At 39.7% G+C, this 288,358-nt stretch overlaps 3 protein-coding genes and 1 long non-coding RNA gene across 4 annotated transcripts; 1 reads left to right on the forward strand and 3 right to left on the reverse strand.

Annotated features, from left to right (window-relative positions):
* Positions 1 to 15,760: 15,760 nt before the first annotated feature.
* Positions 15,761 to 42,184, reverse strand: LOC132994499 (phospholipid phosphatase-related protein type 4). Its single transcript, XM_061064875.1, has 7 exons — positions 41,873 to 42,184; positions 28,792 to 28,977; positions 24,457 to 24,586; positions 23,938 to 24,133; positions 20,346 to 20,403; positions 19,551 to 19,724; positions 15,761 to 18,564 (listed from the first exon to the last, which is right to left on the reverse strand). The coding sequence occupies exons 1-7, from the start codon at positions 41,942 to 41,944 to the stop codon at positions 16,867 to 16,869; spliced, it is 2,514 nt and encodes an 837-aa protein (XP_060920858.1). The 5' UTR covers positions 41,945 to 42,184; the 3' UTR covers positions 15,761 to 16,866.
* Positions 42,185 to 45,337: 3,153 nt separating this feature from the next.
* On the forward strand, positions 45,338 to 128,949 carry LOC132994193 (phospholipid phosphatase-related protein type 5-like). Its single transcript, XM_061064391.1, has 8 exons — positions 45,338 to 45,555; positions 52,995 to 53,082; positions 66,729 to 66,917; positions 86,134 to 86,266; positions 105,631 to 105,881; positions 117,469 to 117,645; positions 122,856 to 122,990; positions 128,346 to 128,949. The coding sequence occupies exons 2-8, from the start codon at positions 53,020 to 53,022 to the stop codon at positions 128,373 to 128,375; spliced, it is 978 nt and encodes a 325-aa protein (XP_060920374.1). The 5' UTR covers positions 45,338 to 45,555; positions 52,995 to 53,019; the 3' UTR covers positions 128,376 to 128,949.
* A 23,757-nt stretch (positions 128,950 to 152,706) lies between these two features.
* snx7 (sorting nexin 7) lies at positions 152,707 to 195,835 on the reverse strand. The gene is made up of 9 exons (XM_061064147.1): positions 195,653 to 195,835; positions 190,020 to 190,226; positions 188,840 to 188,950; positions 187,708 to 187,866; positions 186,616 to 186,814; positions 185,859 to 186,058; positions 183,353 to 183,439; positions 176,189 to 176,341; positions 152,707 to 155,523 (listed from the first exon to the last, which is right to left on the reverse strand). Exons 1-9 carry the CDS (start codon positions 195,734 to 195,736, stop codon positions 155,443 to 155,445), a joined length of 1,281 nt encoding a protein of 426 aa, XP_060920130.1. The 5' UTR covers positions 195,737 to 195,835; the 3' UTR covers positions 152,707 to 155,442.
* Positions 176,630 to 176,855, reverse strand: LOC132994059 (uncharacterized). Its single transcript, XR_009676614.1, has 2 exons — positions 176,797 to 176,855; positions 176,630 to 176,756 (listed from the first exon to the last, which is right to left on the reverse strand). It is a non-coding gene; the product is annotated as an uncharacterized LOC132994059 (long non-coding RNA).
* Positions 195,836 to 288,358: the final 92,523 nt, after the last annotated feature.

Genomic DNA, 288,358 nt, shown 5'->3' on the forward strand with positions numbered 1-288,358 from the left:
CTCCTTACTGCAGCTATAATGTTAGTGATATTCAATTTACTATGAATATTAATTGAATGTTGATGTGTCAAAGAGCGTGACTGAGGATTGTATAATTATCAATGATGCATCAAATTGTCAGGAATGAAGTAAGGAGAATAAGATGGCCTTTTTATACTTAGCTTGCACCGTGGTTCGGAGAGAAATGTTTTTGACAATACGAAAATTGACAATAAATAAGACTTTGACTTTGACTTGTTTAATTAAAAAACATGGCTGCTGGACACTAGGATTTTAGCAACCTCACACAATGCATTTTAGGGGCATATGGGGAAAACTTTTTGATGACTGTTCGGCTTAAAGATAAATGAGCATTGGGTTGATCAGAATCACAAAAAAGGAGGATTTAATTTATTCATTAATCAAGAACAAATCCGTTCATCCACCCACATATGCAAATGGGTGCCTGTAAAACACACATCCTATCTCTGAGCCACTGAAAAGAAACAACATACTGAGATGAGAAGGCATCTTGATGGGCTGAAATCAACAATTGTTTTGTCATGTATTTTTTCCATTACCATGCACATAAGTGACTCATGATTGAAACGAAGTTATGGAATCTTGCTGAATTACTACGAGGTATGCCATCCATTTCATTGGTTATAAAAACCCATGCTTTGTGTCTGAATGAAAGCAGTTCCCCATTTAAGGGCATAAATAAGACAGCAACTTGAGTTTCAACCTAATCAATTAACGCAGTGCAGTACAGGACTTTACAAATAACAGACTTTTTGGATAGAATCATATATATTGCTTTATTATTCTTTATTTTTTATTTTTTTATTTCTCTTTTAAAGGTTCAGCTACAGCTCTGATTTGCTCTGATCAGCTCTTATTTTTACTCAAATATTGAGTATTTGTGTTGAAATAGACAAACCTATACAGTTTGAGAAACAGACACACATTCACAGGGAAATACACAAGTAACCAGCGACCTCTACTGGCTGAAATTATCTGAGCTGTTCATCCACACACAAGGACACACACACACACACACACACACATACACAGATTTTGTGTCGCAGACACAGTTGACTAAATAAAACATGATTACAACACCATTATCGTCACATTGTCGTCACTTCACACCGTGTTTCAAAAATAATCAGATAACTTGTCTCTCTCTCTCTCTTTTGTGGGTTAAGTCACACAATTTAAATGCACTTTGTTATTCCAACACTTTAAGACGACTGATGATGACTAATAAATGTCATTATTACAAAAAACTGCTCTTCTTACAAAACTTTCTGGGAAACTCTGACAGTGAAGTTTACATTTAGAATTCTTGCAGTGTAGCTCTCTTTTTAATGGTATCTTTATTACTCCATACAGTTAATCATTGGTGCTTTATTCTATATCTCCATTTGACTCTCATCCTAAAGCGTTCTATTAAGAAACACTTAACACACCATTCAGCCCAAAGCATTCACTGGCTTCATCCTTATCACTATGATGTGTAGCTTAACTGCTCTATTACCACAGTTTGAGGGGTTACTGCCTGACATGGAGCAATGTCAGAGCTTCTACACACTGCTGCACAGGGAGCGCCCCAGAGCTGTTGGGGGTTCGATGCTTGCTCAGGGGCACCTCGGCAGTACAAGGGAATGTGACTTTGCACCACTCCAGCAACCTGATCAATTACTTTTGTCCGCACCGGGACTTGAACTGGTTCCCTCTGATTCCAAACCCAAGTCCCTACAGACCGTGCTACTGCTGCTAATTTAAAACTAACAAACTTAATCTAACAAATAAAAAAGACTGTTGTAAAAGTAAGAAAAAGCTACTTGAATTATCCATATTCTGAACACTTTTTTAAACACATCTTCAAATAAACACATCTTTTACATATATCATACAAGCACTTTTAGATAAAAAATCTTTTCAGGGCTGGCTCTATCCATTTTGGTGCCTTAGGCGAGATTATGAATTGATAGCTACATTTAAGATTAGCGCCGGCGAGTCATATGAGGGAACACACAATGTCAATCATCATTCTTCATGTTAAGTCCGGGTCTAACTTCTTACCCTCACTTCTGTTTTGGAGTATTCTGAAGACAGAGGGGTTTTTTTTTCACCAGGATCTGAATACACTAACATCTCTCTTCTTCTCCTGCTGTTGTGGAGTGCTTTGTGAGTGAGTGGTAAAGTGAGAGAGAGAGAGAGAGAGAGAGAGAGAGAGAGAGAGGCTGGATCGAGCGGAGCTGAGGAAGAGGGGCAGGAAAGTTGACAATCAGGGAGTTGGTTTACATTCAAAGTATGCAGGGCTGACACCGGCACCACCTAAATCCTGGTGCACATGTGCAAACACCTATATTGTCTCTGCCTAGATCTGGCCCTGAATCTTTTAGAGATAGCAGTGCATGAAGTCTTGCATGATTTCCTTCCATAAAAAATGCACTTCCAACAGTAATCCACCAGATGTCACTACTTGTTTGTATCAAACATCCTGAAGCGCTGAAGAGAAACTGCATATTCATCGAAGCATGCATCAGAAGCTCCAACAAAAGCTCCAATGTCTGATGACTTCGAAAATTAAAGGCAAGTTTATTTAAGTTTCCGCAACAAGGCATTTCAAAGTTCTTCACATTAGACACAAGACATCAAAAGCATCATGACAAAGGGGGAAAAAGGATTCAAATACAACATTTAAAAATGACTAAAACAACCATGAAAAATAACTTTGGTCTGAAAAGTTTAAAAGTCTGATTTACGTCTGTTTATGGGAGAAGAATCGGTTGTGCTGGTACTGCTTGGTTTTTTTCTATATTCACACATGACCAATGGTCGAACTGCTGCAACGCAAGGCAGTGAATGAACCACTTACATGTTAGCAAGCTGGTTAAACCATAGTGCTAGAGAGTCACAATATCATGTTTATTAAACAGGAAGATTTGATCGCAGATGCTAAAAAAATATTTTGTCTTCTTTTTTAGCAGAGTTGAATTCCAGATAAAAAATAATCATTACATCTTGCAAATTACATCAAGGGATTTTCAGGCTAGAGGATAGAGTGATAGATGAAACTAAACATTATTTTCACTGATCTGCAGCACAGTGCATGCTCAGCAGGCATTTATCTGAAAAGATTTGCTGTTTTATTTGTGTGACGGAAAAGCATTGTAATTGATGTTTTAGAGATGTTTTGTTTGTGGTCTTGTGAAGAATAAAGTTCTTGCTTTGGTTTTCTTTAACTTTCCTTAAATCATTTTAAATATCCAGGACTTTAAAAAAAAAAAAAAATTCAAAGTAGGATGGAATGAGCCTTTACTGAATGTCATTTTGGGTGTTATAGCTCCTGGCTGTTCACCAATAGAAGTATATAGCTATATCAGTGGATGAATGAGGCAGTTAGCAAGTCTGAATACACTACTCCTCTCACTTCTAACTATTATTTCCCCCTGTGATAAGATAAATCAGCAGCAAGTTAGAAAATACATGATTTGAGGAGCAAATGAAAAAAGGACTACTGAGGAATATACGAATAATATGACTCTTAAGAGTTAGTACTCATCCTGGCTGCAATGATTGAAAGAACAAGAGGTTCTTCTTTTCTTGTGATGTCTGATAGGCTGCACTGGCATTACAGAGCGCTCTTCATTTTATGTAAGCAGAGGATGACATTACCATGGACTTCCAGATGCTTTCCAACGTGTTATCTGTCACATCAGATCAAAACAGAGCAGCCGCGCATGAAAGGCCATCACCGCAAATCATGTATACTGTAGTTTACGGCAGCACACATCTTCAGTGTCAGAGGGTGTGTTTGTGTGCTAACGTGTTTAGCCGTGTGGGAAGATGGAGCCTGTGGCAGTATTTACTGGGCAGGAAGGCCAGAAACACTCAGGAAGTTTACAGGTCTATCGTGACAAATAAAGACAGCAGTCAAGTTCACATTCATCAAGACAAATGACGATTTCATCTTTGCATGCATGTCTTTTGGAAGTGTGAGAGTCATCAAGGCCCACTCTATCCAACTAATAAGAGTCACTTACAATGAGCTACAAAATAACTGTTGAAGACAATGGGATCAATGTTCCTGTACGAGGTCATCAAATCAAATTTGATTTACTGGTTGAAAAGTGCTGACATTTATTACCGACTCCGAGGTACCATCTAAGCCTCTTTTTGTTCTTAAGTTTAGAGATGCTAAGTTAGTTCTTAACATCTCTAAAGTTTGTTAAACTACAGTTGTGTCATTGGTCAAAAGTCTGTGGCCTGTGGACTGAATGGATTTAACCCAAATGATCATCAAAGTAAGGTCTTTTACCTGCTTTTTGTAACATAACAATGAGTAAGGTCTTTTTACCTGCTCTTTTGTAATGTTAACAGACAATGAGTAAGGTATTTTACCTGCTTCTTGTAAAGTATCTCGAGATAACACTTGTTATGAGTTGACGCTATACAAATAAAAGTTGATTGATTGATTGATTGATTGATCAAATCATTCCATAGACTGTAAATATGAATGGACAGACCCTGAGTGATACTGCAGGGGGATTTGGAGTCCCATCGATGGCTGCCACCATGCTGGAAATGCTGGAAATGCTGTCTCAACCTAACTTTCAGTCAACCTAATGACAGGCTAAAAGCTGGAGCTGAGGTGGGTTTAAAGCCTGTTGACAAACCGTTACATCAGGGCCTGCCTGTCAATCAGATCAGCTACGCACATTATTGTGAATAACGCTTCTCCTTTATCAAATCCAAACGGATGAGTTATCAAAAAAACTTTTGCAGGCATTTTGGGAGACAGGACTTACTGGACCTACAGTCATCAGTTGGAAAAAAAATCAGATGTAATGTATCCCACTACATATTGTAGTTATGACCTCATCCAAGCACTAACATGCTCAGCCAGTGCCACAGGACTATTACAACATTTATTTACAGTCGAAGCTCAGCTGAAAACACATGTTTGTTGATGCAGCTCCTCAAGTCAAACAAAAGGCCATTCAAGTCCAATGAAATGACTTTGTGTCAACAACTATGAATCATTCTAAGTGTGTTGGGTTTGTGAGTAAATACTTTTCAACTGTTTAACTCTCAGATTGAGAGATGCATGTGCCAGTGTTCACCATTTCCCCTGCAGTTTTCCTCACTTCTTCCCCCTGTGCACCTCCTGTGTCTGTAGAACTTCATCTACGCCCTAAATTGTTCAATCTGACAAGTGAAGTCATATTGGGTTATGTGTCCATTCATTAAATGACGCCAATGTTAAATAAATACAGTTAATGGTTTGATTACTTATTAATCCAAATCATACTGGACGACAATTTTAAAACAGCAAACAAGTAAAAGCAAATGATGTAGCTAGCTGCACCAAGTGGTTGTGGCCATTGCTCAAACCAGAGTTCAGTGCATCAAAGACTGTAGTCTGTGTACATGGGGCATCTACCAACTCAGCTAAACCAGCACTCCAATGCCATTCACTTGATTCAGATTTTACCATGTATTTCTTAATTTAGATGTCTTCACTTCTAGTTTTAATGTCTTCAATTCTCTGTTTTCTCTTGCTTTGCACAAGTGCTTTGCGCACAGTTTGAGGGAGCCTGAGAAATGCACATTGCACTGCTTAAGTTTTATTCTAATGGCCGTGTATATGCTAGTTATGCACCAAACTAAAGAAATATTCCCAACTTGTGGAAATGTGTTTGTTCTGCTTTGTCTGAATGCATCTGCATTGTTCTGCAAGAACAATTGAATATAATTTATTCAACACTTTAATGCCCCCGAGAGTCTCAAGAATGAATGTCATCTTAATAATGAAGATATCTTGTTATCCATGTTGCATCATCCCAGGTTTTTTTATTTTGGTATTCCTCATATTTGCTTTAACCCTCCAAGGCCAGTTTGGCATGTGTGTGTGCGTGTGTGTGTGTGTGTGTGTGTGTGTGTGTGTGTGTGTGTGTGTGTGTGTGTGTGTGTGTGTGTGTGTCTGTGTGTGTGTGTGTGTGTGTGTGTGTGTGTGTGTGTGTGTGTGTGTGTGTGTGTGTGCGTGTGTGTGTGTGTGTGTGTGTGTGTGTCTGTGTGTGCGCGCTTGTGTGTTTGTCCATGTCAATACCTTTCTACTCATACCATCATGAACGAGGATGATTAAATGAATGATTGATGTCTATGGTTACTTGGAAGGTTGGTTTTATTTATTTATATATTTTGTTTATTAGTTCAACGTACTGAATGTATTTATTTTTATATCTGGAAGGATATAAAAAAATAGTGATCTAAAAATAACAGAACAGATGCTTTTACTAGATTCAGCTATGAGGTAACATTTGTTGTTTATCCCTCCCCCCTAGCAAAACATAGAGCCAAATTTACTTTAAATGGATCACTAGTGTGTTGATACCAACACAGATGTATGGACACACACAGACTCAAACAGACACACTATCACAGACATATACATACAGAACACCATATCAATTTCATATGACTGAACACTAATAGAATGATCAAAATGCACACAAGGTGGTATGGTAAGCCTGTGAATTATTCAGATATACAGCTCTGATTTTAGAATGGAGTTGTCAATGCATACATTTTATATTCTACAATTATATCAAATTGATGTCTCTGTTGTGATTTTCTGTCCAAGACACGGATCTAGTGTTTTTAAGACAATGTTGTTGCATAAGAAATGCATGCTTTGCAGTAATAAAAAAAACCATTGCATCACTTTAAGTAAACTAAGGGACTGTTAATGTGTTCAAATAATAAAAAATAGTTTGGTTTGTTACATTATGATACATGGCACCTCTCTTCCAATAGGCCTATTGAACATGTGAGGGGGATTTTGTGTATGAACTAAGTTATTAAATTCATCAAGATCTTTCATATTCTGTCTTTCTTAAATATACCTCTATACAAGAAAATAAAGGTCCCGTATTTAGTACTCAGAAAACTCAATTTTTTGCAGCAACTTGTTGAACGTCTTTCTGTTGCTTAGGACTGTGTCATCAGCATACAGTTGGGTTAGCTGTCAAAAACAGATGGGAGACTCCAGATGTAAGCATTGAAGACAGACCTAAAATAAACCATGTATTATTCGTATAGTGGAAGCTCTTTGAGATTATATTTGATCTTTTATACAGACACTTTGAGAAAGATGCTACCTCCTTACATTTCCTCCATATTAGTTTAGTCCTCTGGAGTACATTATACTCGGTCTAATGATTGGCTATGCTCCAGGTTCCTAGAGTTCAATCTGAGCTTAGAAGATTTGCTTTTGGCTCCTTAATTACCAACTTCTTAAACTCTGATTGCAGTTGTGATGATTGACTTTGATTGCTTTCTGTTTTAACTGATCTTTCTTTTCTCTATGATACATTGGTTATCATTATTTATCTTGCATTGTAATATTTGTTTCTGCTTGATGTCACTTTAAATGAGGGCTATGCTCTCGAGGATTTTTTAATTTCAATAAAGACATAAAGAGTGATCGAGTGGTCAATTCAAAAACATTTCTGAAGCAGTATTCCTCACTGTATTTTTAGGATTGGAAGCTAACCCAAGGTTTCATGGTTTCACGCCGGCTAATCTATGGGTTGTGTTCAACACAGATCATGAATTAACTACATTCCATTTCCCCCGCTATCGACAACACATGGCACTCAAACTAGTTACATGGCATTACAATGTTTTCAGTTTTTATCATCTTAGAACATACAATTTTGAGTTTGTTTGGAAACCATGGCAAATTTATGGAAGTGAATGCACCCTTATGGCAGACATGATTGCTTGGTGGATTAGGGTTGTATGTAAGAAAGAAGAAAGACATCTCTCAAACAGGACTGTGGGTAATTGTGAGGGTTTCTGCGACTTTCAGATTTTCCCTTTCTCGCTCTTGCCTTGAAGATTTCTGCCAAAGAAAGTAGGACAAGGCCAACAGCAGCACTGTAAAAACCCACAAGAGAGGAAGGGAATCACATTTAATCTCTATTCATTCTTAATATGACATGCGCACAATCTGATAGTATTCAGGCAATGAAATATGGCTTTCTATTCAAACGTCTAATGCCATGACGTTGAGCTGACCATTTAGGCTCTCTTATCTCATGATACTGATAGTAAAAGTTGTGGATACAACAAGTAACAAACAATCACTCGGTGTCGTTGTAGTTTCAAAGGCAGGGAAGTCATTGTATATTTTCTGCAACAGTGATGCCTGTTTGGTTGGTTGAAGTGAGATTTCTTACTTCACCGTGTGCCTCAAGCTAAAGGAACAGAGATTTTGGGTCTTCATTTCGAAGACAATATAAACAGAGAGGACCTTGTTGCTATGGCAACCTTGTCGAATATAACATGAGATTGCTTACAGAAAAAACAGAAGCAGGGCTAATTAAAACAGAGAATAATATTTAAAAAAGACTGAAAATAGACAATATGTTCCTAGGCTCTAAATCATCCGCTGATGACACTTCTGTTTCCATTTAACAGTTTCAAGGTCTGCTGAGTCAGATTACGTTTTTTTGACTTGTCTGAGTGTTTCTAGGGTAAACTAAAAAACGTACTCAGCCACAAGTTAGCAAAAAGAAAAACAATATTCAAAAGTTTAGAAAAACAAGAAAAACAAAAAAAACAAGATATGTTTAGGTTTAGTGGTATTGTGACTAATAGCTGGTGTAACTGTAGACTGTAAAATCCCTGCATCTTTAGAAGCCATTCACCCAAGTCTAGTCCCTTAATTTCATCTAGCCTACAAGAAAAGGCAGAGGTCTCCTAGTAACAGGTTTTCAAGGACCCAACGATCTCCTCCGCTGCCATAAGGATGAGGAGGGAAAAAAAGAAAATCTCGGGATTTTTGTATTTATTTTCTCTCAATAATGAAAAAAACATTTTGTGAAGTTGAAGAAGATGTGTTTTCATTTGCTTGTGTTTTTACTATTTGCATGAAATATTCTTAAATTGACATCTTGAGACTAGCTTACAAAACGCCTTACAAAACTCACAAAGAAGCATCTGATTGAGGTCACATGACTATTGATCAATTGATCATGTTGATGACATAAATGTCTCAGCAGCGTGTCCTTCTTCAAACCAAGTGGTGGCTATTTTTACACGACAATACAACAGGTTTTCCTTCACTTCTTGTGAGGTTATGCAACAGAGAACTTGGGCCTGAAGAGTAAAAACGACACAATTTTTATTTAAAGAGCTGTAAAAAAATTTGCTTTCATTTGTGTTTAATGAATGCAACAGCGTTAAGCTCTCATCTGAATGACACATCTGGGGCATAAATAGAGTAGACAGCTCTGGACTAAAGTGTTACTGGGCTGTATGAACCGATTAATCCACTCACTGCATCTAATTAAGGGAATAGAGCCTCCACTCACTGTTACATGCTAAAAGCTTAGATCTAGATTTACAGATTGAATCCTCAAGACTTCATGAAATTGGACCTGTTCTGATTCTTTTAATGCCTCTCCCTTTTGATTTGTTTTAGTGAAAGACTTTCTGCATTAAACTCCATTATGTAGAACGATTAAAAGGAAATGGTGCTGTGTGTACTAGGCAATACTGTCTCCACTGTTTTTATGTTATTGATATCAGTCTCCATCTTATCGTTTACTCTTACAGACGTAACAGAGTTGTATTATGGAGAATGGTAAATGGACTGCACATACACATCGCCTGTCTAGTCTTTTCAACATGCAAAGCACTTTTACACTACATGTCCCGTTCACCCTCTCACACTAAGACCAGAAGCAGCTACAGTAACTGCCCATCAGTACTAATCACATTCACACACCACTGTGGTGCTTTCAGGAGCAACTTTGGGTTCAGTGTCTTGCCCAAGGACACTTAGAGATGTTATACTGCAGGAGCTGGTGATCAAACCACCATGCTTATGAATGGTACATGTTTAATGTGATAGCAATTGTATTGTGATATTTTCCTTTTTCTTTTAAAGAGAATTTATTTTAAAGTCAGAATCTGTCTTGCTCTTCAACTACGAATGATTCCAAATTCCTAAAGTGCAGCAAACCAAGACAGGAGAATACAATACAAATGATTTCAACCTCATAGTAAGCTTTTTTTTTATTATCAGTAATTAGTTATTGAATGTTTTCATTGTGACTCAAATTCCTCATGCCACATTCAAATCAACATGTCACCAAAAAAATTAAGAGGTATGTTGTTAAGCACAAGTACTAAATACAAAATCTTTTCAAGGCCTAGGTTTCATTTTGCACCTGTACGAATTTGTACTTCAGCTTTCCAGCTTGAGGACATTTTTTAAGCATTTGCTTATCCTCGTCAATTAAACCAGAGTTTAGTTGCTAGCTAGTTTAAACCATTTAACTTTGCTGGTTTAATGTCATTCCATTGTTTACTGTCAACAAAAGCCTACGCCAGCAGATACAGCAGCAGAGGTGGACCACCTGCCGGTCTAAAGGCAGTAAAAGAGGCGGGATCAATGCATAATATTTATAATTCTCCTGTGCAGAACTTGCTTAATGAATTCTTTCATGTGTCTAAGACGTTCCTTAATTTATGAGCAGCAACCAGCTGCACCTAGCTGTGTGTGAGATCACAGAGAATACCTCCAGTCTGAGTCATGTTGGGTACCATTAAATGTAGACGTATCTGAGCATAGCTGATCTTAAATGCAGAACATTGATATGGTCAAGCAGCAGTTACTGTTTTCTACTTAACAGAACAGACAATTTATTTAGATATAAAACATTGTTACGGACAGTTCTTTGGGTTTTCATTTCTTTATTTCTGCCGTTTATAAAAGAGCTGGTTGTGAACAGGAGGTGTGTTATCAAGCTTTGTTGTTTGGGTGGAAACTACAAATCCCAGTGCTGACGGCTCCTGGGGAGGAAGACAACGTCATTTCCTCCCAACTGTTGATGAGAGGCAGCTGATTGGGCATTGGACACACCTGTGCAGAACACGAAGATACAGTCTACAACCAGCGCGACACACTCTCCTCTCGCTCTTCACAAAACTCTGAAATCATACAAAAATCTGTGTTAAGAGAACGGGCTGGCGGCTCAAGGAAGCTGACGACACGGTCTGTCGGACCGCGGTGACAAGACGCCTTCAATCAAGTAAGCACAGCTGTCTAGCTTTCCACTCGCCTCGTTTATTAACCAGCTCTTAGTTCATTTCTCTTGTTTTTATGTTTTGTTTTGGTTGCGGCGTAACAACATCCAAAACTTGTTATTCACTTACACATACCAATGTTTCAGAATTAAATCCCCTCAGTTTTTTTAAGTCCTTACATGTGTGATACATACACATACCTCATACTTGGATTCTTAATTATAACAAACATCTGAAGTCAATTATTCCCCATACATAATGGTCTATATTCAAAAGTTTAGTTTTATGATGTAACTAAAGTCTGTTGACTCACTAACATTACATCAACAAGGCTACTTATCTAAAACAAACATTTGGGTTTCAGGAAAGCATGCCAGTGATTTTGAATATGAAATGACAACAGCGGTATAAATGATAGAACACCCATTGATTGGTTTCAATAGCAAACATTTATTCCAGTCATTTAGACAATTCACAACTTGCCATCTAACCTGATAAACGTGCCGTGAAAACTCAGTGTGATTGCTTCATCTCTCTTTAAGCCATCAATACTTCGCTGTCTTGACCGTCACACACAAAAAAAAACGTAAGTATTGAACCCTTTTTTCATTTGATCTCAACTGATGGTAAATCCATTTTTAACTTTTTTTTTCTTGCTGCATAGAAGTCATACAGCTGATCACAGTATCAGAAAAACATTAATGATTCATCCAAAGACAACACAAGAGGCTACACATGCAGAGAGCATCCATTCACAGTTCTACCCATAGGATCTACATATTTACTCATGTGTCACATAACACTTTTTGATTTTCACAGGCCTTTTGGGACGGACTCTAAATCAGACAAATCTTATGAAACAATGCCATATAAATATTCTTTTCATATGCTTTTTTTAAATATCCAATCTATATATAATATATATCTAACTCTGGAGGGATTTCTGTATTTCTATTCATCATCCTAAAGGGAGAATGGACACTGTTAAGGCTTCGATCTAAAGAATATTCCTTGTATTTTGCACAGTCATACAAGTTCAGCGTTTGTCATACAGACTGGTTTCAGATATATCTTGTAAAAAATGGCAGTCTTCTTTGATATGTCTGCTATAAAGAGGCTGGTATGAAATGTTATTCTAAAGCAAATGAGAGCTGTATAGTTTTAGTTTTTCGCAGCGCTTTAGTCAGTTAAGTCCTATCAAGTATGTGTGCCAAAAAAAATATTTCAACAAAGTAGGCCAATTTAAGATTTATGTTGATCTACATGTTAAGTTGTAGACTTAGAAAACACAAGAGAACAAAGGATACATCCTATGAAATCTGCCCTGTCATCAAATCTCATTTGAAGACCCAAAACAACAATGAGTGTGTCTTTATTGCAGGTGTTCTGTGTATTCCTCTGTGTTCAATTATTGTCCAGTAACTTTTTTTAAACGAATCAATGATCAACAATGTTGCACCTTCATTATGATTAACACACACAGAGCACAAGTTGACGCAACCACATATACCTGTACTGCTGCTTCAAATGCTACTACTACTACTACTACTACATCCTGTTTGTGAATTAAATGGGATGTTTTTGAGCGTGTTCTAAACTGTGTTGGAGAGCCACAGAGAGAGTAGGGAACTTTAAAAATATAGGGCAAGGGACTGGCACATTGTTGGTTTTGGTCTTTTGCGGGATTTGTTGACCACATTAAAAAAATATAGTTAAACAAAAAGAAACAAGCATGCATTGTACATTGCCACTGATTGCAACTCTTGATAAGCTATGCTCTACTTATCCATTCACGGCTGTTACAGTAAGTGCTCTTTTGAATGCACAATGACACAGAAAAAAATATTCAGAATACTGCTCCGTCAAAGCTGAGCTGTTTATGCCATCGCCAGTGAGATCGTGCAGACGTGAGCATTGGCCAAAGACGGTAAGCATGTCTGGAGTCAACAACAACAACAACGAAAAAGTTGCTAAATCTTCAATGAATTGTGTTCGACCTATTCTCACAATGCGCTCAGACATAATTAATTTTGAGTGCAGCCTAAACTTGATCTAGCTATTCATAGCCTTCAGTCACATTGATTAGTGCTGAGGCCTGGAGGGCAAAAAGAGCTTAGGAAACTGGCAGCCACCATTAAACAATCTGTGGGTTTTCAGCACAGAGTTGTAAATGTTCCATCTCTTAAAAATGACACTTTAACATCACCTGCAGAAAATACAGATATTACAGTGAGATAAATTGCAAGTTTTGGGAACTTCTGACTCTTATACATCATCCAGACACTATTTGAATAGCTAAACACAACAGCACAATCCTCCCAAGAACTTGACTCTGGCAATGTTTACATATATTAAGTGGAGAATCCTTCCCCTTACACAACCATTTGGTTTGTCTGGGTCAATAACTCTGCCATTTGGGGAGTGAAGGGCAAGAAATCCATCATCGAAGACTAGTGCTAGTTAGCTAAAATTAGCTAGTTCATGTTACCTGACGTTAGTATCCGGATCAATGTCAGCTGTCACTGACTGTTCAGTCAGTAATGTTAGTTAAAAGGCAGTAATATGTTACTCAAGTTAAGACTATATTTTGCAGCAGGAGACGTCTGTTCTTTTGCTCCCTCAAAGGAGAGCAGAGCATCTAATCCACAAAGTGAGCTAATCTCCTCACCGGTTAGTGCATCCTATTGAACAACAGCTGTCTTTTGTTTAAAAAAAAACACTGGTGAAAACATGTAAGTAGCAACTGAGACTGGCAATTTCTCCATGGCGTGCAGAAGTAGCCGTTCTTGCCCTCCAGGTGGGTGCTTCCATAAGTGTGTGACGTAAGGTGAAAGCTATGAATTGTGATTATAATGGGCAGGGTGCAGGTAAAAATCAAATTAATCAACTTGCTTGAATAACTGAAACACTCAAAGGTTGACAGTTCAACTAAGAAAAACAGATTGTATTAAAAATATTCTATTAATTTGGTTACCATAAGAAACATATTTCTTTTGAGAGTTTGATTCCCCTTGAGTGAAAGAGATCAGCTATTGTTTGGCACGGTTAAGTAATATACACATTACAAATGACTGTAATGCAAAGTGAATGGCAGGAAATTAGAGTTCAACAGAAAACCAGCCTGCAGTCATGACATAAATAGGCAACAGTACTCAGATAAAAAAGATTGTCTTATAACTCTCTCTATGATACACTAATTCCAAGAACATACCATTAAATACATGTGTAAATTAAAAATAAAAGTACATTTATGATATAAATCTTGTGATATGCACTATATAAAAGTGACCATGCAAATGTAACCTGGGTAAAGAATAAATCATGTACAATATATTGCAAGCTTGCTATATAAACACTCTAAGTTACATGATGGTTAATATTTTTTTTTTCTCAAATTAAACAAAAAAGAGCTTTGGCAAATTTTCTCACATAGTTACATTGGCAAAATATTTTTTTCACAAGACAATTGCTGTCAATTCTGGAGGTTTTGTATCAAATATAACTTATGTACAGTGGGTGCTTATTTAACCACTGGGATACTAATAATATGCACCATTGTATAAACCACTGTAAACAACACGTTTTGTAATTCTTCAACAGTCGTCTTTTCGCTTTTTCAAACAGTTTGTACCCTGTACGTCTGCGTCTTTGAAAAAATAAAAAAATGAAGAAAAGGATATTAGTTGGAGACATAGTATATATCACCTTAAACAAATCACATGGTTTCTGGTTGAATTGGTGGCCTCTATTTGCCTCTACATATAATTGAATACACTTGGTTAGATTTGGTAGAAAATCTGCTGGTTGCTTAATGGCACTAAAGGAAATTAGAGCACAAAAAGTGGAAGAAGGTTCTGTCTTTCTAGTGCATACAGCAGAGGACAAGGGGAGTGCTAAACCCAGCAAAAATCACCTGTTACATGCTTATTCTGTTCTGAAAAACCAAACATACTGAAAAGTCTTTATTCCATGAAAACTATTACACTGAGGTATTCTAATGTGACAGCAACATCCATTTTGAAAAATGCTACATGTATCACCTTTAAATGTAGGCTAGAACTAATTGTGTTGCTTTGTTACTGATGACCACAGTGCTTTACATCACGGTTATAAAGAAATTTAAAATTCTTATAAGGAAAAGATATGTTTGTCGGCTATTTAAAACCAGAACATAAGGTCTATATCATTCTCATCTCTGTGCATCCAGTACAGAAGTATGTCTGGGATATGTTTAGCTTAGTTGAGACTGAAAGAATGTGAAAACTGGAAGCCTCAATCGAAAATTTGTGAAAGAGAAATCTTCAAACTACGACGTGTGTTTCATGACAACATCGACACATAAAGAAAAAAAGATATGGTGTTCTTCTTGTTAAAGTATTTTCAACAATTTTCAGACAATTTTAAGGCCAACAACCGCTGAGCCCATACACTCCAGGCAGCTATATATCTTTGTGCTGTGCTCGGCAAAATCACATCCAAAACTACCTACAGTATCTCTTTTGTAAACGTTAAGAGATAAAACTGACAAAGAGTTGCAAAGTAGTGTTTTCACACCGTACTATATTAACACTCTTTATGTCCCTCACCATGAAAACATTAATTGTCATTTTTGGGAAGCAGTTTTTGCATTGCCGTGGCAGTTATTCATCTTTTTTCGGTGTTAATGGAAGATCTCCATATCCATCCAAGCCATGGAATTCCACCTATCACTGCCAGTTGTGACATATGGGGTTCATTTCAGAACCCTGGTCCCACCCATAATACCTTCCCTCAGGCCTTTAGCTTTGGATTTGACAGCTACAACTTGAATTCTTGAAATATTGATTTGAAAGCTAAAAAAAACAGCTTTTAAGCAGTTTAAAACCTGCAAAAAAAGGGAAGATTGAGGTCAAGTATTGCAGTGAGATTAGGATATGTACAAATTATCTTATGATAAGAAGACACAGTATTTTACTGTTTTTCTGTTTTGTTTTTTGTGCTGTAGAATGGGATTGAAATTGACGTCCAAATGTAAGGATATGCAGATAAGGTCAGGGTTTACAGTATACTAGGTACAGTAAACACATATTTCAGTGCAAGTCACAGCATATTTTACTTCGTAGCTACAGAAGGAATGCTAAGCACACTTATGGTTCAAACAGTTTTCTGTTGAATATGTAGTATTATGTACAGAAAAGAGACAAAATACAAAACATATCTCTATATCTTTAACATATTAACGTCATGTTGTTCACTTTGTAAAATAAGCCATTCTTTATCTATTCAAATGATACAGTATTATGTATAGTAAATAGTATTTTCTGGTGTAGCACCCTTTTCAAACAAACACATTATATATACAGTGCAGGGAAGTTAACACTGGTTTCACAGCTATGGTACAATTATTTTGTTGTAGTTTGCTACAGTTTAAAAGTTACTGTGCTACTCGATTTTTTTCTTTTTGTTTTGTGATGATTTATATTCAAAACCAAACAGGTCTGTTTAAAAAAAGGTTCTCCTGCCCCCATGTGACTGGCACAGAATAGACATTACACAATGTTTCCTTGGGAGTGACCACAAAAGGACACAGTGATTATTTCTACACCACTAAAAAGGTTGTGATTACGTGTAAATATGTAAAAATCTCATGCTTCATAAAACCTTTTTTTTTTCTTCTGAAATTATTGTGATATATACAATGGTGGTAGGTACTGACAGTTGTCACAGACACAGGGTTCTCTACAAATCCAGCTGTCTTGTATTATTAGCTACATCTTCTTAGAAGTAATTTATGAACTAGTCCTTAAAAACAGGAGTTATTGACGTTCCCTTGTAGAAAATGTTTCGGGCATTATCAGGGCTGTTGGCTCTCTCTGGAATCAGGATGATATTATTGCCTTTTCTCCGTAGTGTTGACTCACGACTGGAGGCTACTGAGTGGGTTTCAGAGGCAGATTCACCACCTCCTCCTCCGCCACCAATTCCAGATACAGAACCACTTCCATCCCCTGGAGTGACCCTTATGGTAGAAAGGCCCTGGGGATGAAGCCTCTGCTCTGACTGGCTGGTGCTCTGGGTGTGAACAGTAACTATAGGTGGGGTGCTAACAGTGGCAGTGGTTGTAACAATGTGATTGGCACGCTTCCGGTCAATGGACCCTTCACGATATGAGTCGGAGCTTTCTGAGTCTCTATTAAGATCATTGAGCTCAAAGGACTGCCTCAAACTACCACCTCCAACTGATCCGCCTCCTGCTCCACATGTCCCTGACCCTCCACCAGCTCCTGTGCCATGGTCCAGGGAACGCCATCTCCATGATCCAGTTCCATCTGTTGAGGGAGCTTGTATGATCGGCCTGTTGGTTTCAGGGTGGGCCTCTACTCTAACAATTGCTCCAGTACTTCCTGAAATACTGCCGGTGGTGCTACCAAGTGAGCTGGGCCCTGTGATGCTGGTGGGATCTTGATCAGTCAGCGCTCTGTAGCGAGCTGAGCCTTGGCAACTCCCAGTTGTGCTGCAGCCAATGCTGCTTTCATCTAAGCTCTTGGAGTGGGTCTGTAGTAGACCCTGCTGCTTTGACATAGCAATGACTTGCATAATTCTTGGCTGGGTGTTGTGCCCATTATCATTAGTCCTGCAGGCCGCAGTCTTCTCTGCTGCTCTTTGCCAGTTAGCCTGAACTGTGCTATTTAATGTTGACATCCCATCACTTCCTCCTCCTTCACTGGTCCTTGGAGATGTAGGGTTGTAATTCTCGTGAGCCTCCTCTGGTATGTGGACCAGCTGTGAAGATCCAGGTCTAGATTGCATGGATATCCTTGCTCCTCCAGTGATGCCACTGCAGTTACTGGGCAGGGTGTTACAAGCCCCGGTGGCCAGCTTGGACATGTATGCATGTGCATCAAATCCTCCGTTCATGCCCATAGCTGACGGATCTGAGCTGGATCGGAGCTCCATACTGCCATGGTGGTGTGGATGTTGGGAGGGATGGCCAGATGAGGAGTCTACAGAGGAGGAGAAGGAGTCTGGGACCTGCAGGGAGCATTTGTGGTTGTTCTTACTTTTCCATTGAGACAGAAGTTGCTTTGAGCGACTGGAGTCCATGGAGGCATGGTGAAGGGTGGCAGCATGACGTCTGGCTGCTTCCTCATACGCTGCCATGGCCTGGGGGGTGTGGACCCGAGGAAGGGTGTGGCTAAAGGTCACATAGGCGTCTTTGCTCTGAGGGCTGCGTGGGGAGATTACTTCAACATCTGCACTGGAGTGCTTCAGACTGTCTTCAGGCCTTTGCTGCTGAAGACCTCGATGCAAGAGGGCCCCAGTGGGGGTGATAGGTATGCCAGGCTCCCCGGCCAGGCTTGCCTTCATTTGCAGGTGATGGAGCACAGCCTCCTGGCTAATGTGGGGCAAGGAGCATGGAGGGCGGTGTAGGGGTGGAGGAGGGCTGGTGCTGGCTTCCTCACTAGGCTGGAAATTTCCAACTGCATACAAACCCTGGCGACAAAAGAACACACACAATGAGTTCAGGACAGTTTTGTTGATGATTGTTTTTCTTGACAATATACATTTTTTTGTTGAACCACTATATAAAAACTGAGGCTTTAGATTTAGATAGTCACCTTGATGTGTTTCTATAAAACAGGTTTAAATTTGCTCACATAAATTTGGCTCCTCATAACTCTGCAGGACCTTTATCTGTCAGTTGGTAAGCTAGCCACTTACACGGATATATTGAAATATGTCACCAGCGTTGCATTTGGTACAGTTATTCATGACCCACAATTTTGGAAATTCCCACACTTTTACATGAACTCTTCTGCTACCAGCAGGTTGAATGTTAAATGGATTAAAATGACATATGCTGGTGACAATTAATCGATGATTCACACATTTACTGATTCATTGAATTCTTCAGAAAGCTGTGGTGAGCTTCAGACTACCATCTTGTTCTGTCATTATGTGCCAAGTTAAGATGTAATTTAAGGCCACATACTGTATGTACTGGGCTCATAACATATCTGTTAGCCTCAGATTCAATTAGAATATATATATTTTTTAACACGCTAATAGGCTACGCTGATAGGCTGACCATAGTAAACCCCACACGACTTTAGCATTCTAGCTTTATCCTTACTGGTAACTGTAGGATTAATCTGATAGCGCTGTAGCTGTCGAACCTTTGAAGTCTTTTATCTTTGATTCAGGCATGTTTGACCACAAAGGTCTGTTTCAGGTAATCGAACAAACTGGCCTCAGATGCTTTGGTTGGCTTTGCTCTCTATTGCGCAAAGTGGGACAAGGTGTTCCCAGCTCTTGATCATCTGCTCTCTGACCCCAGGTTTAAACTTTTGTGTTGTGAAATGTTTTGAATGAACCCCCCCCCTCCCAAAAAGAAACTTAACAATGGCTAACATGGCTAACTGTCTCAGCTCTGCCTTCAATGGTCATGAATGAATGAAATACTTAAATCTGGCCCTTACCAGGTACACAGCAATAGCACCACCAAGCAGGAAGCCCAGGTAGACGTCAATAGCATGGTTCTTATACTGGATAATCCGGGTCAGACCACAAATGATGGCACAGATAATGAAGGAGAAAACCAGCAGGGGCTTGAGCAGTTTGGACGAGTCAGTCAGAGTGCTGTTGAAGTACATCTGAGGACACAATGACACATATACTGATTACTGATCTTCTCTGGAGCGACTTGTCATGACTGTTAGTGTCACACAATGTTTGAGTCACCATTTTCAAACCTTGCAAAATTTCATTTGGAAAACATCAATATATGTGCTTCGGGCATCTAAAGATCTTTAAAAAAAGGAAGTCAGTATTTATCCAATAATGACCAAATTTGTGTTCTATCTGTTTTGACCCAAAAAATCAATCCAAATATATTTGTCCTAACAATTAATGCATTACATCTTATACGTGATGCAGTGGTTGGTGCGCGCGCCCCATTTATAGAGGCTGTAGTCCTCCAAGCGGGCCGCCCAAGTTCAAATCCAACCTGGGCGTTGGTCTGATCAATATGCTTAATTGCAAACTACTTGCTGTCTTTCTTTCTTTATTCCTGAAAGGCTACAATTCAAGAGTCTTAAAAAAGCTATAAAAAAAAAAACAGCATGGTAGAAAGAAACCATGCAGAAAACTAAATCTCGGCTGATTCCATCCTCCACCACTAGATTTTTCGATCTGTTAACTTCCACTGATACATTGGGTCTTATGGGAGGTTGAACAGGGTTCAGTGTTTGTGTGGGCTCAAAACCATTACTCACGGAAACATAGACAGCAGCGAAGGATGCGAGGGTGGCATGCTGCGACGGGAAGGATTTTCTGCAAGAGATGAAAGAACAGAAATAGACTCAGCCAATGTTCACATCTGTACGTGTGAGTCAACGGAGGGTGGAGAGAGGGTTTAACCACTGCCAACTTTACACAAGCATCATGAGGTATTCTAAAACCAACATGTGCACACAGTCATTTGATATGGGTAGAATTACTGAACCAATTTAGGTACATCTTTTCATGTCTTTTTACCCTTTGTCACCTTTACTACTCCCCTCCAAAAAAATAATAATAGAGCAAGGGCCACAACATTAAAATGACAAAGAGAGATTCTCATGCTACAAACCTAGCATCAACATAACATAGACGCACAGTGTAAATGTCTAATCTTCAGTCATATACTGCAGTGAAGCGGCAGGAGTTTCACTGTGTGCGCTTCATGATGAAAGTGAACCTGTGGCCCAGTTTCTCACTGGCTCCAATCCCATGACCTACTTCTGACAACTCTTGGTACTCTCTCCTTCTACCAGCCCTTATCTGTACTCCTGACTCTGCATGTGTGGGAATGTGTGTGTGTGTGTGTGTGTGTGTGTGTTTTGCTGCATGCATGCAGTTGTGTGTATCTTTGTGTGTGTCTGGTGCACATTATACAGTTGGGTATTCTCTTCCAGTATTTACAACATCTGTGGAGTTATGAAAAATTCATTTTCAAATGTAAACTGATAATACTGTTTTTTCATGAGCTGACCCACTTCTAGCTCTGATCAAATCAACACAGATATAAATGCATGTTTAATATACATTGCTATTTCTTTGTTAGAAATGTATTTTTTTATAAACACAGTCCGACGTTTCTAAATATCATCGTATAAAGAAAAGAAATACAAGTTTACAATTTTAGTCATGTTAATATTTTTGCCCAAATGACGACTGTGGATTTCTTCCCCATAACGTATGATGAAGGTTGGCTTGTCTTTTAATGGTCTGAAGAAGAAATGATTGCAAAGGGCAAACATTATTTTCATGTATGTATGGGGATTTATATGCTTTTTAATGACAGACAAAAAAAAAGCAAAATAATTAACTGTCTCAAACTAGTACACATAACTTTCACAGCAATTAGAATTACATGAAATGTCTGTCCCCTGTTCTCATGATAATCCTCAGTGTACCCAGTGCGGTATTGAATGTAGATGAAGCTATGCAAGCTGCAGTATTAATAGTTCTTAGTCACAATAATTATGGGAAATGCACAATTCAAACACATTCCACCCTGGTAAGGTACCGATCCTTTGGAGGCAACTTTTGTTGTCAAGGAACTGCTGGTCAAGATCTAAATTTCACAGGCAAAATACAAAATACTGAGGAATAAAGGCTCCCCAAAAAGTTCAGTCTATGAAAATGCAATTTTTTTGTCTTGCTAAAGGGAATGCTTAAGCATGGTGTTTTTTCTTAGTCAGGTTGTACCTCAGTTAAAATAGGTTAATAATACCCCTGGTAGACAGCCACCGCAATGAAACCGCTCCCATGCTGCCTTGGAAACAAGATTTGAGGCTTAAGCTGCTATAGAGAGAGTAGAAGACAGTGTTTATGCCAGGAGCGGTGGGTTATATTTAGACCCCTATTCTCTACATTCAAATCCAATGTGAGCCAAATGCTTGGGTCAAACCTAGCCTTATCCCCCCTTACCCCACATCCCTGTTCCTTTCTACCGCCACAGACACACAAACATACACACATGGACATATCTCTCTTACGGAGACAGGATTCAAATACATGTGTGCACTCACACTCATACACTCAGTGCACTAACGCTTAGGGGGCAACAAACCGCACAGTTGTCATGGTTGCCATCATCTAGTGCTGCATATGTCTATATTAAGTTTGTTAAGACAGAATACTAATAATATCATAGATAGAGATGCACTGATCTGTTAATTCTTTGTTTCAGATATCAGAGTGATAGATGTAATTTCTAAGACTGTGAGTCTCACAACAGATTACAGAGAAATCATGTAAATAAAGATAAAGGAACTTTATGATAACCCAGTAAATTGAACTTCATGTGTTTGATTCTTGCATGAATGTGAGCATCTAATCAACTGTTCAAGAATGAAAGAGAGGCACTTTAGCTAATGTAAGTTAGTGGGAAAGCTTGTAGCCTAAGTCTGAAAAGACAACTGCTGGAGTAGTAGGGAGAGAACCAGAGAGGAGACGAGACCAGACACCACTTAAAAAAAAAATGTGGAGGTCACAGTGGATGAAAAGGCCTGTGAGTGAGAGGGAGCACACACTGTCTGTATCTTTAAAGGAGGAAGGATAAGAGAGCACCGTGTTTGTGAGAGAAAATAGAGTGTGACATAAAATGATATTGCAGCAGCTCAATGCTCTCTATTCTTGAAAGCATCCCCCCCCCCCCTGCCTCCCACTATTAAAAACCTGGCTTAGCCCTAATGCTCCCCTTTCTGTTTAGTAAGAGGTTTCCTCATTTTGCAAACAGAAACTCAAGTTTTGAAAGCAATTCATATTTGAATTAATATATTTTTTTATCTTTGATGACATGATTTAAGGTAACTGGTCTTATTTTTTCTTTTTTTCAACCAACTTCCACACAGACAAGAAAGCATTATAGGGAAGCAGGTTTTTTTTTTAAATGCCATGCATAATAAGAGAGACCTGCCAGGATGCTGCCTTTGTTTCCTCATTATTAGAATTATTAACATGTATAACGTAAAACATCAAAGGCACATTTCCACACTCAATCTACTACAATCTCTATGACCAAAACTATTCTGCTCTGGCTCACACTGAAATGAATATCACAAACGGATTCCACACAAAAATAACAATCAGCAGAATTCTTCCACATACATCAAGGGAAAAAGTGGGTTAATTAGATCTAAGGTCTATTAGGTTTAATTCATATAAGAGCTTGCAAATGTCTGACCCCTCTTCCACTCAATTCAGAATATTTGTCACCAGAGGGAACACTGTGTTTATTATAAGATGATGAAAGGTAGGTTAAATGTAACATGCTAACAAATTGCATGGTCAATCTAAAGCTAAAAAAAAAAAACCTGGCTTTTCCAGTTATTTTGTCATCAACATTACAGTAACAGCTTTAGAGTCTGGATTGTGTTTTTTTCCCCTTTTTTGTTAAGGTCAGGTTTGATTTTCTGTAGGTGGTCTTTCTGCGTCCATAAACTGTAGATGTTACAGATTCATATTACTGAATTATTCATCATTTTCTGTGCAAAGGGGCAAGCTCAGCAGTGTTTTAAAGTAAAAATGTATGTATCTAAGGACTAAATTATGAATATGTGAAATGTTGGTGTTGAATCACTAAAAAATTGATTGTTTTTAAATTCATAGAAATTCCATGTGTAATTTGACTAAGTTAGTAGAATATACATTTTCTAAATCAGTGCAACCTTCCCATGACATGCGTTCATTCACCACCGCACATACATTATAGTCTTTAGTCCAGTCTGCAAACTCTGATCCACCAGAGCAGCTTCCTACAGATTGAAACGAGTATCTGTCTTTCTAGTTAGAGCAAAGATCTTCCGATTGTCTCCTCACCTGCCCTGGTTGATGGCCGTGGGGTCGGCTCCTGAACAAATATCCTCCATGATGTAGGGGTTCTGCTCACAGCTGACGTTCAGCGTGGTGTAGTTGGGTTTACATACGGTGAGGAAGTACGGTGTTGGGTAGCCCGTCATTAGTTGGAGGATGTCTGTGATGAGGGCCGTGGCACAGAGACCAAATGCATGAACGCCTGAAGACGGAGGGAATGTGTTATTGAACATATACAAACCCTGCTGAAGCTACTGTTGGAGGAGTTGTACAGGGATAACATACACAAGCTATGTCAATATGTGCATAGATTTTCAGAGCTCTAAAACTTTACAAGCAGCCTTTGGAGTGCAAAGATTTGTCGAACTGATTGACACAGCTGTTAAACCAAACCGGCTTTGTTGCTGGCTTTCTCTTTCTAAGACACACAGAGACACACACACATCACTACTGACTACAATAGTAGTCAGTGAGTTACTAAGTTTCAGGTAAGTGTACATAGATTAAGAGGGAAAATCGGCGTACCAACGAAGCGGACAGCTCTGCGTATGAAGGAATTGAAGTTGCATCCAGCAGCGTTGATGTTAGCCTCGGCTCCGGCTCCACCCTTCCTCCGAGATAGACAGCAGAACAGGATGGCCTCGCCGATCATTATCTGTCAATACGAAACACAAAAAAAAAACATGTAAAACACAATGACTTCATTGGTTGTTGTGTTGTTCCGACTGGCATGTCACCTCCCCTTTCAGAGAACTCTTTTGCCCCTTTACTTAAACAGTTTGAGTTGCCTGTATGGTTTTCCCATGCAGCAGGCAGCTTACCCCAGCAAACACTGGATGAAAGGTGGTCTACATCCTGGACTACAGAAAATCAATGTGTTATTGTAATATTCTTATTACTGAATGCAACTACTGTAAATGCATGGTTTAACCTGTAATAATTCATAATGAAATGAGCCTTACTTAGACATGCATGTACACAGCAACATCTGAGGCTAGAAGCTGTTTTTATGTGGGCTGTATCCCATTGCTTGAACTTTTGGCCCTCCAAGCTTTGGTTTTGAGCAGAGGGCAGGCCAAGACTGCTCCTTTCTGCGTGATACACTCATACACACCAACACACACTACTCTAGACGTGACATATGGTATCGCAGGGGGGATGCCTGGCTACCTGCAGACCGCAGCTATCTAGGAAACAGATTAAATATGAGAAAATTGCAAACATGCATTGTATGATCACAGAAGTGAGGGAAACAATGGATGGAAAAATGAAGAAAAAAAAGACGAAAGCAGCGTTGACAGACAGAAAGAGGGATTAGCAGTACTTAAAGGAGGGCCTCATGGGATCTGTATAACACTGACACTGACACAATGTAGGCTATATCGCGTCTAAGCATTCTTCTCATTTTGTAATTAAAAAAAAAAGTCAAACTGTAAAATATCTAGAACACAATGACACCTTTAAAAGCCAATAGATGTCTCCAATATAGCTTGTCTGAAAAGGGCAAATAACCACGAATAGTAAATAAGTGGAACTAGGCTCCTTAACTGTATTATTTTTGGTAACTTCTGCACTTCACGGGTAAATATCAGGAGGGACTTGGTGGCCCCGGCTGCATTAAACGTTTTTATATTTACACAATTCTCTGTAAGAAAATATAAAACCAAAGGTGGTGAAAAAAGTTGCCATTACGACAGCTTATTCAGCGTATTAATGTGTGGAGGAAACATTTTATTTCACAACATTATAGTCTGGGTACTCACTGCTTAGGAAATATTATGAATAACTACATACATTTTTAGGATTTAACATATAAAGTACCATCAAATAACTTCTTTTTGTTTCTACGATTATGATTCTGTTATAAGGGCTTTCTTACGATCAGGTAGTCAGGCCACATATTATCTATCCTATACATGTGTTAATGAAAGAAGCGTTTCTCATGCATGGCAAAATCCTTATTATAAACAAATCTGTATTATATCCATCAAACTTCTGCTTTAGGATTAACACAGCATCTTCTCCAACCGTTAACTCAATTAGCGACATTTCCACAGATTAAGTGGTAATGTCCGCCACTTAGAAGTTCCTCGGTGCACATTACAGTCTTTCTATTTGAAACAATTACTCAGCATTGTAACGGTAAACATTATCTTCACTGTGGGTGATACCTTGGAACAAATCTGACCTTGTCAATTCATCAATATTTGTTTGTATACCAACATATCTGCAACAGATGTTATATCAAGGCTCTTTACAAAAAGAGTCTAGACCTTACTCTTTGTTATACATATATATATTTTTAAATACCCTACATTTATCCACCCTGAGCACAGCACTTGGCAACATAAAACCAGCTAGTAGCAGGCATAAACCTTGAGCAGGACCAGACTCATGTTGAACAGCCTTCTGTTGGGGTTGAAGTGGAGAGAGGTGCAGACAGAGAGAGATGGATAGATGCAAACAAACAGAGCAACACAACAACAATGAATAACATGTATAGCTATATTTACAATGGTAGAAGTATGTGTAGTATTAGCAGGAACAGCAACATGTAACAATAGACTGATATCAACATTAGTAACTATTATGATAATGAAGAGTCTGACCTTTGCCCACAACAGTGTGATACGAGTGTGACTCATTCTAAACTCTCACTCGAGCAGCTGCCATGTTAACCTGCAATGCCAGCTATGTTATCTTAATTAGAGTAGCATAAACACCTTCAACCTAACTGTCGCATAAAATGTTCTTCACAATAATTAGGGCCCTGCAAACATCAGCCCAGATTGACCAGTTTACTTGCCTTAAGCCTGTTTCATGATTGAAGTATTTACCTATTTTATTCCAGAATCTTGTGATGGATATTGCATTGATGTCCCATTGGCTGCAGATTATAGGGCCTCTCTTAAATTGTGTTTTTCTTAAGCTATTTATGATCATGATACAAAATGTAGGGAAACTGTATAAACATTATACATGTAGTAGAGCACACTGTGGCCTTAACAGTGCAAACAATCCACTCGTTTTGTACTCTATAGATTGTCTAGAATGTCTTCCCATGCTGCATTTGGCAAAGAGGTGCAAGCTACACAACATTTAAAAAGGCCACATCATGTATATATCACCTTAACTGTGCTGGTCTTGATCCCACTTCTCATACAACAAGTCATGTTTTTCATGCCCAGGGGAGCACAGCAGGAGGTCCCCCTAGGCAAATAATGGCTCCACAATTTAAGATGCAGATATTGATGTTGACATGTTTTACCTGCATCTGCTTGTATTTTGTTGCCTTATTGAATATCTTTGATATCTGAGAACATCAATGCAAACAAGGCATACAAACAAACTTCAATATGAACAACTATGCAACAGAAGACGTAGTAACATACCCTAAATTAAGTTGCTTTTAGGTCCCAGAGCAAATAAAAATGAAAAGGCAGTTAATATGTACAGTGAAAGTTACTTCAGCGTTCCATCCTATGTTTGTATTAGGAAGACATTATAATCTTTAACTATGTATGCAGAAAAACCAGGACCACAGACAAAAAGTAAGGTGGCATGATACACTGAATCCAAGATTTACAATACAGCTGAGGTTGCCTGCATACACAGATTATAACTCCGGTCAAGCAGGTTTGCTTTCTAAAGCTCTTCTTGAAACAGTAATCCCAAAGTGATTCATATGCAATCGTTAAAAATGTCTGATGGAATGGAGTGGGTGTTAGACAATAAGAGCAATCGTAAAAAAATACAGATTACAAAGAATAAAAAGACAAAACCTAAATGAATTTAAAGGAAAAACATATCAAGCCCTATACAGGGGCATTTAAACAAGTTTTTAAGAAGTGGTACGGAACAAAGCATTTAAGAGAAATTGCTCCGAAGATCTGAGCAACCTTGGGGCATCCTAAAGTATTCGTTTGTAAGTTCACAAATATACAAGGGTAGTGTTCTACAGAGGCCAATGATCTGTTTTAGTCATATTCAGCAAAATGAATCTTTAACGCAGTAAGGCTACAGTGTAGAGTGTACAGATTTTTTTACGCCTTTATTGGAGAAACAGATTGAGAATGTGGAATTACATGCGGGAAAGCATCACTAGGTTTAAGAATCTCATTTCCAAGAGTCTTCTGGCTAAGACAGGCAGCAGCACAATTCAACAAGTTACAGACATACAATACACACACAATAAAACATTACAAACGCCAATCCTGAGTCATCGAGCACAACCTGATGCATCTTCCTCTGACACCTTCAAACTAGTTTTAAATGATTTAAAGTGATCGGCTCCCCCCCAGAACCAAATCCACCTGCAGACACATTAAGGGGACAGAATAGCAAAAGTCTGTCCAACTCAATGGGCAAACCAGTGGTCTACATTTTGACACTTTGCTGGCATTGTCTGGCGTAGTTGGTGTTTATTGTATGTGAGTTGACTACAAAAGAAACTTTTAATTTCAAATTCATTAAGGCCCATAAAAAAAAAAGAATATTTCTGAGGGTCTCCCATCAACTTTCAGAGGAGATATTGACATGCATCTTTTTTTATATAGACCTTAATGTGCATGGAAGGGCAAGGCATGCTACTTTGATCTCAACCAGAAATCCGATTTCTGCCCCTAACTATTTAATTTTGGTCCTAGTAGTAAATATGTTAAAATCAGTGTCAGCAAGACTAGTTCATTAAAGTGTGGTGCCAAAAAAGTAAACACCTATTAGATGATTCAACTGATCATTACAAGAATTTCTACAGGTGCCGGATAGCGTAGCAGCTATTTGATTTACCCCATGCACAGAGACTAATAGTCCTTGAAATAATAGAGGCATTCTTTACAACTCCCCTGTTCCAATCCTTACCGTAATGGCGGGTCCGGCAAAGGCTAGGCTAAGGAGCATCAGCAGGGGGATGACCTCATGGTTTGGGTCGATGTAGGGCAGGCTCAGGCTGCGGTCATGGCAGTTGAAGCCTGACTTCACGGGCTTAAACAAGTCTGTCCACTCCAGGAAGTACAGGCTGACCACGGATGATACCAGGATCGGCAGCTGTTGATGGACATGACAGAGAAAACAGAATGAGAGAGATATCAATCGGTTCAAAGTCATAAACAGCTGCAGCAGGAGGAACTTTAACAGATTGCCAATGAATAAATAAATAGTTAAACAGGCAGTGAGTGTTGCAAATGTCCCCATAAACTTATGGTTCAGTGATCGTGTTAATTTGATTTGATAATGAGGACCAAAGCAGGGCAAATTATTTGTACGGCCAGAGGAGGGTGAGGATGGTGCTGAGGGTTATGGAACAAGGCATGTGGAATGAACCGCTCACACTGAGCACAGCTCAACTCAAGAATGAATTCTCCAGATACCAACAAAAGAAAATGAGAATCACCTAATTCATGTTTTAATAGCCAGCTTGAGATCTAATAATCATAAAAAAAACAATCACAACACAACAGCTCAATCCCTAGAATTCACAAGTGGGAGTAATAAAGCAAGTGTTTTTCCTGTCAGTTCAATAAATGAAAGTGCTTCAGCGGTCTGGGGTCTCGGTTATGTAAATTTCTGCCTCAGACATGCTGAATGGCTCGCTGCAGTGATTTCACCACTGACCTTTCACAGTGTCATCGTCATGTGTACTACGAGTTGGTGGCATTTTGGAAGTTGGTATCCAATCTCCTGTAAGACAGAAGAGCTGAGAAGTCCTGACACACCTTTTCACCAAAGACACCACCACAACAACTAGTTTTCAGAATGTTTACCAATTAAATACTGCAAGTATTAAGGTGGAAAACTAGAAACTCAAAGGTGGTGCCTCATCGTTTCAGTGGGAGCTGCTAAAGCACTGCACACACAAAGAGAGTTTTCTCTGTTGCTTGCCTGCATGGTTACTTTTGTACCGTATTATACCTTACATTATTCTATTTCTGTTCCTCTCTGTCCATCACTACAACTCACAGAATGTCAGATCCGCAGCAAAATCATATCTGACCTTTTTAGAATAATTAAAAGGATGACTATTACAAAAAAAGGGTAATAGTCAAGTTCAAACTGACAACTGGTTTTATAACCTCCCATTATTACCCACTATGAGTAGTGATATGAACTGTGTTATGGATTCAAACAAAAACGTCCAGGTAAGCCACTGCTGAGCCTGAGTGGGTTTAACACACTATCAAAAAAACAAAAAAAGCAGCCGCGGATTCCAAATTCAAATTTATTAACAGAAGGCTTCTCAGACAAAATGAAACTCAACAAAATAAAATAACCAAATCCGGTTGCGATCATATAAAAAGGCTATCTTAAGATGCTTTCAAGGAAGATTGAAAAAACTGTCCCGCTTCCCACTCTCACCAGTTTCCCCGCAGGTGTCATTAATCACCTTTAAATTACCCACTGATACGCAGCGGCTCTCCAAAGAGGGAGAAATAAGACACAAATACCCCGAATCAATTCATACAAGCTAAAACCAAAATAAGCCTGAATAAATAATTATAGAAAAAAATAATTCAAATGTATTTATGTTTGGCTCTTTTGCATTTCTCGACCAAAATAATCGATATTCCTATCTGACCCCAAAATACTGAAATGGCCCAACTGAGTCAAGTAAAGCGGAGTTACAACTCAATAAAGGACTGAACTGTATATCTCTTGGAAAAACTTGCACATGCAATATTTCTCACTGAGACTTGAGACACCGATGACTCCATATCAACCGGCAACACTGCTCTTCTGTTGTGTCAAAATTCCCCTCACAAATATTTTTTTAAAGCCCCCCCCAGGCTTCCGTGGCGTCCCATTAAAGTGTAACAGGAACAAGTGAAGTGCATGTGTAGGCAGAAAGCTGATTGTAATTGAAGGCAGTAAAGGTTCCACAGAGGACTGCAGTCAGATGCGCCAGTGGGAGCTGAATGTGGCCTGCAGCATCACAGGCTTTATCATGCAGCTTAATACCCTGATTCACTGGTACACAGTGGCAGGCTTGCTGCTCGCTCAGCTAATGCTAAGTAGAGCAGCGTGACGGAGAAGGGCCCCACCAGGAGCCCAATACACGGGGATCTCTTCAAGTCAGCGCACTCCTGCTGGGAGCTGAGCCACTTATACACACATTCAACCGCACAGAGGGCCTCTGTTTGCTGACTTCCTTGCTTTTGTCTGTCTTGATGTTCCTGCCAGGGGTTACTCACTACAACACTAGTTTTCTTGTCTTGCCACCCTGCCGTTCTACCACAGTCATTCCTTTACAAAGACAATGTTTGATTCTTATTATGTGCAAAGCAACTTATTCAACATTATTGGTAACCTCCGGGAAATAAGGACATTTGGAGCAATGGAGAAACATTTGATTAACCGGCAAAGGGAAGGCAAAGAGAGAAAGAATAAAAGGGTTTGGCTGATAGTGGTAAATGGAATTGAGCTTATCCTGCTTTTTTAGTCTTCTGACTATTTAAAGCGCTTTTTACACTGCAGGTCAAATCCACATTCACACACTTATGGCAGAGACTCCTTTGTGAAGTGTCCATCAATAAGAATTTATCCGAATCACACACACTCACTCACACACCACTGACTTGGCAGTGGGAGCAATTTGGGGATCAGTGTCTTGCCCAAGGACACCTCAGCATGTGATCGCAGGAGCTGGGGATCGAACCCACAACCCTCTGGTTGACTCTACTACTGAACCACAGCCGCCCCAATATTGCCAATAATTTTCCTTGAGGCCAGCATGGAACCCTCTACCATTATCATGTCATGACTTATCCCTTCCTTCTTATCCAATCATAATTGTTCTTATTTGATTATTTACTGTAGAACTTACTGTTTAATGTTGTGTTATGTATGTCTGTATGTCATCATCTGTGAAGTGGGAACATCAGATTAAAACAAACAAGCCATCTCACAGAGTGCCCCTGGGTTAGGGTTAGACCTGCTGACAGTGCAGAAAACAATCACACTGGACTGCAGCACAGACAGATGTTATCAAAGATAATCAGCATCTGGTTTGGAAGTGGTTCAGACACATTCACTCAGTCATTACTCGAGCAGAGCGATTCATATCGAAGTCGTCGTGATGGAGTCTAATCCCCAAAGATTTTGTACATTTATTTCCTATATTGTTAAGTAAATAACTGTTCACTCTTAATGAAGTCTCTCCTGATTGAACTGACATTATTAAAGTGACTAACAACTTCAAATTGATTTGGAGCAAGTCTGATTCAGTCTGGGTCGGTTAGTGTTTGCAGGAGATATAAATGTTAAGTGTTTGATGTGCAAAGAGTTTTATTTGAAGTGTTTAGAACCAACATTTTTGATATTTGCATCTGACAATGGTGACATCACTTCTGTGCTGTACTGATCTAAATGGACTTAAATTTATTCTGAGGTCCAAATGAATTGATAAAGAACTGTTCATGTGTGTCTTATCATCAGATTGTGTTATCGGCAGCAAAATATATTAGTGACATTATCATAGCATAGATTTGACATGATTCCCTTTATTCCTTGTTTGGCAAATTAAATAGAGGCAAACGCCTGGAAAAAAAAAAGAGCTGATGGTGATGTCACCTACCTAATGTGTATCTGCTAACTTAGATAAGTAACTGCTTTAGCTCTATGTAAATTCAAACAAGTGAGACAATTAGAATATGTACATTAAGTGGGCATTGAGAAAGGTGAGGATTGAAATAATAAAATGCCCCAGAATCTCATATTTGCCCAACACATTCTCACAAAAATGTTTACAGTCCTGACAGTCAGAGCGGCCAAAGAAAGACTGAAAAGGATATCTGAAGAATGGGCCCAATATTGAAGGTGAAAATGAACAATAATCTGACGTGTGTTGGACAGCATGTAAACAGCTGCTGGAGGAAGATGTTGAATCTTTGAGTATACCTGACATTTGACACCTGCAGAAAACAAAATGTAATTCTGCCAAATAGAAAGTTAAAAAGGAGTTAAAATACATCTTATACTTCATTCCATTTCTATCATTCATTTAAATATGCTATTCTATAGTATCTTGAATAGACAACTTAATGCGTGACGCCATTTTCATGCAGGAATTATATTGGAGTGGGTTCTTTATTGAAACCAGCTCATGCAGCCCCCCCTCCACTGCTCCACACTGTCCCCCTCCCCCCTCTCTAAGGTCTGTTTCCTGGCTTACTGTCAGCCTCCCTCACCTCTCGTCCAGCATCTCAGCTCGTGGAAATGAGAAATATAGGTCAGTGGCGTCAGCATCAGCATCAGCACCAGCACTGCTCATGCTCTGCAGATGAAGCCGCTCTTAGAGGAACACTCTAAATACTTCAAAGGAGATTTCTGCAGGATATTTGATGTCATATCCTGTTATTTCAAAAGTGCCGTGTGATTCAAGCAAGCCAACAGCAGTTCATCTTATTTGAAATACTTCAATCTCCCCACACATTCTTGTCATTTCCTTTAAGTTGTTGTTGAGAAAAAACTCATTTCATCGCAAAAATGATGAGGGTACAGAAAGCAATTAACTCACTATCGCAGCAAAGTTGTGTGCTGTGCAGTTTAGAAAAAAGATAGCAACATTAGACTATCGTTAAATCTTTCCCACAGAAAATAGGTTAGCATAGTGTGGATGAGTTCTGAAAGCGTTCTTTGGAAGAAAAAGTTCTTAACAGTTGTCATGTGCTAACAATGGCAACGCCTAAGCTGTGTGATGTCAGTCAGTTCATCACACTGCCTTTCCAACACTTATACTTATACTTATCCAACACTTATACAAAATATTAATCAATTAATCCTGGAAAAATTGTGGAGGACTGGGTATGAATAATTGGTCCCTTATGCAAGATTTTTAGCATGAGGTAACCTGTTGAGCTACAGTGGAGTACTGTTCCCACTGGGCCTGTCATCTATAAGTATCTTTACGTTTCCATGACAATAAGACATCACTAACAGGCTTAATTGCTGTTTTACTTTCAAAACACTTAAGTGTTGCTTATAAGCCTATAGCGGCCACACTACTTCAGCAAACAAGAGCCACTTCCACTGAGACTCTTGGAACCTGATGGCCTTGTTAGAAAATCGTGGGTTAGAACAACGGATGTAGAAAGCTTTTTTAGAAGATGACGCTCACACCCACGATTCGATCGCTGATTGGGTCTCTTCTGTCATGACGTATCCTTCTCTGATTTGTCACACCACTATTATATCACCCTTCTTCCGGAAGAAAACTATTATCATTAGTCTTGGCAAGTAGCTGTTTTTTTTTTTCCAACATGAAAAATCACAGCATTTGCATTTCATAATGCCACATTTACATGCTTAGGAGAGAATTGAATTGATTCTGTGGCTGTGGGCTATATGAGCCATATGGAGTGCTGCTATTGTCGTGATTAAACCTGTGTCTATTTTTACTGTGTTAAACCAGTACACAGATATCCAGAGAAAACATAAAGAAGTCATTCGTTATGTGCTTCAGGCATGTTGGTGGACAAAGTTTAGTGTGTGCATAATAATGTCTGTCACTAACAATCTGGCATCAAGATGTTCTAAAGATGTTTTCCTATGAGCAAAGAAATGCAAATTTCTACTTTAAAAAATTGAGAATTTGGTGGGGCGGGTGGTGCAGTGGTTGGTGCACGGCCCCATGTATGGAGGCTGTGGTCCTCCAAGCGGGCAGCCAATACCCGACCAGGTCGAATCCGACCTGTGGCTCCTTTCTCGCACCTCATTCCCCTCTCTCTCTCTCTTTCCCTGATTTCCAACTCTATCCACTGTCCTATCTCTACAATAAAGGTATGAAGAGCCCAAAAATAAATCTTTAAAAAAAAAAAAAAATGGAGAATTCAGAATTCTGTGTTCATATGAATGCACCACAGAACCTGTAGTATGAGTTCGTGAATTATTATTTTTTTAAGTAAAACAACAACCCTTTCATTTACACAAGTAGCGGTACACCACAACGCATGTTACCACATAACAACAAAATTGAATACATTCTAACAAACACATTTCAATGCAAATGGCTTAGAAAAGTTCTTGCTTTTTGGACAAACCATTCAGTTGAATAACCCCATGACCTTTACTATACCTACAGGACAAACACTACACTTCACATTTTCAGTCCCCCTGGAACTATCTCTGCAGTGCAGCTGGAAGTGTGTTTTGATTTTCTGCACCTACTTCGTTGGGTGTTTAAATTTGGATAACATCCTCAGCTTTCTGCCATGCAACACTCCTCTGAAAGTTTTTCCTCACAATAATCCTTCTACGGGCTCCCAAGTGTTCCTGGCGGGCCCTTAGTGATTACAGAGATGAGAGAACAGGAAAGAGACAGTGCATTTTGAATAATAGATGTGTGAAATGGAAAGCAGGCTCCAGTGGGCTTTAGCTGGCAGTTATTTTTGGTAAGTGTTGGGCCAACTGAAAAGACAGAAAGTTTTCCCAGTGTCAGCGTCCAAATGGTAAAAATTCAAATCTCTCATTCTGAAATAAATTGCTCTATGGAGTGCACTTTGTCAACACAAGGAAAAAACAATGATTCAACAAAATTATTTATATTTAAAAACAGCCAAAAAAAAGCTTGGCTCCACACAAATGACCTAAACAATACACACTTCATGGGGGAACATACGCAAGTCTGAACAGATGATAGTCCTGCTGCTACACAGATCCCTGCTTCAGACAGCTGCCCTCAGTAACATGGCCTCTGTCAGGATAGGTAGGAAGGAGCCATGTCATAAACTGTCAAAATCCTTTTGTACGTCTAAAATAAACTGTAAAAAAAAGAAGAAATATGATAACAGGTGGCAGTGGCGTGTTTGTATGTTACAATTCATACAACGGTCTTACCTCCTTGAGCAAGTACAGTAATATAGCTAGCTAATTAGCTTATGAGCTATAACGAACATTCAGTTTTTTTAAGTTAAGAAAGGAGTGCAAATCAGTAGAATTCATCCCTTGGAAATGAAGAGCAGCAAAAGTGTGACAGAAAATGAAAGGGTAAAGAGCAAGTTCCTATGTGAACTTAAAGGTATGTGACTTTTGATCTGGTAGATGTGGCACTTTTCCAGTCCCTCATAACAAAACAAACTCCCTCCCAGAGCTGAGAACAACAAACCACATGGAGTTTGACTTCACTTTTTTTGATAATAGTACCTAGTAGCTTTAACTAGTTACTGGCCAATGTGGTTATTTACTAGTTTTTCAGAGGATCTCATTGTTCTGATTTAAACACAGCACAGATGACCAGTAGCCTCCAGCTGTACTTTTGAAGACAGCGTGGTCGCTGTTGGAGTTGGAGATGACAGAGAAATAACAGAAGCAACTTCAACTGAACTGAGAAAAATCTGTGTCTTTCACAGTGGCAAAATGTTTACCACTGTCTTTAGATTAGATATTCTGTTTACCTTTAATTAATTAACTAATTGTGTCATATTACAATCTTTTTTTTTCAATATGCACGATCATTGAAATATGAATTGAATGATAAAGATGTTTCATATTTTGAATACTGCCATTTTCTAAGTCGAGGATGATTGTGCAATGAAACATATACACTGACATAGACAGTGCTGAAATAGATGATTGAGTCTGACATTGAATCAAATGGTGTCCTTTAATATGATAAAATGTTCAATGTAATTGTGGATTGAGTTATTCTTGACTATCCCTGTTTCGAGAACTGAACATCTGTGTGACTGACCGGCTTATGAACAATCTTAATGATTATACTGACAGTGATGAGGGACTCTACTGATGGTTCATATGGCAAAGAGTGCAGTCAGAGTGAAGGAAAGGCAGAGAAATAAATCACAGAGCAGAATGACTTAGTGATTCTTACGCTCCCTTTCTCTGAGAAGCTTCTCCTCTGGGGAGAGCTCAGCTCAGCAGAGATGCTCCATTGCCCTACATCTTCTAACTCTCACAGCCAACCTCCTCTCTATGTCTCATGCTCTTTGTCTCGCATTCATTCCCTCACTTTCTGTCACATGCAAAGAACCAATCTGTGTCACATATTGTACTGTTCTGTATCACAACTAGCCTCTTTTCTATAGTTCGTACTGGATTTTTTTCTGTTTGTTTTGTCCTTCAACTTTCCCTCTGTTTGTCTGCCTGCCCTGGGATCGTCCTATTTTTTTCAATAGCAGATGTAATGCTGAGTGTTTTAGATCAATGCAACAAAAAAAAGGAGAAACACTGCAAAAGCTGGAATGTATTTTTCAGGCTTTAGTTCCACCTTGACAGGACGGAGCTTTCACTCGTACAAAACACCATACCATGAAGAAAACTTTTTATAATGATCTTGCTCACTGCCTCCCCAATTAAAGAAGAGACGTTCCTGGACCAAAAATGTTGTTAAATGATTTTGTTTAGCTGCCTCTACATCACTTAGCTTCAAATATGTAAGTCAATGTGTCAAAAATGAATCTGAATCTGAACCATTTAACAAAGTTTCTGGAGATGGCTGTTTGACACGAGGCTGGTTTCTGCTTCTTAAAGGAAGTTTTTCCATACCACTGTTACTTTGCTAAATGTTGCTTCAGTGCTCATAATGGATTAATGGTTTGGGTTTTTGTAGACCCAATTATTAGTAAGGTGTTTTCCTGTTCTTTTGTGTCTTGAGATAACATTTGTTATGAATTGGCGCTATGCTACGCTACTCTACTCTAGACCAGTGGTTCTCAACTGGTGGGTCGCGGGGCCATTTTCAATGGGTTGTGAAATGTGTGCCTGGAAGAAAAATGCTGTCAAAAAGTCTATGAAGCGTTGTGTGAGCAATGAATGATTTAAAAAATCTAAGAAATTTGTGTCACTATTTTTCATGAAGGAGTAGTTGGTGGGTCCTGAGGATCAACCAGTTGACAGCCACTGCTCTAGACAAATCAACCCCCAGTGCGTTGCAATTAATTAAAAAAATACATGTGATACTATCAAAAGTGACTTCCCCTCTCAGAAAGTCTCTCCATTTACCCAGAAGACCTTAATGTCAGCACTCACAGTGGCTGCAAAACTGTTCTAGTAGGTTGAAGCTAAAGAGGCTAAGCAACCTGTAGCTCCAACATGAAAGGGAGATTGATCTTCATTAGATGTATCTGACACATTCAGTAAACAGCTGCAGTCTCATATACCTGATCAGCTACTGTCTGAACATGGGGCTCCTGATTCAAAACTTCAACATTGATCTGCTCTCTATTAAAGACTCACTGAAAGCCTAGAGCTGACCTTTTCTAGAAGAACAACACACTCTTTATTCTTATCTAGGCAAATGGCCATGTCCATGCCTTCAGTTATGCATGTGATTTCATCTTTGTTTTTTTTCCCAGTCTTAAATAACAGTTTTTCAGCTTTCCTCATGCTACCATTTGTTCCACTTTGGAGGACAATCAGCCTGGGGCTCCACTAACTGCACTTCAGCACACAGTCCACACTAGAAGTATAGCTGTCAGCCTGTGTTGGGGAACAGATCATATCTGTAGTTTCTCTAAACGCAACATAGGGAATTAAAATCATCTCTAACTGTGACATAATTGATTACCAGTGATGACATTACCATAGTTATATTGCAGCCTCTTATATTACTTCATTGTATTCTTCCTATTCTATTCAGTCAAGCTTAAGTAATAGAGAGGTATACACTTTATGTACTGGGAAGAACCCAGTAAATCAAGCTACAAAACATTATAAAATGTGCCTCATATCACTCTAGAAATATTTGAAAACAGGTTATCACTTGTTTTCCCACAGAAAAACCCACAGAGCAACATTACTTTTCATTGGGAGGGAATTTGTATGGCCGATTGATGAATGTGCCAATGACGTCCAACCTTCATTGTTGCGGATTGTCTAACTAAGTAATGGTTTAGGGCCAAAATACATTAGTGACCTCCTGATTAATTACGAACCATCCAGACCGCTCAGATCGTCTGGGGCAGGTCTGCTCTCTGTCCCCAGAGTCAGAACCAAACATGGAGAAGCAGCGTTCAGTTTCTATGCTCCTCATATCTGGCGCAAACTCCCAGAAAACTGCAGGTCTGCTGAAACTCTCAGCTCTTTTAAATCGAGGCTGAAGACACACCCGTTTACAGCTGCCTTTAATTAAACAATTTTAATACGATTTTAAACTTTAACTGTGCAATGTAACTTTTAACTCTTTTTATATTTTTACTTCAATTAATTTCATTTTAATTATTTTTATTTGAACATATTTTCAGATTTAATAATTTCAGTGATTTTTTAATTTTCTATTTTAATATTTCTTTTTTTTTTTCCCTCTCATGATGCTTTTGATGTCTTGTGTGAAGCACGTTGAATTGCCTTGTTGTTGAAATGTGCTATAGAAATAAACTTGCCTTGCATTGCCTTAAGTGTGAAGGAGGAAAACATTTATATAACTAAGTTTGAATGACGTTGTGTTAATGAATTCTGTGGCTGTATAGTTAAAGGGATATTCTGTCTCTTTCTGACAGAGAGGAGAAGATGAGAAAGGATTAAATAACTCAACAGTAAGTGTAGGTACTTCTCACGAGTTCCATGCAATTTACAGTGTAGCAACTATCAAGCCATGATATATTTTTTTATGACAAAGAGTAAGGTATTTTACCTGCTCATTGGTGTGTTTTGCCTATTATGTGTTATGAATTGGTGAGAAACAAATAAATAATGATTGATTAATTAATTTACAGCTAAATGTATTTCCCAATGACTCCAGAGGACTGGAAAACTTCAAGACAGCTTGAAATAAGAATAGTGAAGCCAATTGATCAAAATATGAATATAATATATTATCCTGGCTTCAGTCTCTCTACTGCAGGGCAAAACTAAAACAGCTGGCTCCTAAAATTCACATGTACTGTACTTATACAGCACTTATAGTTTTCTGACTAAGCAAAGCATTTTTTTTTACATGACAAGTCACATTAACCTAATCACACATTCATACACCAATGGCAGAGGATGCTTTGTAAAGTGTCCCTTCAGTATGAACTAATTCCATTCATACACATTCACAGCCTGCTGGCTATGCCACCTGGAGCAACTTAGGGTTCAGCGTATTGCCCAAGGGCACTACGACAAGTTGACTGCAGGGGCTGATTCCACACAAATTTCCCTAATTCCCTTCGTCATTCCTATCCAAGACTTACTTCTGAAACAATTTATGGCCGTATGGTGGAAGCAAAAGATTTGACTAAAGTTCTCCGACTCTTGAAGCCATGCTGGGGCCGGAATGCAACACAACCTTGTCTTGATGAATTCAGGTTTTAAGGGGAAGGTCACAGAAACCTTCTGTTAAGGAATAGGCTGGAAGTAAAAATAAGAGCATCATTGCAAAACAGAAAAAAACATGAACATTAATGCTTTATATCTTTAAACCGAACTCAACAACCTCAGCATAAAAAAACCTTATTTGTTTTTTATTTATGATATGAAAATCAGGCTCAGCTAAGAATCTTTACCGTCTATAACATCAATTCTACATTTCATCCTTAAAAAAATGCACCATCAGCAACAAACCTATGAGTTTCTGTGAAAAAAAACCTGAGATGTAAACTGTAATTTCAGAGCTTATGGTATTGTTTGATTCTTAAAGAAGAGAAATAGTAAACCGCTCAAAACATTTTTTTTGTGCAACCAGTGTTGAGCTGTGAATAACGGCTCACTCGTTATAACAGGCTGCGTTATATTTAGATCAGCTTTTTTCCCCTTGATCTTAAGCTATAAGCATAAAGAATTCATATGGCAGGTGAAGAGCAATAAGTTATGCAGGGGTAAATCTCCCTGTGGAGGATGCATACATCCTGATTGACAGGCTCTTACCTCCTCCACACATTGTTGGACATGGCTGATAAGAGGGCCGGATGAAATTGTGATGAACGGATCACCACCTCAGCTTTTTGCAAACCAGCCACTGACAACACACTCTGGGAATGAGCCTGAGTCTGACTAATTATATGCACAAGTGTTGTAGTTCACTGAGTAGAATTTACTTTCAGCATTGACCTAGTTTAAACGCTTCCTGCTGTTCATAAAAATGGAGGGTAAAAAGAAAAAAAAAACCTTTAGTGAACAGCATGCTTTAGCAATTTCAAAAGCTCAAGGCTGAATTTCTTTTTCAGGCATGTTAATTGTAGTGAGAGTGCATTGGAATGTACATGAAAGGATTAAGAAAATACAAAAACAAAATCAAGGGAATTCCCTGTCAAAGTCACTACTGTAAAAGAATCAATGAGCATGACGCTGTAATTCCAACAGCATCCATCATACAGTATACAGGCTACTCTATAATATATGATGCCAGTTTGATTGAGGAGCCACAGGCCAGTGGTGAATTAGAGCATGCATAAAGTGCACAGCAGGGGAACGAGTGACAGTCACCACAAGCTGCATGCAATCTGTGGTCAAATCTTTGAAATCATCAGGCCATTTGAATGACTCCCCAAAAAGCTTTCAAAACGATGTTCAAACAATATTTATAAATTAATAACAAAGGAGTCTGATTTGTTGGGAATTCACTTATTCCCTATTCCAAGTCCATGGTGGCTTACCTTCCTGCCCCCATGACTCTATTTTAAAGCTGCTCATCAGTGAAACGTCAGCTTTCCATGTGTGCAATATGCCTAGTGTCTGCAGAATAACAGTATTTGCAAGTCTGTGCATCAGTGTTTAAGACGTGATAATTCATGTGAACACACAAAACAAACAAAACAGTATACAAAATGATGCAATGCACATGATGAGAACAGGTGACTTCGTTTGACAGGTGGAAAAAAATGCACATTTCTTTCGCTAAAAAAACGGGTTGCATTCCTTTTACCTACATATTAAAATTGTACCAGCAAATCGTCATCTTCATACAGGTTTACGTGATAGCCAGTTATGCACGACCACATCATGATACATCCTTACTATGCGGTATCGTCTGATGGGGATGCCGAATCGCTCTGCACATGAAGCATCAACCTACCTCTACAAAGTAGAAGCAGGGCAGCAGGCTGACGCTGTCTTTGGTCAGGATCCCCTTGTCTCTCGCAGACATGGTCGGGCCTCAGAATATCCAAACAGATCCAAGATGTGATGAGGGAAGAATCGCTTGAGATCTCCAGGCGTCCTGCCGGGATCAGGAGCGCTCCATGCCGCTGTGTGGAGGAAGACGCGCGGGACAACAGCCGGAACAGTATCCAGCCCAGACTCCAGACACCGGGGCCTTTAATCACTGCTGGTGAGAAACCCTGGGCTTGGTTCTGTGCATGTCTCCCGATGAGCTGTCAGGTGGAGAACCGAGACTCACCGACGGAGGGAGGAAGGAGGAGGAGAGTGAGCGCATGCGCACTGGGGTAGGAGGCATTTGACAGCATACGGCTTCGCCTGCTGACACAATGGATGGATGAGACTGACTCTGCAAGCAAACATGTCAGATTTACAAAAAAATATATGTATATAAAAAAACAACCAACATATATAGGATAAGGCTTTATAAACACCATCGTGTTTTTTGCAGGTGTCATATCATAAAGCTTTTCTTGGTGATTGATAAGCTACAGTGATTACAAGATCACAAAGGTTCCCCACTGCATTCCTTTCATGTTCAACAGAGACCATCAGCACCTAAATGAATAAAGGACACATTTTGACATTGAATCACATGAATATTGTTGTTTGACAACCGGACTTACATTTTAAGTATTTGTGTATGCATCCTAATACTGTCTTCTTTTTTTTAACCTGATAAAGTCAGCTCTACACCTGAGATAGGTGTAACTTTTATTACCTGAGACAGTGAACTTTACACCACTCAAATAAAACCAAAACACAATGGGTCAATCATGACTTTGTTAACTCTTTCAGCAAAAGATAGTGACTAAAAAGGCGTTTTTTTTTTTTTTAAACTGAAAATTGTTTGCAATTTTTACCGTAACCCTTGGGTGGAAAACTCCCAGCCAGCGTGACTGTTTGGTCTGGCACAGAAGGCAATTCAAAGTTCCCCTCAAAAAAAGTTAAAAATACTAACAATAATCAAACCGAGATACACTTTTCTGGAGGGAAGCTATCAGATAATAGTAATGGGGACACTATCTGACTGCGGGAAATTCTTTAATCCAACACATGCTGTATCCTTTTATGTTGCTTTCAGTGTTACAATAGACACATTAAGTGGTTATGCATTTTTGCTGAAATGAATCATGATGGCTGTCAAAAAAAGAAAAGTAAATGCAAAATGTCGCAATTTTCAAGAGAAACTGACAAATTATAATCTATTTTTGTGTGTATATGAAAGGCAAGCCAGTGCGCCTCGTCTGTGCTGATGCACTGATAGTGATGAAAAAGACCCAGCTCAAGATTCATTTCAGCTCAAGACATTCTGTGAGGATTTGTTTTGGCTATATGAACACATTTGAACCACCATAGTCATGTCCATCTTATGCATAACCCTTCAAAAAAGTGTTAACAAAGATTTTTTCTGTATAAGGATTATTTTAGCACCCCATGGCTACGAACGAGGAGAAGGTTTATTAACAAAGTTGGTTATAGTTTTTTTTTGAGTTTCCCTTCTCCTTACCTTACCTTTCTTGGAAAATGATCTGAATGGTAAGAAATTATTTACTTTGAGACGAACAGACAGAAGGTACAGTCATCATTTTTACATAACATAGATCAAAACCAGGCGATGCATAGCTCAGGCTTCAACCTCTTCAGCTTGTCTGGCAAAATAACTGAGGGCCATAACACCTGGTTTGAAAATGTTCTTCAACTGATGCCTTCAGCTTTATAGGCTAAATACTCACTAGTTTTTTATTTGGATGTCAGTGAAAACTCGAAGTTCAGAGTTCCTGAACCTTTCATAGCATCCCGCCAGAGACCAGGATTATTGTGGTGTTTGCAAGCAGACATAGTAGCAAAATCAAGTATGTGAGCTAAGAAGTGTTTTCCCTTCTGTAGGCTCTTTCTCTTGTCACATGTATCCTTGCACACTGAAGAACAAAGTGCCCATTAGTTCTAATGAACCCCACCATGCACACACTGATTACTATGCTACCAGAAGCAATTTTGGGTTCTTAGTGTCTTGCCGAGGGAAACTTTGACATATTGAGTGCAGTAGCTGGGGATTGAACGGCCAACCCCCTGATTTCAGAGACAACCAACCCTACCAATTAGCCACAGAAAGCTTCAAGGTCAGAATCAAACAGTAGGCCTATTGTTTAACCATTTTAGAAGAAAGAGATCAAACCTTGGTCAAATGGAAATATCTTATGATAAAGAGGTTAGCCATGCACAGAAAGAATAATGAGAAGTATAATGTTACACATTTTAATACCACATAGTTTTACAATACCATTAGACATGTCTGTACATTCCACTTCATAAAAGGCAGACTATTTAATAACCTATAAATTAACACAAAGAAACATTACAACCCTACTGCAGATGTAGAATTTCTAACTCACAGTATCGATGGTGATACATGATAATGTTGACAGTGGGGCCTCGTCCTGAATTAATCCTGATAAGATTCAACCAAAAATATTTTCCTGAATATCTCACACCAATATAAAACTAGCAGCATCTGTGTGCAAGAGACCATATGTTAGGATGCTTATTTACATTTTTAACTGTCAACATTTCCGTGTGTTCACTGTCTCAGTGTGTGCTGTCGCGATTAGAGAAGCTGTCATTACACGGCCTGTGTGAGAGCTAACACCTCAGCTCTGACACACTAGCTGCTGTCCAAGGTTTCTTCCCACTGCTCCATGACTGCATGGCCTGGTAAAAGGACACCACATGCACATTAAGTCAGTGTCTGAGTGAATAGGACTCTTGTTTCTGCTGCTAGAATACGCACAGGGGTGAGGTTGCCTTCACGGCCCAATCTTAGCCCTGACATCTTAACATCCAAGACATCTGTTGAAATACTATGATTTTGTAAAGGTGTACGCTTTCCTTTTTCCTTAATCTTGTTTCTTTTGTTGTCAAAAAACACAATAGGCCTAAATGATGTGAGCAAGGGTAAGAGTTCAATAGGTTGACAGCATCATCAGCACCCTCATTTAAATGTCTATGTGTAAGTTGGACCCAGAACCCTCTTCTTATGAATGTGACATTTTAATTGCGCCTTTACGGGATTTAACCATAGACTGTTATATATTTTTTTTAAATGTCTGCAAAAACAACTTCATACACACAGTATTAGTTCATAGGTTCTACTTTTGTCTGAAGTAAAGAGTAGGCATAGAAAGCCTACTCTTTACTTTTAAACTTTTTAAATACAGCTACATCACAGCACCACCGACAGACCTGCCTTAAGTTTACAATTTGAACTGAGCCATTTTCGAATTTCACCTTTTCCTGACATCACATGAAGGCAACATTCACCTTAAACCCACCACAGACCGACCTGTTCCGCGCATGCGCAGCAGCAGCGGAACATCCTCGTGGATGCACCACGGAGGCTCCGGTAATTAAAATAAAGGAAGATGCGGAAAAGAGTGAGGCGTTGAGATGGAAGACCCCGGAGCCACTGTACCTGAATGAAATGTCAGCTGTAGTGAGCGGATATAGTCACTGACAGAACCTCCAGCTGGAACAATTTGGTGTTGTTGTGAAGCCGGTCGAGACTCCTGAGAGCTGCACAAACTCCTGGAGCTGTCCAAGGTAGGAGCCTCTCCCCCGATGTCCTTCACGAGTATAGCTGCCTGTATCAATGGCAGACGGGTGTTTTGACGAAGTCTGTTTCCCTATCGATAAATGTATACCCCCTTACAAGCTATACCTTTCCTTAACATAAGCCTGTATACTCTAAACTGCGGACTGCACAGCTGCGGGAAACACTAAGACACCGACAACACAGGCTGGCTCGAACAGGAAGTGCAGTGTATGGATGAAGCAGTATCAGAAAGCTTTAGCCAACTTTACTCTGCGCTAGTTTTGCAATAGTCATGAGAATAAAAATAACAAACGCCTTTTTTTTTTTTTTTTATCTCAGCTGCTACCGGTGAACCCTAACAAGATGACCAACTATTTTTCCTGCAACTAGGGAGTTCACATACACCGTATGGACACCTAGCAATATATGCCAAACTAAACACCTTCAGAAAGTCATCTTCCTATAAGAAAAGACTGTGTTATTTTTGAGTAGCCTACATATGAGTTTGATTTAGTAAATACTGCTTCTGTTGTTGACGGGTTATGTATTTGAGTCTTATTATTTTACAAACCAAGGTAAGCTTTCCAAACAGCACTGCTCGTCCTGTGAAACATGATGGTTTTCATGATGTGATGGTGATGTTCTGATGGAGTCTTGGCAGGGTCAGGGTTGCAGGTGTGCATATCTGAAGGTTTGCATAGGTGACTGAACTATTGGCCTTGGTGTGGCTCTCCACATGTCCATCTATTGTAACATTAAAGTTCATTAATTGAAAAATGGAGGTAATGAACCTGTTGTGCTACCATCGTTCATTGACAACAGAGAAACATTTAGCCTACTTGGACTATTGCTGGGGAAAAACTCTTCTCCAAAACCCCGAAACCCCCCTTTATATTGTAGTAGTATATTTTTTGTTTCGAGATATCTTTAAAAAAAAAAAATCATGTTTGAATACTATTCTGCCCTACAAAGGCAAAAGGCAGTAACTTCAATTTTTTCAAAAATGAGTTTTTGTCACTTTTGGAACATTACAGATGTGCTTTATTATGTGGACAGATATCTTGAGTCAATTGTGTTGTTTTTTTTGAGAAAATAGTAGGTTGTATTTGCCTTAACTTCCAAAAGCCCTTGAGAAACCAAGACAGAGTCCAGTAACTTCACTCATCAGGGTCTTTGTCTTTGTTTTGCTGCAGATCAAAGTGAAGTTACTGTTTTACTGCAGTGGAGTTAAGGTGTTATGTCTTTGTTTTAATATCTGTCATCAAGCACTTCTGACACACACAGTAGCTTGACTAAAGTGTAGCAAAGAAATAGTGTTGGTTGTGTTATCTTAACCATGCAACCAAGTGAAATACAGTAACAAATGGAAGTGAATGCCTTTCGCCTTGGCATAACCCCGTATTATTGTACAAGCAATGCGAAGGCAGAGTACCTTCACTTCCAAATAAGGTTCAAAGGTCATGTTTGAGATAAATATTTTTATGAACATTAATAACCTCATTAAAAAGACAAAGAATTGCCACATTTCCAGTATTCTGCCTGCATTTGCCTCATTTGGCTGGACATCAAAAAGACTTTAAAGTCATTTTTCTCAGTTCTACACTCTGGCGAGTTAAGGTCTTTTGCCTTTGTAGGGCAGTATTATTCTTGAGCCATATACGCCACATCTACTATTTTTTCTCCCGTATGAAACATCTTATCTCAACTGACCATCATAGTCAGTTTCACATGACTTAATAGGGGTGCAACTGATCACAAAACTCAGTTTGGATCAAGCCTCCAGAAGTTAAGCCAATGCGGATATGCAAAATCCTGCGGTCCTTGAAGGGCCCGCTTGAGACTGGCTGCAGAAGCACCAGAAGTCACATACACACCCATTCAAAAAAAGCTTGTTTTTGCAGCAGAAATTAACATGTTTACAGCCTGGTTCAAAAGACTAAATAGGTCAGATTTGCTCACGTCTCAATCCACACAATCTCTACGGGGGTTGAATTTTTGGATAACTCATCCCTTTTGATTTCATGAAGGAGAAGCGTTATTCACAATAAGGAGCTTAGCTGACCTGATTGACTGATGGATGCAATGTAACGGTTTGTCAAGAGGCTTAAAACACGCCTCAGCTCCAGCTCTTATCCTGTCATTAGGTTGACTGAAAGTTAGGGTGAGACAGGATTTTCCAGCATGGTGACAGCCATCAATGTGACACCAGAGCCCCCTGCAGTAACAGATGGGTGACGTCACTCAGGCTTCGTCCATTAATATTTACAGTCTATGTTGTCAACTGAGCTGTGCGGGAGTTTTTCAAAAAGGAAACGAGCCATTCAAAGGAGCAGTGGCGTCGTTCTTTTCCATCACTGTGACTACATAGGGTAGCCTATGTACGGTGCGTCTATACAGGGAGAAAGTAGCACACGATTAATGCTTTTCAGAAAAGCAAGCTGTCTTGTTCTGTGTGTTGTTCTCTGATGTGCAGACACAGACCCAACAGCGCGTCCCTTTTTTATTTCCATTCAAGTCTGCCTGTCTCATAAACTAAGCTCAACCAGCAGATTAAAGACTGTCAAGGTTTGAGAACGAACAGTACCCAAGTGCAGATGCTTAACAAAAATGATTTATTTTAACAAAAAGGCTAGAGGCAAAATCCAAAAAGGGAAAACAAGGAAACACTAGAAACTCTGACATTGACAGACAACTGCTCTGAATTTACAAGAATGATCTGACAACACAAGGGAGACTAAATAGACACAGGGGTAATCAGACACAGGTGAGACTAATGACACAGGTGAAGACAATGAGGACAATCAACACGGCGGGAAACACACACAGAGGCAGGAATACAATATAAGAAACACTGAGGACAACTACAAACTAAATCATGAAACACTAAAGACACACAGAACTCAAGAATGTAACATTACCACTAGAACAAAGGAACACAAGGATAAGAAACTACAAAATAAAACAGGAAACACTAAAGACTAAAACTATGAAACTTTAAGACAAAAACAAAAGGGAAACAAGCAACACTAGGATGGACAGGAGAAATTAAAACAGGGAAACCTAAACGCTGAAATACGAAACTAAATGAGACCAAATCATGACAAAGACAAGCTGAAGCAACACACAATATAATATACAAAATATACAAGAATAGTAGTTATTATTGACCATATTGCAGCATGTTTAAAGTGCAGTGGTGCTATATTATTTCAAGACAGTTCTTAGCAGCTCTTGGGGGGGGGTAAAACTGCAATGTCTCTCTGCTGCTCCAAGAACGTTTAACCGATGGCAAAAAACCCATCACATAGCAGGGCCGAACAGATGTTCAGATTAACTATTTCTAAGTTATGTTGTCTTGCCAACGGCTTTTCTCCCATCTTGTACTCCCCGATCATGGATCTAACACTACAGGCATCAAGGCTTAGTGTGAGTCTGGCCTTTAGTGTTACTTGTTTTTGTGGTTTGTCATCTGACAGAGGTTGGGTTGCAAGTGTTTCTGACATGTTTTTGACATCTGCCGCTCATGCATGTCAGGCAAAGGATTTTGGAAAACGTTATGATTGATGTGTGTCAAATGAATCAACATTGAGTCTTTTTCTGAGGTACCTTAAGAGAAATGTAAAACACACACACACACACACACACACACACACACACACACACACACACACACACACACACACACACACACACACGCACTAACACATATTTTATTTTTGTACAAAGACAGTTTGCTGACGGGACAGCTGGTTGTGATTACAGTGAAACATTGTCAGAGCTCAAACTTGGTGTGAATTGAACAGATGGCCACTTCCTTTGCACTTGTAGCACTAACATACTGCTGACATCTTGCATCTGTTGTCAAATTAAGGGTTAGGGGGCAGGGTGAGGTGTGCTCTATGCCTGAACAAACTAAACTGACACCTGTCTGTGTGGCTATGGAGAGATTTAGGTGAGCTTTGTTCTTTAAACATTATCTTCGTTAAAAAAAAAAAAAAGAAAAGAAAAGGAAAATAGGTTTTATTTTCATGTTTCGGGAGCTGTTTTATCATATGCACTCCTGAAAATGTCGAGACGACTGCCCCTGAAATCATCCTTAGTTGCTTGTTCACACATGTACCCGACAGTTAGAAGCTTTCCCTTTTGAACTGCAGGAGGAGGTGTCAGGAGGCAGGACATGACATAAAAAGAACAATGTTGAGATGGAAGACAATTGCAACAGAGTCCGACATGATGATGAGAATTTTGCCTTTATATTAATGATACGTGTAGTTTGACTAATTAATAACAAAAGACTGAAGTCATAATGAAGACGTTTCATTATGTACATTTAGATCACACTGTTCTGCACTCGTTGCATGCCAGTCGCAGGATATAAACCTTCCCACTTCCTTGCGGTGAATTTTCTTGAATATTTTCTGCTGCGTTCTCATATTGGCTCACCCTGACTACACTCTGACAATTTACTAGGGAGCCGGCAGAAAAAATTCCGGTTAAAGTCAGAATGAAAATTCAGCTGTTTGTGTTCACACATGCAGCTCACCCTGAACATTTCAGGAAGTTTTTTGCCCTCTGCGTTATTTAAATTCAGACTACTATACAGCACATATATAACTTATGTCGACTTTTTTATTTCAGCGGAACATGAGCGTCTTTATGTGGTTTTCTGTCCTTATTGACATCTCACATATCGATGGTTTGTCTCAGACGCAGCGCCAGGATATGAATATTGACTGAGCTTGAATACGTTACAACTGTTTCCTCTTCTTATACCTATTGTTTTGCCTTATTTTAAATATATTTCTCAGAAACATTTATGCTAAAGAGCCAGCTTTTATTCCTCTGTTGACTTTAAATATTATAATTGCTACACGCACACTGCTCTTGGATATATTGGATGCTATCCATGGAGCAAAAACACTATGAATAGTGTCCAATACATCCATCTTTCACATCACAGATTCTTTTTTTTCATTAAGAAAAGTCCCCTCTTTTTGACGGGGGAGATAGATCCTTGTTGAGTGAGCTACACTGTCTTTTAATGAGCGATAGAGCGGCACACTGCACAGTCTTTTGATGAGCGTGTCTCAATAGGAAATTGTCCTTTTTAAAGTCAACAATTAAGAGACGGTTAGACCAGGCAGGGACTCACAGCTTCTGCTTTTGTGTATTTATTAGGATTTCTCACTAGGAAATGATTTAACAGCGATGACACCATACAGGGACTCTCTCTGCAGAATCAATGTCAGCCACTGAGGACTAGATCGATGAAGGAAAGTATCTGCCCTACTGTCGTTGCCCTCTCCTTTCCATTAACAGCCCTGTTGATTATTGCAGCCGTAGTTCTGATCATCAAAACAATTAAGGGAATACATTGGTCAGTTTGAAGCATTAGTGGAGGAGCATGTTTTAACTCTCTCTATCATAGTTTTGTTCTTACTAGGGATGTTCCCAGCAGAGTTAATTTAGAAATCATTTAAACTCAAATTTAAATTCCATTTAAACATTTAAGTGTAAAGTCAAAATGGAGCACAATTTATTCAGAATTGTTGTCGGGAAAACAATGTTATTTGGTTTGCCGAGTGTGGCTATCCTAAGCAGGGCTATCACCACCAGCCATCGTTCTTCCCTCCAGACTAACATCCACATGCCTGTGCTAAATGTGATCATCCATTGCTCCAGTTGATTTGCCAGATTAACCTGACACAGCCTGCATCCAACTTTGTCTTCATTTTCTGTCATCAGCCCCGACGAGTGGCGTTTGGCTGTGTCGCACTTTGAGAATAACATTTGACCGACAATTGTGGGCAAAATTAGAAATTGTGTAACTGGTAAGTAAGTCTAGGGCCGAGTAGCGAGCAAGATGATGTTTAACCATTTGGTCGACTAAATGAGCACAGCTGACTGCTGCTTTTTTTGGTCTAATTGACTCCTGAATTGTAAACGTGTTACATTATATAAGTACTTCCTTTCTTACCTATTTGAGAAAGTGGCAAAGATGGCCGTATGCAGTTTCCTCTTCAGAAAAGTATGTGGGAGAATCTGTTAAAAGCACTTCATTTGGAACATTATGATCTTTAAAGGCTTTATATGCGATTTTTTCATCCAGCAGATGTCGCCCTTGAGCACCAGCATGAAACCAAAACAACTCGCGGTGCATCGTTGTGTTAGCATGCTAATGCTAGCGATCTTTATTATGCTCGTATCTTCACACTGCATGTAAATTTACCTGAAATGAGCGTGATCTAGAAACACAGTTAAGCAGTGAGTACAGTGTGTTATTCTTCTTTTCTCTAGTCCCTCAATTAAACAACTTTTATTCGCGAGGGGAGGAGTCAGCCGCCATCCCGGCGATGTAAACAAACTGAAGATAGGACTCTGAAAACACTGAAAACATCACAGACAGTGGGACTCGGGTGTTACACTCATTGTAGACAGTCATGACTCACAGAGTTATTTTCAGAGGATATACTTGATTTCTACATTTAAGTGTGAAAAATGGCATATAAAGCCTTTAAATACTGCAGCCTGTGTATTCAGGAAGACAAGAGTGGTAGTGTAGGTTTAAACTTTTCCAGTGGTTATTTTGTGCCATATTAAAAGTCTTACAAATTATTCTTCTTCCGAGAAAAACAGCCATTTTAAATAGTAACAGGTAAGAATAAAAACCTGAATTAACCACATGTCAATGCAGACCTGGCATCAGAATGCCATACAGTGTGTCAGTGTCATTTTAAAGGCTAGGTTAACAGTTGAGATTGTCTCCAGCCAAGGCTCACAGAGGGTACGATAGTCAAAGGAAAATGCTACAATAACAGTGTCATAAAGTCATATTGGAAAAGGCCAGCGCTCAGGGATTTGCAATGGGGCTGTGTAATAAGGACGGGCAGACTGCAGCTCAGCTTGATAAAGGTCACAAGAGTTCAAGCAGGGTGGGCGTGCTGTGCTGGTCTGTAATTAGACTGTGTTGATGATACATGATATTAACACAAAATCTGCATTGGATGTTGTAAAGTTTGTCCTTGTTTTTATTTTATTTTTATTTTTTTACTTATTTCATTTTTATATCATTTTCCAGTTACACTTTGTCACTGTCCTGGGGCCCAGGAGCTTATTTATCAATGTCTTTATATACAGTCCTTACTACAGAGACATTATTTTAGTTATGCTCCATCAATTACCGAGAACAAACTGACATTTTCAGTCAAATTACTATCATGGTCTATCAAAAGGTTTGCAAATACTTATTTACAACACTGCAATTTGTAAGACACGTTTTTTATATATCATAACTAATTTAATCCCTGTCCAAATTAATAACTCTTCAGTTAACGGAGACATAAATCACATTGTATTGAGTCTGTGGAAATGCAATTTAGTTGTGCTTTGATAAATGTCAATCCAGTTTCTTTCCATTTGAACCAGTTTGCTTATTTTGTCTTTACAGTCACTGACCAGAGAAGCCAGTCAACATGCCTCCAAAACAACTGAGTAGAAAACAACAAAGGAAATTGTACACCTCACTGGCAGGGGAGGTAAGAGATTTATATGTGTTTTTCTCAGCTCACCATAGAGCAACCAGACATAGCAAAAGATTCTACCTGATAGATAGTTTAGAGATGTACAGACTGTCATCCCTATTTGTTGATGAATTAATCGGGTCCTTCATGACTTTAACGATATAAAGCTATGTTTCTTTATGTGTTGTTGGGTCTCAGTGACTGAGGACTTTCAGGTAATCTGAACTAGGGCCCGACCAATATGAGATTTTTTCGGGGCCGATTAATCAGAAATAAATCAGAAAACGATAAACCTGCCGATATCTATCTTAGATCCATGTTCAGTCTGTAGAGATAGATATAGATATACAGATGTATTGCATTGAACGCATGAATGGAGTTATCAAACGCTATCACAAAAGATATATAATGAAGACAACATGGTCACTCAACTGGAAAGTAACTGCACATGTACATGCGTCACCTCTCGACACTCTGGAGAGTGATAATGCTTGTTGTAATCCACATAGCGCCCTCTGCTGGTGAGAACTGCTAGTGTAATTCAATGAAACTTGAAATACTATTTGACTGGTGAATATAGTAATATCGGCTCTTACCTGCTTTAAAATTAGCCGATAAGATACTCACTGGATAAGCTAATATTGGCCGATATTATTGGCTGGCCGATTAATCGGTCTGGCTCTGACCTGAACTGCCTTTTTTTGCGGTGACTGTCATTCCCCATTTTCTGCTCAACCAGTTAGGAGGTTGGAGTATTGGGATGTTTTGGAACAGAGCTTCAGCTGCAGTGCTTCTTGAAACCCTCAGCTGCTTCTTCAAGTGTAGTATTCTGTCACCATCTAGTGGCAAGATGAAACCAGACATAACGGCATAAGGTATGACTTGACCATATTTAAAGGCGTTTGGCAAGTGTCCTTGAGGGACTAACAGGTGTAGACATTTGGAGAAAATTAGTCGCAGTGGAGATCTTGTTCCATGACATATCTGTATTCATAAAAATATGAAATTAGTGAACATATTGTATCCATTAAAAAACAACAAAAACAGAGACACATTACTATAAAACAAAACATATGAATGGTTTTACTATTGCTTATAATAACTATTTATATCATTATTGTATTGTACAATTGAACCATGCAGGGGAAATCGCCTACAATACTTGTAGGGTATCTGTATTGTTTGCAGAACTGATCACAAATTAAGTCCAACTTTCTAGAATTAGATGTAGTATCATTTATAGAGTTATCATATTAGCTCTTCATCAGTACTAAGAGGATTTAAATGGTATACATGTTAGCAAACGTTGACATTGACAAAAAGGATCTTAAAAGCTTGTACGTAAAGGAAAGCAGATGTTGAGGATGAAGTGAAAGGTCACTTCTACTAGTCCATTGTGATCAATGGGGGGGGAGGGTTATGATACCATCTCATCACTCCTCAAATGTCTGCATGTAAAATAAAACTGCCAGGAGTGATTAGGTCGGAGCCTAGGTGCCAAACGCAAACTATACTCTGCTGCTACAATAAATATTTGAAACAGATACAAACGTGAGTCTGACTGAACTTATGATTAATGCATATTACCCAAGCCATGAACCGCTCATAGTCTGAAAAAAGACAGCTGTGGAAAACAGTTTGACAGCTCAGGGAGTCACAGAGAATTATAAGGGAAACAGAAAGCGTTGAAGAAAACTTTAGAAACAGTAAGAATTATTTCATCTTCTTTCAAACTGAGATTCCATTAACTCCACAGCGCTTCACATAGACTGTCATCACTCTAATGTCCCTTCATTTTCTACAATTGTCACTACGGGGCTTAAACTCATAAAGTCAAAGTTATAGCCTCTAAGTGAGAGGTGTATTAACTGCATTTAATCAGTGTTCATGCTGTTATATTGCTATGGGAACTTATGACGGCCTAATTTAGCTACTTTACATGATATATCATGTTGAGTATACTAATGAATGTCAGAACTCTACAAACAGGAGCTCTTTACGAGCCAAAGATGTAAATGGTGAGGAACTGTGCATCTCGTGGGGTTATTTATTATGGGGTTGTGGCAGTGGCTCAGTTGGTAGAGTCGAACATCTCTTAACCATAAGGCTGAGGGTTCAATCCCCAACTCCTCCTCCGTCCTGACTAATCCATCTGTCTCTTTGTGCAGAATCATTTCAAGAATTAGTCGACGAGTTTTTCACTTGGCCGGATGGATGTAGTTAGAATTCAGAGGTCTGTGTGAGTGTGTGTGTGTGTGTGGGTGGGTGGAGTGTGCAGCTGCGTGGGATAATCTGAAGCGACACGACGACACAGTTTATTCCAGGTAGAAATTATACCAAACCAAAGTAAAGCATACACTTAAGAATTAACAGCAAAAAATATTCTGATTGATTGAAGTTAAATGTGCTGTGATTGACCAAAATACCGGATGAACAGGTACACGGCCCACATGTTTAACCAGGGTGTGAACTTGGCGGCGGCCGGCTTGTTAAAAAAATGCAGTGTTTTTATTTTACTTCATTTATTCCTAAAATTAGCTCAAAAACAAATTAAATATAGCTCATTTCTTTATTGGTACACATTGAACAGGGAATGGGTTTTAATGTTTTGATTATTTGAAGGTTATGATACTTAAAGGCCTATCCAAACACTGACATTAGAACAACACTAAAGAATACAGCAGCCTTAATATAATTATATTATTTCAGTGTGTATGAGGGCATTTTTATTCATAAAGAGCACAACAGAAAACTTCACTGTTGTAGTCATGTGCAAACTCAAATCTTTTACTTTAATTTCAGCATAAAATCTCACTGAAGGACTATGGTTTGATTTTAAATTGAACAACCTTTTTGTATTTCATTTCACAATAATGGGTAAAATATACATACTATACAAAATATACTCGGGAACCCCACTTTGGGAATCCACTGGCTTGGTTGACTGAAAAGACAGCATTTCCAATGGGAATCATTGGGCTTCAGAAGTCCACATAAGAAACCAGTGGGTGACATCACTGAGACTGTGGACTCATGTGACATTCATGCTTCCACTGCTGAAACTGGGGTGCATATCTTGTGTATTTGTTGGTGTCAGAACCTAAAATAACATTTAAAAAAAAAAGAATGTCGTAGGAATATGCTACTACCTGTCATTGTTAGTTAGAAAAATATATATATTAAAGTGGGAGGCATAAGTGAGCAATGGGCATTAGTAATTTACTGTATTGAGGCTTATCTTTTGGAATCATACACCAGTCATTTGGACTTTTCAAACAGAGATTATTCCATATTCTTCCACAGAAAGCTGTATAAGCAATGTGCCTGTTGATTTGTTTACTGTGCAAAAGAAATGACTGAACGGCGCCTAGCTGTTGTTTAATAATTCACCACTGGAGGGTGCAGCTTGTTCACTCAGTTAAGGGGGGGAATGGAAAGGGGTTATAAACTTGCAGATTTAAGTTTGTCCATTACTAATACTGCAAATGTCTGCCAGCTGCGTTTAGACTGAAACTAAATACGAATACTCAAGTACTCTCTAATATGTTTATGCTAAGCTATACATCTGTAGTATCAATAATTCAAAGGACTGTCTTTTTTACAGTCTTTTTTCACTTTGCCACATTACAGTGCTCTATCTCTAGCTATACTATGTCCTGTTAAAAATTACATGTGCAAAAAAGCAGTTAAGGCATTGTTTGTAACCATATATTGTGTGACATTTGGACACATCATCAGTGGTAGTACCTAGGGTCCTCAGATGTTTTGGGTCATTCAACGTCGGACACCCTTGCCCTGGCGACCCAGCAGAAAGCATGATAAAGCCTTAGCACCCACAGTTGGATCCTCTCTTGATCTGCAGCCACCTTGAGGATTCACTTTTTGAGAGTTGACTATACAGCAGCAACATGCTGCACTCACCCTCTACTGTGATTACCATTCTTTCCTCCTTCCCTATCCTCTCTGCTGGGCTTGTGGGAGCATGTAAATGGGAATGTGTACAGATCGACTTGTTGTTGGCTTTGTTTATTTTCCTGAGAGTGATGAGGAAACAATTAGTTCCCATTAGAGAGCTAATGCATTGATAACATGATAGAGGGTACATCGTGTTCTGGCCTGCTGTCACCTCTTTTCTAAGGACAGAGAAGCAGACAGTCAACAGATGTGTGCTGTTTCTTAGCAAAGGTCTGAACATCTCAACATCTCTAGAGCAAACATTAGCATTTGCTAATCAATGCTAATTTCCACCAAACCAAACAATTACAGTAGCTCCATAGTGACAAGTGATGTGGGTTTTTTTTTTTTGTCAGGTGGTCATTTCATGAAACTTGTTCAGTTTAATTCTAACAATACATTTAACCTGGTCAGAATTGATTTTGTGGCCTACTTTGGCTCAGATAATAAAAGTTTCACTTTCCCCTCCAACAGTTTTCAGAGATCACTTTAAACTGATCTAACTTAAACCTGTGCACATACCCCCTCCAGCTCAACCAACAGATTGACATTTTTGGTTCAAAATGAAGTGTCTCCACAACTATTTGATTGACCGCCATGAAAATTGGTATACATATTCATGTGTGCTCTCCGGGCGAATGTAATAACTTTGATGATTCTCTAACTTTTAATCTTGTGCCGTCATCAGGTCAAGTTTTCAATTTGTCAAGTACTTTGGCTTACAATGTTAATCCTCGCAGAACTAATTACATTCCCCTCAGATATGCACTGTGAAATGAGCACTGAGAAGTGTAGAGTAACCAGCAAACAGCTAGTAAATCGTTGTAGTACTTTTCAAAGTAGGTTCACTTTGAATTAAATGACAGCATCTATGAAAGGCCTGCTGTCAACGAAAACTGGCCCTTATAAGTGGAAGAAAATGGATGGATGGAGAACAAAACCCCAAAAATAGGTTATCGAGAGAAAACAATGTTTTGCTGGGCCTTGCTTTTAGGTTTAGGAGGTCAAAATGCTCCAGCAACACTTGTAGTAAGAAGATCAACTTTTATTGTTTAACTTTAACTTAATTGTTAATAAAGTTGATCTTCTTATACTACAAGTGTTGCTGGAGCATTGTGACCTCTTCTAAACCTTTCACTCTTCATGCACCTTGTCAGTTGGTGAAGTTTGTGCAAGAAAATCCTCCTTTTCTTCAGTACCTTGCTTTTAGGTTAACATGCATATCTCCCTTTTGCTATAATTATGCAAGTATGTACTATTAGCAAAAAGACAATAAGACTGATTTGTTATTATAAACTATGCAGAAGATGTGAAGTCACAGAATTAATCAAATAACAGAACACTTAAGTTTTGATATTTGTTCAGGAAACAGCTGCACAGCAGCAGCAAACAATATAAGATACCTTTCTCATTTTAATTCCCTCCAGACAAGGCCAACGAGTTCACAGAGAAAGTTTTTTTTTTAGTACTTTCAGAATTGTATTGCATTCAGAATATGTGCGGTTAGTCCCTTCTGTTAAACTGCCTAAAATAATAAGTTAAAGGACATTAAATGTTACATATAATTACTGCTGCTATACAGTGACACTGTACAAAAGAATGTGTGCTTTGGTTATTTACTGTTATGCATTAAAGTGTATTCAGTACAGTAACAGAAGACTCTTTTAGAAGTAGAAGCTTGGCTGATTACCAACTCTCCTGTTAGCAAGAGAGAGAGAAAAAGAGATGCGACTTGCAAAGATATTCTAAGTCAGCAAAATATCATCATGCTGTAGAGCTGCCAATTCCAGTTTTTTCCCAGGTATTGAAATAAAGCCTTATGTGTTCCATTTTTGGCTGAGAAAAATCAATGAAAATATTATCTAGGAAGCATTACCATCTTTTTAAAAGTTATTTTGGGGCTTTTTATGCCTTTATTTTAGAGACAGGACAGTGGATATTGTCAGAAACTGAGGGGAAAGAGAGTGGGGAATGACATGCGGGAAAGAAGCCACAGGTTGGTCTTGAACCCGGGCCGTCTCCTCTCAAGGACTTAGGCCTCTTTACATGGGGCACGTGCACTAACTGCTATAGGCTACCGCTGCCCCTTTCCAGCTTTTCAATGCCCGAACAACCTTTAAAATCACAACTACCTCTTAACATTGTTTCTAAAATGTGTTGTTTTTTTTTTGGTGTGTTGCAGCAAAATGTTCTAATTAGTCACTCGTTCTGAGTATTATTGAGACAGTGTGGGGAGGTAAAAAGCTTAGCTCGCCTATGAAGCATGAAGACTTTGTTTGGATGCATCATTAATTGAAACACTAACAACCCCAGAGAGAGTCTTGATCTACTTTGTAATTATCTGCCCACCAGTCGCCAGGAAAAAGGTTTCTCCAGAGAAAGAGAGAGAAACAGAGAGACAGAGATATAAACATGCACCAATACTAATGAATATGTTTCTGCAGGAGATTGTAAGTGCAATCTCAATACTTCCCCTGTGGTTACCTGCCACATTGTTTAATTTTGGATCGCACTATCACTTACTTTGTACTATCACTTACTTTATGACAATTGTTTTCACGATGCACCGTGCTGCACTAAGGTTCTCTTCTAAGCAGAAGTTTATATTTTTAACCTTTTTTTCACTGTTAAACTCATGCAAAGGAGATCCAATCTTATTTACATCTAAAAAGCTACCAGTAAATTCCAAGGCCATAATGTTTGCAGGGACACTCTCTCTGAAGATGACGTCTTATGCAGACTCCTGGGGGCATTTATAATGTATATAGATGCATTCCTAATGCTTTACGACTACAGTACACACATATACAATCATGGAAAAACAACAAGTTGTGATGTGTTTAATAATAAACCAAAGCAATGTTTTAGCTCCAGATTCTGGCTTTTGTAAACCACCTTCGTTTAGTCGTTCATACCACTAAGGAACAAATACCGACCATTTAAGAAGTTGCCTTATTATGAACAAACCTTAGAATTAAATATTTTGCCAAAATGTAATCTCTGTGGTGTGTTTAAATGAAACTTCTTCAGACAAAAGGCAAGGGATTGAACTTTGGGGATACCTTCAAGTTTGCTTCAGTGCAATGAGATAGTCAGAACATTAATTTGCCAGGGCTTTGATTTGTGACCGGATTTAGGTAAAAACTCAAACAATTTCCAATATCCTCAGCTGTGCTTAGTTGATAGATCATTACCCTCATGATAAACACTATTTATGCAAAGTCCCTGGAACTGTTTATTGTATCGTAGCTCCTTGATGTGAGATGCTGTGCATGTAGAGAAAACAGAGCTACGTGGTCTGTGCCTTTACCCCAACCATCAGTCTCCACTTCCACCCATGCCTGCCACAATTATTTTCATTCAAAAAACATTGGGCCTGCAGGAGCAGTCCTCACATCAGCGGGTCGCAAGAAAGACACTGCATGAATTTCTTATGAAGTGTGACATACCAGATAAGCCTGGGCTGCTTGAAGCATGCTACTTTGAAGTTTTCTCTTCTGCCACTCTGCCTTCAGTAAGAGCTCTTTATTAACATGTTATGATGAAATCAAATCTTCTGTGGGCAATTAACTCAGAAAGCCATATAAATTAGGCCATATTCTCTGATAATATACACTAATTTAGTTAATCCTGATCATGTTTCTCTGTTGCTTGAATTCATGTAAAAAAAATTAATGTGTGCACTGAGAAAGATTGATATGTATTTCAAAGTGATGTGTGTGCTTGTTAGCTAAGGTATTCTTGCATGCCTAGTTCTGTGATGTATTGACTGTATCTGGGTCACACTGCTGCCTTTGGCATTATGGTGCAATAAAATACAATGTAAGCATTTCTCATATCTCAACCACAAAACGCCTATTTATAGATTTACAGTCAGTCCGAGTAATGTATCTTTTGAAGATGTCGTACACTATCTATGGCAGATTACACTTAACAGTAGTAATTGACTCTAATGTACAGTTAAGTCTTGTGACCCTGTAAAAAGGCAATTAACATGTGGGAACAATGAATAATCTGCTATCACCATTTAGAATTATATAAACTGTGTGGAGGTTAATTTAATAACATTTTTTTTGTAAGTGTGGTGACCCTTCCTCAGGAAAAATCAAAAAGGTGTAAAGGTACATGTTGCTTTAAGTACACAGGACTTTACTAGACTGCATAAAGTAATGCTGAATGCACAATTGAAATTACAGTACAGAGGGCACAGGTGCTGTGACAGAGTTTAACTTAGGATACGCAAGCTTTACACTGGCTTATGAAATATTTGAAATGAGCAAATGGGTCAGTCTTTAGTTTAAGATCCTATTATTGTGTGATAAAGTAAATAGATAGATGTACAGTAAAATATAAAATATAATCTGTTTTGTACTCTTTGTTTTTCTTAGTGGCTTCTGTCTAATTCATGCATATGCACTCTCCCTGATCCTTTGACATCTTCCATGAGTAAATGAAAGTTAAATTCAATAATCCTCCAAACCAAAAAGCTAAATATGCTGAGCATCTTATTTATAAAAAATCTCAAAATATCACAACCCTTGAAAAAATATTTGGCTATAATAAAGGTCCTTTATGTAAGATATCTACAGAGTTAAATCATAAAATGACCTTACTATATCATCAGACATTCAGGTAACATGCTATATTAACGTGCTGACTTCTCGGACAACACTGCAGCAGCCAGTATGTCCTCCTGCTAAATTTTGATTCAGAATGCAGAATATGTTTTTGTTTTTTGTTTTTTTTACCAGAGAATGAGGCAGATTCACAGTACCCCCACACAGTAATTGTTTGCCTCTCGGCTTGCCAGGTAAACGGCAAACCAACAGATGCTGCAGCGATGGAAGCAAGCAGAGTTCAGATATAACTAATTCTTCCCGACCTGAACAGCATCGGCATTTTTCTAATAAGCTCCACGACGTAGAAACGTGTTAAGAACAGGAAAAATATTCAAAATGCTTTATAAAAATAGATCAGTGCAGAGGTGGCTGAACACTGAAGCTTCAGGGTCTGCAACATGTCAGAGTTACATATTGCTCCTTTAAAATGTCAATCTATTGCCTTTGCTCTTGACAGACATGTATCAGTAGTTCAAGCCGAAACAGACCTGAGTTAAAAAAATGTAATTCTTGCATTTGATCTATTTACTTATCACGATTAAGGGAAAGCAAAAGTTTCATTTTTAATTATTAAGGTTTCATATTGTGCGCTTCCCCCCCATTGCCTGAGTCTAAAAGTTGATTGATAGTGCTTTCATGTTCTCTACAAGTGTGTGTGTGTGTTTAAGGCTCTGGGTCTTTCATGCCTAAATGTTACTGCTGTGCAGTGGGGCACCTGTATCCACCAGACAACAGAGCTCATTAACTGCTCCTCACAGGGGGGAACAAACAATCTCCTGCTCCTTATGAGAGGAACAAGACAAATAAAAAATGCCTGTCATACTGTTCTCTGATGTCATATTTATTGTGTTTTTTTTTTTTTGCTGTATTCTCTAAGATACAACTGCAGCTGCAGTCCTTTCATGCCAACATAAAGTCACAGCAGTTCCTGGCTACTTCAAATCCTACCTGGCTGTACATGACAGATTGTAGCTGTTTGTTATATTGATCTGTCTGTTTGTCTGTTGGTGAAGAGATGTGTAATCCAGTGCACTCAGATACAGTGACAGTAAAATCAGCTCCTGTATTGTTTTCCTCACATTAATTTCCGTTGCCATGGTCACATGTGAGGCTGCAGCAGCGAGCTTCATGAGAGAGGCACCCTCCTTCTCTTTCTCCCTGCAGCTGCCACTGCTGCTGTACTCACTCGCACATCGCCGTTGAATTGAATTGAAACACTGTCATAAGTCCACATTCTACTTTCTAGGACAGGTTTTTGTTCTCTCAGTGCTATCTTTCCATGCAGACTATTGTATGTTTCATCATTTATATCCCGAGATATCTCTGAGGTTTTAGCCTCCCACTTTTACTGAAAGTGTATAAAATGGTTGTAATTTTGCAATGCCTGGATGAAGGGGGGTTAGGGAAATGTTTTTTCACCATAAAACTTCTAGTTGCATGGATCCTCAATTGAAAATTCATTTCAGATTCATGAAACGACAAATATTAGAACAAGTGTTTCTTTTTCTAACCCTACCTTAAATGAAAATGGTTATTACTTCGCTCACACTACGGTTTATTTCACGGTTAGATATTTTCTTTTCTGAACTTGGCAGGTGTTATTTTCAAAACTTGCTTTGCTTAAATGATCGCCCATATAGGGATAATAATTGTATTCCCAGTGAGCATAAGGAATATTCGCATATTTTACCTCACAGTGGGAAGAAATCAAAGGATAATGTTCTTTGTTTTGGCTACAGGCCTAATAAATAAGACATATGTATGTTCATATGGATGTATATGTACAAAATACAAATAGCAGTAGATCTGCAATCTTGATTTAAATATGTATACCCACAAAGAGCAGGTCACCACAACCTTTACAAACAGGTCTGTCATGATTAATACTGGAGTACAAGTGGATACCGGGGGAGGATCATAAAAACATCAGGCTGTCAGACAATAATCATTTTGGACCTCAAAGTGAAATATTATCTTTTTTGCTATGGTGCAATGTTGTGTGTGCTTCCCTTGCACTTGTGTGTGTGTGTGTGTGTGTGTGTGTGTGTGTGTGTGTGTGTGTGTGTGTGTGTGTGTGTGTGTGTGTGTGTTTTGCCTCAGCAGTAGAGCAGTGACTGTGAGCTTCCTCATAGGCTGAGCAGGACAGTGACAGATGGGCCTGTAGGTCTACAGAGGACTCAACTGTGTTCACACATTCACAACTGCTTACATCGAATGCTTTCTGATTGGCTGGATTTTGAGCTCTCTGTCTGCATGAGTAATCCTGTTTGTTTGTGTGTGTGAAAAAAACAAAAACATGTTAAATCTGCATAAGAAGAGTTCTGTTAGCTGTTAGCAGTATGTTTTTCCTATTAACCTCTCATGTCAATATGAGACTATCAATATCCAAATGAGGACTTATGTAAAGATTATTCCCAAGTAAAATTAATTTAAATAGTTTACAGTAAAAAGAAAGGTTGATTTTGTTTCCATCCCCAGCTCCTGCAGCCATATGTCCGATGTGTCCTTGGGCAAGACACTTAACCCCAAGTTGCTCCCTCTTCTTTGTCAGTGGCGAATGGGATTAGTTACTTCTGATGATGACTTTACAAAGCAGCCTCTACCACCAGTGTATGAAGACACTGTGTCTCTGACAGTCATGGCAATCCAAACACATTCTCTGATCCACCCAACTTGTCTACTACTGTATAAATTATTTTTTTCTTATGGCCGTATGCTTTTAATGTGGTCTTAATCTTTCCTCATTTCTTACAATGATAAAACCCACAATCTTTAAAAAAAAATAAAAAAAACAATAAAAACAAGATATCACAAGTTTTCCAATCTCTTCATCTGTATCTCTTGAACACCAAAATGTTTAGTTACTCATACAGTTCTCATTCTGGCAACTCTGGATCTGAAATTCAAAACATGCATCATCAAACATCTCGTATGTTTGAGCATGAAGCCAGCAACATATTAGTTTGGCCTAGTTACTATCCAAATGGGGGTTGATGATGGAGTGACACAGTAATGGCAACCATTACTCAAAGCTGTCAGCGTGTACCCAGCTGACTCCTCACACCCTCTGCATCTCCATCTCTATCTCCATCTCTGTGTGCCTCATCCTCTTCATCTGTCCCTATGTCTCCTCTGACAGCCTTCACTTATGGATTTCAGTGGGCCAGTAAAGCAGATAAATGTGTGTCTGGTGTTGGAGAATATACAGAGAGAGTGTGTGGGGTATAGAATAGGATGAAGCTTTAATGGTCCATGTGGGGAAACGGGATGGCTGAATCAATTCAGCAGAAATAAAGGAAGAAATAAAGAGGAGAAATAACTTCAGAGTTAGTGGTAGGTGTTTAGCATAATACATCCATTCTGAAATATCAAGAAGTAGAAAGATTAAAGAGAGATATAAGCATTATTAAGGATTGCACCCAGCAGATAAACACAAAAAGACAGCAGTATTAGAAAATGAACATATATGCAGTTGCTTTTTTGTAGTTGTGCTATTGAATAATGCATTTAAAGAGACACACACACCAAAACGAAGCGTTCTGAGAGAGCTGGTTTATACAGGGTCACAACCCTCCTCTGTGCTCTCCTATCCATAAATCAAACAAAAAAAGCTTGAGCTGGGCATTTTGTCCGAATGCCCAGCTCAAGGGAATTAACTTAAATTCTCAAGTATGATGTAGTGCAGAAAATAGAGAACTATTGGGAGAAATGTTGTGTCAAGTAGGTTATTGTAGCAGGATACAGCTCCTGCAGCAACATGTCAGATGTGTCCCTCAGTAAGACACTTAACCCCAAGTCCTTGCTGCTTTGACCGAGGCATGTGAATGTGTAGGAATGGGATTCATTAATACTGATTTACACTTTACATAGAAGAACTTTTCCATCAGTGTGTGAATGGGTATGAATGGGTAGGTGCGACCTGTGGTGCAAAAGTGTTGCGAGTAGTCAGAAGACTAAAAATGCTAGACAAGCCCAAGTCCATTTACCTTTTACTTTTACAGTATGACACTGTTATGTAAAAAGCAACTAAAAAGACAGGACGTACTTTTATAGGAATGTCTTAAAACCATTTTTGTGGCTAGCAGTAATCATTCCTCCATACTTTTACAGAATTGAGGGATCCCTTCCTAATACGTTTCGTTTTCCTTCATGTAAATTGCATTATGAAGATGTCATTTTGGAGAAAAAAAAACCTGTATCTATCTGTTGAAGCTTCTGATTAGCTAAGTTGTGCAAAGTTTTTGCATGGTGCGATAACTGTGTATTTTATTCCCAATCACTTACATCAGCATGTCATTAAACAGGACTCTTTTTACACTCAGTATGAGCAAGTGCCACAGCCAACATCAACTGTTTCAGCACACATATCGACTAATCATATATCTTATGAAACAAACGTACTGAAGAATGAACACTCAGGCTTTCCCTCAGTGTGATGAAATAACTAACACTTGCCTTCTACATGTTACTTGCTCGCAGCCTTCTCTCATTCCTCTCTGATGAAATATGGGCTGAATGTGGAGGAAAGAGCTTCAGCCCCTGCCAGTGGTCGAGACACATATGACGTCTGCAGCTCTGTCCCTCCCCCTTCTCATATCTCTCTTTTCATTCTATAATTTTCTCAGCTTCTCTTTTGAATCGGTTTAATGTGACACTACATGCTTCAGTTTTATATCCAGTTTACATACACATTTACTCACCCAGCGGGACCTGTCAGTCCTCGCTTACTTGTCCCTCTAATCTGTCTCTCTCTCTCCCTCACACATACATGCGCTCACACATCCCTACACACCCACCGTCTCTCTCTCTCTCTCTCTCTCTCTCTCTCTCTCTCCCTCTCCCTCTTTTGCTCTCACTCACACACACTCACACACACAGTCTGTAGTCGCTGCAGCAGGGAGCGGAGGGAGCCTCCACAGAGAGCAGCTCATTGCGTGCAGCCGAGCTGTCATGAGCCGGTCAGCAGGAGTCGGTACTGCCGGGGAGGAGGAGGAGGCTGGGTAGTCGATAGAGAGAGAGAGAGAGAGAAAAGGCTTTGTTCTAATTAAATGTCTCTCGCTCTCCGTCTTCATCATGCTGTACTTCCAGCTGGTGATCATGGCCGGGACCGTCATGCTGGCCTACTACTTCGAGTACACCGACACCTTCAGCGTGCACGTGCAGGGCTTTTTCTGCTACGACACCGCCTACACCAAACCCTACCTGGGACCAGAGGAGAGCAGCGCCGTCCCACCCATCCTGCTGTACGCTGTAGTGGCTGGGCTGCCCACGCTGCTGGTGAGTACACACTTCACATTTTCAAACTTCACCAGTCACACCTGCAGGTTTCATTGATGATCCATTTCAAACAAGATTTTCTTTTCTATATTTCTCTTTGAATAGAAGCTTAATTATTCTGGTTTCACTTCATCTCTTGACTGTGATCATTTTACAGTTTCTGTCATATTTGACTCAGTATTTGACTTACTGAATTAGTCAATTGACAAATTACCTACACTTTGAACAGATGATTAATTATTGAACTATTTGTCAATTAAAACAATGACTTCTTGGAGATGATGCCCCTCCAAGGTGAGCTTGTGGGCTCCTTTTCTTTGTTTTATATAATTTTCAAATGACAACTTTTATGTTGTTAGTTGCCCAGAAGCGTACATTTGCGGACAATTATTGTCATCTCAATATTTTTACTTCTCGAAAAACTTTGGGTAAAATGCAAAAAAAGGATAACTGTACTGTCTTCTCGATAATGATGAATGCTCTTATCTTCTTTGTGGCAAGATTAAAAAAATTAAAGATTGAATATTCAGGCTGCCCGTAACTTAGTGTATGTCATTTATTATGAAGTATTTGATCGGAGGTCTTCTACATGCACCAATGTGAACACAAAACCTGGCAGGGTTTGATCTTTGCTCCATCATGTCATATCAGAAAATTGATCTGATTTTGAATGGCGAGACTTTATTACCTGCCATAGCTTAGTAGATACGATCAAATGAGAAATTGACCAGCTATTTAATACTGCCTTTATTTATTTTAAGCACAGCCCGACAAATAAGTATTCATCACTCTACTGGAAGATTGGTCCTGAATAATCGTTGTTAAAGTGGGTTTTTTCTTCTTTGTGCGTGTGTGGGGGGATTTCTTTTTGCCACATGGGGGCAGTGATACAAGTTGTAACACAGCTTTAACATGTTACCGACATGTTTACATGGTGAATGTGTCAGTATACAGTTGAACGCACATACAGCCAACACAGTTGCCAGTTTTCAAGACACAGTGATGATTTTCAGCATGGTAACCCGTCTCCTTATAACCTGCCTCCTTGTTCACTTGCCTGAAAGCAGTTGCATGCCGCTTCAAAGCCGGTTGATGTTTCTTACAAGATAGGCAAAACAACAAGCTAAACGAGCTTCACAATACAAATATAGTTAAGGTATACATTTAGACCCGTTCAATCTAGGAAACAGTTTTTCTTATATAAAGAAGTTTGAGGGCTTTTTTTGCGTGTGAGCAAGTTCAGGGCAGACAACTCGAGCTGCACTGATTCATTCTTGACATGCGTCATTCACACAACGTCCAATCACACGCATCCTCCCAATTTGGTGGTTAGTTTAAACTTCAAGATTTCCACTCCCTCCCTCATGTTGTGTCATTGCTTTGCTGTCTCGTACCAGTGCCCCCCCCCCCCCCCCCCCCCACCCACCACCACCCCAGCATCCACCTCCGGCTCCGACTGGGGTTAAAGATGATGTCATCACTCCTCAATTTCTGCATACAAAATAAATCTGCTGGGAGCCATGAGGTCGGAGCCCTAACACTAAAGTCAAACTATGTTCTGCTGCCGCTAAAACATTTTGAACATTACAAACGTCTGACTGAAATGATATGATAGTCAGATTTATTTTGAAAAGAGCTCCAGTAGGTCACATTCACAATGACACAGAGATCTTTTTTGATCTAGAGCTTGGTTAAAAAGACCATTTGACCATTTGGGGGCGGCTGTGGTTCATAGAATCGGTCGTCTCCCAACCGGGAGGTCAAGGGTTCGATCCCCAGCTCCTGCAGCAACATGTCAGATGTGTCCTTGGGCAAGACACTTAACCCTGAATTGCTCCTGCTTCTTTGTCAACATTGCATGAATGTGTATGAATGGGATTAGGTACATCTGATCGTCTCCCTACATAGCAGCCTCTACCATCAGTGTGTGAATGTGTAGGTGTGACCTGCGATGTAAAAGCACTTTGAGTAGTCAGAAGACGAGGAAAGCGATATACAAGCTCAAGTCCATTTACCATTTGTGAGGCCTATACATCCATATACATTTCTTCATAGAGAAGCAATCAAACAATCAGAATGAATTAAGTTTTTGGTAACCAAGCAGTCATCTCAGAGAATATTGATCTTCAGTGGTGCCCTGTGAATACATCATCTGCATCTCATGGTTGATGCCTCAGCTTTGTTTCTCATTATAATCACCAAATAACAGGATGAGATTCATCGTAATCAACAGAGACCTCCTTATCTCACCATAATATCTCCCTGGCCGCTGAATGAACGATGCCTGGGTTATGTTTCACCGCTCCTTCATTAGCTCTGCCAATTATGAGCTGATTGTGGAATGAACTTATAATATGTAGCCAACAGAGATGCAGTGCACCTTGAATGTTAAGCACAATGGTTACTGCTGCAGTAGCTGGTCTGAAGTTTACACACAGTGATCCTGCTCTGGATGTAAGAACGTCTGTACGCCTCTGCATCTGTCTCAGCTGTTTGCCTGCTTGTCGGCAACCACACATACGCACACACACAGTTTAAATCACTGTGAATAACTAAACACAGTCTTGGCATCAAGTTACATTGCACAGCACATAGTCTCAGCCGTAATATATTTAAGCAGATTTATTAGCATATGTTTTCTTCCATCTCCTCTACTGCCATCAGTCTTTCTCATTGATGACGATCTTCATCACACTGAATTACAACTTCTGGACTTACATCAAAAGGTAGTACACAGATTGTCCATGTCCATTGTTTCAGACCAAGCATTGAATTTGAATAGACCAGGAGAACAACAAATGAGGTTTATGACTTGACTTTTTTATTATATAAGTTGTTTTCAAATTTCTAAACGCATTAAGGCTTGAGCTAAGCAACTAAAAGTTGGAATGTATAAAGTTGCATTTCGGGGCGCTGGTAGGTGTTTGGTGCGCACGCTCCAAGTGCGGAGACTGTGGTCCTCGAGGCGGGCAGGCCTGGGTTCGAATCTGACCTGTGGCTCCTTTCCTGCATGTCATTCCACTCTCTCTCTCTCTCTCCCTGATTTCTGACTCTGTCCACTGTCCAGTCTCTAAATAAAGGCAAAAAAAGCCTAAAATGAACCTTCAAAAAAAGTTGCATTTGATCAATTATACACAAATAGAACAGTATATTTGCCATGAGCTTTACTTCTCCACCTGTTTAAAAAAAGCTTGTGAGTTGCCTTCTGCGGCTTGGAGGAGCTTCAGCAGGTCTTTAAAAAAAAAGTGATGATTCTTTCAGCATGAGAATTAAAAAAGAAAGAACAATTAATCAGTACAATGACGACAAAAACTTTCATGAAGCACTTGTTGTTGTGTTGTGTTGTGCTTCCAAAAGGTGTTCACCATTTGGAAGCTATTTTCATTCAGTTTAGTTTCTTTTGAATCGTGTCATTGTCAGTAATGTCATATTGTATATGTAATGGAATTTAAAATAAAACATTAAAAAACAATTATTATGATTAGCTACTTGAAAATGAGGCAATGACAAACAGGATTGTTGGCCCCCATCGTTTTTGCCCCCCCATATTAAAATAATAATGTGGTTAATTTAGTGCAGCCTGGTGTCATTCGCATGAGATATAATGGAGGTAAACACTGGGTGTTGTAATGGACTGCTCTTGCATGGAAAAATCAAAGGCAACAGATTTATTACCATATGTACCCTGCTTAAGTTTTTTGATGATTTATGACACATTTTGCATGTGTTGCCAATGTTCCTGAGTTAACCATAAGGTAAATGTTTATGCTGATTGTGAAGTGTTAAATAAAATGAGTATTGATTCATAGCTGGTGCCTATTTGCTTTATGTGTTCAGTTTGCTATCTTTCAGTCAGCTAAGGCAGAACATAGATGTTGTTTGGATATTTCTATTTTCAGTGCAAAGTCCATGACCAATATTACAGTTACCTATGAACTGCCTTATTTGATTGAACTCCCTCTTTTTGGCCTCGTCTCTCATCTGTGCACTATATAAAAAATACCAGACTGCAGGGCACAGAAAAAGTAAGGGTCATAAACACCAGATTGTCAAAGTACTTCAGCCTCAAGCCCATGCATATGGGATCCGTCGAAAAAGAAAAAAATGAAGAAAATCTCCTGACTTATCCTCAAAATGAGGACAAAATTTACATTAGAACTACTTGTGGAAAAAAAAAGATCAAAGTAAAAAACATCTTGACTATAAATACATCTGATTGCACTCAGGCTACTTAAGGAAACAAACAAACATGAATATGAAATGTGCCTTTTTGCATGTTTGATCTGATATGAAACACAAATGCATAATATTAAGCTGATTTATATTTATTAAAGATTTTGTATTCCTCTGACATAATGCCACAGTGAATAAAAAATCTGCCCTAAAACAGCAATTAATGACAATAAAAACATTGTTCAGAAGTACACAACAAAGCCAAAGTTTAAGCCAGCCAATAAAAGTCAATTTTGAAAAAGAGAGTCAAAAGAGACACTAAGTTTCCCTCCAGGCAGTGAGTTGTGATGAACTGTGTGTCCCAAACTGCAAAGCCTTGTTCACCTTTTGCAACCAGTTGAGTTTATGAACCGCTACTATGGCCTCAAAGGAGGATTTCAGGCAGCGCTCTGGCTTATAGGGGGCTAGCAGGTCACAGATGTAGTGTGCTACCTGGCCATTTAAGGCTTTTAAAACGAGCAATAAGATCTTAAAATCAATTCTCAAACTCATAGCCGCAGTGGCAGCATTTGAAGTTACTTACAGAATGCTGCTGGCAGGCAGGGCATTTAGTAAAACTACGCAGGAGCAAATACTTGACAGTAACACATTTGCAGTATCAATCTTGGTTATTTGTGAAATACGTTATCCAATGCAATAAAGTTTCATTCACATTTTTTTCAAAATCTGATACGTTTGAACATATTCTTAGACAAGCTCTGCTCATTTTTCATGCCTGCCAAAATAAAACTATCGGCTCTCCTGGGGATTCAAGAAGAAATAATTAAAACGATCAACCTATAATATAACTCACAGGGGTTCTCACCTCCAGTGTGGCTCATTATGGCAGATTGCAAAATTCAATCCCCCCCAAGTGTTTATTGTTACTACTTTAGCTTCTAGAACAAACTGAGTAAGAAAATAAAGCAAACACAAACATGATGCATTATAACCCACAGCATCCACCAAGTCAGTTTCACAATTGGCCCCTGATGTCCATGTAGTTTGTACAGCCGAGAGTTATGCTAAATCACAGTCTACAGAACTGAGATAAAAACCCATCTGAAAACTGCAACATGTTTAAAAAACAACCAATGACAGTGCAGCTATTCTGGCTCAATTTCTTGTTTCCTTTCCTATTTTCAGGGATGTTTGTTTCATTTTCCTTTTATTCTATAGTTATCATTATAATTTCCCTATATTCAGACAATGGACATTAAACAAGAGAACAACAACCACATTTGGATGCACAGAATACCAAAAATAATTAACAATATTACGGTACATTTTTTTTACTTAATAATCATGAATGGTCTTGTATACAACATGGTCTTAAATCTCTGAGGCTGTACAACCACACATGGACAGTTTTGTTAGAAATAACTTCCTCTTAATGTATTTTTGACTTCATGTCTTTGACCTCTTTGTTAATAATATCTTCTCATTTGTTTTTGTGGTCTAAAATCAATACTTCAACTGTTAAACTTGGTATTTTTTTTGGTAATTTTGTTTCTGTTGACCTCAGATCAGAATATCTGTGTGGTGTATAAAATGTATTTTGTCAGAAGAAGAGATACTCACTTTTTCACCCACAGACACAGGATAGGAAAAGAGCTGAACACATTTGACGGATTATGACTAAGTGTTTAAGGTCATTGATCAACATAAAGGAAATCACAAGATGCAGTAAAAAATAGACAGGCAGAGTGAGATAAACTGTAGAGCAGAGTCAATTCAAGACTGAGTCATATGACATGGAAATGAACTCAAATGAAATCTAAAAAATCTGAGTGGTTTTGTTCTAACCTGGAGGTACTTTGAGGGCACTGTCAGCTAATAGATTGTTGCTCTGCTGTGCTATTAAAGAAACAGATATAATTGGTCTGGGACAATGCTGTTCGTAATGAGTTACCATAATAGATTCAAAGAGTTTATAGAGAGTTTAAAGAGTACTCCCTTAATAAACAATCTTTTTTGCACAGCAGATAATTCCCTGTCTTGAAAGAAAAAAAACACTGGGGAGCGTGATTTTGCTATGATTTACTTGATAACAAGGCAAGTGACTGAAATATTTAGCTGATTTCCTCAGCTGCCTGTGGATTTAAGAGCAAGGTTGGCTTTGGGAAGGATGGCAAAAAAGATATGAGACCATGTTCTCAAAACAGCTTTGAGTTTATTAATTGTATGAGTAACTCTGGACTGTACTAAAATGTATAGAAATTAAATTTACAGGGGGCTGCACATTGGTTCAGAGGTTAGCTCCGTCCCCTCACAAAGGCAAGAATGGAAGGCACCAGGCAAGAACTGTGCTGGTTCGAATCCCCATCGGACTAAGCCTTTCTATGTGGAGTTTGCATGTGCACTGCTTCCTCCCACAGTCCAAAAACATGCTTGTTAGGTTAATTGGTGACTCAGAATGGCCTGGGACAGTGAGTATGACTGATTGTCTGTCTCTGAATGTCAGCTCACATGTGATTGACAGGCGACCAGTCCATGGTGTACCCCGCCTCTTGCCCAGTGACAGCTGGGATTGGCTCTAGTCTGAACGGGACAAGTGGGATAGATAATATATGGATGGAAAATGTACAGTGATTCGCCAAAATATCCTTCAATTTAAAGACAGTTTTTAATTCCCATGATCTTAGGTCATTCTTGAGAAGATGACGTGTGTGTGTGTGTCATGTCTGCGGCAGGGTTTGGTATATGAGAACTACTCAATTAAGTCAAACTAAGTCACTTAAATTAAGTCACTATAAATAGCACATTTGTAAACCACAGAAGTTAACCTAAAGGGCTTTATGCACTACATCACTATCAATTAAAATGACAAAACCACAGTTGTGATCAATGGCCTGGGAGACTCTGATGGACCCTTTAAGTGGATAAAGAGATGCCATTATCTGAAACAATACTACAAATAGATGGCCCCCTGTTGGGTTAATCAGTATAGGTGCAGGAGGCTTTTTTGTAGGTCTTGACATGGTTAATATGCATACCAAATATACCTGGCAGTAACCTCCATGCAGACCCCTTTTTTGAAAATTAAAGAGTATGCTATGCAGCCACACTCCTGCATGAGGCCCATATTATCTTATATTTTTGGCACTTTTGATGGGCAATCCACGTTTAATGAGTTTTGGGGCATGTTAGAGATGCCTGATATGCCTATTATCCTATCTCCTATATATGTATATATATATATATATATATTTGAGCCAAGAAAGGAGAAAATAATTTTCACTCACATTCCAATAGGGTCCCAGCATCACCTTCAGGGCTTTGCCCCTAATAAGCTGCGAGGGGTAGCTTGTGGTCAAGTCCCCTGACCCTTTTATAATTATAACAACAAACATTATGAATGGATGACATCACATTATGCAAATGCCACGATCTCTGTTCACCTCTGCATTTGTCATTCAGTCTACACCTTGGCTCTGGGCTTTGTAAAATATGGCTGCATGCATACTGTGTTTAAAAAGAAATGAGATGGAAAGTGGGAATGTGGGGAATAAGGCTTAGCCGAGAGCCAAGAGAAATACACGCCACTCTAACCCCGGAATTATAGCAACGCAGTTTGGATTACCTTCCTCATTTTTAATAGCCCACTGAACTTCTCTGAGAACTTTTATAGAGTGAGTGTTTGGCCTGGTGACACCAAAACCAGCATCAAGTGCATACATTTTTTTTTTGGATTAAGGGTATGAAAATACAAGCCTGTTAGGGAAGTATCCCACCAGCTACTTGTCGCAGGAACACTTTGGACGGCTCACAGTTAAGCCTGATGACAAACGATCATAGATCTAACAGTTTGTTTCTAGCGTATGGTGTACTGTTTTGGTGTCATCGCTGCTTTCCACACGCTAACTGATTTTTTTTCAGTCAGGGTCCTCAATACCAAAAAGAAAACACTAAACATTTTCCACAGTCAAACACGACTTTAGAGTAAACAAACATGGCGGACGACTGTCAGGAAAAAATTGTGATAGTTCTTGGAGTACTTGTAGCTGAACAAGGAAATAAGTTAAATTATGAATACAGCTGCTAAGAAAGTGACACATGGGCTACACATGTTACAGCACAAGCTGGAGGTGAGTAAAAATTGACTTTTGAGAAAAATTGACTGTTGTTGAGCTTCCTTTTTCAGTCAGCTCATTTCCTGATTGGCTTTGGTTCTGTTCATGTGACAATTGACAGTGTGTCATCGGCTAGGGTTAGGGTTAGGGTTAAAATCATGATTTTGCTTATGATTGTTGGAAGAGGGGAATCGGGCCACTAATTGTCCAAATGATCTTGTGGTGAGTACTCCGCTTGATGACTGCTGATACATGTACCCAATGTCAAAAGATTATCTGCTTTCCTAAGTTTTAGCTTTACGCTAAATAGTTTACTGTGAGACAATTTGGGAAACAACGTCTGGAGACTTCTGTCTGGTTTAACTGTTTGAGTGATGACTCTAAGAAGAGTCATTGCAAAGAGTAGCCTACACTAATGAGACCCTTACTTCAGCATGACATAAAGGGTCAATTGGTGCATTTTCCCTCTGACATGAATTTGGTCTTCACTAGTTTTTATTAGTTTGATGTTTTGAGGAACTGCATCTTAAGGCACTCTACTGGCTTCATCCATCAGCAGATTTTTTGCTGCTATGTTTGCTCATAGCTTTTTCCAAAATGACTGCCATGTTTCACTGTAGACTGCAAAGGCCAGCAGTTTCATTCATGCCTCAAGAACTACATTGTTCCACCTCTATCCCTGGAGTTTTTTGTATAAGTGTGTCCAAAGGCCTCTTCCATTGTTCAAATGTCAGGCACTGTCTCACTTTACTGTTCAAACGTGTTGCTACTGCAAGCCCAATTAACTTGATAATGGAGACATATTGAAACATCAGGCTTCATTCTGGAAACCCTTTCTGAAGGCAAGAACACTGTCTAACAAAGCCTTGCCCAAATATTGGTTCAATGTCATTGTCTTTTCCTGTTGGCTACACTCTGCCTTGCATTGCTGATGAAGATAAATTAATGTCATGACATACACTGGTGTGAAATTAATTACGCCAGAGTCTTAAGAAGAGGGATGGAGAGAAAGGAGAGGAGTGAAAAAGTTCTGCGCTGACCAGACGAGTGGTTTGGTAAATAAGCAGCACGGTCACCCTGGCCCTGTCATCATGACTTAGCCAGTGGGGAATAGCTCTACAATGATGGAGATGGAGCGAGAGAGGGCAGGGAGGTAGTTAAGGGACTAAACAAGCAGCACATTGTCACTGTGGCCCTGTCAGCTTGTGTTATAGCCGACGAGAAAGTGGGACAAATGGCCTGTAGCTGTCACAGTGCTGCTCAGGCTTTTTGGAGCTCAGGCAGCCCTTCAGCCACTACTTGCCATTATTGATGAAATCACAGGCAATACGTTTTAGCTTCTCAAGTGCATCGCCAAAACAAGTAAGGAATACCAAGAGAGACATTCGATTTTTTGAGAAATAGTATTTTAGTAGCTTTACAGCGGTGCATAGCCTATTCAAGAACCATTTGTTAACCATGGCGACAAATATGCATATCACTTCAGGAGACCGAGGATTTTCTCTGATACATCTAGATGTAAAAGTGATAAACAGATGTGTTGACTCAGTGTCTCTTTTGTGTGCTATCAGTTTCTCCTTAAATAATGTGGACCCATATCAACAACACACTAAGTTATCCCATAATAAAACAGTGAATAACATGCCTGTTGTCCCTTTTCTACTTACTTGTCAATTTGGGAGTCTGTACACAAGGTCCAATGACGGGCCATGATGAGATTCTGTGAAATTGAGAAATAAATGAATATTTGGAGGGGAAAAAAAACGATAAATTGACACGTTAAAAGTTGCTGATAAGAAGTAGGCTACAACATAGTCATGGAAGTATTGTTGCACCAGTTGTACAAGTTAGGTTGGACGTATTCGAAGTCATTATTTTTTTGTTGTAACTTTTTGAATCAATGGGTTACCTAAGTAACTCTTTTATCTGACCAACAGATGTCCAGGATGGACCTTACACTGCCTACCTCACCATAACATTCCCCAGTGATTTCTGCCACCAGCGTATCCAGCAGCCTAGTGGCCTTGTCTGTCATACTGTCTGCCAAGCAGATCACAGCATAAAAAAGGACACTTGCAACAACTGACCAGTAAACTGTGAGAAGTATTTACTGTAAAAGCTTTAGATCTGCAGCAGTCCAATGAAATCTTCAAGGCAGTAATAGACAGCACTAATTGCTCAACTGGCTGGAGACAGCATCACAAACTGAAGTCATACTGTCCGGTATTTTGAAGGGAACAGAGTTATCCACCCTTTCAAGCTTGTCTCTCCTTGTACAGAGGCTTTGGATGGTTTAAATGTACCAGTAACAGTCAGCCAGACGAGGCCAGTGGAGGAGAAGCTCACATTGAGTTTCTCCTCCTTTGTGCTGTCTTGTAGACATCTTCTGGGTTGCCTTTCAACGGTGCAGGCTTTCAAGCTATACCCGCGGTGAAGGACAGGGCAGTTGGGGGGGAGGGGGGTGTAGCTGCTGTGATTGCTATGTAGTGGAAGACATGTAGGAGGGGAATCTGCAGCTGAAGTTGTTGTAGAGTGAAGGGATGAGGCAGTACGGGCTGTATTACAGACACTGGTTTAACATATAAGGTTGTTAAAATCAATCACTTCAACGGACAGATAAAGCCGTATTCTATGTCTGATATTTAATTTTTAAAGCATTTGTCTTGCTGCTGAGAGATGATAGGCTGTTTGCTGGCCAGTATTTTTGCTTGGTGATGGGTGGTGTAGCATCATCATATGGCAACATATTTTCATTGCACTGATAAGATGCTGAAGAGACTCAGAGATATTTATCATGTAACTGTGGATCAGCTGTTAATACCATGAGCGCCACATGGACCCAAAGTCAGGACTGTATCTGTATGTAAACCATAGCTAAATCACATTTTCAGCTCCCTGCCAGGTATTTCGATTAAGATGGGTCCCTCCTACTTGCACAATGCACATCAATCTATTTGACGTATTAATTACAATCAGACAGAAGCCAAATTACTGGAACTAATGACTCTATGTGTCTTTCAAAACACAAGGGGATGCATTTGCAGCTAAGGAGAAGGCATTAAAATTCAGTTGATGTCAGGGATGACAGGTTTGTCAATACGTATTTGATCACCAGTGTGTTTCATCCCTTTCACACTAAGAACATTTTTCTGCCTGTGATTTCTAACACAGTTTGAACTGCATGCCACCTTTTTAAAACCACACCAAGAAAACTCATGATCTCCAGGCAATCCATTTAGACAGGGTGCAGTTGCAGGTTAAGAAGCATGTCATATTTTTGTCTAATCTATGTTTAGCCAGTTTATCAGATGATCCAATGTTGACCCCTTTTTCAAAAAGCTACCTCAACTTGTAATCCTCTGTGTGGGAAATCAAAGCCAAAGCTCAATCATGAGAAGCTACAAAGAGGCTTTCTAAGATCCTCTGACAACTAAAGACAAAGAATTAGCCTACTTTGATCCACCAACAAAAGATTCTACAGTATTATTAAACATACCTCCAAGCGAGTGGAACTACATGTCACTTTCCTGATGTGCTTTCCAGGGGGAACTCATTCAACTTAAAGCTTGTTACTGGGAACATCTTTATACTAGCCAGCTATTAGTTTAGTGAACTTATCAATCAACTATCAAGACAAAAATAAGTCAGGCTGGTGTAAATTGAAGATAACAGGTCACCCTCTAAAGGGTGAGAGAAGCCATAGCTAAAAATGTAGACCTCTCCAGAGCAGGTGGAAGTCCTTACTCAGATACACATTATCCATAAATATAAATCGCAGTCTTCTTAGTTGTTGAAGTCGTCTTCCAAGCTACAGAAAATAAAACAAAGGCTTATCTGTTACACCACACCAGCAAGCCACTTTGTACAATAGATCACTTTCATGATTTTTAATGAAATGACACTGAAATTGTACCTTTCAAGAGCAATAAATTCTTCCTCATACCCTGAATTATCTCAGGAGAATTCTGGTTTCTGGTTAACCATCTGCGCCTGGAGCAACACAAAGCCAATAATCCTTTTTTTAAATCCAGGGCTGTTTTCAGTTTGAACACACTGTCAAAGTCGTTCCTCATTAACTCTTGAAAGTGCATGAATGCTAAAAATGGTAGTGTCTAATATCAGAAGAAGTGATGGCAAAACAAAGACTTCAATATTGTCTGTTGCATTTCCTCTGACAGACTGCGTTCTATTACTGTTCAGTTTGGCAGAATATTTCCGCCGAGAACGAAGTGAATCAGGGTTTTTGTTGTCTGGTGCTGCTATTATTTATAGAAAGCTTGTGAGCGGTTCAGCCATAAGTGGCACAGAGGGCTTAAAAAACTGTTTAAACTAAAGTACAAACAAGCACCGATGTTTTTTTAATGATGTGGTTATGTAAGCGGCGGTAGTGATGGCATACAGTCTTTTAAAAAAAATATTTTTTTGTAGATTTATGATTTTTCAGCTATTTAGAAACAGCAGGTTTTTAACTAATATCATGAAATATCAGTGTCACCAATAATTTTATATAAACATTCACTACCTCCACCTATATTGCAAACAAGGAACTGCTCATAGCTACTTTGACATAGCAAAAGAACACCTGAAAAGATTGTTTTCCTTCTGGGATCTAAGAGTGGGATTTTTTCCCCAGACAGTACAGGTAAAGGCATCTAAGTTGTACATTTCTTGTGCTGTTTGCAATGTATACTAAAGTTCCATTATTGGTCCTTTTCCTACAAGTGAAGCAATGTTTACCTTGGGTGGATGGATGGATGGATGGGTGGATGGATGGATGGATGATGGATGATGGATGGGTGGATGGATGGATGGATGGATGGGTGGATGGATGGGTGGATGGATGGATGGATGGATGGATGGGTGGATGGATGGATGGATGGATGGATGGATGGATGTATGGATGGGTGGATGGATGGGTGGATGGGTGGATGGATGGATGGGTGGATGGGTGGATGGATGGATGGGTGGATGGGTGGATGGATGGATGGGTGGATGGGTGGATGGATGGATGGGTGGGTGGATGGATGGATGGATGAGTGGGTGGGTGGATGGGGCTTCAAAAGGCTAGAGAGAAACTATTTTTGTCAGCGAGAACAAAAACATCAAGTATAAGAATGAAATGTTAACACAATGTTGTCTTTATGTTCTTTGTATACAGGGGTTTGTGTCAGCAGTCGAGAAAGCTTTCTCAAATAGGAGGGAAGCCTATTTGTCTGTTCCCACAATTGTCATTTGACATTTCCTTTTCTTATCATAGAATGCCGACTTTGGCCCACAGACATCTTTCTATAAATGGAAGAACAGAATACAGGAATAGATCTGTTCTGACAATAAATAGGCTGTCTGCTGCAAGAAAAGGGACTGTAGGTTGCAGTTAAAGCAAATGTGATCATGGAATACATTACAAAAAAACTAAAAAGACAGACATCTTTACCTATATTAGACCTCCCTTTAGTAACTGAGACACATTTTGTTGTTTTCTCTTATATGCTCAAATAATCTGGGCTTCTGAGTTCTTAATGAAGCACAGCCTCCTGTACTTGTTTCACATTATTTTTCACCTGAAAGGTTCTATGTGCTTTTAGTTAGAAGGTCAGCAAATAAGCTTTATTTGAACTGAGAGATCACAAGGAGATGAGGAAAAAAAATTTTTTTGCTGTTGTATCATCAACTTTGCTTTTCTCCCATGAAATGTGTGGAAAATTGGCAGAAACCCAAGAAGGTATCCCTTACCCTTAGGCTGGAGTGCATGACTAGCTCTTAGCATCTTGTGATCTGGTCAGGGCCCTGGATTTGTTCATGGCTGATAAATAAATACTTTTGAGTTTTTATTTTAATAAGTGATTTGCCTACAACATTTAACCCTGCAGCGATGATTCCATTGTTGATGCTGAAGTAAAGGAACGCAGAATGAAGAGACTTGTCATTTTTGAGTACGTTTGCACGAAGTAGAAAGTGCTGGAGACAGAAACCAGAACAAGGATTCCACAACCTCAAATTCTGGTGACCTTGACACAGTACAAAATGTTCTTTACACAAAGCTGTTTTCTAAGCTCATAGCAATTGATTGTTTAAAAATATGGGAAAATAAAAACATTTTTTCCACAAAATGCTGTCCCTTCAAAAAGGGCAAAAGAAAAGTTTTGAACTATGGAGAAGCTAATGACGGATGTGTCTGCAAACTTCAGGAGTTTTCATGACAGGAGAATAGCAATGTGAGAGAACACCATGGGAAGCTCTGAATGCGTGACACAATTTTCCCAAGCCCTACCTGTTGCCTCCTTCTTTTCCAGGAAGTTTGTCATCCACTTAAAGGGATGTTCACAACTTCTGCTCTGTTAACATGCAGTAAAGTATCTCACGGCGGGCCACACAGCACAGTTCCAGCAAAATAGCAATAGGAAGTGTTTGTGCCGATTCTCTCCGTTTTTGCTAGCTTCTCCTAGATATCCAAACCCTTGAGGTATGGAGCAAGGTCTTAATAGATACAAAATTGCTGAGTTGTTATTTCAGGGCCCAAGATTCTTTATGATAACAGATGGCTTAAGGATAGCACACACTGAGAACAAGTTTTTCATCAGCTGGTTGCACTTGCTTTTGCTCTGCTTTGCACCAAAAACAAACAGAGAAATAAAACTATTTATCAGGTTGTAGGCTTGATCAGCATGGCTAATACATTTTGCATTGTGTGTTTGATTTCTGAATAATGAATAAGATATTCAGACCATTTTCTCAGGGGTTGTGCTGGGCACAAAATCTGCTAAATTATACTTTTGGGGTGCCAGATCAAGAGCTTAGATTTGTCTAACTGTGCCTTTCAGTTAGGAATTTTAATGAGAAATATTTTGTTGCTGTGGGTCTGGTTTACAGTATATGAACTATGATAAGAATAAGGTACAGCTATTATTAGAATATCATGAAAAATTTATTTTCTTTCCTAATTGAATTAATAAAGTGAAACTTTCATGAAGTTTATCCTAGATTCATTAGACATAAAATCAAATATATATATTTTTTTATCTCAATGGTTACGGCTTACAGCTCACGAAAATCAAAAACCCAGGATCTCAAGTTACAAGAATATTACATAAGACCACCATAAGAAATGGAAACTGGCTCTAATACTTTTTTGTAAATAATCTAAACAGTGTCAAAATACAGAAGACAATGTGTTGCAGAGACTGATGTTTTCTAAAAGCATTACAATTCTGGAGAACACAAAAAAAAGTTTGTTTTCTCAAGTTTTTTCCAAGTTTTTCTCTACCTTGTCTGCCCACTTCACCAGTCAACCTGAATAAATCACTGTGGCAATGCCTGAGCTCTGTGGGTTTTCAGCTCTGGGCTTTGGGACCTACGTACAACATCACACACACTTGCTGGCACATGTGCACAGATGCAGACATGCTCTGGTGCACTGTGAGTTATCCACTGACAGGGCTCCATGCATCTGAAGCTTCAGCCAGGTAGAAACATTCAGACTGGGCAAGGTCGGGAGGTTGTTGGTACAAATCCCGGTGGGGTGTACCTGCAAATGAAAGATTAATTCCTCAGTGCACTGAGTGTGAAATCAGCCAAGTGCTGAAAGCACAACACTGGGCTCAGGAGACATGGGGGCATGGGGCAAATCCTAAAGAGACAAGCAGCCATTATTGTGTTTATCATTTCCATTTTCTGGCCTCTGGTCATGCTAGCTTACTGAGAACACAATGACCTTTAGCCAGCAGCCCCTACCCAGCCCATGTAGACCGGCCATTGCACCTCTATCACAGCACAAATGTCCTGTAAGGGTTTGTTACTGAAGTTGTTAGGGAAAGGCCTGCTGACACAACTGCACACGGGTTATCAACACCCTCCATGTGTTGCAAAGATACTGTCCAGCCCTTTATTTCCAAGGTTGGGTTAATCCACCATATCCCCAATTTGACGACTAAAAGCACACCTCTCACTGCTCCGCCGAGCTCAACACACCGATGCACACACATCACAGGTTTCCATTGGCAACTCAAAATGATATTCTAGCCCAACGCGCCTTTCTTTTTTAAGATAGTGCCACTTAGCATGTCATGTATTACTGAATTAACCATGGTGGTTCTAATAATTCACTGCTATTAAATAACTCTTCCTGCATGCATGTTTCAGTTAGGGAGTAGATGCTGGATCTACTAATTCAAACTGAAAGTCAGACCTAAGTCACATCTTAATTTAGCTACGTATTGTATAAGTACTCATTACTTGTGTTTTTTTATAATGAGGTACTTCAACTTAAAGCATGATGATCTTTTTTTTTTTTTCGTTTTTTTTTAATTTTTTTTACTAAAGTTGTAATGTATGTGTTAAAAAATATTCAATCATAATGCAGATTACTAAAATGTTTCTCTCCGACACAGTTGCACCACCAGTCAGAAGGGAGAGCAAAAACAAATCTGATACAAAATGATAATGTATCACAAAATGTGAGACTGTACATGGATGATAGTACAGCATCCATTCAAGTATTCTCATTCTTCCAAGTCCTGAATGGCATGAAGCGCTAAATGACATGAAGTGGGGCGGCTGTGGCTCAGTGGGGGGCGGCTGTGGATCAATGGTAGAGTCTGGCGTCTCTCAACCAGTCACATGTCGATGTGTCCTTGGACAAAACACTCAATCAAATTATTGTTGCTGCTGTGCCAGCTGCGTGTGAATATGCATGAATTAAATTTGCCAAAAATTAATACGGACACTCTACGTAGCAGCCTCTGCCATCAATGTGTGAATGTGCTGTGAAGCGGTGAATGTGACAAGCGATGTAAAAAGCACTTTGAGTTGTCTGAAGACTACAAAAATTCAAGCTCAAGTCCATTTAATATTTGCCAAACACACACACACACACACACACACATGTGCAGAGTGCTGACACGACAATCAATTATGGGTTTAGCATGGTTCCTGAGGACATTTCAACATGACAACTGTATAGGAGATATGGATGGAACCACAGAACTTGGGGATGTTTGACTACAATTCAGTGGAACTGTGTTTACACATTAAATATCCTTCAAGACTTCAAAGACTCATTGTAATGTCTTTTCTTTTCAGAAGCAGTGTTTTACAAGACCAGGTTTTATTTATCCATCATTCAGTTGTATATACGTATTATCCTGGGGAGGCTGCAGTATGTAAATATAAAAGGTATTTACCCTGGTAAGAAAGGCTTGGTGGCCTTTTCTAGACTTCCAAAATGAGTAGCGGTAAGCCTCAAACTAAGTGGCATTGCAGTAAATGTCCTGGTGGTTGTCAATATGTCTGAGGTTGCTGGTTGCTGCAGTTGGATGGAGAACAGTAGCAGGTGTGTTGTGGTTGGCAAGCTGTGAAGCTGTTGGCAGTCAAATGCAGCAGCTGTTACAAATTGACACTGCACTGATTTTGGAAACCCAGATAAACACAAATACCAGATACCAGATGACACTTTAAATCTTATTTGGATATTAATCCTTAAGCACATTCAGGTGAGATCAGTGTTTCCCATGACGTTCAGGTTAGAGAAATATTAAAGGGGAATGGATGAAATTAAGTAGTTACAATAGACCCTTACTCTAAGAGAAAGGCCATCATTATTTAACCAAATGTTTAGATACATCATATGTTTATGTTTGCCTGATAACTCTACTCTACTTTCTATTTAATTATGAATGGAATGTTTGCACCGACACATCAGGAAATTTGTGACATTTTTATTCACAGTTTGATTATCAAAAAAAGCTAAATGTCTGTAAAGGAAAACTTTACTGATAGTTTCTTGTATTTTATCATTGGCAAACTTTAATGAGTTTTGAGCTCTTACAAAGTGTGACACGATCCTTTATGACATAAACACACTGGAGTTCATTTGGCTCCAGTACAAAACCGTGTTGCTCCGTATACCCACTAAATATGGATCAATCCATCTAAAGAAAGCGAGTCATTTAAGTAACTGGAACAAAACGAATAAGATTAAAAAAATCTAAATCGACCTTTTAATAAACTGTTTCTTGTTTGTTGTTTTAAAAATAATTAAAAAATCAAACTCTGTGTGTGTGTTTTCTAATCTATTTATTAACTTAACCAATGAGGTTTGAACTGAGAGTCACAGAGACAAAATCAGAACGTAGTCAGATACACTTAGGCATAGTTTGCATCTGCATGTGGGATTAGACAATTGAAAGAAAACACATCAGAACACGAGAGCAAGGAGACAAAGGGCTCAAATGGAAAGAAAATATGGCTTGCCCGAGGCGAAACACTTACATGTAAAACCCTGTTAGTTTATATTTTCCCCTAATATTTCTCAGAAGCAGATTTTTTCATGAATAACAGAATACATTATACGATCATCCTTTATGGATTGTTATTATATTAATGTGTGTTCTATTTAAGAGTTATGATTCCATATAGTCCAATTCTTTGATTTTGATTTGTTTGGGATATGAAATATTTCCTGGGAAAAAATATATATATTTGTATTATTATCAGTCTTGAAAATTATTTAACACCAGGATAATGCAACAAAGCTTACGCTTAAAATCAACCTCTGACACTCAGTGATGATTTGTTCTGCTTCTATCAGTCTACATCAATAAATCACCAAGGGGGTGATATGTGGATAGAATCCCATTTAAAGATTGAAAAAGGATTGTCCATATTTGCATACAAAAAGACTTCTGCTCCGTCATTCACAGAGCGGTGAATTTGCACTGAAGCAGTGAACAGAGCAGCCCGTTTCCTCTCTCACATATGTTCTTGTGTATTCCACAGCTTTGTCAGTACAGATGGAGCCCAGTGAGTAAACAAATAAACTCTGGGCTCTATGATGGAGTGTGAGAAAATGACACTGCCAGCAATTGCAACTTTGACGAACCAATAAACCCTTACTCAGCATTTTTGAAATCTTTTTTAATCTTTCCTTCTCTTAGATCACAATCACAGAGACTGTTCTGTTCCTGGTCCAGTACACGTCCAAAGAGTTTGACCGCTCAGAGAAGACAGTGGCCACTGGAGACTGCTGTTACCTCAACCCGCTGGTGCGCAGGACCTTTCGCTTCCTTGGTAAGTCTCAGGCTATTTTTCTTTTTTTACTCTATTTTTCTTACCGATTTTTTTTGTTGCTGAAAATTACGTTAAACAAACTTAACTTCTCTGAATGGGGAATTACAATCTTCCCAAAGCCTAAATAGTGTTGGATAGAATTGACTGCTCACAATTGCAAAAAGATGTTAAGCATTGTCTTCGGCATTTGTGTCAACTTTTTTGTTTGAGCAGCAAGGAGGTACAGCAATGTTACTTTTTACAATTATTTTTATGTCCTCAAATATATAAGCAAATACCATACAAATTACACATGAAATGCTTTATCTTAGCTGCTATATTTATTTTAAGACAAATAAAATATAGATTTAAAGAAAAGTAAAGTCACCCAATAATCACTAACTGTGCCTCCATACATGTGTGGCGACGGCTGTGTCTGCAGAGACCCGGTTCTCTGCTTGGATTTTCATGCTTTTGTGTTGTTTTGGTTGACTCTGGGCATTTCTGGGCGGGGAGCTGGTGTGTTTCCCCCAGCCAATGACAGCGAACAGGTGAGTTTAGAAGTGGATGCAATTCAGCGACTGGACTTGTTTCAAACCGGTGAATATGACAGATGTGGATGTAGCCGCAAAGAAGAGAAAATATAATCACAGTGAGTTGAAAACTGTGAGCAGATAAAACTTGTTCCAATACCAGGGTGAACGCTGTGTTTCACCTGCGAACGAGCAGTTGTCCTGACTCTGTTGGACCGGCAGTAAGCTTGTGCTAGCGTGTGGTAGCTTACAGTCCGGCAGTGACTTGGGGTGCGCTTCTGCATGGGTTATGAGCCCAGGAGGATGGGCCCAGTTTGAATGCTGTGTTTACAATCTGCAATGGAAATGCACCTGACTACGACTTTAAACTAGCAGCATTGATTTGCGCTGCTTAATTTCTGCATAGATGATTTTGCATCAGAGACATGCCCAATAATGGTTTCTCAACTAGTACATCTTTTCAAGTTTGTCCAGTGAAGGGCATGATTAAATAAAGTAAAACAGACACATAAGAAGACAACTTATAGATACAATTACAAGAGAGGTTTAAGATAAGATTCAAGTTGTCTTTGATGAGGGACAATATGCACGTTTGATTGAATATCTTTAGAATTCCTTTAGCTGTATTGTTTTTTTTCCTCTTACAGGAAAATCATAATATAACATCATCTCATCAGAGTACATTTAGCTACACAGAGATGCCAGTTCAGCAGACATTCTCCTTACAGATGCCCATGGATACACTAATAAGTGTCAGAAGGTGATGCAAACAGTGAATATTTCTGAATTAAAAAAAAAAAAAATTCTTACATGCACACACAAGAGTTGACTTTGTGCAGATACAACAGGCACATACAGTTAAGATACAAAAAGATCACAATTATCCGTGCATTCTTACAAATCACAAAGCAACAGAATCCCCTGAGATGCACTCACAGACACCCACTCACTGTCTCTTAAGTCTGCCAAACGTAAACATTGCAGCTCAGCATTGGCCTTGCCCCGTCCTCTCCCATGCTTAAGTGAGAGCAGGAGATAAGACGGCAGAAGAGGATTATTACCTAGATCCCTAAGGGGGTAATCCATTCGGTGCCCCAGCTTTACCCTCACATTTACACATACTCCATGCCATTCACGCTGCTCGTTAATGTTAACAGGCATCTCATTCCAGGCTAAAGCTCCTTTCATCCCGAAGAGACTCATAGGAATTGGTTATCATGTATTATGCTCTGGTACAGTGATCTGAATAAGGCTTAAGTCTAAGTGTTAATTGATGTCAGTTACAAAGAGCATTGTGTGATGACTTATCTTTAAGGAAATCAAGGAAGGAGGATAAACACATTCAGCTGCGTGGATTCCTTTATATCATTGTGTTTCAACAGTCTTTAGAAGGGGAAACATTTGCAAAAAGACACATTCAGTCACTTTATACTTTAGCACAAATACAAACAAGATGGAGAACTAAATTTCCTCAGTTGCCACATTTAAGGGCCTTAAATCGATGGAAACAAAAGTGAGCAATTAAAACAACCAAGTCAGTCAAAACTGGACATTTTGTGAGTTCATGTGGATTGTGTCTATCTTTGTAACCAATATTATTATGGCCCTGACAAAAATCAGCTGCTCAGATTGTACATAAAGCATAAATTCTCACCAAATCATGTGTGGCATCTGTTAAGTTTATTGTGAGTCATTTAAAAAGGAGCGCTCTATTTATTTTTTTCAATATTTTGGACATTTGTTTTTTCTTAGCAGAAGAAGTATTATTTTTTGCCTTGAAGTTGTAGTTCCCCATGGGAGGAGGGGAACATCCGCACAAGAATGATATATCTCCCCTTATTTAGCATTTTCTGCATATTTATATTCCTCTGGTGTTAGTGAGAAGAATATGACAAAAAATGAAGAGGCTGAGGCTTAATCCGAAGATCAGCTAAAGCTTTGCGATAATCTTTCAAATTGATTCCATATTGTGGCAAATTTCCAAGAGGAACACATAATGGTGGTTACACACTAGGGACCTTGGCACGGATCCGAGTACGCTTGACCCCAAAGTCTAGTTCATTTGATCAGTGCAGCTCAGAGGATGAAAGAGGCCCGTGCTCGAGTACTGTACATTCCGATTCATGTGAACTTGATTCAGGTCCGTGGGAGATGTGAATGCAACCGCGCTCCAAGTGAATTGCTTTAAAGATCCCATATTATGCCCTTTTTGGGGTTCGTATATTTAATCTATGTACCTACTTTTGTACGTTCACAATAGCTAAAGTCCGAAAAAAGTGTCTGTTTTCATGTACTGCTCCTCCTTGCTCCCTCTCCGCTCTGAGTCCGTCAGCTACGTTCTGCTGAGCCCACACTGTTAGACCCCACGTGGGCCAAGTCTGCTCTGATTGGTCTGCCGATCTGCTCTGTCGTTATTGGTCAGTTGCTCAGGACGCGTCTCGGAAATTTCAACATGAGCTGCATCAACATCAACTTTTTTCACTCAGGATTTTGATTTGAGTTATTTTACACAACTTACATGCGCTTCCTTTGTTTAAATTGTGCACCTTCACTTTTTACAATACATTGTCTGTATTGAGCCAATGGGCTTAGATCAGTAATCTCACACTGACAATGATGTCGGACTGACAAATTTTTATCGAGGGGGACTAGAACCGAGCGTTACATGAGGCTAATTCTACAGCTAACAGGAGGAGGTAGGAGAAGCCTTGTTTCCGCGGACTTTGAATTTTTGCACATAGATGTGACTAAACATGCACAGGACACTTGGAAAACACACTAAAGAGCATATAAAACCAGAAAAAGCATAATATGGGACCTTTAAGATGTAACTTCTTAACTTCTCCTGTCCCTTCAAAGACTGTTGTATTTACGCAGCACGGGCCTCTTTCTTCCTCTGAGCTGCACGGTAGATGTGGACGTAGGAAGAGGATCTTTGTTGGTGTCTCAGAAATAAACATCCACAGTTAGCAGGATAGACTCAGCCCGCGAGTGGTTTCCATGGTTGCATCTTCTTTCTGCTTTTGGCGGATTTGCAAACTGAGAACTACAGGCATATTTACAAATTGCCTTTTACTTCTAAGTTCTTAAAAAAAGTTGTTGCTAACCAGCTTACATCTGTCTTGGATGAGAATGATATCTTAGATACATTTCTGTCCGGTTTCCACCAGCGCCATTCAACGGAAACTGCTCTTCTTAGGGTCACTAATGATCTGCTGATGCTGCAGAATGATCAGTTATGGTCCTCTAAGATCTCAGTGCAGCTTTTGACACTGTGGAGCACAGTGTGTTGATTGAGAGGCTCAAGAAAGGGGTGGATGTCTCTGGAACAGCCTTACACTGGTTCTCCTCATATTTATCTGACGGATCATTCTCAGTTACTGTTGGTAAACATGCTTTGTTTGTAGAAACCCTATCTTGTGGTGTTCCTCAGGAGTCTGTTTTGGGCCCTCTGTTGTTTTTGTTTTATCTGCTCCCTCCTGGGCATCTTATAATAACTTTTAAAATGTGTCCAATCATTGTTATGCAGATGAATTTCAGTTGTACAAGTCTTTTAAACCTCTAAATATCTCCAAGTTGTCTGTTTTGCTTGACTGTGTGAACTGCATAATGCTTGGATGTCAATTAATTTTCTCCAGTTGAACACTGATAAAACAGAGGTTCTCATTTCTGCTCCTGAGCATGTTGTTCCAGAGATGTCTTGGTTTCTTATTCTCTACTTTTAAATCTGTCCTGCATAGTTTAGGTCTCCAAATGGGTCTGGCTCTGGACCAGCATGTGAACAGTTTGGTCCGCTCCTCCTTTTATCATCTAAGAAATATAGCCTAACTCAGATGATGATTCTACATGCTTTTGTTTCATCAAGGCTTGATTATTGCTATTCTCCGTTTACATGTCTTAGTGTCGCTTCTGTGAGACGCTTACATGTGGTGCAAAATGCTGCTGCTAAGCTGATGACGAAATCATCTGTCTAATGTCACACCTGTCCCTATGGCTATACGCTGGCTCCCCATCAGTTTCAGAATACAGTTTAAAGTCCTTGTTGTGTTTAAAGCCTTGCATGGTCAACCTCCGGGTTACATCACTGAGCTGCTGAGGCCATATACAATCTGTTAAAAAATCAATCTATTTCTTTTAGCTTTTACCATACACTATCTTTTACATGATTTTTGGAGGAGACTGATGATGGCATACAGCCTTTCCCAAACAGTTCCAAACGTAGAGAATGTACAGCATGCAATTTTAGAGTTGGATGTAGTTGTCTGTTATTGTTATGGGGAGAGGTGGAGAAAAGTGCTTCTGCCCTTTAAACATTTACGGCTCAGTGAAGCAAACTGCATAACAGGTTCAGCATTTGCTTTTCCTTAGCATCATCAAATAATAGTTCCATGGTTAGCTGTCAGTGTCACTTTACAACAGCATTAGCTACGGCAGTTATCCCCAAATTACAAAGCACTGTTTAATATACACAATCAGGAAATCCTATTACATACAGAGTGTCTGCCTGTATTTTACATGGTGAATTTGATCCATGGCTATTGATAACTACTTCTGGCAGACTTCTTGGCCCAGGGAGAGAGAACAGAGGATTGAACCCAGTGGAGACTACTGTGCTGAGTTGAGTGATCAGGTCGCTGTGAACTGCTGGGCTTCCTCTGTGAGTGTTGCTTGCCTGCCTCTCTTCGAGCCTTGGAGCCAAAGGCCTCCTTAGTTGATTTGACTTATATGGGTAGGGATTTGTGTGTGCGAGATCAGAGGGCATTAACGGTTTTAGAGCTGGAAAATGCCACAGTGACTGGCCTCCCCTGTAGGGCCCAAACTGCACCTGCTGGCAAAGCAACACTGGAGCTGCATAATTTCACCCACACGAGAGCACATGGCAAAGTGATCACCGTTCATGCAGCATCTGCATATAAGCTGCCTGAAATTCATGAATGTGATGCAGTGTTGGAAACAGATAAAGTTGAGTAGATGCTAGAGGCTGCAAGGCAGGTTTAGCGTACACATCAGTAATCAGCTGTAATTCATCCTGGTGCCAGTTATAAGTTAAAAAGTATCTTTCATAGGCAGCTCCATGCCCATATTTTTTCAAGTTCACGACCAATCTATGGCCCAATATACCTGACTTAACATGCATTTTGTTGTTGTAGTGAATATTTGAAATTAACTTTGTTTGTCTTGAAAACAGCAAATATGAAGGTCTTGCTCAACCAAATCTATCCTCTGCAGAGAAGACAAGCCCAATCAATGGCCAGTGTTTTGTTGTTGTTTTGTTTTGCAGCTAACCGCACCAGTTGGGGCAAAGTAACCTGCTAGCATTGTTGTGAATTTTACCCCCTTGCACCTATATCTCATTTGACAGAAAATGACCTCTGACTTAAGAACAGAAGCAAGCATGTTGTCACGTTGTCACATTCTGTTAGTGGACTAAATTAGTAGTCTTGCACACTAAAGTATGTTAGGTAGAAAGAGCATTTCACAGTCTTCAGCAATGTCTCTGCTCTGTTAACATGTTCTTGCTTATCAACAATGCACTGTGTGTTGATTAGCTTGTCTCAGTAGAAACAGTGTATATGTGCTTAGTACAACCAGCCCAGAACAGGATTTTTTTTCTTTCAAATTACAAAAAAGCAGGTATAGGTCCATCAACACAATTTTCAAGCTTTCTTTCATAACATCTCTTACATGTCAAAAATACATAATATGGGGAGTTGAGTGACAAACTCAGTGAAGAAGACACGTCACATCTAAACAGCTGGGGAGTCGGACATAAACATCAACAGCTGTGTTTAATATACAACATCTGTGGCCCTGTCGCATATACAACAAGCTGAAAGGATGGCTCGCTGTGTTTCCATTTCACAACAAGTTCATTCTTTTTTTCTCACAAGCCAAGCCCTGACCTATGGAAGTAATACTAATAATCCTGACAACATTTAATTTTTCTTTTAATATACAATCCAGTTCCAAGAGATTACATTTTTAGCCATATTTCTATGAAGCTTGTCAATACTTTTCTAACTCATCGATGTCTTCAGAGCCGGACTGGAACGTATTACAGTCAATGTCAGTCACTACATCATAGGGCAGTCAGATCTGTCAGTTGATATTGACTTCACCACCCTTGAACCTGTCAGATTATTTTGCTCCTACACGGATAAAGCAGACGCAGAACTTTACTAGATTCTCTGATGTCTCATTGGAATCTTAAGCTCCCTCTATGATCATCAATCCTGTTTTGGAAAGATGGGATGGTCAGGATTCAGCTACTATGCAGGGAAGATGTTTGGCTTGTTTTCTAAGCCTGTTATTGGTAATGCAACAGTTAGCATCTCACAGGATTTTTTACACATTACCGGTTTTTATGGACAGTAGAGTAGAACAGTTGTACATATACAAATATATTAAGTACTACATTTATTGAGAACATCTATCATCAAAGATTGAACTTTTGTATACTTGAAGTATACAAGTAATCAAATTAGCGGGTGGCTGAAGCTTAGTGGTAGAGTCAGTCGTCTCTCAAACGGAAGGTCATGGGTTTGATCCCCAGCTCCGGCAGCCATATGCCGATGTGTCCTTGAGCAAGACTCTTTTCTCTCGCTTCTGTCTCAGCGGTGTGTAAATGTATGTGAATGGACATTTTAAATTTGTAAAAAGCACTGTGAGTATTCAGAAGACTACAAAATGGCTATACAAGCCCAAGACCATTTATCATGTACATACATTTCTTATGAAACGAATGTTGTTGTTTCTGTAAAGAAAAGAGCCTTGTGATGTTTATTTTATAATTGTAAGTCCTGAAACCCATTCAACCACATTGGTTTATGTCGACCATCTTTCACAATTCAAAGCTCTATTTCCCAAAATTAGAGCTTTCTAATGGAAGGCAACTTGTTCTCAAACCTACATGTCTACACAGGACAAATATGGAACATACAGTTAAGTTTTGCAGTTGGATTTGGTTAATGCACCAAAACTACTTTGTTAGAGCATGAGAAAACATTGTGGTTTGAGTTTAAAAGGGTATGCTTTTTACATTAGTGGAATTAAATATGTAGAGTGAGTAAGTACACAACATTACAGAAGCAACCTAAAAGAAGTTATCATTGAATTTTGTTTCATAGGCGACTTACGCACAGGGTTACTCCATAAAGTCTTGTTTATTTGTTAAACCATTCCAATGCATCCTCTGATATCAAACTCTGTCAACTTGCATCCCTTGGAAGCTTCTGCTTTACATATTACAGCCACTGGAGTTCAAAGCCAAATTAAATACATAAATATGGGTCATAATAAGCTGCTGGACAATCTAACTATATGCCATGTAAAGTCTATAATTGTTAATATATACAGACACATCAATGCACAAGTATTATTATTCTGGTAAAGCTAGTTTCATACTTCATTTATAGGCAGGCAGTTTAACACATTGGCTCCTATCCCAGGCATTGGGCTTGCTTTTAACACTCAAAATGATCAACAGACACAGGACCAATATTTTTGAGATCATAGGCTTATGGTTCAGATTATGTTTCGGAAAAGCAATCTTCAATCTATATAGAACTAGCAGTTGTTGAAGGTGGTGAAAAATGATCAAACAAGTAAGGTCTAAGAAATGTTTTCCACTGCGATATCCAATTTGTTAATTTAGCAGAAGTAAAGTTAACATGTCTAGTGGTGAATTGGGGATCTTAAGCCAATACACCCAAAGCAATCTACTCTTAAATTTGATTTAGTTCTGGTCTTCTGACCCCATTTCTACAAGGCTTTTATGATCCTGAATAAATGAGTCTTGTCTTGTTGTTTGGGCCCTTTGTAGAGACCATGTTCAACCCCTGTGGGTCCAGACAGGGAGGGACACACTCCAGCTGTCTGGACTGTGGTCCTGTTGTTCATATCCATGTGACAAGACCCCTGACTAGATATTACTTTTCTGTTCGGAGCAAGCATCAACCTCCAGTGTTGAACAAAGGAAGCAAGGGCAGGTACTCATTTGTCCACTTAAGGCTAGCTACAAAAGCCCTGGATCTGAACAGAATGAGACAACATTTCTGATATGGTGACTTCCATGAATGAACTTCAAAATCTGCTTTAAAAATCATTGGGGGATGTCCCTGAGACTGCGTCCATGTTTTATACAGCCTATGGCTGAGTGTCTCAAGTCAAAGATGTTGGAAAACTGGTTAAAACCATCAACATGAAAGTGACAAAAAAGTACTTTGTTTTGTAAGATATTAGAAACACATTTCAAATAACAATATAAACAATTAAAAATAATAAAAACACAATAAACAGATCATATTTAAATTTCTGAATGTCAAGCTCAACCTCTATTAGGCAGTCAGTGCACAGAGGTGTCTCTTAAGCAAGGATATACGAATTGCCAAGGTCGACTGTTTGGGAGTGGCCACCGGAAAAGCCTCTGGTTTTAAGCCTGGTTTTTGGATCATGAAAGCATCTGGTGTGGTCACCATGTGCTCAGATTGGAGAATATTGGTGCAAAAGCTCACAACAAATTGGCTATTGTGCTGCAAGCCCACCCGAGTAAAAATCTTAAACTGGATCCTGAAACTGACAGGAAGCATTTTGAAGCAGCTGTAAGTGACAAAGAGATGACCAGTCAACACCAAAGTGCAAAGAGTCACAGTAATCAAAATGAGAAGTAACTTGTATGCAAGTAAAAAAAAAATCAACAAAAAGAGCTGTCAAAAAAATTCAGGGGAGTCAGATGTGTGTCTGATCAGAGCAGGTGTGCGTGAAAACATCACCCTGGTTTAATGCATTTCTGGAACATTGGAGCCCTGCAGTGCGCAAGCCATCTTTCTCTTTGGTTTAGGGGAGTCAAATGTCCCATGTCTTTTTGAAATGTAATTGACTAGAAGTTTAAAGTGGCATCAGGATCATGAGAAGCTGTCTCTCACCCATAATGCTCTGCTGTTTCCTGAAGCTGTCATGCAGAAGCTGAATTCTTTCAGCCTAGCTGCTCACGGATCCTCTCTTTTGTGCTTTTCATGCCTCTCTTTGCTAAAGTCAGAGTGTGCCAGTGTTTGCACGTGACATATTCCATGTGCATGCTTGGGGTCTGTGTATTTGTTTCTGTGTGCACCCAAGTGTGTATTCATGCACATCAGCATGTATGCTTGCACATGTTTGTTGCCAGAATTTACATCTGCTGGTGAGCAGCACATCGGTTTAGCCTGGCCATCTCGCAGCTCAAAAACCTTCCGCTTTCATACAGGCCTGGCGTTGGTTTGCATAATGACTCACAGAGCCGTGCCGTTTGGGAAAGATTAAATTTAGAACACAGCCTAGGGTCGTGGTGCTCTCTCACACTTGACTTCAACAGTGTGTTTTTACCTTCATATGTTTTAAGACTTTGCCAAATGAACTTGATATTTGGGGAGTTTAAGCTCAGACCCATTTTGGTGGCATTGTGAAGAGGAGTCTGCAAAAAAAAAAGGAGGCCACCATTTGACACAACAAAGCACTGTTCTTTAACAAAGCTTAAGAGTACACCAGTACTTTTGGTGTACACGTTTTCTTTCAGGGAGTAGTCCCTCTGAATTCACCCTCAGAAAATGAATTCCCAAGTTTTCAGACTCGACATTTGTACCTGTGTGCAAAATAAAATAATCAGTGAATAATCCCATTTTTATGACCTTAGACTTGTAATTTCTTCCTGTACCAAGCACACCCTGCCAGCATTAACATCTTGTGGAGGTGTAATGGAGGAACTTCATTGTTCCAACTGACATCAGTGAAGGATGTTATGAGTGTAATGACATTTTTGGAGTGAGTCATTAAGCCAGTAAAAATAGAAAAAGTGTGGGGGAGCACCATGCATATTTTTGAAGAGGGTAATGTCATCCCCAGCACTCCAAAGGAGTTTCATCTATGTTGGACAATTCTGAGCTTTACAATTTACAACTTCCACCAACATTTATCAATTCAGGAAATAATATCTTACGAGATTGAAAGCTGTGTTCCTTTGGCCTTTCTTAAACGTAAAGCTCCTGTGAGGAGATTTTAGCTGCTAATGAAACAGTCTTAGATTAAAACTGTTGCCTAACCATCAGGTAGAAGATTGGTAATTTCTATGTGTTTATTTTAGACACCTGACACCCTACAGCAGGGTAGGTGTCAGAAGAGGCAATCAACAACACACTGCAGAAACAGCCTTTCAAAATATTTCAACTCCAAAGATCCATTGAGTTGACAGTTGGTACTTACACAAACACAACTTTCACATGTGCAAGAAAAGATCAGCAAAGAGATGAATTGTCGTGGTTTGTTCACAGGGGGCATCAAAATCTACACAAACTGAAAGTTCCTCACAGGACTTTGAATCTCAAATATATATATATATATATTGGATTAAGGGAAGGAGTTTAAAAATGTCCTATTAAAGTTGTGATGGCTGGAGCGCCAATAGACTAGCAGTTATGCCCAATGTGCAGAGGCTGTGGTCCTTACTGCAGCCACTGTGGGCTCGGGTCTGGCCTCGGCCCTATATGCTGCAAGACATCCACCACTCTTTCCTCACGCCGTTTCCTGTCTCTCTTCGGCTGTCCTATCTAAAAAAGGCAAAAAGACCCAAAATACAAATGTAAAAAAAGACAATAGATAGCATTTCTCCAAATGCATAGTCGTGCATTGATGGTCCTTTACTGCTGTTAGTTAATCACAATGAACATTTGTAGAATTTCTCAAACTTTGTTTGGCCTTAACAATTTCTATGCAACCCTGTATCAAGTCCTGCATGTCTTCAGACTGGCCCCTCATCAGGCATATATGATGGACATATATATATATATATATATATATATATATATATATATATATATATATGTTTGAGTTGAAACAGTTATCTCTTAGGATAAAAGCAATTTTGGACGGTTCGTCTGGACGTTTTCCAGTAAAAACAAACACTGGCTATATGGATTTTTAAAGTGCAGGTTTGGTGTAAGATTCTTAAAGTTTGAAGGCTGACTGATGATGCCATAGCCCCCTCCATTCTTGATTTATGTATTGGAATCCCATGTTGAAAATACTCTCTTGGGTCACACTGCATTAGCTAGAACAACAGGTCGACTCACAGCTCATTTAACCAAGAGCTGTCCTCCATGATCAACACTTAACAGCACAGCAGAAAAGCCCTTCCTTAATCTCTCTCTCTCCACCTCTCAGCATTAACGTTTCATAATGTTTGTCACACTCCTCTGTCAGTTCGTGCAGCGTCTCCAGAGACTGCAGTATTGCTGATGTTGAAGTGTTCTGGTGGCTGCTGAATGCAGCACAGCTCTGCTCTGACAGTCTGAATCCACTCAATACAGAAACATCCCTCTTTTATTCCTCTGGTTGGGTTCGACCTCCGTTCAAGGTTGCACTGCACCATGAGCACTCTTTAGAAATGTTCTAAAAATTAGCTCTCCAAACGGTAATCCTCAGCCTCCACAGTGTTTACTTTTTGCTCCTTCTTCAATGCTGCAACATTCATGGCTGCTGTTGTGTGTATTGGCATCAAATACAAAGTTTATTTTGCCGCCTGCTTTTCCCCATTATGTGTATATCCATTTCTATTTACCCATTTATTCCAAACTCAGCCCTTTTATCTCATCCCTCCCAAACATTAAAAATGCACTATATTGGGATTTCTTTTAACTTTTACTATGTATATTAAATACATGATTAACGAATTGGAAAATTGAATAAAAACTAAAAAATATAAATGAGCAAATATATAGAGTTGATATAATGTGCATAAGATCATGAATAACATATAGAAACCTATGGTAGATTTTGGTTTCCAGAGGCTTTAAAGAGTTCCTCCAGTGATCTAGAGTTATCCTTCCATAAAAGAAGGATTAATGGAAGAAATGGTTTATAAAAAAAGGTAATGCGCACCTTTACTCTTTGGATTGAACGCCCTGTTTAATCCAAAATCTGATACTGTAGATATGAGGAGCTTCAAACAACTCAACACAACTGAATTGTGTGTGTCATACTCCACAATACTTTTTTTTAATGATCTAAACTTAGATATCTGTAACTGTCCCAGTTAAACAGATGATTGTGGAATAAAAGCCTCACTAGTACTCTGAAGTATAAATAGTTAAACACTGATCACTTAAGATAGTTTTATTTATTGTTTTATGGTGACTGTCTGGTGGCCTTCCTCTCTGCGTGTCCTTATGTTGCAGCTGCAGCAGAAAACGAGGCTGATTCATTCATATCAATATTGGAAGGCTAATTGCTATAATGATGCCCACTGGCGAAGCTTATGACGAGTCTGAATTGTAAAAGGCTGTTTTCACAATGGTGCAGCTGTAAAACATTTTCTTCAACACTACAAAGGAGAGCAATGATGAAAAATAAACAGAGCCTAATTCATCTAAGAGGGTTTAGCTTCGATTGAATTTGCAGTTGAGAAAAAAACATTTTGGAAAAAGATTAGCTACTGACTGTGTGCATAATCTGATTCTGCGGCTAGTGAGAAACTGTGGATTAAGAAAAACCTTTGAACATTTGAATATTTACTGGAGAAGAGGGATTCATGTTGTATGTGGTAAAACATATCAGCACAGCTTTGATTTAGTCATAGGCCTTGAGCGTGATATTGCTTTTATACAACAGTTATTTCAACAACATAAAATAATGAAAAGAAAAATGCAAAATCTGATTATTTTTGTCCTTCACCAACTCAACTAGAGCTGCACTCTTCAGATAACATGGTTGGAAATAACAGTTGTATGATTAGACTTAAATTACAGAAGGAACATAATACAAAAACAGAAAATTGCAGGTTTGAAAGAACCCCCCCCAAAATCTACAATTTAATATATTCAGTGCAATGATCCAGCTGCATAGATTACATCCAAGGTGCAAAGTTAGATGAATTTGATTTTAAATAGCTTTTTTGAGAAGCACATTTCGGGTTAGCGTTCCAATTAGCATCAACGTCATTTGATTTGCCTTTCTAAGCGAATAGTTGAAGGAACTACTGAAGACCAATGTCATTTCAATCAGGAGTTTTAAGTAAGAGTTTAATATTATTTAACAGTTTAGGAAAATATTAATATGCATTGACTTTGGCAATTAGACTCTGTCATGATGACTTCATACACACAGAGGGGTAGTGAGGCCAACAGCAGGATAGGATACCCTCCTGTGATGGAGTCTAGACACGGGTGGTGGGGATGATAGAAGAATGCAGGATGTGATGAGGAGTGGGTTTCTGAGACTGTATCTGAACTCTGCTGAGCTGGAATGGAGGCGACTGATGGGGCGGAGGAGGGTCGCAGCGATCGCACTAAAACGACACACTGACTGCGAATAGAGAGAACAGATTTTAAAATTTGACCGCAGCAGGATTTGAGTTGCTGCGTTTGTGGCAGAATCAGGTTGGATTATTACTTAAAGAGTAAACGCCCAAATTCAGCTGATCACCAGAGCAGGCAGATGGTGGAGGTGTTAGAGAGGGAGCGACCAAGTTGAATGAAGAAAATTGAATGAATGTGTGAGAGAATGTAACCAGTCTTCCTGCTTGAACTGACGCTGAGCTCCGTTACTCAAAAACACAAAAACACAAAATATTTGGATGGCTGGAAATGCTAAGCTAGAGAGAAGCCAGCATTAGCACTCACAATATACATTCCAACTAGAACAACTATACAACACTAATGTGCTCTCTGATTTTACAGAGAAGTAATGATAGTTGCCATGGGTACCATTATCTCTAATACTGTCACATGGCGTCAATAAGGTTGCGGCACCAAACACACTGAAATCCAAATTTGGCGCTGCTATTCTTCCCAGAAAGAAAAAAAAAAGGTCATGGGAAAATTCCCTGGAGATGGAAAGAAGGGAAAATTAACATGTCTATATCTGTGACATCGAGCTTAGTCACATCTGGATATTTGGGGCTTTGCCAAATGTTCTAGGGTCTCTACCTTGTGCGTGACTGTGAGCACACAGCACAGGGAGTCTGGGGAAACTGTGATATCTTTCAGACTGAGTGTGCCTCACACTGCAGCATTGTGAAGACACTGGCACCGGATCAAAGAAGAGGTGCATTGCTTCAGCCCTTCTTACCCTCCAACACACACTAACACACACACACACACACACACACACACACACACAACATCAGGAGTATTACATACACCTAATAAGAATGTGTATCTTTACTCCAGAGCACAAAAACATACAAAAAAACTCACGATTTGCAGATCATGGCATTGTTTGCAGCAGGCAAACTGGATGAAGTTTTTATGCCCTAATAAGCAATTTTGGTCATCTCTCTCTGTGTTCCAAAAGCCAGACAGGATGTGAGGGGGGGGGGGGTGTATAACTAGTAAGCGCAAGTCGTCCGTAAAACACACAACGCCCACATTTCCGTGTTAGTGTCAGAGAAAGTGGGACAGCGACAGAACGATGTGCTGCATGGCGAGCACTCTCAGTGAATGAGTCACACGACGCTTGACAAACCCTATTAGGGGGTTGTAAAGAAATGGACCTGTCAGCATCTGGAGCCTCACCAAACGTCTCTGTGTGGCTGATGACAAACGAGAAGGGGAAAAGGAAGGAGTCTGATTTACACTTGTTTGTATAAAGAAAAAAGATTCCTTATGCTCAACAGCCATGATGCCTCACTCCATTTTCAACAAATGTCTTTGAGCCAATGCACCTCTTTACATGAGTTGTATTAATTTGCAGCTGGAAAAACTCTTGATCGAAAAGTCTTGTTCCAAAAAAGAGTGCCTCCTGCAGTGTGTGTGCATGTGTGTTTAAGTTGTGGTGTGATGAACACCTCTATCAGTGTGTAGAGAGAGTTCTCTGACTGAGCGTCTGTTTGGTAATTTACTGTGACAGAGGGAGGGCTTTTGTAGGAGGAAAGCAATTATTTTTTGTAAAACCCTTCAATCACTGAGACATAAAGTCAGGCTAGTTTGGTAAGGAACATTTTGAACGGACAGTGTCACCTGAGTGACTGTTTCAACAGTTGACTGTGTCTACGTTTCCATCCCCTCGAGAACATTACGGTCCCAGAATGCCGGCCTACTAGTGGTAGCTACAGTCTCTAAATGTACTATGGGAGGTAAAGCCTTCAGTTATCGGGCTCCTCTCCTCTGGAATCGCCTTCCAGCAGGGTTCCGGGAGGCAGACAGTCTGTACTTTTAAGAATAGACTTAAAACTTTCCTTTTTGATAAATCTTATAGTTAGGGCTGGTGCTGGTGTAGACCAGCTCTTAGTTATGCTGCTATAGGCCTAGACTACCGGGGGAACTGGCACCTCGAGCTCCTCTCTCTCTCTCTCTCTCTGTGCATATACAGTACATCATATTACTGCATGTATCTATCTGTAAATCTCAGTCACTAACCACCTACTTTCCTGGGAGCTCTTGAGCTCTCTTAGGCTCCTCAAGATCGTTGGTTGACGGCCTGCCAGAACAACCCCTCCCCCACCGGATTGTTGATGGACGGCCTGCCTCCCCCGACCCCTTGCTCCCTATCCCTCTTCCTGCATCTTATCCCATCTCTCCCCCTATCCCTTTCCAAGCCCGGCGCAGTCTAGGCCTGTGAAGGCTGTTTCGTCATGAGCCGGGGATCCGGCCGAAGATTTCTGCCTTTTAATAAGGCAGTTTTTTCTTACCACTGTAACTTTTGCTGCTTTGCTAAAGTGCTCATGATGGATAGGCCGGATCTTTGTAACATAGCAATAAGTAAGATCTTTACCTGCTTTTTGTAACATAGCAATAAGTAAGGTCTTTTACCTGCTTTTTGTAACATAACAATGAGTAAGGTCTTTTACCTGCTTTTTGTAACATAACAATGAGTAAGGTCTTTTTACCTGCTCTTTTGTAATGTTAACAGACAAAGAGTAAGGTATTTTACCTGCTTTTTGTAAAGTGTCTCGAGATAACACTTGTTATGAGTTGACGCTATACAAATAAAAATTGATTGATTGATTGATTGATTGACTGATCTCCCCTTATCCTATTTTCAAGCCCGGCACAGTTTCGGCAGATGGCTGTTTCGTCATGAACCTGCATTTGCCCACTGTAACTTATGCTATAGTGCTACGCTCATGATGGATTAAGCTGGGTCTTTGTAATATAGCAATAAGTAAGGTCTTTTGCCTGCTTTTTGTAAAGGGTCTTGAGATAACACTTGTTATGAATTAGCGCTATACAAATAAAGATTGATTGATTGATTGATATGTTTGTCTTTGGTATGGGTAAGCAACAGAATATTGTAATTCCAGGTTAACCACGAGTTCATTCACATACAAGAAGGGTTGTTTGCAGCACAAAACCCATTGCAAACATTAACAACTCAAGAACAGTGGTTTAAATAAACCTTTACGACAGACTAATATGAAGAAGTTTAACACTTAATTAATTTGCTCTAAGTAAAACAGTAGAAGCTGCCCAACTCAGGAGGCATAGGATGTGAATGCATAAATTAATAGATCTGACCTGTAGTGCATCTATGTATTCCATGAAATGTATTTACAGCAGTTTCAGCCTCTTTTTTAAGCTGGATTTTAGGTGGTGTCAAAAGGATTTGGGAATATATTTAAAAAATGCTTCAGTCAGGCTCAGTTTTACGTAGATATCTGTTTAAAAACTTAAAAACTATGAATGCCTGTTATAGAAAGAGAATCTGTGTGAATGCAAAAGGGTTCGTTCTGGTCTCTAAACACTTTTTCCCTCACCTCGATATTCAACAAGTCACGGCATCCTGAGAATTTGTCTGGTCATCAGGTGGTATTAATACCAGTTGAGCTCATCTCCCAACATATCCTGCTCTGGAGCAGTTAAGGTGTGCAGCATTAATAACCTTCAGTTTACCTCAATGAGAAGCCAACCAGAAGTGGGGCAGCTGTTGCTCAGTGGTTGGTTGTCTCTAAATGGGAAGGTTGGCAGTTCCCAGGTTCAAGTATCCTTTGATAAGACACTGAATCCGAAGTTGTCATAGGTGGCATAGCCAGCTGTGTGAATGGAGTTAGTAGTTGATGGGCACTTTGGCAACATCCACCAACTGCCATAAATTTATGTATGAATGTGATGCAGTGTAAAGATGCTCTGAGTTGTCATAATAATATAAAAATAACTATTTAAGTTTACCACCACCGTATCACTGAAATACCACCGCTGAAGTTAACCTCAAATCTTCCTTCAAGGTACATGCTTCTGATTTTTGCAGCATCATAAGATATGAGGAGTAGGGAGTTTCTGCTTCGTCTGATGTTAGAGGGAATAAAGAACATTAAAAATACAAGTTGGTTGAATGCCTGATTTACCGTCTCTGTTGTTTGACGAAGCACTCTGCTGGTGTCTCAACACGATATGCCTTTTTTAGGAGATGAGGGAGAGAAGCAGAGCTACAGTCTAAAGAAATAAGAGTCAGAAGTTCAGTATTTTGAAAGCATCGCTTTAAACGCTACTCATGTGGGATGAAACATGAATGCTTTATGGCAGTGTTGCTAATTATTATAACAAAATATTGTATCTTTATATCTGAACTTTCATGGATATATTTTTTTGTGTTTTTGTCATACTTGTTGTTTACCATGGTTAGAGTCATTATAATCTATGGTCATGGGGGAGTACACTGTTTACTTGTTTACACACTCAGTGGTCCATGTAATGTGCCCTGAAGCGCTACAACACACTTATTCTCCCCAGTAAATCCAGTGGTCATTATGATCTCTATCTGTTGATACAGAGCCTCTCTCTCCATCTCGTTTCTCACCCAGCATCACCACCACAGCTACCTGATCTGACCTCTCCATCACAGAACAGTGACTTATTCAGAAGCCAGATCCGCTGCAATGCTTTTATGTTTCTTCCTTGAGCATCTAAGGGGATATTTAGTTTGTCTGCCGTTCCCTGTGATCCTGCTACTTACTCATTCCTTCTGATAGCGACATGAAAAGTAGCTGACTGACATTAACATGAACGTTATATTTATTATTACTTATTTATTTATTACACAAGCTTCCCTAAATATTGGCCTGTGTGTTTTATGGTTTGACTGATTTGTTGCTGCTTTTGGCAAAGCGGATGTGGCTCACTTGAGTCGGTCGTCTCAAAACCGGAAGGTCGGGGGTTCAATACCAAGCTCCTGCAACCACATGTCAGATGTGTCTTTGGGCAAGACATTCAACCCCAAGTTGCTTCCACTGCTTTAGAGGCAGCATATGAATGTGTATGAATGGGATTAGTTAATTCTGATGGTCTCACTACATAGCAAACACTGCCATCCCTATACAAGCTCAAATCAATTTACTATAGTTTAAACAATTGATAATTGATTATTATTATTCCTTGACCAAATCATTGTTGTGTAGTCTATGTTCTAAAAGGGGGCTAATTTGTTTTAATCATTTTTATTGTCAGCAAAGAGGTTAATAAAAATGTGTTTAATAGTTCCTATAGAAAACTAACACTGAAGGAAAATAGAGTAAATTGCTGATTACAATAAAATGTATTTTGTGTGCAAATTAACTGAAGGGTAAATGTGGACAAAAGTATTTCAAACAGAGATGCAATATTGTCTTCTCTTAAAATATCATAGAATCCACATCATTTTCAGAAAAATGTCACATTCAAGCTGATATTGTTTTCATTCAGGAGGCTAGACTAAAATGTGTAAACTTTTCCCTTCCTATACTGTGATGATGTCACAATATTGTATCAGTCGCTTAGATGTCTGGTAGATAGACAGACAGCTGCCTAAGTCTAACCAGCTTCACCTTTTGTCTTTCACCTTGCTGAGGCTGCCGGACACTTCTTCTGCCAATCCTCTTAACATCTGCTTAACATCTGCTCTTTTCTTTTGCAGGCGTCTACACCTTTGGCCTCTTCACCGTTGACATCTTTGTCAATGCAGGCCAAGTAGTGACAGGGAACCTGGCACCCTACTTCCTGACGATCTGTAAGCCAAACTACACAGCACTGGGCTGCCAGCAGGCCCTGCGCTATATCAGCCACCAGGAAGCCTGCACAGGAAACCAGGACGACATCATGCGTGCCCGCAAGACCTTTCCATCCAAGGAGGCAGCACTAAGCGTCTACGCTGCTCTGTACCTGGCTGTAAGTAACTCTTCTACATTAACTATAGTAATAACTTTAGAGAGTACAATGTTATTATGGCTATTTTAGGTTGAGGTCTAAAGAACATCATGTTTTAAGCTGTAAAAGAAAAAGAAAACTGAAGCCATAAGCCCGACACAGTAAAGAATCAAACTTGACTTAAAGGTCACATATTATTCTTCTTTTCAACAGGTTTGAATAAGTTTCAGAGGTCCCCAAAACATGTCTGGGAAGTTTTTTGCCAAAAATGTACTCTGAGCCTGTATTTGATCATGCACGTAAATAACTCTATTTCAGCTCTGCTCAGAACAGGCTGTTTCTGTGTCTGTACCTTTAACTGTAAGTGAGCTGTATTCGACCACGCCCCTCTGGAAGGGCTTGGTTGGACCTTGCACCATTTCCTATTGTTTACGGTGAGAAGACAGACTCAGAGGGCAGAACAAACTCCTAGCTGTGGGAGTGTCACCCACCTAGGGGAGGGGTTACTGTCCTTTGTGATGTCATGAAGGGAAAACCTCCAAACGGCCTGTTTGAGCACACGTTTTCTGAAAAGTGGAGCAGGCAAAAGACGGAGAGGATGGACTTTTCTCATAATTGGTTTGTAGAAAGGCTTGGGACACATATTAGTGTTAGAAAAGCACAAAAATATGTGACCTTTAAATAAAAAAATGTTCCCCATAACTCAAATGATTTAAGCTCAGATGTAGCAATACAGTTTGAAAATTATTTGGAGTGCAAAATACTATGAATGCAAATGACAAAAATATATCAATTGAACAGAGACTATTGCGTTTCTAAATTACTTGCAAGGGTTTCTAGCAGTCTGAAATGTTTTGGATATTGCCTTCCTTGTTGGAAAATGTTCACATTGCTATACATTTTGGAGTCTGTTTTTTTTTTTTTTTTAATTTACAACACGTTTAAAAGCATGGGAATCAGGGTAGTCTCCATACATATGTAAAACTGTCATCATATTAGCATAGTGAGGTTTCACATCAAGAGGCAGAGACTTTGGAGGTCACTGCTCTGAAAGAATGAAACTCACCATATTTTCCAAAATATTGAATGATCCAATGCTGTTATTCTGTTTTCTAGTCATTGCATGGCTGCCAAGTCAGATTACACAGCAAGTCTGACCAAGTTAGCATTTTCCATTCCCAATTTTCTGCACTCTCTGTTGGTGTAAGAATGCAAATGGTATGTTTATGCAAATCATATTCAGCCCAAACTGCATTTGCACACAGTTTACTGCAACACCAGTCCAAAAGCAGCTGACTCAGCTGTTGACCTAGACCACTCACTGATGCAGTTTTTCAAACCGAGGACGCAGATAGTATAACAGGATAGCTCTCCGTTTTTTAAAGTTTTGACTTTATTTTAAGCAACCATTGCCTTTAAGCGGCATTAGCTCAGTCTGTAGGGAGTTGGGTCAGGAACTGGAGGGAAGCCGGTTCAAGTCCCAGTGCGGACCAAATCTGGAAATTGATCTGGTAGCTAAAGAGAGGTACAGTTCACTTCCTGAGCACTGCCGAAGTGCACCGAACCCCTCCACATCCTCCAGCTCAGGAGTGCTTGCTGTGGACAGCCCCCTCACTCTGACATCTCTCCATTAGTGCACGTCCATAGGATCCTGTGCATGTATTTCATCCTGTGTGTGTAACATGTCCCAATACAAGAGTGTTAGATTGAAATCTCCACATACGGGATTAATAAAGCATATCTTCTTCCTCATCTATATTCTGCCACATAGATGTATCAAGTCGTTGTGTCATTTCCTTTTTCTTGTTTAAATGATACAAAATAAATGCCTACCTTGACCTAGAAAGAATACGATTTCACACTTTGTTAAATCTGAGACTGCCAGAAGGAGCAGAACATATTGGTTTTTCCCTGCAATTTTGCATGTTGGAAGTGATCCTCATACTCCGAAGTGTTTGTCAGAAGGAAATATTTATGCACCGGAAAACAAAGGTAGCTTCTCCATCAGCCACAGAGGAAATGCAAATTCTGCACTCGTGAAAAAGTCACCAGAATGTAGGATAACACATTGCTGTGGGAAATATTTGTAAAGTTTTAACTTTAACTTCCCCTGCTCTACAATCACATTCTACCTAAGTCATTTTGTTGCATGCTAACTAGACAAAGATAGCCTGTTTTCTATTTCATCAAACTCCTTCTGTCTTATTTGTATGAATAATGGACCTTGAAACTGCATTTTGGTGTTGTAGTGTAGCACATAGTATATGTATTATATAAATTACAGAAACGTAAAAAAGAAAACAGTGAAAGGCTTTGAAGTAAGCCCGCGGTTTAGTAATTACGATTCAGCCTATCAGACCATCACATATATGATAGGCTGCATTGAGGCTTGTGAGATAGAGCTGGATGCTTTATTGCACCATCCTCTTCTTTAAAACAGCTCATGTCTAAGCGTTTGTGATAGATTGTTATCTGAGCACTTACAATAAAAAAGCCTTAGCGTGCGTGACACAATTCTAATCTCTTTGATTTCTAATGAAATCATTGCATTGAACTCAGGATTCATTTCTCACTAGACAGTCTTATGTAAGGTCCAGTTGAAGATCAAAGATAGTGAGCGAATGATGAGTACGCTCTCCTGAATTAATTTGAGGGGGTGGTTGTCTCCGCTCACATGTTATTTCATCAAGGCTGGAGCCATTGTGATGCTGTACTGATGCTGTGAAGACGGTTTGCCTTTCACCGTACTGGATGACTGATATAACAGAATTTGTGTCTAGATAGTATGTTAACATGTCATGTTTATTTAATCACATCATCATATTTTCTTCTAATGCTTTGTTTCTGTTGAAAAAATGCCAAATATAATTCAGGGGGACAAAAAAGTCGTACATTTATGAGAATAAATATGAATTCCGTTAGTTGATTTTAATTAGGCTATGGCTAAAATTATTATTCTGAAAGGTTGTATCAGAAGAGCATCCATCCGCCTGGGCGAAAATTATGAAAGGGGAACCATCAAAGACATTTCCTCTGCCACAAAAGAAACAATTTATTTCAAGTCAGTGTGGTTCTTTCTTCAGAAAAGCCCCACTTTCTTGCGGTGTCTTTTCAGGGTCCTGATACTCATGACAATGTGATGCTGATGTGCCAAAAGAATGTGCAGTTTCATGTCTGCAAATGTTAAGCCCCAACACAACGAATCAGATATTTTATCGGACCTTGTTCAACCTGATCAAACTGTTGTTTTAAAGCAGGTAATTCCACAGAGAGTTAATACTCAGTCTATCTGTGTTACAGACTACGCAAGGAAGTCGGCCTATTTTCTTATTTGTGAAACTTATACTAAATTATGACTTCACAAGATGCTCCACGTTATTACTCCGTGTTCTTCTGATATAACTATAGACTAAATTTACGACTTTAATCTCGAAATCTCAGATTTTCTCCCCCTTTTTTTGTGGCCCTAATACTCCTTTGTATCTTCTTTTTCCTGTGCAATCAAAACCAGTTACTGTGACGAGGTTCATGGTAGAAGAAGCTTCAGATGGAGCCATTAATCGGTTGTTTTTAGTCGTTGTTTTTTTAAAGGTTAATTTCTGGGCGTTTTCTGCCTCTATTGTAAAGACAGTGAATAGAGTCAGAAATCAGGGCGAGAGAGAGAGAGAGGGGAATGACATGTAGGAATGGAACCATAGGTCGGAATCAAACCCAGATCGCCCGCCTGGAGGACTTGATCCTCTAAACATTGGGTGCGCGCACTACCAACTCCCAATTGTTGTTTTATTATCCAAACTCACTAGGAAGCCTGGCATTATAGAAGTGCCAAACTGTTGCATAATTAGCTTCCACACATGTGACCCATGCAAACCAGCGTGTATGCTTTAAGTTCATGAACAAATTGTGAGATTGTGTTGTCTCTTCTTTGTTAATGATATTAGAGACAATAAAGAAAAAAGAGACTTGTGTTGCAGAGAGTAATTGTAATGTATCAGATGTGTCTTATGACAAGGTAACGCATTGTTACGGGGAAACATTTTAACTGACACTTTTTGATGGTGTTTTTATTTTCTGTAGTCTTAAAATACAACTAAAGATGGGTTGAAGTGAAATCGGCAAAAAATCATGTTCGACAGCAGCAGAAGTAAAAGACCATACAGAGTGCGTTATGAGGCTTTACCATCACAGGCTTGTTTCAGCTACTTGGCTAGCATTTGATTATCATCTCATCTTTTTCACAAAAGTGCTTATAACTGCTAAAAATATCCTCTATGGTGTTGATGCACTCTGGCTATTGCAGGAAGCATGCGAGGCAGGTTATTTTAATTGCCCATGTCACACATCTCAGTACTTTTAATAAGCTTCGCACTTCAGCACTTTTACCGGTACTTGAATCGACATCTTTTTTTTTTGCCACACAGCCTGAGGCTTCACATTCTGCTTGTAGCTATAAATACAGTCTATTATACAGTTTCATTCACAAACACTACCCATTCATTTCCCCTTCTTGGATAATTATAGGTGAGGAACAAGCATTCTAGAGTAAGTTTTACACTTTGGCAGTGCCCTAGTTGTGCCCTATCAGCAGAAGCATGGTAAAGCTCAGTGGGCCGCGGCAATTGGCATACTGTGTGCAAACATTCTGCATTCAACTGAAGTTGGGTATGTCATTAAAACTCTTCAAAAGCATCATGTGATCACCCAATAATGTCTATTATAACAACACAGACACAAAGTAGTGTTTGCAGACTTTCTTGTATATTTTGTACGTTACATTTATATCTAACTGATACACCACACGTTGGTCATCAGTCATACAACCTATGAGCTTTAAAATCCACAGAGAGCAGAACATCAGCATATTTGTGCCCTCTGATTCATGTTGGACTCATCCTTTAAGCAGCACTGATTTTGTGCTGATGGTCAGATCTCTTTTATTTTCTGTGTCAGAGCGCCAGTGTCTGCCCGAGTGCCCATGAGCGATGGATACATGGGCTTGGACCCTCAGTGACTCCCTGCACGACGGGGGGAGCAGATTGCCTCGGTTATCTAGGTCATTTAGCAAAGGCCATTGTGTGTGCAGTTCAACATTGAGGATATACATGCAGTTTGCACACACAGACACAGAGCATAACGGTACACACACACAAACAAACAGCCCTGCAGCTCTGCTGAGATAATCATTACTCCTCTTCATATTCTCATTGTCTCGGTCATTACAGCAATGCCCGGGCCAAATACAGACATGCCGCATTTGCTCAACCTAAGGATTTATCAAAATGCCTCTCGTAATTACCCCATTCAAAAGATTATATAACAGCAACATAGAAAGTCATATTTACTCAATGTTACATTTGCCCCGAATCTCCAATGTGAGGTTCAGTCATTTTAGCTGCAACATGAAGCTATTTTTTTGTTCTTAAGGTGTCCCTGCATGGTACTTTTACTAGGAAAAAAGGTAATTTTGTATCTTTTAACTCATGCATGTAAGATATATTGTTTAACTTATCTTTCACTGCATAGTCATATTATCACAATACAAGCCATTACGCAGGTCTGTAACAAGTCCAGTTTAAAGTAATCATCTAAATCACTGATTTGGAAGTGGCAAGGGAAGCAACCATTATTAATCAAATCATTCACAGTTAATTGCACCGCAAAACAAACTTCTGATTCCTTTGACCTTCCATACTTGCTGTAGTGTTACGCACACAATATAAGAAGTTGCGTTGTGATGTTCTTTGTGTTTTAATTGTGTGATGTTTGCTGACCTAGCTCCCTCTTTTTCTTTGCTCATAATTTGTTTGAAACAAAAACTGAGTAGGTGGGAGTTTTTGCCATTGTTGGATTGACCAAACAAATTGCTGTATGTGTGACCATGCAGACCAGTGTGTACTGGCAAAAACAGTATAATATGCGTTCTCTTTGTTTAACACCAAAACAGGCAACAATGTTTGTGTGAAATCTGATCCGAATGTCATTTAAGAGGCAGTGTTATTGTATATTGCATCTATCCATGTTTCCCACCAAAACAGGTAGTGCACAATGTAGCTGCAGTAAAAAATAATATCTGAGAAAACACATTTTATCAAGTTCATCAGAGTGGGACCACTCTGACAGGAACGAATACCACGTGAACTAGAAGGGTAATACCTTGCTAAACCGTAAAATATCTCTGTCATAAAACTAGCTGAGAAGACCCGAGAGTATAATATCTCTCTGAAAATCTCCTTTTAAATCAACCTGATATATGAAGGCAGCAGGCTGTGCTGGCTCCAGAGCTCAGTCCGCCTGTCTCTATCTAAGCAGGTTGCCCTCGGTTATACCACAAGATACCATTTGAACTCGACAAGACAGAGAGATTGATGTCCGAAGCTGCGTCGAGCAGAGGACGAGCAGCTCTACCTCGTCTGCCCAGGTTGAATTTTTCATGTCCCACTTTCCATTTAGCTGACAAGCCTCTGATATAGCGAGCATGCCAACAGCTGCTAATGTCTGACATTAAAAGGAAAAATATAGGTTCGAGCTTGCAACCAGCTATGAAACACTTGCAAAGGTCGTTAAGACAAATCAAGTTGGCCCGAGGAGTCTTAGGTCAAACAAGGTCCAACAGGGAGACATTTATATGTGCTATTTATATGGTATGTGTTGCATGCGCACGTGCATGTGTGCGTCCATGCATGTGCGTGTGTGCGTCTTTCGCAGAGGTCAACTAAAGGGTTTTTCTGTTCATCTTAGTATTAAATTGATGTGATCCATTGATGTGACAGCTTATACAAGCTACAAAGACTCACAGGGAGAAGTCTCCTTGAACTGGTGAAGGACAACCATATACAACCATGTACATACATACACACACATTCCACCTATATCAGTTGTCAAAGTACATATATCATATCTGCAGAGCAGGGACATGATATGTTGTGGAGCTGAGGCTTCATACACTGGATGTAAGCAACAGACACTGAGACACACCTACACACCTTACCAAACAATTCAGAACCTCCGATCTTTCAATAAAGGTTTCAGGACAACCAGTCATGAATCCAAGTGAGCAAAACCTATAGTGTGCAGTATATCCATATAAGTGCACATAAAAATAAATACATTCAAATAAACAAAGTGTGACGAAGTGTTGGGCATCTTTCCAATCCACTCACTGGAATAAAAGGGCTGATGCTCATCACTTTGTCTGTCTGTCTGTCTATCCTACTTTTTAACCATCCAGTCATTTTATTTATGTTATTTTACAGGGTTAGCCAAAAGGCTAGTTTCCATCTGTAGTCTGTGGCCACATTTTCAGAATAGGCTCCAGATGGATTCTGTTCACCAATGAGTGAACTCCAAGGTTTCTGCCTGTTAAAGGAAGGGTTTCCTTGCCAAAGTTTCCAAATTCTTGCTCATGAGTAACAGTTTATTGATTTATTCATTTACTTGGCATAATGACACAATTGCTTGCTAACCTGATGCTCTCTCAAAATGGCATTACAATAATATGAGGGAAAGAAGTGTCAAAAAACAGCAATAACAGAACCAGACAGAAACTTGGACCCAAAATGAAGAGGCAGAATTCAGGAAAAGCAGAGTTTAATTAACAGTCCAGGCAAAGTGTATTGCTGAAGATTTAAAGGCTTTGAAAACACTTTCACTATGTGTGAGTACCAGGCATGGCTGTCCTGAAATTCTCTTAAAAGTGCGTGCGTGTGAAGACGTCTTCAGAAACACTTTACTTCCCGTTAGAAATATCTTGCTATAGCAAGTTTGTTCATGTGAGCCATGCCTATTTGACTTGAGTTCACTTTGCCTTGGGAAATTTGTGATAAACCGTCTCTGAACCAAGCTTGAAAAATAATCTTTTAAGATTTTTGATGTTCCATCCATAAATAAAATCCATTAATTAAGTTATTTTTAAAAGGTTGGTGCTTGAGCAGTTTTATCTAACTTATAAGATGGTTATAGTAATGTCAAAATGCATGTATGAATGTATGACTGTGTTTTGCATATCTAAAGAAAATTAACTAACATTAATATCAAACTTGTTTGACGCATTGCTGAGGACCCAAGAGCGTCCAGTTTTGAGTGTGAAGTGGGTTGGATGAGGGGTTTTCATGAACACTTCAAGCAGGCAGCAGTATGTAGAGCCAGGTAACCAATGGATTTCAATTTCGATTGCATTCCAAAGTGAACCGAAGTGCATTTGCCATGTTATCATTGACTGGGCAGAACTTACTACAGTCTGCCCATTGATTATTTGAAAAGTGTGCCCATTTTATCTCCCATGTAAAAGTGAACCGATATTTCTGTCAAACAGCACTTTACAGAAGAGGAGAATAACTAAAGCCCTGTAATACAGTTGTCTGCTCAAATAAATGTGGACCATTCTACAGCAGCGGCAGCATTCACCAAATGGATCGAAACTAAAGCCTTGCACAAAGGTCTCCTAAAAACACTATGCAGTTGAACGATTTCCCCTTAAAAGTGGAAAAACCTGATATTTAATCCTGAATAACCAGAGAGATGAAAAATAAATGAATTGCAGAGACTGGAATGGAAACATTTGATCATTCTTTGGAGGAGATTGTGCACTCTAATGAAAATACAATTAGGCCCTTAGAGGCTGTCTGCTGCCTCAACACAACAGATTAGTGACTAGAGCCAAACATAGAAATGTTTCTTCTGGTTTATATTTGTCTGAGGGAGACTATTTCCCCCCCTGTTTCCTTTTGCTTCTCCAAGGTTGTTTTCATGGCACCAAAAGAGACAAGATTGCATAGTAACATGCATATCCCACATAGTTCTTCTTCAAGAGACTGCTCCGGTGTGGAGGGTAACTAAGACAAAATTGCATTGTTGATTTGGCCTGAATGCACTTTGGTAATGCCTACTCACTATCAGATGATCAATTAATTAAGTTTTATTTGTATGGCGTTAATTCATTACAGATGTTCTCTCAAGAAACATTAGAGCAGGAGACGTACTCAAACAAGTGAAATAATAAAGAGAGAGAGAGAGAGGGAGAGAGAGACTTGAGTTATTTATTTGGCTTTGAGAAGGAAGATGTGAGGGGGTGGTGTTTGTATATGTATGAATTCATGAAGGTGTGTGTTTGTATGTGTGTGTATGACGTGGTGCAATTGTGCAATATTGTGGGAGTTTCAGGCCGGGACTGGACTGCTGAAAGGGTATGTTAGAGGAAGGGGTTTGAGGAGTCTGATTCAATGATGTCTTTCTGGCCAGACCCAACAAAGGCCTCAAAATCTTTTGACACCGATGAAATGATAAACACTGAAGTGATTTAAGGCTGCGCTGAAGTGATAAGTGAGCAGGCCTTATGAAAACAATGTATTATTTACAGCAACTTCATCTGAAGCGCAGATGGTACGGAGGGGAGAGGGGAAAGAGAAGGGGGAGGGGATAAGGAGGATGCTGCAGGCGTTACTCTCCTCTTGACTCTCTCTGTTTTACATGTGCATGCATGGGTTTACAAATCTTTCTGGTGAGAGTCCTTTGACAGAGTCCAGGCATGAATTCTGAGTCACAATAAGGTCATGTTTAGCCTTTATAGTAGAAGACTGTGGAAGTAGAAGGTTTAACTTGTGTTGGGGCTGACATTTTGATATATTTAAGCTCCACTATCCCTCCTATAAATTGAGTGCTTTGAGTTGCCAAACAGAACCATGAAATAATTAATGTCTTTAAGATAACATTTTCCAACTTTGTTAAGTTACCATACGTAACAGGGTTTTTTTCATTCTCCCCTCCTCTCCTTCCCTTCTCTCCTCTACTCTCTCCTCCCCTCCTCTCCTCTCCTCTCCTCTCCTCTCCTCTCCTCTCCTCTCCTCTCCCCTCCTCTCCTCTCCTCTCCTCTCTTCTCCCCTCCTCTCCTCTCCTCTGACATAACATATTTGTTATGTCCTCCTTTCTCCAGATATCTTCCTCTTTATCTCAATGAGTTATTTCTTTTCTGGTGTATATAATTCATCTTTCTATCAAGCTATTCCTCTACTTCTGCTTCTTGTATCCATGTTCCACTGGCAGGTCTGCCAGCACTTTTCCAAACACAGGAGATAATATAGAAGGATGCCCTGAGGAGAGACTTAACATATCATTTCATATTTGCACACAGTCACACAGCCTGATGGCTATTCACCATTGCACATTGCACCAGCTCTAGTTTTTCACACAAACAGCAAGGACATTTTGGAATAAATATAAAAGTTGTGTACATCATCGTGTTGTTTTCTTTTTCTGTCAAGTATACCTCTCCAGTTTTGAATTGTGTTAATATTCAAAAACATCCCTGAGACATGCAGTATGACTTGAGTCTTGTTTACAGTTTTCTCACCACTTTCTGAGCCAAAAAATCCCACATTCTTCATCAGCTGTTAAGTCAAGCATTAGTTTCGCGCACAATCTATCATGTAGTGTGCTGTTATCGTCTGGTATTAGCAAAGAAAACAAAGGGACTGTAATACTTGGAGGCGTCCATATTGCTTGTCCAACTTGCAACTGGAACACAGTCAACTCAGGTGTGACGTCATTCCCGACTGAATTTATCTGCCATTGCTAAAGTTAAAGTTTGGTTTGCTTAAGCCTCAAAATATATTGTTCAAGGTTCTTTGATTGTGTTATGGCCAGAATGAGAGAGGATCAAATGCAGCAAATTCCACTGGTTAAAATTAAAAAAACACATTTGCCTTAAATCATGCAATCTAGCAGGTACATGAGCTCCAAGGTTACCACATCTCCCCCTCTGACATTACATGCAATCATTTTATGAACTTCTTGATACGGAAAATATTGATTATGAGTTTAAGAATAGCTGTAACAAAATTATTTATATATATATATATATATATATTATTTAAAGATTTATTATGAGAAATCCCCTTTCACAGTGGTTTTCAACAAATATTTGGGTAACCTGAGAGTCTACCGACCCACAAAATGTGAAATAAACCCATCCAGTCCTTTGTTTGTGGTCTGCATAAGAAAAATGCTCCGTTTCAAATCTGCTCTTCTTGTGATGTCACAGTGGGATTCTGGTAAAAAAAAATACCCTCCCCATCCCCTGGTATCTCCACCCATGAACTCCACCCCCAGCCTAGAACAAAACGTTTGTGCAGGTCCACCATTTTTATTCTCGCTACAGAGGAGTGATGTCTACCGGGAAAACTCAGAAAGGGCTCATTACATTTAAAGAGACACACACACCAAAACGGAGCGTTCTGAGAGAGCTGGTTTATACAGGGTCACAAACCTCCTCTGGTGCTTGATTCATGTTATATTTTGACCAAAGCACAGCACAGATGTTTCATTTAGACCACAGGGGACTGTTTGAAAAGGTAGACAAGGGGTTTAATATGTCCTTTTTAAATAAATATCCACCTTCAAATAATCTGGTGGCTGAGTTTAAATTCTGATCACAACAAGCATAAAATAGAGTATGTCTTCAAAGGTTTTACTGTGTACTTGTTTAAGTTAACTGGTTAGTAGACTGACTGAAGCAGGTGAACATATTGTATAATTAGTGCCATAGTAAATTAGCATGGATGACTTTGTTCAATGAAAGAGACATCAATAAGTGTGTATGCCTCTTCTCTTACAGATGTATGTGACATGCACGGTGCAAGCTAAGGGCACTCGTCTGGCCAAACCAGTGCTGTCCCTTGGGCTCGTGTGTATGGCATTTCTCACCGGTCTGAACCGTGTGGCTGAATACCGCAACCACTGGTCGGACGTCATCGCCGGCTTCATCATCGGATCGGCCATTGCAACATTCCTGGTGAGACAGACGTCCTCAAAGCTTCAATGTGTGTTTGGGTATAGGAGAGAGGTATAAAGGGATTTGGAGTGTTTGTGAGAGATGTCATAATCTCTCTCTTTATCTGTTAAGATAGATCATCTGATGTGAGAGGGTTTATAGAAGAGAGGGTGTTGAAACAGACAAATCCTGTATAGTCTTACCTACTCATCATTGGCAATGTTGTTGTTTTGCCTTTTAATCATTTGTGGGCATGTCTTGTGAAGGTGCAATGAATATTAATAGCAAAGTCATTATTTAAAGGGAGTACAGGCTACCTGATTTTTTGCATGTCATTGTTGGGCTGCCATGGGTAACCTTACAGTCTTAGTTTGCTCTCCCTGCTTAAAGGGGCTATATGTAACTTTTTACATGTATAAATCGTTTTTTTATCGGCCATTAATAAGCGACCGGTTAACTGATGTGAAAAAGTAGATGTCCACTCTCTATTTGTGTTGCCTGTATAAAAAGTTTCCCCAGGTCGTATTTTCCGCGAAAGCTCCAGGAAGTGACATTTTATGCGCGTTCACAACGTCCTCCTCACTCCGCTCCGCTTACAGAGATCAACAGTACAAACTCATCACACACTCCCGCTCTCAGCCAGTGTCTGCTGAGACTGTCGTTTGTAGGATGGAGAATGAATACAGACACACAGACTCCTTTACAGACTTTCACATGTGTGTGACCACTTACCTCCTCTGTAAACATTATGAAGGTAAATATCCAGTGTTTCGCGGACGATGATGATGCTCGTTTGTGTACGTACGAGCACGCGAGGGAGAGCGAGCAACAGTTTACTGGTGCAGTTCGCCTAACGGCCATGCGGTATCACTACAAACGCAGTATTTTTGAAAGTTACCTATAGCTCCTTTAAAGAGTAAAGTAATGACACAAATTAATGACTTTTACACAGTCCTAAACCTGCACCAAAGGCAATGGGGAACTATTTTGTTCTGTATGGATCTGCACAGGGTGAAATGCCTCCCATTCAATGTTGCTTTGATGCCTCTTAGTTTGCAAATTTATGTAGAAAAATCCAGTTCTGAGATGTAAAACTCGACTCTAGAAAGAAAAATGCAATTTAAGGGAAATTATAAATGTCTTTAGAAAATGATGTTCACTGCAGCACAGCATGTCGATGACATTATATGCACAGACCTTCCAGTGATCATGGAAATAACTTTGCATGACTTAAAACAGAAAGACTATTTCGACATCATAATCAGGTGTTAAATCTGTCCAGTGTTGTCTTCGGTTCCACTCCGACACAAAGCGTTGCATTTTTTTTGCCAGATGTCAGCTGTTACTAAGGATGATGATGAAAGTCTAATTTTATTTGGAGAACTTGCTCTTGCTCACACGCTCCAGGGAGGAAACCACGTTACAAGACGGGAAAACTAGGAACACATCTGTCGAGTCTGAGCTTCACAATTAACCAAAAAAAAAGATCGACTCCCCACCCCCCACGTCCAATCTCATCATCTATCGGAGGTGGGAAATGAATTCAGTCAGCGTGAGAGCTTAGCTTTGTAGCACAGAGAGTAGGCGTTGAAAGCTCTTCTCAGCGATCATCAGACGCATAACAAGGGAAAACTGCATACAGCAGTAAATCTTTAAGGGCGTGTTTGCACTGAAACATCATTAGCACAAGATGTTTTGTGCACTAGACCTTAAGACAGGGCCTATAGATGGTGCGTGTGATGCACAAGTCTCGGTGCTATCAGCAGATACAGTCCATTCTTTTTGAGTTCCTCCTTTGCAGTGTGTTATTTAATTTGTGTATTTCCCATTGAGCAGCTCATTTTTGAGAAAGAACTCTCGAACCTGTGCAGCAAACAGCAGACAGGTTGAGTTACAGACTAGCAGGTGAAAACTGTGAATCATTATGCAGTTAATGGATAGAGTTGAACAAGCTAGAAAGTAGTGTGTAAACGAACAGCAAGTCCACAGAGGCCTGATAGGAGATTATTTCAGTTGTCCGTTTGTTGTCTGATGGAAAAAAAATGAACCTGTCAACTTGTGCATACATAAAGGATGAAAATGTAGTTTCATATATATGTACACTTGCACATAGTGTACTGGTGTCTGATTGCAGAAAAACACAGCTGACCTACCCTCAATACTGTTGCTGAATGCAGTCTGTGACATGGAGCTCCTGGCTCATTGGCTCTGTGTGGTTAGGTGTGACATTGGTCAAGTAGCCAGTAATTAGGATTACCTTGCTCTGTAAAACTTGTTGAAAGTATGTTTCAAATTCAGTGTTGTGTTCACATATTCTGTATCTGCTTCCCCCCACCTGTCCAAAACATTACAGCTTTTGCAGGTTAATCACATGGAATCAAGAAAAAAACATGTGTTCCTTATCTGAAAAGGCTTTCCACACCATCACACTGACATACGCACACTTAGAGGGAACACACAGAAACATATTTGTGCATCTATACATATATTAATCCAATCAACACTAAAGCCGTACACCTTTCTATGTGAGTCAGCATGGAAGTTGAAGTGAGACAGTAAGAGTGCAAAAAAAGCGTAGGAAAGACACAAGCTATGTTAACATATTCACAAATGAATGGAATAAAAATGATAAATGGACTTGAGCTTGTATAGCGAATAAAAAGGCTTCCATGTAAAAACCTCAGTCTAGAGTGATCTGATTGCCCGATATTAGGAAGAAATTTCATTTTGAATGAGATGGGTGATCTATGCCGTTCTTTTTTCTAATCAGTATCCAAGCAAACACTTGGGTTCTCATCGTTTCATCCTGGTTGGGGCAGCTCTATATTAACTGGCCATGCCTGCCTCTCTCTTTAACTGCGCATGTCTGTAAGCCCTCCCTGCCTCCCCCTGTTTATAATTTCAGAAGTACGTACCACTGTAATTGCAGCTCAATTGGGAGAGAAGAAGAAAAGAGTATTGTTGGCAGCACACGATGTAGGTCAATTTTGAAAAAAAAAATCAAACAATATACAGAATCCAAAGTCACAGATGCGAGAGAGGAGGAGTATTAAAATCCCTGGTGCACAGTGAGGGGCGAGCTGAGGAGCAACATCTGGAGGCGTGGAGAGAGACTGCCATGTTTGTTCACAACACAGGCAGCAAAGTCAATTTGCACAGTGACTATGGTGGGCTTACCAAAAAGCAGACCAGAAATAACTGAGGAATGAACACACAGGGCTGTGTGGGTTATGTTAGAACAGGATCTAACTCTAACTGAATCTAAAACTGTATTGACCAGCACCAATTGACAGGAACGTGCACTTGACGTACCAAAGAACACAGATCAACTTCTCAACTTCTCAACCAAGCGCAGTTTTTATTTGTGTTAACATGAGGGAGTGGCTTCTTTTTTTCAGCTGTATGTAGAAGCTGTAAGCAGACCAGCAAGACAACTCTACACATGTTGAAATGGTTTCATTCTGATTAAATGCTTGATGGATCTCTTCATAATCCCATCACTTTATTCAGTGTCCATGTAAATAGTGACGTGGGAATCCCCAATCAGTGATTTTAAGTGGGTTGAAGATACATTGCACGTGTAAACACAGCTCTTGTCTAAACTACAAAGATTGGACCACTTGCCTTTCATATCAAAATTGGGTAACACTTTAAATTGAGGTCACAATAATTACCATTATTAGCTGCTTATTAGCATGCTAATTAGTTGCATACTGGCTGCTTATTAGACATCATTAGACTTCATTACTATTTTATTCTACATTACCATAGTCTATAGCTAATAGGCCATTAACTAAGAGAGTTTGACCTCAATACCTTTCAATATAGACTGACGTTGACACCTCAAATGCAGTCACTCAAAAATGGTCACTCAACTGCAAAGTAATTGTGCATGTACTTGCCTCACAGCTCAACACTCTGGAGGGTGATAATGCTTGTTGTAATCCATATAGCGCCCTCTGCTGGTGAGAGGGAACTGCTAGTTTAATACAATGACACTTAAATGAAATGCTATTTGACCAGTGAATAAATCTAGTACTATCGGCACATATCTGCGATAAAATAAGCGTGGTCACACTTAACTATGGTCCTATAGAGCAGGGGTTCACAACTGGTCAAGCCTAAGGACCAACCACCGACTCCTAAATGAAAATCGTGGCCAAAATTTCTGATATTTCTTTCAACCAATCAGATTTATTGAATGAAAAATATAGGCTGTAAAGGAACAAAGAGAAGGATCAAAACCAACATCTTTAAAGAGTCCTTGATAGACATTTTGACTCTTTTTTTTCCCAGTCACATGTTCATGACCGACTGAAAACAGCTCTGCGACCCACTTTTGGGTCCCGCCCCACCAGTTGAGAACCACTGATATAGAGTGTGGTGCTAATAAATGCTTAAAAATGACTAATAAGCAGCCAGTATGCTACTGATTAGAATAAGCAACTAGTTAATGGTCAATATTGTGACCTGAATTGAAAGTTTTACCTAAAATGACTACTAACAATAAGATTCTTTACAACCCTCTCATGATCCAGGTCAGATAAGCTTAAGGGTAGTGATCGCAAATAATCTTGATTTCCAGAATTATGTCCTTTCTTTAATTCTAATTGTTGTGTAAAATGTCTCCATATTGGAAAGATTTTTCAAAAAGATCATGAAGATCATGTGTGTTACAAATATCGCAGCAGAAGGAATTCAACCAAACCTCCTTTGAGACTCCTCGTTATGCACTTGGTTGAGGAAATAAAACAAAAGAATAGAAATCTGAAAGGCTGTTTTTTTTAAGTTTGCTAGTAAGCTATATGACCCTCAAAGTTCCCAGGTTGCACTGTCCTGTAAGGACAACTGCAGAACGCTGCCCTATAGCCATGAGAGTTTGTATGTGTATCTCCTCTCTGCTCAGCCCACTTGAAATAGCTTCTGTCGTTTGTAACCTCAAAGCCACAATTTGCTCCTTATTAGAGGAACTAATGCAATCCCCCATCCATCATTGATACAGAGGAACCTCCAAGAGAGAGTCAATACACACATATGTGACCTACATACTTGGGTTACTCTCTTAATCCAACCAACCACTCAGGAATCTGTCAGTCCTTGAAATTCCATTAAACACAGATTTCTTTCCTCTCCTGGAAGACTTCTGCGTGTTTGTGTTGTGTGTGTATCTTTGACTGTAGTTCCATTGATGTGTGCTTCACATTTTCTGTATGTGGTTGTGCATCCCATAGGTGGTGTGTGTGGTCCATAACTTCAAAGGCAAGTTACTGCTGAGCGACGATTCACCCATGGAGCCGCAACCCACTATAGGAATGCTGAATATGGGCCGAATGGAGAGTCCCCTGGAGAAGTATATCGCTTCACAGGTGAGTGCATCATTCACAATAAGACACCTGACTAAATAGAGTTGGACCATGGATTCATGCTTGGAAAACTGTATGTCTGCATGAAGAACTGCAAACTAATACTGTGCACAAGCTTTAGAACAATTTGGGGGAGTTTGGACTCTCATAAGGACAATTATGGTCTGAAGCCTTTTGTAATTGAAGCCTTATTAGATAAATATTCAGTTGTACAATCTGACAATCTTCATGCAAAAACATACATGTGTACGTAATGTTATTTTATACTTACAGATATAATAATTTCATACTTATTATAGTAGCCTCACATATCTTAAACGCTTATGTGATGATCTTCTAGAATGTTTCTTCTCTAGACTAGGTTTAGGATGTAAAATTCCTGTGCTAGATCTTACGTTGTTCTGAACTGAATGGAATTTGAAAGGTGTCTTGATTTCACACAAATGGAAAAATAATAAAGGACACACACATCCCTAAGTGGGTGCTGGATCCAAAAAATAAATGGCTTGAAAGAAACAAAAACAAAAAAAATCTGCACACCAAAGAGCCTTCCGTAAAAAGGATGCATGAACAAGTGATGTGAACATGCTCTTCCTCAGAAAAGTCAGGTCAAAGGTCAGCCACTTCAGACAGCAGGAATTTATGCAAACACATGTTTGTGCAAGTGAAACATTTTTTAAACTTCAATGAAAAATGTGAGCATATTTCAGAGCTTTATTATTCTGCAAGGGAAACGGGGCAGGGAGACTGGAAGGAAATAACTGAAATGTTTACTTGTTTTTAAAATGTTTTCCTGGTGGCCAGTACCACAGCTCCTTTGGCAACAAATTGGGCATTGACAAAAATCTTAATGAGAGTCAGTTATTTGAGTAACTCTGATAAATTAGGTAAATAAACCAAACAAACATGATGTTACACTGATTTAGGGCTGATTGGAAAAAAAACTGACATTGCAATATTTTTTCATCCTGCATTATATATAGTGATTATTTTTATGCACATCAATTCAAATTGCATTCAAAGAATCATACTTTTTATTATTTAATTCATTTTGGTATTTTATATATAAACCTCCTCCTACTTTCATCCCACACTGGGTCAAGCCCTCTGAAGTAGAGACAACATGTGGAGAGAGAACAGGAGAAGCGACCGATCCATAATAAACTTGACAAACATTGGCTTATAATTGTGTTACTTATACGCGTTGTTGGGAACGCTCAAGTTACTAACTCAGTTACTTTTTGATAGTAGTAACTAGGAACTGTAACTAGGAACTTTTTTCAGTAACGTGCCAAACACTGCTTATACGTTATCAACCATGTTGAGAGTAATGTTCAAAGTAATGTTTGGTTTGCATAAACAGACCAGTGATAGTAAATTCTGATGAAATGAAAGTTCACTGTCTTTGGCTGCCTGTGACTCACTTCACTGTGTGCGCTGAACGTATAACTTGTGACTCGCGTAAAAGAGTGTCTGCCTCGAGCGTCATGCCGGGGATGTTTCTCCTGTATGTCTAGATATTTACCACAGGGGATACTCAGAGTCCGCATACACAACAGTCAGTTCTGTGAGCACTGATTGTGAAAACAAGAAACCTGGCAGTTTTTGTTTGCACCAAATAACAAAAGTTGCAGCATGGCGTACCTCAGGTCACATGATTGGCATTGCATATCACACGGTATGACTATTGAAATTAGTTCAATAGAAACAATATGTCGTTCAATCCTACACTGATTAACGAAAAACAAACTGTGAGACTACATTTAAACTGTATTCCTGTTCATGGCCTTGTTTAAATTTTGTATTGTAACAGATGTTACTCTAAATTATTTATTTTGTAAGGGAGATGATGTCATCTAGTTTTCATCTGAGCTAGGTATAAATCTTTAACTTCATCATAACATTGGTCCAAGCAAACAGTGAGATATAAGTAACAAAGGATGTCCTAAACCCAATCTTTAACATCAAAGCACTGACCTTTAGTAGAAAAAAAAACAAAAACCCTTAAAGCATGTTTTAGTCTGAAGCTATATTTGGCAAAGCATGGTGATAGGACAGGGTTACATAGGGCCATAAAAATCTCCCATGTCACCCATATTCCTTACAAGTAAAGGTTTGGCTGCAAACCTTGAACATTTAAGTCCGGCTAAATGTAAAGTGACAGATGTCACACACAATCACCCAGCAGCATATGACACATGATGCTGTCATGCTGTCTGTGGCGCAGTTTTTTTATTTTATTGTTAACCCCCACCTTATTTAGAACTCCCAGCACTGAGTACCTCTATCAGTCATTGAAGAATGGGTGACATCATTTCATTGGTTAATTGATCTTGATCTTGGTCTTTGTTTTACATTAAAAAAAAAGGTCCAAACACAATCGATGAAAATTGATTGAAAATGAAGATGTTAATTTTATGTTCTATGGGGTAAAATGTTTGGCAGGCAGACCATACACTAAAATAAGTTGATAATTTTTTAGAAAGAAGTTTGACACCCTGTCACATTTAAGTGTTAGTTCAAAAAAGATAAGATCCTGCATAGACTGATTTCTTTGGCGGCAAAATGTACAAGACTATCAATGGATTTCCTTTGAGATTTTGTCCAAACCCATGTTGCTTCTGGGGGAGACATACAAGTAAATGAACATTGATCATAAACAAAGGCATTTTTTGGTCACAGCTGCACAGCTTTAGTTATGATTACCCAATGGGATGTTGTTGTTTTTTTTTTCTTTTTGCCAAGGTAAATGTTTCTCAGTTAGCTCTTGCGCTCACAGCATCTTTCCAGCTCCAGTACCACCCATTGGGTCAGAATGGTACATGCAGCACCAACTAACGTCTAATGACCCACCCACACACACTGTCTCCTAGGAGACAGATGATGAAGATGAAGAGTCTTGCTACATAAAGGAGCGCTTCCTGGCCTTCCTGTGCTGGCTGCAGGGTCTTGACTGGTTCCAGCGTCTCAGAAGAAAAAGGCAACACACTTTGGAGTGGTTTGAAACCGACCTCTGCCAAATCTCTGGACGCATTTACTTTACTTTTTATTCCACATTTCAAATAGACAGCGAAGAGCTGCTGATATTATTCTAAAGATATGGACACATGTTAGATCTGCTGGTAACATAAATGGTTATGAAAGTTAGCAGACCCGGGTTGAACTTGAATTAACAAGGAGCTTGCCAGTTCTAATCCTTACATGTGTTTACCAATACCCAGGAATAAAATGTGTTTGGCAATTAAGTTTTAGAATAGTTGATGGTCTACATTCTTTTTTTAATTTCAACAGTCTCCACTCGATACCAAGAAAAGCACAAGTGGAACTAATATCAAAGCATTATTAACACCACAAAACAGTAAGACAGGTCAAGAAACAGAAAGATGTTAGTCAACTAATTCTTCATTGTTTTGTATTTGTGTTCAAAATCTCTTGCATTGGCTACAGAAATACTACAGGTATGGGATAGCCAATGAAGTGTAAATCATAAAGCCCATAAATCCCAGCAGATCTCAGCCATTACTTTGCTGAGTACAGTGATTTAATTTCTGAAAGCAATGATGAACAAAACCACAACAAATAGAGCCAAATGTAATTAAGTGGGATTCCCTTGAGCAAATCTATTTTTATTGGTCAAACCCAGCCTCTTTGGCCCATTGACTACCCATCTGTTGGGCTGATAGCTATCCTGATCGAACCAGTTTTTCTCAAATGAAGTCAAAGAGAAAATGAGGCGGATTCAGCCACTTTTAATGCTGTCCAGAGTATTTTGCTTGTGTGTTTGCAGTGCTTTCTCTACTTTCTCTTTGCTGCAAGCTTTCTATTTTACATGTTCAGAATTCATATTGCTGGATGTAACAGCGACGCGTTTCTATTTACTCTAGCCTGCTGTGTTTTCTTCACGCTTCCTTTAACAAGATCCAAATTCAGCAGTGAAACGTTGAAAATACGCGGCTCCTATTTGATGAGTCAATTCACAGCTTCCTGCTTCGAGAGCCTGCGCTCCGTTGTTTTAAAAAGAGCACAGAATCTCACATTCTCACCTCAGCTGCGACAGGCTCAGTGGAAAATTGCCCGCTCCAAAAATAGCTCAGCCTAAAGATGCCTGCAGCTAAACAAGCCAAAGTGAACAAAATGCCAAAGCAGACATGAATGTTTGAGCAGCAAAAGTTAATCTCAAATTTTTTTGTTCCTTGGTGGGATGGAATGTGATAACTTTCTGTCTCCACCACATGGTGAAGCCAGCTGGGAGCCGTTCAATGCCGGCTGAGGGATTTACCTGCAAAATCAGCAAATGTAACGCTAACATTCTGCATCATATCCGCCTTTTTCAAAATTTTAACAGATGAAATGTTGGCTTATGAAAATACTGCAACACAAGGGAAGTATTCGCACCTAAAATAAATGCTAGTACCTCTACTTAATCAATTGAAAATTTGGCAACATTGAAAAGGGGGCAGAATCATTGATATAACTGGCAAACTCAGCAGACTGCTGGATGGGATTACCTTGACACAACCCCCAACTTTGCAGTCGCAAACAGTAGCTTGGATAGTTTATTTAATAAGAGGAGAAAAGTCAATTATTTTGGGGCGCCAGATGGTCTAGTGGCTTTGTCGCGTGTCCCAGAATATAGTCCTTGTCACAGTGGCCGTGGGTTGGAATCCGACCTCAGCCCTTTGCTGCATATCATCCCCGACATTCTCCCCCCCAACATTTCCCAACTCTCCACAGCTGTCCAATCAAGGCAAAAATGGGCACAAATATCATTTATAAAAAGTTTTTATTGTCCTTTGAAAATTGTCTGACCATTCATAAACACGCTTTGAAACATATAAATAATAATAAAAATGTCCTCACATCTCTATTGTGGTTAAAAGGCCAGGCTTCTCCGAGTGAGAATGAAGGTATAATTGTAGTGTTCTATGTTGCTTAAATGTTAAAGTTGCCCTTTGAAGATTGCGATGCTACAACAGCGCCATAATCAATTTCTGCCATCCCTCCTGCTTTGTGCTCACACATTGCATCCGTAATGGCAGAGTATTGGTGTCCCAGCGTCTGATTTCCCGCTGCATTACTTACTTCTCGCGGGGTAGTAGCGGGAGAGACAGTTTGTAATCACACAGTGAGAGCTTCATATACACAAACAGTCACACACACACACACACACACATACTGGTGATCTGGCCTGCCATCTCCATAGTTACACAACAACACTGTCTTCCCCCCATTCAACCATTTCAAGGTTACTACCTCTGATGGCGGATCAAGGGCGGAATGACGTCGACCCACCCAATTCCGCCTTTGTGCTCAACTCACTGCAGTTCTGTATTCTGATTTGGGTTCTTTCTCTTACAGAATCACATCGCCTTCGCTGAGGTCTCATGACGTGGAGTCGGCCGTGTGGCAGACCCATTGGACGTCCACACTCTTCACCATCCAATCCAATTAACCAGTGTGCAGCGCTAAACCTATCTTGTGTGTGTCCAATTGTCAGTATGTCGTTCTATGTTGTCTAAATCAGGCCCTTGTTGTCCTCTGCAGCTTCTTGTACTCCAAGGAAAAAAGAAAGAAAAACGTCAGTAACTCAACGGGACAAGTTGTTCCTGCTTTCTCCATCTATGCACTTATTCTGAATCTTGTTTAGACTCCTACACGAAGCTTGTTGTTAGGCGACAGGAGAACACTTGTTGCACATCGACGGACAGAAGAAAACAGGTGAAGAACTGGATTGCACTGCGTTTGTTTAAAAGGTGGATTTTATGAAAACTGTCCAAGTTGAGAGAAAGTGTCAGTCAAACACGCTTTTGTTATGTTGTTATTGTTGACGACTATCCCTCAGATTTCTTTGTCTCATTAGATCTTCATCATGACATTCAAAGGATTGCTGTGAAAATCAGATTTTTACACTAACTGCTGGGCCCATATTTACCAAATGAATCAATTAGGTTCAAACTAAAAATCCTTTACACTTGAACTTAAGAATGAAAGACCTTTTGGTTTACATAGTATTTCTTCAATTGATCATTGATCAAAGTTATCTCCAGTGCTTTCTTAAGGTCACATATTATCTTCCTTTTTAACTACAACAGGCCTGTTGTAGCTGCTGCTTTCCATAACTTTCAAAACATTTCTTAAAATATAAACTTTTGTCTTGTTAACAGCCCTTAACAAAACAGCAAGCAGCTAATCTCTAGTTACAGATGTGTTACAACGTTACAGTGGTATATGCTTAGTTCCTTGAAAGTTTTATTTTAAAGTGACATAATTAGTCAGCAGGCAAATTACATACAACACACAGATATTGGCATAAAAGTGCATCTAACAATCACATGTAGATGAAACAATTCAACTCGTGAAAGCCATTTGGTGTTCAGATTCCATTACTTCCTAAAACATATCGGATATGAAAAATCTGACCTGCGTTCAGCAAACAAGAGGTTTTAAGTTTCTTCTCATCTTTAGGACAGACTTAAAAAAGCTTTGTTTTTTGACTTTTTAAAAATCCACATCCTAATGTTAATTTGGCAAACTGAAGACACGTTCATTGTTAGTAAATCACATAAAAATCTGTATTTTTTGCAGGCTCATACAGCTCAAGTAAGCTTTTGTCTATCTACTATCTACTGTAGAACAAAAATTCAGGAGAAACAGATGAACAGGCGCTACTCTTGGGGGATGTAATGTACCAAGAAATGACAGCACTTACATTTTTGACATGAACACTGAACAAAAAAAGGAAGCCTTTGCTGGAAGCTGTTTAAAGTCAACTGCTGATAAACTGAAATTACTAAGAAATTGGCATCTATTCCCAGATGCATCTACAGTATTGTCTCCAGACAATGGTTTTTGATATATTCTGAGATTTGCAAGCAGTTTGAGCTCAAGGTTTTGTTTTGTATTAGTATATCTTTTTTCTGATTTATGCATTTGTTGGAGAACGGATGAGTTTAGGATGCAACATGCCTATCCAGACTACAGGAAGTGACACGATCATATGCTGTTGCTTTTATCTTTGCATGGACTTAAAGTATAAGACATATTTGTGGTTGTTTTTTACATTAATAAATCAGCCTTTTTGACAGCAGTTAGGAGGCAGGAGTGCAGCTTGCTGTACGCACACGTCTGCTTGTGTATGTTGGCTCCTCTGTTTCCTGTGGTTACCATTAACACCCTAAGACCCACAGAGATTTCCGCGTATCTTTGGATAACCCTAATTGCAGCCTCAGTCCCTTTATGTCTTTGTAAATTATTTTCAAAACGTAAATTGAAAATTTGCTGCCTGCATGTTTTATGACCCTAACAAGTCTGTCCATGCCATTAGAAAATGTGGTGATGTGGAGGCCAAGTATGAAAGAACAGCCTTAATGTGCTTCCTTCGAGAAGAAGGGGTCTAACATTAGAAAGACGTTTACAAGATAAGGAGGGTGTCCAGCAAAGTGTCTCAACTTCTTTGATAAATATGGGCTCAGGTCAAAGTAGCAAATAAGGAAAACTTTATGTCTTTGTACTCATGTGTCTTTCAGTTGTTTTGACATCTGTATGAGGGTTGTTCTCTGTGTGTACAGTAGATACAGTCAACTGCAACCAATGAAAACACAAAGGCTCTGCATAAAAAAAAAAAACAAGGGTCTCTCAGTCGCACCAGACAATCACCCTCTCTTTCTCTCCGTTTCCCTTTTATCTCTTTTTATTGTGAGTAAAATATGTTTTCGGGTTGAAGATTGGAGCCTAATGGTGAACATGAGGAATGAACCTGATAAAGTAGAACACAGTCTCTGCAACCTCTTGTGTGAAAAGAATGCAAATTGCTCTTTTTTTTTTTTACATGAATACTGAATCAAATATAATGGTCATTCTGACTCACAGGCCAAAACTGAGATTTTTCTTGTATGCTTTATAAGTAAGATACAGTTAGTTCTCTTCTTGTCTCCCATTTGATGTTTTCTGCTTTTTAAATCAGGTTACAGTGATGTTAAAAAAAAACAAAAAAGTCAGTAGATTTTTTTGGGGTCTTTTCTCAGCTAAAGAATACATTCATGGCCTGTGTCTCTATCAAAGACAGAGACCTGCTGAGCTGCCACGACACTGGCAGCTACTGCTGTTTCATATCACAGCCAATCAGAACAGGAATGTCTTTGATCATTGGCAAGGTCCGATATTTAGTCTTTTTTTCATTTTATAAAACGTAGCTAAGTTGAACATTAAACATGGAGGAAGCATGTTACTGTAATCGGGTTTACTTTTTTGTTTATTTGTACATCAGCCACAAACTCATTGTAATGAATATGATACTGCTTTATTTCATTTTTAAATGTTGTGTAAAGGTATCAAACAAGGAGCTCATATACTTTTCCTTTCTTTTTGTGTGTATTAAGGCGATCTCTGTATATGAAACACAGAGATGAATACCCCCATGCTCACATTACTTGGAGTCAAAATAGTAAATCTGCAAATGATTGGCCGGTGGGTTTGATAAATGACTTAAACCTGCATTAATCTCATTTTGGCTTTTGGCCCAGTTGTTATAGTCACTTAACTATATTTATACTGACTCAATTATATAATAAAGTAAGTTCTAGAGATTTCCAGGTCCCTGAAAATTATTTCTTAATAGGCCCAGATTTGTATTTGTCAGAAAACAGATGTGTTAGCTATTCTTTAGCAGTTGCTAACCAGCAAACATCAGAGAAAGCAGCTGGGTAAACAGTACTGAGAGTATTTCTCTCAGGACTTAGTGGAGACTAAACAAGAGCTTTAATGAGAGTGAAGATTGGACTTCAATTTAACTAGCAGACACAAACACCATTTCAAGTAGTTATCAATGATTGATTGTTGCCTTCTGTCTGCAGAAAGTGAAAGTAACCATGAAGAGGATAGCCATACTGTAATGAGCCAGTGATTCATTGTGGCTGTTTTGATGCATTTCCTCTAATTCCTTGGCCAAAAATGGATTAATGCAGCTTCATCTGGTTCATCAAATGATTCTCAACAGTCCTTTGAGTAAGTGACTGTTAGCTAACAGCTATGTTAGTCATAAATGGACACGTATATTTTGTATATTTGCATTGTAATGAAGTCAAAGTGTGCCAGCCCTTGTTTGCATTAAGTCATGAAGTCCTTTGTAGCAATAACATGTCCGATTTCCTTTACCATCAGCAGACGGGGTAAAACAAGTAGAAGATAAAATTATTTTGCCCCTTCAAATCTCTATTTTTGTAATGATCACTTGAAGCACTTATATTTAAAAAAAAAAAAAGAAAAAGGACTCCAGGCAGGAACATGCAAAAAGCAGCACTTTAAATCAGTCTGCAACTCCTCAACTCTCATTGCTAATGAAATGGTCACTCATGTTGCTGCTGCTTGAAAACAAACATCACACAGAATATTCAGGACTAAAAAAAAAAAGAATCTGTGCAAAAAGCTACTACACTATCCTATATTTAAAGGAAAAAAATACATATATATATAAATAAATATATCCTTTTGATCATACTGTACATTAATGCTGTCTATTTTCTTATGCCTGTGCACTGTGTGAGTGTTCACAATAAATGTTTCTTTTGATTCCTCAGATTACTGTTATTGCTTCTTCATGACATTTAACTCAAAAAGATCTTTCATGTAATTATAGTGTAGAATTACAGATGCATTTTTATGTTTTGTGATTAGTGACATTCATGTTGTTTGTGTTGATATTTGTTTTTTTATATCCTACTGTTTTCTCCTCATATTTCATCAAAAGAGCTTGTTCTAAGATATCAATTCCAAATTTTTTCTAAACATGTGGTTTATATCTTCTTCTTTTTTTTAGACTCTCAGTCATGGGATTTATTTATCTCTAGGTAAACATTTTGTATGGATGTTGTTGCTCTTCTTCTATCTCAGTTCTTTTTCTATTATTCTTTTCTTCCAATTTTCTCTTGTTTTCAACCTGAGTTGAATTGTGACCTTTTACACTGTAGAAAAATAAGACATTTACAGCCTTTGAATAAAAAAAACATTAAAAGAGATCAAAGATTTTTTCCTCTGAAATCGTCTCATGCTTTTTTCTTTTCAAATCATTGAATGCTGTTGGATCTGTTTTTTTCTCTTTCTTTCCTGGAAACAGCTGAATCAGGTCAATTGAAAGATCAGGTTCCTTTCTAATAATCTGTCTTGTGGTATTAAACCTTCTTAGATGTTTTAAATCCATTTATTCCAGCAGCCTTTTTTGAGAATACTGTTCCCTGTGTCCCAAATCCTGAGAAATAAATGTGGCTAAAGATGAATGTGGCTTTTTTATACAAGGAAGAAATTAACAAGATATGGTAAAGACATTTTGTTGTTCATACAGGCTACATACCTCAAAATTCAAAATATATGTTGCACTGGTTACAGTATATATGTCTGTTTTTGGGATTTACCCAGACAGAACAAAAGATTTAAACAGTTTCCTTTGTGAGAATTTCTATTGTGTTCAGCAAAGTCCACAACATGCAGCTTCTGTGCAGCTGTGTAGCTCTTTAGTACCATCTGTTTTTACTATGTAGAGTTTGCAATCCTGCTAGCTACTGGTAGAGTAGTTGATAATTGTGAAGACCAATTTGCCTAGAGTGACGCTGCCTACCTCCCCTGGTCATATTGTCTTTAATTTATCCTCCACTAGGATTATTTACTTAACAGTATCCCTTCCATTTAAAAGCATGATTACGGTAATTAAAAAATAACGCCGCCAGCCTGGTCTGCCTCACTATGTATCCTAGCATGTTTTGCGCAGTTTTGCGTTTTGCTTGCTTACAGCAATAAATGGGAGCATTCTTTCAATTCCATTAAGTAGTGTTACATTGATATTGGTGGTGGCTACACCTGTAGTCTTAATGGCACATGTCTCAGCATTTTATGCTGGTATACTGGTCACACTGTTATGTGGGACACAGCCCACTTTTTAGATTACAAAAGACGGTATTAAAAGTCAGTTTAGTACATCTAATTTTTTAAATTAAACACACATTGGTGCATGCTGCTAAGTGTGGCCATTGGGAGCATTTTTGGTTGCCGTATCCAGCCCAATACGGAGACACTAAAGCCCCGGTTCAGTTCGGTTCGGTACGGTACCCATTTATTGGCGTTTCCACAGTAAAAAGTTGGGAATGGTACCAAAATGAGGGATCCGTTTACCATCCTACTTTTCTGGTACTCTTCTATTGGTGTGCCAAGGGTACCGATCCGACTGTAAAGGGTCCCTTGTTTACCGTGTCCTTGTTCTTCTTGAACGTTTAACTTAATTTAAAGCTGGCTACACTGTGTTGGGCTGCTGTGATGTCACACTATTACATAGCTGACCCGGCTATCTCCATCTGGCCTACACTCCGCTTACCAAAGAAGGGGACGGTTGGATGTGGAAAAGGCAAGCAAGTTCAGGGTTTACCATACCGAACTGTGCCAAACTATACTGAACCAAATCGGACTGCTTGGTTGAAATGGGGATTGTCAACAATGACTTGTGTATGACTCGCTTCAGGATTCATTGAGTCCTTAAAGCAGTTGCCTGAGTTAGACGCTAGCCCTATCTCTATCCGAAACGTAATATCTTAATAAATAAACATTGAAAAAGCATTGACAATATTTAAAGGATAGATAAACTGAGGAGACATATTTTTTAAATTGAAATCCAACAGTCAAGTATAAGCAAGTATTAGTATATCTATAGCTCCTTCAGAAGCTCCAACACCCAAATTCATGGAATCCAGAGCATCTGCCGCCTAAGGGGAAGTTATTCTCCTGTAGAAGCCTACTTCATGTCCCCATCAGCATGACAACAACATATGTCGGTGCCTTCAAATACTGTTTCAATTCACAGCTGAAAAACTTGTGTGGATGTTCCGAACAACCCCACTCACATGCAGCGTTAAAAGCAAAGCAAAAAATGGAAATCTACCCCAAGTAGAGTTGCACTCTTGTTTTACATATGAAAAGTAACAGAAATAGTCCTTCAGCTATGAAGAAACGCTGGAGAGAGTACTTGAAATTGTGGCTCTCTATTCACTTCCACACTGTTGAACAACCATGGTATGAAGTGGGTGTGAATTTTGGGATGTTGGATTCAAAATGTTACTCAAATATTTTCAGAAAAACAAAGTATTGCATGTGTTCTCATATTTCCAAGCATGGTATTTATTCCTAAAGAACATCTGCCATTGTCAAAAATGTGATAATTAAAAGAAGATATAAGTTTACTCTAACAAATCTTAATCTATGTGTCTTTGACAGCCGACAGAAAAGTGTACAAAAACAAGCTAAATATTGCAGCACGTGTGAAAATCAGTTCCTACTGATTGGTAAGCTTGCCATCTCCCGGGTTCCTCCAGTCTCCTCATTAAATTGCAAACGAAACCATGTCATTAATCTGAGGGATGTCACCTTGACTGATTAGACCTTTGCTCAGCTTGAAGTTGGGCCATGCAATGTTTATAATTAAGAAGATCTGGGAAAATGTCAATCACCTGCGGTCTGTAATTGCTCGCAAAGTCTTGAGGTTAAATCAGGTGAAAAAAGTAAAAACATTTTATTTTTTTTGCATGAGCCATGGTATCGTAGGACCCTCAGACGTGCTAATGTTTTCAGGTTGGCTGATGACTCATCAGGGGCAAATGGACACATGTTAGTAAGTGACCTTTTCTCATGAGTTAGAGGACGTGATATGAAGCATAATCATCTTGATCCCACTGATATGGTGGTCATATCATGTTGTGTTGTAACAACAGCTACTGACTTGTCATGTTAACACCAAAGGCGTACATTCGCTGTTGCAAAATTGTCTGTGCTCTGAAACCTCCTTACTTGGTCCATTTTGTTCCTCTAACGACATCACCTGACGTTTTCCTGTGTTACCATCAGAAGTACTATCTTGTTGTGGTCACTTTCGCTTGGATATACATTTCTGATGTCTAATGGAGGTGACTTGAATGACTGATGATGTCATTCTTCCTGGAAACACTGAGGTCGCCTCTAGGACACTTATCTACTCCATGATGAGGACTTTCACTTATTTGTGCCATGAAAGGACAAACCTACTGACAGCTCGCCTCTTGTGATGGATTGGTCCTTGGCAGCATTATTATCTGCCAGTCTGTGATATAAAGACAGGGAGATTAAAAAACTATATTACTATCACTTACACTTCTTTCCATGTCCCATGGGCAATGATGTTGAGCTTTTCCCAAAGAAAGACATGATTTTGATTCTGCTAGTCAGATAGCACTGCTTTCCTCTCTTTTGCAAAAATGTGGTGGGCTGTATCAAAAGCCTTAATTATTACTCACTTTTGTATCACTCGGCTTTTGCATGCAGAGGGTTAGAGCTATGCTAGTCAGCAGCATGAATGAGCTGTGACCCTGAAATACAAAATTACTAGTATGACAAAGTGCCAAGTCAATGTCAACAAGAATTTCTACCAACATCACTGTTTTGCTGCTGTTCTGAAACAATGAAAAATAACATGTTAATGGCATTCAGCAGTTACTTTACAAGTAGCACACAGCAGTGATTTCTTTGTGTTTCTCCTTACAGCATACTTGAGATTGTTTTCATGTTCAGTATCTGCTCTGTGCCTTTTATGTATCTTTGGCATCAAAGGATAAAGAGACCTTCTAAGCCGCTGAACTCAAGCTCATCCATTCTATAGTGTACTGGTCCGTTTCCAAGGGAGTATACAGTCTTGCTTCAGTGTTCTCTTCAAAATGTCAAAGGAAGCACGGACGTCTGGCATTAAAATAGAGAACATATATCAGACATTTATAGAGTAAATACTCAACATGAACTCACAGTTTGGCACCCTTTGCCACGAACAGAGATCCATTTTGTGTAGCGTCACAAAACTAAAGTCATGCTAAAAAGAAGTAAGGGACAGGTTAAGAGGCAGGAATTTGGAAAATTCTTAAATACCATAAGAAAATTATAAATTGACTTGAGGTGTACTGATGGCCACTTTTGAATGAATGTGAATGGGTAGGTGGGACCTGTGGTGTAAAAGGACTTTAGACAAAGGAGCTGTACAAGCTCAAGTCCATTTCACATTTCTATTTGAATTTATGCATAGCTGGTGAAAACTAGTGTAGACCAGACCATTCCAACCCTGCATGAGTGGCCAGAATCATACAAATGGGACTCCCTTGTGCCAGACTATTATGTCATTTTCAAGAGATGTAGTTCTCAGCTGGTGGGTGGGGACCCAAAAGTGGGTATCAGAGCTATTTTCAGTGGCCTTAATGCCTGCTGCCACAGCCATTAAAAGTCAAATCAGAAAAAATTCACGATGTTCAAAAAAAATTTTCACGGACATTATGAAATATGAGTTTTCCTGCAATGAGTACGAAGGGGGACATGGACATTGGCTTGTTGTGCGAAGGGAAGTGCTGACTTGATTCCGTCAAAACTTAAACAGCAGTGGGTTTTTTTTGTGGCTCTTGTCGGTGACTTTTTTTTGACTTGATCTGAACATTTGAAATCACTGGAAAAAGGTCTAAGGTCAATGACCAGACATTAATCGATGATCGTAGAAAGATCAATGAGAACATTTGTCTTTGATCAGAGACAGGAAGAACAAACTTACATTTATACAATCAAATGTGAGCACACACTGAGCTTTATGCCAATTCAGATCTTTGTTCTCTCTCTCACATTGTCTTGAATAGTTTGTTCTTAGCACTTTAACACAGATTTTGCTCTGATGTATGGTAGCTCTTAGCCTCTAAGCAGACACTATTTGCTGGCCTAGATTCACAAATGGCAAAAATTGTCAAAGAGAATGAAAGAAGTTTTTAAGATCTATTGTGTCAAGTGGTGACAAATACTTTTTCCTGGGCCTCTCAGCTGCCTTGATAGTTGATCCTTGCGGGCTGCCTCTTCATCATCCACCTCATGTGCACGCAAAGTGATATCAAGGGACTTCCCAGCGCAAGTGACTGGCTGCTGCTTGCTGGCACTGACAGTGGGCCTGAGCTCAGTAAAGCCTGTCGAGCAGAGAGATGGAAGCCCGTGCTTGGACGTGCCTCGTCTCAGCTGGGGGAGGTTGGAAACATAAATTGCTCCCAGCAGGGGTTGATGGAGGATAAAACTGAAATACAGCCAGGACAGTGTAGCAGCTGCAGCGTAGCTAGCACACTATCATAATCCTTAATTCCAAACATCCACATTTGATATTTGTGATCCTGTCTCATCCAGCACTGTGTGTGAAATTCATTATCGTCATGTGAGAGGAGATCAGAAGAGGAGAGAGAAAGCCAGGGAGAAAGGGAAAACATGCATTTATATGGAGTGTGAAATGAATGACTTTAATCTGGTCCTGCTACTTATCTGTGGGTGTGAGCGTGAATTGCTGCAAAGGAAATAGCTTCATAGTATACCCAATAGCAGAGAAGATGAAATTGTATTTACTCTATCGAGAAAAATGCAGTCATAATGGAGTAAATGAGTTGGAGAGTAAACTGTGACATACATAAGCAGAGGGAAGCACTGTTCTTCTGTGCTATCAGCGACAGTAGAAGCACAGCTTTATCTCAAACTGGCCTTTGTCTGAAATAGTTGGGTGCACCAATGTTAATACATTTTGTGTTTGAATCATAATTTTTCTTCTTTGAAAGCTTTATATGACTCACTTACTACAGCAAGAAAAGGAAAGGAGGTGTAAACCAAGAAATGTTGTCACAAATATGTTGCTAAAAATTGTTAAATGCCAAAAGTGCCAAACTTCACGTTATTATTCGTTTTATGATGAACTGTGAATATAATTAACATTAAAAACATTCATATTCAACCATGACTTTTCATTGACAGACGTAGGTTTCCATAGCAATAATGCTGTATAGGGCCCCCTTAGGGAGGTTTCCAACTGTTGTTGCAAACTTTGCACATTTTGAGCCACTGCCCTCTGGGGCCCCCTACTGGTCTGGGGCCCCAAGCAGTTGCCTACCTTGCCTGCTGACAAGCAGCACGTCTGTTCCCTCATATCTGCATCATGTTGTAGTTTTATTTTCATCCTCGCTTTGTCTGTTTATTTTGTCTTAATAATGTTGTAGTCTGTTAGTTCTAGTCCATCTCTCATTTTCCAGGTACAGACAATTTCTCTTTACTGGAAACAGTCATCACAAAGCTGACGCTTAACGCTGGAAGTTGAATTTTAGCGTCCATCCATTCCTGGTACTAAGCTGTCCCTGAGCCTAATTGTCATAAGTGTCTATATTTAATCCCAGGTCAACCCTAAGTAGCCAAAGCATCAGTAGAACTAATCCAGACAGAGGTCCAGAATAAGGGAGTGAAATTCACAGAGCTGGATTTGCAACTGGATGATTTTAACTTTTTAAGCACACACAACGTTTAGTTTTCTAACATATCACACCGCAGGCTGTTTTGAACCAGCACATTTTGCATTGGTAAAGCTATAACTTAGGCTAATTGTCTTTCTTCTAGGAAATAATGTTTTTTATAACTTGGTTCAGGAAAATGGACAAAGTATCAAACACACCCGATGTCCAATAATCAAACATATTCAAGCCTGCCTTATTATTCCAATGACTCTGCTTTTACATCCCTCCCAAAGCCCTCTCGTTTTTTCCATTTCTGTCACTTTCCCAATGCAGAGAGCGACAAAGAGTGTCAGCCCCTCTGCTTTCCTCAAGTCATACTATCACCAGCTGACGCAAAGATCCTCATCCTTCTCCTACATCCATCAAACCATCAGACTTAAACTGCAAGTTTTCCTCTGCTCATCCATCCATCCCTCTATCACTGGACCCAAAAACCCCCATCCCTTAATCCTTCCATCACTCAACCCATGCCCTCATCCCTTTACCTCTCCATCCCTTCACCCCCAACCTTACCCTTCATTTATAGACCCTTCATTTCTCAATTCTTACCCTCATTTCTTCACCCCCTTCATCAATTACACCACCTTCTTTAGTGGGGCAGTCATTGTTAGTTTATTAATTTTAGTTAATCATTTACAATGTCTATTAATTATTAAAAGAGGGGTGGTTTGTGTTACTGCTAGCATCTAAGGTGGTGTTTGTGTGTTTTCTCACCTCCTCTCCTGCATGGAGCTGCCTCACTATATTTCTCTGTTAGGTAAGTGTGTGTTTGAGCCGGGGCTCCTGAGAGTCAGAGCTCTACATCACAGACGGGTCTATAAACATCAGCACAGAGTCTACCTTGACCCAGACCCTGATGGATGACTGTTCTCAGCTTCCTGTCAGACACTGTGGGCGCTTCAGACTCACAGTCGGAGGTGTGTTACTGTAAAAAGAAAAGCATCTACACCACACATATACGCCTCTTTTTTTTTATTGAATTACATAATTGTTCCTGAGGGAGTTGTTCGAGGATGGAAACAATGCATTTTTTTTCAGTATCTTTTTTTACTCTGATTTTCTTTTGGAGGTACTTTAAGGGATATCCCCCTTAGATTCTCACACACTGCATTTCAGCAATTATTTTGTTTTTCTAATTTTCTTAACTAATGCAGCCTCTTCCCCTAAGCCCCTCTCATGTTCTTCTTTAGTTCAATTTGCTACATCTGCAAGAACAGCCTCTAAAGACCCCAGGCGTTTTACTTTTAGGATTTAGTCAAAAAGGCAACGGCATAGAGGTAATAGCAATTTCAAGGGTCATAAGCAATAGCACCTACATCTCATCAACTATTTATTAACTTCATTTCACAAGCACTATACGGCTAAGATATATTACAGAATTGCCCCCTGAACTTCTTGAAGTAGCCATTCTAACGCAAATCACCTCTTACCAAACCTTAACCATGGTGTAGTTGTTTCAGAAAACACATTTTGTGTCTAAGTGTGATTTTAAGTATATGAAAAAAAAAATCACAGCCAAATGATGTGATACGCCTGATAGTTACCTCTCATCGATTTCCGTGCCGCGACAGCAATGGTGAAAGCAGTTCCTGTTATCACAATACTGCAAATAGTTAGAACTCACTGATAAAAGTCAGAGACCGCTACATAAGAAAGTGTAGCTGCTACTGTAAGCTGCCGTACTGTTTGCTGTATGTGCTGCTGTGATTAAAACGTCATGTAAATTATACTTGGATACATCGTCGGTAAACATATTCTCGTCCTCAGGTCTGTTTCACCTGTTTCTCTTCATTACGGTCAACTAGAGTTCGTTTTCATCGGGGCTGGAGTAGCAAAAAGAATCACTCCCATGATTCCCCCCAGCCTTAACATCCTCTTTTGTTATTGCTTTGATTGAGAGCCCCCTGGTGGCGGCATTTAGATACTGTGCCTTTAAAGGTTTGTAACATGAAACACGTCTTTAGGAAGCGTTTAAGCTAATGGAGAGATATTTAATAGTATTCAAAAATGATTAAAATTGATGTTACCTAACTTTACCTAATACAGCGGACAAAATATAGAAAAAAATTAATTGGTCACCATGGACATGAGGTGCGCACACTAACCACCACGCTACCGGCGCCCCTGTCAACAAGTGTTTGGTCATAAATTTAATTGCAGTCCATCTGTTTGATTATATAATATGGTTGTTACAAGAAGACCTGACCTGAAAGTCTTCCATTTTCACAAATGTCAAGGAGTCACTTAATGGGAAGCACTTTTAAAAGAAACACAAGATACTTCCACATTTCATAAAAAAGGGTTATAGCTTAATAAAGTCTAAGATGCTGGGACCTTGAGGTGGCCGTGGTGAAAAGGGTCACCGATGCATATCTCTCAGTACTAGAAATAGCAACAGTAAATTTAACAGAAACTGACCATTAGCTTTTATCATCCAAAGCGTTTTATGGGTAACATACATTTGTATAAGAAGGCGTTAATAATGTAGTTATTATAACATCAGAGACAGTTGTTGAAATAAATAAGACCAAGTTTGAAGAAAAAAAGACCTTTAAAAACATGGTTGTTGTACATTTTGTCCATTTGACTCTTCCAATATTAACAATGTAAGTCCAGACATACTGAAGCAGCAGCTGTGTCTGTCAAACAGCAGGCTGCTAAACAAGTACAGGGCTCTGATGTGTCGCTTGTCCTCTCAGCTCACATAATGGAAGGTCTCTGGATCCATTACTATCATTAAGCCCTGTGGCAGCATTCACACTCGCCGTACAATAACACGGTGTTCCTGCAGGGGCTGGACATGGACCAAAACACATGTGGATACATGTCACACATATGGAGAAAAATAAGAACACAAAATCGTTCTTAAATATGTTAACCAATTTCAAATATTAACAGCCAGTGAAGTATTAATGTGTTTATTTAATATGCAGAATACAGCCCTCGTGAGCATTTTAAACACTTACACAGCCATGTCTTAGTGTTTCAGTGTGTACCACAATACTTTCATCACATTCATTTGCATGTGCCTTTGAGGGGTTCCACCTCACTGTAAGGGGTGTAGTTATGTTTATATGTCTTTCTCTTCTATCTTTATCTCCAGATCCTTCCATCTAGCAGACATCAGCAGTGTGGTGTTCTTCCCTTTCAACAAAGCCACGGCAGCTTCCTTACATCCCTGCCACAGTGTGCATGAATGAAAGGCTGCCAGGCTGAATGGGAGTTTGATTACTTACTGCCGTGTCAGTAATCTACCTCCTGAGACTCTCAGGCTCCTACCAGATTTTCTGCTTTCATCCCTTTTTTCTTCCCTGAGAATGAGGCGAGAGAGAGAGAAAGGGGCCGAGAGAGGTAGCGGGTGGATTGGCGGGTATGTAGGGAATTGGGGTTTAGAAGTGTGCATTCCCATTACTATAGGCTAGGTCTCCTTCACTGTCAATTATACTGAAAGAAGTGTCTGCAGGGGCTTTGGCTCAATGTAACAGGTGGAGATGACTGACAATCAACCCCGTGGGAATGCTTTTAATGAGGCAAATGTTATGTCACTCCTGTCAGATGATGATGGCAAGAATTGTGTTGCCATACATAGAGAATAAAGTATTCTTATCAAAAGCCCCTCTTCTCAGAGGAAACAGACAAGTGTTGACAATACGCTCAGTGGCATTAATTGAAGACACTTACACAGCTGGCAACATTTTAAATCTTTTATTGTGCACTTCTGTCGGTGACTTAAATGGATGCCAATCTTTTGTAAACATGAATTATGTGCAAGGGGGATTTTTCTAGAAAAAATAACTTGATTGTCTTTCTTAAGGATTTCCCCATGGTTGTAGAGAAACTTGTTTTATGACAGTTTAAGTAGGCTAACAAAACAGGGACTATGTCCCAGTATTGCACGACTATTTATTCAAACAATGTAACAATCTTTGTGGAAGTCTTTTGCTTGTGGTGTAGTTAGACACTAAAATAGAAGTAGAAGAACAGAAGTATTTCCTTTTTTTTTTTTTAAATACACTTATTCGGGGGCACAGATGACCTAGCGGTTATTTCCTGCTCCATGAGATGTTCCTCCCAGCAGCAGGCCCGGGTTCAAGTCTGACCTGCAACTCCTTTCCCGCGTTACATTCCCCACTCTCTCTCCTGATTTCCTACTCTATCCGGTGTCCTGTCCAATAAAGGCAAAGTCCAAAAAAGAAGAAGAAAAGAAATACACTTGTTTTCTTTCTTTTGGGGGTTGAGATGAGAAGAGGTGTACGTTGTGTACTGTTGGTCTTATCCTAATTGTTGAATTGATAGATGAACATAAATGTACTGTAGTTTGGAGTGCATGTGCTGTATCAGTCTTTGCCCCTGTGACCTGTACTCTGCGTTCTTTTTGTCCCTATTGCAGCATGTGTGCTGGATACAGAACAAACAATACTGAATTATAAACATATATGGTCCCTCACCCGGGCACAGCAACAGACCAGGTCAACAGAACAGCTGGGCGGAGATTGGACGGGAACTGAACGTCATTTGGATGGCTTCAAAGGAGAAGTGAATGTCTGTGCGAGATTGCACCCTCTAGTGGATGCAGCGTTTAATGTCCATCCTAACAAAATGGTTGTGTGGGAGTATAATGGTCTAACGGTTGAATTTACTGAAAACATGCCTATTTTCACGTGTTAAGGAATCATAAATGAGCCTTTACATTTCTAAACTGTTGTTGATGTAATATTCCCCTAGATAAGGCCAGGTAATATAATTCTCATCCAGTTTTATTACCAGCCACATGTTTGAAAAATATAAATAAGATCGATACCAATCTTAGGAATGTATTTCCCAAAGGTTTTTTTTTTTTTGTCAGATTCATTTTTGGGCATTTCCCTTTGCCTTTATTGCAGCGATAGGACAGTAGACATAGTAAGAAATCAGGGAGAGAGAGATAGTGAGGAATTAATCGGGAAAAGAAGCCACAGGTCAGACTCGAGCCCAGGCCTGGAGGACTGTAGCCTCTGCACACGGGGCACGTGCACTAACTACTACGCTACAGGTGCCTTGATTTTCCATAAGGTTTAATCATTACTTTAATTAAATGAGCTGATGGTTCTTACAAAGGCAATATGATTTTCTCTGAGTGTGTGTTTACTATGTTTACACACACAAAAATGCATGCCGAAGAAAGCAATTATTTGAATTCCTGTACACATATTTTACTGTTTTATTGAAAATGATCTGGTTTTCCTTTATTTCTTATAGTAGCGAATAATATAGCAGCTCAAAACCCTGCACTATGTTGTCCAATATCATTATGAGGAGGAATGATTAATTTGCCTCTCGTCTGTCTGCTCAGATACTCAGAGAAGCTCTTTGGCCCTCCTTGCTCAGTGGCTGATGAGTCACTGCAGGTCTGCATATTGATCTCAATGAGCACTTGGATCAGACTCTAATCGTCAACATGCAATTTACACATACTTGTGAGTCTTAAAAGGCAACGCTTTCAGAATGTGGGTTTTCTGAAGCCTGAAGAAAGAGAAAAATACAAAATGAATGAAGGATTTCCCCTTAATCCCCCCGCAGTTGTGGCCACTAAAGGGACAGACAATCATACTACCACATGAACAGTATTCACCTTCAACAGGGTCAGAGCGGGCTGATGAAACCAAAACCAGATAATAACATGTTGAAGCAGTGATGCCCGTGCAGTGCAAGGAGTGGGCTGGGGTCATTAAGTTGTATTATGTCACATTGACTGTGAGACTGCATCACTGCCAGCCTTGGGGCACACTGCGTGGGACGCAGTGCTCACATGATGTCAGAAATAGAAAGAGCACGCCGGGCCATGAGTGTTTGCTGGATGAGATATCGCAGGAAAATGTGGTGATTCATTTTTAAGCACACATTTTGAGGTTCAGAGAAGGACAAGATGGCGACACAAGGATTACATAATGTCCCTGCCATTAATTCCATCTTGCCTTGGGGCAGCTGTATTGAGTCTTACTGCTTATGCATAATAATCATAATACCAATCATATCCAGTTCTATTCATCACAGTTAGCTTTTACTTTATATTTATGAAACACTGCTGGAACAAGACCAGATACTGATAATATGAAAAATGAAAAAAACAAGGGTTACAGGATGAATCCACTTTTTAATGAAGTTAATGTGGACACAGCTTAAATTTGATAATAATCCCCCTTTATTCAGTAAGACTGTGTGCACACTATGACAGAGAGTACAAAGGTGAACTAAAACAAGGAGAAGTTCTATGGAATTGATAAATGTCATAAAACACTAAAAGAAATAAAAGAATGAAGTCATTATATGTTCATTTTCATGTTTTTATCTTCTGGTTTTATTGCAAAGAAAAAGTGGTGGAGTAAAATGGAATTCTTCGTAGTGTTGAGTCATTGATTTGGCTGTTCAGGGGACGTTATCCGGCTTGCTGTTTTGAGGCTTCAGTGGAAATTAACTTCCGGTGACATTACTGCTCCTTAAATGTAATTATTTTTTGCTCTCCTGCATTGAGATATTTTAAAGATATTTTTGAACCAATTGCAGAGTTGATGAGCTAACGTAGGGCCAGGCCCATTATATGAAGCTTTGATAATGTAAATGAAAGGAATCACAGTAAGCTTCACCATCACAGACATCCACAACAAAGCCCTAGGAACATGAACCAGTGGCTTGGGGAAAAACCTTCATGTGCAAGACTTTCTTGACCAGGGTGGTCAAACTGGGGCCCTGACGTTCCGCCCCCGCCAAACAGTGACGTTACATACTGACTGCCTGTGCACGACCTGGTCAGTTTGTAACGCTGAAAGAAAACAGGACAGAGTATAAACTCCTTTCTTTTCCAGCCATTGGCTTTTTAGACACGATAGCCTTTGGGACTTCAGGTTTCAATGTAAAGCCCTCTTACAGTTGTGGGCCTATACACTAAACATCAATGACAGAGGACGTGATGACACCTACCCCTTTCAAGGGATTGTTGCAGATTCTAATAGGGGACGGTAAAAAATGTGTTTGAGCTCAGCTGTGTCAAAAAGAACTCAAAGGTAAATGTGTGATCAAGAACACAATTAGAGGAGACTTATGTCATGAGACATGATGAAACCATCTAATCTTCATTATGGGGATGTAGGTAGGTACTAGGAGAAACAACTTTGGTTAATAGCCAAAGTACCTGTTTTATCCTGACAATATATAGTGTATGGATTTCCGATTACAGAATACTACCTTGAAATCATACTAGAAACTAAAAACCATTTTGGTCATGTTTAGTCATTTCTTCAGACATTTGTTGAGTCTACAGGAAGTTTGGTTGACAGCTTCCACTGACCAAAACAAAAGGGCATCATACCGACGAACCAAATGTGAACCAAAGTGTGGACATGGGGCAACTTTAGTTGATAGCTTCAAAAATTAGAGATATAGGAAAAACTCCTGTCTTTTCCATTAAACCGTCTAGGGAAACATACAACAGATGGCATTGTTAATACGGGAACCTGTCGCTCTCTTTTTTATTTTTTTTAGACAAACTTTTATTATAAAATGCACTGAAAGCTTCCCCTTGGTGCCATCTGTGTTGAGTTAGCTTAGGAATAGAGTCAACTTGCAATGATAAACAGGAAGCACTTGTCACAACCACAACTTAGGTTAAGTAGAACGAGAATAGGACACTTTTGCCATAGTTAAAAAAAGAAAAAAACAGGACCAGCATTGGCATGGAGTCAACAAATGAAAGATATTTAACTAAACCTAAAGCAGCTAACATTGTGTAATCCATCAAGAGTAGGTAAAAGACCTTACTCTTTGTTATATTATCTACAAAGCTCAAACATTAATCCATCATGAGCAAAGTTACAGTGGCAAGAAAAAAAATTCCCTCAAGAGGTAGAAATCTTGGGCAAAACCATACTAACATTACAAAACATACCCCACACTCATATGTTGCTTTGTCCATATTGGCAGCAGACAGAGAGAAAGTAGGACATGTATGGTTAAATACATTAATAATGTGAGTGCGTAAATGAAACATACAGACATTTGCACACACAGCTAGCCACGCCTGCAGGGCCTCAAGAGGCCCCTCAGTGCTGCCATTTTGGATTGCTTCAATCCCACAGAGCATGTCACACAGTACCAGCATTCTCGTCTTTAGTTCATAGTACATTAATCCTCTGGCAAGCTATTATTGCAGCTATGAAGAGCTTTTGTTACATAGTGAATTATGAATCCCCTCTCCACCAACGGGATGCAACATAAGTCCATATGTTCTGACCAAAGGAACAAAGACATCAGGCAAGACAGTACAACCAGCCGGGTTGTTTAAAAAAAAAAAAAAAAAAAAGGACTGATCCATTATTCAGCTGCTTTTCCGATAAGGGAGTGTCCTTCAGAGTGCAATAAAGACTGTTCAAAGCATGCGCGCCACTGGAGAGGCCAGGTTTTCTTGGTTATTTGTGACCTTGTGACCTCTTGGTTGTTTAACAAACACAGTAGTAGCTCTAAATACAATCAGTCAGTATTTTTTATTAATAATAGTAAGGTAATGTTCTGTTTTGGAATGTAGAAATCTGTAGCACCGTGACAAAGTGACACCTCTGTACTTATTGCATCTGTAATGGCTTATTATTGCCATTACTTAAAATTATATATGTTTTCCATAACAAAGATTCACACTGATTTGACTTTTAAATGGAAGGAGGATGACATGTCATGTTGAAAATCACAACTTATGCAAGTACAGGACAGGATCACTAAACAAATCTAAGAAGTACCACTTTGTTCACAGGGGGAGCCAAAATAACCCAAATCACAAGTTGCTCACAGCTTTAATGGGCGGACTCAAATGAATCCTCCTGGCATCTGGTTTTGGGACTTTTAGGGGCAGTTTGTTTAAGTTACCACAGGCCTGTATGACTGTTTTACCCCATCCACACTGTTACATGTGGACTGTGTCCTCTCACTCCTCTCTATACAGTCCACTTTATCGGTTTGCCATATTGCAGTGACGTCACAATGTTTAGTAAAAAATATCACAACATTATTAATAGACTCAAATCATGTAGAACTGGTAAATTAACTTAAGCTTGTATAGCGCTTTCCTCGTCTTCTGACTACTCAAAGCGTTTTACATCGCATGTCACACCTACACATTCACACACTGATGGTAGAGGTTGCTCTGTAGTGAGACCATCAGAAGTAACTAATCCCATTCATACACAGCTGACGAAGCAACGAGAGCAATTCAGGGTCAAGTGTCTTGCCCAAGGCCACGTCGGTCATGTTGCTGCTGGTGCTGGGGATCGAACCCTCAACCTTCCAGTTTTGAGACGACGACTACCAACTAAGCCACAGCTGCCCCAAATGCAGAGGAGTGAACAACTGATGATGATGGCCACTAACCCAGTGCTATGTACAATTTTGTATTGCAATGAAAAATCACATAGAAACATCAACTTCCTGTAAAGTGAGAGAGTTGCAAAATGGTCATTTGACATTTTCTTAACCTTTTCAGGTGTGTGACTTTGTCTTTCATGAACAAGTCATGTAGTATTTACAATAAAGGCTTCATACATCATCAATTCTGCATTACTCCTGGGATTTCTTTTTTTAAACTTTTTTAAAATTATGACCTGGAGTGGAAGAAAACATTGCAAAACTAGCACACACACACACAACAGTGGAATACCACCACCACCACACAGAATGAAAAATTCCTCCTTAACTAATATTTTTTTGTAGCGGGTTTATGATTTCTCATCAAAAAGCAAAGACTCATTTTTGTCCTATGATCTCCCTGATAAGAAGAATTCTCAAACAAGAAAAAACTCTGACGCTGAAAAACGAAACCTCATCGAGCAATGCTCGCCCGTCAGATTTTCTGGATGTAATTCTCAATGCGGCTTCAAGTTATTGCATTATCACAAATTATACATCAGTTCTCATACATTTTACAGTAATCTATTCCTTACACTTTGGTGGATTTCATTTATTGCAGTGACTTACAGTATTATGTAAGCCTCTCAGTGTAGAGCCATTAAGCAGCTTCAAAGGTGTACTGTCCTGACACTGTGTTGCATCAGGTGGCAGAGCACAAAGTGAAGATTTTACACTCACATTACATGCATTCTTACAGAAGCCCTCTTCATACTGCTTTTTTTTCTTTTCCGCAGAAGGACTGTAACTAAGCTCAGCCGTCGTCACAGCTTTGTATATTTGGATTCACTCTGCGTTACATTGGTGTCCCAGCATGTGAATTTCACATTGGGTTTTGTGTAGCGGAAGCACGGCACAGCGGGAGCTTCACATACACACTGTCAGACATGCACACACACAGCGCTGCGCTCCCCCCCCCGCTGGCTCTGTGATACCGTCTCGCCCCGCTGTGACTACCTCGGAATACGGTACAGAGGGGGGAGCACTTCGTCCCCTCATTACACCTATACGTCACAGTGGTGTAATTATCACGCCTTGACACGGCTCTCAGTATTGAGTCCTGCTGTTTCCCCGTGTTCAGACAAAGAGAGGAGTGAAAGCGACGTTTTTGATAACAGGTGATCTCAATGCAAGCCCTCAACAGCTGATTTGCCCTAAGCTTCCAATTGGCTAATCCCACTTTATCTAAGCTGCTCTATAGCCTGCCTACTCGTTGCTGCTCCCCTCTGCAAGACGCAGTTGCGAACCTCCTCAACCCAGCTCCTCCTTTTATGCTGTGTCTGACTTGATCAATGTCATGATGTTGTCATTGATGCCTGCTCTGTTTGGGTTTTTGCTGCTTCTCTCCCTGCCTCAGGCTTCCCTTGTATGCATGGGAAAGTAAGCACGGGGAAGCACAGGGAGATGCCAGAACAGAGCCATAATGCCAAATACAAAAAACTGCAAAAAAAACCCATTCATTTATAATATTAGACCTTTTGCACAAAAATTTAACTTTGTGGGTTATTTTTTTTTACACATACAGGGTGTCACTAGACCTTTTTGTGCCAACAAAGCCAAGCTTTACAAGCATGTACACATGAAAACATGTGCAAACCATCAAATTGTGTTTCCCTCCACAGGGACCAGCATGCAGCGAACACAGCAGTCACCGGCACACTTTACATCGTTGTAGAGCTCTGCAGTATGTAAATGTACAAACACATGTTCTCTCCTTCCCCCTCTTCACATCTTCATCTCCTTCGCCTGTATTCCCCTCTGCGTTCGAAAAATGTGCTTGCTGAGGGGCCTAATTTTAAAGGCGCTGCTTTATTTAAAGGACCCGCTTTAATATTTAATGTGATTAAGTGTGTAGGATAACCTACTTAGTACTAGCATGTACAGCCGCACACTTGCGCTTACCATGCAGAGAGAGAGCAGAATAAACAATGAATCTCTCTTTTTTCTTTTTTTTTTTGCTCACTTCTGAAAGAAGTCTTTCAGGCTAGATGAAAGAAAACAACAAACAGACTCTGGCATCACAAGCAGCAACATATTCTTGACATATTCATCCGAACTAACTCGTTATGAGGGTTTAGTGGTGGGCCATTCCCAGCATTTAAGAAGTCTCCAACACCTTTCACCCTATCAACATTCTGTGTCTGTAACCTCTACCAACAAGGTCGTGTTTTTGTTTCTCAGCTACGATACCAAACTAATACTCTGGCCAGATTTTAATCAAAGAATGAGGATGAAGCATGTGCCAAGAACAAAACACTTTTATATTTGGAGCTCAGTCAGATCCACACCACCAAAGACAATGTAATAACCTCACATTGAAAATAAAATACTGGGTGGGTTTGAAAATGTGTATATCACAGTAGAGTGAAGAATTCAGCTTGGGGAGATTTTTTAAATCTCTCTGAAGGTCGTTGATGTCACCCGTGAAAAAAAACAATATGCTCAGTGATCTAAGATCTAAAGATCTGTGTGTTAGAAATACTTTCATTCTCACCCATTTGTACCTTTCTTTAAGAAAATGGAGAAACATTTTGGAAATAGTAAACAGTTAACAGGTTTAACCAGATGAGTTTAATATGATCGTAGTACACTCAAAAAAACGATTCCAGCGCGTGTAGGACAACTTTATCTACTTCATTACCACACACACATATACGCTATATCACCATGACTGAGCGAGCAACAGAGAGAGAGAGAGAGAGAGAGAAAGCCAACACACTAAAACTACCAATACAACACCAAATCTCAGATGAACCTCAAGTACCCACACACATGGCCTTAGATCAAAGCGCCAGCTACATATCTGAAGCAATGTACTGTCTTATTATATTTCAAGCTCTTCCAGAGAAACTTAAAAGAAAATGTAGGTTTTGAGTTTGAGTCTAGACTGTGTTTGACAAACTCCGATGCCCTTTTCAGGAGAATCTCCGGAGCGGTCCTCCTGAAATGATCTAGATATTATCTGGAGTGCATATGTGAAAACGGCTTCAGTGTGGTGCCAGAAAGATTGAACCTTGAATGTTACCGTTACTAATAGGTTGCACCAATCATATGCCTTCAAATGGAATGATGGAATGGGAACGTTGACAAAAGCCAAAGACTACAACCCAAGAACAGAAACGAGGAAAGACAGGAAGGAAATTACACACAAGATGTACCTAGCTTATTGAATGAAACTGTGTGTTCAGTATTAAGACTGGAGGGGCCACTGATCAGGCAGGTTGCCAAACAAGTTATCTATCTTTAATGCCAAGTTGTATCTAGTTCTGTGTATTATAACACAAATATAATGCATCACTAAAGACTTCAAGCCATTGTTTTTTTGGTACAAACTTCTGCAGTCTGTGGTAAATAGTCAAAGATGAACAGATAGAGCTGGAAAGAAACCAGAATAAATCAGTTGACACTTACTCTACTTTTATCTGTAAAATGTTTTGAGGAGAATGGTTTTTGTTGAAATATGGCGCCTCATTATTGGGAGTAACTACACTGCAGCTGAAAACCACTTAGAACAAACCCTATGTGTGTATGGGCGCACACCTCCAGTACAGTAGTTTGTTTTCACAGCTTCAACCTTTTGAAAAGACAAGAAAGATTTCCCAGTTTGCCCCCGGAGCCATAATCATTATGTGTGCAAAAAAGAAAAAGTTTTGTTTCGATCTATATGCTGTCACGGAAGAGAGGAACCGACTGGAAAATTGTTGAAAGTGGCTGCCGCATTCAGGATAAGCCCCGGCAACTAGCAGAACTTTGTGAGACACTTTGACACTATGGAAGGCAAATGATGCTTGCAGCGGGTAAACAGTTGGAAAAAGAAACGCAACTTTTTCAACCTGTTTGTGAGTCATTCAGTGTAAATAACAAGCAGAGGCTTTGAACAATTCACTTTTCACATCAATTCTGCTGCCTTTACTGCATTCACAGCCTACACACAGAAGACAAATCCATTTAGAGTGTGAGATACTTCTTTATTTTCACATCACAACTCAGAATCAGTTTTATTCAGAAGTGTTTTTTTGTTTTTTTACATAATTAATGGTGATAAAAGCAACAATGAGAAAAAAAAGGTTACATCAGTATAAAGGATTTAAGAATTCTGTTACAAAGACATTGTAGATGTAAACATGAAATCTCAATTGGCAAAAGCAAAAAAAAACAAAAAACATTTTTTAAGAGAGTTTCATAAAGCATTTAAAGCCTTTCTGCACAATGTTTGACATGAGATCAATAGTGTTGTGTGTTATTCATTCTATTAGATGCAGACTTCTTCTCACTGTCATTAAAGGCATTTCTTGAGCTATGTTGTAGTGAAATGTTAACATTTATGTTTTGGTTGGTGTACGGTCGCTGCTTTAATCTGCCCTCGTCAGTGAAAAAAAAAAAAAACAGACAAGACCTGAAAATGTTTTCAGTCAAAAGCTGGCACATCAACCGACTGTTTGATGGTTTCATTGTTAAGAAAAGATTACACAATCATAAAGCTCAGTCAGGCAGAGCTATCAAAAAGTCTTGCTGTGACTTCCTCCACTTATATCACACAGTCCGAGGGTCGGAATCTAAATTGTCTGCCTGTGTCTGTAATAGTGTCAGAATGCACAAACAGGAAATATATGAAGTTTCTGTGTTTAGGCCATATCAAGCCCTTAACACAAGTTTACAATCAAATGCACCTGAATGCCATCTGGGTTTTCTGAATAACAGTGAATCTGTAACCGTATTGCAGTGGGTGATGTCATAGCCACAGGAAACGTGAAGTTGGTATAAACTCTGAGCCAGCTGTAAATGAAATGTACTCCTCTTCCATTGTCCGTGTTGATTCGACAATGGTCAAGGAACATGTCAAAAACAGCGTCAAAAAATGAGGGCAATGAAAACCTGCAAAGCTGGGATTTCTGTGAAGTTGTTACTATGCTGTTTGCTGTTGTTTTTTTTCTCACACACTTGGGACTATATCCCATTCCGTATATCAGGCTGGTATCTTGTATCGAGAGTAAGGATGTTTCTCGCGACTGATTTCCAAATAGTAAATTCCCTCTAACTGAATAGTCCAAAGGTAAGAAATCACGAACTGAGGGCTCATGTATAAAAAATGTAATAATCTGTTCAACTCACTAGTAATTGTGGTGCTGACTAACAAGGATTGCAATGTTTTGATCGTTTCATCGGGTAGTCATACACATCCCTAATCCAGATATCTGTGACTTTGGCCATGCTTTATACTAAAAAATACTTTAGGCCGTTTACAGTAGCATAATAGCTTTTATGGCTTTATATGCAATTTTTTTCATCCAGCAGATGTCGCCCCTTGAGCACCAGCATGAAACCAAAACCACTTGCGGTGCATTATTGTGTTAGCATGCTAATGCTAGCGATATTTATTATGCTCGTATCTTCACACTGCATGTTAATTTACCCAAAATGAGCGTGATCTAGAAACACAGTTAAGCAGTGAGTACAGTGTGTTATTCTTCTTTTCTCTAGCCCCTCGATTAAACAACTTTTATTCGCGAGGGGATGAGCCAGCCGGCCGGAAAAACTCGGAAAACATCACAGACAGTGGGACTCGGGTGTTACACCCATTGTAGACAGTCATGACTCACAGAATTATTTTCAGAGGATATACTTGATTTCTATTATTAAGTGTGAAAAATTGCATATAAAGCCTTTAAAGTCACTGTCGGGAAAAGTAGGAAAATAAGTTTTTGCAAAAAAAGATCTTCACTCATGTCGACTAGCTACTTTCAATAAGTGTTTTTCAGAACTTTCAATCAGATCTCTAAAGTAGAAAAAGCCAGTACCTGAACCAAGAGGGAAGAGGGATTGTTCATCAAACTATTATTCACCAAGAACAAGAATGACTTTCACACTCTACTGCAATACCTGAGCATGATGAAAGTAATGTGTTTAAAATAAAAAAAAACAGTGGTTATGGTTGAAATGCTTTTATATTTGTTGGTGAATGTTTGTTAAAAAAGTTATGTCAGTATCAGTCAAATGTTTCAGAGCCATTGTATCTGATCCAGCAAGCTGCCGGAGAAGCTGTGTCCAACCTCAAGCCTGCGTTTGTGGATAATTAGTTCAGCCTAGTTAAAACCAAATCAGAAAGACTAATCCTCAAACACAGTGACAAATTGTAATTTCTGTCATTTAAATTGGCTTCCTCAGCTGCCTCACTGAATGGAAAGTTATCAAGTACCTTTAGATTTGTTGTCTTTGTAATGTAGCTAAGTCTGCAACAATTTGAAATGCAGCAAACTTTCTTGGTAGTTGTAGGAACTTTATTATTATTGAGTTTATAACATGCTGACACTGAGGTTTACGAGTGCCATCCACATCCATAATACGTTTTGAATTCTGTTAAGTTTAAACTGCAGTGTCACTAACAAAGCCAGGAGTTATTTTTTTCTTCGTTTTTGGCAATGTACACAGAGACCTTTCAACTCTGATATGTGGACATTTGGATCACAGGGTTGGTTTTAGTGATCACTGGAATGTTACTTACTTCTTTGGCCGGATCAACAATGAAGAGACAATAAAAAATATGCATAGACAAAGTGTGTTGTTTTTCATATGATGCATGTTTGCATCTGGTGAAAGTCTATATTTTTGCTGTGATGGAAAGACAATAGAGGGAGAACTGCATGTCCAGGAGGCGATCTTCAATTTGCGATCATCTCCGAGCTTTAAGAGGCATCCTCAACGTCTCCCTGCTCCCTTCCCTCTGGATTCTGAGAAAGCAGGAACGACTCCCACACAGCCAGGCACTGAAAGAAAAGAAAGAAAGGCCCCATCATTATTATCATGATATAGGTTTCAATTAAAATTGTAATCACCTGTACGCTTTAGATGAGAGTGCTTGTTGGTGTTCTCACTCCCAATTTCCACATATGCTACAGTTCGCTGGCACTAAATGCTCCTGCTTCCACAGCGAGTGCCACGGTCCGTCTCCAGAGCGGGCCAGCAGCGCCACTACGCTCCGCTCCGTTTCAAATACGCTGAAAGTCTATTTTCAACGGAGCACGATTGCAAGCCCATGTCAAGCCGGACAGAATAGGTCAACCTTGACATTAGTCGGACAAGAAAACACACAGTGTCTGGTCAATTTCAAAATAAAAGACAACATACAGACTCACGATCATATTTTCCAGCCCATTAAGTCAAATCAGCTTAAGTGATACTGCCATGGACTGCTTCCATTCATCATCTTGCAGGCGCACAATGTTCACGTTTTCCATCTTTATTTGTTGGACGATGCCTTTCAATGATTGAAATCACATGTAGGTGAGATAAGATACTGTCGATAAACCTTTATTGACTCCTCAAACGGGGACATTTTCAGCACTAACTGTGGCAAAGAAATAACGAAGCAAAGCAACACGGTGCACATATTGCACCAAATACTCTGAAAAGTTAATGAAACTGTTCTGAGTAGAAAAAGGTTAGACCTTTGATTGCACATTGCACACAAGTTCTGGAGTTTCTTTAAATCCGTATTACATATAAGTAATACTCTAGTAGTCAGTTTGGTTGTGCTTCTAAATAACATAATTTAAATCATGACGTTCTGTAGCCAAAACATCATGGTTATATAATTAAACCACAATTATTTCCAATAGTACTGTTCCACTTTGACTACCATGGTCCTCAACAGCACCATCAAATAACAATGTTCCCTCAACGATTTCCCAAATGTCTATCCCAGCACTTCTCTCCCCTTTCTCTTTTGATCTTTCTCTTTCTAACTCACCATCTCATCAGTGAAGGCACATTATTGCACTGACAGAGGTACTAAGAGAGTCCCATTTTCTGTGTATGTGTGTCGCAGAGCGCTTGACAAAGCAAATCACACTTTCATGACATAAAAGCAGTTATCTAGACAGCAGGAGGGGGGGGGCAGGAAGCCATGCAACCAGAAAGGGAAAATGACAAGCACACACTAACAGGCACAGACACCCTCAAAAGCCAATCTGTGAACTTGGGTTCCAGTCTGTCAACACACATCAATACAGCACAGGCAGTTCTTCCAAGGTAATAGCAGTTTGTTCAGAGGTGGAAATAAGTCAGAGCGTCAGCCGGGCCACTCTCCATTTAACAGCCACTTTTCCTCGACAGCACCCACAACACCTCGCTAGCACTGTGTGAAGGGCAGGCAGGACTTTTTGTCATTGTAAGAATTTTGTAGGAGGCTGGAATGTCATAGGTTGAGATTCACCTAAATATGAAGGAGCCAAATACTCCAGTGGGAAGGTTACATTCATGATCTGGCAAATCCTTTACAAACCTTCTATGGCTGGTTGCTTTACAGGAGCATTATCTGAGCAACATGTTAGGTTGATCTTGGCGACAAGGTTGTGCATCTTACACAAGTACAGAACATAAGAAAAAGATTTTCATTAACTTCAAAGTCAGGAACAGCTAGCACCTGCTATTGCTGTTTATATGGTGGATCTGGAGAGAAGAAGCTCTCTAGGGTTTTGATCCCCAGCTCTTGTAGCCACATGTCCCATGTGTTCTTGGGCAAGACACTGAATCCCAAGTTGCTCCCGCTGCTTTGTCCACGGCGTATACGTGTGTATGAATGGGATTAGCTAATACTGATAAGACATCGGATTGCTTAATTAATCCGTTCTGACTCCAGATAAAGATAAATCCTGGTTGTATATATTATATAAATTATTATATTACATAAATCCTGGTTGTATATATTCACATTCTTATTTTTGATATCTTTTAGTACTTATTTACTTTGTAGTTAATATTATATTGTGTTTAGATTGCTAACATTGTGTTTTTTACTCATATTGTGTGTCGGATAATCTGCTCCTGTAACGCCACAATTTCCCAGTTTGGGATCAATAAAGTCATTCTATTCTATAAGACACATTTTTAACCTAGCCGGGTAGTAGAAATTAATATCTGGATTTTTACCCCCCCAGAACTGAACTATTTTACAAAACCACTCTAAGGATGAGCATTTAAGTTGGGAGTCCAATTTGTATGCTCCAAAGGCATTAACTGTTCAAACCAACACCAACCCCCTTTGTGAGTAATTCAAGGTGTATACTCCTTTAGGACATAGATCGATGTTAGTATCTCATCTGTCCAACAAAGTTAGGGTCACAGGTGCTACGTAAACTATTCCTCATAAAAAGGGGAGAGCATTGCATCCCATCATTTGGGTGTGATGCTGAAACACAAGAACAACCTAAGGTTCAGCGGTGTTTCTCCAGAGGCAGATAGAAGATATACGCTTGTTTGTATCAAAGCAGATTCAGATGTTCCAGTGGAACACTAAATCTGGTTCAGCGGTGTTTCGTCATCATCAGCATTGGGCTTATATAATGGTTCGACATCAACACTGAGCACATCACACAGACTACACTGAGCTTTAGTTTCACTTATGATTCAGACAATGTTTGGATTTTAATAAACAGTGCAATGTCTTCAAGGCTTTTACTATATTTTCTTTGAACAAAGTAATGTGATTAGAGTGAGTACAAATAGTTGTCTTTGCAGCATCATTTAAAAAGTACTTGTGCCTTTGGCTCCAGAGGCAGATAGAAGATATACGCTTGTTTGTATCAAAGCAGATTCAGATGTTCCAGTGGAACACTAAATCTGTAAAAAAAAAAAGAAGAAAAAAAAAAAGGGAGCCTGGATTTCACAGGCTGTCGACTCAGCACAGCCTTCTTTAAAAAAGCTTTAGAGACGAGGAAATTGTAGCACATTAATCCGACATCAAGACAAAGGGCTGTTGGAAAAGAAGAACAGATTTATTCATCTGAAGTATAAACACAGAGGAAGAATTATGTTATTCTGACGGGGTTGAGTCTGGATTTTGTTCATTCCTCTGGATAACAAAGATCTTTTTACAGAGACAGTCAATAAAATGTGTGTTTCCTTCTTTCTGAATGTGTTTCACTGCCGTAAATGAACTAGGTCCATGTATAAGAGTTGAACATTTTGAGAAATGTTGCTTTGGAAGAACTCTTTTGGTTCTTTTGTTTAAAACATTTTGATATTTGATGACTCATTCTGCACTCAGGGGTAAACAAATGAAAAAAGGTCACCTCTAACATCATATAAATAACCCACCTTGCTAATAGCTTTCGGGTTCATGTAGCTTGTTTAGCTAAATTGCTCAAAATTCTCTACAAATATCAAGCATGTTTCACCCGAGGACATGCACGCTCCCATAGAGAGTTGAGTTGCTTGGAAACAGCGGGATGTCAACCTTCTCACAGCAGGTGAAGGTGAGGCATTTCCAGATAAAGGTTCTTCCTATATCAACTATTGTGTGGTTGAATTCAAGAGTTGATCAAATCTCTTTTTTTAAGATAATACACCTCCTGCAAATTATGTTTCACCTTGTCACAGTCAAACCTTTCACTACAGGACTTATAAGGGATGCAACAGTTTGATGTTTTCTTTTTTTGGGTGCTCCAGGCATAGTTTTTTTTATCCCTGGGAACATTGCTCCACCAAAGTTTAACTGAGCACCAAAAGTGAATCTGTACAGTACAATTCTACACAAACACAACTTTCTCTTACTTTCAAAAGGACCGCAAAATGGAATTAGTGACAAACTTTTCTGTTCAAGGTCACATATTATCCTCCTTTTCAACCAGTTTGAATAAGTCCAAGAGCTCCCCAAAACATGTCTGTGAAGTTTCTGATTCTAAATCCATTCCGATCCTGTATTTGATCATGTCTATAAACCCCTCTATTTTCTGCTCAGAACAGGCTGTTTCTGTGTCTGTAGCTTTAAATGCAAATGATCTGTGTCTGACCACGCCCCTCTCTGGAAGGGCTTGGGTGGCTCTGGCTTTCTTGCACCATGCCCTATTGTTTAGGATGAGAAGGCAGACTCAGACGGCAGAACAAACACCTAGCTGTGGGAGTGTCACCCACCTGGGGGAGGGGTTACTGCCCTTTGTGATGTCATGAAGGGAAAATCCCAGAATGGCCTGATTTTCTGAAAAGTGGAGCAGGCAAAAGACAGAGAGGATGGCCTTTTCTTTTAATTGAGGGGAAAGGCTAGGGCCACATATTAGTGTTAGAAAACCATAGTGTATTTTGTAATACGTGTAATATGTGACCTTTAAAGAAAAAACTGTTAGGTATAACTTCAGTTAGAAACATCGTTACAAAAATGGAAATGGTAAACTTTCAGGTTAGAAATCATATGCTTTTAAAAGGTGATCTGGCAAAACTGCAGGTTTGGTTTTACTACCTGTCTGGTAATGTTTCTGGTCCAGTCTCTTCTTGTGAATAATAATAATAATAATAATAATAATACTAATAATAGATATACTTTCTTTTGATGTCTGTGTATTTTTTAGAATCCATAAGGTAGTTTAATTATTACAACAGAACTAATTTTGAAAGAATTAAAAAAACTGGAAAAGTCTTTGAAGGCAGCATTAGTGGCCAATAGGCATTATGGTAAGGCCAATACTTCAGTTTAAACCATTAAAGTTCATGGCCTTGATGCCTTATGAAAAAAAAAAAAGAGTAAATAAGTACATGGATTTAAAAATTAAAAACACAGAAGATTCATTCAGCTACAGTACATACACACAAATATAATTCAAACAACGGCTAAAGCTCTAATTAGGCCTTATTACAGGGTTTATTAGGGAAGCAGATGCCTGATTAGCTGACAGCTATTCTCCAGGCTTCACTGGTGCTGAACAGGTAAACAAAGAGAATCAGGAAAAAACACACACAGATGGCAGGAGAACTTACTGCAACCCCTAATACACATAAACGTAACGAAAAATAGGTTGGCAGAATTCTTCTGAACCGAAAATAGATGTTTTGCCTCCCCTGTAAATGAATGCACCTTTACTTTCAACATTCCCTTCTATGCATTTAGCCCATTTCATCCTCACAAAGCTGTTACTACTTTAAGTTTCAGTTTGAGTGACTACGTCTCAAGTCTAAAGTGTTTCTACCTCCTCTGCTTGGCCCAGTGGACGGTGGTATGAAATGCATACCATCATGGGCCAGTTAAGGTTCCAATCTTCACTCTGGTCTCTCCACATCACCTCTATGTCTTTCTGTGCCTTTACTCTTGATGCAGTGAATCATACACAGAGAAAAACAACCACATCTCAAGATAACCTCTCTGCAATTTACATGTGTTCATGTAAAAAGTAGTTAATTCTAAACATCTGGTTAATCACTAGGTCAAATGTGAAGATGTGAAGTTTCATTTAGACCACAGGGGACAGGGGAAAAGTTAGAAAAGGAGTTTAAAATGTCCTATTTAAAATAATAACCATAGTCTTCACCGCGAGGATGACACTGGGATTCATTGCTTTGACTTGAATCACCTCTGCTGATAAGTGTTCTCAAACGTTCTTGCAAAGGTCAAGCAAAGCAATTTCAGATAAATATTAACGTGATGGCAAACTGCATTTTTCCAATACAGCCAACAAAGTTGACTGCTTCATTTCACTTTGCCTACCTGCTTTGACTGGTTGAACTAATCATTCTACAACCACCCCTCGAAACATGAACTTTGTAGACATTGCAAGTAGCTGTAGAAGTGAATAAACTGTTGTTTGTAACATCCATGCATGCAAAATGCACAGGCCTACCAGCACACTGATGACAGTGCCACAGTACCATATGTACTTGTGGTAAAGACAGAAAAGCATAGAAGTGAATTGTTTAGACCAGCCCTATGGATCGACCCATTGTCGCACAAACCCATTTTATCTAGTTGAGTCAGTTCCAGACTGATATCTGACAACAGGGTAGGATAGGACGAAGAAGAAAAGCTGATTTCCCCAAGTATCTTTCTCTTCCTTTTACAACCATGTGAATGAAAAAAAGAATGCAATCAGCTTAATGAAGGTGAGCAGGATCAATATTCACTTCCTAGAACCAGCCAGCACATTAGGATACTAAAAAAACTACTATATACATTTTGGTTGCACAAGTATTATCAAGGAAAACAACTTAAGAAATATGTTAGTTTTAATTCAATATTTAAACTTAGTTTGGCTGCGAGGTGCCCTGCGATCAGTCCAGGTAGTACCCTGCCTCTCACCCAATGGCAGCTGGGATCAGCTCCAGCGAAGCGACCCCGCGACCCCGAGCGGGAAAAAGCGGTATATAAAACGGATGGACGGATGGACGGATGGACGGATGGATGGCTGCCAGGTTCTAGTTTTAGTTTACCCCAGTAGTGCTGTTGCTGTAACGGGGGATTGTCCACCTCACAAGCACACATTTCCGAGAGACACTTGTCAAAACATATACGGGCTCAGCTGTTGGCACCTTCAGTTCAAAATAGCAGCATTTCCTTTCAACGCGTTGTCAAATCCCATAAAGACAGTAAAACTAATCTGAATTATTTATTGACCTTAAAAGAAGCAACATCCATTTATTTATATCGATGTCATTCTCCAGCAGAGTCCCTGTTGCTAGGAGGTAACCATGGCAATGCTGACAGGACTCTTCCTTTGCCATCCACAGTGAAGGCAGAACACTCAGCCCCATCTCCTACGTGTATCTGAAGGATGATCACAGCATCATTAATTACGCTGGATTTTTAGAGAACAAATTCATCATTGTTGGAAGCTAAGAGTCGATAACTTGCATTTTGCACCCCCACCCTCCCCCCCCCAAAAAAAGTTTATTCAGCAGGACTTCTGTATCATTAATAAGTAAATATTTGGTAAATCTATGTTTGTTTAAACCTTGGTCTAGCCCCTGATTGTAGGTTTTGTCTGACTTTTGTCTGACGTTGATGCACACAAGACAAGCATGGTGTCACTTGTGTTCTTCTGCTGTGCTGCTTTCAGTTTTGAACCTTTGACTTCATGTCCTCTATTCAGCAACATGAACAAGATTGTCAGCAATACTAGATTCATGATTTTTTTGTATGTACATTTTAAACAGAAGGGCATGAAATGTTGCCTGGAAGGCATTTCTGTTTATTATAATGTTTAGTCATTTGGGTTGAATAATACTGACGTTAACAATGATCTGTCACTTCTCTCTGTCCTGTCCTGTTACTAAAAGACAATATTCAGAATGTGCAGGAGGAACAACTGTGATGAAAACTGCATGTCTACATGCATAGAATTGCAAATCGCCATCCTTCAGTTACTCCCACTCAAATCTTGCTCTAAGCAGAGCAGGATTTAGACTTCATATGCCGTGCCATGTGTATATTGATTCACAACAGCAGCGCCCGGTTATTATTACTGACATTACAGAATTGAAAATGTCACATCATCCATACATGAAATGAGGGTAATAATTTATTTAGTATGCAACGTCCAACTAAATAAGTCTCTGTCTTCCTGAAGTACATACTTGTTGTAGTGGCTGTTCAGTGATAACCATGTTACTACATCTCCATGTCTGAAGAGAAACACACAAAAGCAGCACATGATAAGCATCAGAACATATCTCTGTTTTCAACACAACCCAACACAGCGGCAGGGAGGAGAAGTCTGGATTCACTTTTCTTTTTTCACCCGTCTCCCGGCACTGATGGGTTTGAAATCCTCAGAAGCAATAGAGGCTACTTTATGTAAATATGCTTAAGAGAGCTATAAGATGATGGATAGGACTGTCATGTTTGTGTGCGGGTATGAAGATTGAGTCAGGAGATGATAAGCTTATCTAAGCATAAAGAATGGAATCAGAAGAAAAAAAAAAAAGAAGCTAGACCGAAAATGTGTTTATATATTCTCACAGTCAAGGTGAACTTTTCAAATAGAGATTATATGGAACATTAAAGGGCCGCAAACTCTCACACTGGACAACCTGAAACAATCAAATGATTAGCTTTTTTGTCTTTTTTCTATAGATCAACTAATTAGTTGATCAATAACCCCTATTCTGAAAAAAAAAAAAATGGGTGACATCGAGGGACTTCGTCTGTTCTGATCTCATTGGGCCTCACCGATATGTTCTGAAGAAGATTTCTTAGTTGGCTTCATCAACATGTTCTTAAATGACGGAATTGTTCGCAGCTGTGTTCTTATCTTCCTGCGTTTGTAAGTTGAAAGCATGTGCATGTTTTAAATAGCATAGATAACCACCCACTAATGGCTGAAAATCACACACAATAAAATCATAGAATCTTCTTCAAAAGTTCCTAAGTATAGGATTTATAAACAGAGTTGTTCTTAAGAATGGTTGGGGAGTGAAACCCCCTCTTCTTATTGTCCTCTCTTTGTACCCATTGGCTCTGAGTTGACCCCTGACCTGCTGACTCTTCTTCTCTCCATCTTCCTCCACACTGTTAAGATTTTGCACTCTGTGTAGAAGGATCCTGACCCCTTGCTGATTTATGTGGAGGATAGAGTTCACTTTTGGATATTGTTCTGTGTAACTTTGTTTTCTGTACATTGTAGTCCTGAGGCATTGTTGAAGTTTTTGGTAAATCTGTTGTTACCGGAGCAGTGAAGGTGAATTTAAGTGCCCACGCACTGGTACAAGGTCAGATTGAGTAGAAAATCCTCCCTTGTATCCTTATATCAAGAGATTGCCGCCTGGAACCAAGACATCCAGCTACCACAATACTCGGGACTATACATTTAATTCTGCACCAAAACGGCATTAAAAAAAAAACACTAGGAACTACCCATCCCACAATCCATTGCGAATGATATAGTTTGTTGTTGCTTTATATTATGCTCAACCACTGTGTCTTTGTGAAACTTTTTTAATGTAATACTTCCTGTCACTCCAAGCATGAGAAAACATGGTTTATGTATTACAGGGTTGATTTTAAAATCAACCCCCCCCCCCCCCCCCCTTACATTACAGAAATTTTAACCCCTTATGCTCCAAGCCAAGATCTTAGATCATCAAGAGCACCTCTATTAGTCGTTCTTAGATCTAGGCTGGTTACCAAGGGCGACCGGGCATTTTCCATCAGAGCCCCTAAGCTCTGGAACTCCCTACCCGTAGAAATTAGGCTGGCAAACTTTGTTCCTATTTTTAAATCCTTGCTCAAAACACATTTTTATAGGAAGGCCTTTTTAACTCTAGATTAGTAATTAATGCCCTGCTTTAATTGATTTAATACATTTTTATTCATATTTTTTTAACTCACCAATGTTTTATCCTGCGTATTTTGTGAAGCACGTTTAATTTATGTTTTATTTTGTTAGATTGTATGCATTCTGTAAAGCACTTTGTAACCTTCTTTATTTAAGTGCTATATAAATGAAGTAATTATTCCAGATAAGATATTCCACAAAGGAGACGAGCCAAAATAACACAGATCTATCCGTGCTTTTGTCACTTTGAATAGAGACTCTGGTCTGCAGCGTTGTCAACACACTTCAGTGATAGACCATGTAACTGTCAAGTAACATTAGATTTCATGACCAAAAAAGTTTTTATTCCATGTAGACACTTGATCCCTATTTCACGCTCCTCCACACGAGAACTCTCTTATTCTCAAACTCTGTCACCCTCTTTTTCCTTCTGCATTGAGTCTACTTCATGGTCTTGACTCAGCAGATTTTTTTTTTTTTTATAGACGATGAAGGATACATTTTCATTCTTCCACACGTATCAAGAGTGAATTCACACAATGGGCCAACAATACTACACCATTGTCAGAGCAATGGCCAAGTCAAAGGTGTGCTGACAGCAGAACTTCAACTCAGCGATGTTGCGGATATGCAATCTACAAGGGGCTTTAGGCCTTACTTGTAAGAAAAACAGATACAGCATGCATCCTGCAGCAATAACCAGTCAATAATCTACACACAAAATCAATACTTCATAAAACATCCAAATCATCATGCTAATGATTTATGAGAAAGATGTCTCATATATGAATATGTAAGCATTTGTTCATTGTCTTTCATTTTCTTTGTTGGGAGTTAGTTTTGATCTTTTGTAAAGCAAATTAAATCTATTTTTTTCATGAAATGTGCTATATAAGCAGAATTGAGTTGAATAGGAAGTAAACTTGTATTTAAATATCTAAGTGATCTCAGTGAATAGCATCTTAGTGAGCTCACCATGACATTTCCTTTACTTGTATAGGACTCAAAGCATCAAAGCATCCATTCTGCTGATTCTATAGTAGTTGAATGTTTGGTCCAGTCAATCTGATCAACATGTTGCATGCTGTAGTGAGGGTGATGGATGACCACAGAGCTGCTACTGTGTCATTCCTTATCTAAAGTACCGTGGTATCAAACCAACTCCAAATAACAACTCCAAATAAGGTAAGGTAAGGTAAGGGGGGGGGGGGGGTTGTCCTGCTATCTCCTTCCATCCTTCCTCCCTTGCCTGCTCCTTTGTCAGTCTGTGTTAATGCTACATGCATGTCATATGGGAGTAACTGTCAGAAGGAGTTGACGGTTAAAGTGGCGACTTTGTGTTGTTCCATTGTTGAAAAATGTCCTAACCTCACATCACTAAAGTTCCTAGTGGGTAGAAGTGCAGTGCTACATCAAAAAAGTTACAGGAGAGGAAATAAGAAAGAATGTTTTATCACATTTCTCAATCCTCACAATCGACAATTTTAAGTAAGTGAATGATTGAAAGATATTAAAGCATCACTGTCATCTCATTTAAATATTTATCACGGCATTTTGAAGAGCACATATTTTTGGGGTTCATATATTTAATCTATGTACCTACTAAAGTATGTTCACAATAGCTAAAGTTCTTAAAAAGTGTCTGTTTTCATGTACTGCCGCTCCATGCACCGGCTCGCTTCTGACTCTCTCTCTAAGGCTCTGAAGTGCCCACGTTCAGAATCCCCACGTGTCCCAAGTCTGATCTGATTGGTCAGCCTGTTGGCTCTGCCGTAATTGGTCAGTCGCTCAGCACGGTTCTCGGAAATGTCCCGCCTCTTTTACCATATTGGGAATGCAGCCACTGGCTCTGTCCGAGGGGAGCTTAAACATTAGCACCTTAGCACTACTGTGCTACCGCAGGCTACGGCATATCGTGGGCGTGCTACAAAAGTTAACGGGCGTGCAACATGAGCTACTGGGCTTGCCACAACAAGCCAATGGGCTTAGATCAGTGATCTCACACTGACAATGACGCCGGACTGACACATTTTTATCGAGGGGGGCTAGAACCGAGCGTTACATGCAGCTAATGCTACAGCTAACAGGAGGAGGTAGGAGAAGCCGCGTTTCCGCGGACTTTGAATTTTTGCAAATAGATGTTCCTAAACATGCACAGGACACTTGGAAAACACACTAAAGAGCATATAAAACCAGAAAAAGCATAATATGGGACCTTTAAGGAAATACAAATCTAAAGGTTTGTTTTCTGGCTTCTAATCCCTTTATTTGAGAGATAGGACAGTTGATAAGAGTCAGAAATCTGGGCGAGAGAGAGAGAGAGCGAGAGAGTGGGGAATGACATGCAGGAAATGAGTCACAGGTCAGATTAAAAACCGCCTGCTTGGAGGACCATAGCCTCCGTACATGGGTTGCGCGCACTAACCGGCTACCAGCGCCCCAAGGATCTACATATTTAGGTATTTTCCTCTCTTTACATCTCCCCGTCTCTCAACAACACTCCTAAACCATTCTTTCTTCTTTGGGATCTGTCTCCTTCTCTCCTCATAATACTTGTGTATCTCCATCTCCACCTTCACTCATCCCCTCTCTACACTTCCTAGTTTTGCCCTATACCCCACCAAGGTGGTATAAAAAACCCTCCCAGGGGCTGGGGTCTTATTAGACTCTTATACGCCGTCTCTCTGAGCTCCACTCCCAATAAATCATTCACAGGCCCCTTGGCTACACTAGACCACATATCTGCACCTGAATAACAATATTAACACATAGCAAACAGGGATCTCATGTTTGGGATAACTCAGGAGGAAGCTATTGTTTCCTTACTATGCATGTCTGGAGAATACATTAAAATGAGTCATTGAGTAGAAATCAATGTAGTGTTATCAGTTTTTTTTAATAAAGCTGTCTTAAGCTCCATTTGGACATCAAGGGTATTCTTAATTGAAATGAGGTGAGATATTTAATGACGCTTCTTTGTACAGAACAGACGTTATATTTCTCATCTGAATTCTAAGAACTTTGATTATAGGAAGGAGGCCTGTTATTGTTTACCTTGGACTAATGGGTTTCCAAGTCAAAGAAATTCCTGAAACTAACGAGGTTAGCACTGTTTCTCTGCACTACATCTCTACCCTTTAGACTTGGCAGCGATGTGGTGAGAGGAGCTTTAGTTCCCCATTTTTACCTTTCCCTATCTAGGTTTCTTTTTTCCCCCAAGGCATATCAAGACTGCGGGGTTTTGTTATTTAAGTTTGGGCTGGAGATCACCGGTAGTCTTATTTTCTGTCTCTTTGTGTCTTTAGGTGAATCTTTTCTTCTTCTTACTGTAGTTTTTTCAGCCCTTTGCTTCACTCTTTCCTCCCAACAATCCTGTCTCTCTTCAGCTCTCCTTTCCAATAAAGGCATAAATGGCCAAATTATCTTTAAAAAAAAAAAAGGACATTTAAACAAGGGCGTAAATGAGCCTCCAGAGGAAATTTGAGGAACTTCAGTTTTTTACACTTCCACACTTCCGCACTGGCTTCATTTTTCAACACCAGTGGTTGCTGCTTGGTTTATACCAAGGCAGGTGTCACTTGAATATCTTAAAGTTAGCCCAATGGGGACACTGTTCCAAATGCATAAGCAAGACTGCTTTTTGGAAATATAGGATTACAGAATATGTGCAGAACAAAGGCTCAGAGGTTAGAAAAGTTTCCTCACAGCAAGAAGGTCTTGAGTAACATTTGCCTCATGGATAAGCAAGAAGCCTCTGGTTGTTCAGCTTCACAAGTGGACCTTTGATCGATTGTTTTCTCTGCATGGTAAGACCTATTGAAACTGTGCGGTTAGCATTTCTTTCCATACTGCAATGGCACATTTATAGTCTTTATAACTCCAGCTTCTGTAACCCTGCAATAGCAGTTATAGATTTCAGCAGCCGTCACATAAATGTGTTTTAGATTTGTCTTATGTTCAAATCAATGCTTTGTCCAGAAACAATTCGACAATTCATTTAGCAGACACTTTTATCCAAAGCGATGTACATCAGAGAGTAAGTACAACACAAGCAAGGATCTAGAAAAGAGGGAACGATGTCAGGAAGTGCAAACGGCTAGCTTTGAGTCCAATCGGACACACAGGTGCTGACAGGCATTGCACACAGGCAAAGCACAACATTGACAGCAGTTCTTGAGAGCTCTAATCAGTATAGAAACCATCTTATAAGTCATCGTTATCAAACAAAAACAATCGTGACAACCATCATCATCATCAATGATATCGAGACCATCATCATCCTCATCATTTTGTGATCAAGGGTCTCCTCTACAAGAAACATGCATTCAGTGTTTAAAATGTTGCTGTCAGTGTTTTCTGCTCTCTCTCGGTTTTTTAAAGTTATTAACAAGCCTTTCCACCCGAAGCTCACCTGTTGTGATAACCGAATTTATAGGGATTACACTAAACGACGTTACAAAGCTGCAGGCAGGTGAGTAACCATGGTGACTGTCTGTCTGTCAATCAACAATGTCCCGCCCCCTCTATGAATTAAACTCTTCTGTCAGTGAAACTTACTTTGATCATGTGTCACAGAATGAACACATTCTGTATTATGTTTGATTATATATAAACTAAAGTTAGTCCAATGATGTCATAAAAAAACAATGCCTATGAACAAAGGCTGCAGAGCCTGTATGAAGCTACAGCTGTAGGAACTCTGCACTAAATACTAAAATAGAACAGAAACACAAGAACTTGAAGTCTACATGTTTTTAAATGAATGCATCACTGCATGAAAATGTTCCTGATGAACATAAAAAGAGGACACATAACTAACTGATAATTTGGTGAGGAAAACCTTCAAATTGTGCATAAATATTGATCAAATTGAGGCAAAGACATTTCTGTTGCTAAAGATGTTCTGGGTGAGACCTCCAGACCTCCTTTTTTTGCATTTAAAAACATTATACAGGGAAATAAGTTTGGCTGAACTGGTCAGTAACTTACAAATTTGTTTAAAGATCGGTATGAAAAAAAATCGTGATAAAATCGTGATCATGATTTTGCTGAAAAAACATTGTGATATGATATTTTTCCCATATCACCCACCTCTAATTGTGGGTAATCATTTAGACATTCAATGGGAGAAGATCACATCCACATCAAGCTCTTATGGACTCTCTTTTTCATCCCAACATCTGATGGGGTGTTGGGATTCTGAGGAGGACTTTGTGTTGGGGAGATGTATATCCATAAGGTTATTATAAAGATATTTGATACGTTTTTTCTCTAACCCTGCCACACAATAGTTGATAAAAATAAACAACAAGAATTGCAACACTTTGCATGCAGAACTTATGAATAAATTTGGAAACACCGGGTATTATTCAGATGGAATAAATTCTCGGAGGACCGACAAGTGTGTCAAAAACCAGCAGGTACTTTGGGCTGTAATTAATACTGGGGAAAGGGGCTGGAAAAAACATACACCACATGTGCTCTGGATGGGATCTGAATCACTGAATATGCAATATTAAAATCATCTTACCAACCACACAGAACTAATCCTGGCCGGATAGGGCTAGAAACTTGAACCCACCGAAGGGATTTCTTACGAAAGACGGGGCTAAAAAAGCATTGATTTTTCTGGGTTATTAAAATGGAATGATAACACAGTAGAGAGTTCTCTCATTAGAGATAGCCAGCCTCTCATCAAAGAAAAGTCTATTAAATGTGTTAATCTGGTTTAACCCTGCTTTGGGCAAGGTATGAAATCATCCTCCATGGACGGATTTTATGCTTCAAGAGAATATTTTGCATTGCAACAAGGGCTTTGCTGAGCAGGCATGCTTTATTTTAGCAATGACCTGATTTATACACATTCACACCAGAGACACGCTCAGTAGAAACAGTAGGAGCACAGCACTAAATCTGATACTTAAGTTTGTTTTTATTGAGTCTTACCAATTTTTTTTGGCCTCTACTTTAAAGGTCACATATTATCAGAATTTTTAACACGTTAACATAAATCTCAGGGCTCCCCTTAACAGGTCTGTGACGTTTCTTGTTAAAAATCCACTCTTATCCTGTATTGTATCATGCCTATAATCCCCTCTATTTCAGCCCTGCTCAGAACAGGCTGTTTATGTGTCTGTAGCTTTAAACACAAGTGAGCTATGTTTGACCATGCCCCTCTCTGGAAGATGATGCCTCTTGGGCTTTCTTGCACCATGCCCTATTATTTACAGTGAGAAGGTAGACTCAGAGGGCAGAACAAACACCTAGCTGTGGGAGTGTCACCCACCTTGGGGAGGGGTTACTGCCCTTTGTGATGTCATGAAGGGAAAATATCCAAACGGCCTGTTTGAACACACATTTTCTGAAAAGTGGAGCAGGCAAAAGACGGAGAGGATGGACTTTTCTCATTACTGGGTGGTTTGTAGACAGACTAGGGACACATGTTAGTGTTAGAAGACCATGGTGAAGCACATTTTGCATAATATGTGACCTTTAAGGGTTCTCGCCAAACAGTAATTCTTAAATCCACATATAATACATACAATATTGTTGATTAGAGATACATTAGACATGGTTTGATAGCTTCCGAGGCTGTAAGAGGATGGTTAGTCGATGTGTTTGATTGAGCTGGAGGGACTGTGTTAACAAACTGTGTTATTAACTGGAGCTAACAAGCCAAGGACAAACATGATTTTGTTAGCAACGATGTATGACCGACATGGACACAGTTCAGTGGAGTCCAAAACAGCTTTGGTGTGTGTGGTTGGATTGGTTCTACTGCACATTTAAATGATTATCACTTGAATGATCTCAGCTTCTTCGTGTTAAGCCATTCAAGTTTTGAGACTCATTGTGCAGTACCAAGATGTTATTTTCAGCTTCCATTTACATTGAATGGTATCCCTCTGTGCCTAAAGTATTTTAGTCAAAGAGCGTGAAATTGAGTTTAGGACCAAACAATCTAAACCGAATGTTGTTGACATTTTCATTGCACATGCAGGTGGTTTTTTAAGCTGTTACAATTTGCTACAGCTGAGCAGACAAAAAAAAAAACTATTTACCCTGCAAGCTGAAGTAACTTTTAGTTGCACTGTCTTACCAGGAAGACCTTTGTATCAGTGCATGTCGGACAAGGTAAAGTGCTGGACAAGACACGCTTCCATATTACCAAATGTTTTAATGAGTGGACAATGAAGTCGAGGCCAAAGCAGGTTAAGAAAATCACTTAACACCAACGTCCATCTTTTATAACATTCAGAGCCCTTCTCTAAGATAACAACTGCTTCTTCAAAGTTCAGACCACAGTACTAACAAGACAAGTGATGGGCTAAGTTGTGCCAAGATAATTAAGTGACTAACTAGATAATAATAATTCCAGAGCCATGGGACAGTTATTGCACGCATCGCAAGGCGTGATTGATCTGTGTGCCTCCACCTAGCCTTCAGACACAAAGCTGTAAGGTTTGTAGCCCGGCTCGGAGGCAGTAGACGGAAAATGAATGGGTTATGGGCTTTATCTGTAATCAATATGGACTCTGTACTTTGTTTTTTTCTTTAAAGGCTGGATTGATATGCAGTCTGAGCTCTTTGGCAGAAACAAGAGAAGTGACAATAGACTCAGGAAGACAAGAGGCCGGCTTGCAAGAAACTGTCAGCTAGGAATTATTGAGTACTGAATTTACTCCACAATAGCGTCAGACTCTGTTGCTTCATCCGCAACATCGAGTACTGAATTTACTACCTACTCACTAACACAAACACACGCGCGCTGGTTTTATATATGCACTCCTGAAAATGTCAGACACACTGGCCATGGAATCGTCCAGAGTTGCTTGTTGACATATGCACCAACCTGAGCAGGCTATCCCTGCCTGACTGAATACATTATAATATTGTGTTCACAAATCACAAAAGGAACAATTAATGCAGCATTAACACAATGCCCACCTCGTGGGCAAATAAAGAACCTTTTAGAATCATTAATATTTAAATTTTTAAATATGCAAAGGTAGGAGCTAAATTTATGTGTGGTACAACTCATGAATATGCAGAAAGCAGCCTCATTTCTCTGTATTGTCGAGTGTGCATTTGGTTGTATCCAGAGAACAGGCATGTTTTGTTAATTTCACTAGCTGTACAGGAGGGCCTCAGAAGCCAATTGCTCTCTGGCTTCTTCTATACACACATTGTTACTCTCACACTCAGATGAACGCTCACTAGTCGTCATTCTTTGTAGTGTATTTGCCCGCCGCAGGCCACTCTGTCAGGTGATGAGTGTTGTTGTCAGGGCTGCTGCAGGGAGAGGCCAGGAGGGATGGCCTGCCCCTGCCAGAAGAGCCAATTATACCAATGACCTATACACAGACACGTTCACACAAACTCCCGACACTGATTAAAAACTAAAATCAGTTTCCAAACACTAGTATTTTAGGCTTTGTGGCAACACCACATGATCTGTATGTTGGGTCCTCACAGGTCTATTTTTATACAAACCAACCAAATGTATTAAACATTTCTATTCCACATGAGTTAGCCAATAAAACTTAAAGTTAATACATAATACCTAAACATTTGGAGATTTCCATCACAAACAAGTGTACCAGGTAATCAAAAAGCAAATGCTAGTTTAAGTTTTTGGAAGCATGCTGCAGGGACTTTACTCTCATGAAGCTTCAAGGAGTTAGATGGGGTTTGGGTCGGTCTTGTTGCATCTTCCCCACTAAACTCAGAGAATTATTTTTTTAATCATTTTTTTAATGAGAAGTCGATGTTGTGTCAAACTAGGGACGTTCCAAGCCATCCATTTTCCTCATCGGGTAAACAGAGAAATGTCACACAAACATTGTAGTATAAAGAGCATAGAGATTTTCTTTAACAGGAACAGGAAGGTGTATAATAAAAGGAAAACACCTGACTTTTACAATTTCAGACTCAAAAGGAACGATCAAATATACAAATTAGAGATAAATCAATATTATTGGCTGATAATGACGCTATACGAATAAAGATTGATTGATTTACCAGGAAACATAAATATAAGAAAGGGCTCCATCTGTTAACAGAGTCCCACTCTCTGCGACCAAGAAAACATCCTAAGTAAAAAGAGGCATATCACCGTCCTAACTGCAGACTTAAGAGTCCCGCATGACTAACAAAACCAATAGAAAAGTAAATGATTGCTTCCGTAACAGCTTCATCGTCTTATTGCCATCCTCCTGTGAGGCTCTGTCTTCCAACAAGCTCCATTGTTCTTCTCAGCGTTTAATTCCCTCCTGCCTCTGCTGCTCTGCCTTCTCGTTAATCTCGTCCACGTTGCAACTGCCACTTCTCCCTCTCTAGGTTTCCCATATGTTTCCTATTCTATTCCTCCAATATCTCAATCCTCTTCTCTCAGGTCTAATCCGCCCCTCCCTCCCTCCCCCCTCTGAGATTCATCAAGACATGAAACCAGCTGGATGTTTAATCCCTATATTATGTACTCATTCTCGGAATTACTAGAAGTCAATTGTATTCTATCTGGGGTCTTTTTATTGCACATCTGCTTATAACATAGCCACACTTTCCTTTTCTCAAAATAGCTGTCTTTTACAGTTAACTCTTAGTTTTGGTAATAACTGTTTATCTCTGCTGGTCTTTATTTGGTCAAACGTTAAGAATCAACGAGGACAGAATAAGAGTAATATAATATAGTAGTCTTATAATATAAGACTTCATTTTAGAGTAGTAACCGTAAACTAGGTAAGATTTGGTTTTGTTTGTCAAGTGTATGAATGACACACATGAGAAACTGTGAAAGGAGTGCCTCATGCACAGTGGCACATCTAGAGTTTGTTGGGGCCCTAGGCAAAACAAATCCTCTTTCTTTTTTCACTCCCATACAGATAATTCCTCTTCAATTTCCTTTGGTAACTTTCATTGACAAACTTTGGTTTTCACAGCAATAACGCTTCCGACAAATAGTAGGGAATAAAGACAACAGGCTATCAGATGGGGCCCCCTTAGGGAGGTTTTCTACTGCCAATGCAACATTTGCACATTTTGAGGCAAAGCTGTGATTTAAGGCCTTGGGGGCCCACTACTGGCCTGGGGCAGTTGCATGTCTTGCCTATTAACAAGCAGCGCCTCTGCTCAGGCTTCTGTTGTTTGAGTCTTGCTTTTATAAGTTAATGTGCTTAAAAAAAAAAAAAGAAAACTAACCAGGGAATGTTAGTGAGAACAAATGACAAACAATAAGCCTCAAAAGAGACAAAACTGAGATTTACAAGCCATAACCTAAATCACCACTAAGGATGATAGCATTCCCTGCATCCTGTTCAAGATTTAACAAGGCAGTCCTGCTTAAAAATGTAGTACATCTCGCTCAGGTTTTAGTGACACAAATGCATCTGGAACCATCGATTATATTATTCTGTTTAGTGTGTCATGGTTGCAAACAACTTGCAGTCTCACAACTTCTCTAAAAAAAAAAAGGTATTTTGTGAATTTCTTGTTGGGTGATACTGACCAAAAGGAGCATGGACTCCTCTTTATTGCACAACTGAATTATTTTATATTAAATAAATGGAGATGGTATACTGGGAGATGGAGGGTCTAAGTTTTGTAATGATTTTCTAAACAGAAGACAAGCCAGTATAATGATGAATGGACTTGAAGTTGTATAGCGCTTTAGTCTTTTGACTACTCAAAGCGCTTTTCGGTAGGTGTGCGCTTTGCCGATACAAGTGACCGTTAGAAGTAACTGATCCCATTCATAGGCCGCCGACAAAGCAGCAAGAACCACTTGGCTTTAAGATACTTGCCCAAGGACACATCAGACATGTGGCTGCAGGAGCTGGGGATCGAACCCCCAGCCTTCTGGTTGAGAGAGGACTGACGTTAACACTGAGCCCCCCCACTACGCCCTAATCCCTACACCCCACGCCCTAATCACTGCTAGAGTTCTTTTATATTCATTGACCCTCTCTTCTGATGACATCACAATATTTGTGAGAGAAAGAAACTCTTAATCTTCTAATCACAAAAAGTGCAAATCTTTACAGACTAAAAACAGTATGTAGTTTGAAGAAAAAGTTTGCTTAATTAGATGAACTATTCCCAAAAGAGAGTAGTTAAGAAAGTTGACTGTTCTCTATGTAATTGTGAATGATGACACTTTGTGTAACACCTGCAGTTAATCTGTCTGGTCAGATTCTAACAGTGATTTGGATCATGCAGACCGAAACAGCCGATGTTTATGTTTTCCACTGCACTTTTTCACAGTGAACGGCAGGTCAAAGGGAGATGAGAAGATTCTTTTTAGAGAATAGGACGTATCAAAAGCAAAAAGGATGTGAGGTTTCTTTAGTATTAAAGTTTGATTCCAACTTGAAAGCGTTGGTCTGACTGTTGAGCTCACCTTCTCGTAGTACTCCACGTTCTTCTCAGCAGTGCATACAAATGCGGACCTGAGGTCGGTTCTCATGTTGTCCTGCCAGCGGGACCAGTCTCCCTTCAAGGCGTTGTTGGCCTGTTCCACCCGGTCTGCCAGACCGTCCACCTCCTCCTGTAGCTGTAAATGAAACACACAGGACACTGAGTCAAGCTTCCCCAGAACAAACAACAAACAAGTCATAAATCATGTTGAAGTTAACGGGGAACCCAATTAGTGTCTTTTTTGGCACTTTTTTGTGTCAAGGGGCAGCTGTGGTTTAGTTGGTAGAGTCAGTCGGCTCTCAACCAGAAGGTGGGGGGTTCGATCCCCAGCTCCTGCAGCTACATGTCTGCTGTGTCATTGGTCAAGCCACTTTACCCCAAATTGCTCCCGCTGCGGCGTATGAATGTGTATAAGTGGGATTAGTTACCGTAAAATCCGGAGTATAAGTCGCACCCTGTTTTTAAGGTCTCTTTGAGAGAAAAAAAACATTAAACTGTTTTCCTGCGGGACGATTTATATTGTGTTCAGCGATGTCTACAACGTGCAGTTTCTGTGCAGCTGTGTCTTTCTTTAGTTCTGTCTGTTTTCACTTTTGGGAGTTTGCGCTCCTACTAGCTACAGTACGGTAGTTGAGCTCTCAGCCTGCTGCTGCAGGGAAATCAGATCAGCAGAGTTCATATATCTAGTTTATCACAGGTGCAATGTTTTGTTGCTTTATCGGTACATCTTTTCAGGCACAGACCTGCTAGCTTGCAAGTCGCGCTGCCTGACTCCGCTGGTCACTCTTTAACTTTAATATAGGACTCTTTCAATCAAAAGAGCACTCCACAATGTTTATTTACGGAACAATGTACCACTGTTTCTGTAAATGCATGATTATGGCCTCGTGCACAGCGTGCACTCAGCTTTCAATACACAATGAATGGGGATGGGTTTTTAATCACGTCAGGTCGCAGTGATAGGGGCTGCTACACCCGCTGTAATAACGGCGCGTGTTTCAGTATTTTATACTGGTATATGGTCGCACCGGTGTATAAGACGCAGCCAACTTTTAAGACGAAAAAATAGGAATTAAAAGTGCGTCTTATACACCGGATTTTACGGTACTTCTGATGGTCTCACTACATTACACAGATGGTCTCACTGCATTATACAGTCTCTACCATCAGTGTGTGAATGTGTAGGTGTGACTGGCGGTGTAAAAGCACTTTGAGTAGTCAAAAGACTAGATAAGCGCTATACAAGCTCAAGTCCATTTACCATGGTCATCCTGCATAGTAACATGCTTAGAGCCCAACAACAGCTTTGCACACCCACTGACGAACATCCTGGGAAATGTTTTCGACAATTACTTCAAACCTGGATGCTGGCATCTGAAAATATGCAGAATTCTATTTTTGAAAATCAGTGTGTCTACTGTATCAGAATAATATAAGAAGGAACAGGAAGTGGCGGTACAATTTAAGTCACTGGTGTTGACTTGGACTTACATTTTACTCAAGTCATGAATCTGTTGTTGAGGAATAGACAATTGACAACACAGACATGCAGCTGAACTTTGACTTAGTGTAGCTTATAACAGGCTGCATATTTTGTTTCTGCAGACCTGCAGGACTCTTTAACAACACTGTTGTGTTTCCTTACAGCTGCCACAGAGCACAACCTTGACTACACCCCTCAGTGGTGCAGGGTGGGAACAGACTAGTGATGAATGAAGATACTGCGTTTTCCCCCCTGGCCTCCTACATTCACTTTTTCACTGGTAATGACTTGATTTTCTCCTCAAGGCCATAAAGTAAAACTATGTTTGTGTGTTGTGAATCAGCTCGAATCAATGACACAGCAGACAGTCACATTGAGCGGGCGAACACAAGGGTTATTTTCTGAGTGAAGACCAGCAGGCGGCCAACAGATGATGCCTCAGATTATCCCATTCATGTGCAAAGATTGCTGCGTATGCAACAGAAAACTGTCAGTGCAAATACAAAAGATTCAGCTCTAAGATGACAAATGACATGGACTTTGTCATAAGAATCTGAAGTATTCTATAATATTGAAAGATTCTAGCTTTAAAATAGCTTTACTTGAGTTTATTCATGACACCTGCTTAGTCATAGTCCTTAGATTTCCATGGGTAAAAAAGTTCACACATTGATCATCTGCACAGAGATAGACAGATTCTAATGCAAGGGTTAATTATAGGGAATCAACTGAATGGATAACAAAATTCATGAATTGAGGTGGTGGCGCAGTGGTTAGTGCGCGCACCCCTATGGAGGCTGTAGTCCTCCAAGCAGGCGGCAGGCCCGGGTTCGAATCCGACCTCTGGCTACTTAAAAAAAAAAACAATATTCATTGATACGTCTAAAACTTCATTTTTCATCAGGTCAGCAAAACGTAAGTAGACACCCTCGCTAGTTGGCACCAGAATTACTAGTTGGATAAACAAATCAATAATATTTTTATACATTTGCCCTTGATAACGGTCAAACTGCAACACAGCCCTCCGCCCTTTGGCCATAAACTGACTGTAGCTACAGTTAATGGGCATTCTCTCCCCGCTCTAGTACCAGGATGTAAACAAGCACAGTGAACTGATAGCATCTCGCAGGAGCAGAGTGATTATGCAGTTTTTGTGTCTAAAAAAAAATGGAAATAAAAATGTATGTAGGCTGTGTACGACTGAACTGTCATATCAACCGAAGCGACATTAACCTCATATAGCATGAGCATGTGGATGTTAGCCTGCGAGGAGGACTGAATGCTGCCACTACCAGCCCCGCTAACGTTTGCCAAACTCAGGTAACTAAATTGTTACTTAATTTCCATCTTAAGTGATTAGGAATTACCTTGGAACATCCCCAGAATCAAGACAAGTTCCCCAAAAACAAAGTGTGAAGAAGCTTAATCGAGTGACTCTCACGGTCAGAGATAGTGGCACGGTGTCACGCGTGAGACTTGGCAGCTCTGGTTGTAGAGCTGCTGTGTCATGCTCGCCAAAAGTTCAGTGTGCTCTGGAAAGGTCCACTCTATATCATAGTGGGTTCTGAAGTCTGCACCAGCATTAAAAGATGCACACAGCCACCTATTTTACTGTATGTGTAGCGCGTTCTGCCTTGGAGATGAAGTGTGACATCTGACTTTGATCCAAATTATTTTTGCATGATTTAAATGTATCCCAAGAAACTTGATTTTACAAGTAGACTTGAGAAGTCGTCCAATTGCCTGAATTTAAATGCAGAAAACAAACTATTTACAGCATAAAAACAGCCAGTGGTCTCTTATTAGTCTTTATCCACTTTTGAAACCAGGCACGCACTTTATGGTAAACACATTTGATCTGAATAAGAGGAGGTCGCAGGGGAGTAACAAATCTGTGTACTTATATGTTTCATTGCACAATGTCATGGTTCATAAGTCATAGGTCTCTTAACTATTAAAGCAGCATTATAGCAACATGTGAGAATTACTCGATACATTGAACAAACACCCACTGCTTTAAGAATCCTTTACTCCACTGACAGATTAGTTAGTGTCTCCATAAAGCAGAGTTATTATTAGATACTAGGATCAAGAGTACTTCAGCATTAATACGAGTAAAGTTAGCCTGAGACTGGATGCTGAACCCAAAGCACAAACGATATAACCTCCCATCACAATGCAGATAATCAGATATTTTTTTCATGCAGCTGTATTCACTGAGCCTGAGCAAGGGATTAGCTGTCTGACATTTAAACCGACACTGGCATTTCCTCAAGTTCAATAAACACAGCATGCTTAACACGGGCTTATCCACAGCATTGTACAAACCGAGGGGATCTCTGTGGCCTGCTTGTTACTACAGTGATATCGATCCAGCCAACTTGTAAAAGGCTTTTGGTTGGGTAGCAACAAGCATCCATATGAGGGTCCTATTACTTTTCAGATGCAACATGGGGACCAACAGAGCTTCAGATAAGACTCAGTGTGTACATTAGTAACTGAATAACCTGACGTCTTAGTCCCTCCATGAATCTGAAAATGGCAATATCTATCCCTAAAATATTTATTTTTCGTAAATTAATTTGGACGGTCTTATTTTATAGTATTTCTAAAAGATGCATTCAGGTACTTTAATCAAGAACAGATAACACTAAATGTAATTCATGAATACAGGTGGGAAAAAAAAAACATTCAAAGCAAACACAAAAAAACGAAAGTGGTGCTGCTGTTCTCAGTATAAAGATGTGTAAAGATGATGTGATTAAAATGGTAATGTCTTCCATGTGTTCATGGTGTATCACTGCTGCAAAATTAAAGCAACACTGCCCCCTCCTGGTTGTATTCTGTCATTGAAACACCACCAGCCTCTGGAAAGGACATACGGTATATACTGCCCCAAAGTGAACAGTCTTATGTGTTTTTTATGTCTTGACCTCTCAGTCATGGAAAGTGACTTTCAGGTTATGACTGAATAGATACCATGAATATTGATCAGTGATGTCACAACTTCTTGAGGCAATCATACTTCTATGACTTAATGTAAAAATAGATTTTCCATCAGCTAGATTTTTTAAATAGCTGATTCTCATCTCTACGATTCAGGACTTCATGGGACCGATCATTTGAGATCTACCTGTCTGATCGTTTAACACCACTCTTTGAAACTTTCATGCAATAAGCCATAACCTATGTATCACACTTTGAATATATTTCACAAGATAACTGGAATGTTTATTCATTTTTAACCCTAGAATCTTAAACATATTTCATTGCTATCATCTGTTGCGGCTCACAAGCTTCACTCACTCGCGACTCTTTGACTGCACTTTCGATGTTGATATGTGATTTGGGCGCGTGTGTGTGTGTGTGTGGTTTGTTTTTGTACTGTGTTGTCATTCATGTGAGCTGTGTGCGCACTGATGCTTTTTCACATGACCTAAGTTCCTAACGGATAAATAAAGTTATCTGAATTTTTCTTTCTTACAACAAACTGGAATGAAATAAAGGTCAAGTTAAGGGAAGAGGTCACAATGCTGATCAATCAAATGTTACCTATGCCTATACAATCGTGTACAAAACTTTGAAATGTAAAATTCAAAGTGTTAAGGCCCTGACACACCGAGCAGACGGCAAAGAACTAGTGGCGATGCCTAACGTCGCCAAAAGTTGCACTAGAACACAACGGAAAGACTACAGCCGACGGCCAACCATCACGTACATTCTGCGCATGTGTGAGAGGAAATAACTCTCCATGCCAGCAGGCGGTGGTAGTCCCTTGTTATGATACGAGAAGACCATTTTCACATGGCTGTCGCTCACCACTCGTATTACAGGAAGCCTACTAATGGAGAATAATATCTGATAAAAAGTTGAAAATGGCGCTGGCGTTGTCAGCCCTTGGTCTTTTAGTGACAAATAAGGAGAAAATGCACTAATGGGTGAAAGCATGGATACTACAGCGGGGTGCTCAAGGGGCTTTCCTGAACCTGTGTCGAGAGCTGGAGATAAATGAAACCTCCCAACAGCCAATCAGAGAGATCCCTCTCACCGACCGAAGACGCCGATTCACCATGTGAAATTGGCTGATTAATGTCCGACGGGTAGCGACGGAGCCAGACACAGCGCAAAAACTAGGGCGACGACCGTTCACCGACGGTCCAACTAGGACCGACGATCTCCTCGGTTTGACCTTTTTTTTTTTTTTATCGTAAAAGATACAGTAACAATTAAAGAGCCTGCACATGTCGTCATGGTGTCAAATGGGAAAAAAAAAAAAAAAAAGGTGAATGAACCTGTAGCCCGAGCCCTGTCAGTAATTGATATGTACACTGACACAGGTAGCTGTCTTGAAACCTCAAAAGAGAACGTCTTGTGGGACATCTTCCCACATCGTTCATAAAGAAATAAAATCCAAGGGAGCTTTTAAAGATAAAAGCTGAATGAATTACTCAGCATGTGGCCACATCGTTTCTATGACAGGAAGCACAGTTGGAAACAGTAACAAAGGAATCTATTTGACATTTCCATTCTCATTAGTGCCGATCTGTTAAAGGGAGAAGCAGTCTGATATGCATTAGAAGCAGGGGGACTGCATTAGAACACACACACACACACACACACACACACACACACACACACACACACACACACACACACACACACACACACACACACACACACACACACACACACACACACACACACACACACACACACACACACACACACACACACACACACACACACACACACACACACACACACACACACACACACACACACACACACACACACACACACACACACACACACACACACACACACACACACACACACACACACACACACACACACACACACACACACACACACACACACACACACACACACACACACACACACACACACACACACACACACACACACACACACACACACACACACACACACACACACACACACACACACACACACACACACACACACACACACACACACACACACACACACACACACACACACACACACACAGAGAATGCTAATTAAAGCAGGAATACAATGCAAGTCTGGGGGGGGGGGTGGATCTCTGTCCTCCTCCTTAATTAAAACCTCACAGATGGATTTTGATATCAGCTGGGTTACGGGGATACACACCTGTGAATCTACATACACATAAACTCATGCACACAACAGTGCACGGTTGCAAGAAGCTAAAGTAGAGAGTCTAAAAATAGCTGTGTCCTTTGCTTTCCTAACTTTCCATCTTGGTCCTTTGTCTCCTGACATTTTGAAGCGAGTCGTCATCTAAAGAGGATATGGGAATTTTCATTACGCCGCGATTAGCTGCTGGGCTTACAGTGTGAAATAATATTGACAGCTATTATTCCCACTGAGCTGAGGAATGATTTCGAGCCAACAAGCCTGGGTATCAAGATAATCCTCCCAGAGAAGCCCTTTTCCCTCCCCAATATGAGCTGTGGTTGGACCCTGTGGGAGAGGCCCCACTCCATGCTTCACTTTATTACACCTAATCTCTGGGAAGATGACTGCAGGAAACACAAACACAATGGCAGGCTCAGAGCGAAGCAAGGAGGGGAGAGGGGAGTGTGTGTGTGTTTGATTTTTTTTTTTGTCAGTGCGTAAGAATGCTACATTTCAACTTACTGCTTCTTGGTCGACTTTTCTGGATGCGAGGGCTTCGTTCTTGGCTTCATAGTCCGCCTGGATGTTGTCTCTCCGTCTCATCACAGCCTGAGACAGAGAAAGAGCAGCATAGAACTTCTTTTAATCAAACTTTCTTAAAGTTAATTTTAGATAAACTACGTTAAAGAGGACATATTATCCCCCTTTTCTACCTTTTCAAACAGTCTCCTGTGGTCGAAATGAAACATCTGTGCTGTGCTTTGGTCAAAATATAACATGAATCAAGCACCAGAGGAGGTTTGTGACCCTGTATAAACCAGCTCTCTCAGAACGCTCCGTTTTGGTGTGTGTGTCTCTTTAAATGCAATGAGCCCTCCCTGAGTTTTCCCGGTGGACATCAATCCTCTGTAGCGAGAATAAAAATGGCGGACCCGCGTAAAGGTTTTACTCTAGGCTGGGGATGGAGTCCATGGGTGGAGATACCAGGGGAGGGGAGGGGATTTTTTTTTTTACCAGAATCCCACTGTGACATCACAAGTTGAGCTAATTTGAAAGGCAGTATTTTCTCTGTGTTCTAAGACTTATGCAGACAAATCCACAAACAAAGGACTGGATGGATTTATTTCACATTTTGTGGGTCAGTAGACACTCAGGTAAGGTTACCTAAATATATGTTCAAAGACACTTGAATTTTTCATATTTCCCCTTTAACTGATTTGGCTGTAAACCTAAACATCTTCTAGCACTATATGATTTATTTTATGCTGAAGTAAAGTCAATAAGTGAGGTGACAACTGCAAGCTAGTGTTCAGGTCAACTCGAGCAGCACTGATTTCACACTTAACATGCTTCATTTTCAACAATCACCTGACAACCCCCTGGTGAAGTACCCATCCCTATCCAACAAACAGTCAGCCCTGCCACCACGTGGCAATGTTGTCACAAGAATGTATTTGGAAATATTAGGAGAGCCAACAAACTTCACCAACCCCAAGAAAATAAAATACTTCCAAGAAATAAGAACTGCATAACAGAATGGAGATTAGTCCTACACACCACTGCACCTGTTTGGAACACTAATGGAGGGGTGAGGGAGGAGGAGGAGGGGGAGTTTTGTATTGGTCTGAGAGACTGGTGCTAAGTGCAATATCTACTTGATTGAGCATCACATATTAATCCGAGTGTTCTAAATCTACAATCAAATCTGTAACAGTTTCAAGTCACTGACTTTTTTCTCCACTCAAACTAGGGCTGCACAATTAATTGCAAGTTCAACGTTGTAACGAAATGAGTAGTCACACCAAACACATCACAACGGTCTAAATATATCGCCATTAATTATTAACGAGCAATGCTTTCTCACTCAGCGTGCATACATTTTAAATATTGGATGGAAACATGGGTATATACGTAATACTTTCACACCATTTTGAAGGTACCCTCAGATTAATCAGTGACAATTATGTGGTGAAAATATAATCTTCTTTATTGTTGTTATTCTGGTTTCAGGAGGACCATGTTTCAAAAATGTATTGTGGAAACAAAAAACAAGGAGAGACATATTAAATCTGTGAGTTATAGCCAATATACACTCTTTAAAAATGTATTAATTTATTGCACTTCTATCGTTATCTCAATATATAACAAATGTCATTGCACATTTTCCTCATATTGTGCAGGCCTAACTCAACCTCAGACAATCACTGCTTCTGCACTCTTAAAGTCACACATTGTGTAAAATACACTTTACCATGTTTTTCTAAAACTCATGTGTCCCATAGCCTGTCTACAAACCCCCAAATTATGAGAAAAGTCCATCCTCACCGTCTTTTGCCTGCTCCACTTTTCAGAAAATGTCAGTCAAACAGGCCGTTTGGAGATTTTCACCTTTGTGACATCACGAAGGACACTAACCCGTAGTTAGGATGACACTCCCACAGCTAGGTGTTTGTTCTGCCCTCTGAGTCTGCCTTCTCAACGTAAACAATAGGGCATGGTGTAAGAAAGCCCGAGCCACATTCCCTTCCAGAGAGGGGGCGTGGTCAGACACAGCTCATTTGCATTTAAAGCTACAGACACAGAAACAGCCTGTTCTGAGCAGGGTAGAAATCGAGGGGTTTGTCTCCATGATCAAATACAAGATCAGAGTGGATTTTTAAGCAAGAAACTTCACAGACATGTTTTTTGGGAGCTCTAAGGCTTATTTAATTTAGCGGAAAAGGAGTAAAGCATGTGACATTTAAACTATAAATTGATAAATGAAAACACTCTTCATTGGCTTGCATCAATATTTCAATCTCCACCTAATGTAAATTAAAGCGCGGAAATGTATTGACAAGTTCCCATGCCCAATCATAGTATCGGTGCTCCCCTGATAATACCTTCAACTTGTAATGCGCATACTCAGAGTTAATTAAACAGGCTTTCTAGGAACAGACCCAATCCAAACATATGGACCAGCAGAAAAGCATCTCCTCCTCTAGTGAGTGGGAGGAGTTCAGATGTGAGCAGTCTGTTTGGAGCTCACCTTCACCGTCTCAGAACAGAGAACGTACTCGTGCAGGGCAGGAACAAGGACCTCAGACATATGGTGGATGTGCTCTTCTGTTTCCTTACTACAACGCTCCGCACAGCTGGCCACGCCCTTCAGTTGATCTGCTAGCTCCTCCTCCGACTCCGCCCATTGGGTGTAGGTGGGGGTGTACTGTTTAAGTTCATCCAGATACTCTGTAAGCAGAAAAAAGACACTTTTAAATACTTGCCAGGATCCATACTGTATCCTTTAAGCGATGTGTTTAAGAAGATCAGTGCTGATTTAGACCAATTCAGTCATGACTCTTAAATGTTAGCTTAGACATATTTTACAATAACACTCTGCAGATCATGTATGATAGAGAGTAATACATTCAGCAAAACTGGATGCATTGTTTGTATTCTATTGTTCCATTTCATCTTTCTGTTCCACAACTTGTATTGTATATCGTCCTGGTCAGGGCTAACAAGACTGCTCTAAACCCAATCGGATCACTCTATAACCACGCTCTTAAGGTCTCACTGTGATCTACTCAAGAAACAGCAAATGTTGAACTTTGATGACCTCATCATGTTTTCAGGTATTCTTGTGGTACATACAACTTTCCTAAATGCTTTTATTTGGGACTACAGATGGAAATTAGCGACTCAATAAATCTGGTGCAGCCATCGTTTAATTTTTCTTTTTTATCAATGATCAATGTCATTTTCCCCTGATTAATAAATATACATGAATACTCTCCTCGGTGTACCTCTCTGTTCTTTGATGATCCTCTGCGTGACTTTGTCCACGGAGCAGATCTTGTTACTGAAGTCCTCGACATATTCCTGCATCACAGTGAACTCCTCCGGTCGACTCCTCAGGCCTCGTACCGAGTTGGCCATCGCCTTCACCGTCTCCCCCATCCTGCTTAGAAAACCTGGACCCTGCTTCCTGTGAGACGACAACTCCTGCAGGGGGGGAGGAGTCACACAAACCAGGGCTTTAACTGAACTGTGCAGCAATGTTAATCCAGCGCTTAAATATTCATACTGGTCAAAACTCATGACTGTGACTAAAACTGAACAATTCCTGATTGAGGAAAGGAAAAGGGATGCAACTACTAGGCACATAATATGAAACCGTTTTTATGACTGTAGCTCTGAGGCCCCGTGTCCACCTAGCGTTTATTCCAGGCTGAAAAGCGCTGACTGTACGCTGGGAGTGTTTGCATGAAGCGTTTGCATGAAGAAAAAAAGTGCTGCATGTCCCTCCTGTCTCTATGACAACAGTCTGTTGACAAAGGCCGCTGTATGACCAACACGGCTCTGTTGCTTTTTACTGCATGTTTTATATCTGAAATTGTTTTTTTAACCCAGCAGACACGGAGCAAAGAAGATGTGAGTACAAGATATGATCCGTAGGAGGCTAAAATAAATGGGAATGTCATACATTTTGAAAAGAGCACCGGTGACGTCAACAGCGCCTTTCTGAAAAGTTGAAAGATTTTCAACTTGAGCGCTCGGAGCGGCCGCACAAAAACAGCAGAGCGCTTGTAAAAAAGACGCTGGGCGCTGCGCTTTTCATCCAGGCGGTTGCTTTCTGCTGCGAACAATCTCTACCCATTGAAAACAACTGAAAAAAGACGCTGGCGCTGAGAAAAAACCGCTAGGTGGACACGGGGCCTTAGCATAAAGGCTTGAGGCCAGAATAAACTGCTCATAGAACCGTTACAGCTAGCTTATTATCACACTGTATCTCATGTTTGATCCATTAACAAACAGAACTGTAACAGTAGGGCGCAGGATGTGGATTCAGGGGAAATAGTGTGATTTAACTACGTATATTTTGGAGCGCTATCTACCTGTGCTGTGAGGAAGACTTTGAAGTGTGGGCTGTAGGAGAGTATGGGATGCTCCGAGATCTTGTTGAGGAAGCGATGCAGAGCTTTCCTCCTGGTCTCGATGAAGTCATCGTTGAAGCGCTCCACCATGCCTTTCATCACAAACTTCTCGGGCAGTGGCTGAGGACACAGCATGACACAAAAAGATAGAACAGAAGACGCTTGACCAGGTCAACAGAGCAGTTCCCGCTTACAAAACCAAACAGCCCATCTGGTAAGAACGACTTATACATCTGTGACTTGGAAGCAAATCCCTCCTGAAAATGCGAGAATTAAAGGTAGAAACTTCAAACTAAACGCTGCCGTACTCTTGCTGTATGTGCTGCTGTGATAAAATCGACATGTAATACATACATTTAAAAACTGATCTGATCGAGAGCCCCCTGGTGGCTGAATCTACGTATTGTGTGTTTAATGTCACAATGATATCTCAATTCAAATCAGACAAGCCGATCTAGTCTGCTTCACTATCTGCCTCTTTTCTACAACCCTTTATCCTCCACATACACAGAGCTAGCTATGTTCTCTAAAAGAAGCGGTTTGTGTTCAGCTCCAACAAAATCAAATAAGAAGAGAAGAAATTAAGAGGAACAGAGTTACTTTCATGTAAATGTAGACTTTAATGTGAATGTAGTCTAAAGTGTATATGATTAAGATTGAACAATATACATCAAAAATGTGCTACAAGAGCAGTGAAGTTCATCTTAACATCAAAGAGGAGGCTTTTTTTTGGTGGTAATGGCATTATATCACAGTATTACTAAATCAACAGGGAATGCAATAGATTATTATAACAATGCATGCCTGTGATGCCCTATTCAACTCATTTGCGTTCATGTTGTTTTAAGAAGTCACTGTGTTCAACTTGACTGCAGCTTCTGATCAAATCTGCGTGGTTTTAAGTTCCGTTTCTCTCTTGTAAAAGATAGAAAACAGTACATTTCCTGATACGGTGTTGCATTTTATTGTGAAGAGTTTTTATGAAATGTGTTAACTGATCCTATGAACTGAGCTGTATCCAAGCTTCAACCAAGTGGACAGGGCAGCAGCATACAGACGTTTTCAACAGATGTTGACGTGTGTTGATACATACGTGGACGATGAGTGTCGGGTGGTTTTCTTCCAGTCTGCTTCGGAGCCACAGGAAGTCCTGGTAGCGCCGGCGTACCTCATACTCGCTGGAGTCAAACTCGCTGCATGTGGTCTGTAGGGAGAGGTTACTGATCAGTGCTCAGACAACAAGAAATGATCCCTGGTATCTGGGAGAAGTAATAAATCCCTTAGAGCAGAGATTACAGTTGAGGAAATGACCAAGACTTGACACAATAAGACTCAGTTGACTCAGATGGCTTACGTTGATGAAAGTTCATACATCAGATGAACACTCGAGGAGACATGGATCAACATCACACTTCTGTACTTATGTAGTGCTCAACCACATCTGCCCCACTCTTCTAAAGGCATCGCATATATCCAAAAGATATTATCATTATCAGAGTTGTGTCATATTGACCCACCTAAACTATTCTGTGATGTCAAATACACTTTGGAGCAGACAATAAGTCTACCAAACATCTTTGCAGATATGAGGAAAGACAGTTGACACTCTCTAAGCTGTCCTTGGTCATCTAATCACAGCTGAACTCTATCAGGCCTGACTGACATTATGAACAGTGAATAAACCTAATGGCGTCGGTACATTACAATCTAAATAACTACAGAAATTCCACCACAATCACCAACTGGCGTCTCCGTGGGCCACATCCGACCCCCAGAATATAAATGATATCAGGTGATTTCATTATAAAGATTTAAGAACGATTAAGTGCATAAACCTGCTTTCATCAATGTTCTGAAAATGTCCAATATCCTCACAGATTAATAATTACACAGTGTGCATCCAGCCGTTGATCAGTCATACAATCCTTATGCACCATGAAGGGCCTCCACTGCACTGTCAGCTAAGTGTTGATCACACTTGATAGTAGCACAGGGAGTCGGGCCAGGATCTGGTTAAAGTGTTTAGTTTAAGTAGTGAAGGCCTGAACAACTTTCTCCATGTTTTCCATTCCTCCTTTGCTGCTTGTACAGTGGAGCAGAACATAAACATGCTGCTTTAATGGACAACACAGGGATTGAGTCAAGGAAAACTCAACAAATAACCAAATAACAATGAGGGGTAAGTTATGATCAAATGACTTTGGTTACATGAATAATAACACGGTGCTACATTTGCACTGTTGTGTCTACAAACAAGAAGAAGCCCTCCTCACCTTGGTCAAGACTCTGTACATGATGAAGGTTTCGATGGCAGTGACATGGCTCTCGGGGTTATCAACTGTGATGAAGATGTCTTTGGTGTGAGCATCCTGCTGCTGCTGCTGCTGCTGCTCCTCCTCCTCATCCTCCTCCAGTCTGTACTGGTTGACCATGGAACTGGGAGAGTTGGGCATGGGACCTCCATCTGCCAGGGAAGTATTCTGGACAAGAGAAGATAAGAAAATTGAGGAAAATACTACGGAGAAGATTACTACAACGCAAGTTGTGTTACTTGTCATCAGAGTGCAACACCATGACGTTCTTTGATGAGAGACTCTTTGATTGCGTAATTCAATGTTTCAGTCCCCTCACTGAGACAGCTACTGTTGAGTGTAGATATTCATAATAGTGATGAATACTTAAAACATAATCCTTTAGAAAGGGATCGAACTAAAAACCTTTTTTATTTCAAGCTAACTCCAATGCATTTCAATCACTTTCTGTATGTGGCCCATGAAACAGGCTTTTACAGAGAAACCTGAAGTAAGGACAAAGCTATTTCTGAACAGGGACATGTTTTCTCTGAAATCATTATTTTTTACACTGAGAAATAGACATATTCTGCAACTTTCTGTCAGAAGTTAGCACAGAGCTAACCGCCGGTGACCCTAAAACTGTGTAACATGGTCAGTTTCTTCAACTGATGCTAGTGTTGTACATGTCATATACGACAAAGAACTGGAACTTTAAAGGGGACTATTATGAAAAATCCACTTGTACAGTGTTTTTGAACATATATTTGGGTAACCTGAGAGTCTACCGACCCACAAATGTGAAATAAATCCATCCAGTCCTTTGTGTTGTAAGACTTATGCAGACCACAAACAAAGAAAAATGCCCCGTTTCAAATTTGCTCTCCTTGTGACATCACAGTGGGATTCTGGTAAATAAAATACCCTCCCCTTCCCTGATATCTACACACATACACACCCACAGCCTAAAACAAAACTTTTGCGCAGGTCTGCCATTTTTAGTCTTGCTCCAAAAGAGTGATGTCTACTGGGAAAACTCATTACATTTAAAGAGACACACACACTAAAACGGAGTGTTCTGAGAGAGCTACTTTATACAGTGTCACAAACCTCCTCTGGTGCTTGATTCATGTTATATTTTGACCAAAGCACAGCACAGATGTTCAATTTACACCACAGGGGATTGTTTGAAAAGGTGGAAAAGGGGGATAATATGTCCTCTTATACCATTTCTCTTTCTCTTAGTACTCTTAGATACCATTTCATAAGCACATGCTTACAGAATTTGTCAAATGAGTATCAGGGAAATCCGAGCGAGAGTGCGGAATAACATGCGGGAAAGGAGCCCGGGTTCAAATCCAACCTCGGATTTAAACCCTGGACTACAGCCTTTGTACGTGGGCATGCAAACTATCTGCTAGGCCACCGGTGACTCAGGACCATGTATGGATCATATTTTTGTGATCTCATGTTCCCATGTTGCAGTGTCCTCCTATTTCTTGCTGTAGCTTTGAAATGTTCCACGCACTCATTTAAACACTGAAGCCTCAGAAAGTAGCTGACTGATGTACAGTGTGATTCTATTATATTGTTAAATCTTGTAGCTATTCAATAGGAGACGCTTACAAGGTTTACACTCCCCTGCAGAGAAATGCACGTCACAACAGATTTGACATTTTAAGGAGCATATGTTATCATTTTCGTACACTGTGACTGCTATGACTTTGAGAAGTTTGGATTTTGAAACAGTGATACATCCAGTTTATATTTACTTCTAACTCTGGGAGCCATCTGGGTCCTGTGGGCGCAGTTTCAATTTTGCAAACCAATCCAGATGGTGTGTGGGGTGAGAACTGACTGAGGCTAAATATGTTTTAGTAGAAAAAAATGGAATGGATTAATCCTCAATTAGACCAACCCCTCTCTTACACACACAGACTCTACTGTACATTCAGCAATAAAGGATGCAACTTTAGCTGTTCTTTCATTTAAAAGAATACAGCAGTAAGTTTAAATATGGTCTGAATGTACTGAGTGATTTCAGATTTACACAGACAGCATCGCCACCTTAAACAGAGTCAAACCTTGTCTGTCAAGTTCAGATTAAATAAAGAGCAGGACTACGCTGGACTCTTCATAGAGTGCCCGGTTGAAGAAGGAGAAATGCTTTGAATGTCTGTTTCAAGCTTTTATTAATAACTGGCACAATTATTTTCTGATCTCCATCCATATTTATTTTTTTTTTAGATTTATTTTTGGGCATTTTGTGCCTTTATTGGAGAGATAGGACAGTGGATAGAGTTGGAAATCCCCTATCCCATTTTTCATAACAATGAGTAAGGCCTTCGTTTACCTGCTCTTTTGTAAAGCGCCTCAAGAAAACACTTGTTGTGAATTGGCGCTTTACAAATACTGATTGATTGATTGATGATTAAGAGTGCTCATCATTTTTTTATTGAATCTCTACGATGACTGATGGAGTAAAAATCCTCTCATGATGACTTTACGAAACTTCGCTTCAATGCAACAACTCTATGACTCATTCATCAGGACCGGCCTTTCCACAGTGAACATGTCACATTCAAATGATCCAGTTAGTGCAGCTCACAGCAGTGAACCACAAGAGTGCTGCCTGCAGCACTCTTGTGCAGGCTGAGAAACTGCTGAGGTCAGCAGAGGCCCCTGAACTGTTCCACTCAACAAAACAAGGAGGACAAACTTCTCTCGCAGACGGTGGAGTGTGTCAGTGGATCATGGCAGCAGTTGGTCAACTTCTAACTTCTGCTGAAAACAACAGACATTTATTCACAGTAAATGAAACGCTAAGAGGAACCACAACAACTAGCGTCCTTGCCTAACTGATGATCAAGTTGTTATGGTAACAACCTGCTGCAGTCCAAACCTGTTAGACCTGTTAGAGTTGATGTGTTTCAATAAAATAGAAAAATAAGCTCTTCATCTACTCTTTTTTTTTTTCACACCTTATACACAATGCATCTCCCTGGGGCACTGATGGCCTAGCGCCCCATGTATGGAGGCTATATATAGTCCTCAAAGCGTGCGGCCCAGGTTCAAGTCTGACCTGTGGCTCCATATGCCTCATGTAATTTCTCACCTTCTCTCTTGATATCCTATATCCTATACCCTATCCACTTTCTTATCTAATTAAAAGGCTTTCGTAGAGACATGCCTTGTATATCGTTGCCATGGAAACACCGGCTGTTACATCGGAGAACGCTGCATTAAAAACATAATGTAAACTCTATACGTGGATTGATTAGCTTGTCAATAAACATATTCTCTTCCTCAGGTTTTCTGTTTGGTCTTGACAGCGGCCAACTTGGAGTTCTTTTTCTTCGGGGGTGGGGGTGTGGAGTAGCAGAGGGGATCACTCCCATGATTCACCGCCAGCCTCGACGCCATCTTTTGTCTTTGTTTTATTTGAGAGGCCCCTGGAAGTGGAATTTAAATACTCTGCGTTTTACAGACTTCACATTAGAAAATAAAGTTCTATGATATACACAATAGTGTACTCGCCACCCAACTGCAGCTGAAGTTTAAAAATAAATCTTAAAAATTCCTTTCCTATTAATTCTTGATGGTCAGGCCCGTCGGATGTCGATAATTAAATGAAATGCTTTTTGACTGGTGAATAAATCTAGTAATATCTGCGATAAAATAAGTCTTTTATCGACTGGCCGATTACTCAGTCACGCTCTACTTTTTTTAATTTCATGTTGGTTTCTAGCCAGAGTGAAAATCTATTCTTACAAGCACACAGGGATGAGACGGAGTAAAGAAAATGCAGTCTTGAGGGAAATAATAGCAAGAGGGAGATCTTCTGGTGAGCACTGTGTCTAGCCAGAGGCCGGAACTGAACACAAACACAGCCAGGACCTACCGTTGTTCTCTTATCCCTGTTTCCACCGGAGGAACTATCCCCCAAAACCATGGTCTTTTCAATGAACTCTGAGCATTTCCACCGAATCTACCAGGGTAGAAATGTAGTTCTGGGGTAGAAGATCTACCCTACTACTTCTACTTGGCAGCCATCCTGTTAAAAAAATGCTCAAGGTTGCTGGAGTTTGCATCTTCAGCTGAACACTTTGCACTGCACTCAACGACATCGCATTTACAAAGGTGGCCAATGGTTTCACTGAAAAAGAGAGAATGGATACTCTGAAAGCCATCACATCCAGTGGGGGAAAAAATAGCAATACTACATGACAAGAGGGCGCATGTCAGGGGATGATTTTAACACCCTACTGTATGTCTATTGGAAAAGGGTTAAATGAAAAATAGTACTGAAATTAAAAGACTGACTGTGGAAGTTAAATACTGACATCGTATCAGAACAAAGATCAAAACAAGGACTTTTATAGCTTAGCTTCAACCTCTACTTGTTGCCTTGCCAAAAAACAAAGAGGCCAAATCCCAGAGTTTTCCTGAGAGGTGAGGAATAGAAAGCAACACTACATGTAATGACCTCAATGTTTCAACAAATAGCACCCAAAGAATGAACACCTCCATGACTGTTAACAAAAAGACAAGCATACTTCATACTGATTATATAAGGCCCATGATACTCCTTGTACTTGCAGCCTGACTGTTGAAAAAGTAAAAAAGATATATTTACATCGCAGATTTGTTTGATATCTTCCTTTGTTCATGGTGAATAAAACCAAGCCCAGCGCAATAACTGAGTAAACAAATGGAGAAAAAAAAATCTAATTTCAATTTTGTAACGCCAGTGTACAAGACGCACACATTTATGAATTAGAAATGTTGATTAATAGGTTTAACTCATGATAAACTATCATGTATTTATTAGATAATACTACAGTAGGCTACAATAAGAAGTGTGTGGTCATTTAATAATTAAAAAGCTTAGTAATTTGTTCAAACTATATATTTTGTTACCTTTCTTAACCCACTGTTTGATTATTTGTTGTTTACTAGACTACTTAAGAGCATTATTTTAACTTAACTTCATATGTATAAAACTATACCACCAGCAACTTGCAAGCAGAGAAACAACAACCTGCACAAAACTACATACAGAAGTGGCACATTTTAACGTAGTCATAATTAAATTAAATTAAATCCACAACATGACTCTGAGTCTGGTAGGTCTATATCATTTCCAGAAGGAGTATTTTAATTCGGCATCTTAATTCTTAACCAAATACTACCCTAATTAAAAGCTAATCTACTGGATAGCCTCTTGTATTAGTTGTTTTGGAGTCAACTCGTAGACTATGTCGTTACGTTGAAATGTTTTAAAAAACTGAAAGGAGTTTCGAGTCAGTTTTTATCTTTAAAAAAAACCTTGAAGCAGAAATGGACAGTTGGGTCCTAAGGTCAACCCATCAGCTGATCCCGGACATTTGGTTTCCTTCCCTTTCATCGTGACAGTCTGAGTTGCACCACAGACTGTCACACGATGCCGTACAGACTTTTTAGGAAACGTGTGAACCATATTTTATCCTGCAAGTGAGAGTTGAAACGAGAATCTTCGTACCTGTCGCAAATCCACGTAGCAAGAAAGGCAATAACAGTTTGGGAGAGAGAGCACGAAGCTTTCGCTCTGTTTACAGGAATTACTTTTTGTTTACCTTGCTGAAGACCTCCAGGTCTTCGTCCTCGTCCAGGTCCAACATGTGTCCCGAGAAGTCCGCGGGGACCGTCTGTCCACTCATCTCTATGTCACACTTTTTAAATGGACTAAGTTCATGAGACAGACCTGAAGTTAACTTCCACCACAACTTCTGAGCACCAGGAAGGTGCCAAGAGCGACACTGAGACTGAACGCCACTTCCTGAAAGCTTTCAAAATAAAAGCCATACGTTTTCTTTCATCTCACAATTATTTGCGTGGATTTTAAAACGTAATTTGTGGCAGTGCTAAATAATGATATTAATGTTTTTTTAGTAAAAAAAAGTATGAAGCGTGGCATGGAAAATTAAAATGCTAAAACATTTATTTTTCATAGTAAGCACAATTTACATTTTTACAGACTTTCATCTGGATTCAAAAATAAATTATTTCTGCTTTAGTCGTTTGTGTTTAAATTTAACACACATAAAAACAATAAATACGGCAAATTAAGAATATAAGCACAACAAGTAGGCTACGCTATATAGGCTATGAGCAAAGAATTGTTCTCTGAAATGCTGGTTTCATAAATATGCCTGAATAATTTTCTATGTTAAATACTGCTAAATATTTGAATAACATCTATATTGCATTATCCTTGGGAAAATTGGCTTGAAATCAAATTGTGTTCGGAATTTTTAAATAAAGGAAGGCTTTTATTTTAGTTAACCCTCAATACACTTCCGGTAAAGTACAGCAGAATTTTACTCTTTTACGCAGAGCTGATTTTCGTTAGAGCGCAGATGCGGAAGAGTCAGGGGGAAAAATCACTCCCTTCATTTTTCACTGGAACGGAACAGAGCAGGGCTGGTCATTCACTTCTTTATCCTCAAGACCCGAGCCAATGAAAACACAATGGTGGAGATGTTCTACGGCGATATCTCCCTCATCAGACAAAGCAATGAAGAAGAGAGGGATGAATGAAACAATTTAAAATAATTGTAAAAGAAAAAAGGAGTAGCCTATGAAGCATTTAAGAATGTAGTTCAGCAACATTTTTTTCCCTGATGGAAAATAAACTGCTTGTCTTGCTGAATAATGACTTTTAGACCACCATTCAAAACTATTACAGTGCACTTGAAAAGAGAAGGGAACCAGATACACCCGATCGTATGACACATATGAAAAAGAAGTGTATTGCCTATACTTGCCTAAACAACATTATTAGCATTCTACATCATTTGAACACATTGTTCTAGTTCAAATGCAAAAGTATAAAAGTCACATGGCGTGAGACTTGGGTTTAAGATGTGTATGGATTCAAAGAAAACACGTTTGAGAGTGTTATGACTTTTTATTTAGAAACTCTCTTTAGGACTATTAATACAAAGTTGAATGGTTATGTTGCTTTTCTTTGTTTAAAAGGAAAATGAACACAAAGATACAATAAGAAAGAACATTGCATCGTTATGATGAATACATATCTGTATTTAGGATAATGATATTATAAAGAAGGTTAAGTAAAAATTAAATGTATTAAAATTACAAAAAGGGAGAAAGAAAATAAATTATTTGTAATTGTAATCCTCATATGCCAGGCAACATCTTTAGCCCTCCATTCATCTAAAGCAGGACCCGGGACCCCCTGAGAATTGGGTCTCGAGATGCCTCCAAAAACACAAATGAATTCAAATTTTAATTTTTTGACCCATTATTGTTAAATTCTATACAAAAGTTCTAAAATTAAAATGTTTCTTGTTTGCCCGGCTGTGCGCAACACCACCTCCAAGGACAGTGGGGGTCCCCAGACTCTACCACCCTTATTTTGGGGGTCCCAGGCTGAAAAGTTTGGGAACCCCTGATCTAAAGTATTGTCTTAGCCTGGCTCAGCGATATCTTGGCTACATATCTCGACGTGGTCTTGAATGAATATAATCACTCTTAGACAGAGGTGCTGCTTGTCAACAGGCAAGGCAGGCAACTGCTTGGGGCCCCAGACCGGTAGAGGGCCCATAAGCAGCGGCCGAAAATGTGCACATTTTGCATTGTAGGTATAGGGAACCTACCTAAGGAGGCCATATCTGACACTCACTCTAGTTGCCCTGCTGATCAGGTTGGAGGGCCCCCTTAATGTTTGCCCAGGGCCCCAACAGACTGTAGAATCGCCCCTGCTCTTAGAGCTACAGTTCTTCTTACACCACTCAAGGCAGCAACAATGACAACCTTTTTTTTTTTTCATGGACATGGCTTAGTGTCCAGGGTCATTCAAGGCCACAAAATTGAAATAAAACACTGACATGCTACATTACTGTAGACTGTAGAACTCATATTCATCATTCTGTTCAGCATATGTTCCCCTGACCCAACAACCAATGCCAGCACATATTTCACTTGTGACAATAGTTAAAAGCCTCTTCTTAAAAGCTGTAAAATATCCATGTGAATATTTGTCATGTATCAAAAAGTTGATGAGCGGCATCCAAAGGTTCCAATAAAACAACAGGGCTCACCCTGGGAACATTTCCAAGTCCAGGCTTTTATTTGCTGCCTGCTTCAGCTCACCTCTGAAAGCTCATTTCATGCTCAGCCAGCACACTGCACCTGGAACAAACTAATATATTCAAGCGTATTTGTCAGAGCAAGACTCCCTATCACCTTCAGCCTTGTCAACACATGGCTGCACAGTCGAACTCGCTGTCGCCTCGAGGACCTAAATAACTGTCAGAACACAAAGAGGGAGTGCAGGCTAACACGAGGGAGCTGTGTACAGATGGAACAGTCATTTGCATAATGTGATCATAATCTTTACTTACTGTAGTGAAGCTGGCCGGCAGGCAGCGCTGCCAGACAGTCTCGGCTTCACCAGCAGAGGACGAACCAAAAGATGTCACTGTTGCACAAGCAGTGTTTGTGCGTCATGCTTCAGTCTGCACCCGTAAGATGCATCCTGGACATTGATCTCAGGCTCAGCTTCCCTCCTCTGTGTTCATCACCATAGCTGCAGCCTCACATTATTCAAAATTCCTCCACACAAGGCAAACACTGCCCCTGGAAATACTTTTCCTTTTCTTAAATGTGTACATAGTTTTACAAAGGATAGCTTATCTAGGCTAAAAGAGATAAGAGATTCTTCCCAGCTTAATTTTTTCACCTCACAAAAAAAAGTCCCTTGAAAAGTTTTTTTTTTTTTAATCTGCTTGTTTAGCCTCATAATGCAGTTTTATTTCATGCTAACACATATACACACTTTGAGGGCTCTGCAATATATTATCAATGTTAAAATGACTGTATCTCTAATCCCAACCTTTAAATTCAAAATAATAAAAAAAGGATCCTATTGAGTAGGGAAAAAAAGGGTACACGATATGAATGATGAATATAATTATTTCTCTTTTAAATTATAAACCATAACATTTAAACCCATTTCCTCTTCTGTATGCACATGCTCACAGAGGATACAAATTTGGGAAAATATATTTAATCTTGTCAGCCATAAAAACACTAAATAACGTCCAAAGTTGTGCATCTACACTTGAACTAATGCACCAAGTATGGCATGCATTATTTACCATATGCACAGAGTATTCTTGCTACTATACATTTAATGTAATAATATAATATATGCATGTTTATGTAATATCCATGGTGAAACTATTAGTCTGACAAGAGGAAAACATAAAGTACCCTGGAGGGGAAAAACGAGAAGGAAATAGTGTCATGCATGCACTTCATCTGCTTAATGATTTAGGTGATAGTAGTATTTTTTTAAAAATAAAATATTAACGTTCAAATGACTAAGAGGGTTGAATAACAGCAAAAGGATAAACGGATATTTTAAAGGTCAAATGATTAAAAGAGCACACAAGTGCAACTTCTGAGGAAGAATGGTTATTTCAGTCGTCATTTTGTAAACGTGTTTTTTTTCAGCATCTAAAATAATATTAATAACAGTGAGTCTATATATAAAAGTGTACAATAACATTCTGCAAGCTTTTCAGTGCTTGCAGAATGTTATTGTGCTTCTTTATGATGACATGTTTCACTTTTGCTTTCACGCATTGAGACTTTAAAAAGGGACCTTGTCGTACATTGTCTCTGTTGGGACCACCTAGAAAACGAGATGGTACATCTCAAGCAGTGGCGATTCAAGAGTCTGTTGGGGCCCTAAGCTAAATGTCATTGGGGGCCCCTCCAACCAGCATTCACCAACATCATGTCTGCCTGTGTCCCGACTCTTAGTCATGTTTTTTTTTTTCACTCCCACGCAGATCATTCCTCTTTATTTTCCTTCGCTGCAGAGCATAGAGATTGGAGTGAGTGTTGTTAGTTGGGGCCACCTTAGAGAGGTTTCCTACTGTCATTGCAAAATTTTCACATTTTGTGCCAATGCTGTGGTTTAAAGTTTTTCAGCTCTCCGGGGCCCCCTTACTGGCCTGGGGCCCAAGCAGTTGCCTGCCTTGGCTATCGACAAGCAGCGCCTCTGATCTCAAGGGGGATTATCCTCTAAAACAAATAATAAATAATAATAGGTTTCATTGGGTCTTTATTGGCATGGTTTAGTACATGGTCTGAACCACCATGCCTAGCTGAGTAGGCTGAGTCCTCACAAAGTTATTCATTAGTGTTAAGACCTCACATTGTTACTCCAGCCTGCAGATACCCTACCTGACAAATACATTTCAGCAGTGACAACTGATATGACGACAGCCTAGCTGCCAATACAAAGGGGCAATGGGAGATTATAAGTCACTCATCAAAGTCAATCAGTCTTTCATTTACACCACATTGTGATTTTGACAAACAGTCAGTGCTGGCAAATACGTTCCAGCTAGAAAAGAGACGTGATGTTGTTGCTGGCTGACCGATTACACTTTATTTGGACAGTTTTGTTGGTGTTCACATGCTGCAGAACACTGGCATACTTCTAATGTTGCAGAGGGAAGCTTAAACAGGAAACAAGTGTTTTGCATGTCCCAAAGAAGTGTTGATGGTGAGTGTCCTTTACATTTTCAATGCATCAGACATCCGGTATATATTAATAGCACTGTTCTTAGTTTAGGAAGATTTAGTTAGGAACTGTAAATAAAGATAATATCCTCATGAAAAAAGGACTGGAAGAAAAATCCTTGCTTATTTGATTCTTAGAGACAGCATCCCTACAGTGAGTCTCCAGTTGTATGGACTGACCCCAATAAGGCAAAGCTGTTTATGATCAAGTCGTGGCGCATCAACTAAACAGACTGTCAAATTGTCCATTTTCCCTGGAATCAATGATGTTTTACTCCCAGCTCAATTGTGTCGATGTGTCATCACGTCACTCGCTCAAACATCACCAATTATTCCTAATGGACACAGGATAATCAATACTTATTGATCCATTCTCTGCTCTACAGTAACAATTACTGTGTGTGTCTTTCACTTGCTTGGGTCGGATTGTTCAGACTGCACTCAGTGCAAGTCCACTCACATATGCACACACACTCTCACACACACCGCATCGCATATAATTATCTATTCAAACACTCCACAGGATATTTTTTCTGTATTTTCTCTAAATGCACAGTGCCAATAGCGTTACAAACAATGTGTCGTTCCACTTTTGGCATTTTGCAATTCAAAACGATGTGAGCGCTGCCTGAGCAGAATACTGAGGAGCGGAGAGAGGCGTTCCAGCCAGCAGCATTAATATATAGGAAGCCATTATCACATCTGGCCTTTGCAGCCAATAGGACGACTCCTGAATCTATGTGTGTGTGTGTTTTTTTATTTGGTTTAATTGCATTGGTCTACCTTATGTGTCTTTTTTTGTTTTCATGCATGCACATGTGAGTGAACATGTAAATGTATTCATACATGGGTGCGGTGTGTATGTTTGTCTTTTATTGGTACATATGAATGAAGCAGATGCAATACATAATTGTATGTTGTGTGTGTGGCTGTGCAAATTAGATACATGTATTTGCATGTGTGTGTGTGTCTGTGTGTGTATATGTGTGTGTGTGCGCGCGTGTATCTGCCCGTCCCCCACCTTTCAGATTAGAGGCCTCTGTAATGGTTCTACAAAGGTCAGGGTTTTTCTGTGGTTGGGATGTAGCGGCAGACTGTGTTTAAAGGTCACCACACCACACCATTGCATTATCTCCCTGCCATTTCATACCAGTTTGTCTGTCTGATTGATTTTTTAAAATAAAGCCTCACCTCCTCCAAGGCTCAGTGTGGCTGTTTTTTGTTTTTTTACAGTGAAAGCAGGGAGAAGGGGGGGGGGGTGGGGGGGGGGGGGGGGGGGGGGGGGGGGGAGATGGAGGGGTGGGTACGGTGTGTTTTTAGAGAGTTATGAGTGTTAGTCTGGAAGAGAGACATCTAGTTGTCTTGCCTCTGATGGTGACGATGATGAGAGCATGCTGCTGTACGGGTGGCTGGGTTTTGTCTGGGTGCACTGTGATGCTGTGTGCTCCCTCTGAGCAGGTGTGGGAATCAAACGTCACATCGTTCGGTGCTCTGGCCTTAACATGGAAGTGTGAAAAGTGAGGGTTTTCTTTTTTGGGCGGTGCAGCCTGGTGGTTGATGCCCTGCAGCCCTGGAAGGGGAAAAACCTGTTGGCTCATTAGCTCATTAGACAGTGTTCAGGGATTTAAATTGTTGATTCAGCATTAAGAAATACATTTTTTCTTCTTCTCTGAATCTTGATACAAGTTGCTTGTGTTTTTTTGCCATCAGAGACAATGGGGGTCTGTTGCTTGTGCAATCTTTCTGATTTGGTGACATCCTTTAAATCTGGGGTAACTTTGAATTTTGCCTTGCTAGTTCATTACCAGCAGGCTTAGTTTGACTTTTTGTTTCTTTCAACACCAGGTTGTTTATTAATAGTGGATGGATGGATGGACATATGTATGGATGGATGGATGGACTGATGTATGGATGGATGGATGGATGGATGGACTGATGTATGGATGGATGGATGGATGGACATATGTATGGATGGATGGATGGACTGATGTATGGATGGATGGATGGATGGACTGATGTATGGATGGATGGATGGATGGACATATGTATGGATGGATGGATGGACTGATGCATGTATGTATGGATGGATGGATGGATGGATGGACATATGTATGGATGGATGGATGGATGGACATATGTATGGATGGATGGATGGACTGAAGTATGGATGGATGGATGGATGGATGGATGGACTGATGTATGGATGGATGGATGGATGGATGGACATATGTATGGATGGATGGATGGACATATGTATGGATGGATGGATTGATGGATGAATGGATGGATACCAAACTGGAAAATTGTGGTATTGCTGAAGGAAGTTGTCAGGGTGAATTCCCGAAAAACTAAATACAAAGTCAACAAACCCTAACACTAGAATGTAGACATAAAAAAAATCCTGGTTTTACTTTATTAAAGAAATTAAATTTAAATAATATAAACAATATTATAAATCTGAAAAAAAATCAAGTGTCAAGTTCTTGTCAAGCAAAATGATCCTGAGGGCAAAATGTATTTATTCTTACTTTGTCGTCATTTTTTTTGTAGACCATGAATTACTTTTTTTAGGGAACCTAAAACACACTATTCAGTATATGTCCAAAAAATAACCAAGGGAACATTCTCTGTTGCAAAGTTCAATCACCATTAACTGAGAAGTTACAGAGCAGCCTAACCTTGACACAAATAAAATACTTCTAATACAAGTTAGAAAATGTATACTACCCATGAAGATGAATCAGTACACATAATAACCCCGAGTGCCATTGTTAGTTACAGTCTTTCACATGTAGCATTGCCATCAAAAGTTCTCATTTTTAGTCAATCACTCACCTGAGGTCTACAAGTCTGATCTCACTTGTTTCCCTGGTGATGAGCTCTATTGCTGCACCGTTACCTTGGATACTATGTGGACTAGTATTAAATATAGAACATATATAACATAAAAGTATGAAAATAACTTACAAAGTAATATTCTTTTATCCCAGTTCTGTTAAAAATGTGACTGTTTTAAGCTCTAATTATTTATTTCATATAACATATAAGAGGCATTTGCTATATTTTTGCATGTCACAGGCAAATGTGCTTTTAACTCCTTTTGTGACTCCCTCAACATACTTTTAAGATATAAGTGACATTAAGACATTATGCAGTATTATAACTATCAGGTAACATACTCTGTAGATACACCTGGTGGTGCAACCTGGACACATCGTCAGTGATGCGACCCAGATCAGGTGATCAGGCCCCAGGGTGGGTTAGTTTTATTACAAGTTTGGAAGATAATCCTCACAAAGCAAATCAACGAAAATGGTTTGATCTGACACATATTACAACTGCAATAAATATATTGATTATCTGACCATATGAGAGATGAAACTCATTATGTGAGAGGTGGAAGGGACCCTTAGCTTATCTTAATAAAAGACCAGTATTGACAAAGGGATGTAATGGTGTAAGCCTGTAAAAACAGACTCCACATGTTCTCCACTCAGCAGATAACCGCCATAGTATCAGGATCCATGCACAGCCACCAGCAGCATAATAATCAGATCAGCCAATCCCCAGGCCTCCTTCAACAATGGCTTACGTAGATCACTGCTGTCAAACTGCTTTTACACACTGTCACGGCCATTAGCCTGCATGGGCCTGAGTGGCTTCTTGCTAAGACAGAAGGAGAAGAAATCAAAGCAAATGGAAAACATCCACTGTGACTGTTTGCCCTGTACCACATCCAAAATGACTAAAGTAGAAAAGCATTACTCACAATTATGGCACAACTCTTGTGTTTGTCAGTTTCCAATGTTTTCCCTTCCTCCCCCTCTATCCTCTCTGTCTAATGCTGAATGAATTGCTCTTGTTCAGGAAATTGCTGCTAACGGTGGCAGGCAGCTCCAAACATGTTCCACTTAAAGAGAGGGAGAGAGACAGACACAGAGAGAGAGAGAGAGATTAAATGGGAGAACTTGGCCACCTGGATGAATGCAGGGACAGAACAATTAAAAATCAATTTACCGTCAAAAAGCTTTGCCTTCTAATTAGGACCGCATGCAGGCCAGAGGGGCTTTTCTGTTGAAGGGCACTGCTTTTTTTTCTCCTCGCACATTGTTTCATATTTGTATTAATGTTTTTTCCCCCCTAACTACCCCATTGTTTTTCATCCTGTGCTTACATGGCCACATAATGATAATGCAGTGGTAAATAGTGTATTATTCAGACACAGCCCAGTACAATATGCCCTAAATGTATTTGCCAAAATGGAGAGAGGTCTGTTTTCATTTTCAGCAGGTGCACATTGTTTGGACCAGTGTTTATTCTGATGGAGATTGCAATTTCTCATACAGCATGAAACTCAACAGTGTCCCATCCTGCATGAATTTCAGAGGACATGTACTGTACCAACGATTACATGCATATCGTTCAAAAATAAATAAATAAATTGACTGAGGATTTTCTTCTCTTTGCTGGACAGTTAGGATGCTTGAATGGCAGCCATGTTGTTGATCCTGTCATGTTGATGAAGTGCTTTGTTTTGACTCTTTCAACCACAAGGCTGTGTTTTCTTTAAATGGCAAAGAGGAATATACATACTGTAAGAGGCAAAGTGCTTTATATATTTGGATCTCATACATTCTTGTTCTAAATTATGTAGGCCTACTAGGAAATGTTGCCACAATTCAAAATGCATTTCAAAGCTTTGAGACGATTACAGAGTTGTATGTTGTTGTTTTTTTTTTTAATTGAAGCAATATAACATTTTTTCAGATCCACATATGTAAACCACTACAGGGAAAATAAAGCATATCATGCCATGATTATGTTTATTTAAAGGCTCTTCTAACCCATGCAGGTGACTTATGCTCAAGTACTTTAAATTATCAATAATGATATTAAAGCTCCATTAGCAACAATGCGTCTGAAAATATATTTCAATAGGACTACATGTCAGGGCAGTAAAAGTACAATTGAAACAAACTTCACTGAGGACTGCTCCATAACATTAAAGGCACAGTGTGTAAATTCCGCCACCAGGGGGCTCTCAATCAAAACAATAACAAAAGATTACATCAAGGCTGACTGGAAATCATGGGAGTGATTCTCTCTGTTACTCCCCGCGTCTCAGATGAAATCAAACTCTGAGTTGACCGTATAGTCAAGTCGAACGGGCAAAACCAACTTGAGGAAGAGAATATATTTACAGACGATGTATCCACATTTTTCAGTTTTATTATGTACTTATCTTTGCCTCTGTCTTCCAGATCCTGCTGCTTGTATTTCCCGCCTTGTGTTCCCCCGCCCTGATTAAACTCACTTGAGTCTTGTTATCCCCTGACTGTCTGTGTATTTACACCCTGTGTGCCCTCCCTCACGTTGCCAGTTTGTTGTGTTGCCTTGTTCCAGCCTTCTTTTCTCGACGATTACTTGTGCGTGACCATTGCCTGATTTTGTCACTGACACCCTTTTTCTCATACTTTCCTTTTAAGGTTAGTTTGCCTCTCTGACGGATAACCTGTGCACCGTCCTGAGGGGTATTCCATGAAGGTCGATAAAGGGTTAAGCCTGGCTTACTTCAATAAGTCTTGCTCATTTCAGTGAGCACTCCGTTCTATCACAGTGGCTTATATATGAGTCTTAGCTCAGTAACCATGGTAACTTAGTCATCAGAACTAGCCTGCTCCAGGGCAGGATAACTGTCCTGTTTAGTTTAGCTGTGAGTCTGAAATGTCTGATGGGCTGAAAACAGCTTGTCAAAAGAAGATTCTGCCAATATTCAATTCAATTAGTTTTCATTCAAATTAAGGCTATTTTAACCACACCATGAACGTGTTCTGAACATAGAATGCAAAACATAACTCTGCCCTTTTTGACACAATGCCAACTGTTACTCTCCCTCTCTGCTCCTCTGGTCTCCCTCCTCCCTCTGCCTTGCGCTGCTCAGAACAATCTGTGCTCAGGGAGGAGGAGGAGGGGAGGTGGAGTTTTAGAGGAGCCAGGGAGAGACTGGGCCAGTAACTCTCACACATCTATGGGCAGATTGGTGAGGACCTCTTTTGCTCTCCCGTGTTTTTTCTCTCTTTTTTCCCCAAATCGATGTTGTTATTCTCATGCATATTTAGATTGCTGGGTTTTGTTATTTTAGTTTGGGCTGGAGGTCCTATTTTCGGTTTTCTTTTTTTTGGGTGGCTAATTGTACACAGGGAACTGAATTGTACACATCAGTTGAACAAACACATTTCAAATTGTATTCTAGGTTACATAGCACAAAATGTCTGTATACGTTATTTTAACCTGTTGGCCGGTCCTTTTTAAGCTGTTAAGATTACTATTGAGATGGAAAGAAAGAATAAATGTAGGACAAGGCTTAGAAGGTCACAGAGGCATCACATGTCACCAAATTGAGTCAATTGAAATGTAAAACCTTGTAGTTAAGTCAGCCCTCCTGAGATAGCCTACACAATCATTTTCAACATGTCTGATATTATCTAGCTTACTACTAAAAGCCAAAATCTTGCAATATTTGATAATAATAATAAAAATAATTTATACTTTATTTATCCCACGAGGGGAAATTTGGTTTTACACTCTGTTTAATTAACAAGCTACACACACATAGGACGAAATACACACACATGCACATACAGGACCCTATGGACATGCACTAATGGAGAGGCGTCAGAGTGAGGGGGCTGCCCACAGCGAGCGCTCCAGAGAAGTTTTTTGAGGTTCGGTGACTTGCTCAAGGGCACCTCGGCAGTGCTCAGGAAGTGGACTGGCCTGATGTATTTGTAAAAAATTTTTTAAATAAATACCATAGCACATTTCCTAGCACGTTTCTTAACAGATTAACCACTTTGTATTTCATGACCCCATGACCTTTCCTGCATCATATTGAGCTCTTTTCTGGTACAGCTCCAGGATAGCACAATTGTCGAGGTGTTATTTGTTCTATCTTTCAAACTACTCTAATAACGCAGCCCCCCAAGACTGTGTGCACCCCCTGTTTTCTATCTTCCTGATCACTTATGATGGGTGGTCTATTCCTTTCATTCATTCTCTACATTACAAACTAATTGGGCACAATCACCTGGCTAGAGGGGTTTTGTTTTTTTCACATTGCGGCTGCTCGGCCCGCCACAGTGCCTCTGCCCAGCAGATAGAAGTCTATCTGTCAGACAACAGAGAGACTTTCAGAGCTGCCAGTGAAGCCGCCTACTCACTGCATTTCAGAATGGGGGCATGGAATAGATTTGCACATATTGAAATAATTTGTTGCCCAGGGATCTTTTTTTTTTTTCAAGTCATGGGACAATTTATACAGTTTCATGTTAATACCTACGAGCATCTGATGGTTATGGACTCCCTAACACTTATTTAAAGTAAATGAAATTGTTTGAAAATCCTTCTTTATACAATACTCCCATGCCGATATATCAATAGATTCCCGAGGTCCACTTCTTCATAGACTGTATGCATATTTAAAATTGAGTGGGCATCTTCCAAATGTGCAATCTGTTTCCACAGAATGCGTCCTCTTTGCTCAGTTAAATGTAGCTCCAGTGAAAGTTCAGTCAGGAAGACCTTATTCTTCATGCTGGTTTTATTGTTCATTTTCATACTAAGTCACATGCACTCATTTTCTTATAATTATCAGCTGTTCACATCACATGGTCACATCTATCCTATAAGACTGCTCCACTCCCTCGTTGTTAGACTATCATATTGCTGTTGTCTTTTTTAAAATGTGGCTTTCTCTTCCACCAGTTCATTCATGCCATTGTAACTTGCGATCCTCCACCTCCCCATCACCACCAAGCCTTCACAGTATCATCACCTTCTTCATCCCATCAGCCTGAGTTCACAGCATCAGCCATCGCCCGGTCAACCCAAGTCTTCACAGTTTGGTCAGCCTCTTCATCCCTTCAGCCTCAGACGACTTCATCAACCATCCTCCAATCAACCGGAGTCTTCACAGTTTAATCAGCGTCTTCATCACATCAGCCCAGAAGTCATCATCAGCTAATGTCTCTACACCACCAGTGTCTGGACTCCCATGGAGGGATAGATTTTGCTGTGGCTCAGGGCAGACATCCCTTTATCACTCTGTCTCCTGTAGAGTTCAAGCGCCAAAGATTCTCTGACAATATTTCAATATCACATAAATTAATTTTTATCTTCGATTCATTTACTTGTCACTCAAATTGAAATTCAGAAGCTTTACTACCACATGTCTGTTTTGTACCAAACACCTAAAAGTGGGCAAATATTTATGTCTCATTTGGCTCATAGATTTTACTGTCCATTATATCTTATTCACAGTGTCTAAACTGGTTACATTTCATTACTTTTCATTTGGTTTAAATCCTAGTTTAACCACTTTTCATACAATAAGTCCTGCTCCACTTTTTTTTCTTTAAGATATTTTCTGTATTCTGTGCAGTAACAATCAATTCAAACCTGCTCAATAAGCAGTGTTGGGCACGTTGCTGAAAATGAGTAACTAGTTACAGTTACTACTATCACATGCTGGGAGGGAGCGTGCTCATGTTGCGAGCGGCGGCAACTCACATTGAAGTTGAGTTGAAAAGTAACAGAGTTACTGCTTAATAAAAGTAACTTGTTACAGGGAAAGTGACTTGAGAGTTACTTTTTTTCTTCAATTCTCATATTAACAAACTACCTGCTGACCTGAGGTCCATCACGACTGTTTACTTTTAAAGCTAAACTCAAAACCTATCTATTCTCTCATGCATACAAATAATTACTCTTTGCGTATATGTGGGTATGTGTAAGTGTTTTGTTTTGTCTTTGTACTGTTTTGTTCCTTATTTGATTTTTGTATCATATTCATGATTGTTGAGACAGCTATTTTGTCTCTTGTATTCCTGTTTTTTTTTGTTTGTTTTTTTTATCTTCAATGTAAAGCACATTGAGCTTAACTGTAATGAACTGTGCTTTATAAATAAACTTCTATTCTTCTATTCTATATTAATGTTCACATTATTTAGTGTTGCTGTGGTAGAATAGAGCTGTGACAACTCTCACATTTCAAACTCTGTAATCATTTTCAGTTTGTAGGTATTTTACCGATTAGATCTCTGAAGGCAACCGTTGATATGGATCACGTCACCAACAACATGCCTGTCTCAGTCTTTAGTCCAGCGTACAGATCGTGGAGCAGGCGGTGTTTAAAATCAAACCTTGTCTGTTGGATGGAGTGTCCTTTCCTTGGGCTGCCGAGCTAACATGAGCTGCACCTGGGTCTCCGGTTTGTGCACCGGGCTCTCGGACAGCTAGTTTAGTAGAAGCATGTTGTGGTTTAGCTCGTTGCTTTATTCTTGTGAGATAAGTTTTTCTTCCTGAAAACTCACACCTATATTCTTGTTGTTAACTTGAGCGGGGAAAAATATTTTGAATGATCACCTGCCTGTGTTTATTTAGTGCGTGCAACGTTCTTTCTCCCAGGATGTTACTATGCTGATGTAAACGTAACCTCGTAACAGGGATTTTTTTTTTAATTTCACTAATTCTAACAGGGTTATTGAATCTGGAAAATAACTCATTTATTACTAGTTACCCTAAATAGTAGTGGTGTTACATCAACACGTTAGTTCTAACACTGTCTATAACAAACGGCAGTGTTTGTCCAGTAGTTTCTGTACACTAAAACATGACATCATCCAACTTCAGCTGGTCATTATTTTTTGAACAAACACATTTCATCTTAAGACACACAACAAGCATTGTGTTCGTTTACTTCTACTCCCTCTCTCTGTAGCTCTCAGGGTCTCAGTTTCTACTGAAGGCCGTTATGAGAGAAACATGTCACCTAGTGATACAGTGTGTTTTATTTCATAGCTTTGGCCTAAAGCTCTGGCTTTGGATGTGTGTTTTAAAGAAGAATGAGGACTAACAAAGTTATTCATCAAGAAAACGATTGTAAAATTGGATTTCTTAATCGACATATTGGTCATTTCTTTTCATTTTACTGTACTCGAGTTTAGACCTGGTGTATTTTTTCTCAGCTTTTAACAGATGACAAGTAGTCCCAAACATATACACTCTATAAAAAAATTCAAAGTATGTAGAGATATAATTAACCGACATTTGTGTGAATATTGAGTGCATCCCTGATTTTAATTTCAGGAGAATTGGTTTTAGAGTTTTGATAGACAGATGGTGTAAATAACCTTTTTTTTTTTTTTTTTTTTTACTCTTAAGCTCTCTGTTTTTTTTCTAAAAGTCACTGCCGCCAACATGATTGACTGTGTGAATGAACACCAGAAAACTTTGTTGTTCAAGATCATAAAGAGCAGTAAGACCAAGATGATATATACAGGGTATAAAAGCCCTTCATTGACATAAGGACTTAAACAAATGTGTCAGTGATTCTCCATTTTCTTTCAAACGATAAATCTTACTGTGCTGTTACATTCAAACCAGCTTCAGTGACAAGCCTCAGCTAACAGTGGGTGTAATTATCAACAGCTCTCAGAGAGTTGCCCTATAACCTGTGTAATCTAATTAAGTCCAAGACACTCTTTGGCAGAAATGGACAAAACATAGGCATTACAAATCAATTAGTGAGGAATAAGATTCATGAGAATACAGAGAAAGAGATACAGGGCTGAAGTGCTGAGATAAAGACTTAAGAAAAGAAGTCATGCTAGCTTGCTAACTCCACACTCGGCTGCTTTGAGCTGTCTCTGTTGTTTCACAGAATATTCCCTCAGGAGGTCACCAACCCTGCACGTGTGTTTGTGTATGTGTGCGTTTGTCACTTCATCAGCCATGTGTAGTGATATCCTCAGAGCCTCCTTCAGAAACGCATTGGCTATTTACCAATTTCTTATATTTTACATGAGAGTAGCATAGTTTATGTCCACAGTAATTTGTAACACTGCAGATCTGTAAGCCCAATGTTTAAATGTGACACCATAGCTTCCATTTCAATGAAGTCTGTACCAAATTTTAGGACAACTAGCTTTAATCAGAATTTGAGGAGACGTGCAAGATGCCGGGGTGCTTTAGCCATTATAATGCAATGCTGTTGCAGTGGCTTTGGGTGTCTTTAAATATGGCTCCTGCTTTTGTAATGGCTAATGGCTATGGCTATAGCTTCGTATATGGCCATTGCTATGGAAATAAAATGGGCTGTGCTGTGATTATGACCGGATGGCTACTCCATAACCATAAACACGGAGAGCAATTCCCATATCTATAGCAATGCCCATGGTTTAATCAAGGCTATAATTCTAGCAGTTATTTAGACACAAATGTTGAAAGAGGGTTGTCACAGGAGGGATAACATTTCTATGATGTCTCACAAACATGCAACAGCTCTATGTTGATGTCCAATCAGCTCACCAATCTAAGTGAGTGGTTACCGCTGAATGTGGATTGCCTCGAGAGGTCTTTACAGATTCAAGGGTAGGGTCACATCACTCCGGTGTGGAATGGTAGGTGATATGACTCCTCAGGGATGCAGAACTACTGCACGGCCTAAAAGCTGAAGATGTGCTTCCAGAGGCGAGGAGGGTGACTGCCTCCCCACCAATCCTGACAGGGGAGGATAACAGTTACCGTCATACACACGTAAACACACATGCACACACACATGCATTATACTGTACAGGCTCTGACGCATATATCTGTGTAGTAATGTTATCTCAGCATGATTTTAAAATGTTTCAAATGCGTCTTTTGCTGTCATAGAATTCTCTGGTCAAGTGACGGTGGAAGAAAGTTGATAACAGCAAGGACTTCTTAGTCCTCTTTAAACTTGGAGTTGTTCTTTTAAAGCTTTTCAGTTAGGATGGCTGTGGCTCAGTTGGTAGAGTCTGTCGTCTCTCAGCTGGAAGGTCGGGGGTTCGATCCCCAGCTCCTGCAGCAACATGTTCAATGTGTCCTTGGGCAAGACACTTAACCCCAAACTCTTCCTGCTGCTTCGTCGGTGGCATATGAATGTGTGTGAATGGAATTAGTTACTACTGATGGTTACTTTACATAGCAGCCTCTACCATCAGTGTGTGAGTGGGTGTGAATGGGTAGGTGTGTAAAAGAGCTTTGAGAAGTCAGAAGACTAGAAAAGCGCTTTACAAGCTCAAGTCCATGTGTTTGGAATCATTATCCTCAATTGTTCCGCATGAAATTGTAAACCTGAGTTGATTAGTAATCTCTCTGGTTAGGGTGCATCTCTTTAGCTCCAGATTAAAAATGCCTTAATATTGAATGTGACTGCTCCTGCTCATTTCCTAATATTCACTCTCAGTGAACTATATGTAGATCTTCCGACTGTGTGATCATGTTTGGTTTGTGTGGTGTGCTTTGAAAGTACTTTGGTTGATCTATGGTTCTTATTAAAACCCTTACATTTGCAGTACTCACTGGTCTTACATTAGGGGTATCAAACATCACCACAGCTGGAGAAACTCTGCAGTGAATGTTGCATGCTGAAAAAGGCTCATGCTAAAAACTGCCAACACTATAAGTTGAATAATACCAGCGATAGAGATGGACGCAAGACGTGGCATATTTTAAGGTTTGTGGAAAAGCTGATACTGCACTGCAATGCTGGCTTTTCAAAAGTCGATTTAATGAAAGTTATCAAGTAAAAAAAAGTGTGGGTTCTTTTGCTTTATTTCACGAAGAGCTGATGCCAAACTAAATTGCTGTGTTTAAAAGTCAAAAGAAATCAATGGGATGAAAAGAGTTGAATACTTAAAGTTGGAGTGAACTGCTGAGGCTTCACGGAATTATTATTTTCAATGTGTGAAGAAGCAGTTGCGGAGTATGACTATTTCTTCTTTATAAGAAAATCTCACATTGAGTGCAAAAGGATGTCTGAACTGATGGCCAATTTCATAGGTTGGTTAATTACTTAGTTTTATTAATATCTTGAAGCCAAAATGCACATCCATTGTCTATCAATCAATCTATCAATCAATCGATCAATCACTCAATTTCTATTTGTATAGCGCCAATTCATTACAAATGTTAATACATGACATCAACATTAATACATGAGCACTACGCAAGCTTGAGAAAAAAATACAGCGGAGTGGAAAAACTTCCTTCAAGAGGCAGAAACCTTCAGATCAACCATGTTCATGTTGAACAGCCATCTGCTGAAACTGTGGTAAATGGTAAATGGACTTTGATTGCAGAGGTTGTTATGTAGTGACACCATCTGAAGCAACTAATCCCATTCACCCGCATTCAAGCGCCGCAGAAAAAGCAGCAGGAGAAATTTGTGGATAAATGTCTTGCCCAAGGACACATCGGACATGTTGCTACAGGAGCTGGGGATCTAACCCCCGACCTTCAGGTTGAGAGACTACGACTCTACCAACTGAACCACAGCCGCCCCTAAAGTGTCATTTTATAGTTACGAGTTTGTGTTCATTGCTTGTCCAAGATACAAAAGTCTCATCCTGTCCACACTATACTTCATGTTAAAACTGGGATCCATGTGATGACTTTACACCCCTCGAAGTTACCATCGTCATGGCAAGATGTCATTTCCCAAAACACACCACACACGGACAAAAAAAAGAACCACAGTATGATTCAATTGAACTACTCAATGCCGTTCCAAAAATGCTCCTGGTGTTGATGTAGTGTTGAGTGTGAGCCAGATTGAGAATAATTATGACTGAAGGCTGCTGAGATGATTCACACAGTGACCTTTTACCACGGAGCTACAGCTAAAGCCCAAGATAATGAAGCACTCCTTATTTTACACCACAGTCAAAGTTTGTGTTCAGAATATGGGAGACCTTTAAACCACAGTGGGGGGATTAATAAAGTAACATAACAGTTTAGGGATTAGGAGTGTTTGCATTGCTGTTTCTCTAATGAGACTCACCCAACCCTCGATATTTCCATTAGCTTCGGGCTTGAAAGCTTCTAAAGCCTATCCACTTGTCCACCTGCTACCTGCCAAAACCATCAATGCTGCATCACATTAACATTAACTCTCATTTATTTATTGTACTTTTCATCCCCCCTCACCCACTTTCTTCCCCTGCCACTCTGTCTGTCTAAAGATTCATCAGCTTCTCGGAGATCTATTTGCCTGCAAATCTATCAAAAATTCTTTTTCTATTCTATTCTATTCTTTTTTATTTTTGTAGACTCATATTGTATTTTCTTTTCCAGTCTTCTTGCCTTCATTTTACTGCTCTATCCTTGACCCTCTCTCTAATTCTAATATTTATGTCTCTGCAAACTTTTTTTTTTTTTTGCTCTAATCGCACCGGCTTTTAAGTAACCCAAGATCATGGCACCATATACTGTAACTTCAAAGTGTAATTCTTCAAGGACTCAAGACAAATGTGTACATCCAAAGTCACAATTAAAAGTATTTTGAAAAATTGCAAACAAACATCTGCACACTGAAAATGAGCTTCGTGTTACAACACAAATCCTGAATAGATTTCGACACAAGTCCCACCTCTGGCACGGCAAATAGCCAATAATGGTCAAGGATTTGGGGGTGGCCAATAAGATTTCAAGAGGGGCCAATGCCACCCCTGGCCACGCCCCTGAATCAGAGGTCACCCGTTCCACCAAAGGTGCCTTTCCCTATTCTCTGTAGAGCTGCTTAGCAATATGACTCACTTATCATCGCTCCAATGAAATGAACTATTATAGTGAAGTTTGATTTCACATTGACATAAAAAAGATGATGAATCTCTATCAGCTGTTAAAACAGGAGACCATTAGCCGGCATACATCAAAATGAATCAGCCGGATAAACTTGAGAGACTACTGTCTACAAAGCTGTCTGAAATGATTTTAATGTAAAGAGCCTAAAGTGAACTCAGTGTTGGTCTAAACATACTCGTTCAGCACTAAGGAACCATTCAGCACAATTCATCAGGTCAACAGGTCAGCTTGCCGGTTTGTTTTCACCAACCTGCATGCCTCTTGTTCAGAATCCCCTCTGGAAGTAATTAACAGCTGTGAGAATTATTCATCCCCACAATCCACCGTCACCTCTTAACCATCACAGGTCCTAATAACAAAGTTCTGCATGAACGCACCGAGTGTCTGCTGATAAGACTTGGCACTGTGTGACTCAATGCACACACAAATATATTTCCCATGTGCAAAATGAATGCAGGGCATCAATAATGATGATGGGTTCAAATGTATTTAATGAATAAATGTGATGAAGATATCTCCATTCAAAAGCACAGTTATAGGAGAACTATTGAACATTAATATCCCTCTTTTGTATCTTTCCTCTTCATCCACTTCCTTTCTCTTCATTCCCTTGTTTCCTTTTTCAATTTTTTTGTCCTTTTGTCTTCCTCTTTTATTCTTGTTGAAGTTGTGATGCTTCTTCTCTCCTCTTTTCTGATCTTTCCTGTTTACTTTGCCTTCGTCCTATCGTTCCTTTTTTTTCTCCTCTGTTCCTGAATAAATCTTTGTAACTTGTTGTCTCATCTCTTTTATCCCATCCTCTATCTTTTCTTCTTTTTGTTCTGTCCAATTTGTCATCCCTATGTTTCATCTTTCTCTCATTTTTAATGACCTAATACTTACTTTTGTTTCTGATTCTGATTACAGCAGCATTTTACAATATTTTATTTTGAATTCAGCAAAGGTCAAACAGGACATGATTGTCACAAACTGATACATGGTTCAAACCCCTTCATGAGTATGGTGACAACTAAAAGAACTGTCCAACAATGAAGACGTTGCCAGTCTTTTAGTGGAAAAAGGAAAGAAGAGGCGGAGGTGACGAATAAGTAGAAACCACACTAATGCATGGAGACTACAGCGGCAGGCTCAAGTGCTTTTCCCGAACCTGTGTCGAGAGCTGGAGATAAATGAAACCTCCGAACAGACAATCAGAGAGATTCCTCTCACTGACCACTGACGTTGATTCAACATGTCGAATCGGCCAAAAAAGGGCCAGCGGGGGCCGATGGGTTGCGACGGACACCGCAAAAACTAGAGCGAAGACCTCTCACCGACAGTCCAACTAGGACCGATGGCCGAAGATCTCTTCGGTGTGTCTGGGTCTTAAGACCATTATCATGTCATATGAACACTTTGAGCTGCATTTTGTTTATCTTACATCTTCAACTACTGCATTTTATTTGTATTTGATTATGTTTACATACACATACTGACAATATTAAAGGGACCTTTGCTTATATTTTGTGTATTTCCACTATAAATATGGACATTGTTACTTTGAGGACATTGTTGTTATTTTTGTTGCTATGAGTACATTTTTTTTGTCTTTCCGTCTCTCTGTTTATCTAAAGCCATCTTTGTCTTTCTGCCCTTCACTTAACCATTCTTTTCAGCTCAACCAGTTGTAGCCAATGACTCATGGTGATTTATACTGGTTCTCTCTGAATAATATACCAAAGACTAAAGGTCTAAATGTCATGAGACTTGGACAAAAAGTTTATTATGATTTAATGCTATTCAAAAAGGAAAATAAGGCTGATTATTCAGATATGTTTTTGCCGGAACAAGACAACTTTTCATTGCAGTAAACAGTTGAGACAGAACTAAATCGAAAAGGAAAATATTCAAAGGGAACTCAAGAATGTTTTCTTGCTTCTGAAGCTTATAATATATATATATATATATATATATATATATATATAATTTGAATTTATATAATCCTAATAATGAACAAACAAAAAGAAGCAGATACAAACACAAGAGTCATGCCTCATGACAAAAGACATTGCCAAAATGACAATCTCAACTCAGGGTTACTGGGTGAGTCCAACTGATTCCAACAAAAATTCATCCTTGTTTAAATGCTGCATAAAGGATGACATGGCTTTGAAAGCTCGGCAGTCAGCTGCCATCCAAACAACAAAAGGGATTGTGAAGGTTGTTGTAGATAAAGACTAATAATGAACTATAAAAGAGCATGTGGACATGCACGTTTTAGTTTCAAAGCTCTTTTATTCATATTTGGGGGCTGGGATTGAGCATTTGACAAGTGTTCAGAGTTTATACAAAGTCTGGATTTAAATGTTTCCACTTTGTAAAGATACAATTTCTCCATGGCAGTACAGCGTGTCATATCATGCAAGGTGTTTTACCCCATCTTTCCCAGTTTAGAGGTTACAACTATCCCAATAATTGCACCCTGAAGAAGACTCAAGTTGATACAAGTTGGTGTATTTTAATGTTTGTACCACAATAAATTAAAGGCCTTTTATATTTTTCCAACCATCCTGAGTGCCTGGACCTGGATTATTTATACTGATGTTTTTTTTTTTTTTTGGTCTTTAGTTTTCCACTCCTTTTCTGATGTTTTCCCTTCCATGAGCCCCGGTGGTTTGAGGGATACCAGAAGCGCTCCTGTTGTCTCTCTTTATCCCAATAATTGAATCACTGTATTCCTCACAATGGGTATTCTTATTGGAGCGCTTTTCTTTAGGCATAAGGGTCGTTTCTTATTCTAAAACACTGTATGTAATATAGACTGCAAAGGGGAAAGAAATGGAAAAGTGAAGTAACTTAGTTTTTGAATTCTTGGATGGCTTTTTGGATGACTTGGCTAGAGGAAGTTAAACAGTCCCGTCCATGTAAACATGATGTAAACATAGCCCAACAACAACACAGCCAGCAGGATTCACTCATTGTAGAGAGTCATGACTCAGAGAGACATTTACACGTGATACTTGATTTCTGCTGTATTAACGTGTAAAATGTTGCACATTCTGCCTTTAAGGAAGATAGCAATATTGCTTGGGACATTATTTATAAATTGTTGCAGAACCAGTTGTGCTTTTTTTTCCCAATTGCTTCACACCAGATATCAAACAAAGGACTAAACTCAAGCAAGTTTTCGAAATATCCTGAAATGCAGTCTATGGGCTTCAGGGACTTACCATATGCCGGAAACCAACACACTAACCAACCGCCCTCTTTACAACCCCCCACTTTTTGAGAATTAACAGTGAAGTGCTTCCTCTTTGCTTCTTAAATTGTTTTCATCAATGACTTTATCATTTTGTTCCCATCCTGTTTTTTCCTTCTATCTCCTGCCCTCCGTCCATCCATCCATCCTCTCCTTTCTTTATCGCCTCTGTTTTTCCTGTTTCAATCTCCTTTCAATTCTTTATGTCATCCTATTTCCTCCAATTCTCCTCCTGATACACACACACACCAGTTATGCTTACGGGGCTGGTAAATAATTCAGTAAAACAAAGTGCTATGCTGTCATCTGTGGGGATCCAGCCATGTTTAATCTCCATAAAGTTTCAGAGGACAGAGAAAAAAAACACACTAAATATTATATATCTGTTGTTAAATATCATTTACAAAGTAAGGTAAAAATGTCTTTTAATCCATGCTGACCTGGAACATCAGATCAAATATCAGCAGGTTAATTTGCTGTTTGTAAATTAATAAACAATGTTTTTATCACAGCTCTTACAAATGTCTTCCATTAATACAACTGCTGCAAGACAAAATAGATCAGTTGAGCATGATAGTTCTTCAAATACACAACTTCCTCAAACATAAGGATAATTCATTTGTTCTTGTGTGTCCGTCCGGCCGTGTGTGTGTGTGTGTGTGTGTGTGTGTGTGTGTGTGTGTGTGTGTAGCCCTAGTCTAACTTCCGTTTCAAGCCACAATATTTACGCCCCTGTGACGTTTCGCCTTCAAGCTGAATGTCAGGGAAATGGGGGGACAAAGTCATCCCCACTCTGTCCCATCTTCAGAGGTAGTAACAGAGGCATTACAGGGGCGAGCCGGTTTTAGTGGAGCGTTTTGGGAAGCACAGCGCTGTGTGTGTGTGTGTGTGAGTGTGGATGTTTGACTGTGTGTGTATGTGGAGCTTCCGCTGTGCCGTGCTTCTGCAACGCTGAAGGGCAGTGTATATTCACCATTTGGGACACCATATGAATGTACGAAGGCCTGATGACGGCTGGGCTCAGTTGCGGCACTTTTGTTAAAAAAGCAGCTTTTGTGTGTGTTTGTGTGTGTATACATTGATGTGTATCTTTTCTCCACACAGCTAATCTGGTATACTGAAACAATCAGCGGACTGGTTCATGTGCACAACTGTGTTTTTTTTTTTCCCCTCTTCTCTTTTGTTGACAGTGTGTATGTTTCGAACTCAGCACTCCACATTGTTGCATCAATCATGTCTTGCCTCCTAAGATCCCCCCTTCCAGTCCAATAGGGATTGTCTCCCGCTGTGAGACGCATAATGTGAACAAGCCACTCAGGAAGATTTCAGGGGCAGTCTGCCTTCTTCAAGAATTTTCAAGAAATGATCAGGAGGGCATGTGTGAAAATCATACAGACATGATTTTAAGAAAGGACTTAAAAGAGGTCACAAACCTGCTGATCAGATTTTCGTCTGATAGGTTGGACAAAGATTTGTCATGTTTGTCTCTGTACATTATACTTTAAACATCCACCCTTCTGTCCCTCCAGGTAAGAACTCCAGACACCAAAAGCAGGTATGAAGCTTTATTAAAGTTCTATTCATTATAAATCCAATATGACATGGATGCACCATAAGTGGACCCTGCATCTATTGATCTGATCACATTAACGTGTCATCTTAAGTTTCTAGGCTTCTCTGATTGTCAGACATCAAAGTCTGGGCTCAAACACTCAGCCAAAAAGCCATTTGATGCTACCTGCCTGGACCGACTCTGCATCACAGGGTACTACTGGCAGTAGAGTGAAGTGCTCATCAAAAGACAGTGGAAGCCTTCAGGCATCATTAGTCTGGAGTGCTGTATATTGTGTGCACATGTCAACACAGACGGTGTTTGGCTTTTCTTATGCGTATAAGCGTATGTGTATGAAAAATAAAAAAAGAAGAACATTGGATGACCAGATAACTCAGACAAGACTGAAGTTATTGTGCTTAGCCCTAAAAAACCTCAGCGAGGCTTTTTCTAATGATATAACTGTCCTAAGTTGCATCAGCCTGGTATCTAGCACCACTAGTGAAGAAAGGTAGCTGGGTTCTCTGCTCTTTTCCCCTCAAATATAGAATCAAATTGAAAATCCTTCTTCTCACTTACAAAGCTCTTAATGGTCGGGCACCATCTTATCTTCAACAGCTAATAGTGCCGTACTACCCTGTGAGAACACTGAGCTCCCAGAATGCGGGCCTGCTGGTGGTACCTACAGTCTCTAAATGTACTATGGGAGGTAGAGCCTTCAGTTATCAGGCTCCTCTCCTCTGGAATCATCTACCAGCCAGGGTCAGGGAGGCAGACACACTCTGTACTTTTAAGAATAGACTAAAACCATTCCTTTTTGATAAAGATTATAGGCTTGTGCAGATATGGACCAGCTCCTAGTTATGCTGCTATAGGCTTAGATTGCTGGAGGAACTGGCACCTTGAGCGCCTATATGTTCCCATTTCTCTCTCTCTCATATTACTGCATGTAACTAACCACATATTTTCCTGTCAGCTCCTGAGCTCTCTTGTCTAGTAGGTCCCTCTGGATTGTTGGTGGGGACAGCCTGCTGCTATGGATTTAGGTAAATATAACAAGTGGAAGTTGAATCTCTTAGCAAGTCAAACATGGTGGTGTTTGATAGTATAAACATTTTGATTTTTTGAATGTAGAAATACATAGGGAAAGTACAATAACCTCTAACTCATACTGTCCATTTAGATTGAGTACTGAAGAACCAAACTGTTTACACTGTTTCTAAGTCTTATGGCTGGTTTAAATATTTTGGCGAGTAACATTTTTTTGACTTAACTGGTAGATAGAGCTTAAAGTTAGTTTTAGACCCTGTTCCCATAAGAACATGATGTGTCTTAAACCAATACATCCACCAACAACTCCTCCATCTGGACCTAATTTCCCCCTTAGCTTCTGTCATAATTAGCACAGCCAATAGAAAGCTTTGTCACCGCACTAATTGCCTTCGACCATCATGATGTGAGCAAGTGCAACCTGAGCTCATCCTGCCTGCATGGTAATAGTAGAATTCCACACAATGGATGAAGATGCATTGTCCTGTGACTTTTGAGTGCGTGTATTTTTCAAAAGAAATGCCGGATATCACCACCAACAACACAAACTAGAATACCTAACGTAAAATCAATCTGTAAGTACAGTATCTGATGCAAAAAGCTCTAAAGATAAGCAGCATCAGAAATGGTTTGGATAGCATAAAAATCTGAAGAAAAAAAAAAGAATTGCTGTAAACTTGTACAAACAATTGTAAACTATTTTATCGTTTAATGGGCTGACCATTAGGTGAGTGAGAGATTATAACCGCCCTTTCTCCCCCTCCTCCTCCTATTGCTGATGTATCTGACCTTTCCTTCCATCCTTCCCCTTCTTTGATTCCCTATTTGCCTCTACCATCTCTACATTCTCACCCTTTTGAACCGCTCTTTGCTTCCTACTCATTCTCTCCTCACTTCTTCCCTCCATCTCCTCTCTTCCCTTATTCCAATAAGCATCTTCTCCACTTTTCCTTGTCCGCTCCTCTCTTAGTGTGACCTCCCCTTTTGTCTCCCTTCCTCCTTCTTTCTCCTTACATTGTCCCATCAGGCCAACCAACCTAATTAGGAGTGTTGTGCCTGTTAGAGGGCTCAAACACCACTCCTGTTTATTGCAATTAGCACAGCCATTAACAAACACTTCACATCACCGGGGGGCGCGGTATTCTGCATTATTTATAGAGTGGGGGGTGGGGGGTGGGCAGATACAGCAGGATATACTTTAGTTTCTGTGCGCTGATTTCCTTCAATATATCCTTTCCTCTCTCTTTGTTTATCCAACGGCCACATCTTACTCCTTCAACTCCACTTTCTTGCCATTAAAGAGACAACCAAACACGGTTTTGCAGAGATTTTCAGTCACTGTCCATCTTGGGTAGATAGGGAGTTGAACTTGCTTTTTCATGAACTTGCTTGACAAGTACATTTTGTGGCATTATGGCAGTATGGAAACATTGTCTTCTGTTTAGGTCAAAAGACCTGTCAATCATGACATTTTATACATTTATATAGTAACACATAAAAAGAGACTTTTCAGAAAAAAAGATGAACACAAAATGAAATGATAACTATAAGACTCACGATTAAACTGGGTTGGGTAAAAAAAAAATAAAAGCGCATCACATGCATTTTGATTTTACAGTTTGACCCATATCCACATCCAAAACACGGACAAGGCTGGGTTTTGGGTTTTGGCATATACTGCAGTCTGTCAGCAGGGGGAGCTCTCAATCTTTTGGCTTCACTTAAGGCCAGGTTTACTGCTGTCCGTTCTATATATTATGTTTCATGGCACAGCTGTCGATCCCGCCTTTTGCCTTACAGAGTGACCAATGACACTGTAGCGTTACAGACTTTAGAGACGCTAATAAACTATTATTATCTCTTAACTTTGGAAACAATGTGATTTACTTGAGTAATCTAGATAGTTTCTTCGATTAAAATGATTGAGATCCTGCTACTTATTCGGTTAACCCATTAATTGCTTCTGCCATTATGTGTTAGCATCAAGCTAATGAACTAAGATGTACGGCATGGTCCTTATGTGAGCAAGTGTGCCCCCCAGGAGAAGAATGTCCCAGCTACCACTGATGGTCAAAACAAATCACAAATTTTCACTTTAAAACCTGAGGAACAGGAGTGAAGAGCGTGCACAGGAGAGCTTTTAAGAACATATGTTGAAATAGTTATGATAATCTATAATATTGTTGCATGAGAATATAAAGTTAAAGCATTCAATTGATTAAAAGATCAATTGGGGTTACTAACCTTCGTCTAATGGAGAGTTTTAAGATATTAATACAAAATGTAAATCCAGTAAAATAAAAAGAACAATGACGTCTACCTGAGGTTGGTGTGGTTGGTGCGGACAATTTTGAAACGATGATGCATGGGTGAATAGATGGAAGGTCTTTATTATAAGGGAAATGAAAAGTGCACTAGGTCCACTCCCTGATAGTGGCCATGGTTGGCCTAGGGACCCTGCAGATAAAGTTGGGTCTGCTACTCAGTTGGAATGCTAAAGTGTGGCAGGATGAGATTGAAAGAGGTTTATCAGTCAGCTCTGGCGGCTCTGAGTTCCACTTCACTGTCCTCTATGAGCTCAGAGGGCAATGGAGCATCTAGAAGGACTGAATGATCCACACAAACCCCAGGGAAAGAGTGAAATGGTGATTCGTGGAGAGCGGCAGGCCTCAGCTCATCATCCTCTAGAGTCATTCCAAAAACTTCCATTGTTCACATAACATATTAATGGTTAGTAACAAAAGGAAAGGGTATCTTAATTTTAATTTAAAGACTGAAAAATCCCACTATAGACATGGTTTAAATCAAAAACCTTGATGGATCTTTCTCCCACTGCACAATACTGAGATGCCGATGTCAGTCCCAAAATTAGATTTAAAATGCAGCACCAATTATCCACCTCCCATGGTGCATACACAGGGACATGCATACAAACACACACAACTAGCTGTGTGTCACTGTAATTATTGACTTTGTAAAAAAAACAACAACAGAGAAGAAGGAATACATTTACATTTTTAGGAGTAAAATGGTCATCAAACTAACAAAATTAAAACGTATTTGGTAGTTGTTGCAAAAAACAACAATAACTAAACAAGCCATTTAATGTTGCATTTGTCAAATCACCCATGCAGGCATCTGCACAATTATTCATGCAGCCAAATTGGAAAGTTACAATTTGGTTTCTTATTAAAAGCTACAGGAGCATTATAGGGACATGTGAGCAATGTTCAACATGTACAGCAGTTCTGCACTTGGGTCCAGTTCCTTTTTATTGGAACTCCTGACAGACAGAAATGGAGCAGATAATGATGATTAAATTAAATAGTTATGACTGAATGCTGCTCGTCCAACTTTTGAGGGAGGGACAGTAGAATAATATAAATTCCACTAGCATCACATTTTTAGATTTGGTCTTTGACATTTGCAGCATTTTGAGAACCAGTGCTTAAAGGGCGTTGATGAGCACTGGCTTTCTTTAGTTCTCTTAGATGACAATTCAGTACTAAGATGAAAACACTGTTTGTAGTGTCTATATATTGTATTATTGATTTAAAGACATTCTGTTCTTCTTTAGCTTACATTTTACTTTTACAACACTGGCTCTTTTTCAGAGAACATATTTTCAAAGGTATACTAAAAGTTATGTTTTCACATTTATATTTGTTAAATTACAAGGTTATACATTTTATTTTTCATATTTTGATATGAATACCAATTTGAACATTGGAAACCAAAAAAAAATCCCATTTTGCCAAAAAAATAATTTGTTGGTGTCAGATTTTTTTTTACACTGGGGTGGTGAACACTGGTTGGAGGGAACCCCCTGTGAGTTTTGCCTTGGACACAACAGACTTCAGAATCACCACTAAGAAGTTTGTGGAAAAAGTCAATTTATTTTCAGAATAAAACAGACTTTTAAAATGCATGGAGACATTTTTGTCCTTCTGAAATTGTTTAATTTCTCAAAGTTGGACAAACACCTATAGATATGCATGGAGGTCAATTTACTCCTAGTATACATCTCATTAGGACCCAAACTGGCCGAGGCGTTCTGTGTATGCTCCTTTGTGTTCCTATGCTTGGCTTTGACGGATGTCGAATACCATAAATGCATTATGTTGAAGTAGTTGCATTTTCGTCTGACTTAAGATATCACCATAAACTAAAGGGAATAGTGTGCATCGCATTTGAAAAGTAAAAGTGTCATCGCTAACTTGTAGAAGAATGTGAACTAGCTGAAATGCGGCATATTGCCACTTGTGGTGAAGTCTGATATACGTACATGCCTCAATAAATCAATGAATTGGTGCTTGTATTCTTGGAAAAGGACAGTAGTCCAATGGAATGGCCTAATTCTGTAGCTCGACTTCACCGTGCATGTAGACAAACTGTACTGACTAATGCCAGTAAAAGCAATACAACTAAATAAATGTCAATCTGAATTATTTTGCTGTGGGTGTGTGGCATGTTGCATACGTTTGGTTTGGATAAGAATAGCTGTTTTTTTATTGGATGATAAACCTATTTCAGCAAATGGGTGAAAGTGATAAGTGAAGATGTGATTCACTTGTTTTGATACAGAACACTCATGGTTTGCACATTGATAGTCCATGGTCACTTGTTGAAATCAAACATCTGAATATCATAATTGTGCCCTGGTCAAACATTTTGATTTCACTGTGAAATCCATTACTTTAGGAAAGCTAAGAACGAGGGTGCCCTGAGTTAATACCTGGGTGGTAGTTATCACTATTCTGCTCGGATGAGATGACAGTAAATCATTTTCCGCTCTCGGTAAGAGCCACCCACCCCCCCCACCCATTCTCCTTCCCCCACCTGTCTCTCCCTCACTCAGAGCGTGGGCGGCAGTGGGGGAGGAGGAAGTAGCCACCTGGCCGAGCATGCAGGGATCCACATTAGCCTCATGCCGTGCAAACACCCTCCTGCATCCAAAGACTGCTTTAATTGTCATGGAAATCAGGCACAATTGTATGTGTGTGTGTGTGTGTGTGTGTGTGTGTGTGTGTGTCTTTGTGCAACAGCTCCTAGGTGTGTCAATTTGTGTGTGTGAATGTGTGTATGCATCTGTCCAGATATGGGCTGCATACATTGAGCATATGGTATGTGAATTTTTATGGTAATGACATGCGCAGTGATGTGCATATTTTGTTATTTACTCTGTTCTTTTGTGTGAATGCATATTAAAATGTGTCTTTCTGGTTGTACAATGGAGGAAATTGGTGGAAAAGATTTCTTCTCATCACATTTTAAGATTTTTGTATTTGACTCTTAACTTTTGTTGATAGATATTCACTGGACAGTGGACAAAAAACAATCAACTGAAACAGCTCCAGAATTAAACTTGGGAACAGTTCTGTTTCCATAATCATTCATCACAAGAACAATATAAAGCCGTTGAAGTAGAAGGGAGGAAACGAGGTCCTACATGTTGCGTATGACAGCAGCTCCGTCGCATTTTTTGAAGTAAAAGCCGGCACTGACCGTCTATACCTGGCTTCTAATAAGTAGAGGACTCCTGCTGCCTCACTGCATGCACCACACACATCCAACCTTAACTGTCCACATCAGAATGCGCTCTCTGAACACCCTGCTGTATGTAACATCACACACACAATGTACACACTCGCACCCAGTGGCGCTTCCTTGTTGGAAATTAGAGTGTGGACAGCAGGCTAATGATCAATAGAGAGGCCCAATGGAGGGCCACCACTGGGGCTCATTAGAAGCTACATGTGGCCGTACTGTCACACATACACACACGCACACATACGCACACATCTCCAAAGAGACTTGCTAATCAAACATTGCACCGACGCGCATGTTCCTCCCACAGCAACCTGAAGTCAGCATGGAAAGAGGGAGCAAGCAGAGGCATTAACGAATCTGCATTTCTGCATAGAAGCAGCAGGAGAAGGTAAACACTGTCAAAGCTACACTACTGATTAAAGTTCACACAGTGGGCACTAAAGTCTTCCTACAGGGCCAGCTCGTTATATGTCACTGAATTGCCTTTAACATGTATATAAAGGTCATTCGTGCATTAGAAAAGAAAGGAAACACATTACAAAAAGAAATGAAAGAGAAACCGGGAAAGAAAGGAGAAAAACATTACAAAAGACAAGAAAGAGAAACCGGTGCATTTTTAGCTGCATACATGTACTGTCTAAATGAACTATGTCCTCTCACAACTTCAATTATTCATAACAGTCAACCCTAGGCCAACATTTATTTCACTTTATCCTATTTTGACATCTTCTTCCACTGCTATTTGGATTTCTTAAAAAATGTTGTGATCTATCCAGCATAATAACCCACACACATACACACACACGCTCGCACACAAACACACCCGTACACAAAACCCATTTTGTATCTGTTGGAGTCCTTGAAAGTGAAAATTATGTGGACATGGAGAATGAAATAAAATATGCGACTCATAGAAATACAATTTTGTGAAAAATATATGACTTTCTCAATAAAAAATGAAGCAGACAAAAATTTGAAATAACATAACACATGAAAATGACATGAAGTGGTCTTATAGGTTTAACCTTTTGTAAAACCTTTGATTATGTATTCACCTTTTTTATTCAGACTGATAAATTATAGGGATTTTTATTTTCTTTACTCACAAATTATGAAATTCAAACTTGATCAGCAATTAAAAGGAAAAATAATTATCATATTCTGGCAATGCTTTTGTCAATCAAAATTTACAAATTAAAACAACCCAAAATGGAACTAAAAAAAAAAAGACAAAAAAAAAAAAGGTATTTATTTTTTGCCCCTATCGAGACAAAGACACACACAAACGTGCACATACACGAGAGATCCCTTTTTAGGCAGGACTGGGGATTAGAGTTGCCCTTTGTGGATCTGACATTCACCAATTGGACTTAATTAGCAGTGCTGAGCCTGCCGCTGACCTTTTGTCATGCTCGCTGTCATTGAAAACCTTTCTGTTGACTTGAATGGGGAATGCTATTTGTTAATGTAATCAGAGACCAACCAGCTCAGGCTGGAGCGTATATTCAAGCATTGTCTTCTCACTGTCTGCACAATGCTTTACTGAGAGGAAAAGATCACTGGGAGAGCCAATGTTAGCTCTTTAAATGAAAAACTGAATATCCCTCATTCCATAGTATTCACGCCTTCTTTCAGTGCCAGGATAACTGCCACTATTATCAAGTGATATTGAACAATTTTCTTATAGTCAACAAATCACTTGTGAATTTGTAAAAAGTATGAGAAGTTCTAAGGTGGGCTTACATTGTTCTCTTTCTCTTTGAGTGGCAGTAGCTCAGTCGGCACGGACTTGGGTTGGGAACCGGAGGGAAGCCGGTTCAAGTCCCGGTGGGGACCAAGTCTGGAAATTGGTCTGGTAGCAGGAGAGGTCAGTTCACTTCCTGAGCACTGCCAAGGTGACCTTTAGCAAGGCACGGACCCCCCCCCCCTACCCCCCACCCCAGCTCAGGAACCCACTGTGTGCAGCCCCCTCACTCTGACATCTCTCCATCAGTGCATGTCCATAGGATCCTGTTTGTGCATGTGTGTGTATTTCAGCCTATGTGTGTGTAGCATGTTCAATAACAGAGTGTAAAGCTGAATTTCCCCTCGCGGGATTTATAAATATCTTCTGTCTTCTTCTTCTTTAGCACATTAAACTATTGATTTAATGATGTTAGATAATTCCAAGCTTATCTGAGGGTCCTTATGTTTATGATAACTAGACCTCAGTCTGGATGCTGTGAAATTTGTTCAAACATAGAGCCATTAAATTATTATAAATGATGTTGATTACTGCAAGCTGTCAGATGTGTTTTGATTGTGTTTTATTGATGTGTGAACGTCTTCTTCAACTATTTACTTTAAATGATTTGAGAAGCTGTTTACATCAACACCGAATGTTTCAACGCGTGCAGCGATGTCACAGTGATGTCACTGCAGCAAGTATCGTCAAAATTTTAAACCGCAAAACTTTAGCCATCTTCAATAAAATGTAGAACACAGCACACACAATTAATGTGACAGGAGAACTAGAAATGTTCAGCTGTGCTCGTATTTAATGTGAACATTACAGAAAAGGGGGGTGAGCTGATGTGTGAATGCAACAGGAAATTCACTGGAGTTACCGGGCAGGGGTGATGATGATAACATCACACGCCCAGTGTGATCTTTGTTCACGCAATGATGATGCTGCTTCATACTCTTTTGTTCTCGCCAGTATGTTCTTTTCCACTCATTTGCGGATACTGTGAAGCGGTCTAGCAGGAAGATTTCAGGCGCATGTCCTGATTTTTTCAAGAAACTGTAGGAATCCATGTGTTAAATCAACTCTTTAAAGGGGTGCAGAGCCATTGGAGGGGAGGAACCCAAGGACCAGGAAGTATTTTATCTGTATGATCATGGATGGAACCGAACATTGATCCACTTTAAAAAATATGGCCTGCAGAATGATACAGGCTGACCCTAACTCTTGAATTGTCAAAGTACTCTGAGTGAAAGAACACAATCTACATCTGAGTGTCACTCTCTCTCTCTTTCCTGCTCTCCCTCTACCTTTCTCTAACACACACACACACACACACACACACACACACACACAAATAGAGATTCTTCTAAAAACTCTCTAACAAGAAAGGGAGAAATGTCGACTCAATGTTCTTTCCACTTAAATGCAATTCCTCCCCTCCCTCTCGAGCTCCCGTTCCTATAACTATTGAATTATTTTGCTTGTGTGGACAATTGCTAAATGCATCAGCCCAGCCTCCTCCGCAGAATCAATTCTGCATGCTTACCAGTCGGAATTTTTCAATTTACACGCCCTGAAAAACAATCCCAAATCACTAATCACTGCAGCATTGTTCATACTGTTTGGATGGCTGCTATGCGCTTTGCATTTTCCAGTCATAGGTTGGCATAACATTGAGCTGGGCAAGTGTGTATAAGTGCCTATGTTCCATGTAGATGTGTGTTTGTGCGTGTTTGTGTGTGTGTGTGTGTGTGTGAATTTCCAGTGTATGATGATTAATTGGGCCGAGAGCAATGCTTTCTAGATAATGTCCCTTCATATGCACAGGAAATGGCACTGTTGACGAGAGATTGTGTATTGCTAATATCCGGTCTCAATTTAATTTGAACTCTAATAATCAGGGCCATGATGGCTGCACACTGGGAAAGATTGAACTGGATACAGCTGTCTCTTTGCCTCGGACCTGCAGGCTCTAATAACATGTTATCAGTTGCAGCTTAGAGCAGGGATGCTTCTGGATTTGACTGTAGCTTACTTTCTTTTTCAGAAAGGACTCGCAAGGGCTGAACTGTGATGCTATTAAGGACGCCAAACTTTTTCGAGCTCTCTACAAGGTATAACTATGGACATGCATATATGGACGCAGGCTCAGTGACATCACCCAACATCGGTTTCTGACGCTGAACTTAAAAGCCACGGATGTGAATGGATACAGCACTGCAGGCGGAGCCCCATTCATTCCTATGAGAGCAGCTCGGTCGCGCATGAAGCAAACAATGACTGGCTTCCATGTGTAAAAGTATCTGGATATAATATTCAATGATGATTTAAGTTGATGAAATTTGTTGGCGATCCACCGTGTGTGTGTGTTTGAATGTGTCATACCACATAGTCTGAGGAATATCTTTGTTCCCCATATCCTGCAGCTCCATGTCTGATGTGTCCTTGGGCAAGACACTGAACCCCAAGTTACTCCTGATGCTTCATTGGTGGTGTATGAATGGGATTAGTTACTTCTGGTCACTTTAGTCCCTGCCATCAGTGTGTACGTGGGTGTAAATGGGTAGGTGTGACCTGCAGTGTAATTGCGCTATACAAGCTCATGTCCATTTAACATTTACCCAAAGAGTAGTCGGCTATTTGGCACTTGGAAAGCCCTGCGGTGGTGTCATTATTTTCCATGATTGCATGCAGCGGGAGGGCAATGTGGCTTAGTAGGCTACAAAGGAGAAACTAGCATACAATTACACTATAAAAACACAATTTGTTAATTTAAGACATAAATCATATGGGCATTAACGTGTTAACGCCGAAAGCCCTAGTTTATACCTTTGCAATGAGCTCAATCAGAATAAATGTTATCAGTCCCTGTTAATTTGTGTGACTGAAGATCAGATAAATATCCGAAATGATTCAAAATAACTTCCTTACACTCTGAAACCTTTTGATTGGGTGCCACTTAAAAATGCGTAAAAACTATCTGTGAGATCAGACATTCTGAGACCAGTCTACAACACTAGCAAAAGACCAGAACAACACCAAATAATACATTTACTGGAAAACGAGAAGCATGAAAGTATGGAAGGATTTACAGAAGTTACATGACTGCCGTTTCATTGACATTTCTACCAGGTGGAGGAGTTGTTTGAATTATAACAAAAGGTACAAGGATAGAAACACTTGAAATAGCAAAACAACAATAGCCAGTAATAGCCAGGACTAAATCTTGATCTTCAGGGCTGTATCTCACACTTGAAGGCCGAACAGCTTCTGATTTTTGCCTCATCAAATCCCTGAGTATCTCCTTTGACATCACACCTTCCTTGTGAACCCTAAACCCATGTTAACAAGGTTTTGTGGGGGAGTTTTAAATAATTGTTTAACTGGTTCTGCAGAAATTCTCAAAGTCCAATTATGTGTTTAACAGCAGGATCAATGGAGCTAAAACATGTGCTTTCTTACATGACCCCATCACTTTCTTTTCTAAATATGTTTCCTCTACTAAAACCTTAGTCTACCATAATCCCTTGTTGTGATTCAGGCCAGGCAAGGCTGACAACATTGTCCAAATCCCCTTGTATTATTCAATGCTTTGGACTAATGCCTGAGCCTAAATGTCTTATATCAATAAAATAAAGATTTCTTTGACCAAGCCACTTTTGAATTTAGAGGAAACTGTGTCAAGGAAAAGCTTTGCATGTGGCTCCAAATGTGAAAGTGTTGTACTGAAAAGAGGAATCGATCATGGTGACAGTGAGAGTTCAGTCAATATGGCTTCCTGACAGCTGGTGGCATCATTTATGGACTGAAGTGGAAGTTTTAAAGAACTTCAAGTTAGTTTTCTTCCCCTCCCAAAGAGTAAATGGTAAAAAAAATCATTCAGACAGTAAAATTCTCTAGTGTCACTGGTTTGTACACTATGGTTAATGAATAGTCTGATCTCGCCCTTTGCATTTACACCTGGCATTTCTCCTCTACATCGTGATCTGCTCTCATTTCTCCTGTGCTCTATGCAAAGCGGGGGAGTAGGTGAAAATGTGGCATTATCAACAAAAACAAACATGGCAGGTGCAGTTTCACTATTCGGGCAGCCACACAGTCATTAAGTGTGGCATTTCAATCAGAGGAGGCAATAGTGTTCAGCAACCCTACTATACTAATATACTACTACTAATACATTCTATATATGGCTGATATAGATCATAAAACACACATAGGAATAGTTCTGAACAAGTCTTTCTATGCAGCAAATTCCTTCCCAACCTCTGGGACGAACTAAATGCACCAAAATCCCAAGATAGTTATGATGGCTTGTAAGGGTCTGTATGTACTTAAAGATAGGCCCAATTCAAAGGCAGTATGGCCTGAATTATTACGTGTTGTTTTTGATTGGTTCTCGTATTTGAATCTACATTGCCTGTTCAATAAAATCAATGTAGAGTCATGTGACCAGTCAACCAATTTGAAATGCAACAAGGCCAGTTTTGAACAGTGCTTTAACCACTCACATAGTCTGTGTCCAAACCACAAGAACACTAGGGGGCCATAAATGTTCTTTTAACAGGAAACTGGTTCATTTGTCAAGGTTTAAATTCTCATTAAAGAGAGAAAATACAAAGTTATTCATACTATCGTAGGATAGAGCCTTAACCCTGACCAAAAGTTTCACAAAAGCCCTAAAGAACTTGAACAGACTGCTTCTCCAATCAGCCCTCTCAGTTTCAAATGAATGTTTGTAGAAAGTCTGAAAATACCAAAACACAGCAGCGTCACTTGGATGAGTAACAAAAAACCCCACCCTCTGCAACCCAGAGGATTTCAGAGACTGAGTCCCTGTTTTGTTACACCCCCAACCCATATCAAGGACCTGTCAAAAAATTAGTTCCACCTCGATTCACTCACCCTCCTCCTCTTCCTCCCACCAACCCACCCCATGCCCGCCTCCTTCCCCTGCTCTCTGAGATAGCCGATCACTCATGGATAAACACTGCTAATATGTGCCGGAAAGTAATGAGGGACCAATAGAGTTCCCCCACACCACGAGAAGAAGCAGAGAGAAAGAGAGAGATGGTGATAGAGAAAAAAGAGGAGAAGAGTAGAAGGAGTTGTGGAGAGGGGGGGGAGGGGGGGGGGGTGACAAGAACCTTGACAGTTAATTATCTGGAGAATATGGCAATCAGAGCAGCAATGAGTATTTCTGAGTGCCTCTCTGTTATTTGGTCCTTGGGGACGTGTCGTCGAATTCATTCGACAGACATCTGCTGAAGGCTGAAGGCCTCTCAGCTCTTCTTTACTCAGCTGTGTCCATTGCCAAACCATTCCACTTTCTCTGATTATTCACCTTGACAAAAAACATATTTCCTGTTGCCTGGAAGTACGCAATAAGACCAGAAGCTCAAGGTTTGTTACCATCATACACACACATAAGGGTTATTTCGGTGCAAAGGTCTGTCAAAATAAGGGAGAGCTCTTTGATTCATACCAACTCCTGAACCAACTGTCTTCTGCTTCAGCTGCTTCAGCTGTTTCTGTTTTACTCTATTTTTCAAGCTAGTCTCTAACAGTGTCTTTCTTCTGTTTGGTGCTGGTGAGGTGGGTTTTTAGAGCTTTATCTCTTGTACCTATACCTAACCAGACTGAGTGTTTCACGTGCCCTGCTTTTATTAAGGTCCGCCTGAATACCATTTTGCTTTCCAAACAAACTGATATCCAGTAAGTTTCCTCCGTTTCCCCTTGTTTTATGCCTTTAATGTCATGCATAATATTGCATTAGTCATACGGTGCAGGCAGGCTGGATTGATAATTAGGCAGCTCTGATTCAGTCTAAAAAGTGCCTGCTGCTTGCTGCAGGCCTGGCTGCCTCTCCCAAGGATCGCCCCCGGTCAGAGCCCTTCATTTGCTTTTTGGTTTAAAGCCATTACACACAAACACATACACACACATTGGCATCTCTACTAATGACTGACCCTGACCCACCAAATGTTACTAGAGCTGAGGGTCATTTGAGGAAAGGGAGACAGAAACAGAGGTGCCGAGGAATGCAGGACCTACGGCAGCTGGTAGAGGTCAATCTTCTTGGTCAATATATGGACAGTTTGGACACAAATAAGCACTGAACAATCCCCGGCTGTCCGCCCACTCTCTGAAGCTCATCTACCTTCAGGCTGTAAATACTGGTGGTTGCACACTAAATCTCTCAAGATGCATCTAAAACAGGTCCAAAACATATGTTGCATAAGAATATGAGCGCAAATTCCAATTCCCAGCAAAGATTGCAGCCCCAACACCACACTTCAAGAACACCGTGTTTAGTTTTCCGATATATCCACTACTGAAACCACTTGACGGGTATCAAGAAGAAGTAATAAAATATGTGGGGGATTTATTTGGAGCTAGTAAGTCATTGTTGATGAATGTTTCATTGTTAGAGCAGCAAGTTGTGTCAGAATATACATATAGGCAAAATGGGACCAAGCGGATAGCTAAATTCATTTTACCATAATCACAAACTAATTGTTTTAGAGGCTTGATTGTACATCATTCCAAAATGGCAACATCCGGTGTTGAAAAATTGAGCTGAACCCAGCATTGCAAAAAAAACTGCTGTTCCTTGAGGGTCCACTTGAGGCTGGTTGAAAAAAGCCGTGGATTTGCCATTAAAACCCATTGTAAAATGTCAATATTTACAGCATAAAATAAACATGTTTACAGCCTAGTTCAAAAACTGCCTTTGACTGTTGCTATAGGCTAACTGATGTAGGTTTGAGACAACATTTCCAACATGGTGACCACCAGTGTTGGGCTTAAAAAATTCCACTACAGATACCAATGGGTGATATCGAGACTTCCGTGTTTTATTCAGTCTATGATCATTCCAAATAAAAAGAATGTATCGTGGAAAAAATGTATACTGAGATTTAACAATAAAAACACAAAACAAAGAAAGTTCATAAAGGACAAGCAGGACTCTCTCATTTGTCAGAGTGGCTTACTGTTGTTTAACAGCACATATTAGCTGGTCACTTTTGACCATATTGTAACCAAGTTTGCCAAAGAGTTGACATACCAAATCCAGCAAATTCACTTCTGTATTTGAATTATTTATTTATAGAGCCAACAGGTAAAATCAAGATGAACTCCTTCTCAGGGTGAAACATAATTAGATTAAGCTTTAATGACCTGTGGGGGAGTTTAGTTGAAGCAGGACAAAAATAATGTGCACCACTCATGAGCTCAGTACTGCAGAGATGTTCTTCAGAGTCAGAGTAGAAGTGCTATCACGGGTCTGAAAAGCCTGTTTACCGGCCATAACATACAAATCATCATCTATTTACATTGAACTGTTCTTTCTTTGAAAACACAACAAAGAAGATGGAGACTGAACGTTTCTACTTTGTTCCATCCACACAAATGTCCTTCTTGTCTTTGTAGATTTTGTGCTCAATGTTTTTAAATGGCTGCTCTTTCATCATTAGAAGCTGTGTTCATGTTAACAGTATTAAGCATTATAAAGCTCATAAAACTACTGCGTTATGCTCCCCTTAGCTTTGAGCTTTACAATAAATATATATTAAAACGTAATGGCAGAGTGAATGTTTTTGGTATAGCAATTTTAAACCAGAACTTTTAACAATCTGTTGACCACTGCAAGCTTTTCTCTGAATTGAACTGATTTACTGCCAATCATCTTTACGTTATCAACATAAAACAGAATACAGTATGTTACTGTTAAATACAATAAGATTTAATCTTTTTAAAGCACTGTCCACACAGACATCAATATATACTAATAGCTGTTTAAAGAAACTGAGGGGATTAGCTTAGTGGTTAGATTGTGCAGAGGCTGTAGTCCTCGACCCAGCAGCCCTGAGTTTGAATCCGAAATCAGCCCTTCGCATTATGTCATACCCAACTCTCCCCTTCCAGCATTTTCCAGCATCTCTTTTCAGCTATCCTAACCAATAAAGGTCCTCTTCTTTAAGGTCATAGGAGAATATATATATATATATATTTTTTTAAACTGATTGTTTGAATATTGTTTCATATCACATCTGCCATGCTATAGATTTTCATCCCAGAGAAAAGAAAACATGTTTTCTTGAAATTGTCATAGACACCACCCTGCCTCCACCTTTCAGCATCCACGTCGCTCTTGATCCCTGTCCTCACAGGCTCTGAACATGATAACCTCCTCCTTCATCCCACTGACCCTCTGAACCACAAGTAGCATCAGAAGCCCAGGTGGGGTTCTAGTTATGCAAAGCTGTATTATTCAAGGCCAGAGGTCACCGATCGACAACCCACAGCGGAGCAGCTCTGCCTCAGTGTGGAGGCTGCTGCTTGTTAGTGTAACATCTGAGCTCCTTAGTATTACAGGATGGACTGCTGTTACTCATTAACAGGACGTCTTCAGAGGCTCAGAGTACCACTGACGCTAAATTAAAGAAAGAACAATACTAACACAATTGTTTTATGTGTCACCACTAGCAAAAAAAAGGTATATATTCATTTGAAATATAAATACTTTTAAGAAGAAAGGCATATTTTGTAACTACAAATAAATAATCAGCTCGCTGTGTGCAGAAGCACTGGAAGTCACTTACAAAAATGCCTGTTTTTAAGGCAAAAATAAACAGGTTCAGGTGTTTGCACACTGAATCCGTTTTTTTCGTCCAAAACTTGCTGCACGTTTAAAAAAAACACCACAGTCTCATATTGAGTCAATCATGTCTGCACACTTGGGGGCAGCCGAGGCTCAGTTGTCAAGACTCTCAACTGGAAGGTTGGGAGTTAGATCCGCAGCTCCTTCTGCAACATGTCCGATGTGTCATTGGGCAAGACACTTAACACCAAGTTGCTCCCGCTGCTTTTGTCGCGGCGTATGAATGTGTATGAATGGGATTAGTTACTTCTGATGGTCACTTTACATAGCAGCCTCTGCCATCAGTGTGTGAATGGGTCGGTCTATACAAGCTCAAGTCCATTTACAATTTTTCATTGACTGGCTCCTACACTGTCATTAGTCATTATTTTTTTCAGAACATGTTCATTTTTTTGCATTTCTTCAGCAATCCCTGTATGTGTGTGTGTGTGTGTGTGTCTTTTTCTTCCCTACCTCAATACTGACAGCTGCTGTTCATGAAAAATTCCTTTGTGGAAATTAGTGGTGTTCTTTTTAACGTGTAGTTCCAGTATAGCTAGCAGCATATCAAGCTGGACTGCTGACATCCTGAAATACACCTGGAAGCTGGATGATGTTGCAGCTCCTTTATCAACTGGTTTAAAACTCTCCTTGCTCTTGTCTTGTTTGGAATGGATCCAGTGCTTTCTTTAGCTTCTTTCAAGGAGTGAAATAACCACAAAATCCTTTTTTACTATGTTATAACTCTATTTGATGAGTATGAGACATTTTGTAGAATTAATTATGAGACTCTTACTGTCTCATGATGCAAATATTCACAATTAAATGCATTGGATTCAGTGTGCAAGGTTTCTGCACGTGTTGGATTATGGATCCAAAAATGCATCCGAAAAGATGGACTCAGTGTGCAAATGCCTTTATTCATAATGAGGCGCGTGACTGACTTGATTGACAATTAAAATGTTGTCCTAAAATATGGTTCCTTGCCTGTCTGTCGTTTTTAGTGGTCCCCCTTATACCCTCTTTACGATTCCCTTTGCTGCCAACAGATGTATGACCATTTAACACAACAGTTGTTTTTCTAACATCAGATGGTTTGAGAAAAATTACATTGTATAGACATTTAATTGTGCCAAGTTTCCAGACAGCTGTTGATTGGTCAGAATTTTTTTTTTCAATGATGCACAATACAGTACATGAACTGGCCTGTCAGGTTTGCAGGAGAAGGAGCCATTGGCAAACAGTCAGGATTGGCATTTTAAAAGTGCAAAAACAACGGTTTCATCCAAAATGATGTGGAATTGAAATCCATACTGTAGCTGTGTTTAAAGATGATCTTTCCAAATGAATTATTATAAGGGAGGGGTAATCAACAGAGCGAGTCAGACGATGTGCCAAATCAGTTGATCAATTTAGTCAGCCAGCTCTGATTGACAGAGATGTTTAATGTACAGGGAGATTATGAACAGTAAGGTCAAATCAGAGACATTGGAGTCGGCCTGTTTTAACTAACCAGGCCTACTGTAGGAGAACAAACAGCTGCAATAGAGGGGTAACAGCTCCTGAACATGAATACTGAGGTTAGATTTAACTATAAATTAAACAAAGTCGAGCTTTTTGGACACAACCATGACATAAGGACCCTAATTTTCTGTCACTGTAATACAAGTACATTTCCTCTAAGACAGGATGTGTGTTTTACACAAAGTCGCTCTCTGCAGCACAGAATTGGTTTGTTGAACATGTTTAACAGCTTTCAACCTTCTTCCACGCTGTCATTGTAAACTGCTTCATGGGATTAATTGGCTTCTAATAGTTTATGGATTTTTCCTTTTTCCTTCCGCCGTCTCTCTCTCTGTTACGCTTGTGTCGTACGTGTTGATGTGCAGATATTTGACCTTGTAGCGCTTCAAAACCCAATTCACTGCCTTTTGTGAGCTTTCCTGCTTTGAAAAGACGAGACCTTCCTGCTGAAGAAAAGCTGCCCACGGCCTCATCGCACCCCCAGTGACTGTGTGCCTTTCTCTCCTCCCTCCCTCTCTCTCTCCCTCTCCCTCTCTCCTCACTCTCTCTCTCCCGCTCTCTCTCTCTCCCTCTCTCTCTCTCTCTCTGTGCAGCTCTCTCAGTATCTATCAATGCAATTGGATTTTCAGTCCAATCTAATTTTTAGACATGAATGTTTGATGAATGATGTTGCCAAAACATCTCAGAATACAGTGTGTATCAATTTCTGTAATAAATATTAGCTGAATCCTGATTTGTTCCTATTTATTTTATTCTGTGTTTTTAAAGATGAATACATTTACTACTTCTCAAAAAAGAAATTCCATTTTCTCAGACATTATTTATCTCCTTTAAGGAACTTTTGTTCATGCTCTTTCTAGCAAGCTCTTTGGTCATTTCATTTTGATTTGGTTTTTGGTATTAATTCAATGCAGAGACTGTTCATGATATGTCATTAAATGTCCGGATTGCATGAATCTTTTCCATTAAACTGGTAACAAAAGAAAATTGTCATTATATGTGAGGTGGATGACATGAAGTGGTGCTATTTAACAAATAGGAAATACAAAAATAAAAAAATCAGACATTTGAATGCTTTGTAGTCTCTGCACACTGACAGACATCCTCTGTATTCCGAGTGTGCTCCATCTTCTCTTATTCCCTACACACACTCCCACTGATCAATGATGTGTAGTTAAACATAGTGCCTTTGTCTCCCCTCCATCTTTTTGTATTCCTCTTGCTGTTTTACCTCTAAAAGCACCTGCTGTGGCTGAACAATGAGCCAACAGCGGCAGCAACAGCTGACAAAGCCGCAGACCGCCACTAGGGGGCACTACACCGCCATGAAAAAGAGCCAGTCCCCCAGCTCGGCTCCTTTGTCTTCCATACATTAAGGAACCGTCTCCATCCAAGATAAAACCGTGTATGATTATTTTACTTCCCTAGTCGCTCTCAAAGGCGGCGACGATCGCTGTGGAATCCTTGAGAGATTTTAATTTCCTGTGACTCTGGAGATTCAGGCGTGTCAAAGGCAGAAGCAGAAATGTAAATGTAATTGCTCTGTTGCTCCATTGAAATAAAGATGCTGCTGAAATGAACCGCTTGTGTGGCTGTTTTTTTTTTTTTTTTTTTTTGTTAATCCGTCAATGGTGGACCTTTCTCAACATATGAAAAAGGAAAGGAGGGATGACATGAGGACAGAATAGACTCAAATAGAATCATTATCACAGACAAACCAGCCGTATCGATTGCATCCCTTAATTTATCAGTCGACGAAGAAGAGAGATTTCCTGTGTGCAGGGTGGCTTTGCAAGGCATCCGGCCTTTCAGTGCGTCTAATGCAAAGAAAAAGGAACATGAAAGCTTTTTTTGAAGTTTGTTGCGCATTTCATGTCCATTTTCCAGCTATGAAAAAAGAATGGCACGTTATCACTGATCTCTTCCTGAATTTCTTGGTGGTGTTTCTGTGTGCGTGTGTGTCAGCGTTTCAGTGTGTGTGTGTGTTTTTTTTTTTTTTTTTTCATTCTGGACACATACAGGGAATCTTGTTCTATCTGACCATTATCTGCGGTTAAAAACAGGCTCTCTCATTCTTTCTTCTCCTTTAATTTGAAGCTGTGCTAATTGAAAATGTCAGCTTCAAAAAGTCAAGGCCTGTTGCTGCGAGTTAAGAGACCAGTTGGCATTAAGAAGACCTTAAATCAGCCCTGAGGAAATTGGTTTCAATTTTCCTCTTACTTTCATTCTTCAGTTTTCTTTTCTTATCCATCTCCCTTCCCCCCTTCCCTCCTTATCTTGTTTTGTGTTTTTTTTGTTTTCGGGGATATTGTGCAGGTGGCAGCATCCTCCCAGAAAAGGTTCAGATCAATATTATTCTTGCTTTTCATTAAGTAAATGTACCTGGTCCGGGCACGGTGTAGTCTGCCTGTGATGTGATGATTCTCTTTGACAGCAGCTTGATTTTGTTCTACGTTTGTATCAGATGAGGTGTGTTATTGTCTGAAGCGACATGTTTTATTCTAACTGTAGGAGATACTGGATTTCACGTTTTAGTTGTGTAATCTTTTCAAGTTATGAACGCACTTTTGAACTAAAAAATTGGATCTCTTGGACCACCAAAAAAAAATGTTGATATCTCAAAGCAATAGTATCAACATCGACTGTGTTTTCTGGTTTTGAATTAAACCAGCTCCAAAGACACATTTTTACTTTCCATTTTTTTGAGGTTCAAAGTGTTCAAAATGAGAAAATGGTGACATTTTTTTTTTTAAATCAGCCCTCGAAGCATTGGCTTGTAAAAGTCCAACCTTCTGTCAGAGGCAGACCAAAAGAGAAATGTGGAATAGGGAGCGTTTTTATGAGCACCTTTTTACCTCTCCTTGTCTCCTTTCTTTTTCAACAAAGAGGAATAAAATGAAATGTTGTCACACTTGAGCGCCCCTCCACACACACACACACACGCACACACACTTAGGGTTCCTGTGTTTCTGTGTACCATCCTTCTCCAGTCCTCACACCGACACTCATGTGTGTCAGTGTGTGTGCGTGTGTGTGTTCACGGAGGCTTTTGTCGAGTGTGAGTGCTGATCACGGTCGATGATGTAGCGTTTGTTATGTGTCAATTCGTATGATTTCCAGTGTCTCTCTCTGCTCCCATCCTCAGTGTGTTTCCATCAGCCCCAAGGGGCAACTCATTTTCCTCATTCCCTACTCCTCCTAAATTTACCACCATCCTCATCACCATAACCATCATCATTGTCATCATCACCCATCATCATCATCATCATCATCACTGGGTTTTCTGCATTTGTGTTTTTTTTTTTTTTTAAATCCAGAAAGTGGTGTAGTTTTAGTGGGTGTTGGCTTAGGTGATGGCCGATGACAGTGAAGCACACAACACATCAATTAATGCACAATGACCAGGTTCCAGGGTGTGTGCGAGTGTGTGTGAAGTGTCTAGTTGTGTGTTCAAGAGAGGGGGAGAGAGAGAGAGAGAAAGAGAGAGACGGAAAGAAAAGAAAGAAAATGAAGACAATATGTGTGTAGTGTATGTATGTGTGTGTGTGTGTGTGTGTGTGTGTGTGTGTGTGTGTGTGTGTAGCTCAAATCTAATTATTCTCTGGCTTTCCTCATAACAGGGACAGAGTCCGTTAGACAGACTGCTGGTGGCTGAAGGTTTTCATTGCTGCAATAGCCCCCCCCCCTCCTCTCGTTCTCTCACTGTTTCTTTACATCTCTCTCTCTTTATTTCCTCCTGTCTGCTCTCTTTCTCATCCTTCCCCTGCATCCTGCCTCACCCCACCTTTCTCTCTCTCTCTCTCTCTCTCTGTCTCTCTCTCTCTCTCCTCCTCCTCCTCCTCCTTGGTCCATCCTCCCGCCCCCCCGTCCATCTCTACCTCCGTATCCCTCTCTCTCCTCTCTATCACTCTCTCGCAGATGCCACATCATACCACACGCTCTCCCTTTTCTCTCTCTCTTCCCCCCTCTCTCTCTCTCTCTCTCTCTCTCTCTCTCTCTCTCTGGTCTGTCTGTTCTCTGCTCTCTCATTCGCTGTACCGGCTCACCACCGGCTGTCAGCTCATTTGCCGCGGCAGAGCAACAACTGGCTTCTTTCAGCGCTGGGAGCGGAGAGGGAAAGGAAGAGAACAGGGGGATGAGTGGAAAAAGAATAAAGTGAAAGAGGACAAGAAGGAAAAAGAAGAGGAGAAACGGAGGAAGAGGAGGAGGAGATCTTTTGTTAAGCATCCATCCCTCCCCTCTTCCCTCTCTGGGAGCATCAGCATCAGCACCACTGCCTCCATCAGCACCGCCGCTCCCGCTGCTGGATCCTCCGTCTCCTGCCGGGATCTGCCTCCTCCTTCTCCTCAGGGAGCTCTTCCTGGAACTGGGAGGGGGAGGGAGATCAACACCTCCCAGCTTGCCACGGACCCTCGGCAAGGCATCAGGAGGAAAGAGGGAAAGGGAGAGCAGAGGATTTTAGAAGAGGCCAACAGGAGAGCAGAGGAGAGGCAACACCCTGGTTTACAGGAGAGCAGAGGAGAGAAGAAGAAAAGAGGGTAAGAGTCCAGCGTGGTAACCAAAGTGGACCTGTTGTCGCAGTTTCACCTTTTATTTTTAATTCTTCCACTTCTTTCTCCTCTTGAGGAAAATTTCTGACATTTAAAAAAAAAAAAAATGTTTTCTTCTCTCTCTAACTGAAGGAGATTTTTTTTATTTTCTCCCCTCCTTAAATCTGCTTTTTCGTTTTTATAACTGTTTTTAATTAGTTTGATTGTTTCATTCTTTGTCTTTTCCATTTTCTGTGGGAACAATTAACATATTCCTAGGGCCGCTGGTAGATTAAATGAGAAAAAAATAAAATAAGGATAAGACGTCTCTGTGTAAAAGTATAGGGTCCCACAAGGTAAGAGGAGAAGGGACAGAGGAAGTGCCAATCTTGATTGTGAACAGAGTTAAATAAGAAATAAAAAAAAAAGAGGGGATGTTTTACCAGACAAGGCATTTCATTCCAATCCTTTTAATATTCTTCAATTCTGTTTTTTTTTGTTCTTTTTTGTGACAACCTGTGGTACTCTGTTTTTGATTTGATTTGTGTGAGGAAGTTTGAATGAAAGCAAAGGGAAGAGAAGAGTCTGTGTGTTTGATTTTAGCTGTTGCCCCTGCACTCAGAGTAATCTGATGAGTCTCCGGGGTGCTTCCACTGAACAATCAATGATACTTGGGCTAGCCGACCTCAGTGTGTGTGTGCGTGCGTGTGTGTGTGTGTGTGGTGTGTATGATGATATCTTGCAAGAACCCTCAGGTTCTCTTTTCTCTCCCTCTCTACAGATGGCCTGGGTTGGGCCAAGCTAGCCATGGATTTGTGTATGCGTGTGTGTAAGTGTGTGTGTTTGGCTGCGGGTGGTAAATCCCAGCTCTCTGCAGCTCTGGGGTGGTTGGACGGGTGGGGGTCTTCCTGGTTTTGGCTGAGGGTATGTGTTTGTATAATTGTGTGTGTTTGTGAGTCTCCTGGGCTGAGTGGTCCAGGCTGGCTGGCTGAGAGGAGGTTGAGAGAAAGAAAAAAAAAAAAAAAAGTGGATTTGCATCTCATCTGCTTTTTTCTCTACCTCCTTCCTAATCTGTTCTTTTTTTCTGTTCTCTTTTCTAACCCTTTTTCCTTTGTGAATTCCTTTTTTTCCCCCCCTCCTCTTTGCATCCCTCAGGGTTGTTGATTCTGTCTATCAATTTGTCAGTCTGGCTTCATCCTTGCTGCAGAGTTTAAATTTTTCATTCTCTGGGAAAAAGTCAGTTTTCTTTTGTGACTGTAAATTCACTTAGTTTAGGCTTTTATTTTACGTTTAAATAAAACACAATCCCTACCAGGCAATCGCTTCTCCTCCGAGAAAACTGCAGCAAATTATTCTTTCATTCTTCAGTTTTAATAAATGTGCATGATGCAATTCTGATTTAGAGGCAGTCAATCTAATCTCAGCCCCCGGCGTCGAGGATATACACACCGATGAGCCTATTCCTTTTACCAAACCATCCGGAGAGTAATTGTAAATATTGATTAGAGACAACAAATCAATGAAATGATTTTGGATCGGCTTAGCTGGAGCCTGCTCTTTGTATTCATCCGGCTAGTTCAATTAGAATAGAATGGAATAAATTTGCTTGAACTTTTCATACATTATTCATGGTCTCGGTCCTGCATTAAAACTCATCGCTTTAATTTGAAAATAAAGAAGAGGGGAAATCATAATAATGATTGCCAAATTAACATTTTAGGAATTAATTTAAAAGACATTTTAACATTTACAATTTGAAAGGGAAATAAAGTCCATGGAGCTGCAACGTGTCTCCATTAATTATTTTTTTATTCAACTAAATGTATGTCTTCGAAGATACACTTCACTTAAGAAATCAGCCTGAAGGAAGCTGGAGCGCAGACTGGTGTGCTGCTGCAAAAAGCAGCACAAAATCAAACAAATTAGTTCTCTGCATGCCCTCCCTCCTGTGGTTTAATCCATGTGTTGATTTCTTTCCTTGTGTTGAAGGGGAGGGAGGGAGGGAGGGAGGGAGGGAGGGGGGGTCGCTTGTATTGGTAATGGAGTGTATGGGACTATTGTCACACCGCGGCAGCTCCTGGCCTGACCTCCCTAACCCCTCGTCTCCCCTGTGTGTGCACCTCCCGACACCCAACCCCCCTTACCCTCTCCCAGATCTCATTATGGCCGCGTTGGGCCAAGCAGGACCAGCAACGGCAGCAGGGAAACCAAATGTCACCGCTGGATGAGGACCTCCAGGAGGCAGGGGCATCGCAGCTAGGCCGCGGCCCAGGTAAGAGGCATCATATTGGGGTTCAGGCTGCACCACACTCCCCTCTCCCCAGTTATCTCCAGAGTTTTGTGAACAGATCCAAGAAAGACTTATTCCAAGCTTACCTCAGCTTTTACACACCCTTGTTTTTTTTTTTGTTTTTCTGCTTCTCCCCTCCACACACGCTGCTGGCTCGGATTGAAAATGCCACCGTTGCCCAATTCTCCTTTGCAGAAGAGCCATTGATGGAGCCTTGCCTCACACTGCAGCGAGGTGTCTTCAATCAATGCAACTGCCCCACTTTCTCTATATGTGCATGTGTCTGTTTGCAACTGGAGCCTGATGGGGGGCTGCTGATGGCACTAGTGGTGATGGTGATGGAGGTGGTGATGATGATGATGCGATGGCAGTGGCGCTGCTCACATGGTTTCTGGCTTAGCTCCCCGTGTTCACTGAAAGACTCTCTTCGGTGACGGGTATTCTTGGGTGGATAATACGGATCACGTTGTTATTGCTTAAGAATACGCGTAGTCGAGGAGAGTCCTCTCTTCGCCTAATACCAGCAACACCCCCATCCCCCGACACCCACCCACCTCACCTCACCTCACCTCACCCCGACTACCCACCCACCCACAAAGGACTGTCAGGATGGGTGAAGCCACACCCCCCCCCACTCTCCACATTTCCAAAAAGAAAATGTACTGCATTAAGATGTTTCTTTTTTTTAACCTGCCCACTTCCTGTCTGCTGAGTCACAGTTGAGGTCAGAAATGTTCTCACGTTTGTCCCACTGTGCATCTGTCAGTCTGTCTCTGTCTCCGTGGTGATGGGACGCTTAGCTAGTTTGTGTTTTTTTGTTTCTGTGTGTCTGTCGGACATGTTGCCTCGAGATTGTTTAGCCTAGGAAGAAAAACTGTCTCTGTCTTGTCTGGCAACAACTTCTGATCGTTTAGCTATCTGCATGAACAGTCTCTATTTCCATGACATAAGGCCCGCATGACAGCCTGCACACCAACACTGACATGAATACTCATCAGGGCCAGGCCTGATTATTGGTTTGCACATACACACGGCCATTGTTAGCTTAAAACCGTTGACTTAACTCTTAAATGTTTTAAATTGGCAAAAATCTTTGTTTTAACCATTGCTCAGAAAGAGAATAACAAAATGCCCAATTTTAGCACTTATATTTAAAACAGCATGTTTGCCTTTTTGCTGTAACTCTGTTGTATTTGCAAGATTAAGTATAAGTGGATAAAGCTGACAGGGGACCCTGGGGTGATAACAAACAGGTGGTGCACCCTTAATATCAATTTACACTAACTCTCTGTACAGGTTAAGGATTTTTTTCTAGCTTGCAAATTGATTAAACACAAATATGTTTTAACCATGCAGTGTGTAAAACTAATGTAAGTCAAAAACCTTATTTAAGACAGGGCCTCAGGGGAAAAAAAAGAAACACTTCTAAGGGACCTGTCCTTTAAGTTGAAATTGCACTTCAATGGAGCATATATATTTTTTATATCAAGTCAATTTTCATAACATGGACTAGTTTATATACTGTACAATATGTGTAAAGCTTTTGGAACCACAAGGTTGTACTAGTTTGTGGTTAATATTTCAGCCTTTCTGATAAAGTAAAGCTTCAGTGTTTTTTTTAACGAATCAGTGAAATGCACTCTGATGAAGTACCTTTCTATAAAGAGCAAGTTTGTTTGATTTAAATTGATTAAATGGCTAAAAACTGATTTTCTGTCGATCAACTAAATCTATTGAACGACTGAATTTTCAGCTCTTATCAAATTGATGTTGCTACGACTGTGTCATTTAGGTTGTTCAACTTTATGGCCTCTGAGCACAAAAAATCAGCTATATGTTGAAAGCTGTTGAGTTTGACTTAAACCAGATTGTTTGGCGCTTGCTGATGAGCAAAACCTTTTTTTTTTTTTTTTTTAGGCCCAGTCAAAATGCATGCAGAAGTAAGAGCAGAAGAGACAAAAACAAGATAAGAAATAGAACATTCAAATAACAGAGAGTCAAATAATGGGTCAGGTAAATTAATTCAGTTAATATATATTACAGGCTGGATTGCCCTGATGGGTGCAAGGAGGCCTGTAATATTAAATGAGTAATCAGTATGCAGTATTGTGCTGCATTTCCTCTGGTTATGGTTAGAAAGCTGAACCCTCTCTAATTCAACGCCATGTAGTGCATTTATTATGAGGCTGAGCCACGCCAAGCCGCCTCTCACCTTCCCTCCTTTATGCTCCTTTTTTATGCAAATCGCTGCTCAAATGACATTTATCGCAGTGAGGTTTACACCACATGTAACACTGCTGCAGCAGCTGAGCATCACTCTCTCTCACACACACACACACACACACACACACACACACACACACACACACATATGGCTGAGGAAACAAAATGTCCACCAAGAGCAGTCGACAGCTCAACTTATGCATCAAGGAGAGAGGCGTCAAGATAAACAATTACCCCTGGCTCAAACGGTCTATAACCAGCTTTTTCCGTGTTGCCGGCTGGGGGGGGTGGGGGGGGGGGGGGGGTGCGCCATGAATATGGATTCCCTCTCCATGTCTGATGGCACATTCTGAACCTTAACACCCATGTAAAATCCATTTAAACACCTAATAGGATCAACTTGACTCATACAACCATGTCACCCCCCCCCCCCGATCATACTCTGGAGATTTCCTCACACCACCGGGCTGGTGTAAATCATTTTTTTACACGCCTTCCTATAGCTGGTAGGAATATCAAATGAGTCTATTTCTGTGCCTCTGTTATTGTCATGTAGAATATTCCTGGGCAGGAGTATATATTTAAAAATACGCCACAGAGTCACTCAGATACGCTCATGATTGTAATTATACGAATCATCCTCGCCATTACAATTGCAGATTATTCAAATAATACAATTACATGTTGAACGCTTGGCTCAGCTGATAATTACTGTTCCTTCTCTTATGGAAACAAACAAAGCGCTATGCTAAAATGTGTGTAGGAGGACGTAAAATAGAGCGATTGTGGTGTAATCACAAATGAATACAATCCACACACACACACAAACAAACACACACAAAAGACACACAAACACATTTCCTCCCCTGCATTTTCCTGTTGATTGGTAGAGATGGTGTGGCGTGGACTTCCTCCTGCTGTTTGTTTCCCGTGCGTTTTCTGTGTGTCTCTTGGGCTGCCCGTTGTAGCTGCTGCAAGGCCTCGGCTGGCTGGCTGGCTGACATCACCGCCGCCACGTGATTCCGGTCGTTTTTTCTTGCATCACATTAACACTTTATAATCACCACTGAAACACTGTGACCTTCCAATCATTTATAGAAGCTGCCTCACTGGCTTACATTTAACCTAAAAGAATCCTCAATAAATACATGAAATGTAACACATCTATCATTGGATTTGCTTCTAAAATGACATTCTTGTCACACAAGACTTATTAAAGCAAGTCTGCTTTCTAAGGCTTTTTTTTTGGTGATAACAACCGCACACTTACAAAAAGGCTTGTCAGTGACAATGACGTGGTATAAAGTGATGTCGTAGTTTCATTCTGTGTGTCTAAGCCTGTATTTGGAATGTCTCTGCTTGTTTCCAAACTGTTGTAAAGAGCTGCCATGCTGTAAAAAAAAACCCATTGTTAACATAATATCAAATGCAATGGACATTTCCTCTCATTTATTAACGAATCAAGCAGGGTCTCTTCTCACTGAGTATTACAACAGCTACTGATGGACGCACTGGGATAGCTTAACCGGGGGTTATCTAATGTGATTTCTCTATGCGTGTTTCTCTGCACTCACAGAGTGTTGTGGTTGTGCATAAATGTATGTTGCTCTGTACTAATGGCATGCTGTTGCTGTTGCTGCTGCTGCTTCTGCTGCTGATGTTGATTGTTCTAAAGCTAACCACGGACAAATGCTGCATGCATTTGACTCATTTCAACAAAAGCAGTGAAAAGACTGTCATTTGCCCCCCTCCCTGTAAGTGTGTCTTGATTCTGTCAATAAAATGTGGCTGTAAATTTAAATAAATAATTTCTTCTCAAATTGAAATTGTGAAATGAAGCTTTAATTAACATAATGGAATTTAAATGTGAAAAGCGAGCTTTATACTCGAGCACCTCTGGCCTGTCCAGGCAATTAGAAGTTTCAGGATGAAACATGAACTGAAAGGTACCTGAACCAAACAGTGGAATTCATTTTTTTTTTTTTTTTTTCAAACATTACTAAGACAGTCGTCTCTGTGAAATTTAGAACCCTAAACACGTCCTCCTCAGCAGGGGGATCAGCTATGGACTGCTGCCTAAACATTTTTCTGTCTCTGCACTTTCAAAAAAAACTCCTGAATCTCACTCCAGAGGCCTCTTCAGTGATCCCACAGACAAACCCAAAGATTAAAAACTAAAACCCATTTCCTCCTCTGCTCTGACTTCTAAGCCAGTAGACGAAACAATTGCCAGTGCGGGCTTTTAACTTCCACACGTCAGTCGGGCCTCTGTCTGAGCTGTATCCCTTTGGAGACGACGATCCATTTGCTGGATATTTTATGTACATTTACTTAATTGTTTTGTGACTTAAACTCATGTGGATTATGGGACAGAAGACGCTACAGTACATAGTTATAATGATGATGATATACCCACCCTTGGGAAGACCAAGGGAGTTACATCTTAAAACCAAAAACAGAATCTAGGAGCTTACATTTCCTTTGAGGTTAAAATATGTGGAGTCATTCATCCACATGTGCTGATGTGAAAAAGAAAAATCTAAATATTATATTATAACTTATACTTCAAACTGTAGAATAGATGGGGAACCTCGACACTCCAAAACGACTACACAATTCAAGAGGAAGCTCTAAGCTTCACACCACTGATATTCACACCAGATAACTGAGCTATTGTCGGTGGCTATTTACATCCTCTTATCGCCACGCAGCAGACTACAATATTACATCCTATTTAATTTAGCCCGCATACACTCTGAGCGTCTTAGTGCATTTTATCTCTTGTAATCCTGTTAAAACCGCTGTAATTAGAATCCCCCAAACCAGCCCTGCCGGACTGAAAACACACAAACACACACACACACACACACACACACACACACACACACACACACACCATAGCCAAGCGTTATGCACTGTTTTTCATTAGATATCAGTGTATCCACAGATACATTATACATTACAGTCTCTTCTTTTTTATTTATTCTGTAGGCTCTCGTCCCAATTCACCCATGAGCCAGCAATATTAAAAAATGTTTCCAAGTCAAGCTGACATTTGTTTAGTATTGTCCTGGACACATTTCAACAAGAGTTGTTGGCCTAACTTTGAGATCTATTTCATTTCCAAATGTAACACCACTGTACTGACATAACACAATACAATACTGATCCATGCTCTGCAGCTATTGGTTGGCTCTGTTTTCAGGCCACTCATTACTTATTAAGCACACTATTAAGGGGAAATTGACGGTAATGATGGGAGGGGATAGAACCCAGGCTCATTTGGCAGAAACGCCACAGGAAATATTCAGCTTTTGTACCAATTAATTATGCATCATCTTGACTTTGCTCTCGCTGTAGACTGGACTGGGGGTGTAATGTAGCAGCAGCAGAGTAAGTGAAAGGGAAAAAAAAAGTCCTTGTACAGTAACTAACAAATAAAACAAACACACACACATAAATATATAATATACTTATGGGCACCTTTCTTGATATGTAAGGAAAAACCATGTGCAATGAAAGAAAGTACATTTGGATTTTAATGAAAGAAGAAATCTCTGAAGGCAGGGCCTATGGTGTGTGTCACAGTTTTAATACCTACCTGCTTTACTTTATAGTTTTTTTCATTTCATATATTTCTTTTAACATTTAAGCTTTATGCTAGTACATTTATTTAAAAAAAAACAAAAAAAACATGAATGGTTATTTTCGTTAAGGTCTGTTTAATCTCTATAAATGTTTGTTTTATTTGCATTATTTCTGATGAATTCTCTGACTTTTAAAACTTACAAGACCTATATTGTAACTACTGTAATTGTAAAAACACATCAGTGAGTCACTGTTGATTCAACGGACATTGCTCTATATTTATGGACACACACACACTGTAGTTCATTTTGTCTGAATCCCTCCTGTATTCTGCTCTCACAGGGCACCAGATAAATAATTTAATACATTGTCTTCTGAGAAAAAAAAATCTCTCCAGCATCTGCATCATTTTCTCTTGTTTGGTTGACCTGTGTGAAAGCCACAGTGAGTGAGCTGGAACATTGATTTTGATTTTCAAAGATGTGTGTTTTAAGTCAGGGTGTATTCACACCTACCTTGTTTAGTTCGCTTGAAACAAACTAAAACCCTGGTGCGGATCTTTTGGGCAGGTGTGAATACAAACCATCGAACTCGGACCCAGCCGAAGAGGTGGTCTCGGTTCGCTTCCAAACGAACCCTGGTACGGTTAGTTTGAGATGAGAAAGCGACCGGACCTCAGTCTGACCCAGTTCTAAAAATCATCTGCCTTTTTGGACATAACAGGCTCCCGTTGCCACACGCGTTATGAAAAATAATTGTTTGGTTAGCAGCACAGTGTTGTTGTTTGCTAAAAATACCATGGTAGGCGCACATTAGAGCTCTCCATCTTGCAGCATGTCTTCATCATTGCAAAATGATAAGCATCATAAAACCGACGTTGTATCAAACGCTCTTGCTGCTCAAAATGTTCTGCAAACGTTTGTAACCGTATGAACCAAATCAATACCAGGACAACGAGTGCAGCACGCAAGATCTCGGCGATTGTTTACTTTCACTTTTAGATTACCGCTTTGCCCCGCCCCAGACCTTTTTGTCCAATGATTGAACTCTCTTTGCACTCATGTGGTTTTGTTTACAAATTCTGGGCCTCTCTCGAAAAGTGCACTGTGAAAACGAACCGCACAAAACCAAATAAAGAAATATTGTATTCGGTCCGGACCGAAGAAAGCAAACTAAAGGACTTTTACTGGTCTGAATACACCCTTAAGATTCAATGAGCTTGTGACTGGAAAATTTGTGACAGAAAAATACACTCAAAGACTAAATGTGTTGCTGTCTGGATAAGGATTTTTAACAAGACAGAAAAGAAATGTTCAAACCAAAAGGTACCGCAGAATCGCCTTTCATCTGGTTTCGTTTAAAATATCTGTGTATATTGGTATAAAAGCATAATTCTTGTTTTTTATGGTTATTTCAGGCAATTCAAGGAACTAACTTAAGGTGTGGGAGACTATCTTTATTTTTTTGGTGCTCGTGAAAACCACAATCCTTCACCACACAAACTCTTTTTATACCCTAAACCCCGACCACACAGTCTGATCATTCCCCTCTGAGATTTGTGTGGTAAAGGAATTCAGTGCTTCCTGGACTGCAAGTGTGTGATTGGTTTCTCTATCTTGGCAGCAATTATATCCCTTGGAAACCTTACAGTCTAATATTGTATGTATTTATGTATTTATTGTAATATTTAATGTGATTTCTAGACAATAGGGTTGCACAGCCAGCACAGCAAAGTAAGAAAGAAAATAATCTCTGTATGTATAAGATTCACTTCATTCTTTAAGGTGCTGGATGTGTTTATGTCATCATGTCTCGTAAATAAAACATGTTCAATGATTCAATACTTGCTCTGCAGACCCATCAGTTCTGATTTATTTACTTCTCCATTCAAATCGTCATTTTTTTTTTTTTTTTCTTTTGCATCATTAGTCACCGACTCTGGGGAACAAAACAGTAAAAGGTTGCTGTAGTAAAAGCCAAGCATCACACTCAGTGATGACCATGCATGGGACAGCCAGCAGCATGAGAACACTGAGGGAGAAGCTGCTTTAAGTGTCTCCTCCATGAGCCGCTCTCTTCCCCTCAATGAATCGTGATAACAATTCTGGCTCTCTTCCTCCTCCTCCTCCTCCTCCTCCTCCCCCAACTGCCCAACCCACCCACCAACCAGCAGCATAATGTGGTTTCCGCCAACAAGCTCTGTCTGCAGTATTAATCAATTGGAAATGTGCTGCATTTCTCTGTTCCTCAGACAAAAGCACACACACGTCTCCCTCTGTTTCTCTTTTTCCGTTTCCCTCCACCCATTGCTTCTTTCTTCCTCTTGCATAACATTAACTTTAATGAAGGACTCGCTGGAGCTTATATGCAGAGCTCACAATTAAGAACTATATACAGTATTTCTTTCTCAAACAGTGAAGGATGCCCTCTTCACCTCCCCTAATGTGCCTATGATGTTTGTCTCTCATTCTCCTTTCCCATTTGTCTTTAAAATCCAAATAGGCTATGAGGGCTATACTAACAGTATTGTAGCCCTTCTAACAGCAGGGTAAGTGGCTCTACTATTAAATACGCTGGCACTCATTTAAACATGGGCTGCTATGAAATGTATCCACATCAGTGGCTCCAAGATAGGGGAGCTAAGCAATCTATTTAAAAAGCAATCTATTTCTCGCTGTCGTGGAGATTGCACAGATTGAATGGGGGAGTCCGATCCTCAGCGGACGGCCCTCTCAAATCCCACCCTCCACTCCTCTTTTATCTCACTGCTCCTCTCCAACTCTTCTACTCCAGCCTGCTTCACACAGTGAAAGAAATACAGGAACAAATATAGGAAAGGAAAATAAAGAAAAAAGAAAGTAAATGGAAAATAGAGAAATATTTATACATGATATTCTCTCGTCATATTCATCCAATTAAATTGGATAACCCCCAGTGATCAGGGTGCAGATTACTCTTTCTAAACCCCCTCCATCCACATGGCAAAGACAAAACCACTGCTTTTAAATCCTATGTTAAAGTAACAAGAACAGCACAATTTTTTTATCCTGACTTTATCCAGAATTTTATTAAATTAAATGAGTGCAAGAAGTCAGGGTGAGGCCGATACGTTAAAGCAGCAGGTAACATTCAAGGAAATCCATTATGGGCTAGTGGGAGGCGGTGATGACGTGAAAATTCTGCAACCGGTGCAATCTTTGTGAACGTAATCAAACAGCTTCTTAATGTTTTTTTACTCGCCAGTATGGTCTCTACAATTCTACAATTCACTTAGCAGACGCTTTTATCCAAAGCGACGTACGTCAGAGACTAAGTACAACACTAATCCAGTCATACACCACCACCGAAGCAGCGGGAGCAATGCAGGGTTAAGTGTCTTGCCCAAGGACACATCGGACATGTTGCCCAGCTAGGGATCGAACCCTCGACCTTTCGGTTGAAAGGCGTTGACTCTACCAACTGAGCCCCACAAAAGAGTCTCCACTCTTTTGTTTGAAATGTTTAAATCCAACTACACATAGAATTGATTTCAAGGCAAAAAGTCTCACAGTTTGATAGTCTGATTTTATATCATCTAAGTGCATCCTTCTTAGATCATGACTTTCTGCCTGATGCCCCAGCCCAGCCCAGCCCAGCCCCAACCCCAACCCCAACCCCAACCCCAACCCCCCCCCCCCCCCCCCCCACTGTGTGAAAGGGCAGACTTCATGTGAACAAGTAGTCAGGAGTGCATGTGTGAAAACGGCTTAAGACGGTGGAATCTTAGTAGTAATAATAGAAATCATTTGATCTTGGGTTATAATTGGAGATTACATTTTTATGGGTCCAAACAGCTTTGTAAATATTCCTTTTTTTTTAAAATCCTTTATTTTGGTCATGTGCTTGAATATAATTTCTTTAGTGAGCAGCTACATTTTTGCATCTATGAGTAAAAAAATGGCAGTGGAGAACAATTTAATGTAAGAGCCTTTAATTGACAGCATCCTCTGGTTTATACAGACAGGTGACCCTTCATTGGAACTCTTGTACTGGGACTACTTAATTATGATCTTTGTATCCGGATTTACTCCCTCTTAACCACAACACCCTTATTGTTGCAGAATGTACCCCAATTAAACAAAATACATTTTGGACTGCCCATCAACCTGAGGCTCCCTTTAACCCTTTCTTGTAGATAAGAAGCTAAAGCACTTAATTCCCATTTTGGGGCAGCTGCTCAACACCAACGTGGAGGGAGCACCCATGCCAACAGAGAACCATGATCTCACTCTTTGAGGTTGCCGACTCTTTTCTTGTCTGCTTCACACTTGATTGTACACCGCCCAAATATATCAAGAGGTAACTGTCTGCTGAAAGTTAAAATACTGACATGTAAATCTGAGGTATCCTCACCCCGACTTGAATATGAGATTGTGTCCACTAACAGCAAAAACATGCTAATGGGCTGATAAACAAGAATATGATTGAAGAAAAATCCCTGGTATGCCATACTCCTGCAGCTGATCTACAGGATTCCTTTGGGGAAATTGCTTTACTACAAGTTTAAGAAACACATGTAGACTGGATGGTCAAACCACCAGGAACCCTTCAACAGCAAGCCATTTGGTTCAAGAATTCACCACCCTGGAATAAACTAGAGAAAGTTAGAGAACAACTTCCAGTCCCCAATTTTTGAAAATGGGAACCATAGTGCTGGTCGGTGAATCAACAAGAAAAGGATCCTGAAGAAGCAGGTGAAACAAGAAAACCTATCATCACCCAGAGCACTTAGCATCCTATGGATCGTATTCACACTCAGCTCTTTGCCACTAAGGAGCTCCTCAGTGACCACCTCACTGAACTCTGCAAGATATATAGGTAAAGCTTCCCATAAAACTTGGCCTTGTCCTAAAATATTGTTACGCAATGTTGAAATGGGCCGAAACACATTTTCACCTGGCTACACTACCTGCAGAATGGCATCTAATCATTAGCTTTATTTTATTGATATGACATTCATTGATGTCATATCTCGATATTAAATTGATAAATAAAAGTAGCTAGTTACCTAGCTAGTGCTTATGTCGCTGACAATTTGTGAAAGTAAGCAGAGCCAATGGAGAAGCTTCCAAGTAGTGGTGCTGGCCTGTGTTACTCCTATTTGTTTAGTTACAGTACATATCGCAGCAGTTTGAAAAGGTCTGATGAGATGGTGATTTAACTTTAAGAAAAAGAAGAAAATATAACTTAATAATCTGCAAGGGGAGAAATCAAGTTTTTATTTATGCTGCTGTGACATGCTACACACACATATTTCCAACATGTGTCCCTAATCATTTTTTATCAATCATTTAATTTGAATGAAAATAAAAAGGCGGCTTATAGAGGCCATTTATGCCGCCGACAATGACTGTTTTTTTTTTTTAAGAGCAAGTTAATATATCTCTAAATACAAACGTTAAGAACACTGAAAATCTCTCGGCCTTCTGTGTTTGTTCTTCTGTTTGCATGTGTAATTCATTTAAAGCACAATTACTCCTCCACGAAAGAAAAGCCCTAATGGCAGAGTTACTGATGAGCTTTTGGGGAAAATATTACATCTTTGTTGAAATAATGGTAATTAGTTTGAATCAAAGCATCTCATATTGCTTAGCGCTGAAGTCAATTTCAATCCAATTATTCCTCCTAAAATAATGATGCAGCTGAATCAGTATAATTAATCATTGGTGTATTGGTGCAGTGGGTTCATAATTACAGCCTAATAGATCAGGTCTGAAGAATTGAATTCACAAGTCAACACATAAGAAATACTTATCATTATATCTTGGTTTTACAGCAAGTCCAGAAGATCAAAGATAATATTTGTAGCAATGTATCTTACATCTCCCAGCGCAATGAGTTGTGAACATTTATGATTGTCTGCAGCCTGTGTGGTTGCGTGTTGTGTTCTATTGTGTTCAAGCAGAAATGATTCAACTCTTATCTCATGAATCACTCTCATAATTGTTAGAAATGATTTGCAAAATAATACTATGGGGAATATAAAATAAATCTCTCAGATTGTGTTGTAATTATCTTTGTCCAATTCTCAGTGGATAATAAAAAAACATGATGACACAGCGCAGCTTCAGCCGCTGCTTTCATTGTTTTCTCCTCCTCCACCATGCATGCAGAGGAAATGTACTCTCCCTTTATGCATACATACACACAGAGGTTTAACGCACACAGTGAGGACATGTTGAAACGGATCTAAATTGTAATCCGTCTCACAGCCCTCATCAGCCAATTGAGTGGCTTAGCTGTCATGGAGCTGATGTAGCCGACATCATCTGATACAGGAATTCAACTTCGATATAAGCCGGCCATATATGGGGAGTGAATAAATGATGATGCATCACAAAAAGAGTGAATGACCTGCAGAGAGATATATCATCATCTCTCTGTGAACACCATGCAATGGTCAACGTAGGCTCATTTTTCTTGTTAAAATGCTCATGACAAGACCTTGTATTTGGGCCAGGCAGTGCTGCTTATGTAATTGTATCAAGCTTTTTCTCCATTAACTAGAGAGTTACAAAAATATCTGACTCAACCTGGTTTAAAAAGCTTGCTGCTAACTTTAGTGATTGTCCACCCATTGTTTTCACTGAAACTATCCGCCTGCTGCTAGAAACCTGGTTCATGATTCCTGCAGCATTGAAACAAAACTACAAAGTATTTTGATCCTTAAAAAAACAAACTGTGTTTTCTTTATAACAGAACATCATGAATGAAAGAAGACTACAATTTTGTTAAATAATGCATAGTTCTGTGCTCATGGTGGATTAATGTTCAATCTTTATCAACAAAAGAGTACGGTTTAGACCTGCTTCTCTTTGTAAAATGTCTATAGTTAACATTTGTTATGAAATGGCACCATACAAATAACTATGGATTGAATTATTGATCGAAATTAGTTTCAATCACAGGGTGCCTTTCAAACATGCAGCTGGGAACCTCATTACCAAGAAACATGGGGAGATGTTTAGAAAAAAATAACAAGTAGACAGGGGTGAGCGTGTGTGTGTGTGTGTGTGTGTGTGTGTGTGTGTGTGTGTGTGTGTGTGTGTGGAGGGGGGCAGTAGCAGTAGCTCAGTCTGTAGGGACTTGGGTTGGGAACAGGAGGGTCGCCGGCTCAAGTCCCGGTGCGGACCAAACATGGAAGTTGTTCTGGTAGCTGGAGAGGTGCCGAGGTGCCCTTGAGCAAGGCACCAAACCCCCTACCCACCACCAGCTCAGGAGCGCCTGCCGGGGGCGGCTCCGTCACCCTGACATCTCTCCATTAGTGCATGTCCATAGGATCCTGTTTGTGCATGTGTGTGTTGCATGACTTACAGAGTGTAAAAACAGAAATTTCCCCTTGCAGGATCAATAAAGTAAATCTTAATAATGACATTACGCTAACACGGGCTAACAGAATTAGCAGAGCATTACAGTAATTCAACTCAAAATAGAGGATTTCTATATAAAGAGGTGATAATAGCTTCGCACTGGCACACTCACACCATGCAATCTGTACCTTGCCCAAGCACACTTTACCCTCAAAGTCCAGTTCGTTTGACTAGTGAGCAAGCAAGGTACACTTCACTTAAGTCTGCCTGTCCGTAAACTAAGCTCACTTGATGATCATGTAAAGGCATTCCCCCTCCAGGCTGATATGTGAAAGAAAAAGATGGATAGAGACAAACAGAGCAACATTTGATGTAAAGTACGTCAGCTAGGAAAGAAAATGAACTAATGCAAATGTTGACACAAACTTAGATGATACTGTTTTTTCTTCTGTAGAGGCTTTTTGCACATGCAACAAAAATGAAGCGTATTCCGACAGTTGGTGTTTGCTGTACTCAACACTAACATATGTGCTATGTAGCGTTCTTATAAACAAAAGAACACATCTACAACCCGTGAGAAATAGTACAACTGTTTTCACAGTATGAAAATCTCCAGCAGCACATAAAGCATATTCCTCATAGACCACCATGTCATTGTTTTTCACATGCCAGAGAAACACCTCCTACCGTCCATATTCAGTGGACTTGGTGTACATCAAAAGGTTCACCAACTGCACCAAATGACTATTGTGAATAACAGTGTTTGATCGGTGGCAAAAGGGATTCAGTATATTCAGGTTTATCGCCGTGTAAGAAATATTGCAGGACCACAAAGGAAGCAGAAGATCTTAAAACGTCGTCATAAATGATAGACTGCCTCGCTATTGTCATTATGCTCAGCACTAACCCTGAGCTGAAGCCAGTTTAGATAAGTGCTGGACCTTGTGGCAATAAGAACAGCAATGTGTTGATATAATGTTGAACAAAGTGCCTGTAAGCAGTGCATCAACAGCTTCTCTAAATAAAGAAAAAAGGCATATAAACAGCATTGTCTGTCACTGTGAGTCTTTGAACTGAAGTTAACAGAATAAATCAAATGTGCAAAGTGATTTGTGATTTTACCCACTGCACTGTTAATGTTTAGCACCACAAAACAGCTTGGACTAAAGAGGCATTAGTGTCTGCTATGAGTTCCATAGATTATCATTATGTTCTCTGCTTCCCACCACCTAGAAGGTTGCTGGTCATAATGGCTATAATGTGACAAGCTCATCGTGTCATGGCTGCTTGAGGCAAAAGGCCTTCATGACTGAACCGAAATGGCTTTTCTTCCACAACCTCATAATTTTATTTCTGTATATCCTCCCCTTTTTTTTTTTTTTTTGCTTTTCTCTGTTGCAAGGTTTCCTTTCAGTGCAGAATTAATTAATGCTTATGGCAGCTGACGCATCAGATTCACGATGACCTGCAATTAACAAGAACACTTGCATTTGTAGAGCTGGGAATATAGCAGCCAAATGTACACTTTTGCCAACTACCAGGGCAAATTCATCCGTCTCACTAGGCTTTACACTCTCATTAAAAAGTTGCTTTGTGACATTTTGCTTCAGTTACCTCAGACATGTTATTTCCCCCTTTGGTTTGTGTGATTTTGTGTTCTTGTGCAGCTTTTTGGAGGGAGGAGGTTTAAATGATCTTCAAAACAAAGCCTAACAGGCAGACATTATAATTAAAGTGAGGTTAAGGGTGGACGATTGCCGGAATATTATGACTAATGCTAGCGAATGCAAGGCGGCTTAAACAGACGGGATAATGTGGTCACTTCACCTGGTTCTAAATAAGGACAATGAACAACTTGTTTTTACAGTGAACTGTGGGAAGGGGACCTGAGAGAGATTCCCACGATGTTAAATCTTTATATCTGTCTACACTCATTTAACCAGTTAAAGAGCTGCAGTGGACGATTACTTTCTACATAATTGAACATGGGAGGGATGGTAGTAAACTTAATTTCTTATTTGTCGTGGCCTTGAAACAGAGGAGCTGCATGAAAAATATATTTCTATCCATGTAATCACCAATGAATGTGAAACATTATTCATCGTTAATTATTTTGCCTATTCTATCTGATAATACCTCCAACTTAATAAAATGAAGCTGATTAAAGTATGGCGTTTACTTTGTTCATAACAGCTAGTTCAATTCAGCAGCTAAATGGTAAATTGATTTGAGCTTGTGTAGCGCTTTTCTCGTCTTCTGACTATTCAAAGCACTACCCCAGGTCACACCCCAGGCCGCAGATTGCCTTGCAACTACGGAGGCTGTTAGTCCTCCAAGCCACGGCCCGGGTTCGAGTCTGGGGCTCCTTTCCCCAAAGTCATTCCCCACCCTCTCCCTGGGTTCCTTCTCTATCCAATAAAGGCAAACAGGAAAAAAAGAAAAGAAGGATTTCAAAAAGGAAGTCACTAACCTCTAATAAGACAAATATTAAAATGTTATTGTCACATTGTTCTTAGCTGGGGTTTTTATTGTTTCTTTACCCCCTCTTCCCTCCAAGTTCCCATGACGCCTCTAGCGCCCCCTGGTGAACCCCAGGAGAGTAAGGAGTCCTAGTAGGATAACTGCTTTTCTAAACTGGAAAACATTAGTTATCAATTGTATGAAATGAAAAGAACACAATATGTGTAATACACTTAAAGAATATCCTAATGGTGAAACAAATGCATGCTTCTGTGTTATTTACCCTTGCAGCTCTTTTGCATATACATGTGTGAAAATGAGGCGGATCGTTAGGTTTCAAAAGCTGAGTTTAGCATAATTCCTCCTCTTTCTGTTAAGTGTGATGTTGTGCAGGTGTGAGGAGTTGGAGTGGACCGGCACCCATGGGTGTACCAAGCTGGGAACGTGAGAAATTTGTGAAGACGAAGACAGCTGCTGCCCATAAACCTTCCTGTTAACACCGAGCTCTCACTCCTACGACACAGGACTCCATGATGCTGCATTTGTTTTGTTTTTTAAGAATGATTGCCTAAAAAGTGTGACAACGATATAATAGCAGGGAAACAGCAGTTATTCCCACGAGGACTCTGTCAACATAAAACGATGAGAAGTACAGGAGTTCATGTCTTGGTGCCTCTTTTTCACCATAAAAGAAAGTTGTGTTTAGTAACAGTCCAAATAATAAAACTTTATTAAAACCTTCTGATTTTTGACAATTGTATGGACTTTTCTGTATATTGCACAAAGTGAAGGCTTTAATTACAAAACTGACTGATATGACATCCAACAATGAACTGACAACAAGAGGGAAGGAACACTGAGACAAAATAGACACAGGGGTAATCAGACACAGGTGAAGACAATGAGGACAATCAAAAAGGGAGGGAAACACAGAGAGGCAGGAATACAATACAAGAAACACTGAGGACAAAAACTGCAATATAAAACACGAACAACTAAAGACAGAGAGCTCAAGAATGTAACCATACACACAAGAAGAGAGAAACTTTACTAAATGAAACACAGGAAACACTGAAGACTAAACCTAGGAAAATGAACAGTAAGACACACAGAGGGTTTAAAGCAACACAGCAAAAGAATACAAGAACACTAGGAAGAATGGCAAAATAAAACAGTTATATAAATCTTAACACTGAAATAAACAACCACACAAAACTAAACCAGAAACTCATGACAGTTTTTGACCCCAGTAAGGAACAAGATACATTCCTTGTGTGTGTATAACTTCTTGGCAATAAGCCTTATTCTGATTCTGATGAATGTAATCTTACAATTCAACATTCAGCAAGTTGGGAGTGACAGTCAAAGTGAATTTAAGAGAACACCGACAGGTAAGTCACATTTACAGATTTTGTACACGTCTGACTGACGCTCAGCTAACAAGCCATGGCTGACGCTTTTGGACAAGACTGAAAATAAAAATAAACTTTACTGATTGACATTGTTGAGTGTTGTTAGTTCCAAAACGAATGTGTAACATTATATTGTATTCTTGAACCTCTACTCTGCCCTCTACATAAGTAGGTTTTTATTTTATTTTTTTTTATTATTATCCAGTATTGATGTTATTTCTAAAGAAACTGTGACTAAAGTAAAATAGTCTTTACTTATGTTTGGATGTTTCACCCGATTTCACAGCAGGGAGTTTGCATGTTTCAATAGACAGCAGGATAAAAACATGCGCAAGCAACACACTCCAGTGCCCCCTACACATACACACACACACACACACGCAGGGTAGGATGAGTGACACTGCAACATTGCAGGAGATTTCGAGGAAGTTTCATCATGTTGCTAACCACAAAGTGGTAAGTGCTATAGTGGGATAAGTATTTCTAGGTTTCACTCCTTTTGCCTTGTGTTTTCAAAGTCAAGGTCGTCTCTTGATGCACTGAGAGAGCTGAAGAACACAGCTTTTATGTGTTTTTTTTTTTATATACACACATTATTTACCTCTGTTGGTCTCATCCAGGTTGTTGCACACAGTCTGCTTTGTTCCAACATGAATGCTAAACGACACCAAAAATAACAAACAAGACTCTGAGTCAAAAAGTCTCCAAGTCCAAACATTATGAAAGGTAGAAGCACTTTGCATAACTCAGAAGTCTTTCTCAAGGAGAGTCAAGTCCAACTTTTGTGATTTAGAACAAGTACCTTTCTGAGTATTCATAGTGCAATGATTAAATTAATCAAGAACGTCCTGAATAAGAAATCTAAAATTATTCTTTTAGCCCTTGTTCATGGTGCATAAGCTGAACTTTTTTGTATTCAATTATAAAGATGTAATAATTATAATGATCATGTTTTTGTTACATACGATTATATTCCATCATTTAACTGACTAGCTGTGTTTACTGTGTGAGCGTTAGAGCAGTGAGAGCGATAAAGAAGACAATGTAGATACAACTGTGGACCACTCAAATTGCTTTTACACAAAATGTGTTCAATGGCTACATTTATCAAGTTGCATTCAATGTTATCTCAACGAACCATAAAGAGTGTTCCTCCTCTTACATTTCACTCAGGAGAGACTTAAGTAAGAGTTTCCAATTATTTATTTAACAGTTTAGGGAAAGATAAATGTGCAATGTATTTGGTGATTAGACTCTGTCATGATGACTTCATGCACTCAAAAGGATAGTGAGGCCAACAGCAGGATAGAATACTCCCCCCTCCCCCTATGGAGACTAGACACTGGTGGTGGTGGTGAAGAACACAGACTGGGATGAGGAGTGGGTTTCTGAGGCTGTATCTGAACTCTGCTGAGCTGGGATGGAGGTGACTGGGGCGGAGTAGCAATCACACTGAAATGACAAACTGACTGTGGAAGAGAGAGAACAGATTTTAAAAATTTGACCGCAGCAGGATGATTGGTTGAGAGAGGTTGTGGCAGAGTCTGGTTGGATTATTACTTAAAGATTTAACGTCCAAAATCAGCTGATCACCAGGGCCCAGTTTTTCAAGAAGTTGAATCTGGATCACTTTGATTCAGATTCAACTTTTTGAAAAACTGGGCCCTGAGCAAGGAGATGGTGGAAGTGTTAGAGAGAGGGAGTGGCTCAATTCAATGAAGGAAATTGAATTAATGTGTGAGGGAATACAACCAAGTCTTCCTGCTTGAACTTACGCTGAGCTCCATTAGACCCACAGTAGAGTGTCTTTTATATACACCCACTGATAACATGTCATTTCAACACATCTGTTCATGTCAAACACGTGGAATACAGGATAAACGTGTGAAACAGTCACACGTTTTTTAGGTTTATTTAACAGAACTACTTTGTCACTCTTAGAAAAAGATGACGGTTAAACTCTGGGTGACATCTCTTCAGAAGATGCTGCACAAATGAGGGTTTGCAAACGATCCTCTTCAACATCGTTTTTTCCAGGTGTATTTAAATGACCATTAGTGTTGAGGGTGTGATGTTGAGGAGAATGTAAAGAGCCCTTTTGTGTTGCTTTATAGAAATATCGCATTAGTGGAGTTACTGTAGTTTCATGTTGTGCACCCATCTACTTTATTTCATACTCTGCAAAAATGGTCTGCATTTACTTCAGGTATTGCAGCATATCTTTGTCATGTGTAAAAAGGTTCACCAATCCACACAATAAAGACGATTATGTTTGTTGTGATTCAATTGTGTTTTGCACTTATTGTTTACTGAGACAATTTAGAGACCAATGGTGATGCTACCTGTAAGAACAAGCTTTGATTGTGGTTTTCTTTGTGATTTATTTTATTTTTTTCAAAAGTTTTATTGTTTTGCAAATGCTGTCAGTGTCTTCAGTACTTGACATGCATTTTTGGACCTCTACATTTCCTTTAGTAGAGCTGGACACACCGCAAAAACTAGGACGACAACCGCTCACTGATGGAACGACGGGCCGTCGGCCTCCTTGGTGTGTCAGGGCCTTAACACAACTACACACTGTACAGAACTCTGCAGCCAGAATTCTTAAAAGGACAAAGCGCACCTCTGTCAAGCACTTTGTGCACCCGTCTTGAAAAGTGCTCTGCCAATACAAAGTATTACTATCATTATTATTATTATTATTATTTTAATTTTGTTGTAATGAAATGTTTGTCTGTGCCAATTTTGAACATCAAGATACTTTGACAAAAAATAAAACTTATTGTAATGCTTCCTCTGTGGATCTTTTATTATCATAATGAAAATTATTATTAATTATTATTACAATAAATTGTTTCTATGTGAAAAAGGATGGCACTTATCATTTACAAGGATTAAAACGGAGTCAATAGCCCTGCTTCCACCAAGCGCTCTGGTTTGGTTCGGTAGAGTACAGTACCCATTTATTGGTGTTTCCACTGTCATAAGTTGGGAAGGGTACGAAAATAACCAATCCGTATCGCCCTATCTTCTTGGTACCCTTCTGTTGGGGTGCCAAGGCTACCGATCTAACCCTAAAGGGTAGAGCTAGACAGACTGCTGTGGATTGGTCAGAAAAAAATCATAATTTTCTGTGCGACAGCGGTAGTAAAGGACACAAATTACTCTTCGATTTTGAGTCATTTCAAGGCTGTTGAAATCACTTGAGGTCGTCCGAGGCGGCCCATGGATGACCTCGGAGGTGCTGACCTCTGCTGGATGTCGTTCATTGTTGCCCTTTCGTTACTGCGTTACTTCTTTTTTGTTGAATTTTTTTGGGTACACTTTGGGTTTATCATATCAAACTGTACTGAACCAAACCGACCCACTTGGTGGAAACGGGCCTTATTTGTCATCAACCTGCATGTGTGAGCCAATAGTCACTGACTTACTGTAAGCAAAGGCTCATCATGTCAATATACAAGACACAATCCTTGGCTGTACATCCATCTATAACTGAAGTGTAACTACAGCAGTTTCTTTTAGGAACCAGCTTTGCATGTTTCTTGATCGATGATTCTTCTTCGATGAAAAGCAGGCAGTAAAAATGTAAACTGTTGCTGTAAGCCTATGGGCTCCAATAGCAATGAGTTCTTTCAAAGTTTGCCAGTTTCATCACTCTGACTGGACAGCACAGTTTATCTTTGTTAACAGTGGTGTACCACATTGATTTAAGAGGTGAGGAAAAAACCCTTAATTGTCATATCAGCAGCAGCACTTTTTTCTCCTAGAACAGCAGTTAGTATTGTAAATGATGACTCCCATTTGGACTGGAGACAGTTATTAAGTCTTAGCTTATGGAACACAATATGCCCTGAATATTCAATATCTTCATTAAACAATTACTGCGCCTTTGTTAAATTGGTCAGCCAGCTAATCTTGTTAAGCCATTTGCCTGAGGCCTAATTCCATGAAAGGTGATACACAGAGCACACGACTATTTTGAAGTGCCGCTCCAGCTTTCACATGAGGCCCCTGGTATTATGTTTGTAATAGGAAGGCGGCATTATTAGGATGGAGTTGAGGAGTATTATATATAATGACCATCTATTCTTATGGTCTATTAGAGGACTCTTGAGACATATAGGCCGTGTGTGTTTAGTCACGTTGGCCAACTTTAAGCCAAGTTTCCTCCTCAGGAGATAAGCACAATATACCATCCATCCATCCAACAGCAGACCAATAGGACATTTAAAAAAAAAAAAAAGGCTCTCAAAACATGTGAGATATTGCTCCTTTAAAGGCAAATGCCAAGTTTTATTATGAATACTATGGATAAATGAGGTCATAATGTGGGAGGGTTAAAGATGAAACTGCCTTAGTCCATTAGATTCAGATTTACACTTGCAAATTCTCTTAACTGCGTTCATACATTTGAACTACTTTTTCCCACAGGAATTTCAAATAAATGCTACCTTGAATACAAAAATACAAAAAAGATTAGTTTTTTGTGTACACAAAATGTGTGCATGCCCACATTCACGTGCAGCACAAGTCATTGTGCATGCGTTCAGCAAACACAATTACGTTATATAAACCCCAGTCAGTCAGTAGCCAGAAGCAATGTATCTTCAGAGGGATTCAAACAGTCCACCTGCACAAATTGCAGACTGCAGTTAATTCACTCAGTCAATACATCACACCAAGTGAAAGAGTGTGAAGTCATACAGTTCCAAAATTATTTTTCAGAGGACCTAGCTCAAGATATCCTGGTTGATTTTGCCCTATTGGGTCTAGTTCTGCTATAAAGAGTTTCGACTAATCTGGACAAACAAATCCAGTGAAACTGCTTTTTTTGCTCTGTACACCAAGGGTATACAGAATCATAAGACAGCAGCAACCATCATCTTAAAGATATTTTAATAACTTTACCTTGTTCTTATCCATACCCCAACTTCAGCCCAATCTCAGAATATTACAGTTATTCAGAGGATGAAAGTGATTATGGTAATGATAATTACTTTTGCTCCTGTAATACACAGAGGTGGGAAATAACCAAGCACAAACACCTCATTACTGAGCTTATCTGTTTAGGTAGTTTCAGAGCAGCAAGACATTCCCCATTCCCCTTTATATAATGGAACAAAGTAAATGTTCACTTTTAAGTACATTATGTAATTATTTAATTTAAAGTTAAAATGATTAAGGTTTTAAATCCCCCCATTAAGAAATGGATTCAGTTGAGTCTTGCACAGAAACATCCAGCTGAATTGTCCTGCTGAGGGATACTTTTTCTTAGTTCTTTCATTTTCACCCTTGGTTATATATTAACTTAAAGGGGACATATTATGAAAAATCCACTTGTACAGTGTTTTTGAACATATATTTGGGTAACCTGAGAGTCTACCGACCCACAAGACCCTCCTTTGTTTGTGGTCTGCATAAGTCTTACAACCCAGAGAAAAATGCTCAGTTTAAAATTTGCTCAACTTGTGAGATCACAAGTGGGATTCTGATATAAAAATACTCTCCCCTCCCCTGCTCAAAACTTTTGCGCAGGTCTGCCATTTCTTTTTTCTCGCTACAGAGAAGTGATGTCCACCGGGAAAACTCGGTTTGCATTTAAAGAGACACACACACTAAAACGGAGCGTTCTGAGAGAGCTGGTTTATACAGGGTCACAAACCTCCTCTGGTGCATGAGCTAGCACATTGTCACACTGTCTCTGTAATCTAACGCAAAAGTGAAAAAAAAAAAAAAAAAAAAAAAAAGAACACACATATTCAAGGCATATTCAGACAGAAATACAGGGGGAATGGTTTCACAGGCACATTGGATATAACATACATTGCCTAGGAAATAATGGACTTCCAGTTGACTCACCTCCTTACACATGTCACTCTGGCACTTACTAATGTCGTTTCTCCCCTCCTAGGTCTTTGATTGTGTTGTACTGACTCAGATGTACGGAGCTTAGGACAAAACAGCCTGCTAAGTGATAATGTAACATTGTAACATTTGTACGTGATCCCGTTTTATGACCATAGTTATGTTAGAGCCCGATTCAAATGCCACTAATGTATTCATAAATCACAAAGAACACTACTTAAAGTTGAGCTATTCTGATCGCCGTTTAAAAAAAAAACTGGCACAGCTAATGAGGTGAACGTATGTTGGTGTCACCCCAGGATAAGTCCGCAGAGAGCGCTAAACGGATTGTCCTGCACATCACGCGATAGTTCCCAGATATGAAACCAAGGATTTAACTAGATGAATTCAAGTCTCTAAGTAGGCCAGCTAAGCCGTTTGCATAGGCGCTTCTCCAAGCACTGAATAACCAGGCTTCACCCGGCAGCCCTTCAGCGTTCTGCCCTCCAGAAAGGCTTCCAGAGAGCTTGGCCAATCAGAAGAAAGTGGGCATGTAGGGAGGGGGGGCCTTAAAGAAAGAGCAGCTGACACAAACCATTTCAGGCAGAGTAAGGAAAGCTTCTCTACACGCTTACAGACTGACAAAATAAAAGTTGAAAATTAGTATAATATGGGATCTTTAATGAATAGGAGAATATAGGAGTATAGTAAACTTTGATTTCATGATTCAGATCAGACTTTGCTTTATTTCCTACCGGCCTATACATTTACAAAGAAAAACAAAATTCTAAAAAGGAATTTGAAGGAACTCCTTCAAAAGGAGTATTCAAGGAACACTCAAAAGGAAATTACAACAAAACTGTGCAGTCGCAGCAGAAGTCTGCACTAATTTTCAGTGTTTTATACAGTGTTGTGAAAGGTAACCCTTACCAAACATGGATACATCTCTCTAAGTTAAGAGATGCTCAAATCAAACTAACCCATTTTGATGGAAATCCCGTGACCCATGACCACCCTTAACAGCCTCAGCAAAAGGATCATGTAATAGCAGCTACAGTTAGCAGAGAGAACACCGAACATCAGAGTGCTGTGGCCCCTGTTGCATTCTGTATTCAGTCACATATATAGTCACCCATGAAGAACAGAGGTGTTTCCCATGGTTTGTTACTCCGCCATCTCCCCAGGCTTAGTTCAAAGATACAGCGCTCTCCCTCTGAGCTCCGGCTTCATTGTTTACCAGAAGTCGTAGCCTTAATAAGCCTTGACTGTGCGCAGGCCACCAGCCTCAGCTGCTGCACAAATAACACAGGAAAAAACAGCAAGCTCAGACTGGTGTGTAATGACTGAAAAAAAGGAAGGGGAAAAGTCTTTGTGTGTGTGTCAGCATCTCCGGGAAATCGTTTTTCTAATCTGTCTTGTGTTAAGACTACTGTCCTACACCCACAGACACAGACACACAACTTCAAACTGCACACACATAAAACCAACACTGCACATGAACTCACATTGAGGCTGATTTCTATGGTTTAGGTTCTGTAATAGACTCATTCATCATCAAAGAAGTTTTTCACTACACTGAACATACAATGGTAAAAAACAACACATTATTCCACTTCTGCAGTGTTTTTTTCTTTTCTTCTGTGAAACCTCTTTGTTCCTTTTTATATTTTATTGAAACTGCAAAATCATCCAGTGAGAAAATTATGGAAGCAATTCGTGATCAGAATTCAAATGATAAAGCTAATTTGAAAATTCAAATGCATTAACAGAAATGCTTTTTAATTTTCAGAATATGGGTGTATTATTTGACTCAAAAATAAAATGATGATTAATTTATCTAATTTGAACTTTAGTTTTCAACTTCAAAAATGCACATTCTTTTACTAAATTAAAATGAGGAAGAAAATTACATTTGCTTTATCATTTTCAAAAAATGCCACGCTAAATCTGTATCGTAATTCAAATGAAAAGGCTAATTTTAAAATGAAAATACAGTAACAGAAACACGTTTTAATTTTCAGAATATAGGTGCATTATTTGACCTATATTTAAAATGAATATTCAGTCATCCAGTTTGCATTATACTTTTACTCTCTATGTATGCATATTGTATGACATCATTCAAATGAAAACGAAAAGGTCTTTGGCTTTTCGTTTTCAAACTTGCAGTGCTAAAAAGTGATCAGAATTCAAACCAACTCGAAAACGAATTGGCAAAGTGGATGACGCAGGAAAGTGACGTCAGACTCCAGCTCCCAGGCAGGCGAGCGTAATATTTACAGTCTATGAGGCGAGCGGGCAGAACGCGCAGTACGATGGGTGGCGGGGTGAATCTTTAACACTAGGGCAGACTTTAGTTCACACTGTGATACAGGTGGCGATCAGAGTGGTTTTTTCAGCGCACACTGAACTTTCAGCGAGCATGACGCAGCAGCTTTATAACCAGAGCTGCCAAGTCTCACGCGTGACACCATGCCCACTATCTCTGACCGTGAGAGTCACTCAACATCTTCACGCCGTGAAATTCACACAGACCTGTCCTAAGACCAGTTTATTGATAGATTATAGATCACTCTCTTCTCTGCTTCACTTAGTTACGTTAAAAAAGATTATCGATTTAATTTTCTGTTTTAAATAATCTCTCCAGCTCTGTGCACAAAGTGTCTCTCATCCTCTGTGCGTAATGGCACACACTCTCCCTCTCGACCGACTGTATGAGCTCTCTCGCCCTTTCAGAGATTGTTTTGTAGTTATTAAAAGAATAATCAACTACAACGCCAAAATTGAATCAAAATCAGGGCAACAACTAGTTTGGAGCTTGTACCAGCATTAAAGATTCACCCCGCCACCCATCGTACTGCACGTTCTGCCTGCTCGCCTCATAGACTGTAAATATTACGTTCGCCCGCCTGGGAGCTGGAGTCTGTGGTCACTTTCCTGCGTCGTCCACTTTTCCAATTCATTTTCGAGTTGGTTTGAATTATGATCACTTTTTAGCACGGCAAGTTTGAAAACGAAAAGCCAAAGACCTTTTCGTTTTCATTTGAATGATGTCATACAATATGCATACAAAGAGAGTAAAAGTATAATGCAAACTGGATGACTGAAGATTCATTTTAAATATAGGTCAAATAATGCACCTATATTCTGAAAATTAAAACGTGTTTCTGTTACTGTATTTTATTTATATTATTTATTTATTTATTTAAATTATTTTTATTTTAAAATTAGCTTTTTCATTTGAATTATGATACAGATTTAGCGGAGCATTTTTTTAAAATGATAAAGCAAATGTCATTTTCTTCCTCATTTTAATTTAGTAAAAGAATGTGCATTTTTGAAGTTGAAAACTAAAATTCAAATTAGATAAATGAGTCATCATTTAATTTTTGAGTCAAATAATACACCCATATTCTGAAAATTAAAAAGCATTTCTGTTAATGCATTTGAATTTTCAAATTAGCTTTATCATTTGAATTCTGATCACTAGTCGCTTCCATAGAAAATAAGTTCATTTTAATGTGAAGTTTGTCATGGGAGAAATGTCAGGTTTTCATGATGGAACACATACTGGACTATCATGACGTTTTCCTTATGAGCCTAATATTATTTAATGTGTGGAGTCACTTGGTCTGCTTGAGGGAACCAGTTGAATGAACACACTTTGGGGCGGCTGTGGCTCAGTAAGGATTGTGCCTCAGCCGGATGGTGGGGGGGTTCGATCCCCAACTCCTGCAGCAACATGTCCGATGTGTCCTTGGGCAAGACACTTAACCCCAAGTTGCTCCCAATGCCTCATCGGCGGCATATGAATGTGTATGAATGGGATTAGTTTATTCTGATGGTTACTTTTCAAAGCAAACCTCTACCATCAGTGTGTGAATGTGTAGGTGTGACCTGCGGTGTAAAAGCACTTTGAGTAGTCAAAAGACTAGAAAAGCACTATACAAGCTCAAGTCCATTTAGCATTTTCCATATAACTTTTAGTGATCCGTGTGCATAATCAGAGTTCTTCTGTCCTTTGCCCTTGCAGAAAGAGGGATTACATCATCACTGGACAAAATGCCAAGTCAATCTATCACTCACCACAGCCGCCTGCAATACAAGTAAAGAGAGAGCCACAGAGACTCATGCATGAAAAGAGACAGAGCCTGACCGGGGAGGTGTGGTGGGGTCGTTGGATGTCATGGTCAATATTGTATCTTATCTTAAACCTGACTTTGCAGCAGTAATAGTCAGCATTTGCGTCATGTTTTCATACTTATATATAAACATACATATATAAAACTTATCTGTCTAAGCATGTTGCCATGACGATGTTAGCTTACCAAAGTACATTTGGGACCTTGGCTAAACAAAGACAATCTGAGGTGACGAATGATTCTTTGCAACATTTATGTTTGGTGGACATATAATACAATCTCCCCTGAGATTGATCATAACATTCCAAAAATATCAAAATAATAAAAGTCAAAAGGGGTTGTTTCTCAAATTACACATTGCCCAAATAAGGGCATGGGCTCTTTTCAATAGATCATAACAACCACATGGATGTTAAAGACTCAATTGATCTGATATCAATAATCAGCCACAACAAACTGTTAGCAGAGTTGTCTTTTTTACCTTTCTCCTCTGAAAGTAGGATTGCCAGGCAAGAACTTGGGTTAGGGTTGTGTCTAACCCATTTAGAGGTGCAGCTGCTCCAGCCTTTCATCTGATGAAGCCATTGCAGACCTCTGGGGTCAGTCTGTAGAATGAAGTGCCTTCCAAGAAGATAGCACTTGAAAGTCTCGACGGCCCATTTTATGTCCAGGCAATTCCAGCTCAGTAGTTGAATACTGGGTCCCAGATGTCCATAACTTATAGCTTACACAAGTCGCTAGCGCGTGAATGTCTTCTTCCCCCTGTACTGCCCCTGTGACATTTGTCTGAACCATGAAGGACTGGTAGAAGTCTGACCTCTCAATACGGGTTAATTTTACAACATATTTCAAATAATAATAAAAAATCTTTTCATGCATATCCTCCCAATGCCTGTGAGTTTAGGTCAGGAGTTAACAGCAGCTAGCACCATGCCAAAAGTCTTGAGGAGGATGTGCGTTTACTGCTGTATTTTGTGGGCCATTTTGATGTCTAATCGCAAAAAACGTTTCCCAATTTTTTTGCAATGGAGCATTATTTGGTGGGACTGACTAGCCCGATGAAGGGTTATGATGATGATGACTTTCTCTGAATTTTCTCCCTCTTATTTAACTGTCCTCCTTGCTTGTTGGAGATCTTTTTAGTGAAAAGAAATATGCTCAGAAGGGGTCTGTCTTGCACTTGTGTGTGCCTCATGAAATATTGTTATTACATATTTGGTAGCAAGTCTTTTCACACTCTGAAAGTTGACTCAGTAGGTTCAGTAGGAATGTACACATTGCTCAACATAAAAGATTGAGAAAAAAATGCACACAATGTCCTCCTGGACTGTGGAAAAGAAGAAGAAACTGGTGGTATTGTGGAGAGCGCAAGAATGCTACTTCCTCCCTTTATACCACGATAGAGTAGAGAGTGAAAAAAGGTGGACAGAAATGCTGCTGCCCTCGAATTCCCCTATGAGTGTGCTATAGCTAGCTAATAGTTAACTGTAATATTCTCACCGGTAATGATCTTTCTGCAGGATTTTTACTTTCTCTAGATAGTCGAGCTTGATCGTCTTCTCGTGGTGCAAAGGGGAGGACATGTCAAAGAGGCATTCTTGCTCTCTCCACTACTCCACCAGTTTCGTCTTCTTTTCTTGTCAAAGGTTGTAGTCGTAAACTTCCTTTAGGTGCATGATGGGAAACATTCCCTGAGAGTGATCTAGCTGCTGTCTTGCAGTTAGAGACACTGAAAGATCCCAAGTCTTTACAAATTTTAGTCTGTGAAAGAAAAAGAAACATGATTTCAAGTCATTTCACCTTCATTCAACAGCACTAAATAACAAATACATAACAATGCACTTTCTGATGTCACTTTACATGTAGAAATGATCGAAACATACTCCATTTTTACATCATTAACAGAGGCATAACAGTTCCACCATTACTGGTTGGATATTTTATTTATTATTTTGTTTGACTGATCATTCTAGTGTTTTCATTTTGTATTCAGTCTGGCTGACCTATTGTCTATTGTCAGTGTCTCCTTTAGGTCTTATCCATCCAACTCCTTGTGGTATCTGTTGCTTGTACGTCAACTTGTCTTTGTTTGTGTTTCTTTCTCATGTGTACAAGCTGCTCCACACCAAATGCCCCAAAAGGGATTAATAAAATTGTTTGAATTGAATTGGATTAACAAACAAATCTACCTTTTACAGTGCAGAGATGCCATCATGGGAGATATGAATCCAATCTGCCTTCACATCGGCTAACAAAGTCCACTTGGGTATCCTGTTCACCTCGAGGAGCCCTTAGGTCCAGATGTGTTGCCTTGGCCTGGTCACTCTGCATGATCCTTTGCTAAAAGAGTTGTAATAACTTGATACTTCTGTTTTTTTGGGGGGTCATGGGGACAAAAGAAATGCACAGCATCCAGGGCAGATAATATTGCTTGGCACCGGGAAACTTAGAGAGGGATGTTGATATCATACCATATAGTGGTATTTATTAACATGAACAGAACAATCACTTTAACAGAGGTCATGTAATGCTGACGCACTTAGAAAATCTAAAATCAAAAAAGGATGCAAAAACGAAAAAATGTAATGTAGCTAATGTAGCTGACAATCTATAATCACAGAAAAGAACTGTCCAACACTTTGGATAAAGAGTGTTCACATTGGTTTTCTATTCCAAATAAGCCCATCTTTTGTTCTTCAATAAATCAGAGGATTGTTGGAAGCAATGCTGTTCTGGAATCATCCTTCAGGTTGTTAATGTCAGCCTCTTGGTTATTCAAGAGCTAAGCTCAAAGCCAGGCTAATAAGGATGAAAGAGAAATGTGATTTGCCAGTGAAGAGGGGAAATCTTTATGAAGCTACTGGGCCATAGAGCGAACGTCAAACCTTTCATTAGTGTCTTCATTTGGGGACTGGTGACAACAGTGGCACGACCTTTGCTGGCTGAACATTGGGCACTTAAGACTGGGGGATGGTGGGTGGCAGAGGTCCTTAGATGACTCCTGGCTGCTGCTGCTGTTGGAAATAGCTTTTGCAATTTCATAATAATAGCCATCTTTGGTGCAATTAAATCATCCATTTTTCCCCTTATGGCCTTCACCTCCTGTCACTTACATGCCTTGGTTTTAATATCCACCACAGATTAGGGAGGCAAGGAAGAAAGGAGGAACCTCAAAAGCAGGAGTGCATGGAGGATGTACAGAAAAAGGGAGGACGAGAAAGGCCTTTGTGGTAGTGTGTGTGTGTGTGTGTGCTTGTGTGAGTAGATTAATTAGAATCCTTCTGGACTGCCATTAGAGCTCATTAAAAGAAGCCACAGCCATACAGTCATTGAACAAAGAGCTGGGACTGAACCCCAATCCAACCCCCCCCTCCCACTGTCTGCCACGTTAACACTGACTGAGTGTGTGTTTGTTCGTGTGTGCGTGTGTACAATACTATCTATCTATCTATCTGTCTGTCTATCTATCTGTCTGTCTGTCTGTCTATCTATCTATTAGTCTGTCTGTAATATATGTCTGTGTATTTAAATGTGAATTTTTGTATGAAGGAGTATGTATAATCCATGAATGAATGGTTGCATCGGTGTGTGAAAAATACTAAATGCTGCTCATCCTTAACTACCACAGTGTGTATGTATCATGTGTGTATGTGTATTTCTGTGTGTGGCTGCCAGGATTGGTATGTAGATGAAGCATTATGTTAATGATTTCCTCCCTTCTTTTTTTTGGCCGTGTCTCCACAGGCCCTGTTAGCATAAATGATGCGCCCCCTGCTAGCTGGTGGAGGCTCACGCATTGCCACTAAAGGGATGAATTAGGCCTCTGAATCCCAGATCAGAACCTTGTTCATTTTCAATTAGGTTTGGAATGGGGTTCCACATGCACAAGGTCGGTATTGTTTATGGGTGCTTATTAGTCGGTGTCCATGGTGGCACCAAATGAAAGTGGAGTTATTACAAAGACATACAGAAAAGGCTTTCACAATTAGCGAGACGGCCTGCAAAGCTTTGCTTTTGAAAATCCCTGGGTTTAGAACATCACTGGTATATGTGGGTGTGTATGGGTTGGTGGATTGCAAGAGTCTGCTGCGTCCAAACAGTGTATCAGATGTGTTGGAAACTAACAGTTCTAAAGACATGAACTAAAATGGTTACGACTCACTGATAAAAATGACACTTACAATTTTCAATGCAACAGTTGAATCCAGTCACAATGTGTGGCACAAAGAGTCCAGTTGGCACAAGACATATCCAGAGGACGTCCCATGTTCTGGTTAGCACATTGAAGTCATGTTTGGCCCAACAGATCTATGGATCATCTTTTCATTCCATTTTCCTTTACATTGTTTACTCTGTTAATTGTGGGCATAAATTAATGAGTTGATAACATGCTTGTTTTCTGCACATTACACACATAGACGCACGGCACAACCCCACTACTCAGTTAAATATATGTTTGTGTTTGCGGATACATTTAAAGTGTGGTCTTAATGGGACAGAGGGCTGGGAGACAGCAAGCTTTCATTTTCCTCTTCTCCTGTCATCTTTATATTCCTTTTTGACATAAGGCCAGTCTGGCGATTTCAGGAGACGAGGAAACGCTCACTGCTGCCTCTAAGATGCCTCTAAGTCCAGAAACTTCATCTGACCATCACTAAGCTCTCTACCATGCATGTTCGGTCTAAAAGACGCAGAGGCACACACACTCACACTCCCATGCAACAGAGAGCTGGATTTTTTAATAATTCTTGAACCACGAGTGCCACCAACAATTAGAGATCAGGGATATTAATGCAGACTGTCCAGCTCAAGCACACATTAGAGAATACAGACAACGATTCCAGCAGAGAGAACAAGTAAATACATGTTTACAGCTTGCCTTTATCTGCTGATGAGCACACAGAGCTATAGTTAACTTGGACCTTTTCCGATCCTGTCAGTATTACTTCAGGTTTGAATAATTGATGAGGATAATGTGGAAATGTCTCTCTTCATTTGGAAAGGCGCTGATCATTTCTGATGTTGTGGGAATGCTTCAACTTCAATCTGCCATGAACATATTTCATAGAATGTTCCACCTGGCTCTTTAAGGGAATGAGGGCTGACACTCTGATTAGTTTGATTAATTTCAGGCGCAAAATATGTATTCACTCAACAAAATCGAACGTCTTTGCACCCTGCGCTAAATTTAGCGCCAAGATGATGTGCCATGTAACTAGCAAAGTATAGTCGGACACACCCCAAACCACTCTGTGCCACTTGATGCGAAAATGCGTTTTAGATGGTGCAATTATGGCCCAATATCTTAAACCTCTCAGTCGGAGCGTAAAGGTGGATGCTAGGGGGCTGGTGGGGCTGAAAGCAAAGCCATAGTACTATTGAAAGGCAGAGCTGCAGTTACAGAACACAGGTAGAGACAGGAAATCTTATATCTTAAATAGACTGTCAAATTGGGAGGATGTTTGTCAGATGATTGTAGGGAAGGCTGCACGTCAGTGTGAAATCAGTGCAGCTCCAGTTTCCTGCCTGAGATAGCTCACAGGTGTTGTTCCATTTGTGTGAGTATAGGTGTGCTGGTGTCAGTCAATGATGTCACTCCCACTGGATGTCTAAACTATGGCATTGTTAATGATTATAGTACACCACTTGCAAAAGAAGAACTTACATTTGTCTGACTATCGGGAGAGCTCTTACTGTGTCTAAAACTTTACAACTCTGGGAGGGGAAAAAAGCAGCGTGATGTTAACTCCAGCTTGGAAATTTGTGAGAAGCGATAGAAATTGCTTCGGATATCATCAAGTGTAAGGTCACCATTAGTGGTTAGTCTGCTCTATGACCTTCAGTTTGAACACCCCATCAGTATAGTATCCAAAATTGCTTTCTCTCATCTTAGAAATAATGCCAAAGTTCAGACCATTTCTCACTCCAGCGAACATTGAAAATGTAATGTGTGCTTTTATCATCAGCAGGCTCTACATCGCTCTTCTTTCAGGTCTCCCAACAAAACTTTGAACTTCTGCCTCTCTGAGAGTTTAAACAAGGAAGAGGAAATGTTTTACAGTGAATCACGTTGCCAGCCAGAGAAAAAATAATCGTATGGATATTTGTATCAGAATCAACTTGAAGGATTTCACTTAGCTCCATTGCTAAGACATGCTTTATCCAAACAGTGACCCTTGGGTTCTCCTAGGGCTTTTTGTAGTTTTTAGACAGCAACACGATTATTGAAGTGTTGGGTATTAATTCCTCACCCTTTTTGAAATGTAATTACTTGTTCTTTTCGTTGTTTTCAAAACTACAGAAGGCTGTTGCATTCATCAAAGAAAATTTAAATTAGATCCTTTATCTCGTAATTCAAAGATTGTTTTCTCAAAGCAATTTTTTGATTTCATTTTTCAATTGCCTCTATGCTTAATCATTTAGCTGATCAGCTGACATGTGGGACAGACCAGGTCAGACTTGAACCCACTTGGAGGACTATAGCCTCCGTACATGAGGCGTGACTTAACCTCTAGGCCATGTGTGTCCCACATCTTTGCTTTTATTATTAGAACTCAACACCTAATTGGTTGACTATCAAGATATCCATGGTCCCAAGAGGGGGACCAACACAACAACACAACAACACAACAAATAGAGTTCCACTGTTTATTTAAAAAAAAATACATTTAATGCTTTTTGTCTTGTAGCAATGCTGCCTTAAAAGATCCAACAATGAGTTTGGACAGGTACATCGGTGTATTTCTGGGGAAAACATGGTGTGTGTGTGAGTATTTGTGTGTGTCAAAAAAAGTGAGCCTGTGCCAGCCATACCTCACTAAGCAGCATATTGTAGCAAGCTTGCCAGTTAGTGGGGGTTTATGCGGGGCCATTGCCTCTGATTATCTTTAACATCTTGCTGAGTGCACTGCACTGGGCTGCTGGCACCGATTCAGACACACACACACACACTGTAACTCACACACACGCTCTGACAAGTGACAGCGGAGCCAGTGGACCGTTTATTACTCTCTTGGCCAAGCTCATTCAAACTGGACTTTTAATCCATCAACAATGATGATCCTCGACCTGTAAGAGTGTGTGTGTGTGTGTGTGTGTGTGTGTGTGAGTGTGTGTGTGTCCATGCCTGCATCTGTGTGAACTGTAAATGGTCAATGATATAGCTTTATGTGAACTGAGTATGACTTTATATGGTGTTTGTACAGATATACAGCTTATGTAGCATCTCCAGCAGTGTTCTCTCTCAGTCCAGCTCTTGTCTGAGTGCCAGTATTTCAGGGTCATCAAGTTTCCATTTTATTTTACCTCATTTAACCACGCTTTGTGACTAATTGTTTTCCCAGCACCACCATGGCCAGGGACCCTCTCCTGAAAGGTCACCAAATGAATATTTGGCACCAAGCACACAAATGGCTCCCTCTCTTTGACATCTACCATCTGTGTGTAATGGCCATGTTAGAGTTATAGAATATGTTTTATGTGTCTTTAGCATCATTCCAATGACAAAATTCCATCTGGGATTTAAAAATGAAGACAGACACACATACAGTCTGTGATTAACGCCACACAAATGAATTCAATCAAGCAATACAATGCCTGCTTTAATTGCAGTTTAATTGCTGTGTTCACATATTTAATCTTTTTGAACTGCTGCTTCTTTTAACATATCAGTGTATTGCTTGACATGCAAAGTAATAAGCATTGTTCAGTCTAAAAAATATAAAGCATTTATTTATAGAATACATATAAGGAGTTCCTGATCTTAATGTCCCTTGTTATGTTTTTTTATGGACATAGTCCCTTCAAGAGAGAGAGAGACAAGGACAGCGCTCACATTCCACTTTTTAGTATTACTACATCATTTTTGGGGGCAACAGGCCCTTGTTCAGTATGTACTCTGACCATTGCTCAAAGAAGTTCATGTTGCCCAAAATGACTGAAGAATAAGAACAAGTAAAATGGGAGTTCCATCCTGATCCTTCTTTATTGTAACCAGCCTCTGTAGGGTTTTAGCTCCCAGTTCAAGGATGGAAAGGAAGTTGAGGAGGAGTTATTGCCATTTTTTAGGGAACCCATTCACACGTTCACGTTATATAGAAAGTTTGTTATGTGGATTTCCTGAGTTTCCTGAAAATAAAAACTTTTTTTGCTTTCAATTGCATTTGGTATTTTTGAGGGTCTGTCATTCAGTGTAAAGGTTTGCATTTTGATGTGCAACCTCCTTGTGTGACGTTTTGATTTAAAAAAAAAACAACAACAAAATAACAAACTAAACTTGAACCAACAAAAAAACACTGACTAATCTTAAATGCCAGGATATATCCTTCTTGCACCCCTAAACCAAAGTAATACAATAAAAAACACATCTTACCGTTACCATGTGTATGTGTTTGTTCTGTGTATATGCTTTTCTGAAAAAGGAGGTGTAGCTATCACTACAGGTGTAGCTAGCATGCTAACAGCTGATAGTAGCACATAGGTGTTGATTTCCTGTGTGAAAGCCGGTAGTGTTTGACACAGAGATTCGAGGTGTCCTCTGTGCTGCTGGGCTGCATAAATACATGCATGACTTAGCGCCCATTATGCCAGAGCAGGTCCCAAAGCTACCTAGTGATCTTGCAGTTTGTGAATATAAGTGTGTGTGTTTATCTGTGTGTGTGTGTGTGTGTGTGTGTGTGTGTGCGTGTGAGACTGTGTGAACCCACTGCTCCTGTCTCTAGGAAAACATTATGTCTTTCACCACATGGAAGCCAAGCACAGCGGATACACAGCACCCTGGCCGGTCACATTATGAAAATGTTATGGAAAATATGGAAATGGCTTTGTTGTTACAGACCTTATTGTGATGCTGTGTTATGTATGAGAGCTGTATGCCTGTTTAATATAAAAAAGGGCTTCTGTCCAGCCTCAGGTCATAGAGAGGACAGGGTAGGGGGCTTACTCGAGGAACTTCCTGTCTGCGAGAGCAGGAAAGAGGAGCTCTCCACTCTTTTAGGTCTGTGAGACTGATGACATTTTCAATTTTCAATTTCAATGTATTTATTTAAATAGGGACAGTGCACATTAATGAACATTAAACATGTAAATATGCCAGGTTATAGCCATAGGCAAATTTCCACCTGTAGTCCCTTGGCAGGTTGTTGGAAAACATTAAAACAAAGTTACATAAAATCATGATGACAAGCAAAAACCAACACAAGTAATGACAAAACAACAACATATACTGTACATTAATCAACAGAGACACATACCAGTGTAAAGAGTGGACGTTTGATTTTCTTTTTCCAGACCGAACCAGTATAAAGTGACCATCAGAGTTAATTACAATTACAATGCTTTCTCTACTCTCATCAATTAGTTAGTCTTTTTGTGTTTTAAAGGCCCATCTAGGTGAACAACCATCGTGAAAAATAGATAATGCCAAAGTATGCGAACCTTAACCCAAATTCCACCTTTGACTCTTTAATGCAATGCTTAATATACTGTATATTTTGTCTTTTCCCAACATGTCAATAGAGTCCTGTGTGTTGTGGTACCTGTCGCACCTTCTGAAATAAATGCTAGTGATACAAACATCTCATAAGTGCAGGGCAATACAAAAAAAAAAAGCAGAGAGAAGTAAGATATGCACGCACACTTGTTCAAATGCCACAAAAACGATATATTTAATGACAACGTTCCGACCAGGGGTCTTCTTCAGGTGATAAATACTTTTTGTGGCATTTGAGCAAGTGTGCGAGCATATCGTCTTCTAACCTGTTGAACTGTTCTGCTATCATTGCATCCATTATTATGGTAGGTATGACAGAAGGCTCATTGGTTGATTGTACAGCTGAAGAAAATGCAGAAGAAAAAGGTAACATTAAGAATGGCCAGTTTTTCAGTCTGGGGATGTGGACATAAATGACATTAAAAACTGGAATAAACTATTCAATATAGTCATAATAGCTTTGTTATGACTGTGAGTCCTGTGTGTGTGTGTTTTCAAGTGTGTGTCTGTTATTATTAGATCTGCCTTTGTGTGTTTTTTTCTTCTCGTTTGTGCGTCTGTCTTTCTTTGTGCTGAGCTGCAGGTACCGCCCTTGATTTAGAAAAGGCCGACGGTGCACTTCGGCCTCTGATTGGTTGGTGCTGCGTGCCTGCACGTTATTGGAGGTCATCTGAGGGAACCAGTTTTGAAAGGGAGCTGCGGAAGCTGGAACACATGCCCACCTTCTTCTTATTGAGATTTATCGTAATTCCGTTGTGCAGTAGGGGAGAGTAGACTTTTCTTTTTATTAACCCTTGTCTCCTGTCTTTCTGTTAGGGAGTTAGGCAAGATGGCCTGTATCTTCAATTCTTTATTTTTGAAGTAAGTAGTATTTGGGGTTTTTGATCAAGCTATTTTTTTATTATTTTGTTGGCCTGTGCTCTCCCTGAAGTTTAAAAATGTTATGTTTAGAGTTAATACATTAATTATTGTGGACTGCAAATTTGTTTGTTTGTGGCTCGTCACTGGGAGCCAGGAAGAAGAGGGTCACTTTTATGTTATGTCTGGTTTTCCCCCAGGTGTAACAAGCCACTTGACATGTCATTAAACTGATCTGTTGGTTCAATCTTTTTATCTTTTGTCTTTTTCTTTGATGCTTGATGCACAAATTCAAGTGTTACCACTTAATAGTCCAGTGACTATTCTTTTTGTAGATTCTGCTCGTGTTGGAAAATAAATTACTCTCAGCTTTGTTATACTTAATAGTGCTGAGCCTTGTGGCTGTTGCTCTGTCTTCTACTACATCAGATCAATATGTGGAAATACATCCATCGATCCTGGTACAGAGACTAAACACTGCAAGGCAAAGCAAAATGTCCACTCATGCTTAACTGTACAGTCTTTGGCTGAGTTATAATCTTGTGTTAGTAGTATGAGGACGAGGTGAAGTTTCTCGACTTGTTCTGCATACTCAGCTCCAAAAATACTGTTTTTGCAACCTTTTAAGTTTGATCCTGTGTTACAACCAAAGGACAGTCTGAGTAATTCATTGCACAATATGTCTTTACTATTGATCTGTCAGGGAAAGACTGACTGCTGTAAGGCTGAAAACAGTTCCACAAAGCCTGAAATGAGCCAATTAAGCTTAAAAAAAGGAAAGAAAAAAAAAACACACTTCAAATAACCACAAACTACAAAGGGTAGGGGATCCACATTGTTTCCTTACCAAGTCATGAATATCTTGGTAATGTCCACTGCCATGCAAAGGAGATATGTGAGGCTATACTTGCATATAGTGTAGCTTTAAACTAAATGCCAATGATAAAAAAAGGCTAATGGCTACCTCCTTTGTCTAATTTAGTCATGAACACAACAATTGGTCAATGTAAATTTTGACCTTAAGAGGGTATGAGATTAATGTTAAGGACACGTTAAAGTAATCAATATTCACCTTTATTATCTGTCCAATCCATGAAAAGTTGTCAGGATGTTTCAGTTTGGATGGACTGACTCTCAGACCTAGCAGAATACATCATTTATTAATCCCCAAGTGGAAATTCATTTTTTCACCCGTGGTTGTTGAACATGTACAAACATCCTATGGAAATGCACTAATGGGAAGATGTCAGAGTGAGAGGCAGTGTGCAAAAGAGTGCCCAAGCAGTTAGGGGTTTGTAGCCTTGTTTGACGGCACATCGTCAGAACTCATAAAACTCTCTGGCAATGAATCGAAAAATTCCATACCATGGCCTTTACCAGGACTTGACCTGGAACAGACTGAGCTACTACCGCTCCAACAATCAATCAATGAATGAATAAATCAATTAATTCATGAGTTAATTAATCAGTCAACCAATCAATAAATAAATCCATCAATCCATCCTTTGATCCAGGTCATGGTGGCATCAGGACTAACAACCTCGCTCCCTCTCCCCAGCAATGCTTCTCCTGAGTGTTCCCAGGCTGGATAGCAAAATGGCAAATGGACTGGAGTTTATACATTGGTTTTCTAGTCTTCTGACAACTCTGCCAACTGAGCCACAGCCGCCACTGATGATCTTACTTGTCTTTGAACAGATTCATCCGGCTTTCACATGCATTTAGTAAATAATCAGTCGTCTAAACTGGAAGGTCGGGGGTTTGAATCCCCCAGCTCCTGCAGCAACATGTCATCTTTGTGCAAGACACTTAACCCCAAATTGCTCCCGCTGCTTGGTCGGTAGTGTATGAATGTGTGTTAATGTGATTAGTTAATACTGATGGTGACTTTATATAGCAATTTACCTGCAGTGTAAAAAGTGCTTTGAGTAGTCAGAAGACTAGAAAAGCGCTTAACAAGCTCAAGTTCATTAACAATGAACACTTGTTTGAATGCATTTGCATTGTATTTTAAGTGTAAAGCGATCACAAATATACTGCCAGAAGAAGCATTTTCATGGACTTAGTAGTGACATTTGGAACAACAAATACTACACTGTACACAACAGAAAAGGCTTGTTTTCACAACTCTGTTTTTTTAGCAGAGAATGTCAGAGTTTTTGTTTGTCTGCTATTGTCATGATTCAATCTATCCAGATAGTGCAAACATTGTAGTTGGTTTACTGAACCAACAAAATGTTACACAGAATGCACAGAATCATAGAGCTGTGAAGCTGGAGCCAGAGAGAATTTATTCGAGTCCCTCAGTGCATGTTGCATTTTGTTAGCTGAAGATTTTATGAATTGTTTATACTCAAACTATATGTTTTAAAGCACATGAGCTTTTGCAAGTTAAAGGGTATAAGTGATGTATCTTGAGGACTGTATCTGTTAGTTTATTGAACAACAGGCATACACATGGTACTCATCTTAAGTCACATTAGGTTATAAGATATTGTTTCCCCAAGCAGATTTAAAAGCAACAGAAGTTGACCAAAAGGCTGTACAAGCATACATAAAAACTTTAAAACAGCCCAATAAAAATACAAATATAAGAACAATTTGAAAAACAACAGGACATTCAAATAATGAAAAGCGATTAGGATCAATAGGAATGACACAGAGAAACACTCAAAAGGAATTAAAAATCAAGACTCCACACGGTAGAGTACAAAAGGCAGCTTTATTCAGTCCAGTTAGATACAAAGGTATTCCAAAAATCATGAGCAAACAAATCCAAAGGAGCAGGCTAAAGAAAGGGTCAAAAAGGCTCTGAGGAAAACACAACAAACTGGCAACATGAGTGAGGACACACACAAGGATATGTGCTGCATTCCCGATCTGCTCGGGTGGTCCAAGTTTTCGAGTTGGGAAGTCTTTCTCCCGACTTCAGCGTGTTCACATGGTTTCAGTTCGGAAAGTCAGAATGTTGTATCAACAGCAAAAAAACAGCGTTGATGCTCAGGAGATCAGTGGAATGTAGCTGTTACAAGTCATATTTGAGCAAAAAGCTGATGTGCAATAGGTGAATTAATGAAAAGTATGTTAACATTTAAAGTAACAAAATAAAACAGGATATTCCAAAGGACACAGAAAAAAATAATTTAACATCTGGACAGAGTGTCAAGGAAAGGTTTGAGGATTACAATGCAACTCTCATGCTGAGCCAAAACTCAAGGAAGTGGTTTTTAAGGTTTTAAAAGCAGGCAGAGTGGGGGACGGACAAAATGTGGAGGAAGAGCATTCAAGAGCTTTGGAGAGCTACAGCTGAAAAAGACCGGTCAACTCTTAGCTTGAACATTGGCCTCAAGAAAGCCAGAGGCAACTGCTATGTAGATCTGAGTGTCCTAGTTTAAAAATGAAAGGAAATCTCTGTTTCTCTGCAAAACTTGACTTAAAGGTATGACAGAGTTTCCATTCGTTTGGAGGCTCTGTGGTAACATAATTATTATAATAATTATTATTATTAAATTATTACCATCACTCAAATCAAAATCACACTTCCAATATTCAAGTGATGATTTATTTATGTAACCCTTTTTACTTTTCTCATCCAGCCTGCCCTGATTCGTCAAACACACACAATGAACCTTCAGTAACATGTAGGCAACTTTAGGATTTAGATCCTCAGACCCTTATACATTTAATATGAAATGTTTCTGTTTTCAATTAAGCCTTTATCACAAAGCCTGAGAGCATGGAGGACATAACATTAAACACACAGTATTTAATCAACATAATAATGCAATATGAAGTCGAGGCTGGCGGGAAAACCAACGGGCAAAACCAGCCTGAGGAAGAGAAAGTGTTTAACGGTGAGCTAATGTATCCAAGTATCATTTACATGACGTTTTTATCACAGCAGCTTTCAGTGGGAGTTCACGCTTCCTTATGTAGCGGTCTTTAACGTAACTAAATCTGTTGTATCCATGGCAACGATAAACATGACGTGTCGTTCAGGGTGGCTGCCTGGAAAGATACGTCATGTAACTATGAATAATAAAATAAATACTTACAACATAGGTTTAGTCAATTTTTTATTATTTTAAATATTTTTGTGTAAAAATTCTACATATTACTCCTTTAAGTATCTCTTCTCTATTATAAAACACAATCTTAATATTTGTGGTTTACAACAAAAAAATGATTAGATTTCATGATGATGTTTATGTAGAAAGTGGTTTACAAGTAATTACGTGGAAGAAGGATGCAATATGGTGAGTGTTTGGTTCTGTGTGGTCAGGTCAAACAAAGCCTTCGATTTAACTTAGATCTGTGTGTCCTAACTTTTGGAGGCGCTCTCATCTGTTTTGAGTAAAATAAACTAAACTGTATCCGTGTTCAGCTCTCTGACCCTGCAGCATTTCTTCGTTTGTCGGGGTGTCAAATCCTGGAACCTGGAGAGAAGAATCTGCAGAACACAAGTGCTCTGTTTCTCACTGGGGACGATTAGTCTGAACATATGGATGACTGCACTATTGAACCCACCGGTCCAGATGGGGAAAATCTGATTTGTCTGAAAAAAAAAACCCACAGAGATGTCAGAATAACACAGACACAGTGCCGTTCATTGGGATCAGAATTGGTAAAAAGAAATGTACATAACTTTTCTCAAAACGCAGTTTCACATATTTTTGAACTAATGTGTAAGCTGGTAAGTTTTAATGACAATAATTGGTTTTGGCATTGGACACATTACTGTTCAGAGTTTGTTATCTAAGTAGGCTGGTAGCCTAGTGGGTAATGTGTGCCCCATGTACAAAGCTGTAGTCCTATAAGCCGATGTCCCGGGTTCATATCCCACCTGTGGCTCCTTGCCTGCATGTCCTTCCCCTCTCACTCTCTCTCTCTCTTCCTGATTTCTGACTCTATCCACTGTCCTGTCTCTCTAAAAACAGGCATGAAATTCCCATCAATAAACCTTTTAAAAAAATCGTGTTATCCAAAAGGGGGTAACAAATAAAATCCCCCGATCTTCCGGTTGAGAGATGACCGACTCTACCACTGTGATTTGTTCTACTGAACAGTGATCCTGTATACCATTTCCCCTGTCCCCTCCGAGAGTTTCCTATCTTTTCTGAAAACCTAAACATAAAAAGAACCATTCAAATAAACAAACAAACAAAAACAAGCTGTTTACTGTGATATAATTTACATTCACTACAATGTTTTACACAGCTGGTAACTCTGCCAGGACGACAGCCTGTGACGCTCTCCAAGGTCCTGATCTGGGAGTTGTTAAAGACAGGAGTTCTCCCCAGGGTTCTTGTTCTGGTCCATGCGGGAGCCCGCTTATGTTTAACATGTTTGATTGATTGATGAGCTTCCAACTTACGAGGACAATGAGTATTCATCGATTTAAAAACACAGGTGCATACATACAATTAAGCAGTTAAATAACAGCTCCATTAATCTGCTAAAGATTTTAAATGAACTTCTTAAGAACAAATTTAGAACAAAAAAAAAATCTTAGGATATCTTTTTGAATGAGGCCAGGTGTCTTTAATGGCTATTTCTTAAAGGAAGGAATGACCTTCTCCA

Source organism: Labrus mixtus, chromosome 19 (genome assembly GCF_963584025.1).
Source record: "Labrus mixtus chromosome 19, fLabMix1.1, whole genome shotgun sequence".
Classification (NCBI taxonomy): domain Eukaryota; kingdom Metazoa; phylum Chordata; class Actinopteri; order Labriformes; family Labridae; genus Labrus; species Labrus mixtus.

Bases quoted from the DNA above. Each gene is read 5' to 3' on its own strand.
- snx7 (XM_061064147.1), bottom strand. From the start codon at position 195,736: ATGAGTGGACAGACGGTCCCCGCGGACTTCTCGGGACACATGTTGGAC. The intron at 183,440-185,858 runs GTGAGCTCCAAA...TCTCTGTCTCAG, and splicing joins TCTGTTCTGAGACGGTGAAG to GCTGTGATGAGACGGAGAGA. The intron at 176,342-183,352 runs GTAAGTTGAAAT...TTTCATTTACAG, and splicing joins GAAAAGTCGACCAAGAAGCA to CTACAGGAGGAGGTGGACGG.
- LOC132994193 (XM_061064391.1), top strand. From the start codon at position 53,020: ATGCCTCCAAAACAACTGAGTAGAAAACAACAAAGGAAATTGTACACC. The intron at 53,083-66,728 runs GTAAGAGATTTA...CTGTACTTCCAG, and splicing joins ACACCTCACTGGCAGGGGAG to CTGGTGATCATGGCCGGGAC. The intron at 66,918-86,133 runs GTGAGTACACAC...TCCTTCTCTTAG, and splicing joins CTGGGCTGCCCACGCTGCTG to ATCACAATCACAGAGACTGT.
- LOC132994499 (XM_061064875.1), bottom strand. From the start codon at position 41,944: ATGTCTGCGAGAGACAAGGGGATCCTGACCAAAGACAGCGTCAGCCTG. The intron at 24,587-28,791 runs GTAAGGATTGGA...TCGTATTGACAG, and splicing joins TTGCCGGACCCGCCATTACG to ATAATGATCGGCGAGGCCAT. The intron at 24,134-24,456 runs GTACGCCGATTT...CTCCGTCTTCAG, and splicing joins CAGAGCTGTCCGCTTCGTTG to GCGTTCATGCATTTGGTCTC.